Source organism: Euleptes europaea, chromosome 2 (genome assembly GCF_029931775.1).
Source record: "Euleptes europaea isolate rEulEur1 chromosome 2, rEulEur1.hap1, whole genome shotgun sequence".
Lineage (NCBI taxonomy): Eukaryota > Metazoa > Chordata > Lepidosauria > Squamata > Sphaerodactylidae > Euleptes > Euleptes europaea.
The window spans coordinates 77,429,386-77,631,754 of NC_079313.1; the positions used below are offsets into that span (position 1 = coordinate 77,429,386).

General features: G+C 42.2%; 8 protein-coding genes across 9 annotated transcripts; 5 read left to right on the forward strand and 3 right to left on the reverse strand.

Moving 5' to 3' along the window:
- The first annotated feature begins 3,892 nt into the window (after positions 1 to 3,892).
- Positions 3,893 to 68,420, forward strand: TESK2 (testis associated actin remodelling kinase 2). 2 transcript variants are annotated; one of them, XM_056845216.1, is made up of 10 exons: positions 3,893 to 4,189; positions 16,488 to 16,609; positions 25,466 to 25,514; positions 43,795 to 43,941; positions 53,123 to 53,205; positions 55,885 to 55,960; positions 58,159 to 58,242; positions 60,691 to 60,777; positions 63,037 to 63,184; positions 67,120 to 68,420. In XM_056845216.1, exons 1-10 carry the CDS (start codon positions 3,968 to 3,970, stop codon positions 68,121 to 68,123), a joined length of 2,022 nt encoding a protein of 673 aa, XP_056701194.1. In that variant the 5' UTR covers positions 3,893 to 3,967; the 3' UTR covers positions 68,124 to 68,420. The 2 variants fall into 2 exon arrangements, with proteins under 2 accessions (XP_056701194.1, XP_056701195.1); XM_056845217.1 differs by lacking the exon at positions 16,488 to 16,609 and having other exon boundaries at positions 3,996 to 4,189.
- Positions 68,421 to 75,562: 7,142 nt separating this feature from the next.
- TOE1 (target of EGR1, exonuclease) lies at positions 75,563 to 84,402 on the reverse strand. Its single transcript, XM_056844144.1, has 7 exons — positions 84,272 to 84,402; positions 83,735 to 83,775; positions 83,151 to 83,247; positions 82,675 to 82,833; positions 81,298 to 81,557; positions 79,739 to 79,913; positions 75,563 to 76,366 (listed from the first exon to the last, which is right to left on the reverse strand). Exons 1-7 carry the CDS (start codon positions 84,380 to 84,382, stop codon positions 75,611 to 75,613), a joined length of 1,599 nt encoding a protein of 532 aa, XP_056700122.1. The 5' UTR covers positions 84,383 to 84,402; the 3' UTR covers positions 75,563 to 75,610.
- Positions 84,403 to 86,012: 1,610 nt separating this feature from the next.
- On the forward strand, positions 86,013 to 98,823 carry MUTYH (mutY DNA glycosylase). Its single transcript, XM_056844275.1, has 15 exons — positions 86,013 to 86,121; positions 87,882 to 88,003; positions 88,115 to 88,154; positions 88,618 to 88,691; positions 88,805 to 88,846; positions 88,984 to 89,055; positions 89,983 to 90,096; positions 91,066 to 91,163; positions 92,782 to 92,926; positions 93,556 to 93,643; positions 95,586 to 95,777; positions 97,028 to 97,170; positions 97,865 to 98,026; positions 98,378 to 98,425; positions 98,700 to 98,823. Exons 1-15 carry the CDS (start codon positions 86,013 to 86,015, stop codon positions 98,817 to 98,819), a joined length of 1,569 nt encoding a protein of 522 aa, XP_056700253.1. The 3' UTR covers positions 98,820 to 98,823.
- A 2,792-nt stretch (positions 98,824 to 101,615) lies between these two features.
- HPDL (4-hydroxyphenylpyruvate dioxygenase like) lies at positions 101,616 to 102,855 on the reverse strand. The gene has a single exon (XM_056845243.1). The coding sequence runs from the start codon at positions 102,823 to 102,825 to the stop codon at positions 101,629 to 101,631; it is 1,197 nt and encodes a 398-aa protein (XP_056701221.1). The 5' UTR covers positions 102,826 to 102,855; the 3' UTR covers positions 101,616 to 101,628.
- An 11,792-nt stretch (positions 102,856 to 114,647) lies between these two features.
- LOC130473264 (selenoprotein Pb-like) lies at positions 114,648 to 124,778 on the forward strand. The gene is made up of 5 exons (XM_056844787.1): positions 114,648 to 114,868; positions 116,422 to 116,634; positions 117,919 to 118,057; positions 119,381 to 119,634; positions 124,556 to 124,778. Exons 1-5 carry the CDS (start codon positions 114,654 to 114,656, stop codon positions 124,776 to 124,778), a joined length of 1,044 nt encoding a protein of 347 aa, XP_056700765.1. The 5' UTR covers positions 114,648 to 114,653.
- A 5,731-nt stretch (positions 124,779 to 130,509) lies between these two features.
- On the reverse strand, positions 130,510 to 137,809 carry PRDX1 (peroxiredoxin 1). Its single transcript, XM_056844343.1, has 5 exons — positions 137,690 to 137,809; positions 135,259 to 135,412; positions 134,130 to 134,252; positions 133,064 to 133,194; positions 130,510 to 130,620 (listed from the first exon to the last, which is right to left on the reverse strand). The coding sequence occupies exons 1-5, from the start codon at positions 137,793 to 137,795 to the stop codon at positions 130,535 to 130,537; spliced, it is 600 nt and encodes a 199-aa protein (XP_056700321.1). The 5' UTR covers positions 137,796 to 137,809; the 3' UTR covers positions 130,510 to 130,534.
- Positions 137,810 to 156,642: 18,833 nt separating this feature from the next.
- On the forward strand, positions 156,643 to 177,262 carry AKR1A1 (aldo-keto reductase family 1 member A1). The gene is made up of 8 exons (XM_056867709.1): positions 156,643 to 156,733; positions 162,605 to 162,724; positions 163,367 to 163,518; positions 165,332 to 165,527; positions 169,674 to 169,873; positions 171,229 to 171,301; positions 175,733 to 175,819; positions 177,167 to 177,262. The coding sequence occupies exons 1-8, from the start codon at positions 156,644 to 156,646 to the stop codon at positions 177,230 to 177,232; spliced, it is 984 nt and encodes a 327-aa protein (XP_056723687.1). The 5' UTR covers position 156,643; the 3' UTR covers positions 177,233 to 177,262.
- An 8,293-nt stretch (positions 177,263 to 185,555) lies between these two features.
- On the forward strand, positions 185,556 to 200,984 carry NASP (nuclear autoantigenic sperm protein). Its single transcript, XM_056844534.1, has 16 exons — positions 185,556 to 185,673; positions 187,350 to 187,406; positions 188,376 to 188,486; positions 188,932 to 189,012; positions 190,488 to 190,591; positions 191,733 to 192,074; positions 192,207 to 192,908; positions 195,017 to 195,099; positions 196,566 to 196,642; positions 196,723 to 196,796; positions 197,331 to 197,519; positions 197,819 to 197,982; positions 198,622 to 198,685; positions 198,779 to 198,843; positions 199,882 to 200,010; positions 200,832 to 200,984. Exons 1-16 carry the CDS (start codon positions 185,657 to 185,659, stop codon positions 200,874 to 200,876), a joined length of 2,304 nt encoding a protein of 767 aa, XP_056700512.1. The 5' UTR covers positions 185,556 to 185,656; the 3' UTR covers positions 200,877 to 200,984.
- The last annotated feature ends 1,385 nt before the right edge of the window (positions 200,985 to 202,369 follow it).

Consider the following 202,369-nt stretch of genomic DNA (forward strand, 5'->3'; position numbering starts at 1 on the left):
ATCTTACATTGTGCTACAGTTATTAACTCGTGTATTTTAAGGGGGTAAAGGACAGCTAAAACAGTTTTTTTAAACTTTACCTTAAACATTTCATTCTAGAAGAGAAAATATATCATAAGAGACTTACAATTTTCCCCACTGGAAAAACTGGGGAAAATTGCAGAGACAGAAAATAAACCTGTTGGTTCTCCTATTGTTTGTGTTTTAATTCTCTCCCCCACACAAACACAGACTGCGTGTTTGTTTTTTCCACCCTCCTTTCACATTTCTACAGTAGGGAGATGTAGAGCTTGGTTTTCTAGGGGCATCTTGAAAACCCAAGACAAAAGAATTAGAGCTAGGTTAAGGGGACAGGACTGGCAATTGTAACTATGCCCTTTGAACATGGGTATAGTAATTGAAACCTGAGTGTTATTGGCAGGAACACTGAAGGAATGAATCATGTCTTTTTTTTTCTTTTTCTTTTTTGCACACCTAAATAAATTCTAAGTTTAAAAATACCAGTCTGTCTAGTGTGAGGCACAAGTCTGAGACACCCTGGCTCCATGTGGAAAGTTAATGCCTGGTCAGTTTGCTGGGTTTAGACTTTGCTTTGCTAATGCAAGACATTAAATGAGCTGTTTGTTTCAACACAGCCTTTTTATAATATGAATTAATTTCACCAGAATAGTACACAATCTAACCAACTAGCAGGCTCTACTTGAACCAGAATAGCGGGAGGTAAAGCAGATAATCTGCTGGGGATTGTTGGCTATGATTATGGGAAATGCAAAGTATGATAGCTCTACCTAGAACCAGAATTGATTTATTTGAAGTGATCAGTGACAGAGGCTGTATGTTGGAAAAGACCAGAATTCAACATGAGGATAGGTCTGATTATTTATGTTGATGGTGGAAACATTTTGTGAGTAGAAGTTAGCCTTGTTTTACAGATGTAGGTAGAAGAGATCTGTAAATGATTTGTCAAGACAATCCTGCAAGAGAGCTTCAGAACTCTGAATTTATCTTTTGAGTTCATTGGGTAGTGTTCAATGGAAATTGTGAAATGTAATGGTGCTAGGAAAATTCTCACCTATGAATATTTTAATCTACCACGTTATAATTGCATGTGTTTTAAGAACGAGCAGTTTTCTAAGATGTCAGTCTTATGGATTTATTGTATTTGGTGGGTTTTGAAATGTGTATTACATATATTTCTTCATATTGGCGTTCTCCAGTATCCCATAGTTTCGGCAATAAATCTTTTTATTTAATATACATTAAAAAGACACTTTACCATGTGCTTAGGCTGAGTACTGAAAATAACTTGTCAGTTCCGCATGCCTGCCATGTGGTTAGATTGAGCCAGTTTTACTCATTTCTATAGAGCTTGGCTTCAGATTTGAAAAGAACTGAAGCCAGCTTCTAGATGTATGGCCAGCACTGTTCCAATGAATGTGTGGCTTTTGTGTGAATTAATTGAATTGTGCCTTTGACATCACAGGTGAGGACTCGGACATCCACTCTTTGCATGAATGTTTTATGATGGATGCTTGGCAGGTGTCACTGTGAAGGCTTTGGCATCACGTTGGGATTGAAAGTCCTGTAAAGAATATGCATTTACCAGATACTATTTTGAAAGATGTTTACTGAGTACTATGTTTTCAGTACAAAATGATGGCTACAATTGTGTAGTTGAGGGAAATATAAGGAACATTCTCTCCCCCCCCCCCAAAACTCACTCTGCCAGATTACCTTCTATGCACAAACATGTACATGTTCAAACTTGTCTGTGTTACATTGCATTACAAAAACAGCCTTGAGCTAGTTTGGAGCCTTGAGGCTTTAAAACAACCTCATAGTTTGGTCCAAGAGTTGACCTAATTTCATGAGTACTTGAAAAGGTTGCATAAGATTAAGTAGAGAATCCTAGATTGTTGTACAGCAGGAGATGGGTAAAATGCATCTTAATGCTGCTTCTCTATATAGGTTCAAAAGCAAGTGTTTGCTTCTGTAAACCACATTTTAATGAAATGAATGCCAACATATACTAGTTCCCTTAACAGATGTTCTCAGTAAGGAGCAAATCACTAATTAAGGCAGATAATATTTACCTAAGTGATCCAAAGGAGTGCACAGTAGAGCTGTGAATACAAGCATTTTCAAAATAGGTGAAATAACACTGGCTAGGTACTTGGTCCTGGGAATAACTTCCCCTCTGAAATAGCTGATAGGCAGAGTTTTAGTATTTCTGCAAAACATGTGCTTCACACATGCCATTTCAGCTGTTGGATCACAAAGAGCTTCAAATACTGGTCTTGTTTGTGCATGAATTCCCCTTCCAGTTGGAGATAACATATGTGGAAGTCCTCTTCCATGTCAGTAGTGCCCTTAGCTGGATTGTAATGCAGAGCTCTAGCATGCTCTGAAATTAAATTTTTAAAATACATGAGACAACAGAATGAAGTTTTTAATTCAATAAAACACTTTGAAAGGTAGACAGTTGGTAGTAGGAGCCAACTTAGAGAAGGACACACTTAAAAAAATATTGTGTGTGTTCTGAAGCTGGTAACTTGACTAAAGATCAGGGGTGGGGAACCTTTTTCCTGCCAAGGGCTATTTACATATTTATAGCATCATTCGGGGGTCATACCAGGTGTAGATCTCCCAGGGAGGGGAGAGGCTAGGGTTACCAGGTATCCAGCCACCACCTGGAGCTTGGCAACCCTAGGAGAGGCTATGCAAAAAAGGAAGGGAGAGAGGGGGAGGGAGGGAAGGGGAGGGATAGAAAGAAAGCGAGAGAAGCCTTCCCGGCTCTCCCACACACACGCACGCACGCACCCGGCCACACACACGGGCGCAGGCCAGCGAGGCCCTGGCGGCACGAGTCTCGGCTGCCCCCTTAGTGTTAGGCCGTGGCTTAGGGGTGCGGCCGGGGGGGGGTCAAGCAGGGGGAGGGCTGTACAGGGGCCCACTGAGTTGGCGGCTTGGCCAGCATGTAGGCTGGCAAGGCCCTGGTGGCACGAGTCTCGGCTGCCCCAGCAGCGTTAGTCTGCGGCGCGGGGGTGCTCCCAGGGGATCGCCCCGCCACACAGACACAGGCAAACTGGGAGGGGGAGGAAGGTTCAGGGCTGGCATGTGCCATCTCCCCCCCCCCCACAAATACAGTCCAGGTTTCATTATCCATGGCTTCAAACCCCTGTAACATGTAGTTTGTTCTGAACTTTATTCCTACAATTTTTCCTAACCCCTTGCAATCCAGCTGCCTCCCTCTGCACTTTGCTGAAACTGCCCTTGCTAAAATAACTGATAGCCTTCATTGCCAAATATAAAGGTCTGTATTCCACCCCCACCCTCCCAATTTGCTTACACCTGCTGCCTTTGATAGAGTTTGACTATTCTGTACCAGTGTAGGTATGTTTTTTGGAGAGATCAGCTGCAGAGAAGACATACCATTCTTGTAGTGCACCAGAGTTACTGCCCCCCCCCCACAAATGTAGCCCATTTGCCCCAATATGTGAATTATTTGTTTGTGACCCAAAACTAGAAAGATCAAATTTTGTAAAGCATCCCTTACTGGCTCCACTGGCCTGGAGGGACTTGCATGGGGGCTTAGTGGTAAAATATCTGCCTTACATGTTGAAGGTCCCAGGTAGCATTGATTCAGGTGTTATGAAAGGCCTCTACCTGAGACCCTGGAGAGCCATTGCCAGTCTGATTAGACAATTCTGACCTCGATGAACCAAGAATCTGAATCATTGTAAGGCAGCTTCATCTGTACATGTGGGTCATATATTTTCTCTCCATACCCTACAGTTATGCTTTTATATTTACAGTTTGTCATTCTAATGATTTGTGAAAGGGAACTAGTTCAACTATGTATCCTTTGTTCTTTTCCCCCCCAGTATTCAGTCAGAGAGAAGAAAAGCAAGTTGAGCGCCTAAGATGTGAGAGATCCACTCCTTTCTAAAGGACCATTGTTTGCAAGATGGATCGAAGTAAACGAAATTCGATAGCAGGATTCCCTCCACGCTTGGAGCGTGTTGAAGATTTTGATGGGGGTGGTGGAGGTGATGGGACTGTTTCCCAGATGGGCAGAGTTTGGACCTCTTCATACAGGGCCTTGATAAGTGCCTTTTCAAGACTTACTCGACTTGATGACTTTTCCTGTGAGAAAATCGGATCCGGGTTCTTCTCTGAAGTGTTCAAGGTGAGTGAGGAACTTTAACGATTCTCCCTTTTTGCCATTTTTCCTATAGTAATTAGAAGGTATGATGTGTGTTTCTCCTGTTAGCTACACAAAGCTTTTGCCTGTGCTTTGCCTGGGACTGTTGATTGATGGGGGGTTTAAATGCCTTAAACATTCATCCCATTTACTCATAATAGCTACTTAGGAAATTTAAGGCGCAACGGAATGAAACAATTGAGTTTGCATTCAAACTGTTATATTTCATTTTATTTCATATCAGTTAAATAATATGTTTTAATGTGCATGTGTCTGCCAGGGAACTTATGGGTTGGATCCTAGACTCTGGCTCATGGGAGGAATTTTTTCTGCTTTTCCTTTGCACTAAAAATGCAGCTGAGGGTTGGGAGCTGTTTCAGAATATTATATAGCTTTACACAATGGGCTGCATCAAAAAACCACACTTGGCCTCTACTTCACTCTTGGATGAGTGTGGCATACTTCATTCATGGAACAAAAGTTCATGCAAAACCGAGAAGGGGTGACTTTGACTGATTTCATTTTCTTGATGCAACCTCCTGTGCCCTCATGTTACTTGGCATATTGTTCTGAAGAGTCCCTAACTTTTATCACAGGCATTTTGGCAATCATTGGGTGCTTCTGGGGGAAGTGGAAGGTGGTAAATATTCTGTTAACTTATTTTGTTAGCAGATGCTTGGATCCAACACTGTATCCTTAGCAGTCAGGTTTGTGGAATCATGAACATTTACTAAAATGTATTTTGAAATGTTTAGCCTGCCTTTATTAAACTTAAAGCCATGACCTGGATGGCCCAGGCTAGCCAGATCTCGTCAGATCTCAGAAGCTAATCAGGGTCAGCCTCACTTCCATTTTATCCTTACACCAACCCTGTGAGGTAGGTTAAGCTGAGTGTGTGTGATTGGTCCAAGGTCACTCAGCAAGTCTTCACAGCAGGGTAGGGATTTGTGCCTGAGGATCCTGGTGTCAACAAAAACCATGTCTACTGACCCCATGTTATAGACAGAACATAAGCTGGGGGGTCAGAGAAGATGGGACTTCTTAGGGAAATTCGCTATTAGCTCATCTTGCAACCTGCCCATTTAGATGATAGCATTACTTTCTTAGGCACTTTTTAGTATCTGTTTGATCAGGCAGAATTCTTTTGAGGTATGGCTCTTGCAAAGTTTTAAATTTCAGTTGAAATTTCAGGGGGAGAGCAATCCTAATTCAGGGCTTTCTGGGATATCTAAGCAAGAGATCACTCTTATTTAGCTAAATAATTTGAGAAAATAAGCAGCACTTGGATCACAACACTTTTTAGAAATGTGTGCAAAGATAAAAGAAAGGAGAGGAGAACGATGTAAGTAACTCTGGGTCCCCATTGGGGAGAAGAGAGGGGTATAAATGAAGTAAATAAAAATGAAATCTGTCTTTAGCATGAGGTGGCACAAGATATTCAGCCATATCTCTCTGTCTAACTGGCAAACCAGAATATGCCCAGTGGTCTTCTACACCCATCAGATGAGGGGGGAGTACCATGTTCACAAAGCTTACTATTAATGAAGGCTGGGGAGTTTCAGGTTTACTGTAGAACAGTCTCAGAAACTCTGATCATAACTTCCTGCACACATCCCACATTTTAATATGTGAATATACTGCTTTAGCTGCCTTCCTTCGTTCCAGCCCTTGTTTAAACTGCTATGGTGAACTGGCTCCTCTTAAAGTTAGACCTTTGTCTTAAGTTTGTATACTATTTTAAGTGTCAACCATGGATACTTATAATGCTTGGCTTCCTTGTAGTCCAAACGGGAAGGATGTTAGACCTTAAACATATTTTAGCTATGTATAGAATTTGTATTGTCTGAGTGAGATTCTAAATTGTTCTCGTGGTCGTGTCCCTGTCTCCTCCTGTTGACGCTGGTCTGGTCAATCAGATGTATGTCGGAAATTCTGTACTCAAAGCTTAATTTCCAGGTGTACTGGGGCTCAGTTCGGATTTCCATGGACCTGCTCTGCACAGTGGTTTAAGACGGTCGTTGCTTGGAAGATCTTTGGGTTTCCGACGTTGCTTGTTCTGAAAGGGAACACTGCAAGTGGTTCACTTTCAGCAACATCTGTGCCTTTCCTTTTTCCCCTTGGTTCTATGCAAGTGTTTTGATGCTGATGACACTTGTGGCTTTCCCCATCTGTATGAACTATTATTCTTCTGTGGGGGAGGGGAAGATTGAATTAACACAGAAATTAAGACAGCTAAAGGTAAGGATGAAACTGGAATGAATGAAAAGGAGGGATGAAACAGCTGCTGCTTCTCCATTGGGGCATGGCATAAGAAAATAAGACCAAGCCTGTAGCCCATTGAAGGGGTACCCATTTTATGCAGACATGCTTGTATTCCTGTATGAATAAAGTGATGCATTAGGCAAAAATGTTTGTTTTCTATTACTAATGTACATCTAAAATAAAAATCTTTCACCATGATCAGTCTTTCATAGGTGACAAGATTGGATGACCAGAAAGTAAAAAATTAAATGTTAAGGATTTGTGTACTATTTATGTATTGCTATATGTTTTTCAAAGCTTAGAAACCTGGCAGAGGGTTATCTGTATATTCCAGCATTGTCAGTGCTTGTGAAACGTGTTTTCCAATGTTGGCCTTTCTGTTTATCATCTCCACACAACACTGACACTGTGGCATGTTAACATGTTTGTTTTTCTTAACAAAAATCAGCAGCAGAGCAGAAAATATGTAGGAATGTGTAGATGGGCTAGATTTTGCCCATATTGTTAATGTTTAAATGATAAAGTAGTTGTCGTACTTTGATAACCCTGCTATCAACAGTAAAGGTGGGGGGGGAGAATAAAATAATCAGTTTCTGTGTTCTGAAATTGGAAAGTTCAGTACTGATCCTGAGGTTCTCATCATTCGTAAAAGACTAAAGGTGTCAACAAAAATAGTGAATAGCTTTGCTGATCCATTAGGGGGGAAATACAGTAGCATTTAAATTTAAATTGATGTACAAAAAATGTAAAAATACATTGAGTGACAAGGTTTTGCAGACCCAAAAAGGTAATGCAGTTCTCTTACAAAAGGATTTCAAAGGGAGATTAGAAAGAGACTGCTGAATACAACTAATAATGAAGATCAAGACAATGCGTTCTCCTGGCTTTGGTGTCTCATTACCAATGCTAATTTCTCCACACCTATTGCCCCCTGCATATCACACCTAATCCAGTAACACCTGCTAATGTCATTTATCTACAATTGACATTTACATGCTATTGCCATTGATTGTCTGAATTCACTGTTCTCTACTTAAGGATAGATGGACTCACATTCTAGCTGTATCTGAAGAAGTGAGCTGTGACTCATGAAAGTTCATACCCTACCAGAAATGTTGTTAGTCTTTAAGGTGCTACTGGACTCTTGCTCTTTTCTACTTCTATCTGGGTACAGCATCTTCTTGGACAGTCATTTGATTACTCCTAATTTCTACCTAAATAGGATACAGATGCTTAGAACTGCACCATCTTTTAATAATGCTGAATTCACAGTTTTAAAATAAAACATTTTGCTGTAAATTGGAGGTTAAGAGTGGCGGACTGTAATCTGGAGAACTGGGTTCAATTCCCTACTCCACATGAAGCCTGCTTGGTGACCTTGGGCCAGTCACAGTTCTCTCAGAACTCTCTCAGCTCCCGCAGAGGCAGGCAATGGCAAAACCACCTCTGAACATCCCTTGCCTTAAAAACCCTATGGGGTCGTCATAAATCAGCTGTGACTTGATGGCACACACATACACATAAATGAAATACCATTGCAAATACATTACTTAAGGAAACAATGCTAATCTTAATAACAAGAGGAAAATACAAATAGTTTCTTACTCTGAAGTTTTAAGAAAATACCTTAGTGAAAGAATAGAGAAGACAGTGGTAAACTCAGAGTTGAAATTATCCCAGGGTGTGATTGTGGGCTTCATTGAGAATGCATTGATCCTCAACATTCTACTTCTATTCTTGAATGCAGAGTCGGTAGCCCTGTATTCAGGAGTCTTAGTAGTGTTGTGCAAGCTTAGCTGCTGATGGGGGGAGGCAGTTTTTTTTTTACTTATATTGGTAGATGGAATGTGAGGTTTACTGGTGTAAACTTTTTGCAGATGGTTTTGTGCTTATGTGAATTTGTCCATGTGTGCTACAAAGTACCCTCTCCTGTATGATATAGTTTATAGTGGGGTAGGGCATTTCCCCCTGAGCACTACCCACCGTTTTGGCCAATGTGTACGCGGGAAATGGAAGCTTTCTTCTGTTTCCTTTAAGCACTGCGTTTAGATATCTAAATCTATCTGAACAAAGGCTGTTACCACACTAGGTATTCCCAGCGATGTATCAAGAGTTTGGAAATGTTATAAAAAACATCGCTTTAAAAGGGTTTTTGGATGCCACGGTTAAAAAATGGTTGGAAGACGTCTTCACAGCTAAAGGGGCCAAACAAAGTGCGAACAGTATTTTTTATAACTGTATTCCCACCGATGTATTAAGAGTTTGAAACTGTTATAAAAAAATACTGTTCGCACTTTGTTTGGCCCCTTTAGCTGTGAAGACGTCTTCCAACCATTTTTTAACCGTGGCATCCAAAAACCCTCTTAAAGCGATGTTTTTTATAACATTTCCAAACTCTTGATACAGCGCTGGGAATACATAGAAAGTGCAAACAGTATTTTTTATAACATTTCCAAACCCTTAATACATTCGCTGGGAATACCTAGTGCGGTAACAGCCTTAGTTATTTTCCATTTTATGTCTGCTGTATTTGCTTCTGTGTTATGTACAATTTCTGTGCTCATCTCTGTTCACTGATTTTTGTAAGTGTGTGTTTGATAATGTAAAAATTGAGTAAGTACTTAATTGTGGCTTCACACAACAGAGGTAGCTGTGTGGTAACCAGGATAGATTTTTAAAAAAGACAGTGATCTTAGTATTCTCCCCAAGGGACTTGCTCCATAATTACATGTTTGCACTGTGCATTATCAATTACAATTATATGCACTATTCTTCCAGCCCACAAAATCTACTGGAAACCTATGTGCTTGAAAATGAAATGAAGTAAAGTAGTTGGTTCTTGTAGGTTATCCGGGCTGTGTGACCGTGGCCTTGGTATTTTCTTTCCTAACGTTTCGCCAGCAGCTGTGGCAGGCATCTTCAGAGGAGTAACACTGAAGGACACAGTGTTACTCCTCTGAAGATGCCTGCCACAGCTGCTGGCGAAACGTCAGGAAAGAAAATACCAAGGCCACGGTCACACAGCCCGGATAACCTACAAGAACCAATGAACTCAGACCGTGAAAGCCTTCGACAATATTTTGAAGTAAAGTAGGTTTCAAGCAGAAATTTCTTACATAGTGAAAATGCAGACAATATTATTGGCTTTCCTAGTGTGTGATGTATCCATTGGGTCCTTTGCACAAAGTGGGTAGTGACAAAAATATAGCAATTTTTACACCAAATTGTCTTAATTCATTCTCATGTAATTTTGATAAATGTGAATACTTGAGACAAGGAAAATTAGTCTTAAAATGCTTCCCCCCCCCAACATGTTCATTAGTTTATTTAACAGTATATACATAAGTACATGTATCCACTTAGTCTGAACTGCTGGAAAATTTTGCATATTGATGTTCCATCTATGTTTTGAAGATGACTACTCTGGAATTTGTAAAGTGCCTTTAGGCTGGGGGATGAGATCTTCCCAAGCTATTCAAGAAGAGGTGTAGTGTTTGCTCCTGGTTTTAAAAAAATATCCATGCTGTAGTTTTTAATAGGCAGTCAATGAAATTTCATTGAGAACTTCCTTCTGCTGTGACTCCACCTTGTATGGTGGTTTCTCTGGAATTGGTCCTCAGAGTACTAGGCCTACACAATCAAGTAGTTAGCTTTATTTACTTATTGAATTAACATTAACTTAAGGTTGCAAATTAGGTGAACTGTCACTTCCAGATCACCTGTGTACCTTGTATAAGCAAGCACTCCCAAATATCTGGCATCTTGTAAAATAATTCATTTTACAAATATATCTAAGTGTCATGCATGACACTTAGAAATAGGGGTTTGTCAATGAAAGTTGCTTATATGTCAAAATGAAATCTTGCATCGCCTGTATGTTTCCTATGGATTTTGCCAGCAGTGAAACAGTTTCTTCTCTGAAGTATCCACTTGGAGAACCCTGGGAGCTCATAATGTTGCTTATCCTATCCTGCTCAGTCTCTTTTTAATTTTTCCCACTTGAAGTTTCTCAGCTGCATTATTTAGTGTTCTGGTTATTGAAAAAGTCAGTTTTCACAATGGAGGGATGTGAGCAGTGGGGTCCCTCAGGGATTTGTGTTGGGACTGATGCTTTTCAACCTGTTCATCAATGACCTGGAGCTGGGGTTGAACAGCAAGGTGGCCAAGTTTGCAGATGACACCAAATTATTTAGGGTGGTTAAAATGGATTGTGAAGATCTCCAAAAGGATCTCTCCAAACTGGAGGAACGGGCATTAAAATGGCAAATGAGATTCAGTGTGAACAAGAGTAAAGTGATGCATATTGGGTCAAAAAGTCCAAACTTCACATATACACTGGTGGGATCTGTGCTGGCAGGAACAGACCAAGAAACTGATCTTGAGGTGGTAGTGGATAGCTCTATGAAGATGTCAACCCAGTATGCAGCTGCTGTGAAAAAAGGCAAATTCCATGCTGGCAATAATAAGACCAGGAACAGAGAATAAAACTGCTGCTATCAAACTGCCCTTATACAAATCTATGGTATACTTGGAATACTGTGTACAGTTCTGGCCACCACACCTAGAAAAGGATATTGCAGAGCTTGAGAGTGTGCAGAAAAAGCAACTAAAATGATCGGGGTTAGACCAACTGCCCTATGAGGAGCAATTAAAACACTTAGGCTGTTTAGCTTAGAAAAAAGGCAGGTAAGGGGAGACATGATAGAGGTTATAAAAGTATGCATGGTGTGGAGAGAGTGGACAAGGAGAAGCTTTTCTCCCTCTCTGATAGTACTAGAACACAAGGTCATCTGCTGAAACTGAAGGGTGAGAGTTTCAAAACAGACAAAAGGAAGTATTTCTTCACACAACACATAATTAAATTGTGGAACTCCCTGCCCCAGGATGTGGTGATGGCTGCCAACTTGGAAGGCTTTAAGAGGGGAGTGGACATGTTCATGGAAGATAGGGCTGTCCATGTCTGCTAGTCAAAATGAAGACTAGTCATCATGATGCATGCCTATTATATTAGGTGCTATGAAACAGGCAAGATAATGCTGCTGCAGTCGTCTTGTTTGTGGGCTTCCTAGAGGCACCTGGTTGCCCAGGTGTGAACAGAATCTTGATGAGCCTTGGACTGATCCAGCATGGCTGTTCTTATGTTCTCATATTTTTAGGTTCATTCCAAGTGACCAATAGCATGTTCTATTTGAATTTATAGCTAAATGATAAAGTAAACTTAATTTTGACATATAAGCAACTAATATGGAACAGCGTACTACTAATGAGTAGGGAACAGGGAGATGATTGAAGTCATTCTTTGTGATTGAAAGCTGTTATTGGTGCTTCCAGCTTCTATAAGAGAAGATTGTGGTTTTTAAAAGATCTTTATAATCAGGAGAACAGTCAAAGAGGTAGTTTAATGCTAAAGGAACAGTAGAGAGAGATCACTTCACTATATCAAGCTGTTTTGTACATGGTTGTGTCTAAATATAAGCTTTTTAACAGCTTGGTTGTACTGATTTTACGTGCTTTGAGACTTTGGTGAGCAAGTCAACTGAGTATCAGAGGATATGCAAGCAGGTACCATGGACAGGAGTTTCTTTCTGATCTCTTCACTTTTATGTGTGAAATGTTTAGATCAAGATGTGAAGGACTTTCCTTCCAGATTTTTTTAAACCTAAGCAGTCCTGTTATTTCTGTCATATTAATACGACAATTACTTGTACATGCCTGGGAGGAAAATTGGTGGTGGAGGAAAGTGCCATCAAGTAGCAGCTGACTTACTGTGACCCTCTAGGGTTTTCAAGGCAAGAGACTAACAGAGGTGGTTTGCCATTGCCTGCCTCTGTATAGCAATGTTGTACTTCCTTCGTGGTCTTCCATCCAAATACTAACCAGGGCCGTCCTTGTTTAACTTCCAAGATCTGATGAGATCGGTCTAGCCTGGCCATGCAGCTGAGAGCGGGAGGAAAATTGGACACCAACTAAGCTGCAAGTAGTTGGCTTCTAGTTCAAAACACACTTTTGTCCCTCCGCTTAGAAAAATTTACTGTAATACAACTTGAACACCTGACCTGAAGAACAATTCTCTTGTATCACATTTAATTGCTTGCAGTTTCAAAATGGTCTGGATCTTAGAATGTTTTTTGCATGGAAGTATTTCGATGTGACTTTAATTGTGTGGCATGTCATAGTGGATAGAGTTTCAGGTTAGGATCCTGGGGAACCTGAGTTTGAATCACCACTTCTGTCAGGAAAGCTTCCTGGGTGACGGTGGGTCCATCACACATTCGCAGCCTGACCTACCACACAAGGTTGTAGTTGTGAGAATGGAGGAAGGGAGAACAATGTTCTTAACTGCTTTGAGTGCCAACTAGAGAGACAAGAGAGATATAAATAAATGCAAAATGTATACAAATGTATTAGACTGTTACAAACGCATTTTTCTCTGTGCTCCAACACGGCTTTTAGTTTTAGTTTTTTTAAGTACTATTATAGCTGTGCGAGAATGGCAGTTAAAAGATTTTGCTAATTTTTAAGCATACACGTTGACCATAGTCAGTAGATGTCTGCAAGAAACAGAAATAATAAAACCACCATACAGCAGGAAGTGGATGTGTTATTTAATGGATTTTTTAGTTTTTGACAAAACCTTTACCAGATGTATGATCTGGCAGGCTATAGTTTGTTCATCACTATTTCTTGCTTGTATGCACATTTATATTTATCTGACCTAAGCTAGATATTCAACTAGTAAGAGTAAACATAGTAAATCTTGCTTCCACAAAGGTTAGAGATGACCTTTGGATCTCTTCTACCTTTCTATTTCATAACGTATTTTATCATTTCATAATTTAATTACTAACAGCAATAATCATAAATGTGTTATTGTTTATACAGTTAGAAACTCAAAGGTCATAGATAAAATGTAAATGTTTTCTGTTCAAGAGGCCAATATGATCCCCTGGTTCTGATGGTGGTAAGGTGGAAAAGAATTCTAGGCCCATCTTATATACAGCCATTTTATATACAGCTTCAATGGTATCCCTTTGTCTGTTTCCAGTAGATGGCTACGTCTCTATGGGTTGGATCCAGCCAGCTTTTCTACCAATGAGAAAGGACAGAGTCCCATTAGACCAGCAAAAAGACTGTGCTGTGGATCATGGGACCTGCATGAAGAAAAGCCACGTGTGTTGGGGACTGTAATAAAGAGGAAGTGGACAAGATTTAGCAAAAAAGCTGGCTGTATTCCCCCCCCCAAACTAGAACGCTGTTACAAGAATTCTAAAGAGAAAAGTTTATGCGTGAATTCATTTGGCCTCATACAATAGCAAAATAAGTTCCTTTAGTTACCAAAACAAACAAGTACAAAGTTGTCGGCTGGAGAAGTCTTGGTAGAGCACATTCAGTTTTTCCTCCTTCAGATTTTGTTTGGCAGTGTTATGACCTGTTGAAACAATACAGAAACATGAATGGGCTGTTTTTAAAGTGTTTTAAAAATGTGATGTGTTGCGTTTCCGTTCCTGTGCAGATTTTCAAATATGCATTTCATTGGTTTTCACTAGTTTAAAGAAATTATGCATTGCTGGTTATGGAAAAGGTAGGGTAAGGTTGTAGTTATTCTAAACCTTGCAGTCCTCTTTGAGAAGATTTGACAGTGGGGCAAAAGAAACATGTGCATGCAATGGGAAATGATACTTGGGTTTTGCTGCCAAAGTAGGTATTATAGTGCTAACAAAGGAAATTCTAACATAAATAAACTGCATAAGCCTGCTTAAAAACAGATTGTCTGGGGTGTGCTTTCAGGTACTCTGGGAGACCATGGCAAAAATGTAGAGAAAAATACTGAAGGGAAAAAAAAGCATTCCTAGGTATCGGGCAGGTTTTGCTAAATAATACATACTTTGACTGGTACTGGAAATAGTATTTCAGGACTATTGTGTTCTCTATAATGAACCAGTTAGCAGCTCTGTTTTGGACTAACTGAGGTTTCTGGGCAACCTTCATAGACAGCCTCTGTCTGTCTGTCTGTAAAGTGCCGTCAAGTCACAGCCGACTTATGGCGACCCCTTTTGCGGGTTTTCATGGCAAGAGTCTTAACAGAGGTGGTTTGCCAGTGCCTTCCTCTGCACAGCAACCCTGGCCTTCCTTGGTGGTCTCCCATCCAAATACTAACCAGGGCTGGCCCTGCTTAGCTTCTGAGATCTGACGAGATCAGGCTAGCCTGGGCCATCCAGGTCAGGGCTAGACAGCCTCATGTTATAGTAATCTAATCTGCATTGATATCTGGGGCCAAATTTCTCTCTCCAAGGTAGGCCACTAAATTTGGTAAAAGGCCACAGAAAGTATAGTGTCCTTCATCTGCTTCATCAAGCTATGAATCTTTTATTTAAGTGGAAGTGCAGCACATCAAGGAAATACTGGCTCCTTAACCTCTGATTGGCTGTGTCATTAACCAACAGCAGCTCAATCTTGTCTAGACTGAGCTTCAGTTTGTTGGCTCTCATCTAGCCCATTATTGCCTCCATGTACTCCATTCAGGATGTTCACTTGCTTAGGTTTGTTGTTAGGGGGGAAATAGAGCTAGGTGTCATCAGTGTATTGGTGATATTTCACTTCAAATTCCTGAATGATCTTTCCCAATGATACCATGTGGATTGATTGATTGATTTATGTTATTTATAGTCTGCCTTTCTCATGTCAAACAACTTGAACGACGGGACTGAACTCAGCAGAATACCATAGTAAAGATGCTATGGGACTAAGCAACAGCTCTCAGCACCACCTCCTGGAACCAGGTGGTCAAGTAGGAACCGAACATTGGGAGTGTTGTATCCCTGACTACTAACTCCAGAAGGATACCATGGTTGATAACCATAAAAACTGCTAAGAGATACAGGCAAAACAGCGAGTTAACATACCCCTGTTTCTCCCAGTGAAAGTCCTCAGTAAAAGCAATTATAACCATATCAGTCCCTGAACCACATTATATGGAGACCACATGCTCGAGCACCTGTTACAAAAGGAGATTTTTGCTGCTGGACAGTAGTTAGTCATTTGGTTCAGGGACAGCTTCTTTACAAGGGATTTCACAACCACTTCCTTCAAGGTAGACAGCACTACCCCTTCCTTTAGAGGGGACTTAACTAGGTAGTTCTTCCTTACTGGAGGGAACAATACCAGATTTATTTACCTCATTTGTACCCTGTCTTTCTTCCTAATGGGAACCTATAGTGGCTTACATTGTGTTCTCCTCCATTTTATTCATACAACAACCTTGTGAGGTGGGTTAGGTTTAATGAGTGTGACTGACCCAAGGTCACCCAACAACCTTCCATAGTGGATTTGAACCTGGGTCTCCCCGAGCCTCATCCAACACTAACCAGTATATCACACTGGCTCTCAAAGAAGGGCAAATGTTGAGCAAAGATGTGGTAGGCTGCACCCTTCCAAACAGCATCTCTCTATGTAACTATTTCCAGGTCGGCCTCCTATAAAAAGGTATTCCTAGCCGTTGATGTTACCTGGGATTCATGCAAGGTGCATGGCAGTAATCAGTGCAGTGTCTACTGCATGATTCTTCTTGGAAACTCCATAACCTAGAAGACTGTTACAGTGGCTGAGCTATTTGTTGTGGCACTGGTTTGGAACGTGCAGTATGCACAGGCAGTTTCCAGAATTCACTCCTGAAACTAAGTCCTGCAGACCTGCCTTTAGGTATATCAGACCACTTACAAAATTGGTATGAGGAGAGAAGGAAATACATAAAAGGAAACTACTTGGAGTTTAATTAATATAGACTACTTAAGAGATGAGCGCAAAAACTAGGAATTCCTTGTATAAGCAAATACATCACCATGGTGGTTTTTAAATGCAAGAATAGCGATCAGGCACTATGGTGCATAGTTGCATACTACAGAATATGATAAACTCTTCAGTATTTGTTAAGCCCACTACTGTTTTCCTTGTATTCCACTGTACTGGCAGCTCTTAATTTATAGCCTTCACATGCCTTCTTCCTTTTGATTTATTTTTTTAGGTTCGGCACAAAGTGTCTGATCAGGTAATGGCTTTAAAGATGAACACACTAAGCAGCAACAGAGCAAACATGCTGAAAGAAGTCCAGCTCATGAACAGGCTTTCACACCCCAACATATTAAAGTAAGAGAATTGGCTCACGTATGTGCTTGTACTTGTCTGGGGGTCTACAAATAAAACATTTATTTCTGACCTTAATTCTCCCCCCCCCCTTTTCTGGCTGTGGAAAGAGGCTTGAAATCGTATTCAATTAGTATCGAAAGTTCAGAAATCAAAGAGTCTTTGTCCTTTCCCTTTAATTCCTAATCCCCTTCTGTTTACCCATGTTATTCCTTGTTTCTTTCTACCCTCCTGCAAAATGTTTAATCTGCAATTGGTCCAGTATGCAAACTGAACAGTTGTGTGCACATTTATATACTGTAAATGTATAAACCATTTTCACAGAGGAGGATTGGTTTGCATGTATTTATTATCTATGCTACGCTCAAGATCTTTGGTTGGATGAGCTTGAAATAAACGGAAAGGATTATCTATGCTAATAAGAAAAACATTGTTTAAATGTATGCAGAAAGTCTTGCATTGGTATTGCATGCCATGGAAAATCAGGCTGAACGCAATGATTGTTAACCTAAAAATCATAAATAAAAACTGAGCATTAATTTAAACGTTGAGTTCTTAAGAAAAGCTCTGTGGTATCAGACCAGTGATCCATCTGCTTCATATTGTCAACCAGAAATCCCTTGAAGACCTAAAAGCAGATTTTAAAAGTCCAAGTCTCCATTTTTTTGTTTTCAACAACTTGTTTTGAAAGAAACGTTGTTTCTAACATGGAGGTTGCACTTAGCTGCATCAATAACTATTAGGCTATTTGTGTAATCCCCTTTTAGAACCGTCTAAACTAGCTGGCATCCCCAGTCTTGAGAAGTTGAATCCTGTGAGCTAATTATTAATTTTGTGAAGTACTGTTTTTGTCTGTCCTGAATATTGACCATCATCCTCAATGGATACCCCTTAGTTCTAGTATTGTGGTAGAAGACATAGTTCTTTATCAACATTTTCCAACCATGAATCTCTGTGTATGTGTGTTCCCTTCTTAGTCATCTTGTTTCTGATTTGTGCATCAATAACTGTTTCTCATGGAGACTCTTCGATTATTTGATTTGCTTCTTCTGTATCCTTTTCAGCTCTATAATATCCTTTTAGATGGGTGGTCAGCACTGTACATAGTATTCTAAATAGTTCTATACAAGATACTGGCTGTTTTATTTTTTATCTTTCCCGAATGACCCCTGGCATAAAATTTGTCTTTTATCACTGCTGATGCACACTAATTTAACAGTTTCATTGACTTTTGTACCACAACCCCTAGATCTATCTTTCTGATCAGTGAAAGAGTTCACACCCTCTCAGTAGCTCAAGACTGTGAAACCCAGGGACTTAATAGAGATCTGGGATTCCTGTCTCATTACCAATGCTGATTTCTCCAATGCTACTACCACACCAATCACGCCTGCTAATGTAATTTACTTGTTTTACATTGCCATTGTGTGTCTGATTCTCTTAACTCTACTTAAGGATAGATGGAATCACTTTCTAGCTGTATCTGAAGAAGTGAGCTGTGACTCACAAAAGCTCACACCCTGCCAGAAATTTTGTTAATCTTTAAGGTGATACTGGACTCCTACTCCTCTCAGTATATATATATAAAGTTAGGAATTTCTTGCCCTGATGTGCGTCAACTTACTCTAACTTGCACTGAGGCAACAACATAGCAAACGAGGCTGTCTACCTAGTTTAGAGAAAACCTCTTGGAGCTCTTCAACTGCTTTGGTTTTCAGCACCCTGAATAATGTGGTGTCATCTGTAAATTTGGCTGTTTCACCGTTCATCCCTGATTCCAAAGTAAATAGAACTGGTCCTGATACTCGTTCCTGGGGATCCCCAGTATTTGCTTGCTTCTGTAGTGGACAGTGTTCACTTTTCTCCATCCTTTGCTTCTAATCCACAAAAGGATTTTCATCTTTTCCTGTGACTATTGAACTTGCGCAGGAGAGATGTTGACAAAAGACCTTTGTCAAAAGCTTTTTGGAAATTCAGATATATTATATTGATTGGCTCTCCTTTTGTCCACATGCACTTGAAATTCCAAAAGGTGGTAGAGACAGGCTTTTCAGAAGCCATGCAGATTCTTCCTTATTAAGACTTGTTGTTCTATATCCTTAATATTTCTATTTTTAGTAACACTTTTTACCAAGTTACCTAGAACTATTGTTGGTTAGACTGATCTGTAATTTCCTAAAGGTAAAGGTCCCCTGTGCAAGCACTGGGTCATTCCGGATGCATGGGGTGACGTCACATCCCGACGTTTTCTAGGCAGACTTTGTTTGCGGGGTGGTTTGCCAGTGCCTTCCCCAGTCATCTCCCCTTTACCCCCAGCAAGCTGGGTACTCATTTTACCAACTTCAGAAGGATGGAAGGCTGAGTCAACCTTGAGCTGGCTACCTGAAACCAGCTTCCGTTGGGATCGAACTCAGGTCGTGAGCAGAGCTTTTGACTGCAGTACTGTAGCTTACCACTCTGCTCCACGGGGTAGGTAATTTCCTACATTCCTTTTAAAAAATTTAACATCACATTTACTACTTCAATCCTCTGGAAGAAAGACAATATCACATTTGACCTCTTTGAAAACTTTCAAGTATGTCATCTGGACTGAATGACATTAGCTTTTAGTTTGTCAGTTACCCTTGTAATTTCATCTTGCCACCTCTCTGTGACTTAGATGTTCATCTGCCCTCCTGCAAAACAGCAATTACAGCACAGATCAGTTTTAGTATCTTCCATAGTGAAGGCAAGACAAAGAATTAATCCAGCTTTGTTGCATTTGCTCTTTCCTTCTTCAGTCCTTTCACTCCTTTTACCATCAAATAGCCCAACTGCCTCAATGGCTGCTTCTGATGTAGCTAAAGAAATTCTTACTGATTACTTGAATGTTTTTAGCAATATGCTCCTCCAATTCACCTTTTCTGTCTTGCTGATAAAAGAAAGACTTCTTGTATTTAATGGCTTCCTCAGTGCTGCTTACCTTTGAGTCCAATAGCACTTTAGAGACCAAAAAGAGTTCCAGGGTGTAAGCTCTCAAGAGTTAAAGCTCCCTTCATCAGATACAGTAGAGTTGAAGTGTAGATCTGAGTCCTTTTATCCTACTCAGAAGATGGGAGGGGTGTTGTAAAGAATGCTTGTAAAGGATGTAAAGGTACCATGTAATCAGCTTGATTAGAGCAGAGGGATTAGAGCATAGGATTTTTATTTCACTACAGATGCTAATTTCTGCCCCCAAGCATTTCCCCTCTGCTCTAATCAAGCTGATTACAATATACATTGTACCTTTGCATCCTTTACAAGCATTCTTTACAACACCCCTCCTGCCTTCTGATTAGGATAAAAGGACTTAGATCCACACTTCTGTTGTACTGTGCATGAGAGCTACGGGCATGACTTTTCTTGCTAAGTGACCTTAAATGCCAGCGTGGTGAAGTGGCTAGGAGCGGTGGACTCTTATCTGGTGAACCGGGTTGGTTTCTCCACTCCTAGACATGAAGCCAGCTGGGTGAACTTGGGCTAATCACAGCTCTCTCTGAACTCTCTCAGGCCCACCTACCTCACAAGGTGCTGTTGTGGGGAGAGGAAGGGAAGGAAATTTGATTCTCCTTTAAAAAGGTAGAGAAAGTCAGCATATAAAAACCAACTCTTCTTCTTCTTATGTGACATGTGCAGAAAACCAATCCTGGCCTTACTGACTGATTCCTATCAGTGTATTAAAATCAGGCACTTCCACATTACCTTAGAAGTAAAATCTAGCACTAAGTATTCCAGGATAGTTTAGGGATAGACTTGATGTTACAGCAGCCACAAGTCTGACCTATGGCTGCCAATGCCACTTTAGAGAAAAATTTGGCCATATGAAAATACTGTGAAGGCTCAATCCTGATCCCATGGCCATTGCAGCTCTTGAAAAGGTGCTGAAGAGAGGGGCACAAGATCGCCTGGCCCCACCACACTAAGGATCCAGTCCTTGCAGCATTTTAAAATGGCCAGATTTTTCTCTAAAATGGAATTGATGGGTGCATTTGTACATTAACTGTTGCCACACAAGCATAAAATTTACAGGATGTGCTTCAACCACAGCTGTTCCGTTTTTGGACACTGAGGTATACATTGTTAAAAATTCCGAATTGGGGGTACGTCCCTACAAAAAGAACATAGACAGAAATGCATTATTAAATTAAAGTTCATTCCATCCTTCACATTTGAAGAATAGTCTACCATATAGTCAGTTCATCAGACTTAAACGGAATTCTACTGAAGAAAGGGATTTTCAGACAGCTGCAAGAAATTTATCACAGTCATTAGTAGCGAAGGGATATCCACAAAGAATAATAAATAATGCACTTAATAAAGTACAACATACTGAATGTCAGCAGATATTAGCTAATAAAGTCAAAGTAACAGACAAATCACTCACCTTCTCTCTGGAGTACACACATTTGGCACCAGCCATAAAGAAAATCATTTATAACAATTGGCATATTTTAAATACTGTCCCAGGTTGTAGACAAATGCCAAGAATAGGTTTAAGAAAAACGAAAGCCCTTAAGGATCAGTTAATAAGATCAGACTTTAGGATGCCAGTGTACCCACAACCAATAGTTACTGGTCATTATCGCTGTGGACGCTGTGTCAATTGTTCTCTGTCCCTTCCTGTTAAAGAATTTGTTTGTACCCAAACAGGCTTTCAATTTGTTCTCAGATCATTCACCAATTGTGACTCGAAAAGAGTGATTTATATTATGAAATGTTCCTGCAATTTGATTTATGTAGGTAAGACCTCAAAATCACTAAAATATAGAATTGGTGAGCACCGGTCCAGAATTTGAAACCAAGTCCAGGAAGCACCAATGGTCCCACATTTTTTGGAGAAGGGGCATAGGGACATTGATATGCAATTTTTTGCAATTTGGCAACTACATAAAAGTGTAAACACCAATGCAGAAAGAATTCTGTGCCAGCAGGAGGCTAAGTTCATTCACCTATTCAAATCTGTCCATCCATATGGAATGAATTCTGCCTTGGATCTGTCTAGTTACATATAATTATTCAAAAATGTTCTCCATAAAAAATTCTCCAAAAATGAATTTTCTAGCATGTAGGTTTTCTTTAGAATAATAAGTAGGGAGTAGTGAAATATAAATTATTCTAGCATACAGGTTATTTTAAAATAATAGGTAGGGAATAGTGGAATAAAAGTATTGAAGAAAAATCACTATGGATACTTATGGAATGAATTCTGCCTTAGACCTGTTTAGTTACAAACAACAGTCCTCCTTAAAAATGTGTTAAAATCTTTAAAAAGAATGTAAAATGTCCTTTCAAAAAATTCCTCTAGAAATGATTTCTCTAGCTTGTAGGTTTATTTTAGACTAGTAGGTATACAGTAGTGAAACAAAAGTTTTAAAAGTATGTAGGTTCATTTAAGAACAATGATAGCGAGTAGTGTAATATAAGTTTTGAAGAATAAAAGTGGAATACAAGTATTGAAGAAAAATCACTATGGATACTTATAGAATGAATTCTGCCTTAGACCTGTTTAGTTATAAACAACAGTCCTCCTTACAAATGGTTAAAAATCCTTAAAAACATTTTAAAATGTCCTTTCAATTCCTCTGTAAATGATTTCTCTAGCTTGTAGGTTTATTTTAGAGTAGTAGGTATATAGTAGTGAAACAAAAGTTTTTCAAGTATGTAGGTTCATTTAAGAACAATAGATTGGGAGTAGTGTAATATAAGTTTTGAAGAATACCTTCCATGGATACTTTCCACATACTGAAGGGAGATCACATTGACAACACTTGGTAATGAGCAAACTCTTATATCATAGTCATACCTTGGGCTTGTGAATTAATGGACCTAAGAGTCAAATATCATGAACTGCAAGGTTGCGGTTGGGTGAGTAGACAACCTTTCTGTATTAGTTTTATTGTTCTACTATTGTAAATGGGGATGTGTATATTATTCTATATTATTGCCATTATAGATAAAATGGAATATATAGTCTGAAGAAGCCATCGAAACTAGATAGAACTGGAATCTTGCCATAAAGGGGCTTTTGCCCAAGTATTTAGAAATGCATAGCTGGTTCTAGCAGCAATATTTCTAAAAAGGCGTGTGTCTGATTGGCCAGCAACGGTCAGCTGATCACAGAAGCAAGTGCATCTCCTTGACAAGTGCATCTTCTTGGTGTTTTGCGGCACGTAGGATCCACGCAGCTGGAAGAAATCTGTCCTTGGCAAATCACACAATAATACAGTGGATTACAACACTATTGGAAGTTTGGTCCACAGGACTATATGGAACTTTGACAACATAGGATCTCACTAGGAGTAGGGGAATCTTTGTGCGTGTATATGTTGTCCAATAGTCTTGCAAATAGTAAAACAGTCATCTTGCTATTGTTTACATCACCCACTGTTTCATTATTCTGTATGAAGGATTATCTGGTTTCTATTGTATAATTAAGAGTAGTAAAATTGCATATAAATTAATCAATGGTTGCGTACTGATATTCTTACTTTAGTGGGGTTTTTGCACAACCTTCCTTCAGTACGCTCTAGTTTGTTTGAGAATTCCAGTGTAAACAGGCCATACTGCACATAGGACAGACTGTTGGGACGTTGCCTCTTCATATGTGAATTAGGCTCAGATTTGAAAGGAGTAACAGCCAGAAACTTGTATGTATGCTTGTCAAATTCAGGTTGAATTCCTCTGTGTGTGATAAAATATATTTGCCTTTTTTGGTTAGTTTTTAAATCCTGTTTTCTCCAAACACAAGTACAGGAGAAGCAGTTACAATCCAGTATAATCTTTGTAGCCCTCTTACCTGAGGAGTTTTAATACATTCTTGTCAACATCTGCTGCACACATTCTGTCTTCTTGTATTGGATTCCCAACCCCGTGTTTGCCTGAGCCTTAATGTGGGATTGGCATGCATTCATATGAACAGAGGCATGCAACAGCAAACTGTAGTTTAGGGGGTCACTGTCTTGGGAAAACTGTGTATGTACTTGGACTGCACAAAGACTAGTAGAATAATTTGGTGTGCTGGTGTCACATTTGGAGCTGAAGCAGGAATGGGCTTTTTTCAGATCTTATTTGTGTTATTGAATACATAATAAAATAGGTTTAACACATTTACTTTGGAAATGCTTTAAAAATTGTTGTTATATTGTTTCTACATTGTAATGGCTTATGGTCTTATTCTATAGACTTGCTTGCTTACTTTAGAAATGCTGATAAGATGGCCTTAGTCCATAGTTTCTGCTCTCACACAGGAATTACTGCATATGAAGAATAACTCATAGTGGAGAGAAATGTATTGTCAGGTGTAGGATTGGTTCATTTTGCTAATGAGGGTCTTAGCTCTCTGATCTGTTGCATGTAAGATCATTTCCTTTGAAATAATTGGATATGCCTACAAGTCATTATGTAATTGACCAGACATGTAACATAAGCATCATGGTATATAGTTTTTCATGTATGATTGTAAGTGCTGTAACCAATTCACTACCTGGATGCTCTGCAATTTTGTTCTGTTTTATGGTAGAATTTCTTACATTGGATAAGACTATTGCATTTTTCTATTATCAAAAATAGATTTTTCTGAGTTGTAAAAGGCTTAATTCCTTTTAATTCCTTAATTCCTACAATTTTGGCATTAATTGTGGTGATTTTGCTTGCCTCCAAACCATCTGTTAGGTAAGCAAACAGTAAGGATCATTCAGTTTTATTCAAAAACAACTTATTTTAATTGATAGCATGAGTTTCTTGCATCACTAACAGCTTTTTTTAAAACACAGGTTTCCTCAATGTAAATGAGCTCTTTCTCTGAGAGTCTGTTCTATAGAGTTTCACTGGCATATTTCACATGGTCTTGACTTTTGCCATGGTGTACATTTGAATTCTGCATACACCACAAAAGTCCCCGAGTACATCATTGCCCTATAGCAAATGTTAAACATGCCTTCTTCCTCAGTGATCAAACTACAAGGTACAGATCAAATGTATTTTTCTAATTCATATTCTAAGATTTTGCATTTATGAGATAAAATTACAAATAGTCAAATTATTTGCCTTGTATAGTATATAGAAGCCATGGGTTGGATCCAGACTAAATCTGTATTTTCTACTGATTCCCTTTTCTCTCTGCAGACCCCCCTTTTTTATTCCTCAGGGCCCCCATCACAAGCAGCATTTTGTGGAGATCAGTGGAAGAGGGGAGGCAGGAGGGTTCCAATCTGCTGTTAGAAAATTTAATCTAGATCTAGCCCCATGTCTAGAGAGAATTAAATCCTTAAGGGAATAGGTTCTTTATTGGTGTTTGTTAGTGCCTTTGGCTGAAAAATCTGTGTGTGTGTGTGGGAGTTCTCTCTCTCACACATACACATATTCAGGTGTGGTAATTCAGGAGGCCAATGCATTTTTTAAAAACAGATTTTATCTTTATGCCCACACTGGCTGTGACAGCCCTCTGAGTATTAGACCATATTACCCATAGGACTTATTAGCTTCAAAATGATCAAGATAATGACATCTAATAAATGCATTTATCTAATACATGCATTTATGACCATGAAAATGTGAAGGACAGGGCTTGTTAATACCTCAAGAGTTTACATGCTGTTACAAATAGGCAGATACTTTTGCTGTATTGTCAAATACATTTGTCTGTATGAAAGAGCTGGAGGAAAAATCAAGTAGTTTGCTATTTTTGTGGAGAAGCATTATATTTTATGTTTCTGTGGCATCTAAAATATTGGGGGGGTGAAATATCATAGGGTAAGCTCTTCAGATGTCCTAAATACTGGCTTGAAAGTTGATAATGTGTAAGTGTCTCAATTTTAAAAAGTTGTTTTCTCCCTTTTTTAGGTTTATGGGCGTCTGTGTACATCAAGGACAACTGCATGCACTTACTGAGGTAAGTACAAGCTAATTGTGGCATGTCCTCTTTGGACTAAATTACCTGTAATCATACTAAAAAATATTTGTTTCACCCATGCAGACTAGTAGTTTTTGTTTTGATTTCACAACCATCATTACCCTACTAGAATGTATAAAGTAATGTATGTATTAAGAGCATGTAAGTATTCAAGTAATTAATTCCTATAATATAGTAGATGGATGAAATTTCTTGGCACAGTGAATTAATGGGGACATAAGAGATTCTCCTGACAACCTACTCCCTGGCTGAAAACTAAGTTATGTAAACTCTTGTAGTTTAACCTAGGTTAAATTATTTTGCAGCATCCAAAAGGGTGCAGATATGTTCATGTGATCATCATCATTCTTCTTTGTTCTCTAATGGGGATCCAACACACCTTACACAAAATATACTTTTGAACAAATTTAGATAAAATACAGTGTAAAAAAACAGCCACAGGACAAAAAGTAGAGAAGACACAAGACATCTGGGGTTAGTGTCCACCAGGTTAATTTATCTGGCCAAGGCCACAGGCTGTGATCCATGGGCTCAGAGCCAAGGACCACAAGCCCTTAGGCTTGTTCTCAAGGGCTTGTGCTCCCAATCATGCCCAGACTATAAATACCTGCAGCAGGAGAGAGAAAAGCACTCAGCTGGCAGCCATCCTCCCTCCATTCTCGCTCCTGCAGATCACCTAAAACTAGCACATGAATAAGGATTATTGTGTTCATATGTCTTGGACTTCACATCTGTGGCTTTTAGCTTGTTTAGGATAAGGAATCTGTACCTTCTGGCAAAATGGTACATGTGGGTTCCTGTGACATCCTATACACAAAATAATAAAGGAACTGTTACAAAGGTGTTAGAAGAATTTGGAAATTTTTATAATGCATCTTCTGCTTGTGTTCTGTAGCCATGCCAGAAAGCAACACATGGACCATTACAGGCTTCCATTTCCATGCACACTTGGAAGTCCTGTTAAGGAGGAGATGGGTTTTTGTTTGAAGAAAAGTTAAGCACATACGGCCTTTTGTTGGGAAAGGGAAAATTAGAAGCAACCAGCTTCACTTTATGTTGTTGGAAAGTAGTGTTGGAAAATTAACCAGATGTACAGCAATCAGTGAGTGTGTTTAAAAAAAAATCAAAATGAAATTGATAATTGTAGTATAGTTCAGAATTTTCCACATTATAATGTTGAAGATGTCATCGTGAAATTCTGAAGAGTAGCCAAGGTACTCTGTAGCCACACAAGAAAGTGTTAGGAGTAGTATTGTAGGCCACAATGACACATGACAGTCACATATATGTTCTGTTTCCCACCCGTGCCATTTTTTCCAAAACTTCCCTGGGGTCAGAAAGCACTGCTGGAAAGAGGAGAACATGGGAAAGATCTGCCATCCTTTCCTCCAAGGATCCAACCCGCTGCTTTGTGTGGACTTTACCTGTGCACGTGAACATTCTCCTGCAAACTTTTTTTATCCATGGTCCTTTACACAAGTTGCACTTTGAGGTGCCTGGCATGAAGGGAGGAAGGAGTTGGGAGGACATCATGTGAGAACAAGCTGCATTCATGCCTGTCATGGATCAGTAAAAGTTTGTTTTGACATCTGAATACAGGCTATGTTTTGGTCTGTTCTTGTTCCTTTTCTGTGAACACTATGGCCTTTCTGCATAATCTTTTTTTAATACAGAAAATGTAGGTGTATTCATTGTTAGGGTCCATACTGACATTTAGAGATATATTCATGTAGCAGGTATTTCATATTTTGTACTTGTGAGATGAGGCTTCTCTTGGCTAGTGCAGCCACTTTGACTTCCACATAAACTGCCATGCACAAGATGTCAGGTACACCCATTGGTGACATTGTGTGATACGTTTAAGCTTGGCTCCATAAGGTTGTTCCATTTTTGTTAACTATTCACTCCTAAAAATGTATATCTAACGTCTTTACAGTTGCCTGCTGTACAAAGTTAATGAGTTTCTCCTTCCAGTTTCTTCTGCTGGTGAAGGAGACTTTTCCCACACAATTGTGACAGAAATGTCACTTCCACTGGAGGAAGCTTTTGTGTTGGAAAAAGTCTCCTTGTATCCTCAGTGTTGGAATATTTATCCAGGCTGTGTTAGTCTGTCTGTAGCAGTAGAAAAGAGCAAGAGTCCAGTAGCACCTTAAAGACTAACAGAATTTCTGACAGGGTATGAGCTTTTGTGAGCTGTAAGTAGAAGTGAGGTGTAACTCAACGAAAGCTCATAGCCTGCCAGAAATTTTGTTAGGCTTTAAGGTGCTATTGGACTCTTGCTCTTTTCTATTAGTTCTTGAACTCCCATTTCTTTCTCATCAAATAGTCTTGTGGTGGAGTGTTTCTTCTAAGGACCAAGTCATTTCTGATTTCCTTTCTCCATCCTTTCAGAGATCTTTTGAGAGCATCATATTTAAAAAGTGGGGATTTGAATCTTGGGTCTCCTAGATTCTAATCTAACCGCTACACCACAGTGGCTCTTGTGACTTAGGATATGGGATGAAATTGACAAGCAGCTTTCCTACTCAGAAATTCTCGTTTATTTGGGAAAATTAAGTATCAGGTACCCACAAAACTCTGAAAGAGTGGAGAAATCCTGCGATGACTTAGTTCCTTGGCAGGGGGTATCACCAAAAGATAAGGCTGTGATGAATGACTGAGTATAGGGATTTAGCATCCACAAATTCCAAGTTATTTTCTCCCTTTACCTGTACAGATTGTCTGGCCTCTAGGTGATAAAAATGATAAATTATGTCAGTGTCACCACAATTTTGCCTTCATTTCAAGGAGCAGCAGAAACAATGGTGTGGGAGCTTTTATGGTGAAAGTGGGGAGCAGGCAAAGTTTCACCCAGCTGCAGTAAAGAGCAGAGTGGTTTGTTTGTATTTTTCCCCTTCTTTCCTTTAAGTGGAAGCAATGACTGCAGGAGATTCTTTTTACAGAAAAGGGAGGACTGGTTGACCCCCCCTGCACACACACACACACACAAACTCTGAAGTGGTGGCAGGTGTTCATGTTGGGAGGGGTGGTAGGTGAAGTTTCCCCAGCACAGCTATCCCTTCTGAAGGAGAGCCATTGTGTGAAAACTACGTATTGCACTATTCGTACTGAATCCGGCTGCAGCTTGTACAGTGTTAGCAAAAAAGAAATAACTTCTTTGTTGTCGTCTGTAAGCACTGTGATAGAAAAGTTATGTTGCAGTAACTGCATACTGTGAAACTGTTTTTTGGCCTGGAAGTTGATTCAGATATTCATTAGTGAAGCCTCTTGAGACTTTAATGCATATTTCATGCACTTATTTTTAGTAACTGCCAAGGCCTTTTGAGAAACTTGAACTGAGCTTGGCACTTGGTCTGCACAAACAGAGGGTGTATTTCTCTTTCTTTTATATGTGAAGGTTTACCCGGGGTGTGTAACTTTTTTGACAGTGTGTATCTTGAACATGAATTTGTATTTTTAAAACATATTTAAGTTGAAGCCGTGAATTTAAACTTGCTGAATGTTTCTCAACTTCTTACATTGGCTAAATGACATCTTAAAGTGGCTAAATGACATCTTAAAGTGGCAAAACCATCAAAAGCTACATGGTAATGAAACTAAAACGAAGGCTCTGTCTAAATTCAGCAGTGTCACAATCATAACAGTAGGCCAAAGTACCTCTGTTTAAAGAGGACCATCACATCAGATTACAGTTCTGTACTGAAATCACTCCCTTTCTGCTCACACTATGTGAACAAGCAAAGGCCTGATTCATCTGCATGGCTTCTATGCAGGCACACATTGGGGACTGCGCAGGCGCAGGCCAGCCACGGATAAGATTTGTCAGCTTCTAGCAAAATCTAAAAAGAGAGTGCTCCCCCTTCTCTTGGGGCATGAAATCTCCCGCCCACCGGTCACATGACCCAAGGGGGAGGGAGCACTCTTCCCTCCAGTTCTCTTTCTGCTGCCATGGAGAGAGAACGTGTTAGCTTCGTCTCTAGCCATGGAGCCCAAGAAAGCTCCACTTTTCAAAAAATGTACCTCTTGTGGTATCAAGATGTGGAAGACTGATCATCACCTTGAATGTCTCCTTTGTTTGGGAGAAGGCCACATTTCTGCAGCTTGCAAACGTTGCTCCAAACTCACCAACAAGGCCCTGAGGGTTCGGTCGACTTGCCTGCTCTCTCACCTCTACAAAGAGTCTCTGCATCCGCGGGGTCAATCTGCTGAGCCTGGTACTTCGACCGGTAAGCCACAGTCCGAAGCGGGACCCCCAACTAAGAAACCCAAGAAGGGTGGCCCTTCTAAGAAACCCTCATCAGTCATTGTTCGTCCGGCAAAGTTTACTGCTCCGGATTCCCAAGATGGCCGCAGCTCTTCGCGCCATGCTTCCCGCTCCAGATCACCTTGGCGCCGATCGCCTTCGCGTTCACCGAAGTCTCTTTGACGCCGATCACCCTCATCATCTCGACGCTGATCTCAGGCCAAGTCGTCTCATCCCTCGTCGTCGCTCGCTTCCGATGTAGCTGCGCAGCAGCCCATTACTATCAAGGATTTGCCTCCTCATTCCCTGGCTAACCCCTCGGTTCCGTGTCCGAGCAGGGCCCAGGAAGATTTGGCTGAGTTCAAACAGCACCTCCTTCATCTCTACAAAGATGTGCCTCCAGTGCTTACAAAGTCCCCACAGCCTGGCGATAAGGGGCCTCAGCCGGAATCTGCAGAGCTCCAGGAAGGTGCCATTCAGCCACCCCCTCCTGTGAGCCCCCAACGAGACTCTCAACGGTCATTCGAAAAGACCCAAGTAGAGTCGCCGAAAGGTTCATCCCATCTCGAACCTGGTCAACGGCCTCGGCGTTTATCGACTTCTCGATGCCATTCTCGAAGTCCGGCTTCGTCCAGATGCAGTCGGCGTCGGTCTACTTTGCGCCGTCGCCGCCCTTCCCGTCGGAGCTGATCCTCTTCTCGAAGTCATTCTGCCCTTCGAAGTCGATCCGTCTCCCGCAGACGCCGGTCGTCCTCTCGTCGGAGCCGTTCTTCTCGTCGGAGCCGATCCCATCGTCGGAGCCGTTCGTCTTGTCGGAGCCGATCCTATCATCAAAGCTGATCCGTTCATCGTTGGCGCCGATCTACTTCTCACCGCTCCCAATCTCGCCGGTCTTCATCCAAACAGTCAATCTCCGGACATAGCAGTTCACTTTGCTCACATGGTCCAGATGTTCACACTCGTCGTTCATCATCCAAACAGTTAATCACTGAACATAGCCATTCACTTCGTTCACGCAGCCCTGTCATTCAGAGGCACCGTTCCTCCTCTAGGAGCCGGTCTCCCTCCCGTCGGCGCCGGGATGCTTCTCGACGCTGATACCCGACTCCATCAGTTTACTCGGGTTCTTCGGTTCGTCGTCACCGTCGCTCCCATTCACGCTTGCCTTCCGAGGGCTCTTGTCGGCGTCGACACACGCCGTCTCGCCATCCTGATGACAGATCCAAAGATTCCGTCCATGCAAGGCAAGCGCCGCTTCGCAAGCCTCCTTTATCCGGGTCTCCTTCCATGTCAAGGGACACTGATCATTCCGAGTATGACGCCTCCTTCTCTCCTGGTTCAGATGAGGATGAGCAATCCCGCGCTTCAGTTCCCTCTCCCGAGGACATTGTCGGGAACTCTAAACCGGTTTCTCCTAAGGGAGATGTTCGCTTATACGCGGAACAACTAATCCGCATGGCGAAGGCTCTTAAAATTGAGTTTAAACGAGGATTCCGGTCCGATAGATGATATTATGGATATCCTCCATAGCCCTGATGTAGGCCCTTTATCAGCACCCTCCACTTAATTCCGTCATAGTGGAGGCCTTGCCTGGTAAATATAGGTCAGGAGCACATTCCTCTCCGCAGGATAGAGAAGGTCGTAAACTAGCTACCCTTGCTAGAAAAATTTACACTTCTAGTGCGGTAGGCCTCCGCATTTCCAACTTCCTTGCTGTCATGGCCAGATATCAATACTCCCTTTGGGATCGCGTATCCCCTCAAATTTTCGTCCTTCCTGATGACCAGCGTCCTTCGGCGGTAGCCATTCAGTCAGAAGGCATGTCTTTAGCAAGACAGCAGCTCACCGCAGCACGCCACGTGGCGAATTCGTCCAGTAAAGCCATTGCGTCCGCCATAGTTATTCGCAGACACACTTGGCTACGTCAATCTGCGCTCCCCTATGATACTAGATCACGTATCGAGGACCTTCCGTTTGAAGGGACGTCCTTGTTCAGCAACCAAACGAATACCTTCCTGGATCGCTTGAAAAAGAATAAAACAAATGCAAAGTCCCTAGGGATTACCCCTCAGGCGCCCGACTTTAAGCGGCGTTACTTTGGCCAGCAAGCCAACCAGCCTTCCCGCCCATACCGTTTTCAGGGTTCTTTCACACAACCGTCATTTCGCCCATCCTTTCCTCGCCCTCAAAACAAAAGGAAGCTCCAAAACAAACCTAGGGTCCACAAAGGCCCCAGAGGGTCTCCGGCCTGTTTTAATAAGCCAAAACAGGCATGACTAGATGTGTCCATTTGCTTTCTTGATCGCCTGCCTGCTTTTTTCCATGCTTGGTTTTCAATTAGCAACGATGTCTGGGTTCTGAAAATAATAAATGTCGGTTACTTCATAGTTTGATATGTTACCTCCATATAGGCGGTTGGGCCGTGCTCCAACACCGGCCCCTGACCTACTTGTTCAAGAGGTTGACAGTCTCCTCTCCAAGGGGGCTATTGCAGAGGTTACATCTTCTGACCAGAACCGCTGGTTTTACTCCCACTTTTTTCTTGTGGATAAAAAGGGGGGGAAGCGCCCTATCCTGGATCTCCAGGACCTTAATGCCTTTATTAGGACCAGAAAATTCCATATGCTCACGCTACCGGAAGTGCTTCCCCTCCTGGACAGGCATATGTGGTTCGTAGTGCTAGATCTCTGCGATGCTTACTTCCACATCGCAAATCACACAAAGTGTCGCCAATACCTGAGATTTGAATGTAACAGAAAATGTTACCAGTACAATGTGTTACCATTCGGCTTGTCTACGGCCCCCAGGACCTTTACAAAGTGCCTTGCAATTGTGGTGGCTTACGTTGCCCTGAAGGGTTGTGTAATATTTCCCTACCTCGACGATTGGTTAATCGTGGGTCCATCTCAGTCAGAGTTGGCCACTCAAGTCGATTTAGTCCTTTCAGTCCTTAACAACCTGGGTCTTTTAGTTAATTTCTCCAAGTCCAAACTTGTCCCTGCACAAGTGCAGACCTTCATTGGAGCGCGTTTGGATGCTGAGCAAGCCCTGTACAAAGAGGTCGCGCCATTCAAAAACTGGTGGCTAGGTTCACTAGGAAACGTTTTCAAACGTATCATATACAGCAGTTGCCACACTCTCTCTTTTTAGATTTTGCTAGAAGCTGACAAATCTTATCCGTGGCTGGCCTGCGCCTGCGCAGTCCCCAATGTGTGTCTGCATAGAAGATCCACCAGATGAACAACAGTTACAGGTAAGTGAAACTCTGTTTTTATGGGGTATAACGTAGATCCAGCAAGTCTGGTTTCTGTTGAAGTTAACATACCTAATAAGAAAGATATAAACAGTTGTAAATTCTCTTTTGGTTGTGAAACACTTGAGCTTTCCATTTTGCTTTTGTACATTTGTAAGGTACAAAATGAATTAGAACACCTCAAATTAAGTCCTGGTTTGCTTTGTACCTGAATTTTGTTTGTTGTTAAAGGGCTGGAATAATCAGAGCTAGCACAGATGAGCCCCTGGTATTGCTCTATCTTGATAGTATTTTTACTTGAAACAACAGATCCCCATGTTATATTATAAACTTTTTCAAATTCTATGCTGCAGGGGCGTTATTCAAGAAACAAATCCAAACGCTCTTACATATTAATATCTAGCTGGATCTTATTTGGCTTCTGGCACAGGGTTTACAAATATGAAGATCATACTTTTGTACAGTTAAATTTCTACTTGTACCTACAGATAAAAATCTGTTTGTTGGTACTAGCCAACAAAGACGAGGGTTTTGTTATTGCTGTTGTTTTTTTAAAAATAGGATAATGAGAAGAAGATTCTTAATCCACCAAAATGTTTTTACATGTTCGATCCATACTTGATGGATGAATGGGGGAGTGGGCTTTCTGCAGGCAGAAATAGTCATGTTTCTAGTTTTTCCTTTGCCTTCCCTTTTTAAAAGTTTGGACCATGGCACACCATAGTACAAGAGTGAGCTACCTGACCTGCAAAGAGAGGATTTATAGGGGATTTAAATGACTATACTTCAATGCAAGTATGAAGAAGCTTCTGGATTCACTCAGCCAGTTTCCTTAGAAGGCCAGCTGTCAGGGAACAACATCAGAATGAGTCCTTGTCCTTCCTACCCTAATTCTGGGGTGTTTTATTGCCTCTGGATGTGAATATTTCCTTTAATCATCACGAAAAATATCTATTAATGGATCTATCCTCCATGAATTTGTCTAATCCCTTTTTAAAACCATCCATGGTAGTGGCCGTCGCTACATCCACTGACAGTAAATTCCACTGTTCATGTATTTCTTAAATGAAGAAGTACTTCCTTTTGTCTGTACTGTCTATCAGCTTCATTGAGTGGCCCCGAATTCCAGTATTATGCAAGAAGGAGAAAAAGTTCTCTATATCCATTTTCTCCATTACATTCATAATTTTATTAACCTCTGCGTTGTTCCATCCCATAGTGATCTCTACTCTAAACTTCAAAGCCCAACTCTTTAGCTTTTCCTTGTAGGACAGGTGTTCTAGCCCCTTAATCATCTTAGTTGCCATCTTCTATTATATCTTTTTTGAAATATGCCAATCAGACTTGTATGCAGTATTCCAAGTGAGTCTGCATCCTCATAGATCTATACAAGGGCATTACAGTATTGGACATTTTATTTTCAATGTATTTTCATAATGCTCAGCACGGAGCTTGCCCTTTTTGACCACTGCCACAGTCTGAGTCAACATTTTCATCGAAGTATCATTACAACCCCAGAACCCCTTCCCCTTTTAGTCACTGCCATTTCACACTCCATCCTCTTAGATCTCTTCATAGTCCACTTTGGTTTTCACCATCCTGAATAATTTGGTATCATTAGTAAACTCGCTGTTAAACTGTTCACCCTAATTCCAGATCATTTACAAACAAATTAAACAGTGATGGCCCTAATATCAGTTCTTATGGGACTTGACTGCTTGTTTCCCTTTATTGTGAGAACTGCCCATTTATTTTGTATTCCCTACTTCTTGTTCAACCAACTTATAATAGATAAAAGCAGAGCTTTTTATATAAAAAGTGCCAGTACTCATACATAAGGTTGTGCCAATTTCCACCAATTTTCCCCCTCCCTCTGCAAATGCACACTAGGCTAATCCTAAGGGTCCACTCTCTCTTTCTCTGGCTGATTAGGGCAGGCCAGCACACAACAGAGCCCTTTAAAAAAATATCCAGTTCTCAGTACTGGTGAGTGTGTGCGTGTGTGTATTAAGTGCCATCAAGTTTCTTCCAACCTATAGTGAGCTTATGAATTAATGTCCTCCAAACCATCCTATTGTTATCAGCCTTGCTCAGGTCTTGCAAACTGAGGGCCGTGGCTTCCTTTATTGAGTCAATCCATTTTCAAGCCGCCTTGTTGCCACTTTTTGAAGAGAGCCATAACTAACCCTCCCATGACAGAAAAATACCTCAAGATGATAACAAGCTGTGGAAAACGACCTCTCTCTACGGCAGCAAAGAGAGAACTGAGGGTTGTGTTCTCTCCCTGTCTCCATCACATGACCGTTTAGGCGGGAAAAGCCCAGGCTCAGGTGCAAGATGGAGGGGCACTCAACAAACATTTGAAAATCCAAAAATTTAGAATGCTATTCCTATGTATTGCCTCTGCTGGGTGAAGGGGTGTTGTTTGCGGTCCTTGATCTCAAGGATGTGTGCTTCTCGATTCATCAGGCATAAATGTGGTGGCCATCTTTATGAATACACAGTCCTGCCATTCAGTCTGGCCACAGCCATAAGAACATTTATTTAATATGTGTCAGTAGTAGTGGCCTATCTGAGGCTACAAGGCTACTCTATATTTCCATATTTGGATGTCTGGCTTTATGTGGGTCAATTGCTAGAGGCTTTGTCACAGCAACTATCTTTAGCTTTACAGACCTTAGAGGATCTAGGATTCATGATCATTCGTAAGAAGTCACACCTTGTTCCTATGCAAAGGATTGAGTTCATTGGGGTCCAACTAGACTCCATGTCTGACAGGGCATACTTACCTTGACAGAAGGTTTGGGTTATTCAATCCTTAGTTGCCTCTTTTTTCTCAGGTTTCAAAAAGCAGTTTGTATACAGAAATTACTGGCCCTGATGTCCTCAATAACGGCAGCAGTGGAATATACATACATGCAACCAATGAAGAATTGATTTTTATGCAAGTTCAGAATGAACATTGACCCCTAATGGCTCAAACTTTCTGTACCTGGGAACATCATTAGGTCCCTAGAATGGTAGGCTAAGGACAATAATCTACATTAAGGAGTACATTTAAGGAGTCTTACCCATGAGCTAGAGATGTTCACAGATGCCTGTTTAGGAGGATGGGGAATGCATATCAATCATTTGTGTATAAGAGGTCGTTGGTCAGAGATTGAATCTAGATTGCACATTAATGTACTGAAACTTAGAGCTATTAGATATGCTCTTGCCTCTTTTGTAGCCATACTCCAAGGAAAATGACTGCTCTTGGCTGCAGACAACATGACAGCCAAGATTTACATCAACAAGCAGGGCGGCACAGGTTTGCTGTCACTGCAGAGAGGAAGATTGTATTTGGCAATGGGCCATCCATCATCGTGTCATTTTGCACCAAGCACTCCAGTTCCCCCAACTTGGCTCAGAGGCTCCTAGCATTGACAGAGAGACACCTAGACCTTGTTTCCCCTTCCAGGGATCTTTCCTTCATACACCTCTTTGGTTTCCTCACATGGGCATCGTTTACCACCCTACTATTATAAGTTCTAGTTTGCTCCCATGAATATTACCTTGAATATTTACCCCATCCCTTAGGGGTGAATCGTCCTGAACGTAAAGTTCTCCAGCTCCTGTTGGCTGTCCCCAAGGACTTAGTTTAAAAGCTACTCTGCAGCATTTTTTGTATTAAGTGCCAGCGGCCTATAGTTCCCTTTCAGTTCCAAGTGAAACCTACCTCTCTTAAACAGGTTTGGCTCATCCCAGAAAGTTTTTTGATGCTCAACAGATCTAAACGTTTCTTCCTGACACAGTTCATTTATGCATTGATAGCCATAACCTCTGCCTGAATAGCTGGCCCTGCACATGGAACAGGTAGCAATTCTGAGAATGCTATCTTCTGAAGTCTTGGGCTTTAACCTTCTGCCCAGTAACCTAATTGTCTCCTCTAGGAGTACACAACTAAATTTACCGATGTCATTTGTGGCAGCCTGACCAACACTTCTGATTTGTCCCCCGCACCAACTGCCAGCTTATATAGACAATATGTGATGTCCACAACCTTTGCACCAGGCAGGCAAGGTATTATGCTATCAAGACACCTATCACATTTCTAATCGCCCCCCTCCCCCACTCACAAAAAGTTGAGTCTCCGACCCAAGCAGGAAGCAGCTCTCTAATAACCCCGCCACATTTCGCCTATCCGCAAGGGCAGGAATAGCAGACCCGAATTCCCATCACGTTCTCACAAGCCCCCTTCTTAGTAGGGGAAACTTTTTATTTTTTTATTTTGTCTCCTGGGACGCACCCACCCTTTTGGGCTGCCTCATGCTCGAAACTGCAGTTTTCTCTTCGCGGTGGGGGAGCTTTATCATGACCGAATCTTGGGGGAGGGGCCATGGCTCAGTGGTAGAGCCTCTGCTTGGCGTCCCAGGTTCAATCCCCGGCATCTCCAGTTAAAAAGGGACCAGGCGAGTAGGTGATGTGAAAGACCTCAGCCTGAGACCCTGGATAGCCATGGAGAGGGGCCCTGGCTCAGTGGCAGAGCATATGCTTGGCATGCAGACGGTCCCAGGTTCAATCCCCGGCCTCTCCAGTTAAAAAGAGACCAAGCAGGCATCACAAGTAGGTGATGTGAAAGACCTCTGCCTGAGACCCTGGACAGCCACTGCCGGTCTGAGTAAACAATAATGACTTTGATGAACCGAGGGGCTGATTCAGTATAAGGCAGCTTCATGCGTTCGTGTGTTCAGGAGCTCACCTCTCCCCAACCCCAGAGTGGTATGTTCTGCATGAGAGGATTTAAGTTCATAATCTGAGGAAGGGGTTCATACCAAGAGGTCGTCGTCATCCCCCTGCCTGATGAACCACAAGTGGCACTCTTTTCTCCTTATTTGTTTTCATTATCATAGTTTGCCATGATATCCAACTGTGGTAAACTGTGATTAGCTCTTGGCCTCTACAAACTTTTTAAAACCATGGCTTGAAGTAGATCTGGAGGCAACCACTAATCATAGATTGCCAACCTGGATGTCATGGCAAACTGTAATTAATGAAAAGCAGAAAGTGGAGGAAAGAATCTATGGTACAAGAGGGAAGAAACAAATGACCAATGTGCATACCTGCAGGGGCACTCCTAACGGCCAAACTATGATTTGATGTTACATGTGAACTAAGCTGATGAACCTTCTTGACTCAACATAGCTTTATATGTGATCAAGAGAAATTGCTTCCAGAGTAGTTGTAGGCAGCATTAATTTCTTCTGGCTACAGGGCTCACTCTGTTTATTGTCTTGGCATTGAGCATATTCCTTCAACCACAACATCTTGCATGCAAAGAGTGCTAAAAGAATTCTACCTAGGTGTCTAAAACTTGGTTAGGTAAAATCTATGAACATTCAGGCACATGCCTTAACTTTGTGCATGAATTGTTTCCATTTGGGGAAATTTGCCTTTTAGAACTTTAATTTGGGCAGCTGTTGTATCCACCCTGTTTCTGGAAGTTACTGTTACTCCAGAAGCTTGTGAGCGGACCAAAAGACTACTCTGATCTCTTGTGAATCCCAACACACCACTTTTGAATTGCTGCAGTTCTGAAAGCTCACATGGCTGTAATAGCTATGATCTGGATAACATAAAGTGCTTTTGTCTTATTAGCTGCATGCATGTTGCAGTGTGCTTGTCTCCCTTGTCTAGTTCTCATCACAGACATTGGGGCTAATAAAAATAAGTGTTAACACTCTTACTACTTAAAATCTTGCCTTGGTAGTAATCTGACATTTATTCTACCATGCATTGAACAGCTGCTGCATGAGAGGTTGCCACATGATTCCATGTCTCACCGGAATGTTTAAAAATACACACAGATAATGTTTAAATGGTTGTGGACTCTCAGTCCTACAGTTTTTACGTTTGTTGACTCATAGTGTGCTTTTATATTTCACCCAGGGCTAGTTTTTACATTAAAACCAGTGAATGTCTTTTCCCACGTGATCACCTTCTTACAGAGGATAGCATGGAACAATCTCAGTGAGAGGCTATGCAGTATGCAGGTAGTGATTAGCATCCATTTTTGTGGGGGGGGGAGTTTGAGGGAGGTGATTGGTCGTGCCTTTAGTTGGCATCCTGAGCTGCTTGGGGCCTCATGGTCATGGTTGCTGCAATGGGGAGGCACCTTTTTGGCTCAATGGGCACCTATGGGCTGTGCCGCGTGTTTTGTTGGCATGACTTTGCACCTTTGTCAGGGGGTGTTCCCAGGCTAAAAGGGTTTAGGATGCAGACAAACTCCGGCCATGCCCCATGATCTCCTGATGCCAACTCAGAGGCTTGCGCCTGAGTTGCACCAGCATGCAGCCTCAGCGGAGTTGCACCAGCGGCTGAGAGTGGCGCTGGGGTCCTGCACCAGCATAACTGGCCATTATCAGAGATACGCTGGCATAAGGGTCAGTTAGCTTCCTGGGCCTATTTGGGGGGCCCCCTTAGGATTGTGCTGTAGGTAGCAGATATCTAATTACCTTTCATCCAGGATTCTTGATCATAGGCAACTGTGTGCTGGTGAGAGGAAATATAGTTTTTTTTCCGGAAAAGAAGTAAACACACTGTTTCAGTGTTTTGAGGGATGCTTTCTTCTAGATTCATGTAGTGTTCAGTGTGTAAGGAGACTGGACCTTGCTTTTTTCTCATGTGTTAACATCATGAATAGATAAGGTTAAATTGGGGTCGTAATGAACAGAGCACTCTGAAACCACACGAACAATAGGCATGAAATTGGATGCAGTTGCAAAAGGTCTCAATTTTCCATGCATGCTGGGTTTGGTACAGAAGGATGTTACTAGTTTCTGCATAATGCAGTTGAAGCAACTCTGCTCTTAATGTGGCAAATGTGTTTGTTGTATTATACTGTCATTTCCTGTAAAAGTATGGAGGGGAAAGGGGACACTTGAAACTGTGTAAGAGGGAAATGCAATGCACCAGTGTTCATAAAAAATAACTGTATTGATACCAAGAAACGTCTGCTATCCAATTGCCTTTATATGTGCAATCATAGAGTTGATAAAGCTCAACACAAAATTGCAACAGCTGATAATAGCAAGATCAAGGTAATTCTTCCTTTGAAAGTAACTTTTCTGTTTTGAATAGATTCAGTAGCCTGATTCAGACACAACACGATATGAGTGCTCTCTTCCTCACACCTCTTGTTCCTCCTCATGTGTTGCAGCTCCTACCTTTCCTGTTTCAAGGCAACATTGAAGACATGGTTTGCAGTCCTAATTTGTAGCTCACAAGTAAAGGCAGACTGCCTTAAACCAGGAAGGGGGAAGAGTCAATCCAGTATCAATTTGTAAACAAATTGTTATTTTTTTCCCAGTGGGTACCAGTTTTTTTCATGAACTTCCACAGACTAACAAGATGTTGTTTGGTAAAACTCATCAGTAACATTGGAGGCTTCATGTATCAGTCTTTTCATTACTTTCTCAAATGTGCTTCAAGGGTCTAAAATTCTGACTATTTCTTTAAGTTACCTCCTATTTATTTTTACAAATGTGATGAGAGAGAAGTGTGCACTACTTACCAGAGAAAGAATAACAAAATCAGACCTTCATGTAATAGTAAGTGCCATATTGGGAACCATCCCATAATGGAAATCTCACCAGTTCTTAAATTGTAAGGATTTGACCTTATGCTGCACTGCCAAAAATAACTCTTTAAAGCATTTGTCAAAGCTGTTTAAACAATTCCAGCTGTTCATGTACAAGATTTAATTAATTGAGCATAACACAGAAAAAAAAAACTAGTGTATCAACAATAGTTCTTGGAAAAACACATAATTCTTGTGGTTTATTATAATGATAAGGAAAATTCCAGACTCCTGTGAGCGTTTTTAGGGGGTTGAAGGATCTGTCTGAACAAGTTAGATAACTACTTTATATAAAGGACCTTGATTGGGTGATTGATGTAAAAGATGGACTTGATTTGCAAGTGTTTAAGTACTGAGCAAAGAGGGTTTTTTCTTTTTAAACCAAGGATTAGAGTAGGGGTGTTGAACTCATTTGTCATGAGGGCCAGATATGACATAAATGTCACTTGGTCGGGCCATTTGTACAATAAAATTTAATGCCAGTTATCAGAGATATAAACTTTATAGAAGACACAGGCAAAGCCAATTAATTATTGTTTACTTTACAATCATGCTTAAAACAATACTGTTAAATAAAAGAAAATACTGTAAGAATGTTATTGTTTTAAGCATGTTTGTATTTTAAGTAAAAATAATATAATTAATTGGCTTTGCCTGTGTCTTCTATGAAGTTTTTATCTCAGGTCCCTGCATTAAATTTTTTAAAATTTTAAACTGGGATAGGGGTGGTTGCCATGGCTAGCGAGCCCGCAGCAAACTTGCCAGCCCAGATCTGGACTAGGGGAGGGGTGGCTGCTTTTGCTGGTGAGTCCGCAGCCCTTACCCAGTCCAGAAAGACAGGGAGAAAGAGGGGGGGGAGTGGGAGAGAGACAAAAAGAGAGAAAGAGAGAGAAAGCAAGAGGGAGAAAGAAAGAGAAAAAATGGAGAGAGAAAGAGGGAGAGAAACAAAGTGAGAGGAGAAAAAGAGGGGGGGGAGAGAAAGAGGGATGGGAGAGGGTTGCTGGCTGGGCTTGTGGGACTGGTGCAGCCCTGGGAAGCCCAGAAAGGGATGGGGAATGATTGACAGTTAGTATCTGCCCCCCCCCCAGGCTGCTGCAGCCCTGGGAAGCTCAGAAAGGGAGGGAGAGTGGTGGGGGGGCTGGCTGCCTCGGCTTCCGGGCCAGAGAAAAGCTTTCCATGGGTCTCATCTTTTACATCCCTGGATTAGAGAAATTCATGGGCAGGGAAAAGACCCCATTAGAAAACACAGTATAGAATAAATAAGGAATCGGTGGGGGGAGAGATATTTTCCTTCAACTCTGTATTCAGTAGCACCAACCTTTTTGTCCACATTGCCCAATTTGGCTTTCACAATTAGCTTAAATCATTTTGATGTACTGCATTTCTCCCCACACAGTTTCAGGTACCCTGCAATAACCCCTGTGGTCCTGTTTTCCTCCCCTTTTCCATCTATTGTTATCTAACACATTTAAGAACTTGTATCCTGGCTGTATTAGGTTCCCTATTGTGAGTGTGTGTGTCCAAACGCATTGTCCACATTTTACATGTAAGCTATGAGATAGTCTGGTACATACCCATCAAAGCAGTTTGCCATGTAGACTTATTGGTATGTGTCCCAGCATTTGGCGTATGGGTTGTATCCATTATTAACTTGTATTCAGCTTTATAAGTGATTAAGCAACTCAGATGAGAATGTGTGGTAATTTGTCTGGTGAAAATAGCATGAAAATCTGTGTAAGAAAGAGAAAGTAGTATCTCCTAATTCCGTAATGCTATTTAACATCAGTCAAGCAACTATAAACTCTGCTTTGGTAATGAAGGTGATAAGGCTAGATCCAGTGCTTAAGCAGACTGGAACATGTAGAAGTAGCAACTATTTGGAAAGCTTATTCAAACATAGAAATTTCTGGATGCTTTTGAAGCCACAAGGGGGGGACTGTGTTTTCCATGGGGGGGGGGGGCGTTGAAATATACGCTGTCTTAAGATATTTAATACCATTTTTTGTATCACTGTAAGCAGTTTGATTAAATTTATTTCTTTACCAACATAAAATTCATCATTTCCACTGGATAGCTATTTTTCCTTCAACTGTTATGGCACACAGTAAACATATGGACTTGTAATAAATGTGCTGAAAACTTTGTTGATGCATTTCTGCCTTGTGTTTGCAATTCTTCTGGGACAAATAGCCATTGTCCCCAAAGGGCAGATTACACAGTAATACTGTCCTAATGTGTGCAGGAATCATTTGTCCCTATGATAACTTAATATCATAGTGACGAACTACTATACTTCTGTGAAGAGTAGCCTTGAACGTTTGTGGCATAAGATCTATGAGAAACTTGAGCAGGCTCCTGAAACAGGCTAAGTAGCTTGGTATCCAACCAAATAAAATGTTTTGATACTCTTTAGCTCCTTGAGTATACTGGACAATACTAATCAACATATTTGAATTCAGGGGCAGACTGAGAGACCAAACTGGCCCTGGAAAAGGGCCCCGCCCCTGCACCACTGGTGCAGGAGAAGAGCTGGAACAAAGGAGGTGCCATGTAGTTCTCCTTGCTTGCCCAGCCAGCCCCACTCAACCAAAACCTGGCTGGACCAGGTGGCATCTTTCCTGCGCTGTGGATCTTCCTCATCACAGGGCTGGTAACCCCAAAGTGGAAGGGGTAAAGGGAGGTGTCTCCCAGGCCTTTAGCCAACTGGGAAAAGTCTTGGGGGCCATAATGGCCAATCTGCCCCTGTTTGCAGTTCAGTGGATCATATAGTTGTTGGGTCATTGGTTTATGTTAATGCAATAACACTTGGGTATTCAGACATTTGGTCTGAAATGTTTAAAGAGAAGTGCAAATATAGAGAGAATATTGGGTACTTATACTATCTACATGTGAATTTCCTGATTTTTGAAGCTTAGTGGGTGTGACTATCGAGAGCACATTGTCCAGTTCTGACGGCTAGACTGGCAGATGTATTTTGTTACCATGTGTAATGCTGAGCAATCTTTGATGACTTCCAGGCAAGCTAGATGAGGATAGAAAAAAATCATTAACAAATCCATCTCCATTCTAAAATCATCTGCTCAAGAACTGCCTTGATTTGAACTGTGAACCGCCTTAACTGCTTTTTAAAAATTCCCCCCCCCAGTACATCAACTGTGGTAACCTGGAACAGCTGTTAGACGGTAACCAGCACCTGCCGTGGACAGTGAGAATGAAACTGGCTCTGGACATTGCTCTGGGACTGAGTTACCTTCACTATAAAGGCATTTTTCATCGGGATCTGACATCCAAGGTACTGTGTTTCCATGTCAATTGAAATAGTTTCACAATAGGTGTGTTACCGTTTCTGGATAGCAAGTGTTCTCGGGTAGTTTCTCTTTCACCCCTTTCAGTGCCTGAAATGTTAAAACTGTTATGTAAAGTGTCACTTAAGGGATTGTGAGAAAACACTGAAGCATAGTTTAGTGGATTAAGCTTTCCCAGAAAAAATCATGTTGTGCAGTTTATGCAGAAGTCAGAAAAGAAACTAACCTAAAGTAGAGGTCGCTAGTAAATGAGTTAGGGTTATGTTTCTGGGAAGATGTTTGTCCAACTCAGAGTTGTTTAGTTTGTTCACAGCAAATTATCCCAACCCTATTACATCTAATTCTAGAGAACTGAAAGCCAGCAAAACATTTTGAAGTTGCAGGCATTGTCTCTGTGTTTCAGCTGTCTTTCCTAAACATTTTATTTTGTATTTACATGTAACCCCAAACTTGAAATAGATTAACATTGTCCTATGCATCCTGCAGAGGGGCACTGATCTGATGATGGGTTCCCTTAATGGACTGTTCAACTGGTACATAAACCAGTGCTGCAAGCTGCTTCTTAAGATGTAGTGTCATTACTGTTTCATATTGTAGCTAGTCATGAAAATCCATTGCCCTATTAATAAATATTCTAGAAATTCTTGAGCTTTGCACAGTAGCAAAGTGCTGGGGATGGGGTGGGGGAAACATCTCTGTTGCCTGTAGTACTTGGGTGACCTACTGTGGTGCCATTCATTCATAAAAGCTGCCATTAAAATGTCAGAAGTTATTCAAACTTATAGTTGTTATATTTATGTGTCTTATATAAAAATGCGCCCTGACCTGGATGGCCCAGGCTAGCCTGATCTCGTCAGATCTCAGAAGCTAAGCAGGGTCAGCCCTGGTTAGTATTTGGATGGGGGACCACCAAGGAATACCAGGGTTGCTGTGCAGAGGAAGGCACTGGCAAACCACCTCTGTTAGTCCCTTGCCATGAAAACTCCAAAAGGGGTCACCATAAGTCGGCTGCGACTTGAAGGCACTTTACACACACACACACATATAAAAATGCATCAGAGTCACAATACAGGCCAGCCTGCCTAAACTGTAGATTATCAACAAAGATGCACTTGAACAGTCTGTGTGCAGTTCTGTGGATCTGGGAAAGAGATAGTCATTGTCTTTTTGTCTTGGGAGGCGCTTGTAGTTTTTCCAAATTTCATTATACTACTTTTATAGCTGGATTGTGAAACTCATTCAAAACAGAGGCCAAGTGTTATATGTATCCCACTTGTGGGGCAAGCAACAGTATCAGGAGAGTGAGAAATTTAAATCAAGAAAACAGTTGGAGGGGGAGTGAACACCCCCATCCTGCAGTGCCCCAGCCCAATTTTTATTCTCCACTCCCATGGCTGCTTTGACATTTTAAAAATGCAGATCCTGATTGCATTTTTCCTGTGAAGTCTGACTTGGTCCGTCCTGTGAAGTCTGATTTGATTTTAAGCTGTGAATTAGAAGGTCCCCAGTTGCTTTAACACTAACTTACTAAGTGACTGTAAGAAACTTTCATTCACTCTAATACTCTCACACACACTCTCTTCCCACGTCCAATAATATGAGAATAATAATAATGATCTAATTTAGGGAGTGGTTGGTAGAACTTCAAGATAATGTAAACGTTATTTGAACACTGTAAAACTTAGAGATCTATAACTGGTCCAAATTCATCATATGTTTCATGGTGAACACACAGTTAAATGAATGTGTATTTGTTCCAAATGTAGCCTTTGCTGTGCCAAAGTCCCTCCTCCTTTTTTGGCTTATAGTTATTATTCCCACCCCACCTTTGGGAGTATGGCAGGTAATTTCAGGTACAATACAGTTACTGCCCTGTCCCATAGTTACCTTTCAGGTCACAAGCCACAAAATATAGTAATGACCACAAGCTTAGATGGCTTTAAAACGTAACTAAACAAATACTCTCACCCATATTTTAAGTGTGTTTTAATTTTTAATGTCACTGTTTTAAATTGATCTGTTCTACTTAAGATTACTCCTGTGTCTTATTGTAAGCTGCCTTTTGAAAATGGGCAATCCAACTGATATAGTTCCTTCCTGGTACCTAGATGAAGCCCATAGCAAGGATGTGAAAGTCAGGAAGAAGGGAAGGCAGTAGTAATGAACAGCCAAAGTCCAAAACCAGAGCCCCAGCTTATGTCCTGGGGATGGATTAGAGGGAAGAGATGTCCATTCCATTGATCTTACCTAGCGCCTACTCCCCAGAGGAAGAGGGGAGCAATACATTAGACAGCATTGCAGAAGAAGCCCTATGTCTGAGCTGCTTGCAGTAAAGCATATTGTCAAGCTATTCTTCATGCCCCCAGTGTGCCTTGCATAAGAACATAAGAGGGCCCCCGCTATAGCAGCCTAGTGGTCTGTCGTGCTGCCAGGACTTGCAGACGGGTGTATCATCAGAAAGGCCAATTGAGTCACACTTTTACCCCTGAGCAGGATAGGGCCTTATGGTCTTAATAGGCAGTTCTTTTAGAATTAATATCTGTTTGTTAAGAAGTGCGTGAATTTTAAATAATAGTGGATTTGTACATTTTATATGGGGAAAACTGAATGTTGTAGAGTTTTAAAGTTTGTGTTGATCTGGTCTTTTGACCGCAATAAATGCTTTTGATTTGATAGTGGTCTATCTAGTCCAACATCCTGTTTCACACAGTGGCTGTCTACCAAATGCCCTGGAGGCCTAGCAAACACTGGAGATCCTCATCCACCTGCATTACTCATTACTTCCATATCAGACTGGTGATTATAGTACCTATTCTGTCTTGTGAGAAGAGACATAACAATTTTAGCTTTGGTTTTTATTTGATGTGCACATCATACTTTGGTTTTTTAAAATTTGGATTATTATATGTATTTCTGGTTTTATACCCCCATCCTCAGTTTACAAATCAATAAACTGTATGTGTACAAAATATTGTCGAAGGTCAGAGTTCATTGGTTCTTGTAGGTTATCCGGGCTGTGTAACCGTGGTCTTGGTATTTTCTTTCCTGACGTTTCACCTTCAGCTGTGGCAGGCATCTTCAGAGGAGTAACACTGAAGGACAGTGTCTCTCAGTGTCAAGTGTGTAGGAAGAGTAATAAATAGTCAGAAGGGGGTTGGGTTTGAGCTTAGTCATTGTCCTGCAAAGTATTAAGGGTAATGTGCAAATCATTGTCCTGTAAGTATCAAGATAATGTGCTAATGTTCCACATTAACATACCACACCCTCATTAGCACATTATCTTGATACTAGCAGGACAATGATTTGCACATTACCCTTAATACCTTGCAGGACAATGACTCAGCTCAAACCCAACCCCCTTCTGACTATATATTACTCTTCCTACACACTTGACACTGAGAGACAATGTCCTTCAGTGTTACTCCTCTGAAGATGCCTGCCACAGCTGCGGGCAAAACGTCAGGAAAGAAAATACCAAGACGATGGTTACACAGCCCGGATAACCTACAAGAACCAATGTATGTGTACAGTCTCTCAGAATTCCTGGGGATGATCACCTGAAAGCCTTAATTACAATTTTGAAACTGCCAACCTTGCCTAATATTTTATTGGCGATAGCATCCATCCATTGTCAATCAATGAATCTTCAGAAATAAAGAAATCCCACAGAAAAATAAAGCACTGAAAATTTTTCCACCCCACATCTCTTGGTGTTAGGAGATAATTTTTACTTCATAGTATTGCTGCAAAATACTTTTATGGTTTAAATTGTAGGGATTGTGGACTTGCCTTTTCCCATCTCATCCATTACTGCCAATGATTATGACAAAATATGTTGAAATTGATAATTTCCAGGTTGGCTGTTTGGTATTTTAACTGACGTGAATGGAACTTTAGTAACATGTCTGTATATAAGGGAATCCCTCAGAGGAATTTGCCTGCTGATAACATACTGAAAATCAAAGGGGATTGAAAGCCAGAAAAAGCTATAGCTAGTGGATATCTGTTCTTTATGGAAGAGGAGGAAAAGTAAATGCTGCACTTCCTTAGTAGGATTACACAGTGCAAAGCAGATGTTAAGCTCTTCCAACACACACAAGGAAATTTATGTGCTCTCACATCTGTTTATGCATAAACACTTCTTAACCCTTTAGAATCATAGAATTGGAAGGGTCTCCATGGTCATCTAGTCCAGCCCCCTGCACAATGCAGGAAATTCACAACTACCTCCCCGCCCCCAGTGACCCCTACTCCATGCCCAGAAGATTGCAAAAACAAAAACCTCCAGGATGCCTGGCCTGGAGGGAAATTGCTTCCAGACCCCAAAGTGGCAATCGTCATTACCCTGGGCATGTGAGAAAGGGCCATGAGAACCAAGCACTGACACAAACCTTCCTGCCCTCCCTCTCATAATCTGCCTAAGTTCACAGAATCGGCATTGCTGTCAGATGTCCATCTAGTCTCTGCTTTAAAGCCTCCAAAGAAGGAGAGTCACCACCTCCTGAGGAAGCCCGTTCCACTGAGGAACTGATCTAACTGTCAGGAAGTTCTTCCTAATGTTTAGCTGAAAACTCTTTTTAAATTTCAACCCGTTGATTCTGATCCAACCTTCTGTGGCAACAGAAAACAATGGACCATCTTCTGTATGACAGTCCTTCAAGTACTTGAAGATGGTTATCATATCACCTCTCAATCATCTCCTCACCAGGCTAAACATCCTGAGCTCCTTCAACCTTTCCTCATAGGACGGTCTCCAGACCCCTCACCATCTTCGTTGCCGTCCTCTGGACACTTTCCAGCTTGTTTACATCCTCTTTAAATTGTGGCGCCCAAAACTGAACACAATACTCTAGATGTGGTCTAACCAGAGCAGAGTAAAGCATTACTTTGAGTCTCTTTATAGGATTGTTGGCAAAGATAAGCCTATTCAGTTTAAGCCATAGCTTTGTCTGGTAAACCTTCAGATGTAGAAAGGGGGAGGACAAAAAAATTCATGTACTGTTGCATTGCATCTCATGTAAGCAGTGCAGCATTTCAGTCTTCGTAAGGAAGGGCTCAGTTGTAGATTGAATGGTTTGCATGCAGAAGGTCCCATATCTCCTCCTTCCTTTGAAATGTTTTAACTGTTGTTTTTAACTTTTGTATTTATTTTAAGCTTTGGTTTTAAATTGATTTAATGATATTTGTGTGTTGGTTTTAATGGCTTTTAAGATGAGATTTTAATTTGTATGTTTTAATTGGTTAGCTTCCTTGGTGGTCCTATAAGGACAGAAAGGAAGGGTAAAAATTTTGTCGAAGGCTTTCGCTGTTTGAGTTCATTGGTTCTTGTAGGTTATCCGGGCTGTGTGACCGTGGTCTTGGTATTTTCTTTCCTGACGTTTCACCAGCAGCTGTGGCAGGCATCTTCAGAGGAGTAATACTGAAGAGACACTGTCCTTCAGTGTTACTCCTCTGAAGATGCCTGCCACAGCTGCTGGCGAAATGTCAGGAAAAAAAATACCAAGACCACGGTCACGCAGCCCGGATAACCTACAAGAACCGGTAAAAATCTTGTTAAATGAAGTAAATAAAATATCTTTAGCCAGGAAGAACTTTGTGTAAGATCTTGGAGAATCACTGTATATCAGACTAGGGAGTACTACTAGGCTAGATAAACCTGCTAGGTTAGATAAACCAATGGTTGACTTTGGTTCCTATGTTACTTTGGAGTTGGGGCAATGTAGTGGTAGGGTGTTCTGTTTTGATGTAAGAACCTAGATTCAGATTTCCTATTGCTCATGATGCTCCCTGGCCAAGTCGTAGTCCAGTCTACGTCTCAGATTTGTAAAATGAAGTGGTCCATTAGTGCAGCGTTGAGCTCTTTGAAATGTGTTGTCACCTAGGATTAATTCCTATCATGTTAATATTCGTTGGAGGGTGCAAGCAGGCAGGACAAACTCTGTGTCTTCAGATACTTTTCCTTGTCCAGTACTGAATAATTTTTTTTTTATTGGATCCTAAATTTCAAACTAAATGTTGAAATTAAAATTGATTCTAAAGAACTGTGTTCAAGAGACAGCAGATGTCCAGAGCAAATATCACCATTGGTCACCAAGCAGATTGGTTTGTGTTTTGTGCTATCAAAAATTAGAGAGCTTCCTAAGGATCTTCTGTGGAGGCCTGGTCAGTATCATATTAATAACACAAATAAATAATTACTGGTGCTCTGGCAAGACAGTGTTAGTCTTGCCAGAGCACCAGTAACATTTTTGAAAATATTTGAACAGGCTACACTTTAACCACCTGGCGGTACTCAACAGATTATGTGAAAATTATTTCCTACAGTGCATTGCAAGGTAGCCCCAAGGATCTTGAATTTAAGCAAAAAAAAAAAAAAAAAACCTAGCTCATAGCTAATTAACTATAGGTAGTTAACTAATTGTTAACTATAAATTTGCTTACCTTATATAAAAACACTTAGAGATGATGTATGAAGACCAGGAACAGCAAGGTGGAAATCCTAAACACGCTTCCTAGGGAGTCCGTCATAAAAATGAATAGGGCTTACTTCTTAATAATCATATTCAGGGTCTTGCCTGTAGGGATGAGCATCATAGGATTATGCGGGAGCATAGTACTATATTAATACTTGCAGAACCACAGTTATAATTTTGCTTTCAGCTAATTGCAGAAGATTAGTGCTACAAGCAATGCAGAGGGATTGTAGTGCAGATAGGACCATTGTGCTCTCTGGCAGCTGGCACTAGCTTGGCAGTAAATGAAGTGGGGAGGGACTGCTACCAGATAATTCTGCAGGGCAGCTTCGCCCTGGTTCCATTGAAACTAGAACTTGCAGAAGAGTAGCTTTTGTACTTCAAACACCCCCAAGAGTTGTATAGAACACTGAATATATGGAACAAATATTTATGTTGTGACTTAATTGATTGGTCTTTTGTGTTAGGAAGTAGAAGTTGCGGGAGGGAATGATTTTCAGTTCTTAATCTGGATTTGTTTCTGTTGCAGCGTTTGTAAATTAAGCTATGGTCTAAATGTGCTGATACAGGAAAGCAAGCGAAGTAATATGAAGAAATGTATAGTATAAATTATCAGCGAGATGGCTGTTTTTAAATATACTATAAAGAAAGGGTGCTTCTCCAAACTTCAGAGCTTGGAAAAAAATGGCCATTTGACAGTACCAAATATGAGGGAGAAAACCCTTGCCTTATAAAATGTCTGTTGCTCACTTCTGCTCCAAGTGTGCTGACTTTTAGCATTGCAGTATGATTAATGTTATCCCTCTAGGGTTTAGCTGCATTTTGCAGTGAACAAATATTTAACCACAAGCGAGCTGAATGAATGCATTCTTTGACTAGAGATAACAAAGACCATAAATGAGCAGCTTTAGTGTGTATTGGGTTGGCTTGATTCAGTTAACCTTGTGTAAATTTATAAATCCCAGTGTGAACCGTGTATGTTATAGTTGATTCAAGTTAAAACAAATAATACCCAGAACCTAGGAATCTAACAATCATCTGTATGTAGATTAATGAGAAATGTGCATTAAAGCTTTGATAAATATCCTCTCCCCTGCTCCCCTTCCAATATCTAAAGTAGCTGAAGTTCTTCTGATATTGCAGAGTGCCAGAGAGTCACCATTGCCTTTTGCTAACACATGCTTACCATTGTTCTTTGAGCACAAAAAATACACTCATCATTTCATTGTGTTTAATCCTGACTAGTATTTCCATGAGTCCAAGTACTTCCACTTGTGGAGTACAGTTTTCCTGTCTCGCCTTTCCTGTGGCAGCCCAAAATCCTATTTCAGTGGGGCTTTACAGATTTTCTTTATTTCTTCTAAGAACTGTTTGTAAATCATATTGGTTGGGTTGGTAATCTCTACCAGACAAATATCTTGTGACAAAGGCCTTTAGGATTCCTAAGAAAAATGGAGAAGCTGCTTCCCCTGTCTAGATTGCAGCCCAATTGTATGAATTATGATAATGTTCACGATGGGTAGTTGTGTTAGTCTGTCACTAGCAGTAGAAAAGAGCAAGAGGACGTCCAGTAGCACCTTAAAGACTAACAAAATTTCTGGCAGGTTATGAGCTGAAGAAGTGAGCTGCGGCTCACAAAAGCTTATACCCTGCCCAAAATTTTGTTAGTCCTTAAGGTGCTACTGGACTCTTGGTCTTTTCTACTGCTTATGATGATGTTATCAAGGATTATTGTGGTATAGTAGTTAAGAGCGGTGGACTCTAATCTGGAAAACTGGGTTTGATTCCCCACTCCTCCACATGAGCGGCAGATGCTAATCTGGTGACAGGGTTGGTTCCCCACTCCTACACATGAAGCCAGCTGGGTGACCTTGGGCTAGTCATACTCTCTCAGCCCCACCTACCTCACAGGGTGTCTGTTGTGGGGAGGGGAAGGGAAGGTGATTATAAGCCAGTTTGATTCTTCCTTAAGTGATAAAGTTGGCATATAAAAACCAACTCCTACTCCTCCTCCTTCGTTTTTAATATTTTGAGATGTTTCATTTGAAATATATATTTATATATATGTATGTGTGTATGTATGTATTATGGTTTATGTGTTGATTTTAATGTTGTTACCTGCCCTGAGCCTGGCCTTGGCCAAGGAGGGCAGGTTAGAAATCATATAAATAAATAATTTGGAAATAAGTTACTGAATAGGATCTCCCATTATCTGTAATTTTATTTTAAAACAGCCTGGCCTAGCATCACAACTCCGATCCAAATTGTGTGCCTGCTCACTCAAATGCCTGCTGCTTTTAAATAAAATTAAAGATGATAGGAAATCCCGTCACAGATCTCCCACATCTCATCCAGTTGTGCCAGTGCAGTGCCATCCTAAGCAGAGCTGAACGTTTCTACATCCATTAAAGTTGATGGTCCTCAAAGGATGTAACTCTGCTTTAATATTGCATTGTCAGCCTCTTTAGCATTCCAAAACAATCTCTGCTTGTGGGTAATTGTTCAGGTAACTACATTGTAATTAGGATTAGGAAGGAAATTTTCTTGCCCAGTCAGATCTGATGAACTTAACTTAATGACCGACAGCACAGAAAGACTGATGTTATCTTGGATAAGATGCATCACCTATGCAGGTGGAAAGGTGACTTTTTTAAAACATGGGCAACATTAATAATTCTCCTCTTCTTTAATTCAGAATTGTTTAATCAAGCATGATGAGAATGGATATTCTGGTGTAGTTGGTGACTTTGGTTTAGCGGAGAAAATCCCCGACTACAGGTAAGTGATTAAGTGTGATTAGCTCTAGAAATTCTAGTCTCTTTGTTGCAGTCATAAGCCAAATAGTTATGAAGCATGGATAAATGCTTTGAGATGTGGCACTGAACTTGGGAGTGGGGGGAGAGGAATCCTGATTATTTCCACTGAGTTAACAAATATCAAGCCTCAACTCTAATTACACTAAATCTGCAGAGGATTCTCAGAATCTTATTCATGGGGGTTGACCAAAGAACTACTGCATCTGAAATAAGTTTGTTCTTCAATGAAAATATGGGCCAAGACAACATCCTGTGTATAATCTACTCTGATTCTAACCCTTGAACTGTAAAATGTATTTGGATGAATGATGTATGTTAGGATTTTATGTGGGTGGGTCGTAAAACACAGACATAGTGGCATGGCTGGGTTAGCTTCTAAAAAGAAAGGTAGTCTGAACTGGCAGCCATCTGCTGATTCGCAGTGTCTAAAGCAGGGATGGGGAACCTCAGGCCCGGGGGCCGTATGCGGCCCCCGAGGACATTTTTTGTGGCCCTCGGGAGCTCCGGGGCCCCGCTGCGGAGAAGCGGCACAGAGCGGCCCTCCCTGAGGGTGTTCCTGAGGCCACGGCTTGCAGGGGCGCTGCGGCGCCCTTTGGACCTCCTCTCGCCGACTGACGGCTGTTAGTCAGCAAGAGGAGGGGGGGACACTTCCCCCAAGGCTGCCCCCTATAGCCGCAGCATGCAGGAACGCCGGGGCACACTGTAAGCCCCTCTTGCTGCCTGTCGGCTGTTGAGCAGCAAGAGGGAGTGGGGGGAAAGAGGCCTGCGGCTCCCAGTGGCAGAGCATGCACGCAGGAGCCGATCGGGCTTTGGGGGACCTGGGGCCAGACTGCGTGGGCCTGACGGGTATGTGTGAGGGGCTTTTCTCTCTCCCTCTCTTTCTTTGTCTGCCTCCCTCCATCCTTTTCTTTCTCCCCCTCTTTCCATTTCTCCCTCTCTCCCTTTTCCTCTTTCTTTGTTTTCCTTCCTTTCTCCCTTGCCGATTGACTGTGGGCTGCACCCCCCTGGCACCTCGTTTGCTCGGGCCCACCGCTGGCTGCCCTCCCGCCTGGGAGTGGGGAGAAGCAGGGGATCCCCCCAGGCCTTCTCTGGGTGGCCTCCCCTGGGGTTGCCAACCTCCAGGTGGTGGCCGGAGACCTGGCAACCCTAGCCTCCCCCCCCCACCGGGAGATCTACACCTGGTATGGCCCCTGAATGATGTTATAAATGTGCAAATGGCCCTTGCCAGGAAAAAGGTTCCCCACCCCTGGTCTAAAGGAACGTACTCTGTGTGCTCAGGTATATCTTTCTTTAGCTGCAAAGGAATATTGATGGATAACAGTTTCTTGACTGTAGAAGGCTCTCTCTCTAGATATTGCTGTGAATTGCTCCCTGTGCTGAAAATCTTCTCGCTACCATCCAGTTTTCACATTTTAAAAAAAGCTATTTCTAACCTGTTTTACTGTATTACATAAACTACTTTGAGTATGTACTGTTGGGGTGCTGTAAAAATGCAATTACTATTAGAATTACTATTGAAATTTAGATCACGAACATGCCCCAAATTTGTCTGAAAATCAGTATAGTTGTCATTAGCTCTTTTTCCATTATAGTCTCAATCAACCCATAACTGCACTGAAGTAGAACAGCTCGGTTCATAACTGAAGTAGAAATGAACTACAAAATGGGGAGAGACTATGGATAAGTTGTAGTGCATCTGCTTGGCATGTAGAAGGTCCCAGGTTCAATCCCTGACATCCAGTTAAAAGGAGCAGGTAGTAGATGATGTAAAAGTCCTCCACCTGAGACCCTGGAGAACCACTACCAGTCTGAGTAGACAATATTGACCTTGATGGACCAATGGTCTGATTCAGGATAAGATAGTTTCATGTGTATAGACTTGAATCAAGTCAGAGATTTGTCATATGCTAAACGCAACTTGCAAATGGAGAATTTGAAAGATAATTTTTTAATGATTTCCAGAAAGCCTTATGTCATGCTCCCTAGGAAGAATTCTTTTCAGAATTGTCTGTGGAGAAATGTGTAAAACAGTGACAAAGAGAGCCTGTGTGGTGTAATGGCTGATGTGCTGGATGGGGAGACCTGAGTTCACACCTCCATGCTGCCATGAGGCTCAGTAGGATATTGGGCTGCACTCCCTTTTCCTAATCTACCTGAAATTTGTTGTGAGGATAAAATTGGGAGCATAGAAATATGTATTCCACTATGTGCTCCTTGAAGGAAGGATGCGATGAAAGAAGTAATAGATGCTTAGGTAGAAGATTGTCCTGAGAGCGTTGGTTCTAGGTGGGGCTCATCTTTGTGAAATAATTGCACCAGGATCTTTGTGAAGTTTAAATTGTTGTTGTATTTATATTTATGTATGCTGTGATTTTATTGTTATGCCCTGTGCATACTTGTAAATAGCTTTGAGCTGTTTTGTGGAGAAATAAAGACAATTGCAGCAACCTGCCTGCTTTGGATGTCATCCCTATCTTCTCCAGCTCTTTCTGTTCTCTGAAAGAATGGAGTTGATATGAATGGCAGGAGAACAGCTTACACTCTGTCCCATGGTGAAGTTATTTGTAAAATGCTTATTAAATCTTTTCCTTTTATTTTTTATTCGCCTGCATCTAACCACCCACCCCTTAAATGTATGAAGTGAGAAGCTGCCTGTGGTGGGCTCTCCTTACTGGATGGCGCCTGAAGTGCTGAGAGATGAGCCTTACAACGAAAAGGTTGGTATGCTTTAAACAAAAATCAATTATTAAATATGGTCTAACTGTTGCCCTGGGGATTTGTTCATGCAGGGTAGCTTTAAAGCTTCTCTGCTGTTATCGAACACAACCTATTAATAAGTTAATGTATTATGACACCCTATAAGGGGGTGGTATTAGATATACTAATGTTGTATAATATCTATATATTTATTTATCTATATATATTTTTCCCTTTCTTTTTTTATTCCCTTGCCCTTCTTTCCTTCTGTATCCCATTTATTATTAAAAACCAATAAAAATATTTATATATATAAAAAAGCTTCTCTGCTGTTCATCAGAGATTAGCTGAAATTATACTATTTTTTTAAAAAAATGGCGGGATCTTTCTCTTTTCTGAATGTGATTCCAGAATTCTATAGTTTACTAGTGATATCAGTTAAATGACATGGTACCAATGTGATATGCATCCTACAGGAGAGAATTTTTGATGGGGCCGCTGACAAATCCGTTTCCTGTGAACTTGCCTGCTGAACATTAGGAGTTAGCAAGACACAGAGTAGGGCTTTGAAAGTCATAACCAGCCCTTTGAATTGGGACCAGAAACAAATTGGGAGCTAGAAATTTTGAATTAAAACTGGTGCAATATATTAACTAATCCTAGTCAACAAGTGTGCAGCCACATATCTGAAGATTTGGAAAACTTCCCAGATCAAATGGCTCTCCCAGCTATAGCACCTCTGTCTTGTTTAGGTTCAGCTTGAATATGTTCACCTTCATGGAGCCTGTTGCTGATTCCAGGAGCTGGTTAAGCAGGTTCACGACCTCTGTGGGATCGGTTGAAAAAGAGAGAGAATGGATATCACTGTAGTGCTAGTGACTCTGTACCACTAACCACCTAATGACCTCTCCCAGCAGTTTCATGTGCATGATAAATCCATGCACTTGAGCATATGCTGATGCTTTCATCTAAGCAAGAAAAATTAGCATATCTAAAAATCCAATGACCTTCTATTCTTTTAGTAACAAAACCTCTGAATTCCAGTAGAAACAAAAATGTTTTGAAGCCTCTGAAAGTCTTGTAAGGCATTCGTTCTGAATGCATTTGTTTCTTCAAAATTAGTTTTTGTATGCTGCTTCACGTGAAAGCCACTGTGGTTTGTAGTTGGCATCAGGCTGGGGAGAGATACAAGTTTAAATCCCCACTCTACTATGAAGCTCACTGGTAGTCATACTCCTCACCTACCTCACATGGTCAATGTGAGGATAAAATGGGGCGAGGGAATTGAATGTTACTGAACTCCTTTAAGGAAAGCCAGTATCAAAATTCATTCATTCATTCATTTACTAGATTTCTATATCGCCCTTCCAAAACATACTTCATGTCTTGGTCCAGAGGATACTTTGAAGATCTTTTTTTTAAAAAAAACAACTTAATTTTAGCCGCTGAATGTGCAGCTTTTTTCTAAATCCAAAAGTAACACCCAGATTCATATTTGTTTTATTGGAGGTGTGTTTAGTCTAATACCATACTATGACCCATTGAGCTCCATCTTCTCTTTACTAATCTGTACAGTGATTTTATTTCATTTCATTGCACCTAGCAAGATGGTACCTCGATCCCACAGAGGCTGTGAACCTATCTCCTTTTTTTAATGGCAGTTCATATGCTGGTGATAAGTACAATATACTTATAGGTATACAATATACCTATGTAGATAGGTTTGTTGACTTGATTTGAGCAGCTGTATGCTTTGAAACTTGCCCATCCTTTGTGAAGTAGTGTTTTTCTCCAGCCCTAGATAAATCTGATATTTGCCATTTGATGAATTACTCCTTTAGACTCCTTCAGACAAGTGCTTTCCTAATTTGCAATACAATATTTTCCTGAGTTTGAGGGGAATGGAGGGTGAAAGAGGCATAGGACAAATGTACTGCTATGAAACATTACTTAAGATAACCATCCTATGAGTGTGCTGTCATGTGGCTGCTTTGGGAAAAGAGGATGCTGGACAGCTATTTTCCAGGTCTGGGTTTGAATTTGCCTGAGCTCTAGAACACTGGCAGACGGTGGGTGATTAGAACTTTAAATGCCAGAGAGCTATGACAAAAGAGGATTATTTTGTGGAACGAGGAGGAAACAATGGCAGATAAGGCAGCTGAGGAGTTCCTATAATTAAACTGTGGTCATCTTTTCTTTCCTTCTCACCCCTCTTCAGGCGGATGTGTTCTCGTATGGGATCATTCTTTGTGAGATTATAGCCAGGATCCAAGCAGATCCAGACTATCTCCCTCGCACAGAGGTGAGCAGTCGAAAAGGACTGGCAAGGGATGAATGCTCGAGAGTTTCACTGGGTCATTAGTAATTTCCACTTTTGCTGAACACATGATGAATATAAGGCCTCTAATAAAGTGTCCATTCTCTGCTATTGCTACAAGCAAGAAGTAGCAGTTATTTCCCCCTCCTTTTTTAAAGTGCACAGTTACAATTTGCAGGTGAGTGTTACACTAGTCAAGAGCTTGTGGATTGGTATCTGACTGGCACCATATGGAGCAGGTTACTACTGCAACCCTGTTCAGTGAAAGTACAGAGTCTGATAAAGGATTGCTTTTTCCTTCCAAGGCAACTACATTCTGAAACTGATGAGGCAGCTCTTTATCCCAAACCCCAAATGTTCCTTCTCTTGGGTATTCAGGGTACAGCTGTTTTGCATATCTGTGTTGGTCTCCATGTTAGATCAACAACAACCTCTCTATTTAAGATGGAAAATGTAGGCCAAACTTGTTTGATTTTTAACAAATGGCTTGAAGTTAGGTCTCATTTGAGAGATTTCTGCTTTTATATAATCTTCCTAGTACCAATATGAATTTTTTCTCCTGGTGGAAGTGTAAAACATATACTTTTCTGAACTGGGAGGCAGGTATTCTTGGAGACATCTTAAAACTATCTTTAAGGGAACGGATGATTTCATAACTGGTTCAAGGCAAAGTTATTTTAAAATTATGTTCATAGATGGATCATGATGCAAGTCAAGGGTTTCCTGTTTCACCATAAAGTGGCTATGCAGTTTATTTCCACATTTTAAACTGGTTATAGCCAAACACTGCAGTTAAGAGAACTGGTCATGTGAGCAGCATTTCCTGTACATTCATCTCACACCAATTAGGCATAGCTATACACGCCAATATATTGGGACTGTATTAGCAGACTGAAGCCTTGGACCTCTACATACAGTCGCACTGAAACTGTAATCTTTTGGAGGGCATCTCATTTTAACTCTGCATAAGTAAAAAAGAGAACTATTTGAAAACAACTATGGGTTGGCACCGTGCTTCCTAAAACTTGAGTCATCTATATGTATATCCCGGCACAGGCACAAAGGCATGTTCTCTCCATGCTGCTGCACAGCTGAATGCCAGCACAGCAGGAGTATTCTGTATTGCTGCATCACAATTTCTTTCCCTCCCTCCTTCCTACCATGGGTAGCAAAAGGGAAATCGCTTAGGCTGTGTAATGGCAGTATCCCTTTTATATTTTTATGTGATAATTCTATGGACTGTTTTAACCCCTAGGAGCCCTAGAGGCAAATGCAATGTTATGATGATAAATCTAATAGTAGAAGAATATAGAATGTTGCTGAAATGGAGCACATGCTTCATCTAGAGCAGTACTAGAACCATAGGGTTGGGTCATGTGACATGCAAGCATATCTTTCCCTGCATTACCCTTTCCCTTTCAGCCCCCCCCCTTTGCTGAAGCCAGGAGTTTAGGGACCAGTGGAAACAAAAAGCCACATGGGGTGGAGGGACTGCAGTGAGGAGAAGGGGAGCTGGGTGAAATCACCTCTTCTAGCGCTTCTGCCAGCTCTGCTTGCATTGATGCAAGGTGTTTCATTAGGGTAAGAGGAAGTGAAGGGCAGTTTTACCTACTTAGTCCTCCTCAATGAAGCCATGTATGTTGCAGAACATTTTGTTCACACAGATACCCAACTCTGCCATCAGCTTTTCGCGGGTCAAAGGGGCTGCTGGCAGAGGGGAAATGGAGACAATATGTGCATGCACAATTGCCTTCTGTTTGTGCCTTGCAGGATCCATCACATAGTAACGGAAACTAATCCTGAGAATAGGATTAGCTCAGGCAAGCTAAAAAAAATATTTATTAACATATTTATACCCTGACTTGCTTCTTGGTAGCTTGCAAATAATAATTAAAACATTACAAATTAAAACCAAATAAATTCTTAAAACCCCCAAATATTTTCCTCCCCACAAAAAGATGCCTGCTGTTCAAGAGGAAAGGAGCAACATGACCCGAAATGTACCGTACCCACGATGGGGAGGGCATTCAGAGATGTATCAAGTTCCTAAGTAATGGACTGATCTGTTAGTCCCCAGCATCAGGCCTGCTTGGGAACATGTAGCAATGGGGCCCATAGTGCTCTAGCTCATTGTTCAGACAAAAGACAAATAAAAATTGAGCCTAGAGGAACATCTGAACAGAAAAATCAGCAGTCTTCCATATTTACTCACAAACCTTGAGTCATCTTTGAACTATAGTCTTAACCTAATAAGTGAGACTTAGTATTTGCTAGTGTAGAGAATAACCTGCAGGTGTATCTTGCTGGTGTAGAAAATGAGTACTTACATTTAATATTTTGCCTCTTAACTGTGTCTTCATGATTTCCTTCTTTGTCTAGTACACACTCTTTCTACCTGTTATAATTTCACTTTTTTCATCTTCCTGTGTTCAGAATTTTGGCTTGGATTATGATGCCTTCCAGCACATGGTGGGAGACTGTCCTCCAGACTTTCTCCAGTTGGCCTTCGACTGTTGTAATGTGAGTATATTCAAGACCAAAAGAGCAAAATGAGGGCTTTTTGCAAACCCTGGTAATGTTAAGCAAAACATTACCGAGACTTTTACTAGTTTGGAAGAACGGTTCAAGAAGGGTTCTATAATATATCATCAAGTTTCTTGGGCTTCTGAAATCCCCTGTTCGGTCACCAAAATGCGATAGAGTTTTTTACAGGTGAAATTCCTTCCAAAGAGAGTTTGTCTGCTTGTCATCTTGATCTATTTGTGGATATGTATGTTGACTAGCACCAGCCTCTTTATTCTAGTTACCAAAAGCTCTTTCCCAAATGTAATGAATCCTAAGAGTAACAATAAGGAACAAAACTGGAAATGCTCTCTGGCTTATTACTTTAGCCTCTTTGCCATAGACCAGTATAATCAGCAGACATAACTTGGCTAAGATCTTGGGGCATTCAGAAAGTACATCTGTTTCTTCTTGAGTTCTCTCCCATGCTGTCACAAAAGTGGGTACTATGTGGGGGAGAGGGGAGCATAAAATATCAGCGAGGCTACCTCATCCCATGACATACCTGCAAAAGTTGTTTAACCTGAAACAAAATAAATGAATTTTTACACCATGATGAATGATACCGTAGTCCTTTACTACTAGTACTCCTGTCTAAGATGATAAATGCACACAGGCAATTTAAGTGAATTGAACTGTGGATTTGGATGTCTAGGACTAACATTTCCTGCTTGCTTATAAAAGCATTTTCAGTCTAGGAGTAACTGCCCTTAAATTTTTTTGTGAAAAGACGAGGGTTTTCCTGTCATAGCACCTTGTCTTTTCCACTGTGTCCTGCAGTATGTCTGTTTGTCTTTGTTGAATGTATTGCTAACCAGTACCATAGGGTAACTTCGACTTTCAGTATTATGGGAAAGGGAGAAAAGTTTCTCTACAGCCACTAGCTCCACAATATGCATAATTTTGTAGACCTCTATGCTGTTACTTGCCCCTCAGTTGCCTTTTTTTTCTAAATTAGTACCTGGGTATTTTAGCTTGGCTCAACAGGAGGGTGCTCCAACCTTTTGATAAGAATTGGTTGCTCTTTTTAGTGTTTCTTCCAATTCTTCAAGAGCCTTTTGAGATATGGTGACCAGAATTGTAGCAGCATATTGGCACTTTTATTCTCAGTCCATTTCCCGATGATCCCTAGCCTGCTATTTGCCTTTTGTTTTGTAATCACTATTGCATGCTGAGTCAATGTTTACAGTGAGCTGTAAATTACAACTCCAAGGTCTTTTTCATGGCCAATCACCATCAATTGTGCCCCCATCAGTGGATATGTAAAATTGGGGAGGGTGTCCCAGAATTCATCACTGTGTACTTACTTACATTGAATTTCATTGCCCATTAACCCGATTTGGAGCAATCCTTTTAGGAATACCTCACAATTCACTCATGTTTTCACCATCGTGAACAACATCCAGCTTTTCGTTCAATGTCACATATTTTCCCTCTTTACTATAGCCTCCATGGCACATACCTTTCCTTCATGCAGGTCCCATGATTTCCAGCATAGCCTATTTCATGGTTAAAGGGGACCCTCTCATCCCTTTTTCACCAGAAGAAAAGCTGGCTGGATCCACCCAGGTGTCCCCCAGGTCACCCCGTTCTACAGGCTTGTTGATCCTCTAAGAGAATTCTAAGAGGTTGGCAAGGCAAGTCTTTGCAAATATTATGCTGATTTCTTTTCAGCATGGCTCATTCTTCTGTGTGCTTAACTATCTTGTCTTTGATAACATTTTCTACCAATTTACCTGGAATTTTAATCTTATTCTGATGCTTTTTTTAGTTTATACTATTTTTCTTATGTTTTGTTTTTATATTGTAAACCACTTTGAAGATGTTTGTGTGGAGAGGTGGGATACAAATACTTTAAATTAACAGAATAAAAAGTGGCCCGATCTTGGTATTCAAAGGGGGGAAAAGCTGCTTGGTGCACCAGCTGAAGGTGGTTAGAGGTGCCAAGGGCGGTACACGAGCCTCCATCAATGGACATAGATCTATAACACCTCATACTTGTGAATCTAATCTTTTGAGTGCCTGCATCCCAATCTAGAAGCTGCTGATTCCTGACTCTTCCGTTAGCTGAATTAGTGACTATCAGCACTGGATGGGGCTTCACTTTATTGGTTCTTATAAAGCCCATTATGGTTCTTAAACATCTGTACAGAACATTTACCTCATCTGCTTCTGCTGAAAAAGAGAAATGTAATTTGTTTATCCTTTTTTTAATAGATGGACCCAACACTACGGCCTTCATTTGTGGACATTGTAAAAACACTGGAGGATATGCTAAGCCGTTTAAAAAATGAAGAGGCTGAAAGAGAGAAGAAGCTCTTAAATCTTGACAGTACAGAGAGAAAACCCATCTCTGTTTCCAAAGGTAAGAATAACAAAAAGGGGAACACAATGTGATTGTATAAAAAAGGACTGTAAAATCACATTTTTAATGCTTATTAACAATGTATTTAAATTTTATTAGATAATGTGCATTTCAGTAATTTATTATGGCCATGGACCAGCAGAATAAAACATGCATTCACAGAGAGGTTACCAGAATACGTGTACAATCTTCCATTAAGATATATTTTTAAAAAGCGAATACATGTCACTAAATCAGCACTGCACGTCGGTAGACTCTGGCAGCTGCACAGAATCTGTCAATTCTATCTGAGGTTTCAGATTCAAGGACCACAAGAAGAAAGGAAGTATACCTTTCCTCCAATCTTCCCTGGAGTTTTTGGAGGATGGGTTTAATAAATACATATCTAAGGTCATTATAGAAGGTATCTCCCTTCCCATAAAGCGGGTGGAAGAACTTTGAAATGGGCCAAAGCGAAAGCTATCCTGTATTTGAGAATCAATTAGCTAAATAGTTTGACGACACCAATTTCTCATTCCTGAAGTGATATTTTGCAGCAGAACTTAAATGGTGTTGAAGTTCAATGTTTCAAATACTTTGCTTGATTTTTCCCGTATTTCTGATATGCAGTGAAGGACTTCCAGCTTTTCCAATAGCTATTCCATCTACCTTCTCATTTTGCTTAAAAAGTAATTTTAGCTTATTTCCAACCTATATTGAGATAATTGCTTACTAGTTCATTGTTAACACAATCCAGTAAGATACCCAAAGGATGCTGACATAGGGCACATCCAGTAACATTGTAAATTACTTGATTTTTAGAAATCTAAAAGATTTAGTTACGAAGCAGTACCACCACATGTAGATAACAACCCTCCACAACCATGTCAGCATCTGCTATCATTAGTGCTACAATTACCTTTCCAATTTGCATTGTATTGGTAAACAGAGCCTTCCTTTAAAGTAATTTCATTTAACGTATTTTTAAAGCTTCAATTATTTTTCCTAAATTAATTCATCTGGTATCTCCTGACATTTCCTCTTATAAATTTTGGCATTTGACTACTGTCAAATAACAGGCTTCAGAGTGTTATCAGAAAATTATCTTACAGGTTTTCGTGGGAATCATTCCAATTTATGACAGGGGTCCTTGAAGAACAATCTGAATTACACAGGGCCTGTATACAGAGTGCTGCGAGCAGAGCACCAGTTGCAGCACAGAACTTTCGCATCTTCCACTGCGCACCCCTCCCCCACAAAAGCATTGCCTCCATGATTCAGCTGCAACCCCCACCCCCAAGCAGTACAAGGCACTATATAGGGGTCTGCAGTTGGAGGAGGAATGGGAATGAATTGCCCACTCCCCCCTTCACCAACAGAAGTGCCTTTCAGTGGGCAGAAAACAGGAGTTGGATCCAGTGCTTACATCTGTTCTTTGTAAGCACTGGAGGAAAAGGAAGGGTTTTTTTTCTCCTTTTGGATGATATTTGCTTAGCTTCCAGCTTTTCTGTTGGCAGAAGAGGGGGGAAGGGCAGCCTTCTGACCTCTAAAAAGGTTGTTCCAGGGATCAAGGAACCTCTTTGCAAAAAGCCACATGGGAAAGGGCTGCAAAGAAGAAAATAATCCTGTAAGATTGCTCTCACTTCTTGTTGCATTAGTGGAAAAGCTGGTAGGATCCAACCCATTACTCATGTTACAGTATTACACCATTTATTTATAGAAAAAAATGCAAAAACCAGTCAAGCCAACATTAGAAACCTTCCCAACCACACGTTTAATTACACTGAGTTGTAATATCATGCTCAGGGGCTAACTAATGTATTCCACATTTTGAATTGCTTTTAAACTAATTTGAATTGCTTTGGTTTGAGTCATTTTCCTCTGATCTTAACCCAAATGAAATATTTTCAATAGAATTCTGGGAAAACAGATGTAAATCTTTTGTCTCATATGGTTCTATTCTGGGTACATCTGCTTGAAAAAAAGTCCCACTAGGATTGCAGCCTTAATGGCACCTTGACCAGTAGAATTAAATACTACTTTTCTTGGTGTGTTCTAACATGCATTCTAATGCATATTAATCCTAAAAAGGATAAAGGAGGTTACTTTAGAAAAGGCGGTTGGAATGTTAGAAATTAGGTGGCTATTATTGGTGTATCCGAGGCTATTACAGTAGATATAGTAAGGAAAACACTATACCTCACAACAGGTTATTACGTTGCTTGGTATTACTATTCTTTGTTCTTCATATTTCAAAGGGAACTACTTAACATTTGCATAAGTTTTAGATTTATGTTGCCTTACTCGTTTCCCCCTCTCCAAAGTCCAGATGCTTTGATGCCAGAATGCCAATTGTATAGCCCTTGGATGGAAAATGTTATAGAAATATCTACATATGCTTAGTAACCTTTTCTGTAGTTTGCATTACTGGAGTATCTAATGTCTGTCTTAAAAGGGACCAATGTCTGTCTTAAAAGGGATCAAGGATACCTGATGTATCCTTATGAAACAGATACCAAGATGAGGTCGGTCTTAATGTTTTGGGAGGTCTGACCTCAACTGTGCAGTGACTTTGGCAAGATACTCCCTAGGGAGTATTTCAGCTCAGTTTCAATTATTATTTATCACAGCTCAAAAACGACAAATATGATGTGTTGTAATGGATCTGAGCAAAGTTTGTGACAATTGGGAAGGTGGAGCAAGTACAAAGGCTAGATGCAGGCACCTTTTTGGTTATGTCACCACCACCACACACAATATAAAGATTCAGTTCTGTTTTGAAAAGTGCCTTCATTCAGCATGGATGATGGAAGCAGTTGGCTCCATCCCAAACTGCACAGCTGTGCCAGTAAGCATCTGGACTTCCTGGCTTCCCCATTCAATGCAGCAGTGGAAACATCTTCTGCTCAGAATAGATATGGCTTTATTCATGTGGGATATCCTTTTATGCCATGGAGCTCCTGTAAGATGCGTCTAGAGTGGTGCTTGCTAACTGTAGGTTCTTTAAAACTCCCAGAAGTGTGGAGAATAGAGCAAAACTCAGCAAGTGTTTAGACTATATGGTGACTTCTGTGAAGCATCACAATAGCATCTGGTGTGCTTAGGGAGACTGGAATAGAAACTCTAGTTACCTGTATATGTATTATTTCTAAATGTTAAGATAGAAATTTGGCTGGATGCCAGCTTTCCACGAATCCTTAATTATTTGTTTGTATTTACTTTGTTTAGTGATGCCTTATTTAAATGTATTTAACAGATTTTTCCCCAAAGCCCAACTGCTGTGTCTCCTAATTTCTGCACAGGACAATGTGCTATTTCAAGGCTGGTGTGGAATATAACTCCTTCACTTCCACAGGGAAGTATTGCTGCTTTGTCTTCACCTTTCACAACATAGGGGTGTCTTTACTCTAGGGAAACCTCACATGTTGAAAGCATCTGCCTTATAGTACCACAGGTTTGTGCTATAGCCTTATTTAGTTGTAAGTGTCCTCCTAAACATATGCTCTTGGGAATAATCTGCTAATGCACATGGAACCACGGAGGGACTAAAAAGTGGGGAATGGGATAAGAGGCTTGCAAGACAGAATATAATACAATAACAAAGGGCCTATGCATACTGAATCTCAAGATTGGAAAACTTTGCATCTTAGATTAAGATTTCGGATGGGCACAACATCAGTTTGTGGAAGATTTGAAATGTAAATAATATATAGGGACTTCTAGCATACTAGATGCCTCATTTTCTATATATTCTGAGGAAAATTGATTTGGGGACTAAGTGGCACTTCTGATAGTGGATTCCACATGCTAATTTTTGCATATCCCAAGCACATACGTTTGTGGAGGGTTTTAATGAAGAATGTCACATATTCATTGGTGGTTTTATTATTCCAGCCTGGTTACTAACACCATCCTTGGCTTTAAATCTGATTTTTTTTTAATCCTTTCCCATTTAGGATTTTCAGAGAGAGGACAAGGAGTTAAAAGGCTAAGTTCACTGGATGACAAGATTCCTCCCAAGTCACCACGTCCACGGCGTAACATTTGGCTATCACGCAGTCAGTCAGACATCTTCTCCCGTAAGCCTTGTCAAAAGATAAACGTCCAGGATCCCTACTACACGCCAACCAAAGGGGGAAGCCGGAAAGTCAACCCTTTCAATGCTAGGGAAGACCTGAAAGGGGGGAAAGTCAAATTTTTTGACATGCCAAGCAAATCTGTGATATCACTCGTATTTGACTTGCACTCTCAAGAGGAAGGGGGATACCTGAAGATGAGCCAGCCACAGCTCAGGCAAACCTTCAGCGCTGATGGGCAGGAACCCACCTTCCTCCCTTGGAGACGTTGTAGATCACTTCCTGTCTCTCCTGAACTTGTGCACAAAGAATATAGCACATTTGGGGATCTGTCTTCAACAGTTGGCAGGTGTGATCCAAACCAGCTGGGGGCTGAGGTGCGACAAAAGTTACTGAGCAGCAGTAAATATGGAGTGTCTGAGATCCCCCCTTTTCAGGCCAAATATCATAGGCTGGAGTCTCCTCCTTCTGTGCAAGAAGAAGAGATGGACTGTTCTGATGGACTAGAGCCCCAGGATGAAAATGGGTTCTTTCCCATGAAAAATGCAGTTGAGGAGCCAGAATTCAGAAAGACCACAGGGCAAATTCTACAAGACTCCCAGAATGTGGAGGACATCTTGGTACAGAATGTAGCCCATTCAGAAGATAAACCCTCAGAGGCTTTCATGAGCTCTGAAGATATGGAGGTAGAAGATGAAACACAAAGGAACATGCCTTCCACTAGGCTGGAGTCTTCCAAACTGTTCAGTGTTAACCCTTCCTCACAGCTAGGCCGAGAAACATCTCTGTTTGAGGTAGTAGATAGTGACACATCAAATCGAGTTTCTTCGCCATCGTCAAATACACCAGCAGCAGTAAGTGAACAGTCAAAATGTGACATTTAAAAGTCCAACTAGAGTGACACACTCCTCCCAATACCTTAGAAAGCTAAAACCAATGTAAAAACGCTCTAGCAAGTTGTAGCAACTAGTTTGGAGGTTGCAAAAACGTTAGTTGGAGAGAGACTACATGTGTGGAAGTACGTATGACAGAATGATCCCTCAGCTTACCTCAGGAAGCAATTATTGTAGGCAGAAGGGGTGAACCGCATCTCTGGGATGTATAGAGCAATGTGAGGGCAATAATTCCTGGGAAAGATGATGGAATCCTTGATCTGCCCTGGCTTAGAAGCCATTCTTCTGTGTGTGTGTGTGTGTGTGTGTGTGTGTGGATGCCTGTGTGCTTTTTCTTCTGTTGAAGGAATCAGACTTGCCAGAAACTTCTCTTCTTAAATATCTATAACTTTCAGTCTCTCCCTAGCACTTGCTGGGCAGCTATAAATTTCTTCTGATTTGGGGTCTAACAGGCTTGAAGTTAGCAGTACCCTGGCTTAAATGTAGTTTCTTGTTTCTCTGATGTAATGACAAGTTCATAGCATGTAAAATCCTAAATTCCCTTGTATCCATAAAAGAGGCTTAGACTAGGCTGTAACATCTAAGCTTTCTACCTCTTCTCATACAACTTTAAATCCTGGAAGTGAACAGGTCAGACTCTTACTTCAGGCATTCCTTGTCCACTTAGGAAAAGTGGTGCTTGTGCTGCCTGCTCTCAACTGTGGCAGTTCCCTTGCAAAACACAAAACCCCACTACATTTTTCTGGCACCATCAGTCAGCACCTTCTATGATGGAGAAGGAATGAGGCATGTAACCATTCACATTTTGAACAAAGGAAGATCTTAAAGCAAGGCAGGGTTGCTTTCCTAAAATCCCAGCTGAGTGCATCCTCAGTCTCTTTGTGAGTTAGTCACTTTGAGCACACCTGTTTACTTGAGTGTTGAAGATACAGACCCTAGCCCTACTGCAGCTGCGTGTACATATTAGTCTACATTTACATTTTTGTAACTTTTATGAGCACCTGGTATACTGAAGAGATAGGTTTGACTCTGGCTGGCTGCACAAATAATGCAACGTAAACAGTCCATATGAACTCTTATTTTCTGAGCATTTAGTTTAGCATTGGAGTCCAAGTCTTGACTTTCTGCCATAGTTTTAACACAGCAGGCTGGTGAGAACTCCCCTGGGGGGAGGAGATAAAAAGCAGTGCTGCCTCCTGATGTCCACAAAAAGTTAGGATGAAAGCTTTCAAAGTAGCAAGCAATAATTTGGGGACTTTGGCATGTTAAGGAACAGGTAGCAACTTTCTGGCAAAGAGTTTTGTATCATAAACTTCTCAATCTGTGTTTATTTTGATCTGGGTAATTTCGTGCAGCTCCTCCACAATTTGTCTTTGGGATGAAGAATGACTGCTGATTTTCAAAACAGCTCATAAAAGTCTAGTTTTTCAATCTGTTGCCTCTTCAGGGTGGACCAGAGAGAATTCTTACAAGTACTATCCATATGCATCTTTTTGATTTAGAGAATGAAAGTATCAAGTTGGTAAATAACTGAATTGCCAAGTCGATGCTTAATGAACATGATTGAATTTGTATTACCTTGCCCATTAACCAGAAGTTCATTCTGTATTGGCTAATGGTTTGTGGGAAGCCTGAGCATTTAGGTCTGCTTCAAAGGCTATGGAAAAGGGTCCATACTTAAATCGTTTGCCCTGTGGACTCTCTTAGCTCTGTAGCTTTACCTAGGCTCTCACTGTTCTGCCAAGCTTAGAGCAAGTGGCACACCCTTGGTTTGAACAAGTGTTCTAATTATGCTCCTGTAAAGTATGAAGTCTTCCCAGTCCTCCATGTAATAAAAAGTGGTTGGCATTATAGTGCTCAGGTGAAAGCAAATTCCTTGGTCATGGAGTGGTTAGAACTAACTGTATACTGCCCTCTTGGGAAACATGCTAAGTAGTCCATGGTATGTTTCTCTCCAGTATTGCAAAGCAGCTGCTGGCCATTAACTGTACTCCGTGCGGAATGAAGCCACCCCGTCGCATTGCTTTATGCAACACAGTAGTGAGGTTTTTTTGCTTTTATCATGTGTTTGATTTGCTGACAAAGATGCATTTCGCTTTTTATAAGCTACCTGCAAACATTTCTAAGATACCTAGTCTGTTTTAATTCACTCACTCTTTTGATATTAGTTATTAAATGTGTTAGAAGCTATACCTTTGGCTGATCGGTGAAAGAAGGCTGTGTGAATAAATGTATGTCTAAATTGCTGCCCCAGCAAAAGATAGGGGTACGATAGGTTTATTCTTTGTTGCTGTATTTTGTCCACAAACACTGGTAGTTCTTGCCAGTTTAACTACAGACACTTGAATAATTCCTCTTTGCACTTAATGCTGCTGTTTATACTGCATGTCACTACATTTCTATGCAAAAATAATCTTTGGGGCAGCCAAATATTTGATTAAGGTTTAAAGATCTTTGCAAGATCTATTTTCATATTTATGAAGGATTTTTATGTCTTAATATTTGCAGTCTGTAAATAGCTATACTTTGTCATTAAAGCTTAGGAAGAAATTTGTAGCCTGTGCATAATTTAACACTGCCAGAAAAGAATCTTTACAAAACAACTTTTTTCTAATACTGCAGATATTTATGGAAGTGTAAAGAAAGCAAATCTTGGTTTTTATGTTGATTTACCTTGTCTGACTTCCCCCCCTGAACTACAGAAGTGGTATGTTTTACTGGATCTACAATAAGTAACCAAAGATGAACCTGGTTTGAAAATATTTTCATGTTTGTCAGTTTTTGTAAACTGTTTCCCAATTTGCTTTCAAAATAAAAACAAATAAATTTACCTTTGTGGTTGAAAAGACAAGCTGAGGGAAAGGGGGAGAAATTCAAATGCACAGTTCCAAGTAGTTGCATCCGTTGTAAATGGATGTTAAAAGACCAAAGTTTAATTGGGTGGTATCCTTCTCGAGGCTGAAGAAAGTTCCTTCAGCAGAAGAACCCCTTCTTCCAACTTAAGTAGCTCTTGTCTGGGAGGAAGTTTCCTTGGGCTAAACTTTGCTTAGTAGAATGGTAAGATCTAAGCCAGTGTTTGCAGGATCTTCCCCCCCACATGCAGGATCATCTTCTTTACAAGAAATTATAAGATTTTTCTCTTCCCCTGCCTTGGTAAGTGTCTGATTTGATAAAAGATCTCTTATTAACTTCAATTTTTCTTTCAATAAATGCAGTTATTTGTTAGAGAGGATAGTGACCATTTCAAAGAAATGTTTCTACAGACATCACATTTTCCCAGCATCAAAACTGAAATTTTATTGTTAGGCTCTAAACTTTCTCATTGATCTGTATAATATTGAAGATTTTTTTCCCCCAACAGATGCTATAGCTGGCTAATGGCAACAGTGATTTTAGTTCTCTTAGGGCCAAACTGCAGCATAGCTAGAGCCCTAATTGAGCTGAAAAATGCTGCCATGGGTAAAAAGGGGCTTTAACTCTGCCCATGTGGTATTCCCCTGAAGCTGCTTTAAAGCCAGTACCATACCAGTCTTTTTCCTTCCCCATGTTTAAATTAGTTGGAAGGTTTCCAATTAAATGGAGTTAACCTTCCCTCCCTCCTGTTGCTTTTAGCAACTGTTACCCATATGGTCATCTGAACACTGATCCCCAGCACACAGGTGGCTTAATCTTTAAGGTACTACTCCTAAAATATTTGCTTTATCAGTATAAATTCTGACATAGGTGAATAAGAACAAATGATGGGGGAGAGAGAATGGAGCTTCAAATCCTCATTTTTAAAGCTAATTTTTGCTTTGTTTTCCCTATACCACAATTGAAGCTGCTCTCACGGCTGATTATTCAGGCTATAAGGCACTGTGTGGCTTGTTCAAGTGCCAAAACCATTGGCCTCAAGATTAATTATATTTCACGACTATTATGAGTGCTGTTTAGAAAATTACTGATTCTGAGGGCAGTAGGGACTTGGCTTCTGTCAGTCTTGTGCTACTTGCATGCACCAGGAGAACAGTCATGGTAACCTTTGTCATGGCACGAACTGCAAGCACAAAAAGGTACAGTATCATCAAAGTTGGCACTGGCCCTCATGGCACCATTTCAGACAAAAGCAGTAGATTAGGTTGCGGTGTTTGATACTTTCCCCATAACAGTTCTTTACAGCTGAAAACCACCGAACATCAGTTAGGAAAGAGAACATTGTGAACAAGTAGCAATAAGAGGATTGAAAGTATTAGAAGCAGCAAACAAAAGAAAAAGGAAACTAGTAAGATAGAAAGCTGTCGCTTACAAAACGTGTCCTACGTTTCCCTGGGAAAAGCCAAACCATTATCAAGGTTACATTTAAAACTAATCTATAGTTTATTAAAATATTTATGTCCCACCTTTTTCATTAAAATGCACGGCAGCTATAATGATATCTAGAACAAAGTTACAGATGTTTTTTAACTTTTGTCAGGATGCTGTGTAAGAAAGTATGAAGCCTTGAGGAACTCTGCTAGTTAGAAATATTGTCGAAGGCTTTCACTGTCAGAGTTCATTGGTTCTTGTAGGTTATCTGGGCTGTGTGACCGTGGTCTTGGTATTTTCTTTCCTGACGTTTCGCCAGCAGCTGTGGCAGGCATCTTCAGAGGAGTAATACTGAAGAGACACTGTCCTTCAGTGTTATTCCTCTGAAGATGCCTGCCACAGCTGCTGGCGAAACATCAGGAAAGAAAATACCAAGACCACGGTCACACAGCCTGGATAACCTACAAGAACCAATCTGCTAGTTAGGTTTCCAAAGAGGTGAGTTCATATTTGTGTGTGTGTTAAGTGCCGTCAAGTCGCCTCCGACTCATGGCGACCCCATGAATGAAAGTCCTCCAAAATGTCCTATCCTTGACAGCCCCGCTCAGATCCTGCAAATTGAAGGCTGTGGCTTCCTTTATTGAGTCAATCCACCTCTTGTTGGGTCTTCCTCTTTTCCTGCTGCCCTCAACTGTTCCTAGCATGACTGTCTTCCAGTGACTCTTGTCGTCTCATGACATGACCAAAATACGATAGCCTCATTTTAGCTTCTAGGGTCAGTTCAGAGTTGATTTGATCTATAACCCACTGATTTGTTTTTTTGGCAGTCCATGGTATCCATAACACACTCCTCCAACACCACATTTCGAAGGAATCTTATTTTCTTCCTATCAGCTTTCTTCACTGTCCAACTTTCACACCCATACATAGTAATAGGGAATGCAATGGCATGAATTAATCTAGTCTTGGTAGCCAGTGACACATCCTTACACTTCATATTTACAGTTCATATTTAGTCAGACCAAAAAAAGACAAATATTGGCATGTCACCCCCTTAAACTCCCCCTGATTTTCTAAGCACCCCAACAAAATGTAGTGTGAACACAACCAGACTGCTGATAAAACAAGAATTAAAATGGATACATTTTCCTTTTGTTTGTAAATTAAAAGCTTCCACCAAAGAAATAAAGCTATTTTATGGTCCAAAAAAACAGAACCGAAACACATCAAAGGCATCTGCATCAAAGGCAGAAGTATTGCTGTAGTTGACCTCCCATCATCCACAAAAGTCTCTTTACTTTCTAAACCCCATCTGGTTACCTTTCTTCAATAAAAATGCTTGTTTAAAAACTTAGATACTAGATGCAAAAAGTTAGGCCCTGCCAAATAATCTTACCTTTTGCATTGGACCAGGAATAGAATACAAATTCTATTTCTGAATTTCTTTTTGGCAGTACCTCTGGGCCACAGTCAAAAGGCTAAATGGAGAAGTTTAGTACTTGTTTGTTACAAAAGTTTGTTTTTCTAGTTCCTGTAAGAAGATAGTTTCAGCTTTATCGGTACAAAAGGAATGAAATTCAGTTTCAGTATCAAGGGAAAAAACCTGGGCAAGACTCATCCATTATCATTGAGTTCGTTAAACCGCACTGTTATTTCTGCTGCCTCTCACTGAACATTCCTTCATAGAACAGTTTGCTTGTATCTAAAACAAGCTCCTACACCACTAGCCTGTGTTTGCAGGGTCTAGCAAAAAAGATAAACACCTATGCTGCAAAAAGTGGGTAATAAACCAAAGTACAGCACGAGGCTCAAATATATTACAAATAGAAATAATGACAATACTTATTTCAATGTGATAACAATCACTTCAATATATTGTGCATGTAAACTTCATAAATGTATTAAATGTTCTTAGCATGACATTTCCAAGTAACAACAATGCTGGTAATTTGTACTGCCATTAATTATATATAGGAATATTTATTGTATTTATGAAATTCATTGAATTGTTACTTGGAAATGTCATGCTAAGAACATTTAATACATTTATGAAGTTTACATGCACAATATATTGAAGTGATTGTTATCACACTGAAATAAGTATTGTCATTATTTCAATTTCTAATATTTTTTATCCTTGTGCTGTACTTTGTCTTTGCAGGGTGGCTTTCTGAAAGGATGGCAGTTTACAAGAGTACCTCTAGCCAGCAAATAGCGTCTGTGAGCAATAGATCCTTTGTACCAAATCCTTCTACATACCAAAATGGAAGTCTCGAACCCTACCCGTACAGATAGCCTTCCCAGCACTATCCTGTGCTACAAGTGTTACTACTCTTGTAACTCAGCCCTTCAGAAACCCTACTCCCCCACCCACCCCAAAAAATAAACCTACATCGGTTCATTAATGGAGAAGGCTCACAGGCATATATTCCCTGAAATTCTCAGGTCTGAAAACACCAGGAAACCTGGGTTAGAGCTGAAGTTTGATACTAGTCCAAATATTTTTATAGTACAGGCAGATGACTCAGTGGGAGTAGACAGAAGAAGTGATATCCAAGGTAGAGAGCCAGTGTGGTGTAGTGGTTAAGAGCAGTGGACTCTGATCTTGAGAACCAGGTTTGATTCCCCACTCTTTAACATGAGCGGCAGACACTAATCGTGAACCAGGTTGGTTTCCCCACTCCTACACATGAAGCCAGCTGGGTGACCTTGGGCTAGTCACACTCTCTCAGCCCCACCTACCTCACACAATGTCTGTTGTGGGGAGAGGAAGGGAAGGTGATTGTAAGCCGGTTTGATTCTTCCTTAAATGGTAGAGAAAGGCAGCATATAAAAACCAACCCTCCTCCTAGCTTCAGAAATAAGCTGTCATTTTTCACGCTGCTGTTTCAGTGGATAAGGAGACAGTGAAACAGACATAAATTATGAGGTCTACTAGCTGTTATCCAGGTTCTTCCCAAAAATTAACAGTCTGGCCACACAGCTATTAAGGGCTTTAACAAACAAGAAGGGGTACAGAGTAGTTTAATTGTGCAGACATTTAAGAACAGCCACATACAGCCTGTTGCCATGAAGTTACCTATTGAAGCCTACAGAACTGCACTTACTTGAAGACTGATTGTAGCTACAGGTGGAGCATTCCCCCCTCCCCCAACAGTACTAATCTAGAATCCAAGTTGGGAGGGCTTCTAGCTCTAGGTATTGGACCAAGCCAATTTCATCTTTTGGCTATGAGCTTTAGAAGATTTAGAGAACAAACTTTTCACAATATGGAGGGGCACAGACTTCCCACTGAGGTACAGTTTGTTGTGGCAGTCTGGCAACCAAGTGCCTCCACCCGAGTCTTGATGCTCATCATTCTTGAGCATATGGACATATGCCATGATGTAACCAGTCATGAAGGCATCAAAGCCAGCCCGGTGAATTCCCCCTTCGGAACAGTTAGGCAGGTGTGCCACTGGCTTTGCTGTGGTAGGCGAGGTCACTGCAGAAACACTCTGCAGCTGTCCTTTTGGCCCCAGTTCCTCAGTCCCTGCTGCCCTTTCGTCCTGCACTTCTTTGGGTGGTGGTAAAGTGCTGTCCTCGTTGTGTTCCTCATCCATCTTGGCTTCAGCTGCACTGTCAGAGCCTAATTCTCGTTCCACATCCATAGAACTTTCCTCATTACTAGACACAGGCTCTGGATCTGTGAAGTCCACACTGGGAGTAACTGCGTTGCCAGGACAGGACTGTTTGGAAGGGGGCCCATCATTATTCAAAGCCACCTCTCCATCCTTATCAGGGCTATCCAGCTCGGGTTCCTTTGGGAGCGTCTCCAAATGCTTCCGACGTTTCCATTTCTGCTTCCTTTTCTTCCTCCTCTGTTCTTTGACGATCTCGTCTTCAGTAATGATTAGATCAATGTTGTGAGACTGTGAGCACTTCAACCCATCTGGACACCACCCATAGGCCTGGAGGGGAAGTCAGACCCATTAGCACGGATAACAAATTGAGCCTCAGTTTCAGAACTTAGAACAGTTTCTAACACTAGCCTCTAAGCATTTCTTCATGACTGGTGTGAGGAAACACTCTCACAGGCCCCATTTCTGCCCATGTGGGAGCTTGGAAATTCCATGGCCAATCCAGCTCTCTGCCCAGTGACGACTCATTCCTCCTTACTCCCAGTGTAACTGGCTTTCCTCTCTGGGTTACTTCCTCTGCCACCTGTTAGCCTTAAAAAGTATCTCCTACTAAAGGATTTGCGCTCTTTGTTGCACTGTTACTGAAAGGCTCTGTTCCATTCTTACCTCCCACTTCGTTCTCACCAACTCTTGCGTGGATTAGTGCACTCAGGGGATAAAGGGATCAACTGCAGCCCCCTACCCTTACTTCTCGATAACCATGACTGAACAGCTTCATGTGAGTACAAAGATCAGTCTACTAATGTTCAAAATGTTAAGAAATTTAACAAATACCGTGTTTCCCCGAAAATAAGACATACCCATAAAATAAGCCATAGCAGCATTTCAAAGCATTTGCGCAATATAAGCCATACCCCTAAAATAAGACATGGGACAGCGTGAAGACCAGGAGGAGCCCAGCTGAGCAGAGGCGGTCTCCCGCGGCTGCTTCAAAGCCCCGGCAACCAGCGCGCTGGGGCTGGGGTGGGGAGGAGCCCAGCTGAGCAGAGGCGGTCTCCCGCGGCTGCTTCAAAGCCCCGGCAACCAGCGCGCTGGGGCTGGGGAGGAGCCCAGCTCAGTAAAGGCAGTCTCCCGCGGCTGCTTCAAAGCCCCGGCAACCAGCGCTCCTGGGGCTGGGCTGGGGAGGAGCCCAGCTCAGTAAAGGCAGTCTCGGCAACCAGCGCGCCCGGGGCTGGGAAGACCGTGAGGAGCCCAGCTCAGTAGATTCAGTCTCCTGTGGCTGCTTCAAAACCCCATCAACCAGCGCACCCGGGGCTGGGGTGGGGAGGAGCCCAGCTCAGTAAAGGCAGTCTCCCGCGGCTGCTTCAAAGCCCCGGCAACCAGCGCGCCTGGGGCTGGGGTGGGGAGGAGCCCAGCTCAGTAAAGGCAGTCTCGGCAACCAGCGCGCCCAGGGCTGGGAAGACCGGGAGGAGCCCAGCTCAGTAGATTCAGTCTCCTGTGGCTGCTTCAAAACCCCATCAACCAGCGCACCCGGGGCTGGGGTGGGGAGGAGCCCAGCTCAGTAAAGGCAGTCTCCTGCGGCCGCTTCAAAGGCCCGGCAACCAGCGCGCCCGGGGCTGGGGCGGGAAAGACAGGACCCACGTGTCAGGAAGGAGGGGGAGAAGGCTGCTGCAAGCCTTTCCCACCCTTATATGGACTCTGGGGGCGGGACCAGAAGGGGGTGGTAAGGGGAGAACGGGAGCCGAGAGGAAGGACAGTTCCAATTCCCCCTCGGAATAAGACATCCCCTGAAAATAAGCCATAGTGTGTCTTCTTGAGGAAAAATAAATATAAGACAGTGTCTTATTTTCGGGGAAACACGGTAGGCAGACACAGCATTTGAAAACCCATCAGAATGAGCAAAGTCAACAGAAAGTGATTTAAATGCAACCCTTTAACCTTAAAACTATAAATACCTTACAAATGGTTAGAATAAGGATAAGTTATTTTTTTCTTGAAGTTACAAGTTTCAGAAATGAAACTAATTACCTTAGTTTGTTAGGGTGGGGTTTCACCCCTTTGTTCAGAATCACACGGTCAAGGCTGCCATTGTGATGGAGCTGTGGCACGAGAGAGCCATCTTGCCTTCTTATGGGGAATTAAGAGACCTCCTTCCTCATGGTCAAGGGTTTTATCATCCTCGCCACTGCCCACCCTTTGGCGGGGGTCATCTTTCTTTTCCTTTTGGCCTCTCAGGCTCTGAGACTTCAGTGTGACTTTTCTATCCGCTGGTCTTCCCTGGCTAGGCTATCTGCATATCTAAGGAGCTGGCTGGCTTTTGTGCTGGGATATGAGTCATGCCAACACAGCTTTCCCCTTGTGTTCTTGTTAGGCTATAAAGGCACAAAGCACTCTGAGATGTAGACAGAAGACCCAATTATTGCAACTTTGACTTAAATTCAGGGTGTAAGGCATTTCACCAGAATTGACATCTAATCACCCTTACTCCCTGAAAAACAACAGATAAGAATGCGGACCCTTCTAACCTCCCTAGTGGTCTCACAGATGTCCTTGATCAGTAAAGTACTTTTCGAAAGACAGATTTGATCCTTTAAAGATTCTTGATTTCTGAAACCAAGATGTACTATTGCATAAGGACTAAAAATTTCTGTCCACTTTGATCCACACCACTAGTCAGGAGACAGCTCGGGCACAAGATCTGGAAGAAGGGAGTAAGCTAGATCAGGGGTCCTCAATCTTTTTGAGCCGGTGGGTACTTTGGAATTTTGAGGCAGGGTGACAGGTGGCCCAGCAAAGCTGTTGGAGGCAGATCCAAGCACAGTATGTCTACCGCAGGAGGCAGAGTTAAACACACACAAGAAAGTGGGATGGGGACTATAGACACACACAAAGAAGAAAACTAATGGAGAAAAGGGAAGATAAAACACATATGCAAGAAGACCAAAGAGGGAAAGGGGAAGATAAAACACACATACAGAAGACAACGACGACCAGGGAAGAGATAAACACACACAAAAGCAGCCCAAGGGGTGGGGAAGAGTATTAAATCACAGTGTCTTACTGTCCCTGGCATCATTCACTGTATGCCCAAGCAGCTGTCCAGGCACAGCATGAGGAAGTCAAGCTCCTCCTCAAAGGTAGGGTTAAGGAGTAAATCAGAGAAGGGCTTGACTTGCTGCACCAGATGGGCTGCTTTGGGGGAGGGGAGAGAGACTTACACACCAAGGCAGGGAATAAAACATATTTACTCCCTGCCTCTGCCTTGAGGAGTGCTGGTCTTCCTCCTGCTGCACTCGACCACATCAGGGTGCTACTACCCCATGCTCCCCACCCTCTGCTGGATAGCTGATCTGGATGCCACCTCCACTGCTCTGGTAGTCCCTGGCCCCCCCACTGCCTCTCAGCTGATTCATGTTTACATGATCCTAGATCTTTCTCCAGTGAGCAGTGGGGAGGATCCAGGTGGAAAGCCCCTTTATTTGTATGACGGAAGCCAGTCACTGGTACTAACTTCACAATGGCCCTGCTTACTTTCCCAAAGTACATAGTGGGAAAGTGCCTGTGGGCACCATGTGAAGGATCTCATCTTGGGTAACAACCCTTCCCAGAGGACACCCAAAGCCCTGAAACCCTCTTTCCAGCTTCCTTGCTGTGAAACTTAACTGGCTTGGCTGATAGAAAAGAGAAAGAAATGCTACATACAGAAAATGTCTGGCAGAGGGGAACTTTGTTTGCTGCATCAATCCCAAGCTGACTGGCATCAGACAAAGTGCAGAAGCGGTAATCGATGTAGGAAGCTATGTTGGCAGGGTAGTTGCAAAACTCTATGTTGAGGTGCTGTTTTTTGGCGTCCTTCAACCTGCAGTTCTCGCGTTTGCTGGAATGCAAGGGCTGCATTAGAATTTGGGTGGTGGGATGCATTCAGTACAGCAATGAAAACCATAGTCATCATGATTGGCTTTTCTTCTCTATATACTGCTACCTCTTTAAAAATCAATTGGTTGGGACAGGAGAGAAAATCAGAATGTTGAATACTTCAGTTCTGGCATTAGAAAACAGCAGCAAAATGCAAGACAGATACCAGAGTAAATGCATCTCATCTAGCCTGCAGAATTACCTAGCACATATTATTGCCCAAAAGACCAGTTGCAGCTTACAAAAAAATCCTGCTTAGCTACCATTTAAAATTGAGATGGACACATGCCCCACAGCCAGCTTACTGAAGACATTATCAAGGGAGCCCATGTGGTGTAGCATTTCAAGTGTAGGACTAAGCCTGGGAAAACCTGTATTCAAACTCTCGCTCTGCTATGAAGTTCACTGGGCTAGACACTATCTCCTTAATGTAATTTACATCTAGGGTTGCCAGGTTCCCCCTAGCCACCAGTGGGAGCTTTGTGGGGGCGAGGCTGGGGGTGGTGATCTGCATGCGGGGCACAATGTCACTCCCAAGTTTATCCTGAAAGTGCCAGCATTACGCCAGGACGCTCTAGCACTGTCCTCCAAAAAACTCTATGGAAACCATAGAGTTTTGGGGGAGATGGCTAGAGTGTCCCTGTCATGACCTGGAAGTAAACCCGGAAGTGATGTCATTTCGCCATGCACGCAGTTCGCTCCCCCTCTTCAGCTGGCCTACTTCCACCCACCGACTAGATGAGGGTCGGTAGGCAGCCCGGTTAATTGGCAGGCAATTGCCCACCAAAACGAGGCAAATGGGAACCCTATTTACATCATAGGGATGTACATCACCCTGAGCTCCCTGGAGGAAATATAAAAACATAAGATAAAGTATGTTCTTTGCTAGCATAACCAAGGATATATTGAGTCATGCAGATTTGGAAGTGTGCATAGACCCCGTTACTCTTTCTTCCAAATTCCAAGTGAACAGCATGAAGGAATAAATTCACAAAGGAGGATTTTTCTTGGGGGAAAAGCAGGAAGCTGCTTGTTTTTGGAAAGGTCAAGCACACAGAAAAAAGTTTCACCTGTTTCTCCTGATAGCTGAAGGAGCATTAATACTCAGTTTAAGGGCCATACAAAATAACATACTTAATCTATATGGAAACTCACTATCTAGATACCAAGGAGAGAGCGGCATCATGCTTCTTGTACCTACTCCCATCCAATTACATGGAAATTAGATCATATTCCTGAACAAACTGTTCTGACAGCAAGCATCAGCCTTGCACGCTGCAGCTAACCTCTCCCTGCTTCAACCCTTGCCAAGGTGTTTACTCCTAAATCTGAGAAGAGATACATACCACTTTTTGTAGGCATACTCTAGGTAGGAGGCCACAAAGCGAGCCTCAAACTCAGAGGCATACTTAGTATCATAGATACCAGCTGGGAACATTTCAGAAAGATCAGCAGTGAAGGTGCCTAAATTGTCAGGTAGGTGAGCATAGAAGCACTGGTACAAGAAAACCATATCAATTAAGCCATTGTGTAGAATCAGTGGCTTCCTGGCTCGGATGAGTTCCAGGAAGAAAGTACGGACTGTCTGGCTCTGGTTTTCATTTCCCTGTGAAAAGACAGAGAGAAAATGGTAACTAATCTAATTTCAACTCTTGCACTAGCTTTTCTACACTAGAAAAATTTCTCTGGCAGAAAACCCATCCCATATGCTGATGTTAAGAAAGGACACCAGAATGTAAGTGAAGGGCAGTATGCAGCTCTTCCCAACATATCATACAATACAAGTATAATAATTTAAGTTGGAGAATAAAGCCATCTCTGGCCCTCTGACTACCAAGTAAAGCACTGGTTCGACCACTGTAGAGGAATCTTCTCATTTCAACTCAGTCAGTGGAGGTCTCCATCTCTTTGCCCAATCTCTGCTTAAACATCTCCAAGGAGGAATACCCACAACATCCCTGGGCAACCAATTCCACCACTGAACTGCCTTTATTGTAAACAAAAAACCTGTAATATCACGCCAATATCTTCCCACCCATAATTTAAACCCATTATTACAAGTCCGATCCTCCACTACCCACTGAAATAACACCCTACCCTCTAAATGACAACCCTTCAAATACTTTTTTAAAAGAGTAAACATATCCCCCCTCAACCGCCTCTTCTCCAGGCTGAACATTCCCAGTTCATGCAGACTTTCTTTGTAAGGCTTGGTCTCCAAACCTCTAAATAGGATACTCTAGCACAGGGATGGGGAACCTTTTTTTCTGCCAAGGGCCATTTGGATATTTATAACATCATTCACGGGCCACGCATTCTGGCCCTGCCCCCTTTAACCCCTCCATTGTCGCCACTTCCGCCCCAGTCCTCTTGTAGTACAGAGGAAATGCGTTTCTCCACGGCCCAGGTGAGAAAGGGTTAACACAGTTTCTTGGGTGGTCCTAGCAGCTCCATAGCTAACGACTCTTCTGCAAGGGGGGAAAGAAGGTTCCTTTTCTCGGCAAAACAAACTCACATAGCCTTGAATAGAGGCTATTCCTGTCCAGGGAAGTGGACAGATCACCAGTCTTAGATCCTTCTGAGCTAGAGATCTGCCAGGACCCACGAAGGGTCCAAATGATTACGCAGGCCTTATATGGCCCCCGGGCCTGACATCCCCCACCCCTGCTCTAGCATAACACAGATACCTAGCCGTTATACTTTGGATTTCCCATACTCAGTACCTTGTCATTGCCTTTATGGTAGGGAATGCCCTGCGAATACTGCTTGTTGAAGTCAAATCCATGTTGCACAAGAAACTGAACTGATTGTGGTTCAATGATGTATTCCTCCATACACAGCAGAGTCAGGTTGTAGATCTGGGAGAGGTATGTTTTTTCCAACTGTAACATAAGCCAGACCAATTAAATTGAAAACTGCACAATAGGAAGAGTGTGAAAAGTCATAGCTTAGATATCCATGAATTCTGTCCTTATTGTTTTAGATCCAATCACGAAAAACTCTTTGTGACGTTAATGGTTCCCATGAACGCCTCCCCCCCACAAAAAAAACCCTTACAAATGGCTCTCTATCAAGCTTCTAAGAAATAAGACAACAACATCACCAAACAAAGGCAGAACTATTTCCTAGCATGACCTGCTAACGCCCTTACCCACAGACATAAAAACATTATGTGAATGCTACAAGATAAGCAATATACCTTATCAGGGAGCTGTTTGAAACAAGCAATCCCTAGAGATAAGATGGAGCGTGTTCTAGCAGCATTGCATACAGCTTTGTACCGTTCTTCAATGCACCTGTGTGGAAAGACATTCAGTATCTTAACAAGAAGCAAACTCAGCCACAGGGAATTGTTTAACCATGGCTTCCCTAAGGTTCTTATTTGTGAGATGTTTCCCTATCCAATTCAATTAAACAGATTCTTCAGTGTGTAGAAGATAAAGAGCCTCTCCGCATAGGAGATGGATATGGTCAAAGAAATACGGGTAAAAGGGAAGCAAATAATCTAACTTCACAGCCAGCATACTTGCCCTTTGCACAAGACTGATTGCTCAGATTGAACAATCCCACCTTAAGCCACTTTCCCCATGTGGACATTAAACCTAATGAACTGCTCCCAACCAGAAACATGATAGAAGCATCCTTAACCACTTTGGTACTCAGAAAGAGACAAGGACTCCAGACAATGATAGAAAAGAGCCTCTACTTCTGCTTCCAAAAAAGTTATTATGAAAATTGCAAGAATTTCCTTTATGAAGAAAACAGCAATAGGATGTTACTTACTGATTTAACAAACTCTTTCTTGTTCCAAGCCCACTAAGTTCCTATGGACACAAGAAAAGAACAAGATTTCTAAAGTTGGAAATACATTTTTAGCTGAACATTATCACCAACCCACACACAGTTCTTTTTCTGCAACTATAGTATGCTACCTTAAACTTTGTTTCAATTCTGCACTTACTAAAAGCTCTCTGCCAATTCAGAATGGCCTAGAAGAACACTTCAAATGACTCATTTAAGCTTAACCCTTTAGGTTGCATCCAGTTTTTCTGCTGGTGAAAAAGAAAAGTGAGATACTTTCAGACCACCCCAAAAAGACCATGCTGGGGATCACAGGACCTGAATGTACAAAAGCAACATAAAATGGGGGCTATAGTAGGGAGAGAAGTGGATGAAACTCAGTGAAAACGTTGGCTGCATCCAGCCTTTTGTCTCCAAGAACCAGCTGGAGATGACAGCATCTGTTTTCAAAACCAAAGGGAAAACAGCCAGCATCAATAATTTCTCAGTGACAGTCTTATTACACACAGCTTCACCCACCGTATCAAGAGCAATGAAGCTAGAAGTTTTGATCGCCAAGAGCATAGATGGCCACAGCTCCTTGAAGTTATCATTCTGGACATCAATTACTGGCACCTTGAAGGAATTCATTCTTGAACAGCTGTAGGGATCAAGCAGCAAACAGTGCATGATTTAAAAACCAACAGGCTAATATTGCTGTTGAAGAAATCAGCGATCAAAGCCAGCACTCCCAACCCGAGCTAAGAAAGAAAACGGCTATTTCCCTGATCGCAAACCCAAGAGCCTGAAGAACTGCAACTGCCAACAGGGACTTTTTTACTGTCACAGTGCGCAGAGGAACAACAACGGCACGAAGCGACCAGCTCCTTAGAAATCCCAACCCCAGACCAGACAGGACCTCCTAGAAAGTCCGACTGGGCCGCTGAAGACAATTCATACAACCTCGGCACACCACTTCCGGCTAAAGCACTTGTCCGAAGCCGCTGAAATACTTTTACTTGCCTCCAGAGAATGTCCACCGCGACCCATCAAGACACCACCGTCTCCCGTCAATGACTTCCGGCGCATGGCGCTGTCGGAGGGTCCTTCTCTAGAAGCGGCGCGCAGATCGAGCTGCCCGAGTGAGCGCCTGCAAAGAGGGCTGGACAAACGTGCTTCGGAGCCTCGAACGAAGCACGGTTGCACATTTTTCAGAGATGTCCGACTTTTCCCCGACGTGCACAATCAACTGGGATATTCTGACAGCCCTCGCCTGTGTAGCTGGGCTTGCAGCTGTTACACAGCATCATCAGAGACACGTTCACTCGGAATAAAGCCCAGTAAAGCCCACGGGGTTCGCTGCTAAATGCGAGCACGTAGGAAGGGAGTTTAGCCGCGCAATCTTACGTCCGTTTACTCACAACTAAGTTCCCATTGCGCTTAATGAAGTTTTGTAGGATTACAGCAGAAGAGCGCAATCCCGTGTTCGCTACTTCAGTCTACGTCCATTGAAATTCGCGGTCTTAAACTGTCGTACCTTTGCACAATATTGGGTCAGGCGTTTAGTGGGGACGGAGCGACCCAAAATAAATGTTCATTCGCAAGCAGGGAAGTCGAAGGTTTTTCCTCTCTGCTTGCACGTGGCGCTGATTGGCTAGCTTTCTGTAGGTCCCACCCGTTGCCCTTGCCTACATGTAAGGTTGAATCCACCGTTGAGGCTTGATCTGATTGGCTCTGTGCTAAGTGGCGGGCGCGGAAAGAAACGAACAAAAAGTCACGGGGGGGGGTGGTTTTGAGAATGTCGTGAGCGCCTCCATCACGACCGGTAAGCGGGCTCGGAGGGCGCTTGTACCGTTGTGCATGGTGCTAGCTGCGCTTGCAGCAAAATGAAACGGGGAATGGTGTTTTTGAACTCTCCCTTCTGTTTTTTTTTTAAATCTTCTAGCAAGCGGAAAGCTGGATTTGTTGAATTGGAGTAGGATCTTCTTGATGTTTACGTGCTAGAGTTTTCCTCTCCCCAAATAGCATCCCTACCTGCAGGATGCTACTGCCTCGTTTCTGCTGCTTGCGGAGAATAATGAAGGTGGACTGTCCGCTTCTACCTTTGCAATGCACAAAGTCCCCTGTAGACTTGTGTGATTGTCTTAGTGGCAGCCAGTTGTGTCCCCGTGTTGCAATATCTTTTGGAAAAGTTATGTAAGCTGCTGGTTTTGTATTTGGAGAGGAGGGAGGGGTGTGACTATCTCAAAGTAACATGACTTCTGCTTTTCCTAGCCTGGCAATGAGCAAAATTCGGATGGCAAGGAGCAGCAAGCGAGGAATACAGCATGGCACTGGCAAACGACAAAAATCACCAAGGAAACGTGAAGAAAGTGTCATTCTCTACAAAGGTGCTTGGGCTACAAAAGATCTTGCCCAATATCACAGTAACCATGTTGTGTAACAGGCATGAGAGGAGGAATCTTTGGGGCCCTCTTTTCATGATACCAGTTTGGATACCAGTTCCTGAGATCCCTCTAACTTCTAGCTTGCTTACATATTCAAATGGAAAATCAAAGGTTGATGTGAAGTTAATATGTGAAGTTAATATCAATCTGCTTCGCATGCAGAAGGTCCCAGGTTCAATCCCTGGCATCTCCAGTTAAAGGGATTTGGCAAGTAGGTGATGTGAAAGACCTCTGCCTGAGACCCTGGAGAGCTGCTGCCGGTCTGAGTAGACAATACTGACTTTAGTTCTTGTAGGTTATCCGGGCTGTGTAACCGTGGTCTTGGAATTTTCTTTCCTGACGTTTCGCCAGCAACTGTGGCAGGCATCTTCAGAGTAGTAACACTGAAGGACACTGTCCTTCAGTGTTACTACTCTGAAGATGCCTGCCACAGTTGCTGGCGAAACGTCAGGAAAGAAAATTCCAAGACCACGGTTACACAGCCCGGATAACCTACAAGAACCAATTACTCTGACCGTGAAAGCCTTCGACAATATTTTTCATACTGACTTTGATGGACCAAGGGTCTGATTCAGTGTAAGGCAGCTTCATGTGTTCATGTGACAGTATTAGGGGCTCTAAACTGCCTGGTGAGGACTGAATATGCTCCAGGAGGAATGGAATGTTGAAAGTTACAATGGAAGGAGGAGAAATTAGCCTTTTTGTCAATGAGAGCTTAAAGAGAACTGGAGAGGAAGTTTTTTTGGGGGGGGTCTACACTGTTCCTCTTGCTGTTTCTCAAAGGCTCTCAGTGTATCTTTCCTGTTAACTCACTTGATAATGCTAATATATCAAACAACCTTGGTTGGGGGATGCTTTAGATACCAAACAGTTCTGTGATCTGCTATACCCCTTGCCCTTGAGAAAGATGTATCTAGATGTTGAATTTAATGTGCCTTCTTTGGATTTTGCAGTCTAGTTGTACTTTCCCAGATTGCAGAGTCAGCCTGGATGCACTCACTGATTTCAGGAACTGAATTTGTAACGGACAGCAAACAGAGCATTATGGTAACCTGCTGGTTATTTGATGTTCAAGGACATTCAAGTTGTAGAGAGGATGCATTTTCCCCTTCTTAATAAAGTTTATTTGTTATTTGTAGTCCGCCTTTCTCACAGACAAGGCAGACTTACACAGAGTAAATCGGTGCAATCAGTAGGATGATGACACCTCTAATAAGCAATGTAATGGGACAGATTGCAAAAATGTGAAACAAAATATAAGTATTAAACTTGACATGTTAATGCAGAAAATGGTATTACATAAGTAGAAATACAATACAGTGAGAGCAAGCAAAACAATACATATAGCAACAGGTAATACATATTATGCAAAGTAATACAGTCCACCCACTCCCTTTATTAAAGCATCTTCCTGAGCCATTCCATTACAATATAGTCCTTTTACCTTTGTAATAGTTTGTGGAATGATGGGAGAAAGGGAACCTTCCTGACATTCTCAGGCAGCCCATTCCATAAGGTGGGGACCACTGCAGAGAATGCACATCTACGGGCAGTTGTTGATCTTGCCCATTTGCAGGGTGCCATCTGCAGAAGGCCCTGCTCAGATGAAATTGATTCCTTGCAATGTATTTTTTTTTTTACTTTTGTAGTTACTCATAAAAATGCCTCCTAGAAAAACTGTAACTATCCTCTTACTATTGCAGGCCTGCCCAGCCAGCAGTTTTCATTCCATACATTCAGCAGTGAAGTTGAAATTGAAACGTTTCAGAAAAGACTTCTTGCTTGGTACAATAAATGCAAACGAGACCTTCCTTGGAGAAAACTGGTATGCAATATGCAGATTCCAAGCAGCTCAAAAAAGAGCCTTTTTGGGAAGGTATGAGCATCGGATGCATTGTGTCCTTTTTCATGAATTCCCCTCTTCATGCTGTTACAGGCCACAACTGAAGCTGATGCTGACAGACGAGCATATGCTGGTGAGAAGGAACCTGAAAGAGTTTGGCTGGGAGTTCCTGTTACTGATCAGCCTTTGTGCTGCTCTGGAGCTAACTGCACAAGCAATATATTAAAACAGTGTCCTGCTGGCAGCTTCAGGGGATGTGTAGGCAGGGGGTGGGTAATCTGTTTCACTGTGGAGAAAATCACTTTGTGTGTCTTACCCACTCGGCCCAGTTAGAGTTATTTGGGGCCCCAGCAAAATCAAGATGGCAAATCCATCAGGTCATGGCATGTGGTCAGCACCAGTCAAAGGGGCAGGAGAAAACAACAGGCAGAACTAGTTATCCTCAGCTGAATGGCCCCTCTGTGACTGAGGGATACTGAGATAGACCACTGGTTTCCTCTTTGTTGTTAACTGAATAGCATCTCTTGTTTGCTAGGCAAGACTGAGAAGGTTCTGGAGAATCCCTAATGCTTACATTTCTCTATTTGTGTTTGCAGTGTGGGTATCAGAGATCATGCTCCAGCAGACTCAAGTAGCTTCTGTGATCAACTACTACAATCGCTGGATGCTGGTGAGGCTAAACTTCTTGTGGCACATTCGCACTTGATTTTAGTTTCTGGAACAAGTTCTTCCAGTCCGTTTTTCAGATCAGCAAACAAGCTCCCCTTTTTCTTTGTGATGCAGAAATGGCCAACCTTACAGAACCTAGCTGGAGCTTCGCTGGAGGTAAGAAAGAGAATGCGAGATCATAACTGTGTTTCTGTATGAACACACGTAAGTACACTTGCATGTGTTCAAGAAAGATTGATCTTTCCTTCCCAGTGTTCAGGTTTTCCCTAATATTTCCTTCTGTTTGGGAATAGGAAGTGAATGAACTGTGGGCAGGGCTTGGCTACTATTCTCGAGGGAAGCGGCTCCAGGAAGGTGCACGTAAGGTACTCTATGGACATGGATCAGTCATTGTCAGTATTCATGTAGCCAGTGGTGTTTAGCTTTGGCAAGGAGGAACATTCACATCCTGTGACGACTCAAGATAATGGAAGGCTCCTTTGGAAGGAAGCCAGAGCAGATAATTAACTCCTGTAACTCTTGTCATAGTTTGTCTGACTAGCATGTAGGAGAGTGGGAAAATGTTCTTAAATGACAAGATGAGTATCTACAAAGAGCTTACTATTGAAGGCCTATGCTGAACAGCTCCCTGAAGGTAAATGCATAGTTTATAGGTGATATGTGTCCCAAATCTTCAAAACGTGTATTACATTTGTATCCCACCTTCCTCCAAGAATTTCAGAGGAGTATTTAAGCTGCCCCAAACTGTGTGGAGTATGTTAGGCTAGGAGAAAATAATTTGGCCATGCAATGAGCTTTCATAGCCAATTGCTGATTTGGAAAAGGCTTTTCCATATCCAGTACCAATGCATGCGACGCTGCACTGTGCTGATACTTTGTTATGCCTGTGTAGACTCTTCCCCTACCCCTGTTACTCTCAGCAGTGGGGTCACTTCCTTGTTAAAGGGCTGGTGTAATAGCAGTGTATTGAAAACACCTGTAAAAGTGGCCCTTCTCCTTACCTTGCTGCTGTGGACACAGCTGGCCACTGTGGCTTGGTGTGTAGCACAAGGCCCTCCATAGCTAAGCTGGCCTTTGCATAGCTGTCCTTTTCATAGCAGATTTGCTTGTCCCTACCTTGCCTCCTTTTGTTTTGGATTGTCCCTACTTCACTGCACTGATTGTTGGATTGGCAGGTTTGTGTTTCTATATGAATTGGAGATGTACGTAATGAAGTTGCCAGGTGATGTAAGCTCGTTGGGGAGAAACGTGAGTATATAAATGAAGCGAATAAATTCACTGATCTTTTGCAGATTGTATCAGAGATGGCAGGTCATATGCCCAGGACAGCAGAGGAGCTGCAGAAACTGCTGCCAGGAGTAGGGAAATACACTGCAGGAGCTATTGCATCCATAGCATTTGGGCAGGTAAATAAGAGTGCACCCTATTTAGGCAGCTTTGCCTTAGGCTATGCATAAAGCAGATGGCACCCCAGACTGGCTTGCCTTGATTAACCTTAGAACACACAGAGTCATAGCCTGTATGGCCCCTTTCAACTCAAGGATTCTATCTAGTCTAACCCCCTGCTCAATGCAGGATAAACCTAGAGCATCCCTGACAGGTGTTCGTCCAACCACTGCTTGAAGACTGCCAGAGAAGAGGAGCTCACCACCTCCCTAAACAGCTGATTCCACTGCTGAACTAGTCTTACTGTAAAAAAATTCTTCCTAATGTCCAGCTGGTACTTTTCCACCTGTAATTTATACCCATTAGTCTGAGTCCTATCCTCTGCTGCCAACAGGAACATCTCCCTGCCCTCCTTTAAGTGACAGCCTTTTAAATACTTAAAGAGAGCAATTATGTCCCCCCTCAACCTCTCTTCTCCGGACTAAACATTCCCAAATCCCTCAGTCGTTCCTCGTAGGGCTTGGTCTTCAGGCCCCTGATCATCCTCGTTGTTCTCCTCTGCACCCGCTCCATTCTGTCCACATCCTTTTTGAAGTGAGGCCTCCAAAACTGCACACAGTACTCCATCAGCTAAGGGGCATAGACCTCTCATTTCCTGCCCAAATTCTGTTTGCAGCTGATTCCGCATTGACATGTGTTGGGAAAGTTTTTGGAATGCCCTTAAAGATCAAGAATTGAGTTGTAATTTAATTCCCTTGGTAGTCACACTGGAAAATTTCAGAGTGGGAAGATACAATGATTTCCTAAAGGAGTGGGACCCATTGTCCTTTGTATTCCTTTTGCTTGCTTCTGAAAATAACGGTCCTGTAGATTTATGAGCAGAAAGGCTGCTTTGCTCTTACGTAGCCCCTTCCCTTGGCTAAGTGATGCTTGAACAGGTACTCTCACAAGGATGATCATTGACAGTTGTTCTTGCTCAATGCTTCCAGGTGACAGGTGTGGTGGACGGGAATGTGATTCGGGTCTTGTGCCGCATACGAGCTATTGGGGCTGACCCCACCAATTCTGCTGTTACTGACAGATTATGGTAAGAGAAGGGATGTGGCTGTAACGGTGCAGGTGTAGCTTTAGGTTGCAAGGATGAAATCAGGAGACAGATTCTTGCTTCTCATTCTTCATCTGTGCCCTTGTGACTCTGATGTTGAGACAACTACCCATATTTTATTGTACTGTGAATTTTATCAGGATGTCAGAAATAGGCTGATTTTGCCCTTGTTGACCAGAGCTTTTAGACATTCGGATGATTTCATTATTAAATATTTACTTGAGGATAAAGATGTCACCGTTTCCTACACAGTGGCAATGTTTTGTTACATTGCCACTAGAGTGCAGAGAGCTCTGGTTAGTGTATCAAAATTGTAATTCTGGCTCTGTATTGATCAATTTTAACAATGTTTATCTGCTGGTCAAATGATTGCAAATAAATAAGCTTCATCTGAAATCCCAGTTGGAGAATAACAGCAGCTACCTGGCAAGATGCAGTACTTGTTTGGATGGTTCCCAGCCAGTCCCTTACTGGATGCAGAAGTTTTTTAATTGGTCTCACCTGCTAGTAGCTTAGGCAGAGGTTTCTGAGTCTAGACTAGCTACACCCACTGGCAAGGAGCAAGGGGGCTTGAGCCTTAATTTCTGCACTGAAAAACACAGTTCTGTAGGACTAGGAAGTGGGGATGTACAAGGGAAAGGAGAGTTGGGGGAATCCTTCTGCAAGTGCAGGCTGCAGGCATTTTAGGGGGAGCTTATATGGGATTTTATTGTATTTTGTTTTTTAATTTGAATTTGTAATCTGCCTTGAGCCATCAGGAAAGGTGGGGTATAAATGTTTCAATAAATAAATTCCACTCAAAGCTGGTAAGTTTTAGTGATAAGTGTGCTCAGGATTAGGGCGAGATAGCTCCTGGGAAGAGCTAGGGGCTGTAGAAGGGGACACTGCGCAAAGCTTACAAATAACCTTGGGGAGCCCCACCCCAAAAAAAAACCTCTAAAGGTCAGTGAGACTTTAGAAGATGCTGTTCATATGGTTTAGGACAAGAAGTGGTCTCCAAAGGGGAAAAAACACCAAAATAGCTGTCCGGATTCTTCCAGGGTCATCAGATTCTGTGCCAGACAATGTAAGAGAACCAAATCTACCTTTTAAAGCAATACTTTCCTACTGCTACTGCAAAGACAGCTGTCTGGACAGCATGGTGTAGTGGTTAGGAGCAGTGAACTCTAATCTGGAGAACCGGGTTTGATTCCCCACACTTCAACATGAGTGGCGGACGCTAATCTGGAGAACTGGGTTGGTTTCCCCACTCCGTCACATGAAGCCAGCTGGGTGACATTGGACTAGTCACAATTATCTGAACTCAGCCCCACCTACTTCACAAGGTGTCTGTTGCGGGGAGAGGAAGGGAAGGAGATTGTAAGCTGCACTGATTCTCCTTAAAAGGTAGAGAAAGTTGGCATATAAAAACCAACTTCTTTGCAAAACCTGTACTTCATTTACTCAGTCCCTTATTTCTAACAGAGCTTACCTGGATGCACTTCTCTGCATCCTTTCCCCATGGCTGTGGTTGTAGACAGAGAAGGCTCAGGATCTCTTCCAGCTGGCTGCCTTGGGCTTCCCTGTTGTGCTTGCCAATGTAGGTTGCTGTTGGTCTTAGGGCTTTATCACACGCGCTGGTGGATCCAGCCCATCCAGGTGACTTTAACCAAGCTATGATGGAACTGGGGGCAACGGTGTGCACTCCCAGGGCCCCACTGTGCACGGAGTGTCCGGTGAGGCAGCACTGCAGAGCTCACCGCAGGGTAAGTGGACACCTTTCCCTCTAATGTCTGCCAAGTAGGGATTTATTCTATGAGGGATTTGGCCCAGATACCACACGTCTTAGATTGAAAAACTTTCGTTTTCCTTAAAATATGTGTATACACACAAAGTGGTGGTCAAGGAGGACACTTACGGTGCAATCATTTGCACAGTTACTGCAGTCTAAGTCCACTGAAATCAATGCACATAGACTGGAATAACCCCTGCATAGCTTTGCATTGTGAATCTAAGAAAAAATCCTGAAGAATGACTTTTCTTCTCCAGTTTGTCTTTATCAGACTCTAAAGCACAGGTTCCTTCTCTGTTACCATATCAAATCAGATAATTTTTCTTAGCATTAGGCATGTATCATATATTGTTCAGTTCTATTCTAACTTGGGTTGGTTTAGAACTTGGAATTGTGACTAATGTTAACATGGTTTGATGTTGGGGTCATAGAAGCTCTGGAAGAAGCTTGAAGAACCAAGTTAGCATGGCGGTTAGAGTGTCATCTTTAAATGGAGGAAAATAGAACCTGACCTCATTGGAGGAAGGGCAGAGTGAAAATGTACCAGATTAATAGACATGCACCTCCAGGAGTCTCGGATGACTGACACATTCTGTTCCGCAGATGGAGAAGGAGCTGAAAGACTCTACCAAGAGATTGATAGGAAGAAGTGCCTCCAAGTGTTCCCAGGTGCTGGATGTGGAAGAATGTGGTAAGTGCTGAGAAGGTTTGGCACTTTGAAAGAATGCAAGCCTCTACCTCAAAAAGCCATCCTTAAGGCTTGCATTCTTTCAACGTTTTTTCAAGGTGAAAAAAAACACCAACACTGCTCCAAACAGATCTCTTATCTTCTTTCCCCTTCCACCCACTTTCTTTAGTCAGCATACTTGATTTATACGAGGGGGAAGAACCGCACTTGCAGCCAACAAACCCAGATGCTCCTGATAAAGTCACCCTTCTGTTCAGATGATCCCCCTAGATAAAAGCCAGTCTCCTCTTTCTGGTATAGGGGGAAGAACCACACTGTATAGGGGGAAGAACCACACTTGCAGCCAACAAACCCAGATGCTCCTGATAAAGTCATCCTTCTGTTCAGATGATCCCCCTAGATAAAAGCCAGTCTCCTCTTTCTGCTATGAAATGGATTAAGTATGTAATGGCCTCCAAATCCCAGGAATCCTGCATGAGTAAAGCTTCCTTGACTGGACTGAATGTGCATTCCAACTTGGTGTTGGAGCCAAGACATCCTTGATGGTCCTGCTGGACTACCAGCATCTGGAAATGGACAAAAAAAAACCCTCCTTGCTTGTTTTACTAAACCTCTCAGCATCATTCCGTTCTGTGAACTGCTAGATTCTCCTAGCGTGGATTAACAGAGCTGAAGGCCATCAAGGGATGGCTTTGATCTGGCTCTGATTGTTTTTTGCCAGTCAGTCTCAAAAAGTGGCCTCAGAAAAAAGACTGTGCTGTTCATTGGGAGTTCTTCTGTGACATTCCACAGCAGTCGGTATTAGCACTGAACAGTTCTGTGTGAGGTTTGGAGGAGCAAATCTGCAACTGTAAAACCAGGTGCCATTAATATACTGATGATACTGAGCTCTTGGGTCTCTTTAAATAAAGACCCCCAGAAGACACTGAACTGGTGCCTGGAGTCCATGGGAAGGATAAAAGCCCGAGGCTGAGTCCAGGCCTGTTTTTAGAAAAAAGTACACAGCCTTTTTAAAAATCTGACCAGGCATTTTATGATGTCTTACGATATTGGATGATCATGACTTCATCTTGCTTGCTGGAAGTTTCAACATTTTCTGGATTTTTTGGTGAGCTATCAGAAAGGCAGGGCATTTTTTAATGCATGGTTGCACAGCCTCAAGTCGGTCAGGAGCAGCAGCAAAGGAGTGCTGGAGGCAACAGATTTGCCCTCTCCAGTATGTTGGGTCCCGAAGTTATTTGTCCTATAGAGAACTTTCTGTAAGACGTTCACTCTCTGGTTTTGATACACTATTGTATGGCCTGGGCTGTATAGGTTGATTTGTGTGGGCTGGTGGTTGGATGCACTAGCCTTATTGTGGCACATCAAATTAGGTTGTCTTCTGGAGCGGTGGAGTCTGATCTGGAGAACTGGGTTTGATTCCCCACTCCTCCACATGAGCGGCGGAGGCTAATCTGGTGAAACTGGATTTCTTTCCCCACTCCTACACACGAAGCCAGCTGGATGACCTTGGGCTAGTCACAGCTCTGTTAGAGTTCTCTCAGCCCCACCTACCTCATAGGGTGTCTGTTGTGGAGAGGGGAAGGCGGTTGTAAGCCGGTTTGATTCTGCCCTAAGTGGGAGAGAAAGTTGGCATATAAATACCAACTCTTTTCTTCTCCTGTCTCTGAACAACAACTTAAAGGAACGGTTCAGGTGTTCTGCAGTTCAAGCCCCTAAACTTAAATTGCAGGAAATCTTTTCTTTAGAGTCACATTCTCATGGAGGATTTGGCCCATGTGAACTTTGCCATCATGGGGTAGGCAACATCAGATGAATTCTGGCTTGCACTGCCAAACCTCCCTTACTTAAACCCCTGATACAATAGAGCAGGTCTGAAATCATTGGGTTTTTGCCAGCACTTCAGAACCAAGCATCTTACCTTCTCTGTTCTTCTGATCTGTAGCCAGCCCTGCAGGATGTTGCTCCCTTTGCCTGCCTCCTTCAGAGCTGTGGGATCCTAGTCTTGGTGTGACTAACTTCCCCAGGAAAACTGCCAAGAAGCAGCCCAGGATAGAGAACACGGCTACATGCGTGCTGCAGAGAAGATGCCATGAGGACAAGCCAGAGTACCTTATTGTACAGAGGCCCTGCACAGGTAACTGGCTCATGAGTGGACAGGGGATAAGTCTGAAGTTACTTTTGCAGTCATAGTTCCCCACACTCTTGGGCAAATTTGGATGTTATCTCTTTAACCAAACTACAGTGTATCGGGTCAGAAACCAGATTGCAAGGGGTTTTTTTATGGGGGCAATTGACTCTGCGCCATTTGATTTGGATGAGGCAGCCACTTTTACATTGAAGCACAGTGGTGATTTTGAGCGAGAGCTTGAAGAACTTAGATGTCTGCACGTCAGAGATGGCTCCTGTTTATCTACCGGTCCATCCCAAGTTAATACCCTGTGGGATAGGCAACTTGATCTTTCTGGGACAGCAACTGCAAAGCTCATGTTTCAGCTACAATTAAAGGAAGCAAACTGAATTATTTAAGGCATGGTCTGTTTCTCCTGCACGAGCCAGCAGAGAGCACTCAGCCCTGATGTAGATGCCTGCATTGGGAGCAGTGCTGTTGCTTCTTTTCTTTTTTTTGCCATCATCCCTGTAGGGTTTTTAAGGCAAGAGACCTTCATAGGTGATTTGCCATTGCCTGCTTCCACATCACGACCTGGGTATTCCTTGGAGGGCTCCCACCCAAATACTAGCCAGGATCAGGGCTGAGAGTGTGTGACTGGCCCAAGGTCACCCAGCAAGCTTCCATGGCATGAGTGCGGATTTGAACATGGGTTCCCAGGTACTAGTACGATGCCTTAACCACTAATGTTATTCTGGAAACATTATTTCCTGAATATATGTCTTGCCTGCCTGACTTTAAACAGTGAAGTATTTTATTTAAAGCCAGGCAGGCAAGACATTGTTTTCCTTAAGTGCTGAGCGTTATTCTTACATACCTTACCACAAGAACTGTCCTATTTTTAGCTAAGGTTAAGAGCATTTCTGACGGCACTGCATTCATTACCTAGGCTGAGATTTGAACCAGGGATTTCCAGACCAAGCCTTTAACCGCTAAGTTGTATCAGTTTGTTTGAGAGCCAGCATGGTGTAGTGGTTAATAGCGCTGGACTCTAATCTGGAGAACCGGGTTCAATTCCCCATTCCTCCACATGAAGCCTGCTGGGTGACCTTGGGCTAGTCACAGTTCTCTCAGCCCCACCTATTTCACAAGGTGTCTGTTGTGGGGAGGGGGAGGTGATTGTAAGCTGCTTTGAGACCCCTTAAAGGTAGGGGAAAGTGGAATATAAAAGCCAACTCTTCTTTGCGCTGATGATGCTGCTGTGCCTTTTCTCACAGGTCTGCTGGCAGGGCTCTGGGAGTTTCCTAGCATTTTGCTTTGCCCAGGGCAGGAGAAGCAGCATAAAGCAACAATGGCCAAACACCTTCAAGCATGGGTGGGCAGTGACGTGGCTGTGGGACGCTTGCAGCACGTTGGAGAGGTAAATGAGACTCTACACAAGCCTTATGTTGTGTTCAAATGTTTTGTGCATTGTGAAGAGTGTTGACTGGCCAGTTTACCCACCTGTCCCAACTAACACTCCCCTCCCCACCCCTGTATACATGGGGTTGACAACCGACTGGTGGGGGGTGGGATAGCAGCAGAAGTCCTGTTGCCATTTAGCATCATAGCAAGGCATCTGATTGTGTGCCTTGTATATGGGTGTTTTGATAATATCTGTGGAAAGAACCATTGCTTTATAACTGACAGGTGGAATGTTGCAGGTGGCTTTATTCATTAATGAAATTTGTTCCCTAAAGACTTTATGAATCAGTACCTATAAGGAACAGATTAAAAAATCCTGTCATAATACATAGGGGTCGGGTAAGATTAATCTTGATTTTCCAGCCATTCACCTCTGAGATTATCCTTAGCTTGCTATAGGCCTTGGGACCATGGGATCACACAGTACCATCTCCTTCTTACTTCCTTATCCGAAAGCAGCAGTGGCTGAGAGTTAAGAAGGGGAAGCCCAGAGGTTCCTTTCTATTCAAACCCTGGGTGTTTAGCCTGTGAAGGTCTGTTTACTTCTGGCCAAAGGACTGTGCCTGCCTGCTAGGAGATGAAGAAGGTGCTGTCAAACCACAGGATCTTTTTTCCTTCCCTGCCTACACTTGCAAATCTGTCTTCTCTAGGTTCTTCATATCTTCTCCCATATTCGCCAAACATATACAATCTACTTTTTGAACCTGGACAAGCATGAGGGGAATTGCAAAATGGAATCTGCACTGCCACTGTGCAGATGGGTGACCAAATCCGAATTCCAGAATTCTGCTGTTTCCACTGCCATGAAGAAGGTATGGAGAATCTTAAGCATGAACTACTTCAAATTTCCCACTAGTGTGACAACAACATGAAATGTTAGCCACAGAAACCTAAAAAATGACAAATGTTTACTGCTACCAGGAGTGTGGTAGTACATGACTAAATGACAAAGGATAACCTGGCCCTCTTCCAGGCACTGTTTTTATGGGAGTTTACTCCGTCCCACTGTCTCTGTAGTTCAAGCAAGTTGTTCCAGGGCATTTGACACAGTTAAGTTTCTATGAAGGCTTCCCCTAGGATGGAGGAACTGGTGTCAAACTGTTTACTTACTATGGTGCTAGAAGTGTTTCGAACATCATGTGCAGTTTCCTGCTTTTTTTCAGGTCTTGAAAGCCTATGAAAAATGGAGGTCTACAATCAGTGTTTCCAAGGTGGGTTGGTTCTTTTCTCTCACCTGCAGATGCATGAATATTCCTAGCATCTTGTCCCCCTCCTACTGAACTTCAACACTGGACCCGCACTCAGAAGCAGTCAGCTTGTGGCTTGCCCAATTAATTTCCCAGCCAAACCAGATTAGTTCCAGTTGTTTGACTTTGCTTTAAAAAGGTTGCCTAGAAATGCCAGGCCAGTAAGCGGGGGTGGGGGGCATGGCATGTAGAGAGCTGCAGGCTCTGCCCCTGTGTTTAAATTTGCGCACATTAACAGGTCACCAAGAGGAAACGGGACTCTCTGTGTGCCAGCGAGCCAGCACTTGAAGCAGACAGAAGCTCTTCCAAGAGGCAACTTTCTCTGGATTCTTTTCTTGCACCTCAACCCAAGAACTGACAATAATAAACGGTACTTAAGGGCACCACTGGTGGCGCCCTCAGATGCCTGTAACCAGAATCTCAAGTTCTAGAACACTCCTGGCAATGCAGTGAGGTATGCCTGCAGTGTGGGAAAGTGTCAAGCAGTATGATCTTCTACCAGAGGTTAATGGTGTGGAGGTCTCCTCTCCACCCATCTCTTGAGGGTCTTATCCTATAGCTTGGATGATGAGAGGATTTTCAGCAATCTTGTAGATGTCTGGGAAGGAAATGGCTGTGACCAGAGCAAGCATTTTGTGGGAGAACGCTGATGATCTAATTGTCTGCTCTGTTTACATACACAGTGCAAGCAACCATGGATACTCATAAGAGGAGGGTAGGGATTTCTTGGCTTCACTCTGGTATGCCACATAGTAACAAAATTGAAGTGCATGGGGGTAGACTGACCATGATGGGGTGAAGCAACTCCCCTTCTCAAGTGTCTGCTGAGCAAATCAGTTCAAGAGATATCTTATAAATCCAATATTGTTTTCTTAGAGCCAGTTGTTTCCTGTAGGTGAATAACTGTATATAATTATGAAAATCAGTCACGCACCACCATGTCTTACTGTGATATTAAATGCCAATATTTGTGTAGTTCCACAAGTCCACGGTTTTTACAGCTTGCAACGTCCTGCTTTACTTCCAGTTTTGCTAATAAACTTTTAATGATTTTCTACAGAGATTGTACTGGTGCCAGTTATTCAGTTGTATCTGCCTCCCTCCCTAAAAGTGATTTGATTTATCAGATTTAAAAAAGTGAATTCTATCTCCCTTGAACTTTAAACCAAGGCCCACCATGTTGGTACCTCCTGCCATTCCATTGATTAGGAACCAGAAAAGCCTAATTCTTCAATAGAATCTGTGCCAAAGATGTGATACAACAGATACATATCTGGAAATGGAGGCTGTTGTTCACAGAAATGTGGAATTATGCTGTGATGGACTAAGGGTTCATTTCTGTCAGTAGCTGTAGGTGGGGCAGAGCTTAAGGGAAGAGACTCTGAGCTGCTGGAAGGGGCTTTTACTCTGGGTGCCAGTGTGATAGGTTGTGCCTAGTGTGACTGGGGCAAATCCTGAAGGGTGACGAAAGAGAGAGTTTGGGGAGAAAGGTCCCTACTCTAGTCACTGAGGAAAGGGATGGTCTCTGGGGAAGGAGGTATTCCTGGCCCACTTAAATGACTTTAAGTGCTGTGAAGTAATTCCACAAAGAGATAAAGGAAGGGAGAATCTCCACATTTCCTAGTTTTAGGCACCAGAGTATACACATGAACCTCTGTGTGCAGGTTATGGGACTAAGCTACCTTAAAGTGTTGGAAACCTAAATTAGATAAAATACCATCTGTGCTGTATGTGTTGAGCAACTCATTATATGTATTTCTTAACAAAGAAATTAGTTGTTTCTCAGTTGACCAGGCCAAGGAGATAGCACAGTCTTAGGTGAGATTCACCCTCTGTAGTCTGCTTCAGTCCAAGGTCCTTTGGGCAGAGAATAACAGGATGTTTAAAATATCCCCTAATAATGACCCAATTTTGTAGTAGGTTTACCACTAACATGTGGTAACTGAAAAGTCGTTACTTTTAGGTTTTTTAAATTAAATTTTTTTACTTTGCTTTGGAATAAGGTTTTAAAGAGACAATGCATGGGATAAAATTCTGAAAGGAAGAGGTTATAACCTTTTGTAATCTCTACCCATCTCTAGCATATCCTCAGTTTCATACAAGATTTCATGCTGGAGTCACCTCTGACCCATTTAACCTAACTAAAACATCAAAGCATAAGAGTTGTATTGGGAAAGCAGCTTGAAGATAGCTGTACCCAGCACTAAAAGAGCACACCGCACAGTCAGTATGAGTTATAACTGAAACTGTTTTAGTACTACTGTTTTGCTGCTCTTCCGTCTCTAAACAGTTGGGATGCACAAGAGGTATTATTTTTACGCTGAAGAAAATTTAATGAACTACTAATAGTTCAAGTAGCAGTTTAAAAATTCTTAAGCAGATAGCCATGTCTAGATTTGAGGTACTTTCTATTGCATTTGTGCTCACAGAGTGTTTTGTGTCATTAAATGCTGCTCCTTCAGAGTTCCAAAACAACCGGGTGAGCATCCGGTAGTTATTTTCCTTTTTGTGTCTGAGATTTCTGAAGTACCCCTATGAAGTGCCTATGAGTCTAGAGAGAAATATGGTTTTGTTTATCTCACTTGTTCCATCATGGGCTTGCTGACAAAGGAACACTTGCTTGTGTTTCTAGAAATGTTAACTGAGATTGTTAGAGAGGAAATTGCGGTCTTCTGCCTGCCTGCCTAGCAAAACCACGTTTGCTATTCTTAGCAGGCTGAATCTTTAAAGAGGGAAGTACGAATACAGAAAAATCAGCAACATTAGTTACAATCATGTTAACTGTAGCAGTCTGTAAACAGTAGATCTGTTTGCAAATCATGACATCTTTTCCCAGTATGATCTAGGTCCAAGGAACCTCATCTTTTTAAAAATGGAGTAAGTACCATGCTCTCTAGGCAATGATGTAAACTTTGAACTAAATTTACAAGCTTCCATTAGTAATCTGCACTCAGACTACTGAGCTTGGAAGCTAAGCAGGATTGATCATGGTTGGTACTTGGATGGGAGACAGAAAGGGTTGCTATGCAGAGGAAGGCAATGGTAAATCACCTCTGCTCATCTCTTGCTTTAAAAACCACATGAAGGGGTTGCCATAAGTTGGTTACGACTTGACAATACTCTATTATGATTAAAGTTCATTCTTAAGAAGAAACTGAAGTCAGTCGCTACTGCTTGTCCATGTAGTTCTGCACTGCTTGCCAAAGAGCACGGATGTTTCTCTCACCAAAACCTACAGCCCCACATCGTTCTATGAGCTCTAGGAAGAAGGTGTCCTCTGCAAAGAGAGGTTTAGTGAATATCTGCATCAGGAATTGTTTACCACGAGGGTTTGGACTGATGTTGCCGCCTTCCCCAGCTACCTCAGAATCCAGGAGGATGCCATAGTGTTCCAGAAGATCAGGATCCTGCCCAACAAGCTGTATCTCTCTCGCTCTGCCATTCTCATTGTAGTAGGTTAAGGGTGGTTCTACAAAGTTTGCACCAGACTTTGCCATGGCTGCAGCAGTTCTTATGATATCTGCTGTGTAGAGTGCCACATGCTGGATGCCGGCCCCTCCATGCTGCTCTAAGAAAGTATCTACCTGGTTCTTCCTTTGCTGTGGCAATGACTCAGCCAGAACAAGCTTACAGTCATGATCTAGCTGAGTCAAGCCACTCCCATTGCAATGCATGGCAGTAAGACGGAGGCCCATGCCAGCTCCCTGGATACTGTAACCTTCAGCAGCATCTTGTTGGTGGACAAAGAAACGCTGGAAACCAAAACATTTCTTGTACCAATCCAGTACTTCTTGAGAACTACCTGGGGGACAAGCATAGGTGATGTGGTCAAAATGTGTGACCTCCCCAGCTCCTTTCAAGTCTTTAGAGGAACCCTCTACACCATGAAAGCCAGGCAGGAAAGGTCCACAATACTGCGATCGGTCAAGCAGAGTATGGTTGATATTGCCCAAAATGGATCTCACCACTGCATAAGTGACACAACCACCCTCATCTGCTACATTAGTAGGAGGGATAAGCATTTGGCAACCTTGTTCCTGAAGGCTCTGGGAGATGCCAGGTATGTTCTCCATCTCAAAACAAATGTTGGAAGCTGTGCTGACTGCATACTCCAGATCCGCATCATACAAAATTATTTGATCCTTGTAGGGACTAGAAGAGAACATAAGTGGAATTTCTCTTGCTGCCTTTAGCCTCTCATTGACAACAAAGACAGCAGCTCCTCTTCTCAAGGCCAGCTGCTTGCTCCATGCTGTCACCCGTGCAGCAAACAGTTCAAAGCCAAACTTTTGTACTAGGTTCTTGGCCAGCTGCTGCTTCTCAGGAACATGGAAACCAATGTAGCACAACTGCTTCACAGACATAATGCAGCTGGAAAGGACTGTGGGCTGCAACACGCAGCTTTTCTGTGAGATCTACAGAAAAATAAAAGAAAGCAAACTTGGTGGTTAGATGACAGGGTCAGATAGATGTGCTGACATTCCAGGAGAAGTGTCCCAGCTTTCATAGGACAGAACGAGAAAGGAAAAGCTCTGTGGGATTTCCCCTTCTGATTCCATGTTTCCAAAAAGTCAAAGGAATCTACAGCTGGTCAGTGAAATTGGAACAATTGGCCAATTAAAACATTCACCTACATAAAATAGCAGCCCGTTCCCTGGGCAGTATGGCACAGGATGTAGCAAACTTTTTTTTAAATTTAGACATATATTGGCAGCCGTCAATAAAAAGAAATGTAGGTCTACATTTCCTTAGCTAAGAGACACTTTCTAGTCTTTGTTTCTCCATTCCTTTCACTCATCCTATACATACCTCAGAAACTGCAAAGCCAGCAAAAGATTCAGCTAGTCCTAACACCTATCACTTAATCAACCAAAATGCAAAAAATGACCATTCTTGACCATCTAATACAAGTAATGGAATATGGCATGGTTCACTGTGTCAAAGGCAGTAGATAAATCCAGGAGGAGCAACAAGGAGGCTCCTACAATTAGATGGAGGTTGTAAACTAAAGCCAGCAGAGCCATCTCCATCCCATAGCCTGGTCTGAAACCAGATTGAAAAGGATCTACAGCTGATGAGTTATCCCAGAAGACCTGGAGTTAGTCTGCTACTGCTCTCTCAAACTGTGCCTAGGAAGAGCAGATTAGAGACAGGATGATAACTGGCTACATCATTTTTCTGTATTCAATTACATTCTGAAACTGTATAGACCAGATACATCCCAATCAACAAAATTCACACATTGTATAAGTCTAAATGAGAATAATGCAGTGATCTACACAACCTAGTGTTGTATGAATTAGGCTGTTTTTCCAAACCTACTTATACCAGAACAGACACTGGAAAGTAGGTTCTTTGGAAGTTTCATGGCTGATTGCATCATTCCTACCGAGTATTTAATAGATGGAGTCATATGCCTTAGAATCAAGCTTTCCGGGCAGGGTATTCGCTTGCAATGAGACTGTCATTCTGTGCTTTAAATTAATTCCTCTTTCCAATTCTCTATGGAAGTAGGAAAAAAACTTGTAATGTTGCTTTTTAAAGAAACAATTTTCAAGGGCTTTCCTGTCAAGCAGGTCACCTATTAGGTTCTCTGGGAATTAATATCGGGGAGGTAGGAAAAGCAAGCAGTTTTTAAATTTAAGCCATTTTACCTATTCCTTCATTTTGATTTCCTTCTACGATTCCTCCTCACATGTGAACAAAGAAACCTAGTTTCTTTTAACGTCACCTTTCCTTTCTCCAGGTCTACTACAGCATTCCTCAGAGACCCCCCATTTCCATCCCTACATCACAACAGAACTAATTTTTCTTAAATTCCTCCTGTTTCCTGCCTCATGAAATTCCCATTTCTCCTCCACACCTTGCACCTAGTTTGCATTTTTTTAAATAACACAACCATAATTTGGGAGGGAGCTTGTTGAACCTGTGCTGGAGGCAAGCGCTGAAGGCCTTCTGGCATTATTTTATTTATTCTGGTAGGTTCCAGCAATCGCATTACATTCTGCAAACCATATATCTAGGTAGATGCCCAACCCACGTGGTCACCAGAAGAGATGCATGGCTTCCATACGCTCTTAGGCTCAATACAAAGCAAAGCAAGCCTGTTCCTTCCCACTTCTTGTTTAAACGCTCTAGCTTCTACCAGTCACTTCAACCATTTATTCATGGAAGGTTTTTTTTTTTTTTAAATAAGATTTTTATTTATATAGTTGGAGGGGTACAGGAAAAAAAAGGAAGGGGTAAAGCGTTGTATTTATAAAAACAATTCAACATTATAAAATATCTTCACAAAACAAGACACTTTTAAGGTCAAACTATTCGAAAGTCTGGGGAGAAATAGAAAAAGACCTGAGTTTATGGTCTAAAATGAATATTTCTTGGTTGGGAAGGATATCGGCAATTAAGATGAACGTACTTCCTAGACTGAATTTTTTATTTCAATTTTTGCCAATTGACATCCTTGACAGAACAATAGAAAGTTGGCAAAAACAAATCAACCGATTCGTCTGGAATGGAAAAAAAACCGAGAATTAGATTTAAAGTGCTACAAGACGAAAAGAAAAGAGGAGGATTGGCATTACCCAATCTCAAATTATACTACCATGCAGCCTGTCTAACTTGGATTACAGAATGGATAAAATATCCTAAATCTAGACATGTTATTCTAGAACGAGTGGATCTCGGACAAGGTTTTCATAAAGCGCTGTGGGATTCTACAACAAAAATTCAAAAAGACAAAGCACCAGAAGACTGCGATGTAAAAATAGCGTTGTTGAAAGTGTGGAAAAAATACAAAAAGAGAATAAGTCCTTCTCCACCATCTATAATGTCGCCAATCGAAGCTTATCATGATAACGTCACACTGAAACCGGGTGTTCACTTTACCTACAATCAAATGATAGAGCCCACAGGAGAAATTAAGAGCCTGATTAAACTTCAAGAAAAATTTCAAAAATTGAATTGGCTGTCCTATCTACAACTGAGGTCTAACTTACAAAAAGACTATTTATACCCCCGGCCATTCCGTGAATTAACAGAATTCGAGCAAACAATATCCAAAAATGACTCTCATTTATTAGGAAAAATTTATAAGCTTCTTTTGAAATATGATACAGAAGAAGAACAAGTGAAGATCAATATGATAAAATGGATGCAAAACTTTGGAGAAATGATCAATATGGATTTATGGGAAAAACTCTGCACTTCTGAAATGAAATATACCGTGTGCCAAGAAGTGAAAAAAAATTGGTGTAAGACATTTTATAGATGGTATTTGACTCCCAATATGCTTTCCCAGATGACCACTTCCGGAAAAAGAGGTGCCTGCTGGACATGTCAAGACACGGATGGCTCCTACTTCCATGTTTGGTGGACATGTCCAAAATTACAAATATATTGGGGAAAAATTCATCGTGAACTCCAGCCGATGTTAGATACCAAGATAACATTTGATTCTAAATTTTACTTACTCAGTATAGTGCCACCAAACCTGCCTTTAAAATTCCAGGACGTTTTCAAATATGCTACAACTGCAGCCAGAATAGTTCTGGCAAGAACCTGGAAACAAACTCATATACCCGAAACAGAAGACTGGAAAGAAAAACTGTTGGAATATGCCAGTATGGCTAAGATGACTTTCGAGTTAAATTTAAAGTTTAGTGAATCTACAGAGCAGTTTGATGATAAGTGGGCGTCATTCTATACTTATATGAATTGCAACTAATTGAATGAAGTACGCTGGCTTAACCTTTAATAAGAGGCTAAGTTTTATCTTCTATGTTTTAACTAACTGTTAAGTAAATTCCAGATTTTTACCTAATAGAACATTAATATGACACAAGTAGAACAACTGAACGATATTTTGCAATTATTTTTAACGCAGAAAATGTTTTATAATATATCATAAACGACCAATAATTTCTTGTTGTTTACAACTGAGTTTATTTTATAATTCATGGAAGGTTTTGCATTGGATTTGCCACTTTAGATGCACTTTTCCCCCACCCAGATCCTCAAAACTCAACAATAAGCCGCCATGCAGAGTGTTGAGAATTCAGATGGGGAAAATGTGCATCTATAGAGTGGCAAATCCAATGCAAAACCTTCCATGAAGAGGGCTAAAGATGCCGGGTTAATAATGACCGGTGTTTAAATGGGACGGAAGCAAATAGCTTGCCGTCCCCAAGGCTGCTTTAACCAGACGCTGCAGCAACAGATTTCAAGCCACGTTCAGCCATGTAGCAAACGCCTTTGTTGCAGGATTTTCCTTATACAGTTGGAAAATTTCAAATAAAAAAAGCATTACCACCACCAGCTTGCACTAGAAATGAAGTTTGACGCATTTCTAGTGCAAGCTGGCGGTGGTAAAGCTTTTTTCCGAACGTTCCCAGTCGCTCTTTCCCGTCCTCCTTTTCCCTCTTCCGTCCTCATTTCCTGCCACTAAACAAACGCAACGGTTTTTTGAAGGTCACGGTCAAGCAGCAGGGGCTGATGGGAAATGTAGTCCGTGGACTCAGCAGGGCCACCGCACGCTTTTTCTCTCTTAATTGTGGGCCTGCTCGTTAGTCGCTGCCTGACAATTCCCCCCCCCCCGCCGCCGCCCGTCCTTTCCCCCTTCATAACTCGCCTCTGTCCGTTTCTCTTGGACTCCCGATGCCGGTGGTGGTTTGTAATCATCGGCTGCAGCAGGCAGGCCGCAGAAATCCTCCTCCTGCCGCCTCTGACTTGAATCTCAAGGAGGAGCTTCAAGGCATCCAGTCAGATATGCGGGCGGGGGGGGGGGAGACATTTATCTGATCGTTCCTGAGGAACACACGTGCCAGGCATTCAGGAGCTGTCGTTCGCAGTGGGTCGCCGTGTTAGTCTGTCTGCAGTAGTAGAAAAGGGCAAGGGTCCAGTAGCACCTGAAAGACTCAAGAATATTTTCTGGCAGGGTAGGAGCTTTCGTGAGCCACAGCTCACTTCTTCAGATACAGCTAGAATGTGAACCCATCTGTCTTTAAGTAGAGGAGAGTGAATTCAGACAAGTATTAGTATGTAAATGTTAACAGTATGTCAATGTGAATAGCAGGAGGGATTAGGTGTGGTCTGCAGAAGAGTCTGATGTCCAGGGGAGAGATGGGTGTGGAGAAATCAGCACTGGTAATGAGCCATGAAGCAAGGTCTTTATTCAGCCCAGGTAAATGCATTGACTTTAGTTTGAATATCAACTGTAATTTGGCAGTTTCTCTTTCCAATCTCCCTTTGAAATTCCTTTGTAAGAGAACTGCTATTACATGCCAGAGCCATACTCCTCGCGCTTCAGAGGAGAAAGACTGTCCGTAAAATGCGTGCGCTGGTGAAAGCAGGCTCTGTCTTGGGAAAGCTATGCTTTTATTCGTTAGTCTTATAAGGTGCCGCAAGACGGTTCATTATGTTGGTTGCAGAAGACTAGGGTGCCTGCTCCTCTAGAGGAATCACGATGGGTTAGTGTTAGTCTGTCGCTAGCAGTAGAAAAGAGCAGGAGTCCAGTAGCACCTTAATGACTAGCAAAATTTCTGGCAGGGTATGAGCTTTCGTGAGTCACAGCACACTTCTAGCAGAATTTGAAGAAGTGAGCTGTGGCTCACAAAAGCTCATACCCTGCCAGAAATGTTGTTAGTCTTTAAGGTGCTACTGGACTCTTGGTCTTTTCTGCTGCTCCTCTAGAATGTGTTTGAGTGTTAATTTCACTGCAGTTATACTTGACGTGGAAGCAGGCGGATTAGCAGTTATCCAGGACACACCACCAGAACTCCTTGCTTTATAGAAAACAGTGTTGTTTAATTTACAGGGCACAGATACAAAAGACAAACCGTCACGTACACTTCTCTCCACCAAACTTCCCAACACAGAGTTACAGTTACATAGGCTTATATACAAAACTCCACCTGAAGGCATACCCTCCCTACACATGTAGACTCTGTGGTCACAAGACACTGATCGCACATAGGAGGGGGTAGACGGGTAATGTGTACAGAGAGAGGGCCAGGATGAATCTTAAAAACCAAGGGTAACTGCATGGCATTTTTTCTGATTTTATCTACTATCCTCTCAAAACTCAATATTTTCCAGCTCTCCTACTACAGCAATACACTTTATTAATTAATTGACCTGAATCCACATCTATGTTTGTTAACCATTTGCTCCCTTTGACTGTTGGGTTAATTGGCTTCAGTTGTGTTAATTGACTTTGTAGCTTTTTGTAGCTGTTTGGCTGATGAATATCCTATTGAATGGCTGTTAGTTTCTACTGAATGCTTGTTATTCTGTGACAAGGTTCTATCCTGTGACAGAAAGGTTATTGTCCTTTAGAAGATTACAGAAGCATCTCATACAATGGCTAGTTTCAAGGCCATGTACAGCCAGTGCCTTAGATAGTGTTGACATAAAAAGTAACCACAATTGGTAGGAAGTCACATGCAAGTACAGTACAGAATTCCTTTCCTTTTTAAATAGGAATTGTGGCCTGATGAAGATTTGCTGCTCTGTACTCTGGGGTTGCTTCCGCACTAGCCATTTAGTCTGCAATTGCCATAGTTCGTTCAATGAGTTTTAACAGAGAATTCAGACAACACAATTAATAGGTCTGGAAAACTAAACAACAAGAGGGAAATTTCTTTTAAAAGCAGAACTATTTCCTCTGATATTTAGGAGAAGAAGAGTAGGTTTTTATACTCCGTATCCTCAGCCCTGGCTGAGGATAGCTGGATATTTCTTGGGCCAGGGACCACCAGGAGGTTCTTCCCAGATGGGTACAGTGCTGTTTGGGGGGGGGGGTATGATGGGAGAGATGGTTCCGCAGGTACTACGGTCCCAAACCGTTTAGGGCTTTGAAGGTCAATACCAACACCATGAATCTGATCCAGTACTCGATCTGCAACCAGTGTAGTGTTAAGGGAATTAGATGGGTTCTCCTGGTTTTAGTGGGGAATTTAGCTACGGAGACACTTAGAGCACTACCAGAGGATTTCACAGCTGAATCTTAGCCCAATGTATAGGAGGAATGAGTAAATCAGTGGACAAAGCTTTCAGTGAAGGAATGTTTGTATCCAAAGAAAGTGTTTTTATAAAGGGATTTAAAGGGGTACAAGCGCACACAAAAACACTATGTAAAGGCGCACACACAAGGTCTATAGGTAAAAGGGATAGAGGGGATTTATAGCTACCTGTCCGATGAGGAGGATGTCCGGGGGAACTGCTACTTGGAGCAATCAATGACCAGCATTTGTCACCAGGAAGAGCCACATAGCAAAGCATGGAACACAATGTTTGGATCCAAAAATGAAGTGCAAGGAACCATACCAAATGGTGGCTATATTTATACCCAATTTCTGGCCTGGAGCAGGGTGACTACGTCAGCAATGGTGGTCACTAAGAGTGGACAAAGGCTGATTGCTTCTTGATTAAATTAATCTTTTAGGTGTGGAAAGACAGAAGGGGAGGGAAGGTGTGAGACAACCTAGTGGTTATGATTGTAGCTTCAAGTATTTGCCATAGATTTTGAGATGGAAAAAGATATTCTGAGACCTGTTCCCAGGAAAGACAGAGGGTGAGTCATGGGTGTGTTGACTTCCAATTTTTGTACCTGTAGGAAAACAAGCAGCAAGACAACAAATTGAAGAAATGCAGGTTGAATGCAAGAACTTGGTATACCCTCTGGAACTTGCTTCTCAAGGTACTTGCTTCCTGTTGCTTCATGATAGGTCTTGCTCAGTGTTGTGCCAAGAATGTATTCTTGGATGTAACTGGAAACTGTTGGGCAGCTTGCTAGGGCTCTAGAAGGGAATAATCCAGTGTTGATTGTCTAGCTCTGAAAGATATCTCTTCACTACTACACTTGATCTCCCTGAGTAAACAAGTAATGCTGGGTGATTGGCAGTAGTAAGCACCATGCATTCTGCTTTGTGATTCTTTAGGGACATCTGGGAGGGTAACTGTCAGCTCAACACACACACACTGTCCCATCCCCTTTTGGGTGGAGAGAACTAGAATGGGAGATAAAGCATGCTGGGGCCAGCCTAGGGATGGAAGGTCATAGAAATCAGAGTTCCCTCAAAGGACGATATAGAACAACAGCTGGAGTCACCAGGGAAAAGGCACAGTATCACTTTATTAGGAATTCTATGGGTGAATTAATTGGGGAGGGTGTCATCTGAGTCAGATTCTGTAGGTAGTCAAGTTATCTAGCTGTGAGATTTGTCACAAGGGAGTAAGAGACAAAAGGGAAGGGGGGAGGGATGTGGGTAATCATTATTGCTCCCTAGGGTAAAGTCCTGCTGGTTTCTCGAGGCATAAGACCGGTAAGGTTTGATTGGGCTGGCCTTAGGTTTGCCAGCTGCCTGGAGGGGAAAAAATGCCTTGTCCCTTTAACAGAGACCAAATGAGATGTTATTCACCAGGTGATGTTACTTACTTCCATGGTATGAAAAGCTTCAGCTGTCCATTTCCACACATTAAGCCTCTATGAAATGCACAGGACATTTTTCACCAGACTTGTTGGCAACCCTAACTGGTTTACATGGATGAGAATGCATACAGTTTTGATACAGAGAAGAACCTCTTGTATTCTCTTTAATCAGAACCTCAAAGCTGACCCCCACCCCAGGACTCAGGGTTTTAGGAATCTGGGAAGGTGAGGTGTTTGTGTGAAGGAGATGCTGAGCTAGAGGTAGAAACTGCAAACAACCTGTGCAGTAGGGTTGCCAGGACCCCTGGGGGCATAGGGTTCCCAGATCCAGGTTGGGAAACTCCTGGAAATTTGGGCATGGAGCTTGGAAAGGACAGGAACCTCAGTAGGGTACAATACCATAGAGTCCACCCTTCAAAGCATCCATTTTCTCTAGGGGATCTGATATGAATAGTCTGGAGATGAGCTGTAATTTCGGGGGAACCCCAGGTCCCACCTGGAGGCTGGCATCCCTGCTGTGCAGTGGCAAGTAGGGAAAGAGAGAGACACTGATGCCCCGCAGTAGCTTTTGGTGATATGTTCAGCTAGGCGTTCTTCTGGAGCTACTGCCATTGTCCCCTTTCTCCAGTGGAACAAAGAGGACAGCCTGGCAAGATCTAGTTCAACAAAATACATTTCTTTCCCTGCTTTTGTGGCTCCTCTTTTCCAACATCAAGAAATTCAAGGCAGATATTCCAAATAAAGATATGACCAGGATAATAAGCTGGAAGTCCTGACTCACCTCTAATTTTTTATTATTAGTGTAAGAAGGATTGGTGTTTTGTTTTGTTTTAACTAAGGGGGTGAAAATTCTTGTTGAGGTTTCATCTGCTTGCTCTTCACAGATGCAGTGCTGGGCAGCTAGAATCTTTACAAAATCAATCTTCTTGTGATAATTTCTGCTTTAGTTTGAGGGTGCTATATTTCAAATTAAAGCTAAATAATGGTGTAGAATTTTCAAAATGTGCAAGAGGCTGATAACATCAAAGATAGAAGGGAGGAAAATGGACAGTGCTTTATGCAAAAGGGCAATTTTCAGGCAGAGAAAGGGAAATATAAGGGCTGTCATAATGGAGGAAAGACACTGACAATTCCTTACTAGGATTATGTTAGGGAATGAAGAGAGCAGTATTGTGTGCTTCTTTATTGGGTTTCTGTAGGATTTTTCACTTAACATGTATACATTATGAGTCATATTTGTTCACAGACTCTCCTAACTTGCTAAGGAGTTGCTTTTATTTTGCTAGGGCTCTGACTAATTCTAGGCTTTTGGAAACTGCACGTTCAGGTGGCCACACCCACCAATTTTTCTTAAAGTTTCACTTGCAGATGAGCCTGGCGGATACAATGTAGGAAGTTTTGCTTCTATGGTGATTATTTGGTATTGAATTTACTTCCCATTAGAGTTGCCAGGTCCCTCTTCGCCACCAGCAGGAGGTTTTTGGGGTGGAGCCTGTGGAGGGCATGGTTTGGGGAGGGGAGGGACTTTAATGCCATAGAGTCCAATTGCCAAAGCAGCCATTTTCTCCAGGTGAACTGGTCTCTATCAGCTGGAGATCAGTTGTAATAGCAGGAGATCTCCAGCTAGTACCTGGAGGTTGGCAACCGTACTTCCCATTCTTAAATTTGATTTCTTTGATCCTCTTCTGAAGTCTACAGTTCCTACACTTACTGCTGACAGTATTAATTTTATCATGTGAAAATTGTCTGTGTGTCTATTTTGGCAAAATGTACCATTTTGGCACAATTAGCCTCTGTGTACTACAGGTGCAAAACTGTGCCGAAATAGGTTTTCCCCACATACTATGGCATTAACTTTTTGCATATGGATTTCCTACCCTGTCAGGTATGAAGCAAGCCTATGAAAAAATTAATCCATAATAATTTTAAATATGATAATCGGAATCAGCCTTTTGATGTGTGGCAGCATTTATGCAGGAGCACATGGTGGCTCAAAATCTGGGCATATTTTTCCACTCAAATATTCCTCACACTGGCATATATTGTAACACCTCTGCAGTAACAATAAGCTTGAATCCAGACTAATTTAAATCCTTTTCCAGAGTGTAAGTACATGAGAAGTCCTGCCAGGATCATTTTCTTTCTCAAGGTAATGTGTACATGAACCTGTATGTTTTGTGTTAGTCAGCAAATTCCAGAAGGGGCACTTTTTACTCTCTTCAGCTTCAATTTCTGCATTTTAAAAAAATTGTTCATGTGAGAATGAGTTTTCATATAAGGTATGACAATGTCCATGGCTGCAGTCCTTAGCGATCAATGACCAGCATTTGAGACTTTGAGACTAAGCCCAGTTGCATAAAATTGAATCTACATCTAAGTAAACCTACTTAGGATGCCCCCCCCCCCCGGCCAAGACTGGTATGGCCAGGGCTATTCAGTAACAGCAAAAGACTCTCTTTCATTTTCCACAACTTTATACAGACCTGAGGAAGGGGCTTTCCATATATACCTATTAACATGATTTGAGGCTTAGGGAGGTGTTATGCAATATGTTCCTATGTGCTGCTTCTGAGATATAATGGTTTTAGACTGGGCTGAGTCAGATGTGACACGTGGAACATACATGATCAGATCTCCCGACACTTTTTTACATTTTAAGGCTGTTAAGATGGGTTCAACTTTTGATCAGAGCTGGGCAAGCAAGAGAATGGGGGATTTAATTCTTTCAATAGGGGGGATTTTTGGTGAACAGAACTAAGCAGGCCAAGAGACTGGAATTTAGAGCACTACAAATATGCGGCTGCAGTCTCTCAATTTTTGTCATTTTTTAAAAACGATAATTTTCTAGTCTAAAAACAAGCTTTAATTCTGTAAACTGTAAAAGTATTTTCTGGGTTGTGATACTGGGTTGTATGTAAGGCATAGCATGTAGAAGTGGCTAACTTGAACTGAAGGAAGAAAAAAGTTATTATTTTCTTTAAAAAATCTTAGATGGGCTGAAAAGCTCATCAAACCCACTGCTCCTACCCTACCTATGACCCAGATTAAATGGTCACTCCTACAAAGCTGAATTAAATTGAATTTAATTAAATTAAAGTCCAGAGAAACCCAATTAAAACCAGTGCCTTCTCCCCCTGCAGGTAATTTAAAACAAAATGTCAGGAGAACTGATCCCATTGCATACTTGTTTCTGCCATGAAAGATGCTGAAAAACAATTTGATTGCAAGGTCTCAGAAGTTGTGCATGGTGAGGATACTGAATTTGCTGAACTGGAAGAATAGGTTAGTTATGCTGCTAAAAGAAAATAGCCCAGGGGAATGTTGACTCAGGATCTATTTACACATGGTTCAGGAGATCCTTGAGGGGGCAATCTGGAACAGGACTGCTATGAAGGAAGGGAATTAATTCCCTTGCACCATCTTTCTGATGCAAATACTGTCTTCCAGGAACTCATATTTGGGGGAAGACAAAGGTACTTATATGGCATATCAATCTCCATTGTAACCGAAACCTGAATATGAAGCAAGGGATCTCAAGCCTGGGTAGCTACCATGTGAATGTACATTCAGCATCCATTGTTCACTGACCACTTTCAGAAACTAGATACCAGAAAATATGGATCTTTACAGAGTAAATCAACTGAGTGTACTTAAAAGTAAATCTGTGGAGGATTGCAGTCTGAGTCTGATCTGCAATGGGAGTTCTTGTATTCTTAATCCTACTGTATTGTATTTATTTATCCTAGGCTGGAGGTGGAAAAGATGGGCTGTTCCACCTTAGCCACAACAACCTTGCTGGTAGGACTGGTGATTACTGCCACACTGGCAGAAGTGGCTGAGAACAGGAGCCAAATATGCAAGCCTGCACCGCTCTGGAAGATCAATGGGACAGTCCCAATGGAAGGGATGGAGGGCCAGGTGACAGTAGTGGCACTGTTAAAAGCCAGCTGACAGTTCTGTCTCAAACAAGCTGCCAGGTGAGTTCACTACATGACAGAAGACTGCCTGTCTCTGGGGCTGTAAGGGGGCGCAAGATGCAGTATCACATACATGATAGAATTTACTAACATCATGTTGAACCTAGAATCATACAACTGTAGGGTTACCAGCTCCAGGTTGGGAAATACTTGGAGATTTTTTGAGCAGAGCCTGAGGAGGCAGGTAAGGTTGCCAGGTCCCTCTTCACCACCTGCAGGAAGTTTTTGGGGCAAAGCCTGAGGAGGGCAGGGTTTGGGGAGGGGAGGAACTTCAATGCCATAGAGTCCAATTGCCAAAATAGTCATTTTCTCCAGGTGAACTGATCTCTATCAGCTGGAGATCAGTTCTAATAGCAGGAGATCTCTAGCCACCACCTGGAGGTTGGCAACTCTGTGCATTTGGATTAGGAAGGACTAGACTGTGTGCCATAAAATATTGAATTTAATATGTCCTCCATAGCCCTTTTGAAACATTCTAAGTCAATAGTACACACTCCATGGCTTGTGGAGAGCCATAGTCACGACTGCCATTAAGCAAAAGAGCAACGTTTACTTCTGTCTCTGGCATGAAGCCTACACCTCAGGGAGGCATGCAGTTTACTTATTCCTCTGATGGTGGCTGTTGCAAGATGGGAATCACCTGCTAACAACAAGCCCACTGGACAAGGGCCTTACCCACTTTCCTGAAACATGGCGTAGGTACCACACTGAGGAACTGTGCCCAGAAGAGCCGCAAGTGGCTCCCAAGGCACTGAATGAGTATCGCTGTTCTAAGGGGAAATATTGGAGAATATTGGAAGGGTAGGATAATGGCAGCAAGCATCCCCATACACGGCCAGTGGATCTCCTAGGTGGCCCTAAGCAATCACCTAGGGTGCCAGAAGTTACCTGGAAGTTACATCAGTGCACCAGGGAAAGGTTGCCAGCCTCCAGTTGGGGCCTGGAGATTCCCAGAATTACAGCTGTTCATCACCCTACAGAAATCAGTTCCTCTGGAGAAAGTGGCTGCTTTGGAGAGTGAACTCTATGGAGAGTGGACTCCAAACCCCACTCTCCCGAGACTCCATCCCCAAATCTCCAGGAATTTCCAAAACCAGAGTTGGCAACACTACACCAGGGCCAACTCTGAAGCAGTTGGAATGTGTGCATGAAGTTTATGTGTGTATCAGTGAATATACATATAGTTCTCTTAATGTGCTTGGGAATCCTGAGAAAAGCAGGATTTGCTGTTAGAACATCTGAAAAGCCTCGTGAACTCCAGGTCTGCTGCTGGAAACCAACATTGGCTACAGTACTCTGGCTACAATACACATACACAAGATGGATGCAATTTTCCTTCTGAATTAGATTTTACACATAATCTACAATATTTCATATGATTACAGCTATGCAGAGCTGGACTCTATAACTGCCAACTCGGTGGGTTTAAAATGAAGGTAAGACCTCTGGCTTTTCCCAGATAGCTGAGCTAGTGAGCTAGCCTGTGCAGACTCCTATCCTGGGTGTGTTTTCCTCCCTTATTTCCTAATTTTCTTGCTGTTTCCTACTACCAGTCTTGGCAGCTTGCAGAAGAAGCTGTCCCATGAAGGGATGGTCAATGTAAGCTTCATGATTGTGAATGAAAAGACTCCTTTCTCCCGAGCAATGTATTGGGAGCTCAAGCGGCATGCTCCAGAGGGAATGCCTGTTTACCAGCAGGAGATCTTGGAACCTGATGTCTGGCAAATTCTAGATGGGAACAAGGATGACTTCCTGATCTATGACAGGTCAGTTCTTGAACTCATTTCCCCCACTGTCTTTATAGCAAGGGCATGGAGAAGAGACTCTTTTTATGTATCTCTTGTTAGAGCCCAAGCTCTGGCTATCTTAAAGGATCTTGAACTATCAGGCCAATTTACAAGGTAATTTGCAGGGTTACAAATGCTTATCGCTCTTCAGGTCAAGATGGATCTCCAAGAAATTGCCTAAATTGCTTCAAGATAGTCTATGTGAAAAGCAACTAACACGGTATACAGACAGAGATGAGAGTGAGCTATGAGGATTATAGTACATGGTGGGGATTGGAATCCCAAATTCTTCAATATAGATCTAAACTTAGAGGCCGTTTATGCTTGGTAATTAGCAGTTCGTTCCAGGCTGAAGTACCCCACATTTTTTTTTTTAGTTTTTCACATTGAAAAGCTTTTCTCCCTCTCTGATAATACTAGAACACAGGTCATCTGCTGAAGCTGAAGGGTAAGAGATTCAAAACAGACAAAAGGAAGTATTTCTTCAAATAACACATGGTTAAATTGTGGAACTCCCTGCCCTAGGATGTGGTGATGACTGACAACTTGGAAGGCTTTAAGAGGGGACAGGACATGTTCATGGAGGATAGGGCTATCCATGGTTACTAGTCAAAATGGATACTAGTCATTATGCATACCTATTCTCTCCAGGATCAGAGGAGCATGCCTATTATATTAGGTGCTTTGGAACACAGGCAGGATAATACTGCTGCAGTCATCTTGTTTGTGGGCTTCCTAGAGGCATCTGATGGGCCACTATGTGAACAGACTGCTGTACTTGATGGGCCTTGGTCTGATCCAGCACGGCTTTTCTTATGTTCTTATATTCATCCTGCCTATATTGCGCCAAGGAATTGAAGACTGTGTAAAGCTGCTTGTTGTTGCTTTCTTTTCTAAATATCATTTGCACCAGAGGGCCTTGAACTCTGACTGTTTGAGGAAACATCTAGGAAAAAATGTGGAGACACTGTTTGCATTATATTATGCAACACACACTGGGGCAGCTTGAAAACTGAGAACCAGAGCAGCATAACATTTGAACTGAGTTGAGGGGCCAAAAGGTGAACGTGCTCCTATGGCACTTTGAATCTCTCCAACAAACTCACTGCCCTTACTAGGTGATTCCTCCCTCCCCTTATTCTTTTCTGACTTCATGGGAAACAGAAGGCCAGTTCGGATCAGGCCAGATTCATTCCAAGTATAAATGGATTTTGACACCAATCCTGTAACTTTTTTGTCTTCCATGACTCTTGGACTTTATAGGTGCAGCAAGCTGACTTTCCATATCCAGTTGCCCTACAGTTTCCTGCACTTCCCTTATGTTGAAGCCGCTGTACACTACACGTACCACAAGGACTACTGTGGCAATTGTTCCTGGTACCATTCTAATAGCATCCAAGAGGTAGGAATTTGAACTCTTGCTCCCCCTTCAAGACAGACATTTTGCTCACTTGGTGAAGCTTCTTCATTCTCTGGACCCTGGTCCAGCCTGCTCCTCTGACAGGAAATTCTGAAAGATTCCTTCATACATTCTGCTAACAGCGAGGTGCAGAGGTTAGAAGGTGGAGGATTGCATAGCTTTGTTCACTGGGTCTGTGTGCTGGTCTAGCGTGGAGAAAATGGAGACGCCATGATGCCTCTTTCCCAACCTCTGTTCTAACAAGCTAGAAAGGATGCTGGGATACTGCAAGCCATAAGCAATAAAATGGATTTCAGTAGGGAGAAGTGTAAAGTACTTCACCTAGGCAGAAACAACATAAGGCACAGGTACAGGATGGGAGATAGTTGGCTTGACAACAGTACATGTGAAAGAGATCTGGGAGTCTTAGTGGACCACAAACTGAACATGAGTCAACAGTGTGATATGGCGGCTAAGAAGGCCAATGCAATTCTGGGCTGCATCAATAGGAGTATTGTGTCTAGATCAAGGGAAGTAATACTACCACTGTATTCTGCATTGGTCAGACCTCACTTGGAATACTGTCCAGTTTTGGGCTCCACAATTTAAGAAGGATGTTGACAAGTTGGAGTGTGACCAGAATGGTCAAAGGTCTGGAATCCATGCCCTATGACGAGAGACTTAGGAAGTTAGGTTTGTTTAGTTTGGAGAAGAGAAGGTTGAGGGGAGACATGATAGCCATGTTTAAATATTTGAAGGGATGTCATGTTGATGAGGGAACTAGCTTGTTCTCTGTTGCTCTAGAGACTAGGACATGGAGTAATGGATTTAAACTAATAGAAAAGCGATTCCACCTAAACATTAGGAAGAACTTTCTGACGGTGAGGGCTGTTCGACGGTGGAATGTGCTGCCTCGGAGAGTGGTGGAGTCCACATATTTGGAGTTCTTTAAGCAGAGGCTAGATGGCCATCTGTCGGGAGTGCTTTGATTGTGGGATCCTGCATGGCAGGGGGAGGGTTGGAGTCACTGGGGATGTGAGGGGAGGTAGTTATTAATTTCCTGCATTGTGCAGGGGGTTGGACTAGATGACCCTGGTGGTCCCTTCCAATTCTATGATTCTATGATCTGAGCCATATGAAATTACCATCTTAGACTCATGTTACACAGGCAGATTCGACATTTTAAATGAACATGCATTTTCTGTCCTAAATACAAAGGATGCAGAGAATGCCTATTCAAACTCCTTGCACCAAATTTAAAATAATATCTGTTTTCACCCTGAGTCCATTGGTATAAAAAACCAGAACTTGATGTTATTTTCACAGATAAGTAGCACAGCAGAGACTAGTGTGATGACGACCGAGGCTTCCAGACACAATGAAAAGAGCCCGGAAGTTTCCAGCCACAAGCATGAAGGGAAGAAGAGCAAAGAGGCACCCAGCACTGTGGAGCACATGGCCCATCACATTTCACATCATACAATGAGCAGAAGCCACAGGGCCTTGGGTTTGGCCAGCACATACCAGCCTGTGCCCCATAATCAGAGCCGACTGCAGAAGCAGCAGGAAGCAGAATCTAAGTAAACAAAAATTGCTTTTGTGTAGGCAAGAAGCACCTGTTTAAACTAAAGCTGTTTTTTTTTTAAGCCATGGGTCTAACCTACCGTGTTTAGAGCAACAAAGATACTGAATTTTTCATTCCCTTCCTAAATCAACACAGGCTTTTAAGACTCCTCTCTTAAGATGGCTTTTTGTTATGAGGTCTACACCACTGGGAGTCCTGCTTGATGCAATCTGGCTTCTCATTTTGAATCAGTCTCTGAATACACTTGGACTGCAGCCACATATTGGATATTATGCTATTGCTGTGATACAGCAAGAATTCATAACTGGATTTTCCTGTGTGGACAAGCCAGTCCAGTTGCAAATAATTGTGATAGTGCAATCAACATACAATATCCAGTGATGTATAGGGTGTAGCTCTACATCCCAAAACTGTTTTACAAAGCCAACAATGTCAGTGTTCTGGAGCTCAGACGTCAAGCATTTTTTATTCTCTGTTTTGCCTGTGGTGACAGTGTCCACCTTGCCTTCCTCAGGTCACAAAAGAGTCAGATTTGCCTGCTGGGAAGCCAGGTTTGATCCCCTTTCACATGTCCTGCTTTTCTGCACTCAATGAAGCATGCAGTGTAAACTAGAATACTCCGGTCACTGCAGGCTGACACTGTACAGAAAAGTATGTCAAAGGAACTGGAGAGACAGGATCAGAAACCATCATTGGCAGGTAGGTGACTGAAAGCATACAAAGGAATGAGATCAGAGCAAAGCTGGCTTTGTGCCAGGAACTCAAGGTTTTATACACTGAGATCCACATGTACATTGGTGACATGGAACTTGCCAAGTCTAGGCAGCATGGGGGATAAAGCACTTGTTTCTACAGACAATTGACACAGCCAAGCAGAAAGATTTGAGGTCAGGTTTGGGTAACTGTTGTCTTACTGAGTGTTGAAATGGAAAAGAAAATCCACCCAAACTCTATCTGCCAAAAGTGGTAAAAATGTATCCTGGCAGCAATAAATCCTCTGAAATTATATGCTTGGAGTCTTTGCTCATCTTTACAAATGGGAATGCTATATTTTGTTTCAAACACATTTCACCACTGAAGTATAGCTTCAGGTTGCCGAGCATGTCCCTTAGGATAACTGCATAAGGAATACTAGATAAGCCTTATTCGGAATACTCTGGCTTTCTAAGAACTGTTTTGCTCAGGACTCTTTCCAAACAGTGCCAGGAGGTAACATCACGGGAGGGCCTCAGCCTCTATGCCCTGTTGTTGGACCTCCAGAGGAACTGGTTGGTCGCTGTGTGAGACAGGATGCTGGACTGGATGGACCACTGGCTCTTCTTGTGTTCTTATCAGTATTTTTCTGCCTTTTCTTGTTTGCCACATAATACATTGGCACAATTGGTTGGATACTATCATTTTGTTCAGTCAGTACCTGCATGTTTCCACCAGCTCAAGGTGCCTTCTGCTGATGCAAGATACTCTTGCAACAGAGGAACACACAAGTCATTTATGCATGGGAGTTTTACCTGGGGTTCGATTCTCACTCAACCCACTTTCTGTTGTGAATCCAAAAATTGCTATGCACCAGAAAAGTCACCAAGCTCAAACCTGGAAGATGGCAAGTTTCCCCACTTTTCCCCTCTCCCAGTCCCTGCCTCAGCCATTTCCTCCCCACAGGCACCACTGGTAGGCTTTTCAAGATTTTTCTCCCCAGTAATTGACATAGTGATATACCAATACAGCTATATAGAACTGGCGGGAAGTGCGTGTGTGGGGGGGGGGGGGTCTGCCCTGGGAAAATATTAAAGTGACCACCCTAAGACAAAGCTTAGTTTTGGATGTTCTGCCAATAATACTGATATTAAAAAGAATGGTTGAACAAGACCCAAATCTTCCACATCACAGACTACATAGCTACAGGAGAAAGATAGGGGTGGCCTTTGTAATCTCCTGGGGGCCCAGACCATTAACTCCGATCCTTTGTGAGCCCTCTGCAGTGGAGTCCACCAGTTCACAGAAGAACTGGAACAAGACCTTTCTTTCTTAATCGTGTTTAGTTCTGATCCCTGTTAACATGCTGGTCAAATATTTGCTATAGTCTCCTAAGTGGCCTCTCCCTTTTGCAACAGCCAGCAAAGAGTCTAAATCTCTTTTTGATGGAACTGGGAACTTCACAGATGGCTCCCATTACCGCATGATGGCATGAATTCATCAGTTCAAATGGGCCTGATCTTAATGTTAGTTGTCAAAGGCTTTCATGGTCAGAATTAATCGGTTCTTGTAGGTTATCCGGGCTGTGTGATCGTGGTCTTGGTATTTTCTTTCCTGGCGAAACGTCCAAGACCCCAATCACACAGCCCGGATAACCTACAAGAACCGATTAATGTTAGTTTTTTGGAAGATTGCAGTTATAATAAACAAACTTCTGTGGACCCTAGCTCCAAAATAAATAAGAGGCCCTCATTAATAGGCAGTGTGGAACAGTAGTTAGAGTGCAGCATTTAGACATGGATATTCAGGTTCAACTCCAAGGGGGATATCTTTATTTTAATAACTACCCTGATGGATAGACTTGGTGAGTCCAAATCCAGTTGCAAACATCATAAGTGAAATGTGACAAAATAAAGTAGTAATGGTCCACCAGTAGCAGCTCAAATATTATATGACTGGGTTAGTTGTGTGGCACCACTGTCTTTATGAAATATCACCCCAACTCTGTGATCATGTGTGTAGGGTTGACTATCATTAATTATCCAGCTTTTTTGGGGTTGGCCTGGGCAGCTGTTTTCTTTCTCCCAGCCCCTTCTGGATGGAGAGACAAGGATGAAGAAATAAAACTGGACATAAGCCACCCTGATGGCAAAGTAATCCGAGAGTAATCCTAGATTTCAGGATTTCACTAGAAAAACATCAGAACAGCAGCTGGACTCTCCTGGAAAAGGGCGGATTATCGTGTTGCTTGGAATGCTGAATGAAATGGGTTGGGGGGTTTGTAAGAACTTTTAATACTTATGCTCTGAAGGTGGTCAAGGTATGTTGGATACACTTCACACCTAGAGCGGTTTAGACGTACCTCCCGCTCCTCAGTGAACCTTGACATCCATTCTGTGAGTTTCTGGTAATAACCAGAGATAAAATTTTCAATAGAAAGCGAGGGATAGTAAGAGTCTAAAGAAGGAAAGCAAAATCTAAGAAGCTGGAATGCCTTTGAAGGTGAGAAGATAAGGTGTGTGTGTGCAGGAGATGTTGAACCACCTATGGAGATGCATAGTGCCTGGAATGAGAAAAGAAGGGGCACCAAGAATCATCTTATTAATGGGAACGGTGATCAGAAATATTGTTCCTCTTCCTGAGCCACTGAAAAGAACAATTGTCCTGTGTGAACTATGTAGACAAAGAGGACAGTCTGACAAGTTCTGGTTCAACCAAAGACATTTCCTCCTTTGGGATCAACACATTGAAAGCATTTTTTAAAAGATGCTTCTCAGGTGGTTAAATTGGAAGGGTTGAAGCAGTGGTTATTTTCCCCCTACTGGTGTGAGATTATGAAGCTTTGGTGTGTTTAACAGCAATGAAAATGAAAACTGGAAAACAGTAAACTTTTAAAATGGAGATTTCATCTAGGTCATGTTCCGAGAAATGTCCCGCAGGGCACCCAGTGCTGTTTGACTTACCCTGTACAGGGTTAACTTTGCTGTGCAGCTGCAGGATCATGAGCTAGCAAACCATGAAGTAAATCTGCTTCAGTTGCAAATTCCAGATGCTATTTTCCTGCTTCCATGCACCAATTATGTATCTTGTTAAAACAGAATATGTTCCATAAGAATCCAAATGGTGCCTGATATCTTCTAGAGTTTTTAGAGACATGTGGAAAGCTTACCACACAGCCATAGGCGAAAGGTTTGGGAAATAGGCTAGTTTTCAATATTTTGGTGCTATATCACTGTCTTTGAAATATGCTTGACTTGGATTGGATTGAGAGGGTGATGGAAGGGTGATGAAGATGATTCTGAGTATGGACTGGCAGGTTTTGTATAGAGAGTCCTTTCTCTTATGGATCAAGTGTGGTACAATATGTGTGAGGGAGGACTGCTGAAGTAAACGCCTCTAGAATAACATATAGACAATAACAGTGCAATCCTAAACAGAGTTACTCCTAATTCTTTTGAAGTCAATAGAAAAGTGTAATTTTGCTTAGGATGGCCCTGTAAGAGGTAGGCAGAAATGTTTGGGGGCTCTTTGTCTTGAAATTGTTGCTGCTCCACAGGCTGCAATATACACCAAGGACAGTACATGTGACTAAAGAATTTATTTATGACTGACAGAGGCTATGGGAGTCATGCTGGCAAGCAGTTATGGCAGCGATTGATTAATTTGTTTAAAATAGGAAGAGTAGAGTTTAAACATCCCTGGAAGTCTCTTTCTCAGTTCCAAATCTTGTTCTACACCCTGATCCAAGATTATGGGACTGTACTGGGCATTGAATAGGGGCAGACCCTCTGCACATGGTTAGAAGCATTATAATTGTTAAGAAATTAGCAAAATCTTCAAGTTCATCAAAACACTTCATCAGGCTGGATGTGAAGGAAAGGAAAAAAGGAATGATGGCTATTGTTAGGCTGGCAAGATAAACAAGGTGAAAGAATCCCCTTTACAGTTCATAAGACTGCAGTCTTAGAGATAGCCAGGATATTGCAGGGAGCACATTCTTCCTACAGAATCATACATCACTGACAAGAGACAGTAGCCAAATTAGAGGTTGAGAAGAAGGAACTTCCTGAAGAAAAACCTACATGCATTCCTACTTGTAGTAGTGAAATAGCCTCAAGAGTCAATCTGTAAACTCTCAGATTCCTGATGGTATAAAGACAGGAGTTAAAAATTACATAATATTCTTTTGTATTTCCCCCTAACTGTTCTTTTTCTTCTAACAGCTTTATCAACTTGCAAAAGAAGCTGTCCATAAAAGGTGTGGCCAATGTCACATTTATTATTGTGAATGAGAAGCATATAAAGTCTGAGAACAACTTTCAGGAATTTAAGCAGTATGTCCCGGAGGGAATTCCCATTTACCAACAAGATATCCTTCGGCCTGATGTCTGGAGTGTTCTAGATGGATTCAATTCTGATTTCCTTTTCTGTCACAGGTCAAGATAAGAAATCATCTTTCCTCAAGGCTCTGGGGAACAGCCCAGCTGCATGGTTCTCATACTGAGAGACAGGTGGTCTGTTTCGAACACCCTGCTTTGTAGGTTTGCCTCTGAATCTTAGGCACATGGACTGATTAGTTGATTTGCTAATGCAATACATGACTAATTCATAAAAGCTAGCCTGGGATCCCCTGAGGAATGAACTGAAACCCACCTTTCTTCAAAACTGCCTGTGTGGACTTTCACTTCATTCACATTAATGGAATGAGGGGGGAAACACAATAGTGAGGAAAGAGGAAACATTGCCTCAGGGGGGCAGTTGCATATTGACAATAGATAATTTTCTCAGGGCGAAACTAGACTTGAGAGCAGTGGGGACCTGCTTGATAAACCTGTCTGCTCCAAACGTATAAACCTGGGGTAAATTACTTCCAGTCTCTGGCTCACCCACCCACCCCCCGCCTACTTTCTCAAACACATTTCTCTGAGCAACTTTGGGACACAAAGTTCCCCTTGAAATTCTAAAAACCAGACTCACAACGTACTCTCACTTTAAATGTGACTGGGGCAGACTGAGGTTTTAAAAAATATGTCTGTTGCTGTCACTGCTAATGTAGTCCATGAAGAGTGAATAGCTTAGCACAGAGACAAAAAAAAACGAGGCCAGGGTCAACATCAACGTACCCTGAGGTGGGGCAGCTGCCAGGCCCCATGGTGTCTCATGGGACTCACTACTGATGACTCTCTACCATCCGGGAAAGAGCAGACAGGCAGTGTGAGCACAGCAGTGACCGCAGGTGATGGGAAAGGTTGCAAGTGGGCAAAGGAAGGATTCACAGGCAGGTGAGGGCACTTGGGCGGATGAGCATGGGGAGGGCTGGACACTCTCTGCCCAGAGCCCCCCAAAACCTGGAACCAGCCCTGCATGAGGCACATAGAATTATAGCATCTAGGACCTAAGAACCCCCCAAATAAGCATGCCAGTCTACATTCTCTTGAAAATCAAAAATATTCCTTTCCCTTCTTTGTGTTAACCTTATCATATTTTCCTGTTTTTGCATGCGCGGTGTGCCTCTTCCCTGACTAGCACTAAGGATCATAGGGGTTGTGTAAACTTGCACGTTACTGCTTTATCTTCTACATGCCACCACCTTTTGGCCCAAAGGTTCTTGAACTTTTGGCCATTTGAGAGGGCAGCCAGCCAGGAAATTTTTGAGAAAGTGCTGTATGTTTCCATTCTGCAGTGCCACAAATACTGGGCCTTGCCTTGACAGAAGGCAGAACTTCTGCTTTCATGGAGGCTGAAAAATGGGACAAGATTAGACTGTAAATTGTCAAAACGAGTTCATCAGTGTTCTAATATCCATTAGGCGTTTCTTTTCCTACCCACTATCCAAACTATTTTCCTCTTATTTTATCTGTGTCTTGGTGTGACTCTTAGATCTTGTATCTCATGACAAACCTCTCCAAAGTCCACAAGGTACTCTAGAACATACCACTTAAAAATGGATGAATCCTGGCTTTCTGTGGCATCAACCCTTATCATAATTGCTTTGCAGGTGTGCAAGGCTTGTCTTCCACATTACCTGCCACATTACAGTGATGTTGAAAAAACTGTACACTTGGCAAACCACAAAGACAGGTGTAGCAATTGCCCTTGGTACAATTCCGATCACAACCAGGAGTTGAGATTCCTCCACATCTAATTCAGACATCTGTGAACAGATTAACAATTCTTGATGGGGGCACTAGCCCAATCTCTGACTGGATTCTGGAATGATCCCTAACTCCTCCTCCCTCATACAACAAGAGGAAGCCACACATGGGAAGGGAGCACTGCAAATCCCTACTCACAGGGCTATTTTGCTGTCCCACGAGGCAAAAGCAAAAAGATAAAATGCCTGTTCCATCATTTGCTCTAGTGTTTTGTAGATTCTACTAGATTTTAAAGGGATGAGGGGATAATGCAAAGCATTACAGAGTCAAGGCAATCTGAAATCATCCCATTTAATTACAGGCAGGGACTGCCCTCAGTTTAAGGTCATGCAACCAGAGATATCCTTCAGCTGTATTGTTTCCTGCTCTGTATGCATGAATTTTGTTCCTTGGGAAGGGGAAAAAAGCAGATGCTGTCCAATCTCGGTTTCCTTCTCACTGTTTTGCTTAGTAGCTTGATCTACTCCAGAGTACGTGTCCATATATGTAAATACATCAGTAACCGATGTTACCTTCACAAGTGAAAAACACAGCTGAAGCATGTGTAACTGACGATATCAAGCACAGAGAAGCTCCAGAAAGCACCCAACCTCAAGTATGAAGAGAAGAGCCTACCAACACTCAACCCCAGGCACAAAGTTGACCTCATGTATCCTACATGAAGTATACAACATCCACAGTATCTTGAGTGGCCAGTTCACACCAGTCAATCCTCTACTCAGAGCTACCCACCAAAATAAATAAATAAATAAACCAGAACAAGGTGGATATAGACAAAATAAAGAGGGTAGCATCACTGCAGAACCCCACCCCACTGACCATAAATGGCCTCCATTAATGAGGTGGCACAAACGGAAAGAGTATTCCAGTGCCCTCTCCTCACTCACATTCGCAGTCACACATACACATGTGCACCTAGTCCCCCAATCCTGGTTGATTGTGTGGACCACCTAAGAAGACTGGAAGCAGCATGGGACACCTTAACTACTGATAATTTCCCCCGGCATCCTAGCAAAGTAAAAATGGCCCTGTAAGAGAGGGCCCTATCAAAACAGATCTCTTCTAATGGAGTGAATACTGGGAAGATGTATTCTCACTTCTGGAAAAATCTGAAACAACACTTTCCAAAACAGTGGTGAATTCCTTACTAACAACTGGGAACATAAGGATATTGGTGGGCATTTGAGGTGTGTCACGCCATGAAAAGCCCATCTCACAGTAAGCAAAGGTGGCAGTTTAGGGGAAAGTATGTTAATTTACATATGCTTCCAGTCACAGTCCAGATCCACACATGATCACAAGATATAGCAGAGCCATCTAGTGGAAACAGTACTGTACCACATTGTCCTGGGCATGTGTTGGATAAAGATGCTTCCTCATTTTGCTTTGCAGAGGCATCGTTTGTCTGTCTCATGTGGCTTTTTACAGATATAATTTTTTCCTGTGTAGCATTTAATATCCTGCTTTGACTCACCTGCCTCCTACATTTTACGAGCTACTGGGTAAAAAGTAGCCTCTTTATTAGAGGCACTTCACAAATCTCAAAGCATCTATTCAATTTCATTAAAGGAGTTAACTAATACTCTCATTGCTAGAAAATGCATTTTTTTGCAGATTAGTTGTAAAATTGTTAGCATAACATATCCCTCATCAAATATTTTTTCTCTTGATAAGTTGTTCAGCTGTGTAAAAATTTTGGTCACAAAAAGCCATCTGAATCATTCAGAGCAGATTGTGGTAGATAGCTTTCATCAGAAGTCAACCTTTCCACAGCGTCCTACAGATTCCACAGTAATCTGAAAATGACTTGCAATAATTACTCTGGTAGCTGTAGCTACCAGCTGTAGCATCTGACTGCCTTCAGAAGTTATACTTTGATACTACTGCAGGGGCAGTTTTAGACAAAATGGAATAAACCCAGTCTTCAGCAGGATATCATCAGCTCTTATTTAAATGTACGTTGACTCTTGTGTGTGTATTAAGTGCCGTCAAGTCGCTTCCGACTCATGGCGACCCTATGAATGAAAGCCCTCCAAAATGTCCTATCTTTGACAGCCTTGCTCAGATCTTGCAAATTGAGGGCTCTGGCTTCCTTTATTGAGTCAGTCCATCTCTTGTTGGGTCTTCTTTTTCTGCTGCCCTCAACTTTTCCTAGCATGACTGTCTTTTCCAGTGACTTTTGTTGTCTCATGACGTGACCAAAATACAATAGCCTCAGTTTAGTCATTTTAGCTTCTAGGGTCAGTTCAGGCTTGATTTGATCTATAACCCACTGATTTTTTTTGGCAGTCCACAGTATCCATAACACACTCCTCCAACGCTTTCTTCACTGTCCAGCTTTCACACCTATACATAGTAATAGCAAATACGATGGCATGTATTAATCTTACACTTTTGGGCCTGCCAACTAATGACTTATTGCTTAGGAGGAAAAAAGGAGCCTTTTCATTCCAGAATGAAGCATGTGATAAAGAATATTTTACAGCAAGGTAAAACAGGCCAGTCTTAGAAAGCAACAACAGATTGGAAAGCCAAGAGAAATGAGGTAACCAGATACCCAAGTCTTGGGGCGGGGGGGAGCAGGCACAAAAAGGTAAGTACCTTTGAGGGAAAACTTGGATAGAAAATTTGGCCAATGAAAAGCTAAAGATGATTAAATCAATTTTGGTGGCCAATGTTTGATAAATTTTGCTGCGCAGTTTGGTCTTACGGTTATTAACAGGAGCCAAAATTTTGATAGCAAAGGAGATTTCACTTATATTTCAGATAGAGGTTGCAGTATTGATTACATTTTAGTATCCTGTACTATCAAAGACCTGATTTCTTCATTTTCTCTTAGTTACCTTTACGATAGCAATCATGCTCCCTTGCTTTTAGAATTAAGACTAGGGAATATCAATTCCGTATTTGTGGATAAATCTATGAGAAATGCTAATCTGAGCTCTAACACCACCTCCCACAGAGCCAGGAAATGGTCCTTAGTTATGGCACAGAAGATTGACTCTGCCTTGAATTTCCCAATTCTTGGAGACCTGAAAGAAATTATCATAAAGGGTCCTTCTGAAAACGTGATTCAGTCATACGAACAACTTTTTTGGTTCTTTAAATCCACTGGTAAGAAGGGGCTTGAGGGAATGCGAACAGCAATCCATCCAAGGCCCTTGGAACATCTGCTTTTGGCCAAAGTCACTAGTATGCCTGACTGGCTACTCATAACAGAAAGGGAAAGGACCAAGAAACCAAAAAGGGGGAATTAATGCTATCTAACTTGAAGCACGCCCTGACCTGGATGGCCCAGGCTAGCCTGATCTCGTCAGATCTCAGAAGATAAGCAGGGTCAGCCCTGGTTAGTACTTGGATGGGAGACCACCAAGGAATACCAGGGTTGCTGTGCAGAGGAAGGCACTGGCAAACCACCTCTGTTAGTCTCTTGCCATGAAAACCCCAAAAGGGGTCGCCATAAGTCAGCTGTGACTTGATGGCACTTTACACACACACAACTTGAAGCACAAATGGAACCACAAATAGCGGGCTGAGCTTTGCTAGTACATTGCATGCTAGTTGAGGCCCTCTTTCCCACAACATACGCTGCTATTGGCAAGTAGATCAACACCCTCTCCTGGTACAGAGGGGTTCTGCTGCTTTAAGTGCCATTTCAGAAAAGCTACTGCCTTTCCATGCCATTTTGAGAAAAATTCACAAATTTGACAGCATTCCATTTTCCCCACGTTTAATGACAATACAAAATACTAGAAAAACCATTGGGTCTTTAATTATCCATGTGAGCACAATAAATGAAAAACATTTTCTATTCTAGTACGGACAAATAAGGAAATATAATTTCCTCAATACTTACAGCTGCTGTCAATTAATTTCACTTCATAATTTACTCCAGAGTCATTGTACTTGACAAACTGATTTGAAATAAACAGATTAAATGTAGCTGTAAATCTCTTAGCTCACACAATAGGGTTACTCTTTAAATAAGAAAGGCAAGGTTACACTTTTGCTTTTATACAAATTACAAAACACAGAAATGACGCACATTTATTTGTGCTTGGAGAAGTACTCTTTACTCTTCTGAACATCAGGCTTGATTGTGTCACTCCCAGGTTGCCAGCCAGCTGGACACACTAAAAAGACAATAAAGAACATTACTTAGGAGCACAGGTGGAAAGCAGATCAGAGTCAAAGCCATAGGTTGAAAGCACATCAAAGTTTAAAATCCAGCTATGGACCTACAAGGTGACCTGTGTGTGTTAAGTGCCGTGAAGTCGCTTCCGACTCATGGAGACCCTATGAATCAATGTCCTCCAAAATGTCCTAATCTTTGACAGCCTTGCTCAGGTCTTGCAAATTGAGGGCTGTGGCTTCCTTTAGAGAGTCAACCCATCTCTAAGGTGACCTGGACCAGTGAAAAACTACTAATTGCGGCTTCATCTATTTCACCACAGCAAACTGATGTTTCATGGCTACTCGCTAGCATTGGAACAGTGTTGCCCAGAATGAGATCTATGACAATATGCTGGTCTACCCCCTTTAGATTACTTACAGAGGAAAAAAGCAAAGGCAGACCTTGTGAAAAAAGAAGCTAATGGAAGGAGAAAGTGGATGCCGAGAGAAGAAAGCAAATGCAAGAAATACTGGGAAGAGGGAAACAGACAGGGATTTTTGTTTGTTTGGGTTTTTTGCCATCAACTTATGGTGATCCTGTAGGGTTTTCAAGGCAAGAGATGTTCGGAGGTGGTTTGCCATTGCCTGCCTCCGTATCACCCTGGTATTCCTTGGAGATCTCCCAGCCAAACACTAGGGTCAGGGCTGAGAGTGTGTGACTGGCCCAAGGTAAACCAGCAAGCTTCCATGGCACAAGTGGGGTTTCAAACCTGGGTTTCCCAGCTCCTAGCCTGACTCCTTAACCACTACACTGGCTCTCCAGGAATATTAATAAGTACAAGTAATGGAGACAAAGAATGAAGAATCGATACTGAGGTTGCAGGACAAAAGAACAGCATGAGCTTCTTGATTTTTGTGCAAGTATGAGTGGAGAACTGTGGCTTCATAAGTGGTTATAGCCATCCAGGGGCAGGAGAGTGCTTCCCTTCACTGTACAACTTTGCCTGTTGTGGAGGAGGCATATTGTAGCAAATGAAGCTAGGACTACTACACATCAGCCTGGCCATGCTGTGGAAAGAATACCACCATGGCATGAGCAAGGAGAAAAAAAGCCTTCCAGCCCCATTGCCAATACACTGGAAGATAGCTTTGTTCTAACACTACTGTGGTCATTTGTTCTAACACTACTGTGTTAGAGGCCCTTTGCCCCCTCCTTTCCAAAATGGTGGTGATGGCAGCAAAGTTACCATTCAATGCTGCAACATTGGCTATTTTCCCCCACAGGAGTGGATAGGAGCCAGGTATGTTTATCCAGGTACCAGTCCCTGATTTGTGAAGTGAATGCACATTGACTCCTTCTTACAAACATCCTGTATGCCTGTACATGCAGGATGTCTGTGCGTTCAGTGTAACACATGAACAGGATTAAAAGTTGGTTGAAAGCAAAAGCCTCTGGGAGACTACCTGAGCAACCCAAGACCTCTATCTGTCCTTTCCTTCTTTTATTTATACCCCCTGTTCCCTTCCTATTCTTTTCCTGTAGTTTCTCTGTGAAAGAATTGATATCTGCTGTCTCTTGGCAACTTTAATCTATATCCCCTTAGATATTCAAGCAAGCAGACTATTTTCTACCTAATATTTCAGCTGGAACCAGGGAATCTGTTTCACCTTCATCACAAGGGCAACCCTGATAGGGAAACTGGGAATCCCCAGAACTGTAATCAAGCAATTCATGGCATGTGTTCTAGACTTCTATAAACCTAAGACATCTGAGTCCCCCATCACTCAATGTATATATTTCCCTGAATACGCTCCAAAATGAAGGCATCTGTGAATAACAGTATGGAAAAAACCAAATCTTGGAAGTCTTAGCAGATATCTTTACAAAACTGCACAGAAACTGAATATTCCCATATGCTTTTTGTGTTTGAAGTAGCCATGTATGCCATTGTTTCTTTCACTTAAAAAATATAAATGTTTAATGTATGCATTTTAATCATTCTGAAATAGTGTACACTTCCTGTTTATTAAGACAAATATTCATGACTTAAGAGTTGTTATGGTAATTAAAGGGTTCCTTTTGAAAGAGTTCCTTTAGCATCCTGCTTCAGGGGGCCCTAACATCTGAGGCAACATTAGAAGCTACCTGAGAATGGGCCTTCTTGGTCATGGCTCCAAAACCATGGAATACCTTCCCCAAGGGGAGTCATCTGTCTCCACCCCCATCACTGTCTTCTACTGGCAGGTGAAAACTTCTGTTTTCCCTTAGTGATTCTCCTTCCTGTTCATGTGTTTATGCTTTAATTGTTGCTTTTGTTTTGTACATACGTGTTTTTAAAGCTGATTTTAATGCTTTTGATTGTTCACTGCCTTCAGGGCCCCAAGCTCCATGGAAAGGAAGCATAAAAATGTTTTATTTATCTAAAACATCAGCTAGGCCAGTATGATCCATGATAATCTTACCTTCTCCATGTTTGTCTGTAAACTGAAAAGCCTGAACTAGCCGGAGTGTTTCATCAACTGAACGGCCAACTGGGAGATCATTAATTGTGATCTGGCGTAAAGTTCCCTTATCATCAATGATAAAGAGACCCCTTAAGGAGAGATGAGCACAAATCAGAAAATTTAAGCACATACACTTCCAACACTACAACCCAGAATATAGTATTAAGTTTTGTGCCCCAACAGCATTTTCTATTCTCATCACTCAAGTTCTAGCATATATTTTTTGTTCTAAAAACAATACAGAAATATGCAAAATTTGATTTGCAATTCTTGCCATTAAACATATAGAACATATCATAAAGAGTAATGGTAAAAAACAACTCAAAGTTACGGAGGGATCACAGCCAAATTGACAGTGTCCTATGCAGCAGACTTCGTTATAATAGATTACATCATAAACTTTGCCCCTCAAGATAAGGTTAAAGTTATAATCGGTGCAGCGTAAGGTTTTATAATATTAAGCTCACAATCTAGACCAAAGAAAATTACTAATAGTAATGTCATAACATCTTACTCTTGTAGCTTTACAGGAAACGTTTCCTATCAATATCAGATCTATGTATGTCTGCTGAATATTTGTACATAAAGTGACGTCATTTCACTTCAATAGTGCACAGTAATTAAAATTGCCAAGGCTTTCCTTGACTTCACAAAAGAATAATATCTAAACAGAGCTTCTGGACTGTGCATGCCCTAACCCTTCAACATATATGATATAGTACAAATATGTTCATTTTAGACTTGCTTGCCTGGGATCTTCCTGAACCTTTCTTTTTCCCCTCTTTCAACCCAGATACAAATACCAGATACGTGGTATTGTGCACATTCTTGCACCACTTTTTTACTAGGATGAAGGGAAACATGTACAGGACTTCAAGACTCTTCTCCCCAACATACCACAGGAAAACATTTAACAAGGACATCAAGAATAACATATTGAGGATCACAACAGCATTGGAGTGGTGCTTGTCATCATACCATGCTCTCTAAGCAAGTCACTTAGAGGCTGTAGTTACAGATTTACCTGTAAGAAATGCCTTCATCTTCTTTTAGTATTCCGTACGCTTTAGCAATATCGCACTTTTTGTCAGATAACAAAGGAATGCGCATGTTACCCAGACCACCTTGCTTCTTAGGAGTGTTGATCCTGTAAAGATAGCTGAAAGGGATTTTAGAAAGCCACATCATATTTCAGGAATTCAAGAAGGCTACAGGAATATCATTAGTTTCAAATACTTAAGTATATATTCTTAAGTATGTATGTGGCATTAACCTAAAGGAAAAAATCACTCAGTTTCAAGAATGACATGGAAATACCTTTAATAATACAAGTTATGTTTCATAAACTGCTGGAGTAACACAAGAGCTACCAACCAGTGGTCCAGTCCTACAGCGCTCTTGTGTCTTATGACACAATTATGAACTTGGTGCCAGACTGAAGATCATTAACTCTACAAAATGGGGGCCATGTACAAATAGGGGAGATTTTCCTATAAACCTGGGTCATCCCTCAGGTCTGTAGAAAAATATTTTTTTAATAGAAGGGCTAATTCTAAGATTTTACAAGGTTTCCTCACAAGATATTGACTGACATTTTGGAGTGCCTAGGAAACCACTGTCTGTGGTTGCCTAGAAAAATTTGAAATAGCTGCCAACTTCTTTTTAAATTCAAGGCAACTTGGGGGGGAAAGGAAGGACAGACAAGAGGGATAGAGGCAGAGGGGAACAGAGAATGGAGGAAAGAGGGAAAGGAGAGAGTGTGGCGAGCAAAACCAGCAAGGGGCGCCCTCGCTTGTTATCTCTAAGGATGAACCATGGGAGCCCACAGGCATTAACAACAATGAAAGACTGAGGAAATAGATCCCATACTGCCATATTAGTACTAGCCTTCAGAGAATTGCTGATCTAGTCATGTCACAAGATTGTGAAGGACGGATCTCTTATGGATTACTTGACTATTAACAATGAGAACCAAGTATTGGTGAGCCATAAAGTATTTTGTCACTTGCAAAAACTATTCTTATTCCTAAACTGTTTTGCCCAAGGCAAGAACTTCTGATTAAAATATTTCCTGGCAGCAGCTACTTCTGCTTATACAAGGTTTGGGAGGACTTGCAGAGAAGAAACAAAGCTTGTAACCCAAGAACTCTTACCAGGCAAGGTGGCAGAAGTGGGAGTCAACAGAAGCTCCAATTACTTCACAGTTGATCTTCCGAAACTCCTCAGATCTGTCACTGAATGCAATAATCTCAGTTGGGCAAACAAAGGTGAAGTCAAGTGGATAGAAGAACAGCACAACATATTTGCCTAAGGAAAAAAAAGTAACCAAGTTAGCATTTTTGCATCAAGTAAAGCAACAACAGTGAAACTCACTGTGAATTAAAGCAACAACAGTTTCAGAGGTTACAAGTTAAAAAACTATAAAACCCAACATTAGCAGTATCTTCTTTGGGACATTCTGCTGTGCTCAATTCACCTGAAGCCCCAAATGCTAAAAAGATGTTACAAACAAAAGCTACCTATCACTAAACTGGCAGAAGTGGAACATGGTTTAGCTAAACACTCAGCATGTGCTAGGTTTCCCCAAGTGCTTCATAAGCACTTAGAAAGCCTCTAGAACAGGCTTGCCCAACCCACAGCCCAGGACAGCTATGAATGAAGCCCAACACAAAATCATGAACTTACTTAAAACATTATGTTAGTGGTATGTTAGTGTTAAGTGTATTTTATGTGTGGCCCAAGATAATTCTTCTTCTTTCAATGTGGCCCAGGGAAGTCAAAAGGTTGGACACCCCTGTTCTAGCACAAGTATGTCAAAGATAAAGCCCATGGGCCAGATCCAGCCCTTTGAGAGCTGTTATCCGGCCCGTGGGCCGAGGCAGCCATCCCCCTCCCCCCGCTCTCAATTCTGGGGCCTTGCGATCCATGCAGCTTGCCAGCTGAGACCTCCACATGGAGGTCCAAGCTACACAAGCAGTGGGGATCAGAAGGGGGGGGCTCCAGCCCAGCATGTAGATTGCCCTTTCCTGCTGCCCGCAAAATCAGGGGCAGCTGGGGAGGGTGATGTACCCACTGGGCATGCCAGCCGAGGAAGCCACCTTCCAGTCCCGATCTGGGCTGGCAAGCCCGCTGCGAGTTGGCCAACCAAAGAAACCACCCCCCCGCTTCCGATCTGGGCTGGCAAGCCCACTGCAGGCTGGTACACATGGCCTGGCCCAACCAAATTACCCTTGTAACAAATGAGTCCGACACCCCTGCTCTAGAGGATGGTGAGCACCTGCCCTTGCTGGGCCTAAGCACCAGGGAAGCTAGTTCTGTACTGGATTCTTTGTCTGTTCCACTGATAACTTGAAGGATGAATCTGGCCCAGCCGATCTGTATTCGAAGCTAATGTCTTGGGAGCATTCCCCGCTTCCACTTTGCCTTTGAGAATGAGAGCATTGGGTGAAATGGGTGAAAGCTTGGCTCATTTGCTGCATCTCACAGTACAGCCCACATACTGCGGTTCTGATCGCTTGCTGTCTTCAGTAGGCTAAACATGGGGGAAGCAAAGCCCTTTGTTACTTAGCTTTTGGATTACAGTCTTCCTTATTCAGCCCATCAAGCACAGTTAATCAGAGATGGGGCACAAAGATCAGTAAGGGAGGAGGAGAAACTCTGCTTTCAGAAATCTAAGATGTCAGAGGTTCTAGCCTGCAAAGAAGCCAGTGCCAAGTTGGTTCTGGTTATTTGGAAGCAGTGGTTCCCAACCTTTTTTTGACCAGGGACCACTAGGACTTTTTTGTTCGGTGCAGGGACCCCAAGGTTCAAAATTAAAATTCTGAGAATTTGAAAATAAACTTTAATCATAACTGTTAGTTAAACATTAAACTTAGAATAATATTTGAATATATTTTATAATAGAGAACTTTTAATTGAAAATATTAATTTATTATGGGTTTATAACTTTGTTTCGCGGACCTTAATTTAGTTCTCGTGGACCCCTGGGGGTCCATGGACCCCTGGTTGGGAACCAGTGTTTGGAAGGAACTGAAGTGAAACCATAGGCAAGCCCCTGATGATTCAGGAGCTCGTTAGTAAGAAGACAAGGAAGTTGGCCCACAGATGACTAATACATGTTTCTATGGGCAGAGTAGAAACTTTTGGGAACAGATTTGTTGGTATGCCCCCATTTCAGTCTGCCAGCCTTCTATGAGTAACAAACTCACTTATTCAGGTCTGTGATCCTTGATCTTGAAACGAAACTGTTCTGGATAAGAAAACTAACAGTGTCATAAAGCAATCTTTTGCCATCTAGCTTAATTAGCTTGCTGTATTTCATAATCTTTATTACAACTTGCTTATTGCAAATGATCTGAATCCCAAGGTTACTGTCCAATCACAATAGAAATTTTGCAATATACCTAACATGGTATGCTGGAGGTTGCTTTTGCAACACTGTTAAATTTTCTTATTCTGTATCCAGCAAAGCTGTTACATGTCAGCATCATGCTTTCAGTTCAAGTGACATTAGGATTTTACATGTAGAACATGCTGCTTTTGCAACCCCCTACATAAAAATCTATCAGCTTTTAATACACTTACCTTTGTAGTCTGAGAGCTTGATGTCTTTGAATTCCCCATCAGGCATCACGGCTGTGGCCTGAAAGCCAGGGGCTGGTTTACCAATATGAGCATTTCCCGATGACATTCTGGCAGGATCTGAAGAAATTTGAAATTTGTTAGGTCTTGTAGCTTTTTAAACCCTTCTCCAGAGACAAACAAACTAGCATTATTTCAGACTGCATTTATAATTTTTGGATTGACTAGAGCAACTGCTGGTTTGCAAAAACACTATAGATGTATAGATTTCAGTATTTAGGCACAATAAACAAGGAAGTGTCACTGATTGAACGTTAGTGATTTGAAGAACACTGAAATACTGCGAGTAATAGAAAGTACACAGAAATTCTGATTTAATAGAAAACTTAGCATTATTTGCAGAACTGTAGCCTCTGACCTGACTGTTGTAAGGCAACAGTGTACAGGTTTAGCAGTGCACGGGAAAGGAGTGTTAGCTGCTATATATTACAAGCATTTAATACAATCATTACCTCTAAGTGGAGCGGGGAGGGGGGGGGAGTCTGACTTCTGCACTACAGTGAAATTTCTTTAGAGAATAGTAGTGAATGTATTTGTTATTTCCGAAACTCTCCTCGCAAAAGGACTGCTGAGATACTTTAAAGCAAAAGCAAGTACTACATTGACATGGAGCATGAACTTCAACCAAGGCTGCAAGATTTTTAGATAGCTGAGCCTCATCAGATGCAAATTAATTTGCAAAGTGTGATTGTGGCCACTTGAAAGAATCACAGAAACTCCAGCACTGGCAAAGTCTAGGTAAAATTTTTTTAAAGGTTTTTCCAGTTGGATAGTATTGCCACATTAATTTCTGTCAACACTTCATATATGCACCTAGCAATTAAAACTTATTCAATCAGAGAGGCCTTGCCAGCCCTGTTCTCCCATGTCAGTTTAAGGACAAGCTCAGCCAACTAAGCATATGCTTACACACACTTCAGTAAACTATGTTAAGAGCTCAACTAAAATGAAGTGCTTGAATTATTTCTTGTGACAGACTACCAAGGAGAAGAAGTTGTGCTGGCAACAGGAAGAACCCTGAAGACAACCACCATCACATAGAACACTTGAGTGCTCTTATGCAGTTTAATACAGCAATATTAGTCATAACCATTTCAGAGGGTTTCTTAGACTGCACCTGAAGAAGTGAGCTCTGGCTCACAAAAGCACATGCTGGAATAAACGTCAGCCTTTAAGCCACTAGACCGGTTTTGTTACAATACACCAGGGGTCCCCAACCTTTTTGAGCCCCTGGACACATTTGGAATTCTGACATGGCCTGGTGGGCATAACAACAGAATGGCTGCTGCAGGAGGCGGAGCCGGCCACAAAATGATTGCCACAGCTTAATTTTAGTAACACGGGGTTACCACACTTTGTATTCCCAGCAACGTATTTGAAAATGTTGTAAAAAACATCGCTTTAAAAGGGTTTTGGATACCACGGCTTATAAATGGTCGGAAGACGTCTTCACAGCTAAAGGGCCCAAACAAAGTGCGAACAGTTTTTCTTATAACGTTTTCAAACTCTTAATACATCGCTGGGAATACAAGTGCGGTAACAGCCACAGTGTAGATACTAGTGCTGTGGTGGCAGCTGCTGCCAAAGCAGCATTTTTAAAAAACCTGCATAGCCAATCAAATATGCAATAGTCAATCAGAAGTCTTGCTGGGTAAAAGCCCTACTTGGCCCCACCCACTTCCGAAAAACATTTCTGAACGCCAGAAAAGGCGTGGGCAAGCACCATGGCACCACATTGGGGACCCCCTCCCTTCACGCTTATACAACTGAAGCCGCTTCCCAGAACCCCAAACACTTGCTCAAGTCCTACTCCAACCTTTGAAAAGTCCTTTCTAAGCAGGACAATTGAAACGGCTAGTGAAGCAACCACCTTCATCTTCCGTCAGGCAAACCTGAAACCTCCCAAGAGGGAAAACCTGTTTACGAACCGCCCAGATCGAAGCTCGCCATCCACGTTCCCAAGCGGTGCTCAGGGCGACCGAAAGCGTTTTGATTCAGACGACCCGCGGGGCTCCCTGGAACAAAGGCCATTTCTGCCCGGGAGGTCTGGCCTTGGGCTTGCCGCTCTCGGGATGCACGTTGCCCCCATCCGAACCCTCCAGACTCTGCACGGGGGCTTATTGTCGAGTTTGGATGGGGGCAACGTGCATCCTGAGAGCGGCAAGCCCAAGGCCAAACCTCCCGGGCAGAAATGGCCTTACTCCAGCGAGCGAGCCTCTTGCCTCGCGGCATCCCTCACAGAGGCCAGTGACGCATGGGAGGTTTTTCCTTGGGACTCGCCGCTCTCTCGATTAACACTCCCCCCATCTGAATCCTCAGATTTCTGCAGGTTGAGTTTTGAGGATCCGGAGAGGGGGGAATGTGCACCTACAGAGTGGGAACCCCAAGGCCAAACCTCCCGTGCACAGCCAACTGAAAGACCGTGTCTCCGGGCGGTAAAACACCCCACCGCCTGAAGCTGGAAAGCAGCGGCCCGCTCCTTCGCCTTGCCAGTCTCTGAACGCCATCGGCGGCTTAGAGGCCATTGAAGTCTGCAGCTGAGGCCGCAGCTCTCCGATCTGGCCGTAGCTGCTAGCCCTTGTCGCTGGGGGGGGGGGCGAGAACCCAGAGCGTATGAACTGCAATTTAGCTTGACAACTCAACCTTGATTGCAGTCAATTATCTCTACCCTTCAGGCTGTTGGAAGCGGAATTTTACTTCCTCCTCTTCCATCCAAGAGAAGAGGCAACACCCGAAACATCTAAAACGAAAAACGAGGGTCATTTATGCATGGGAGTTTCCGCCTTGGATGTACCGCTCTCCAGATGCACATTTTCCCCATCCGAATTCTCAAAACTCTGCATTGGGGGCTGATTATTGAGAATTGGGCTGGGGGAAACGCGCATCTGGAGACCGGCAAATCCAAGGCAAAACCTCCCGTGCATAAATAGCCTCGGAAACCGTACGCCGCTCAGTCGTTCCGCCACAAGGCAAAGAATCATCGGCAAGGAACCGAAAACTAATACAATGCACTCAGCATCCTGCACTTCTTTCATTTTTTTAAAAAAAGCCGCTCATTTGTAAGCATGCAAACAAATCCCACCAACCTACAAAAGGCATAAAGCGCTATACGCTACTGTCCCTTAAAAGGCTTTGCAATAGCGATCCAACGGAAACATCCCCGTTGGTAAAACGCGCCCCACGCAATCCCTTGCACAGGCTTAGTAGCTACGAGCATTACCTAACAAGACACTGCAGACGCCCCAGGAGCGAACAAACCAATCCAACCCTCCAGGGCTGCCCCTGCCGGGTTTTATACCTTCCCCAATCTCGCGAGGAAACTGATCTGAAGGCGGCCAGGCCGCCTCTTGGCTCCTCCTCCTCCTCGCCTCTCTCCTCCCAGCTTGTCTAGTTGCAGCGACAGCATGACTTTGCAGTTTGGTCTCTTTCCGCCTGTTAGTTGCTTAGCAGTGAGAAAGGCGATGGGAGAGGAGTTCACGTTGTGAGTGTAGCTGGGCGATCTCTCGGCCGCCCCGGCGTTACGTGCCTCCTGTTTCGTTTTATTGCGAAAGAGAATAGTATTACCTTTTAAAGGCAGTGGTGGATGGCAGTACAGTTCAAAGTTATAAGCCGTTATGAATTTGCTGAAGGGTGGGAAAGATCATGACAAGCCTTTCACTGGCGCTCGTTGTGCAACTGAGGAGTATTTCACAATTGAAAACGCAGAGTCATGAGGCTGGGGCACTTTGGGATGAGGAAGCGCCATCATTTTGGCAAGTCCAGCGTTGACCAGTGAGCACAGTAATCCTCACCAGCAAGATAGCATCTTGAGTGACTTCCCCTTATATCTTTAGTTCCTAATACACACTCATGCCAAATTGCTTCACACGTAAGTGAAGCTTCCACATACAGTGTACGTGCTAATTTAGAAGTGGAAATGTTTTCTGTATTTGGGGTTGCCAACCTCCAGGTGGGGGCTGGAGATCTGGCGTTACAACGAATATCCAGATTACATCAATCATTTATTTATTACTTATTCAAAACATTTATTCCACTTCCCCTGGAGACAATGGCCGCTTTGGAAGGTAGACTGCATGGCCTTATACCCTACCAAGGCCCTCTCCTCCCCAAACCCCACTCTCTCAGGCTGCACCCTTTAATCTCCGGGTATTTCTGAACCCAGAGTTGCTAACCCAATATAGGCTGTATTGCAACTCTGGAATACTGCCTCAGACCCTACAAAACTGCTGCTAAATTAACTGTTTTATTTATCTGGCTCTGAGGAGGATGAACCCTCTACAATTGGCAAAACTTGAACGAAGGTGCCTTCTTAGTGCTGGTAATCCATTCTCAGTATACATTATTACTTTCATTGTATGCAAAATTGCAACAGGCCTGAGGAAAATATCCAGTCCCTTTGATGTAGGCTTAATGCAAGGAAATGGGAAGCTGAAGCTTTTCATGGCAGTGAAATACATAATATCACCTGGTAATAATCCCAAAGTGGGTGGTAGATCCATGGTTGCCAAGAGCAGTAGAGCTGTGTCACCTCCTCAGAGGCTTGCCAGCCACTGCAGAGACAAAAAAAAAAACTTTAAAAAATTAAAATAAAGAAAAACAGAGAAAATGCCCCCTAGGGAACAGCGAGGTTGCACCACCAAAATAGGTGGTGCAGCCCCACCACTGCTTAAGGGGGCATTCCTGGGGAGAAAAGGGCTGTGGAAGCTGCCTAAAGGCAGCTCCACCCCTGAGAAGGCCTTCATGCCAGTGCAGGCTTTCCGGGAAAGCCCTGCGGGCTTGGCTGCACCAGGTTCCTGGACACCGGCGTGTTTGCCCCCACACCAGCGTAGGTGCCACCTTATTCCATGATAAGGTGGCATCTATGCCGGCACGGGGTCACACATGGCTCCAAAGGAGCTTTCCTCCCCCCCTTCAGGAACGGGCTGCCCTACTCTGTTAAAAAGGCCCACCCTACATGGTACGGGATTTTGTGAACTTAAAGAGCCATTAAATTACATTGTTACAGTGGAAATTATTATCATTTTCACAGCATTCATATGATGAATCTTGCATTTTTACAGCCCTTCATTAGCTAGGATGCTATTATTTCCCTCATTTTATGTAGACTAACAGCAGCACCCCCAAAATAGATTTAATTGGTGCTTCAGGTTATACCTGTTCCTGAGCACGAAGCAGCTATTGGAGCCGTAAAATAGGTACGCAGGTGTTGCACAGCCATACCACTAGAGATCCATGGTCCTATCCTGTATTCTAGTCATAAGCCTTTACACTGGAACAAGCTACAAAAGTGGCAGAAAGAAGGCAAAGATCCAGTACGGTTAGTGGCAGGAAACTGGAGAAGGACATGGCAGGGGCCTCCCACAGTACGCTAGAGAAAAGGCCTGCTTCCCTTCTACAGCCTTCTTCACAAGCACATACACACACAGGGGCAGAGAAATAGCTGGAAGAACTTCCCTCCCCTTCCCTAGAGGCTCTGTTCCTGCCAGCATCATCACGGGAACATCCATTAAAGTCAAATGTGACATTTTGTATGAAAAACCGGACTGCAAACTCTACTGCCCCTGTTTTTGGATCTTTATTAGCAGCCTAGTGCAGATGTTGTGTTTTCCATCTGTTGGGGGGGGGGATTCCTCTGTTTTACAGGTTATGTCAGGTTCCTGTTAAAAACACAGGAACAATCCCACGTAGGATTGGGAAATTCTGCAGGAGTACCTGAGAAAGGACTTCAGCTCTCCTAAGTGCTTGGTCAAGACACTGTCAAGTATATTAACAGGTCAGCCAACAGCCTGAAGAAAAAACTGTGTTGTCCTTTTAACAGAGGCTGAATGGGGTTTTATTTCCCAGGTGGATGTTATTTACCTCCATGCCATGAAAAGCATCAGCTGCCAATTTCCCCACATTGTGGTGGTGGAAAGTGCCATCCAGTCACAGCTGACTTACAGTGACCCTGTAGGGTTTTCAAGGCAAGAGAACATTCAGAGGTAGTTTGCCATTGCCTGTCTCCATTTCGGCTGAGAGAGTTCTAAGAGAACTGTGACTGCCCTTCCTATATTAAGCCCAAATTAAAAGGACAAGGCATGTTTTTTCCAGGTTTGTTGTCTTTAAATATATAGGATTCCTGTCTAATATAAAAAACTTGCCATTACAATGGGTGTTTAACAGCAACATTTTTTTGTATTCACCTGAACTAAAGATGACCCTTTAGTTCAGGTAAATACAAAACTTTTTTGTATTTCTGTACATACTTATATGCAAATATAAGACAACCTCCTCTTTTTGCATAGCACACACAGAAAAAATAATAATCTTCCTTTTGCGTAAATAAAGTATTTCCCTGGGGTTGCACCTCAGTTACTAACAGCAACTGCATTTTTAAGCAGCTTAGAATCCAAGGAAGTTGTTTTAAAACAGGTGTTACAAGAAGAGCTGTCAGGTGGAATCAGAGAACTGTTCAAGCAAAATACATACTTTAATTCAAACAAAGTCTTTATTTATAAAATGGGAGTAGCCAGGATATAAGCTTGCTTGCAAAAACTCTGTGACCCCAGGTGAACTGAGGCTGTATTACTCAAAGGTGAGGGGAAAGTATTATAAGTACTTATCTTATGAGATATTAATTGCACATCTGTCATAAAAGATTCCTGGCTCTGAACAAAACTTCTAGGATTTGGGGGGCAGGGTCTGCAACAGGATTTGAATGAACTAGCTTTAACCAGCATGCTATATATTTCCAACACATTTCCATTTTCTTTATTATCCACTATGCCTCATCATTTATTTATTTATTTAAAACATTTATTAGTTGCCTTTTCCCCTTGCGGAACTCAAGGCATCTTACAACATAAATAACACGATTATAAAAACAATATACATAAAAAGTCACAATTTAAAACACTTCAATTAGGCCTGCTAATAAACAAAAACAATCAGATGCAGTCTACTGTTGCCAACCTTCAGGTACTATCTGGAGATCTACTGCTATTACAACTGATCTCCAACCGATAGAGATATGTTTACCTGGAGAAAATGGCCGCTGTGGCAATTGGACTCTATGGCATTGAAGTCCCTCCCTTCCCCAAAACCCCACCCTCCTCAGGCTCCTCCTCAAAAACCTCCCACCGATGGTGAAGAGGGACCTGGCAAGCCTAATGCAGTCCTAAGTAAAACTGTCAACTCCCTCCTAAACCTCAACAGTGAAGAGGTCAGATCTTGAATGCAAGCTTTGTATCATTCTGTCTTGTTACTCATGGTGTCTGACACCCAGGTTGCAACTCCTTGTACAATTGATCTATGACATTTTCACCACACTTTCCCACCAAGGAGCTTGGGGGCAGCATACAACATCCCTTTCTGTCCATTTTATCCCCACTACAATACTGCAAGGTGGAATTAAAACAAGATCCATCTTGAACAGCACAAGGACAACGTTATTGAATGTGGGGTGGCAACTGCCAGGTAGAGAACAAAAACAAAAAATATAAGGAACTGGAAAACATCTTTCCCATTTCCTTCCACACACTCTCAAAAACATGAAGAAGGAGAAGCTTATCTGCATATTTTATAATATATATAATGGAAATATCACAATTAGTGAAGAAATGGGCCTAGGGTTGCCAGCAGAAAAAAACCATGTCTTATTCTTTTAAAATAGCTTACTGTGTGCAGATGAGCAGCTGATGCTTTTCCATGGCATGGAAATAAATAAAATTACTCGCTAAATTACACCCCATTGAGCCTCTGTTAGGCAGGACATTTTCCTTCAGACTATTGGTGACTCTAAATGGATCTGATTTAAGAAGTCCATTACTATCTGTACTAAATGCAACAGGAATTGCACATTTAATCCTGAAAAGCCTATTATTTTATACACAGTTTGTATTAAATTATGATGTGCCCTGGCCTGGATGGCCCAGGCTAGCCCAATCTCATCAGATCTCAGAAGCTAAGCAGAGTCAGCTGCTGGTCAGTATTTGGATGGGAGACCACCAAGGAAGTCCAGGGGTGCTATGCAGAGGCAGGCAGGCAAAGGTAAACCACCTCTGTTAGTCTCTTGCCTTGAAAACTCTATGGGGTCAACATAAGTCGGCTACAATTTGTCAGCGCTTTACACACACACACATGACATGCACAAATAATGTATGAAAACTACTGCAGGGCAGCAACTAAAATAACTAGCTGCAAATGTATGAAAACTACTGCAGGGCAGCAACTAAAATAACTAGCTGCAAATGGGAAGTAATCTATTCAGGTTTAATCTTTGTCCCAAACTCACTATGTGGTCTTAGACAAGCTTTTATCTTGGCCTCCCCACCTACAATTCAGGAGAAATTATACTGACCTGCCTTGCAAGATTAGCAAGAGAATATATCCAAAGTATTGTGAGCACTGGAAAAAAGTGTTTAATATCATTGTTACATTTTGGAACATGCTAACAAAAGTATAAGTTTTTCACCAAGGTATACAGCAACCTCTAGAGAAGCTAGGACTACTCTTTAAGTGTACAAAGAAACAAAATGCAGAAGTAACAACAACACAGAACTTTCCAAAACATTAACAACACTGTCTGATTATGCTTTATTAATAAACTTGGTTCTCAATCCTAAAGAGGTGTAGTTGGAAGTAAGTCCCATTTTAATTAAGTGGGGCTTATTACAAGGGAAGTGTTTTTAGGATTGCAGCCTAGATTGCACTGTTATTGTTCCATGGTCTAGAGCAGTGGTTCTCAACCTTTTTCCGACCGTGGCCCCCTTCCGACCTTGTTTCCTTCCTGTGGCTCCCCTGTCCTACAGCAGCTATTTAAATGTTTTGTTTGTAAATAGCCAAGGAACAAAGAAGCATAAACAGCCACACAAAATGCACACATGCAGTTCTTATTGGGAAACTGAAATTTACAAAAACAAAATATCCCACAAAAAGGGAATACAACACTCTAATAAACAACAATGTTCACATACAAGGGAGAACAAAGCCTCTACCACCGTTGCACAAGATTGCAGCGATACAAAAATCCACAGTTGCAAATGATGCATAGAAGTGCAATGAAGAACGCCATATGTTAGGTTTTCATGTGTTTCTGTTTTATTCACTTCTCACTTCCCTCTGTGGCCCCCTAGTCTCGTGCCGTGGCCCCCCATTTACGCAATTTTCACCTAAGCCCCCCTTGGAATATCCGGGGGGGGGGTCAGGGGGCCATATGGCCCCAGGTTGAGAACCACTGGTCTAGAGATAGGGTTGCCAGGTCCCTCTTCGCCACAGGTGGGAGGTTTTTGGGGTGGAGCCTGAGGAAGATGGGTTTGGGGAGGGACTTCAATGCCATAGGGTCCAATTGCCAAAGCAGCCATTTTCTCCAGGTGAACTGATCTCTATCGACTGGAGATCAGTTGTGATAGCAGGAGATCTCCAGCTAATACCTGGAGGTTATGGCAAATAAGTAACCAGCCTGCTGTAATGTTAGTTACAAACTTATAAACACAGCAGCATAAGACAACAAAACACATAAATCATACTATGCAAAGAGTGCTATATTCTATGTGCAGTAGTCAAATACAGTGAATAAATATATACAATGATGTTAGCTAAACAAATAGAACTATATACAAAAATTAAACGTTCTTTTTTAGAACCAGTGTCTTTGGAGTCATTATCCATCAGTAATCCTTTCAAGGTTGCCACATTTGGGTGCCTTGTTGTTGAAGCGCATCACGGAGTTGAATCCTGTTGATTGCACTGACAATATGAAGTTGGGGTCATACAAATTTCACTGTCCAAGGTGTATAACAGGGGTCCGGATTAATGCCCAGTTTCAACCCAAGGTCTTCATCAGAAAATATGTTTAAGGCAGTTAATATGTCTGCTCTTATAATGGAGGGAACTCAAACCTCTCCTGGAGGTTGGCAACCCTCTCCAGAGACCACAGGCAAAAGGTGGGATTTGAATGATCAGTGTAGTAGTCTTTCTGAAGTCCATGATGGCCCCTTTCCCCTTACACAAACACACAGAAAAATACAGTTTATTTTATTTTAAAAGTTTGCAGAAAATCACCCTTACATTCCAAAGGAGCCAGTGCAGTCAATTTGTTAGAGTGTTATCTGCAGTGTTCACAATCCTTTCATGGTTAGTACCTTATTGGATGGTCTGGGTAAAGCTCTAAGTACCCTATAATAAAAAATCAGAGAGAGAAATTAATTTCCTTACAGAATTATTATGAGGACAAGTGCAGTAAGCACCAAAGACCATTGCTCAGTGTGGCTTGGATTTAGATTTTTTTAAAAATGCTATTTAATTTATACCCTACTTTTCCCCAATGGGGACCTAAAGCAGTGTACATCATTCTCCTTCATTTTATCTTCACAACAACCCTGTGAGGTAGGTCAGGCTGAGAGTGTGTAACTGGTTCAAGATCACCAAGCAAGCTTCCCTGGCAGAGTCGGGATCTGAACCTGGGTCACCCAGATCCTAATCTGGTAATGTAACCGCAAATGAATTGTGAGTAACTTAACTCTCACTGATGAAGATGAAATACAGCTAACTTTTGCTGGATGGGAGCCAATAAGGCTGCAACCCTATCCAGATGTTCTTGAGACCTAGCCCCAATTAACATAGTGGACTTATGAAGGAATTGTACAATTTTAATTTGTTTGATTTAATCCTAGCATGTTAGTCATTCACAAGTTTATAAGATAATATCATTTACTAAAATATATGGGAGCAATTAATACTTGTATCTATATAAGCCAGTTATCTATATAAGCCAGTAGGGAGCAGTATATCCTAACAAAAGTTTACTTCTGCTAAAATTTCTGCTAAAACCTCTGAACAGGTGTCTACTCTTGAGAATTACGTCAGTGACTGGTACAAGGAGATACTGATAAGCAAAGCTGGTGAGCTAATTGGTAAATTTAGCTGATGGGGTAGGCACATCACGGGACTATACAGACTGCATCATGAAATTTGATCAGACAAAGACTTTGAAATTGTATAAAAACTGAGATGAGAGGCGTGACATTTTGGAAGAGTCTTAATTTTGGTCACGAGGCTGACTTTTCCCTGCTAGCAAAAATAAATTCACCTCTTGCTTCTGAACCTGAGTTGTCTCTGTTCTTGGTTGAATCTGGCCAAAGAGCGGAGTGGCTTTTTTGCATCCATCACTTACTTCTGAGTAAGCATGCATGGGGTTGAACAGCACAGCTGAATAAAGAATCAAGAGTTCCAGCCTAATAAATCACTTTGTTTACTTTGTTGTGCATTTATGTATATTCTTCCTTCACCATGCAATCCTGAAAGGGGGGAGCCAAGTGCCATGGCTTAAACCCGTGCTGGTGCCCATGCCATTTTGAGCCATGATAAAGTAGCACCAACACCAGCATGGGGGCACTTATGCCTGTGCCGTAGAGTGAAGCAGCAGCACAGGCCTCGGCTGCTTGTGCTGCTGCGCGGGGCAGCAAAAACCCAAAAGTGGGTGCCCGTGCTTGCATCAGGGGGCATTCCCATGTTGACATGTAAGACTGCACATTGGCAAGCAGATAGAAAAGATCTAAGTGACAGCCAGGTGATTGGTGATGTCACATGACAGCTCAATGACTGAGCAGAAAAACTGGCTTGCACTGGACTGAGCTAGATGGTCCTGGAGACAAGTTGATTGGAGACAACAGTTGATTGGCTGGGAGACTATGCCAGTTATGTATATAAGTGTAACATATATGTATTTGGTTGTGGGTTGTGAGAAGTGGATGCTTTGCGAAGCGCTTTGACACTGTGAAATAAAATAGCACTTTTGTATACGTGCTGACTCTGCAGTATTCACTCGCCTCTGGGGTATCTGATACTTCTTCCAAACACCAACATCCCAGGGCATTTGCAGGGGCAGAGCTTCCAAACCCCTTTCAGCCTGAGAATGCCCCTCTATGCTGCAGCGTTCTTATGTCAGCAAAATAGCTACCATAGCCCTGTGTAACTCCATGGAGGAGTTTCACTGGTTTTTTAAATAAATGCATTTTTTAACCTTTATTTTTCAGCTGGGAAACCTCTGTGGAGGCGGCGTGGCTGTGCCGCTCCCAGCTGCTGCCTATCTACCCCCTCTTCAGGAATGGGCTGTTATTCTTCACTGGCTCAAATGCCCGTGTTAAAAGATCACAGAAAATGCTACTGTTTACTCATCCAGATACCACTGCATTCTTCACCCATCACAGAAACCGGCAGTTTCTGTTCAGTAAATGGTTATAAGTGAGAAGATGTAGACATATTTGAACCATGGTTGTAAAAAATGACAGACATTAATACTTTAGAAAAAAACACAAGTTTTTTTTTGGGGGGGGGGTTGTTTGTTTGTTTCTGAAGAAAATACAATGTCATCCATAAATGCAGTTTTTCAACAGGCCCCAGCTAGTATTTTTGTCAGCCAACAAAATAATAATATATATTTTTTACAAGTAATGATAACACTGGAGGGAAGGCAGCATGGTCTAGCCTGATCTTGTCAGATCTGGGAAGCTAAGCAGGGTCAGCCCTGGTTAGTAGTTGGATGGGAGACCACCAAGGAATACCAGAGGAAGGCACTGGCAAACCACCTCTCATGTGGAGGAGTGGGAAATCAAACCCAGTTCTCCAGATCAGACTCCACTGCTCCAAACCACTGCTCTTAACCACTACACCACGCTGGCTCTAATTCATCTCATCTCCAAGAGGAGAGGAGAAATAATACAGGATTGATATGAAGATAATAGCGGTCTATGTATGTTTGCTTGTAAGTAAGTCTCACTAAACTGGGTGGGCTCCTATGAATAAGAAACAAGCGCACTAAACTGAGTGAGGTGTACTTCTGAGTAAGCATGCATAGGATGGGAGGGGGAGATAATGGAAGAGTTGCATTCATTGTCTAATCCAGTTGGGCTTCTATTACAAATTATACTATAAGAACCACTCCCGAAAAGTTTGCACTTAATCCTTGAAAAAGCAATCACACATGGTGTATTACTTTGTTATTTGTACAAGTTTATGTTTAACTATTTTTAGATGGATTTAGAAAGCACAGTTGAAACTCAGCATTGTAAAATGCTGCTCTGAGAAAAAAGCAGAGAAGAGATTAATCAATAATGAACAGCAGAATTAATTTCAAAGTCCACTCCAGTGAAATGTTCAGATATATGAATTGTGTAGGAGGGGGACATGCTACACTTCTTATGAAATTCCTACACATTGTAACATAGTAATATGTAACCTATGAATATTTATTTATTATTTAGGAGATTTATATCCTGTGTGTAAATCTATCACCTATGGAAGCACAGAAACAATCCAGAATGGCCTCCGTGTGTTGCTTTGCAGAGCAATGTACATTTAACGAAATGTACCTTAGAGCCTGAGCAGCTAAGCCCCTGTAAATATTTATTATTTTATTTAATTGTACTTTTATCTTGCCCTTTGATGAAAGAACTTAGGGTGGCACACATATTTTCCCCATTTTATCCTCTCAAGAACACTGTGAGTAGGGATGCAAACAACCTGGAGAAAAAAACAAATGACCAGTCCCTTTAATAGGAGGCTTAATGTGGGGAAATGGGCAGATGAAGCTTTCCATAGCATGAAAGTAAATAATATTCCATTAAACCACTGTTAAAGGGACAGAGCATCTTTCCTCCAAGATCAACCCTACATGTGAGATAGGTTAAAGTGAGAGTTTAATCCATCTGAAGATCACACCCAGTGATCTTCACAGCTAGGGTTGCCAACCTCCAGGTACTAGCAGGAGATCTCCTGCTATTACAACTGGTCTCCAGCCGATAGAGATCAGTTCACCTGGAGAAAATGGCCACCTTGACAATTGAACTCTATGGCATTTAAGTCCCTCCCCAAACCCCACCCTCCTCAGGCTCTGCTCCAAACCCACCCCCCACCCCCGTGGAGAAGAGGGACCTAGCAACCCTATTCACAGCTTAGTAGGGAGTCTAGACCTGGGCCTCCCCATTTCTAGTCTGATCGCCTAATTCATCTCATCTCCATTGGTTCAAAATGTGTGGTTTATTAACTACTCACACCAATGATTTATTTTTGTGGAGAGTGTAATGTTTTCAGACAGGATGATCTAAAAATCCAAATCAATACAATACTGCTGTTGAATTGCCCCTCTCCTTTTTTGGAGTGCCCATCAGCTTGTCCATTGGTCTGTTGATGAGCAGTCTGATGAATTTTGTATTTTAGGCTTGACACACTCACCAGAAATGTTCTTAGAGAAGTAACCCCAAGTGCCCAGATAATCTATCATAACGTAGAGGCACATTCTTCTGGAGCTGTCTGATAGAAGCTCCAGGAACTAAGGGAGCAATCCTAAACAGGTCTACTCAGAATCTAACTCAGACAAATTCAGTGAAGCTTACTCCCAGGAAAGTGTTTTTAGGATTGCGCTGCAAGACATCCTTTCCTAAGTACCTGTGCCTCTGGGTAGCTGGATTGCACAGAAGTGTGCTCTTCAATGTGCCTTGGCAGTCATCACAGGGCTCCCACATGAAATGGGCACTTAAGAGAAAGATCGACAAGGGCTTTTACTCTGAGAGTCAAAATACTGGGGAAGCCTTAAAGAGCGTTTTAAAAAACACCTTTTTTTTTTAGACACACACACCTTTCGCATTTATTCTTTTGGTTCAGAACAAGCGTTGGCTGTCGTAAATAAATAAAACCTAGCGAGATAAAAGCGAATCGTGTTCAATAAAAATGTCATGTTCAGACCTGTGGGCAAACGTTTTCATGCATGCCTTACTCCGATCGAAAGCTTTGCAAAACGGGAGAAGTAAGGCAATTATTACTAACTTCTCCCATGCCCACGTGAGCTGGGAAAACCCGAAGAACGGTCTACGGTTAAATATCAAACCCGGAAACGGAAATGTTAAAGTCCGAGGCGAGGGTCTTGTGGCTGCAGTTTGAGCTCGGCTAAGAGAAGGGAGCGTCCGAGCAAGTGGTGAGTGATCTGGTGCGGAATGCCCAAGGCTAGGTCATCGCCTGCTTGCCAAACTTGATTTGCGTCAGTCAGGGGTTTTTTGCATCTAGTCATGGGTGGAGTAGAAAGAAAAGCAGAAGTGTGTCTGATTTGGGGGACACGCCGTACTCTTTCTCGTCCACTTGATTTCGCTGTTGAAACTAGTTGGTCCGGGGATCTTTAAACAAGGGGGGGGGGGGGACGGACACGATTAAATTTAATGCGTGTGGCTACGCTTTGTGCAAACGTTAGTTTGTAAATGCAAAGTGGCTTCAAACTTGCTTCCTGAGCCTAAGGCTAGGAAATAAGCATCTCTGACTCTGTGGGGATTAGTTCCTGGGCATGCTTCCTTGGATGCAAACCCCCATAGAAATAACCGGGGTTTACTTCTGTGTAGGATCGGGCTTTATCAATAACTCTGGCAAACAATGGATTCGTTCAGTATAGCCAATGATAGTTTTTTTTGGCTGTGTATAAAAATTAGACACACACTTATTTCCAGATACTTGGATATATTTTACAGAATAAGTGTAATTACCACTTTTGCAGGAGATGCTTATTACCCATAATCCCTTGCTACTGATTAATATGTTAAAATCATAGAGTTGGAAGGGACCACCAGGGTCATCTAGTCCATCTAGTGTTGACAGTGACACTTGAGAAATGCTTGATCAGCATCTCTGAATTGTATGAATAGGCAACCCATTATCTTTAATGAAAAGGTAAATGGATGCTTATGTTCTTCAGTTTGGGACTGGTGTACAATTCCTGCTTTACATTGAACTGAAGGTATTGCAGTGAAGTTCTCTACAATATGGACTGCAAGGAATGTATATTTACTCCTCACTTCTAATGGTAAAGCTAGGTTGCTTGCACACAAACATTGTGGTAAAAACATCCTCTAATTAGGCGTGTGGAGTAACAATTTGCATTTTGAAGTGTTCAGATTCCCTGAAGATTTGCATAAGCAAACCACATTTCTGTTCATATTTACCATGGCTTTCCCTTTGGAATTTAGTTAGCTCTAGCAAAAACAAAAGTCTTGTGACATTAAAGACCCGTTTATGGTGGCATAAACTTTCATGAGACATGACTTATTTTGTCAGACACTCATGAAGGTTTATATCATGATAAATGTCTTTAATGTATCATAAGACCGATGCTTTTTACTAGAAATTAGTTCTTTTAATAGCATTGAAATTAAAGAAGGAGCTGTGAAAGAAGCTAAACTGATCCAAGTTATACATACTTGAAATGTAAACAGATCTGCATCTAATTCATGGCGTTTAATTTCATGTAAACTGGGTTAGTTTCATTAAACACTTATAAATGGCAGGGCATCTAACTCGATTCTGTACATGTTGATTCAAAAGTAAGTGCCCGTATTGTTTTATGAAGAAACACCAACGTTCACATTTCATAGATGGGTAACTTAAGCTGAGAGGTAGTGATCTTCCCCAGTCAGTTCAAGTCTGTTATGCAGCAGGGATTTGATCTCAGGTTTTCCTGACTCCAAAACAAATATGGTTTGAGATTCAGGCCTAGACCAAATGGAAACAGTCCTAACTGACCACATAGTGTTGGTATAAAATGTACTATGATAAAAATATATAATATGATAAAAATATGTAAACCATGTAGCATAAAATAAAATTTTAGGGGCATTGCCTAGCATGCACAAATATAGAATATAGCCTGTGGTCTTCAGGCCATAATGTTATTTTGATCAGGAATCCAGGATTACTCTCAGAGCAATAATGCATAGATAATACACTGCAAGAATATAAATGAAAGCAAAATAGTCTGTGTTTTGAAGCATGCAGGCTATATTCTGTTTTTATTCCATTTGTATTCTTGCAGTGCATTATCTATGCATTATTGCTGTGGGAGTGATCCTGATTAATTATAAATAATGGGTACTGAACTTGCACCTTTGTCAGGTGAAGCAGGGTGAAACTGTTATTATCAAGTTACTTATTATGTATGCTAACTTGCCCATGGATTAAAGTTTTGCATTCAGCATTAATGTGTCTCATCTACATTGCGGAGCTAGATTTAATACTTGGCTGGGTCATACCATTTAAAATTTATGGTTGGCTAAGTATAAGTTAACAGGTGAGACTGTGTTGTATCTTTGATGTACACTGACATTTACACGGGCTCTTTTCTTTTTCCTGCTAATTTCTCCTCTGAAGAGTTTCATTCTGTACCTTTCCCAGAGTTAATGTTTATACACAATACGACAATAGATCTCAATGGAAAAGGTGATGGTATTGGATCTCTGTGCACTGACTCAATCAAGCAAGTCACTATCTCTCTACTTGAGCTCCAGAAAACTATCTTGCAACAATAATGGGACTAAAGTTGCAATCCTAGGAAGTCCCATTATTGTAGGTTATCCGGGCTGTGTGACCGACACTGGGAGAGACACTGTCCTTCAGTGTTACTCCTCTGAAGATGCCTGCTACAGCTGCTGGCGAAATATCAGGAAAGAAAATACCAAGACCACGGTCACACAGCCCGGATAACCTACAAGAACCAATGTAGTATGACGCTTTGAAATGTACGTACTGAAGCCTGATCTATGGGTGTGATTTGACCAATGACCCAATCATAGAAGTGAGCCCACTAACTTCATCTCTGCAAACTTTTACAACTCCTATATTCTAAAATGTTTTGGTTCTGTGGCCTACAGATGAAGTCTTTATTGCAGTCAATGATCTGGAGAAGATTTTTCCCTCTTAGGACATGCAACACCCAGTAAAGAGGAAACACCATCTTATTTCTACTCATCAATCTTATGTCATAACGGATTTTCCCTGTTAACAGAATCAAATCAGTAACATGAGTTTAGCATTAGAAGAGGAAAGTAAATCCTGATTGTCTTGGGGGGGGGGGTTGGAGGGGTTTTGCTCTTTTTTTGTCTGTCAAGTCACAACTTACTTATGGCAACCATGTTGGGTTTCAAATGCAAAAGCCAATCAGAGGTGGTTTGTCATTGCCTCTCTCGATATATTGATCCTGGTATTCCTTGGTGGTCTCCCATCCAAATACTAACTAGGACCAACCCTGCTTAACTTCCAAAATATGACAAGATCGGGCTAGCCTGGGATTTCCGAGTCAGAACACTTGTTTGGCATAGGTTGCATTTAATTCAGGAAGCTGTTCTATGGGAAGCAGCTAAATAGCTGATCCAGCAGAAGCTGAGGAAGTGGACAGATAGTGGAATTTATGCAAGTATAATTTTCTTTCACAATGCAGCTTCCATAGCAACATAGCAAGACACTCATCTGATTCTTCTGCTGTAATCAAAATAATAATCTAAAACAAATATAGTAAGCAAATAGAGAGCCAAGGGTATCATCTTTATAATGCTGCTGCAGACAACGCACTCACCTTCTACGGAGTTGGCTGCAGTGGACACCGGGAGTCACTCCAAGCTGTGGCGGACGCTGGGAGCCACTCTGGGGCCAGCCATGGTGGACGCTGGCCCTTGAACAGCTCCCAGACACCACTGTGGCCATACCTAGAGGCCTGCGGCCCTGCCTGGCTCAGTTACAGGGGAGCCACTCCAGGCCCGAAGCAGCTGCTGCAGCCAGTAAAAGGGGGAGAAAGAGAGATGATGGGGAATATTGACAAGACAGGCGGGGGGGGGGGGAGAAGAAAGAAGCAGGATTGTTAGAGGGGGGAGAAATAGAGAGGGGGTAGGTTGACAGAAGGGGACGGGAAGAAGGAAAAGATTGTTAGAGAACGGGGAGAAAGAAGGGAAGCAAAGGGGGGTAAGGATGCACCCTCCCCACAGATTTCTTGTGGATCCCCACTTGTACTAATATAAATAACAAATACAAGCAGGTATACTGTGATATATCTGTTCTATGATATATGGTAGCATCCTAGTTAATGTTTTATCATATTTCCATTAGGTAAATATGTCTTCTGAATCCAGCTATGTTTCGCTTCACACTGGGCAAAAGATGCCACTTGTAGGATTGGGTACTTGGAAGAGTGAAGCTGGACAGGTAAGCTGTGAGCTCAGTATTGGATGGAGGAGGGAATGCAGAATTCTGCTCTAAACCATTCAAATTCTGTAACTAGAAATACATACATTTTGTGGTTGGGCAAAAAGCAGATATCAGATGGCTAAGAACTGTAGGCCCTTGTAAAGATTTTATGTTTCTTAGTTAAAAGATTACAATTGTCCTCCTGTAGGCTCATGTCCTCCTCTCTTCCACACTATCTTCCTCCATCATGGTGTGGCAATGTATCTGCATCTGTAGATGGCCCAGGGCATGTTTTTCCTGAATTTAAAAAAAACGGCACATACACACACAGCCCAAGTGATGTCCTTCCCCCATGGTGGTAAAAATTCTATGATTAGTTAGCTGATAATGTTCTACTCTTTAAATGGTTCTCCAGATATGACGTTTGAGGTATGATACCTAATCCTGTTTAATGGTAGGCTGGGAATGTGCTTATCGTAATTATCTCTAAGTATGGTTGGAAATCCAGCTTTAAAACCTGTAGGTAAAATTATGCAACTGTTCTTAGAAAAAGCTCCAAGTGTCTTCTGCAATGTTCATCTTTTTTCACTAATTGGCTTAGGTTGCACACTTAGGAATAAGCCCCATTTAACACTTTGTTGCTGACTTCTGAATAAGAATGGTAGGATTGGGATCTTCTATTCTCGCTCTGAGAGAGAAGGGCATCTACGATTGGGTATTTCAGCTTCGCATGCTTCGGGAGGCAGGACTTAAAGAACTTTCACTCCCACTCCTGTCTCCTGGGAAACGCCCCCTTTCTTCCCCAGTTCTTGCCCGCCTCGCTATCGGGAGAGTGTATTTTTGCAGCTCTCTGTGCAGCTATAGGAAAGGTTTCTTCTTGTTATTCGTTATTCTTTACCTAATCCATTCCCTCTTTACCTATTTTCTAACCTTGTGTATTATCCCTTCCTCTGTGTTTGTCCACCCTTCTGAGGGACCTTTGGAGGGTGAGGGGATAATAATTAGCTTCCCGCCAAAGCAAAATGGTCCTCCTCCCAACCAGACCCTTGGGTCATGAGGATAGTGTAATTGGCTACCAGATAGAATTTTTCAAGACTCCTCCAAGTCGGGCGATCCCTTCACCACGTCCTACGAACAAGGAAAAGCAACTGAGAACGTTGCAAGCAATACAACACCTAGTAGACATTCATGTCATAGAGGAAGTACCTCCCCTGGAGAGAAGATCGGGTATATATTCCGTCTTCTTCACAGTTCCGAAAAGAGACGGCAATTGGCGAGCCATTCTCAACTTAAAATTTTTAAACAAGTTCATCCATCGAAAAAGATTCCACATGGAGATGCTAAAATCAATCTCAGAGGCCCTCAGACCGGGGGACTTCCTCACTTCGATAGACCTCAGGGAAGCGTACCTCCATGTCCCCATCCATCCTGCACACCGCAGGTTCCTGTGCTTTCAATACCGTCAACAGCACTACCAATTCAGAGCCCTCCCATTCGGCTTAACCTCTGCCCCGAGGGTATTTTCAAAGGTCATGATTACACTGGTAGTAATCGCTCGCCAGAGGGGAATAAGAATTCACCCATATCTAGAAGATCTTTTTATATGTGCATCGTCGAGACAGCAGAGCCAGGAACACATGGACTGAAAATGCTGAAAGACCATGGGTTCCTGACAAATTTCGACAAGAGTCAGCTGACACCATCCCAGCACATTCGACATCTGGGCGTCTACATCGACACGTCAAGCAACCTGCTCAAACTAACGGAGGACAAAATCACCAAGGTTTGCGCCATTGCCAAACGCACAATCATCACCAAGTCATCTCGCCTCATGTTTTTGGCCAAATTTCAAGGACTGATGATATCCTGCATCCCTTGTGTCCAGTGGGCGAGGTTGCATGCAACACCCCTGCAAGGTCTACTTTACATTTACCAGAAGGACATCGCACGAAAACGCGACAGAAAACTACTTCTCCGGAACAGGTGAAGTCCAGCATCATCTGGTGGGCGGAGCCTACGAACCTCTCCAAAGGTCTGTGTTCATCAAACCCCCACCAGTGGAGATCTTCACCGACGTTTGCCTATCGGGATGGGGAGCCACGCTTCTGGGCCAACCAGCACAAGGAGCATGGACTGCTCGGGAAAGAAGACTTCATATCAACACTCTAGAGACCAGAGCAGTCCTAAAGGCCTTAAAAAATTTTCAACCACAGCTCCAGGGAGCAAATCTCCTGGTCAGAACAGACAATGTGGCCACGAAGGCTCACATCAACAAACGGGGGTGGGGGGGTCTCATTCAGCGACACTCAGCAGAGAGGCCAGATTGTTGATGCTCTGGGCCGAAGCCAACCTGTCTTCGAAGCCAACCTGTCTTCGATCTATGCGGAACACATTCAGGGAACCCTGAATGTACAGGTGGACTGGCTCAGCAGAGAAACCCTGAACGAGGCCGAGTGGTCTCTCCACAACAAAGTATTCCACCAGATCTCCCAACAATTTGGTCGTGCAACAGTGGACCTCTTCTCCGCAAGAGGAAATCAAAAGCTACTGAGGTTCTTCACACGGTACAAGCAGTACAGGGCGGAATAGACCGACGCGCTGGTGGCAACATGGCCCAGCGAACACCTGTATGCGTTTCCTCGGTTCCCTCTAATACCAAGAGTGCTATGTCGCATTAGGGAACTACAGGCAGCGGTGACACTAGTGGCTCCTTACTGGCCGCGACGACCATGGTTTCCGGTCCTGATGGAACTGTCCACACAGAAACCCTGGAGACTACCGGTCAGGGAAGACCTTCTACATCAAGGTCCAATTCTTCACCCCAACCCAGGATGGTACAAGCTGACCTCCTGGGCATTGAAAGGGACCAGTTTCTAGATTTAGGTTATCCCCCCAGAGATCACCGAAACCATCTCTGCGTCTCGCAGACCTTCTACGATCAGGATATATAACACATCTTGGAAAGCTTTTGCAAGGTGGTGCCGACGTAAAAAAGTCAACTCCCTAAAACCTCGCGTGGCTAATATCCTTCACTTCTTACAGGACGGGCGCAAGCAGGGACTGAAAGCTTCCACACTACGAAGACAATTAGCGGCCATCGCCACTATAGTCCCTAAGGTATCGGGATTTCCAGTTACAAGACACCCTCATGTCCAGGCCTTCTTGAAGGGAGTCACGCTGATATCCCCCCCCCCGATTGTTCATAGGTTCCCGACATGGAGTTTGCATACGGTCCTAACGGCCTTGACTAGGCCGCCATTCGAGCCCCTTTGCCAAGTGGACCTCAGTTGGCTGCGCATGAAAACTCTATTCCTTACAGCGGTGACCTCAGCACGCAGGGTGTCGGAGCTCAGTGCACTGTCTATTAGGCCGGGGCTCTGCACCTTCCATGCAGATAAGGTGGTCCTCAGACCAGACCTGTCCCTCTGTCCAAAAGTTAGTTCTAAGTTTCATAGGGAACAGGAGTTAGTTCTACCCTCCTTTTGTCCTCATCCAGAGTCACAGAAAGAGAAAGAATGGCATTCCCTAGATTTAAGACGAGCCTTTCATATCTATATCAGACGGACAGGTCCTCTTAGAACCTCTGACTCACTGTTTATCAATCTCACCTCGCCCAACAGGGGCAAGCCCATGTCTAGGACGGCAGTTAGTAGAACCATTACAAAATGTATATCTCATGCTTACACACATAGTAATCTACCTGTGCCTCCCAGGATTACTGCCCATTCAGTTAGGAGTGCAGCTACTTCTACCGCATTTGACCGTAGAGCCTCGCTAGATGAAATATGTAAGGCCGCTACGTGGTCGTCCATTTCCATGTTCGTTAGGCACTAAGTTAAACCTCTATGCTTCGTCGGACGCCGCCTTTGATAGACGGTCCTTCAAAGTGTGTTACAGGACATCTAATCCCTCCCAAGGCGGGCCAGCTCTGGTATGTCCCAATCGTAGATGCCCTTCTCTCTGAGTGAGAATGAGCCTTGGATACTCACCGTGAAGGCTCCTTCTGCTCTGAGATACGAAGGGCATCTCCCCGCCCAGACGTCATAGGTTGTATGGAGGGAGAAGCTCATGGGTTTAATTCTCAGCACTGTGATTCCATAATTACCAGTAAGGTGACGTTACACTTACCCTATAGACTACCTGTCTGGATTAAGCCAACTAGTTTTTATCATACGTATACTTCTGCTGTTACTTACCCTTTAGCACTGTCGTTTTGTACTGATGTGCTTACCTGTTACACTGTTTTTTACCTGTTAATTCTATTACATTCTTGAGTTTACTTCCTTCCTGTTGGGATGATGTTTGAGCCCTTTGATTCTCGGAAAGTATTGAACTGGAGAAGAAAGGGGGTGTTTCCTAGGAGACAGGAGTGGGAGTGAAAGTTCTTTAAGTCCTGCCTCCCGAAGCATGCGAAGCCGAAACACCCAATCGTAGATGCCCTTCGTATCTCAGAGCAGAAGGAGCCTTCACGGTGAGTATCCAAGGCTCATTCTGGACCCACATGCTCTATTCTGGACCCACTGGTTCTCCATTGATGGTCTTTGTGATTTGCAATGTTAGAGAAGCAAGATACTGAAGAAGGAGCACACACCATTTCTTGCGTAAGATTTATAGGCCCTGTTAAATAGCCGGTCCCAGCTTCTCTGAAACACAATTTTCCGTCTCTGCTTATTTTGTGTCCTTTGTGGACTGATACGAAGGTGACATTTTTGCATATTTTTTCAGTTGCTAGGATTCTTGCTTCTTTTGAAGTCACTGACACCCCCACATCCAACTTACTTGCTCTTCATCCTAACAGAAATTTGTATCCCTAGTGAGACAAGGGATCATTTCTGTACATTACCTTTAAGGCTTTAAAGGCAACTGTAGGGTTTTTTCTCTCTTCTTCAGTGGAATTCTGTGACTGGGTAGTGACACTTTTCATAGTGACAAGGGTATGTACAACCTGTAGTTTATGGCAGGAAGAGTTTCACATGCTGTTTATAGTAACTACCCCACTGGTATTTTCAGAATAATAATGTTGACTATAAACCATTCCTGGGACAAAGTAAAGAAAATCTTTCAGTTGGCCTTATGATGAGGGAGGGGGCAGGGATTGCTTTGTCATTTTGAGTAAAGGAGACTGATCTCTCATTCAGATGATCTATTAGAACATCAGAGAGCTTATGAGACTCTTTATCTACTGCCTAGGCTCCCAGTATCAAAAGGAAATTAAATTTGATAGTTAATAGAGCCTCTGATCTTCTTCTTTTTTTGGAGTGGGTATCTGGAAACCAAAGGATTTTATCTCCCTTTGAGGTAATTGGTTCATGCCTTCTCAAACATGAAATGCAAGAGCTTTATGAGATGAAGGATCATCTAAATATACTTTGATTGTGCCTGTAGCCTTTGTAAAATGTTGTTTTCTCTACATATAATTTTCTTTTAAATTAAAAAGAATAGGTTATAGAATTCTTAGCTTAATTGAGAGGAATACAAAGTGTCCCTAAAAAGCTTGCATTTTTTTAATGGTTGTGTAGATCCATGAGTTGGTTTATATTCCTTAAACGTTGTTATAATGTGGTCCATGTGGTGGTTACCTATGGTGAGCGCTTATTGTGCATTATCTGCATTGTAAAAGCACACATCCAAGGAATGCATTTTGACTAATTATTTCTGGAATGGGCTGGCATTACATTCAAAGTGTGCATATTATTATCCCCCCAAAAACACAGTCAACCCTGTGTTTGTTGACGTAAGGGCTTGTTTTTAATATATGCATCAGCACTTTGTAATAAATGTACGTCATTATATGTTGTTGTCATTAGTTGTAGATTCAGAACATCCTTTTCAGCTAAAATAAAGTAGACCACAGATTCTGATACACTGATCCTCTGTTTATGCTTTCAGGTAAAGGAGGCAGTAAAGTATGCCCTCAGTGTAGGCTACAGACACATTGATTGTGCTACAGCTTATAGCAATGAGGCAGAGATTGGTGAAGCTTTCCTGGAGACTGTTGGGGATGACAAGGTAAAGAAAAGAGAATGCATATAGAATGCAACTGAAATATGATTAGGCATAGGCCGTGTCTTATTTCATCTTGCCTCTGATTACAAAGAAACTATTGTAATTACCTCTCTTTATAAACCCATCTGCATCACAAACAAAAGCTGAGCCTGTTCTATGCTGCAGACTTTCATTAGCTTGGAATTCTATCCTTGCTGTTATTGACCTTTTGTTGCTGCAAAATATTTCCATGGGTCACAGTTTTAAGAAGATGCAGTTGCTCTGCTGCCCCTGGGAAATCACGCTTAACTAGCACATTCTTACTGATCTTTAGAGCAGAAATGAAACCTAACTTTATATGCCTGCGATAGAGATGGCACATAAAGATCTAATCCATGAATGAGCAACACCCGCAATTTCCTTGTAATTCACATAATCTGCATAATATTTCGATTTACTTGGTAGATCTCAAACTGCATACTGTGTGGTTTTATGAAATATTTAACCTAAAAATGTGGAAAATACTTTTGAATATTGACTCAGAAAAACTTAGTATTGAGTTAGAGGGGTTTTTTGCCTTCAGACTTACCCATGCAACCTTCATTGTGTCCAGTAATATTTGAAAACAGACTTATGATTTCTCTACCCTACACTTATTTCTAAAAGACTGTTAAGAGGGAAGAACTGTTTGTGACATCAAAGTTGTGGAATACCAAGCATCACCCGGAAGATGTGGAGCCAGCCTTGAAGAAGTCCCTGGACGATCTGAAGTTGGACTTCTTGGACCTTTACCTCATGCATTGGCCACATGCCTTTGAGTGAGTGTCAGTGGGGAGCATGAAACCACAATGGCAAGGTGGAGGCCATGGGCAGGTCAGCCATCACACCTGCAGAGATTAGGATTCTTTGCCACAGATCCTTCAAATGTTTCAGTGAATCTACAAATCCTGTTGTATTTAGTTAGTGGTAGGATTGTATGGAGTGTGCCCTTCTGCCCTACTTCCAGGTATGGAAATGAAACTATGTAAGAAGAAATTGAAACACTTGAAATTTCTTTTGGGGGACAGGACTGATCATTTATTTATTCTATGTACTTCATTGTCGCCCCGCTTTTCTCCCCAATAGGGTACCAAAGTGGCTTACATCTCTCTCCTGTTTTCTATCTCACCAACCCTGTGAGAGAGGTTAGGCTAGAGCTGTGAGGACTTGGGAGAATTTTTTTTCTTTTCCCCCAAGGTTCTCCCCCCCCCCCCGGTTTTCTGATGGAAAAATGGGGACATTTAGGGATACACAGAAAATAAACTCCTGTGAAATATTTCTCTTTTAGCATTTTATTAAATTGTTAACAAAATTACAATTAACAAAATAAACAAAAAAAGGCTTCTTAAGATAAGTGTGGTAATGCTTAAAATGTATAACATGAAAAAGTCTGAGGACCTCTTTCAATTTTTCCATTGGGAAATGTTGGGGAACACAGAAAAAACTGCCTGTGAATTATTTTTGAGTGAGAAAAACCTTGTCCTACAAAGCATTTCACTCATTCCAAATGTACAGCATGAAAAGGTCCGAGTATCTTCTCCTTTTTCTTCTAATGGAAAAAGAGAGCTTTTTGGAGAGCACTGGAAAAAACCTCTTATATAGTAGATATATACAATATTTTCAAGATTTTTTTTGTTTAAATGTAAATCGTTTTGGTGACAATTAACGAGCTATAATGTGTTTAATGATTATACATTAATAAAGAGTTCAGTGATTCTTGTAGGTTATCCGGGCTGTGTGACCGTGGTCTTGGTATTTTCTTTCCTGACGTTTCGCCAGCAGCTATGGCAGGCATCTTCAGAGGAATAACACTGAAGGACAGTGTCTTTCTTCAGTGTTACTCCTCTGAAGATGCCTGCCACAGCTGCGGGCGAAACGTCAGGAAAGAAAATACCAAGACCACAGTCACACAGCCCGGATAACCTACAAGAACCAATTAACTCTGACCGTGAAAGCCTTCGACAATATAAAGAGTTCAGTGTTTTCATGTTATAAAGTTTAGCTTAACATCCAAACATGCTATCGTGACCCTGAGAGTTTCTGTCCAAATAATACTTTGTTTACTAGAGAACTTGTTTTTAACCTTCAAATGTTATGTTTTCCTGTGACTCAGATGGCAAAAACTAAAGGTATGTGTGTTATGGTACCATAGAGTGCAGCAGTTTGCAGCTATTTCTTAAGTATTGGGTATACTTTCACATAGCATATTTCAATTCCCCCCCCCCAAAAAAAATTTCTGTTTTTCCCTGAAAATTTTTATTGGCTTCAAAACTTCTGGAAATTTTATATAGGTAAGGCTGAGAGTGTATGACTGGCCCAAGGACACCCAGCCAGCTTCCATGGTAGAGTGGGGATTCAAACTTGGGTCTGCTGGATCCTAGCCCAGCATTTTAACCACAACACTATGCTATCTTGTCCAAGCAACCCATGCCCTCAGAACATTATTAAAACCAGCTATAAACCAGTTGCTCAAACAATAAGTGGGAAAAGTAAAATGTGAAGAAAGGAATGCCATTTCTTTGTGGAATCTCATGAAATGTGCATTTACTTGTTTCCAGTAGGCTTAATATTATTTACTCTGTTGTCTAATAGACAGGGAGACAACCTGTTCCCCAAGAATCCTGATGGCACGATGCGTTATGATTACATTGACTACAAAGAAACCTGGAAAGCCATGGAGAAGTTGGTTGCAAAAGGCCTTGTGAAGGCCATTGGATTATCCAATTTCAATAGCCGCCAGATTAATGATGTCCTTAGTGTAGCTTCTGTCAAGCCAGCTGTGCTACAGGTAAGGTAGAAGCAGGAGAGGAGGAAAGATCACTTCCTGAGATGAAAATTTTCTAGGTATATGAGAAATGAGCCATAAGGATTGGTATTGGGACTGAAGAGAGGGAGGGATAGGGGAGGGAACTGTCGCAAAAGTTGAGAATGAAAAGACCTAGACAAATAAGACATCAGGTCATTCGAGGAGAGAACTTGCAAGTTGTCCTTTGAAAATAGGTTTAAGCAGCTTGAATGTTTATTGGAAAGAGTGCTTCCCCCCCTTTTTAAAGCATGTACAAAATACCACAACTCTCCCTCCACTAAGTCTCCATGCTCTCTATCCTCCCATTATACACGCTTTCAGGATCACAGATTTTAACTAAAGCATTTAGTGAAATTTGATAAGTATAGGATGTGCATGTTTCCCTACTCCCAATACAGGGTAAAAAGTAGGGGATATAATGCATGGGGGATAAGCTACCTTCACAGACCTCCAGGTGCCCTCCAATTTTATTAAAAGTTTGTGGAGAACAGCTTCCGCAGAGCATAATAATCTCTGTCAGTGCCAGGTCAACCCTATCCTTCTGCCAGTGATCTGTTGCTGGGAGAATTCTCCTTTCAAGGCTCCTATGCATTTAGACATTAACTTCTACTGTAAAGGTAAAGGTCCCCTGTGCAAGCACCGGGTCATTCCTGACCCATGGGGTGACATCACATCCCAACGTTTTCTAGGCAGACTCTTGTTTACGAGGTGGTTTGCCAGTGCCTTCCCTAGTCATCTTCCCTTTACCCCCAGCAATCTGGGTACTCATTTTACCGACCTCGGAAGGATGGAAGGCTGAGTCAACCTTGAGCCGGCCATCTGAAACCAATTTCTGTAGGGATCAAACTCCGGTCATGAGGAGAGCTTGATCTGCAGTACTACAGCTTACCACTCTGCGCCACGGGGCTCCTAACTTCTACTGTAGGAGTTACTTTTTGTGACTTGTGACAGGATTACTGTGGTGTTCTGGTGTGCAAGTTCCATAGCTAATTCTCTGGCAAGTGTCTCGCCAAATTGATTGACCACTGGGCAGCTCCATCCCGTGGGTTGTCTGCCTTGTGTGTTAGAATGGGAACAAAGAGAGTATAAGCTCCAGCTTAGTAGCTTTTGGAGAGTGTGGTAGATTCTAAATAGTAAGCCCAGCAATTCTGAGGAAATAGCACTGCAGAATTTTATTGACTGGGAAGAATAGTGGATCTAGGGTCCTTGTTCCTGTTGGCTTGTAATCAGGGACTGATTCTTCTTTTCTACCAGCCTCTGATCTTTAACCCGTTATTTCTGACTTAGTTTGAGTTTCCATTTCTTCATTTCCCATATGGGTAGTCTTCTGTTCCTAACCATGTGTACTTTCTGGCATGGCATAGTATTTGGACTTTTTGTGTGGGCTAGATTGCTTGACTTCTGATCACCTGTGCTCAGTTGTGTGGCTTCTGCTTCTTGCTTTTTCTTTTTGTGCCTACTCTTTATACTGTTCTGATTCACATTTTTTACCCTGATCCTTGGAGGAATATAATATTTTCCTTTTTCTGAGTTCAGAATGTATTCACTTCAAATTGCCACTGAATGGTAAAAGTGTTGCTGTGTTCATCAATGGATGTGAAAGCTAACATATTTCAGTTTTTTAGAAAAGGAATTTTGTGGACATCTGTAGGGTAGTAGATTTTATTTTGCTTTTTTGCCGCTTTCTTGTTTTTCCAGCTTTGATAACCATAGCACACTTCATTTGAATGTAGACATATTTCAGTCTTGCATGAATAAGGCTTATATTCTCAAAGGTTTACTGTGTAAGCATTATGAATGACCTACTGTTAAAGGAGCTCCCTGCGTATATTTCTGAATGAATCACTGTTCTCGGGTGTATTTCCTTGTTGGAAGGGAGCAAGCCTACAACTAGAAACTGACTCACAGGGCAACCTTCCCTAAGGCTTGGTGATTTTGCTCCATGTCTTTTTGGGGGAATGATTAAGCTTACAACCTTAAACACAGTTACACCCTTCTAAGTCCATGGATTTCAGTGGGTTTAGAAGAATGTAACTCTGCTGAGTGCTGACGGTGCAATTCTCAGATCTCTTTAATGAGACAGGGCAGAATTTACCTATTTCCAGCAGTGGAATAGGCCCACGTCAGAACAGTTAACAAAAATGTGGTAGGTACTTGGGAATCACAAGACCTTATTTAGTTCCTTACTGTGTAGCAATCTAGTGTGTCTTGCTACACAGCTCAAATTACTGAGTCAGGCTTTCCCTTCCTATTCCTTGGGAGGTGTTCAGATTCCTAGGGAGGTGCTCAGGTACCAGATGTGTAGTCCAGTAGCCAGGGACATAGCCCTTAGGGAGAAGAATGATGGAGTACTCTAGACATGTTACAGATTTGAAGTGTCCCATCGGATCCTCTGTAATAAAACCCCTTGTAAAAACAAAATAATCTCTTTACAACATTGATTTAGCCTGGGTTAACCTGTCTCTCAGCATTCCTTAGAGTATTTGTAAATGAGAATCTGATAAGTGCCTAATATAAATTCTTAAAATCAGATGTTTGCAGGACCAGTGAATAATCTGAGAATATCTGAGGCTGCAGAATTGCTGAAACTAAGCAAATGACGACCGGATCCATTCACAGGGTTAAAGAGTTATGGAATAGTGTAATATATTAAATGTTAAGGGGGAAAATCAGGTATCTGAGAGGTAAGGAGATAAGGAAGTCAAATAATTCCAGAAGCCCACCATTGTATCTTTTCCGGGTTCCATGGTTTGGTTTTACAAAACTGCACTCTGTAGGTAATTTACACTAGATAAGTTCTATTAAAGTCACCAGATTTCAGAACCCTTAAACAGTAGATTGCAACTAGACTTGGGTTGCCAACCTTCAGGTGGGACCTGGAGTTTCTTACAGAGATCAGTTCCCCTGGAGGAAATGACAGGTTCAGAGGGTGGACTCACACTCCTGCTAAGTTCCCTCCCCGGACTACACCCTCCCTAGACATTGCCTCCAAATCTCCAGCATCCCACATTGGCAACCCTAGGTAAAGCGTGCATAGTACAAGAAATTCTGTCAGTTCACACCAGTATGAGATAAAGAACTGAAAGTGTCTGAGAGTATTCTGCTCCTAGTTGTTCGAGCCACAGTTTGTTAGCTCTGCGTATTCAGATTGATAGAGCTATTTAGTGTGAAATCTCTTCAGCTTTTTAGCATGATAAATAGTTTATTTATGGCCCTTAGCCAGATAAAACCAGAAACATGGACTAAAATATTCTTACAAACAAAGAATTACAGTCCGAGTCTTATAACACTTAAAAAAAGAAATAACAACCGAGACACTTCTGCCAATTGGGACTTTTTAGCATGAAAAGTGTGAGGTCTTTCCATTTGGGAATCATGTGGCTTGCAAATGCCAAAACTGACATTTCTTTTGTTCTGCCCCATTGTGACTTGTGTTGGTCTCCCTCCTATCTGCCATGCAGGTTGGTGGGGGCCAGTGCAGGCTGTGAGGATGCACAGTGTGGCTAGCAGATGTACATCTTATCACTGAGAAATGGCTTGTGCAGCAATATCTTGGCCACCCAGCAGTGGCGGACTGGTCTAAAAATATTGGCTGCCAGGAGACAAAGGGGGCCCACCCACAATTATAAGGCTATCATTTAAACTTTATAAGAAACAAATAAAATGGTCAAAAATACCCAAGTGGAAAAAAGGTACAGTTAATTTTTTTCTAAATAAATGTATATTTTAGCAATTACAGTGTACCTATATTGTACATATTACTGGCAGTATACAGTAGATACTAAATGTTAAATACATTGTTATAATTGAATTTTTAATTTTTTTTAAATTTTAAATAAATGGTGGATAGTTGTCTACAGTAATAATAATATTGGAACTTCTTGAACTTATATTTTCAAGCTACTAAAAGGTCATTAAAATTTTTAACATATTGTTTAGGGCCCCCCACTTCATCAGAGGCCCACAGGGCCCACTTGCCATCGGGCAAGCTGACACCCTGGCCAGTCTGCCACTGCCACTCAGTTTCCTAGTTGTCAGTGGTTGAAATTTCCCCCCTTAAATCTGCTGTCTGATGTTGCGATTTTTTTTTTGTAGCGGACTGCTCACTACTATATGTTGTTTTGATAGGTAGAATGTCACCCTTACCTAGCCCAGAATGAGCTGATTGCTCATTGCCACCACCGAGGCCTGGTGGTAACTGCTTACAGCCCTCTTGGTTCACCTGACCGTATGTGGAAGCACCCAGATGAGCCAGTACTGCTGGAGGAACCAAGCATCAAAAAGCTGGCTGAAAAATATAGTAAATCTCCTGCTCAAATCCTTCTCAGGTAATAATTGTTCGGCACTTGGCTGAGATAACAATTTTTAGAGCAACTCATTAAAATGTATACTTGAGAGCTCAATTCTCTGTTACTTGATTTTGTTTCTTAATTGCAAGGAAACATTTAGAACTTCTTTTCCATTTCTTATGCAGTAGGATTTTGACTCCTTACTGATTAAAAGGTTTTTGTGAGCTCTCTTAATTATGAGAAGTATTTGTATTTTACCCTTCCACTATAGTTCAAAGTGGTTCACAACAGTAATGAAAGCAGATGAGGAAAAGCCAATAAAAACAAAAAAATCTCTATTATAAACAGCCAGGGGAAAAGGCCATTTCCACACTGGCTGTCTGCTCTGGGTTCAATGCTATTGGGAGTGGGTTTTTTTCCTGCTTCCCCACAGCATTGTGGTACATCCGTACACCTCCCAGGATTTCCTTGGCTTTTCTTCAGTCTTTCTCAAACTTGCTCTGCTCTGACTCTTTGGGTAAGATCACTAAAAAGGCTGCTATGCATACTGCCACAACAATATAACAATATTCTAGTGCCTATTTTAAAAAAGAAATTACAAAGTGAGGTGGCTGCTGCGGGGGGACTAGGACAGGGAAACTGCAGGGAATCCTACCATGTGGAAGCCTCTCCATTACCATTATATTTTATCAGCAGCTACACCAGCAACAGGGGAACCACACAAGCCCATCTACTAAAGCCAACTGATCCCATAACAGGAAGCAAAAGCAGAACTGGAGAATAGCATCAGGATAAATTAAGATTAGAGGCAGTAACCAGCTAAAATTAGTTTCCGTTTAAGTGCCAACAAGGATGGTGCCAGACTAATATTTTAAGGAAGGCTGTTCCACAGACATGATACTACCACATCACATTTGCCACTTACCTCAACTTTGTTTGCGGGGGCACACAGAGCAGGGCATCTGAAAATTATCTTAGTTGTGGGGGGTAAGAGAATTGGGTGCCTGGCAAAACAGGCTCAACTCCTTGCAAACCCAGTTATCACGAAGAACAGAGATCCTGGAGGTAGCAAGAAGCTTGCAAATAAGAAAGAACATGGTATCAAGATTCTCGATTTTAGCTTTAATGCAAAGGTTCAAGTAAGTGTGTCTTCTTAAAAGGGGTCACTGATCTTGAGAATCTGCTTTGTGGTTACTTCAAACAAACTAGTCTGGAGCTCCAAATTTTAAAATGACACTGTATATAGGTCTTAGCCCTGAATGTGCCTTAGAAGGACTGAAGTGTCATTGAGGAAAGGAGCAATTGCAGTTTCATATTTCCCTGTTGGGCTAAACCATTGGATGTTGCTTAGGCTGTGTAGGAGGAATAACAGCCTCTCTTTATCCCTGTTGCAGATGGCAAGTGCAGCGCAAGGTGGCCGTCATCCCCAAGAGTGTGACTCCTGCACGCATATTGCAGAATCTCCAGGTTAGTGAGGCTCTCTGCTTGGACCTTCAGAAGCAGATAGCATTGACTAGCAATGGAAAGCCCTCCTGGCTGGTGAACATCTTATCTATTTGTGGCTTCACTAGAGCTAATGCACCTCCACCTTTTCAGTTCTAGGTAGCATCTGTTGTAGATTCAGAGATAGGATGCTTCAGAGAGCATCAAAAGAATCCCTGAGACCATGGTAACCATTTATTTGCACATGAAGGAGGGCAATAAAATAACACCTGAGACTCGAAGCAAGAGAGAGGTTTCTATTCTGGGATAGCCCATTTGCCTTAATTTACAAGGGGGACGGATTGATGAGGGTTGTAAAATTGGGTGGGGGGAGGTATATGCCAGGGAACCTGATTGGGGAAGAGTTTGGGGTATCTCCCATGAGGACAGGAGCCCTGATTCTGGATTGGGGGAGGTTACCATCAAAGCAGACAGAAAGGTTTTAAAAGGTGGAATCTCCCTTTTTTCTTTGTTCAGATACCTTGCCCAGATGCTGGGACCTTTGGCTGGGACCCAAGCTCCTCTGCAAAGGGGGCAGTAGGGAGTTTGGGGATGTGTTTACTAGCTAGACCTATGCTTTATATTTCTTTTCCTTAGCTCTATCTCACTAGGCATGACAGCTATTTTCTATGTATTTGCTGTAGCTTAATCTGTAGTAATAAAGGTTATTTCCTGTTTTAAGGAAGCTGATTGTGATTCACATCCTACCCACATGCCTAGACTAGTCCTAGACGCTGAGAACGAGCATGCGTGGGGGGGAGGGGGCTAAGTAAATGGATGTTCTGCCCTTTTTAGTTGCTCAGAGGCAGCCTTACCAGGGTTACCTAAGGCACTGGTTATGTGATAGGTTGGGTTTTATTATTTGGGGTGGTGGCACGAAGATAAACATGCTTTTGTGTGTGTTATACGCCATCAAGTTACTTCTGACTTGTGGCGGCCCTATGAATGAATGTCCTCCAAAATGTCCTATTGTTAACAGCCTTGCTCAGGTCTTGCAGACATGCTTTGTTACATGCAAGCAATAATACAACATGCATGTAAGAACACACAGGTCCAGGGCGGGTTTGTGACAATAACAACACACTGTAGTGAGTAGATCAGCTGGCTTTCAGGCCCTGGCCTTGTTTGGTGGTTTTGATGTTAGATAACGAACTACTGGTTCAGAATATCCAGGCCTTGTGGTCTAAACATTCATTTGCTTAGCTTGTGATGGTTCTCCTGTGCTTTAAAGAGTCTTTCCTTTCCTGCTTTGTTCTTGTGTACTTCTGACAGGACCTAAATTCACTATCTGCTCTTATGTTAATAAAGACTTTTAAAATTTAATTTCAAACATTTTTCTTATGTTTAATTTTTCTTCTGGATTTGAATGGGATGATCATAATATCTTTGATGTTTCTCCTAAGGCTTTTCTTTAATGTTTAGACAAAAATAAATCTCTTTAAACATTATTTTGGTATATTGTGCTGGCAAGCAGGTGTGTACCTCTTGCAAATGCAATTACATGTCTAATCTGTACACACTGGCATCCTGTTGGCAATATTACAGATTGCTCGAGCAGATCGATGCAAATAGCTACTGATTTTGATCTGCTTGTGTGACTTGCAAGTTTTCGTTAGGAACATGACAACCGCCTGGCTTATTTGGAAGTTGCTCCCTCCAGGCTGACAGAGGCAGGATTAAGATGATTTACTGCAAGGCTAGTGTGTTCTCCTAAAGCCTTGAGCAGGCAGCTTCTGTGTCTAAGCCAAATTTTTCTAAAGATACAAGAGAACACAGAACAGCAATTCCATCTTTGATCCTACCCAGTCCTATCCTTAGTGAAATTTCTGTTGAACAGTAGAAAAACATTATCCCCTCTGTAGTCTTTCCCCAAGGTGGCACAGAACTAATGAAATCTGAGGGGGGAAGAAAGGAGAGCATGTGAATCCTGGAAAATTTAAAAACTTAAGAGAACTGTAGAAAGAAGATGTGAGAACAGAAAATGATTGACAGGAGAAGAGCAGGGCAACAGAACCATACAATCTTTGGGGTTTCAAAAATATCTATCATGGAAGCCAGTGTGGGTGTAGTTGTTAGAATGTTGGATTATACCTGAGAAGGCCCAGGTTCAAATCCCTACTTGCCATGTAAGTCACTGGGTGACATTAGGCCAGTCATTCTTTCTCAGGCTAACCAACTTCACAGGATTTTTATTTAAAACATTTTTATGCTACCTTTCTACCCAACTCAGGTCAATTATGCCTGGGAGGTTTTGGCTTGGATTTGTGCATCTAGAGAGCAACGTTTTCCCCATCCAAATTCAACAGTAAGCCCCCATGCAGAGTTTTCAGAATTGAGATGGGGAAAATGTGCATCTAGAGAGCAGCAAATCCAAGGCAAAACCTCTCTTGCATAAATGGCCTCAGGGTTCCCAAGGTGGCAAAGATTAAAAGGTCCTGTACATTTTATTTATATATAGATAAAGGATGCGGGCAGCTGGGAGGGTGTGCCTGGTCCCCACAAGGGCCTGGCTGCGTCCTGCAAAGGACGGGGGGTGGGGGGCAGGGGCCTTGGCTTGCGGGCCAGATAACAGCCCTCCGGGGGCCGTATCCGGCCTGCAGGCCGCCTGTTTGACACCCCTGCCGTAGGGTTTTCCAGACGAGATGTTCAGAGGTGGTTTGCCATTGCCTGCCTCCATGTCACGACCCTGGTGTTCACTGGAGATTGCCCATCCAAATATTAACCAGGGCCGACCCTGCTTAGCTTCTGAGATCTGACGAGATCAGGCTAGCCTGGGGCTACCAGGTCAGGGCAAGAGTTAGTGAGGGAACGCCAAACAAAACAAAAGTCTTCATCCACTAGCACAGAGGTTGGAAACCTTTTTTCCACCAAGGGCCATTTGGATATTTATAACATCATTCGCAGGCCATACAAAATTATCAACTTAAAAATTAGCTGACCAAGCCCCAAGCAGGCAGCTGCCCCAGATGACCCCCCCACCCCGTGCGGGCAAGCAGGCAGACATCCAACCAGTGGCACACTCGCCCACCTGGTGGCACAGGATGGTCTGTTGCACCAGCTGGGAGTAGCTGTCCAGCCACACACCGGAGTTGCTCCTGCTCCATATGGTTGGGGCTGGATTCTACAGCCGGCTCCTGCTACCTCCGCCTGCAGGGATGAAATGAGGACACGCTGGCTAAGAACTCTCCCTGCCTCCTTTAATTACTCCATGGTCACCACTTCTGCCCCCAGCCCTCTTGTAGTACAGAGGAAATTTGTTTCTCCATGGCCCGGGTGGGAAAGGGTTAACACAGTTTCTTGGGCGGTCCTAGCAGCTCCATAGCTAATGACTCTTCTGCAAGGGGGAAAAAGGTTCCTTTTCTCAGCAAAACAAACTCACATCTGCCTTGAATAGAGGCTATTCCTGTCCATGGGAGGGGGCGGATCACCAGTCTTAGATCCTTCTGAGATAGAGATCTGCTAGGACCCATGAAGGGCCAGACCAAATGCTTCTGCGGGTCTTAAACAGCCCTCGGGCCTGACGTCCCCCACCCCTGCACTAGCAGAAGACGACGATAGAGGGAGACAGATTAATCTCCCTGGGGAGGAAGGTCCAAATTTTCAGCACCATGACTGAGAAGGATTTTTTCTCAGGTTGCCACCCATCTAGCCTCCAATGGCAGGACACCCAAAGCAGGGCCTCTGAAGGTGACAGTAGTGGCAGGGCAGGATGGTATAGGAGTAGGCAGCCCTTAGGATTGTTGTAAGGGAAGAGGGAAGAACTATACATACTGCCCTGAGCTCTGTGGAGGAAGGGTGGGATGAAAATATACTGATTGAATGAATAAACAACCATATCTGAGAGATCTGCAGGAATTTGATGTGTTGTACAATCCATGGCACAAGATGAATCGGTACAGTAATTCTAAGCTAAACTAAAAGATACTTATCTTAGTAGTTGCAACTGAACCGAAAATTCCATGTTTCCCATATCAACAACAACCATTTCCAGGCTTCCAGACCTCCTTATTTAGGGCCCAGTCACTCACCCCAGCCAGTGGTTTCTTTAGCTAGCTGCAGGGAAGCTGAGTGGTAGAAACCTTGTTTGTTGAATTTTTCAGATAGAAGCAGGGTAAACATCTTGCTGGAAATCCTTGTTGAGACTCAAAGAAACCGGAAATGAACTGTATTCTATATATACTGTCCATTTGATATATTAACTAAGTGGCAGTTGCTTAAATTGCAGGAGGAGGCTGTTAACAATTTTCTATACATAAAAATAACTAAAGCAAAAATGCTTACACCACTGATTTCTTGAACTGGGTTTATACCAATGTGCCCCATGTAAGAGAAATATAGCTTAACAGTTGCTAGAAAGGCAGGATAACATGCAGTTTATTAAGACTAAATAACAAAAGCATTTATTTTTTGTTTTAGGTGTTTGACTTCAGCCTGACCGAAGAAGAAGTGAGCTATATTGGAAACCTGAATAAGAACTGGCGATACATTGTGCCAATGGTCACGGTAATGTTTCTATATTGCGCTGTTTAAAGCATTTTCACTATATTTTAAAGCCTACCTACTCCTTCAAGTCAGGCCCAGATTTTTTTATGAGTTCCTCTCTTGGTAACTGGTATTCCATCAACCCTCTGAATAACAACCGCCCAAGCAGAACTCAAAACAACCCATTATGAGATAATCTTTTGAGAGGGGTATCGGATATCAGCAATATACCCTTTGCTTTAATTTCAAAATAGGTACCCTAAACACTGGGCCAAAATCCCTGTGGTAGCTTTTAAAAGAACCCACAAGAGCTGCTTCAGATCTGATGTAGATAGTATAGCTCCATCTAAAAGTACTTCTGCATGATACTGGCCTGGACTACAACCTCTTTGGCAGCTTAGCGAACAAATAGGCCTGATAATCTAGAAAACCTTTTGTACCAGTAGCACAGAGGGGAAATCTTTCCATGCAGTCAGATTGATCGATGTAGTCAATAGCTTTGAAAATTTTGTGGCCTCTGTATATTGGTCCAAAAGTGATTTTTAGCTGCAGCCATAAAATTTGCATCACTTATGAAGTAGGCCTAAGAAAACAAGGGGCTTAGGAAGCTGTCTTGTAGGTGAGGTTTGTATTGCTATTTTTATCTGTGTTCAGGTTTCTTTTTAAAATCTTAATAATTATACAGGTTGAGTATCCCTTATCTGAAATGCTTGGGACCAGAAGTGTTTCGGATTTTAGATTTTACGGATTTTGGAATATTTGCATATACATAATGAGATATCTTGGGGATGGGACCCAAGTCTAAACACGAAATTCATTTTTGTTTTATATTCACCTTATGCACATAGCCTGAAGGCAGTTTTATGCAATATTTTAAATAATTTTTGAATGAAACAAAATCTGTGTACGTTGAACCACATGAGGTCAGGTGTGGAATTTTCCACTTGTGGTGTCATGTCAGTGCTCAAAACGTTTTGGATTTTGGAGAATTTCGTATTTTTGGATCAGGGATGCTCAACCTGTACATAGTATCGTTTGTGTTACATGTCCTCTAGTTGCTCTCAGGATATGAGACAGGTATTTTAAATCCTGGAAACCCAAAAGGATGATAGATGCTTTTCTTAAATATCGTGTCATTAGAGGATTATAGCATCAAGCTTGCGCCCTTCTCTACTGAAAGATCTTCTTAATCTTTGGCTGATTCTTTATTGTTTCCCATTATTTCTTTCAAAACTTAAAAAAACCTGCGCCTCTTCCCCGCCGTTCCCCTACGCCGTTGTTTCAGGAATGGGCTGTGAAAAATGTAGTTGCCTTTGAAACCTCAGCCATGATGGCACTTCCTTTTGACTGTCTTCTTCTGTTTCACAGGTGGATGGCAAACTGGTAGCAAGGGATGCTGGACACCCTCTCTATCCTTTCAATGAGCCCTATTAACTCCTGCAGTCTTTAAGACAAAAGATGAAACTCCACTCAAGGTTTTTTTGTCACAATTTTTGCTATATTAAAAAAAATTCCTAATCAAATGTTTTTCCCCCCGTGGTGTTCTTTTTGACTTTTATTAAATGGCACAGATTTGTTAAAGATGTAGGAAGACAGTATATACTTACTTAAAAGTCTATAACATTAAACATTCTATTAGATATTAAATAACTGTGTTCCTTTGTTTTAAAACCTGTGCCAAGATTGCCATGGAAATGAAAATACCTGTGGAAGGAGTAGAAAGAAAATGTCATGAAGTGAAGGGTCTAAAAAGTAAAATAGATGTTTGAATCTCCTCTCTTGATCCAAAATTAGCAAAATGATGCTTAGGGTGTGACAACAATGTTAATTGACTTGACCCTGAATATGTTGTAATGGGTGAAGCCAATTTGCAACAAATATAGCTTGAAGCAGAAGAATATGCTTGGTATTATTTCTGCTTTTGATGCCAGATGCTAATACTATATCAGTAATCATTCCGCTTCCTGACCGTATGTTTTTACCAAACCAACTCCATCAGCAATATATGGACTTTTAAGATAAACTAACCCAAGAAAGAAGATATTTTAGATCACCTATCACAACAAGCTTCCCTATAACATCCTTCGTTCCATACCTCTAGACTTTGTTGTCTCATTGGTCTGAAGCTGAAGGGGTATTGTTGTTCCTAAAAACATAACAGTCTCATTTTTGCAAACACTATGCCAGGACAGTATTGTCATGTTACCTAAACACCCACAAATACACCCTACAAACCATTTGGATGAAAGTAGGCATCTCCTGGCATTCTGAATTACTCTTAACTTGTAAAGTACAAATGTATATTTTAACATGTAATCTTAGCAAAAATTGCAGTTGTCTAGACTGTCTGTCATGTTTCTATAAGAGGATACTTCTGCTTCACTGTCAAAAACCACTTTATTTTGGATACAGTCAGGAAAAAAAACACCCTATAAATACCAGAGCATTTATAGCTGGGTTTCAGCAGATTATGTAATATGCTACCACTTGCGCCTTATCTGGTGAATGGGATGGAGAAAGAATCAAGAGCTATGTTTTGGTTGGCAGGAAGCACTTAATATTAACTTGGCTAGTCATCATGCAACTATATAATACCTTTTTCTTTTAACCTAATTTACTAGCTGCAATGAAAACTTGACTGCAACAGGCATACAGATTCATAAGCTCCATAAAAGTATCACGTTAACTGCTTCCATCTGGATGCATGGCTTACAGTTAGGTTGTATGAAATCTTGGTTAATCTGCTGTTCATTTAATACCTTTGTAGTTCCAGCTGCTTTTATAGAGCATATATATCTAGTAAAAGCCATCTTTATGAGAACAGGTCGACAAGCATGCCCTGAAAACTTATCAATATGAAAGAAAAATCAGAATGAAACAGCCAGGCAAAGACTACAGTTGGTAGAAATAAGGGTTGGGGAAAGAAGCAGGGTTATCCTGATTTATCCTCACAACCACTCACTGGCCATTTATGCATGGGAGGTTTCGCCTTGGACTTGCCACTCTCCAGATGCACATTTTCCCCATCCAGATAGTCAAAACTCTGCATGGGGGCTTATTTTTGAGTTCTGGGAATTCAGATGGGAAAAATGTGCATCTAGAGTGGCAAAACTTCCCTCAGGCCACTGAGTGCATTAAGCAGAGGCAGTGCCTTCCAAGAGGTCGTACTTAAAAGCATTGAGGCTGAGTGGGGGATTTGTTTATCTTGGCCTTCCTCAAAGGAGCACAAAGTGGCATATGTGGTTCTCCATTCTGTGGTATCCTCATGACAGCCCTGTGGGGTATGCTAAGTTTATTAATTATTAATTATTTCATTTAAAATATTAGCTGACTTTCTTCCTTATGGCGCTCATGGCAGCTTACAGTATTAATAAAATTATGTTAAAAACAAAAACAAACTCAACAAATCAGTTTAATCAAATGCAGTCCTAGATAAAACTGTCTTCAGCTGCCTTCTAAAGATGGAAAGGGAGGAGGCCAGGCGCACCTCCCTGGGGATGTTGCTCCATGATCATAGGGCTGCCACTGAAAAGGCCCTCTCTTGTGTAATTGCCACATGAGCTTCTTTGACTGATGGCATTGATAAGACAAAGAGTCTCTTTCCTGGAAAGAGTTTTATTTGAAGTATTACCTCAATGCAAGGCAGACTCAGTGCAAGAGTCAGATGTTTTATTGCTGAATAAAATTCCTGAACATTTCTGAGACTTCTTTATAGCTGCTTTCTCCTGGGGAAGGCTTTTTAGACAGATGCCCTCTTACTCCATCGTGGGGAACTTCAAGTTGCTAAGGTGGTTGCCAAACTGGATGATGGCTGTCACTTCCTCATCCAAATACTCAGACTCCAAGAAGTTATTCAGCTACAGGAAAAGTACTTGAGCTTACTGGCACTTCAATGAAATGTTAACTCCATACTATAACTAAATAGGAATGGAAATAGTTTCCTCTGACAAGGCACCGTTAAGATCATGTACCCAATCATTTATCTCTGATGGTAAGGGAATACAGTTTTAGGGTGCTGTGTAATTACTAAATGCAGTAAGGTCTGGCTAGGGTGGGGCAAAGGCATGTGTGGAAATTGCAGTACATCTGCAAACTGTTCTTATTTCACTACATTCCAGGGAAAGTTTACTATCATGTGGTGACCTCTCCATGCCCTCATTATGTACGTTTTTCCAGATGAAATATACTGCAGTCACTAAAAGAGGATTGCACTGTACAGAATTCCCCCAGTTCAAATGCACTGAAATCAATGTGCTTAAACTAGAATAATCCTGCATAGGATTGCATTAGGCGAGGCTGCCACCACGTGGAGGTATACTGACATGTCACCATAGCAAGATGATCAGAATTACACTTCCTACCGTCCTCCATATGAAGATCCTTCCTTCCTCAGTGGATCCTATAAACCCACCCAGCTTTTATTACTGTGCCAGATGTTTTTCTTTTCAATCATTTTGGTTTTTTGTGTCAAGATGTTCCTGAAACATTCTTTCCAAACTTAAAATCTTTAGCCTTTTTATGACCTTTTTCCAGAGCAATGCTAAAGCCTAATTATAAAGTGTCAGATAAATCATAAATTGTTTCTTTAGTCTGTGTCTCTTTCCTCCGTGCTTCACATGGGGGAACCTAGCTCTTACTCTAAGAGTGTTTCTTAGACTGGATGTTCAACTGTATACCCTTCCTTTCCAATATCAGTCTAGATCACAGGGGGATGTGAATTGTGGCCTATTGGGTAAGGGCCTGTGTTTCTACTGGTCACAGTAATCCAGCAAGATAGAAATTAGAATGGAAAAAATAATTTAGGAATATAGAAAGTTGTGAACTGCTGGGAGTTTAATTGCTAACTTTAAAAACTCTTGAGACACAAGACCAAATGCACTGTCACTGCTGTTATACACACATGAGAGTCTTCTTTCTCTGTTGCTAGAGGGTCACCAAAGCTTGGTTCATACTCTTTTACAGCTGTAGAGCACTCTAGAAGGCCTCCAAACTGATTCCACATTCATCTTGTTCTGACTTCTGCATAGCAATCAAAACATAAACATTAAAATTGTCTTTCTAAACTTACAGCCACTTAGCTAAGAGCCAACCCCACCCCCCAGACAAACGGAGGGTGTACCAGTCTCTAGAGTGCTTTCCCCAGCTGAAGGTAAACCAATCTAGAAATTAGAGCAGTGACGTTTTGGCACCTGCTGTTTGGGCAGAACTATGTCTCCACACAAAGTCTTTCATTTTCAACACATTTCAAACTTCTGTTAAGTCTCCCCTTCTTACTTCATGGTAATTGAGCAAATGACAGATTAGCCTCTGCTGTATACTGCCCTGTTGATGGGTGTGTGTGAGTCTTAGGTGGAGAAAAGGGTGCTTCTTATCTACCTCTTCTATTTTCTTAAGTTTAGTGTGTTAAAGTGTTGTATACACATGGGTACAAAGCTAGTCTATACCTATCAACTCAGTAGACCATATTGCTGTGACTTTATGCCCCAATAAGTTTATAATTTATCATATTCTCCTTTCAAGGCCTGAAAGCCCCAAAGTTCCCCATTAACATAAGTTCTACCAATCATATTTTTATCACACCCTTCTTCCAAGGAAGGGCAGGATGTATAGTTTATCCTTCATCTCATTCTAAGAACTGTGAGGTAGGTTAGGCTGAACAAGAATGACTGGCTTGAGGTCACTCAGTCAACTTCATGAATAATTGGGACTTGGGTTGACAACAGCCTGGAAGAAAAAGAAGTGTCTTGTCCCCTTAATAAAGGCTTAATATGTGGAAATGGGCAGCTGAACCTTTTCAAGGCATGGAAGTAAATAACCACCTGGTAAATAATATCCCAGTAAGCTGCTATTAAAGTGACTCTGAATTTTTCATCTAGACTGTTGGCTGCACAACCCCAAATGCTTGTTCTGCTGTTTTAGAAGATTCTCAGTAGGCTCCTTTTACTCATATTACTGGTCCTGTGTACTCAGGGCCATGTTATTGTGATCAGAGTAGAAGGACTTGAATATAGAAAACACAGATAGTATAGTGGTATGCATTTCCATTGTTCTTGCTTCTCTACAACCATTGTTAATCTTAGTTACAAGGCTGTTCATCTGAATTGTAACTTAACCATTTGCCTTACAGGGAGAAGTATTCAAGGAGCTTGACAGTGCATTCCTAAGGAGAGTTATTCCAGTCTAAGCCCATTCATTTCAATGGGCTTAGACTGGAGTAACTCTCCTTAGGAATGCACTGTGAGTCTTTAAAAACATGACTACCAACACCAGCTGCTAACTCTACAATGTGTCATCCCCACAGTTTTCATAAATCAACCTGGCTTATGATACCGGTGGCATAGGAGCCATCTGTCACTCATAAGCAGTTCAAAAGAGACATTTCCTCATTCCTTCCCACTTCTGTATGCTGGAACCAAAGATTTCAAAGGGTGAACAGTTAGGCTTAGGGAGCATGGCCTGTGGCAGATGGTGCCAGTAGGCGAGAGAGCTTGAGCCAGAACACAAGGAAATGTTGGGGAGGGAGAAATAATAGTAACTTTCCTTTCCTTTTATCCCTTAGAAGCTCCTTGATCAATTGATCTTGAGCAGCATATATCTAGTGTTGGAGGGATATAAGGATTGAAACAAATCTTGCCACTGACAATGTAGCCTTGGGGTCCCTATCGCTTAGTAAAAAAGGCATTATGTCAGTCACAGAGGCATTGGATTTGTATATTTAAAGGGGGGGATATAGTGCGATCGAAGTTCCTCGTAAAAGCGGCATTCCAAAAGGGCATGAGCTAATGAGTCAATAGAGCCAGAAGAGCAAGGGCAGATCCTGTCTATGGTATATTCAGAATTCTGCCCTGCATAATAATAGTAACTAAGGTTCTGTACCACATGGGGAAATCTAATGTAACACAAAAGTAGATAGAAGGGGCAGATGGTACAGAGCAGACTGTAGTTGGCGGAAATGCAGAAGTAAGGAAAAGCACTTGCGGAATATGTGTATTATACACACAACCCCATCTATCAACCTCTCAGCCTTAGAACTTTTAGCAATCTTTTCTATGTAACACATTTTTAGATCTATTGGCAGGTTAATAATTGTTTCTCTAGAAGGTAATAATTCGCATTCATTATATAGTACAAGTTTGTAGGGTAGCCATATTGATCCATAGAAAAATGCCAAACACAAATGCCATGTAATATATTTTAGTAGGATCACATCACACAAGATGTGCAGTACAATTAAACAAGGGGGAAGGGGGAAAGACGATAAGTTTTTAAGGCAAAGTGAAAAAGCCTCAGGGCTATAGTTCGTTGGCTTAAAAAGAAATATTCGTTATGTTAGAGACTTGATTGTCTTAAAATGTTGGTAGGGTAAAAGAAGTTCCCAACTTGCACCAAAGGTTGTTGGGAAAAAGAAGAAAAACACGGCAGTCTTCTTTTATGAATATAAAACCAGATGGGTTTCCAGTACCAAAGCTCCTTTGTAAGGCACATTTTCTGTAGTAACTTTGTTGAGATTAAATGCGAAAAGATCGTGATCTTGTGGATTATGGACCACAAACACACACAAAAACTCTAAACACGTTGCTTTATTTAATAAAACAAATGTTTACTATACTAAAGGGAGGGTAAACTTTGGATATAAAATAATGTCTAGCTACAATTCATTTATCTTTAACTCTTGCTGTCACATGGCTCATAACTTGAGGATAAAGTGTTTAGTCATAGCAAGTCTCTCTTAATAAAACAACAGTAACTCCTGCTTCTTGGAATGCGACTGAACATCACATGACCAATACCAGCTTAGCTGACCAATTAAAAAGCAGTTCAGGAGGGTGTAAATTGTTCTTTCTTCATGGACAGTCTTATGTTCACTCCCACAAGGCTACAGTCCTATGTGTATTTATGACTTGATTTCATGCATAGTTAACTGTTCCTAAACTCTTTTATACATTGGGTTTAGGTGTCTCTGACCTTGCATAGGGTCAGGCTACATCTGTCAAAAACCATTAAACACAGTTGGATTTTCTTACAAAGATCAGGCTGCTCCAGACAAAATGATGCTGCCCCTGCTGTTTCAATCTCCCTTCTTGTTGGTTTATCTCAGTGGTTACTTTCTGAAATGAGAAGTGTTTCATGCTCAGACCTGTCTGGAAGACACACCCAGAAACCAGAATTCTACACTCAGAAATATAGAGGCTGCTGTGCAGTCCTTATAAACAGAGGTTCTTGTACTGCTGGGAAGCCACATTCTGTGGTATAAGTACCTGATGTATAGGGAGGCCGTGGTTGCTAAGCAAGAAGGCACTGTGTACAAGCTCATAAGCACACTTATTCAGACTTCTGAAGGTCTGAATTTGGTCAGTGAATATGGGCTTGGTGTTACGTTTCCATGAGGTTTAGTTTAGGCCTTGGGGATGCAGATCTTTATTGCTGACAGAAATGCAATTTGTACATGCTCAGAGATAATCTATATGAAGAACAAAGTGGCTGTGATTATAACTAGCAGAATGAATGTGAACAGTTGCTTGTATGTTACTGCCAGGATGCTCTTGTGTTATCACACACACTACATCCCAGGCCTCTGTCGTGAATCTGACCAACTTGTTGGAAAATACCCGCTATTTACATAGCCTTGTTCTATGGACTGTTTTTGTGTAATGCTTGAGTGTGGTGGAACCCTGGATAGATATTAACAAATCTATTTATTTTTGGCATTTGAGCCCCACATTTATTATTATTTATTGACGTTATTTATAGCCTGCCTTTCTCACAGAGTCTCAAGGCAGATTACACACAGTAAGTCTGTACAATCAATATTCAATAACCACTGCATTAGGATTTTAGAAGTCTGGACCCACCAAAAGGAACTGAAGGACGGCATAAGTATTAACGTGACATATTAAGTAGTACAGAAATTACTTACACTTGTGTATGTTAAGTGCCGTCAAGTCGCTTCTTACTCTTAACCCAATTTTATTCACAAGGCAACTTGCAATAAATTAATGTACGTTTAATCAGCAACTGAAATACAGATTTCATAGTGAAAATACAGTGATGCAAGTCAAAGCAGTAGGAACTCATGGTGGGGGTGACAGATCGGGAAATCCCTGAGGTAATGAGGTTGGTAAGGAATATACAGCTCGCGCCAAGTTCTGTATCTTTTGTACAGCCCAACACAGAACTACAGAGCCTTGCGCGCGTTCCTACGGTCAGTGGATGGATGCTGCTTGTTTTGCAGTATTTCAGATTACACCCGTGTTTTGCAGTATTTCAGATTACACTCTCCGTTCTTCATGCTGTGTGTGTGTAAAGTGGCGTCAAGTCGCAGCCGACTTATGGCGACCCCTTTATGGGGTTTTCAAGGCACGAGACTAACAGCTACATGCCATAAAAAATAGTGTAACTTCAACGCGCTTCAGCTCCTTGGACTACGTCCCCCTACACGCCAATCGCGCTGCAGAGAATCACTCTTCCAGTCGCGTTGTGGCCTGTGATCAAAGGTTTCTATGGCATTCCTTGGGAGACTACAGTCCCCGTCATGCTTTGAAACAGTTTTGAGTCATAAAGGTTTGATTCGCCAAGGTTGGCTTGGCGATCGCAAGGCATGTTGGGAGTTGTAGTTTCTTTGACAGAAGAACGTGCCTCGCGCCGCTGGGGCGTGTCCTAAGGGGGGGCTATATAAGCATCTGGAGGGGCGGTGGGCTGCGTTTGTCTGCTGTTATACCTCTTCTGGGGTCTTGCGGAGAATCTTCAGTTACCGGCTCAAGCCAAAGGTACGAGAGAGATTGGGTAGAAAGGTTGTGTCTTTGGGACCTGGGTAGGAAAGAGGTGGATGCTTGTTTGCAGCATTACTTGTTCACAGCGATGCAGGGGCGGCGCAGGTATGCCTTCGCGATGCAGCCGACAGACTTTTTTTCAGTTGGCCTGCTCTGTTCTTGTAGCTCCCCGCCCGTTTTCCTCCCAGCGGCCGGCCTGCCCGCCCTAGCAGCCCCCCTCTCTTCAGTTTAGTACGTGCCTTCTTCTCACGGTGTGTGGGGGAGGGGCGCTTCTTCTCAAAACCGAGACGCCACGTGACCTGACTTGAGTTTGTGGGCCGCCATTTTTAGTGCCCGACCGACGCGCGCTGGAAGGGAAAAGGGGGAGGGGCGCCGAGAGAGAGAAGGGCCGGGCGCGTCACGTGACGGTCTGCCGCAGCCTGTCAAAAGCGGCCGTTGAGATTTGGCGCCAAAAGATCGAAGGGGGGAGGGAGGGAGCGGGACCAGGAGGCGGGAAGAGGAATCTATTGTCTCCTCAGGTAAGCGGCTCCCTCAGTTGGCGCCGCCCTCTTGCCGTTCTCGGTACTGCCGTTGGGCAGCGGCTAGAGAGCGCCTTGCCTGTCTTTAAGCCTGTTCGCCATTCAACAAGTCCTGGTACTCGGTGTGACTTATTGAAACAAGGTTCAGTACTCTGAAGTAGCTCTGTTTTGTACGTTGGGAGCTTCCTACCTCGTTGCCCGTTTGTGATGAATTGGCTGCTCAGACTTCCCGTAAGGTCTGATCTACTAGGGGATAGGAACCAGCAGATCAAGAAATTAAAGTTTGAAGTGCTTTGCTTTGAACTTGTCCTCAGGCTAACTTCCATCCGTTCTTTTCCTTACCCTGCTTCCCCCCCCCCCCGAAAAGCGGTTACTCCTAAATCTCGGGGTCCTTCAATCTGGTGATAAAGCTGCAGCGCCTGGCATCCAGAACCCTTCAGGCATCGTTAGCTAATAAACCTGTTACAGCTGTTGCACTTCTTAAAGTAAAACTTTAAAATGTTTGGTTTACAGATTATGAAACAAATACAGAGTTGCTTATTCTGATTATCTTTGGAATTTTTGCCTTCAAGTAAAAAGTTCCTAATCAAGGAGGCTTGATCTCTGCAGCCTAAAATAGTTGTGTGTTGTTATGCACACATACAGGTCTGTGAAAGTGCTGAGTTGGAATAGACCTGAAAGGCTGCTCTTTCGACAGTAGGGCAAATGAGATTGACTGCTGGAAGCAGCTGAGTGGGTGCGTAACTGAGCAGGTCTTTTAACCAGTGTAAGACCAGTATGTCTTTTTCAGACTAAAGTATTTAGCAGAATGGGGTTCTCTTCATGGAAACAGTAGTAGAGCTTGGAGGACTGGTGTTCAGAAGTATGGTCAGTAATGTATATCATGGCTGAAAGGTTTGCAACTGACTTGAAACTATGCTACATTGATAGATGTGGCATATGCTAAGCCACAGCACTGAGCTTTGTGCTGTCTGGCACACTGTATACTTTAAATGATTCTGTTTGGGAGGTACTGAACACCAATTTTAAATTCTTTTTTACATCCAAAGATCTTATTCGGTTGCTATACTACTGGCTATTGCATTGATTGCTGAGTTGGCAGCTCTGTGTTTCTATATGAACTGGAGCTGCACATAACGAAGTTGCCAAATGTGTTTTTGCACAAGCAGGCCTCTAGGAAAGGTACTGGTGGTAGCCTGTACTTCTAGAAATGCTATTTGATAGAATGAGCAACACCGTAGTAATTTTTTGTGAAACTTTCAGTTTCAGAATGGCAGAAGAATCTGCTGCTCCTTCTACTTCTGTGGACAAAACTGAGAGGTAAGATACCAGTTAGTGAGAACATACAAATAGAGTATATGTTTATGTGAAACAACATACTGTAACTCTTTGGCCGATTATGCATGCTCACTTTACCCTTCTTTATTCCCCGTTTCAGCCAGGATCAAAGCAACCTGGGTTTCGGAAAATTGTATGCATTGGCTTGAATGATCAAGGAATAAGCTGTGTGCAAATCGGAGGCATGAATACAGAAATGCAGCAGTCTCCCAAGTTCAAATTAAGTCCCACCCCTTTAATTGCTGGTCTGTGATTGGCTCACCTCGTGAGAGAACATTTCCTTTCCCCCCCCCAGACCCAACTGCCGCATAAAAAAGCATTTTAAGAACAAAAAAAGGAGTCATTTGAAAGGGGGGGCAAAATCCAAGCCTTGTTTTTAAAAAGCCTTTCTTTCTCCCAGAAAGAGCTCACAGGAAGCAACTGAATCCCTGCCTCTTTACACACTTCTTGATTGGCTGTGAGAGAAGTCAATCTTTGCTGCTTCCCCTGTATGGCTATCAGCAAACAGAACAGAAGAGGGTTTTGGAAAAGGGGGGAAGGAAGCTCAATGCGAGGAAAGTATGCTCGCTCTCTGAATCTGGTATGAGCTAGGAAAGACCGTTTGACTCAGGCAAGAAGAGGAATGGGAAAAGCCAAGTTCGTTTAAGGTTGAAACGGGGTTGAGCCAAAAAGGAATGAGGTAACGTGTATTTTCAAAAACTTGATCCTGGCTGAAACGGAATGAAGGAGGCTAAACTGACCATGCATAACCGACCTTTGAGTTCTTAAAACAATTGACAGCAGGCCATTTAAGTTGCTGTAGCCAGAAGTAATAGAGTAGAATAAATCCTAAACGCTTTTGTTGCCAATGATGGGTTACTAACAGCCAGGTTAGTAGGAGCAATCTCCCCTCAGGTTAGAGGCAAAACAGCTCCACTATTGTGACTAATCAATCTGTTTTCATGTGTCTAGTATGGATGTGGATGGAGAAGCTAAGAAGCTGTTGGGCTTGGGCCAGAAAAACCTGGTAATGGGGGATATTCCAGCTGCTGTTAATGCATTCCAAGAAGCAGCCAGCATGTTGTAAGTATACGATATTTTATGTTGAATCTGCAGCTAGGTGGGAATGACATGTTAAGACTTAATTTTTCCACCAAGCAATTTTGGTTAGTACTTATGTGGGCTTTTTTCACAGAAGTTTACTTGATCGATCACAACTATGTTATCGTTTAATTATATTTGTCACATTCTACTACCATGGCGTGTTTCTTATTTATTAATGCAGACGTTTGGCCTTGCTTTGTGTTGCAGCCTAATTGTAATCGTTTTTGGAGAAGTAATATCAGTAAAGGGAGACTTTTCAGTATGTCTGTGGGAGGATTTGTTAATCTGCACTGTGTTAAAATTCAGGTTAAAGAGATCCCCAAAAAGGTAATTTCTTGGAAATAGTCCATGAATGTTGTCATTAAGACAGCTGTATTTTTCCTAGAAATAGGCATGGTGCTAATTTGTGATGGCTTCTCTTTAGGGGTAAGAAGTATGGTGAAACAGCAAACGAGTGTGCAGAAGCTTTCTTTTTCTATGGGAAATCTCTTCTGGAGTTGGCAAGGTAGGCTTATAGGTTGTGCTGCAAAATCCTTGTCTTTTCTTCTGTATCATAAATAGCTCTGAGTAAGAGGTGAAATTTCTCTGAGTAGGGAATAGCTAACTGCCACAGACTCTGACCTGGATAGCCCATGCTAGCCCAATGTTGTCAGATCTTAGAAGCTAAGCAGGGTTGGCCCTGGTTAGTATTTGAAAGGGAGACCTTCAGGGAATACCAAGGTAGTGACATGGAGGCAGGTAATGGCAAGCCATCTATGAATGTCTTTTGCCTTGACATGGAGGCAGGCAATGGCAAGCCACCTATGAATGTCTTTTGCCTTGAAAACCCCACAGGGTTGCCGTAAGTCAGCTTAGATGTGATGGTCAAAAACAAAACAAAAAACTGCAACAGTAATAGTGTGGAGGAAAGCAGGCCTGGAAGTAGTATGGTTATGGTAAGCCTAGTAGCATGAGTACATTGCCAAATCATGAGTGGGAAGAACCTCAGACTTTGGATAGGCTCTAGAAGTCAAAGCAGAACTGGGTCAGAACTGTTTAGTTAGCGTTCTGTTTGGTTGTTTGGCTGGCTAGCTCAAAATCAAAACAGCCAAGACAGTAACAGCCTTATCTTTCCATCACTTGGTACTTGATAACAACTTAGTCATATAGCCTTTTCCAGCTGATTTTGTGAAGAGGCAACTAGAATTGTATACTGTTCCAAATGCAGTTGTACTACATTTTCAATACTCTTCTGAGTAATAGCCAATGTAGGTCCTATTAGTGTCATATCCTAAGGTGCATCACTTAGATGTTCTTACTCACTTGATTCAGAGTGATTTTGGAGCTCTTCAGTCTTAGACTTCACTACCTAATCATATGTCACCTATATTGATCTAGTCCAAACCCCAGTAAAGAATTTGGCTGTTGAGTAGTAATTAGTTGAAAATTCAAGTATATTCCAACAACATTTGGGTTAATTTGGTTTAATTGTTTTGCTGTAGCATGCTGCATTATGGCAGTTGAATTAGAACAGTTTAGAGTATGTAATGGACCTAGTGCTCAAGCATTAAATAATTAGAATATATATCCAGGGCCCAACAAATTCCAGGTCGCCATAGCACCTAGCAATTTCATTGTGGCACTTAGTATTTTTAGCAGTGGTCTTATATTAGAGTATCTCAGCAAATCTCAGTGCCAGTACTAAGAGTTGGATCCAGCCAGCTTTTCCACTGGTGAAGAAGGAAATATTCCCCTTTGATCACCATAAAGGCTGTGGTTAAAATCATGAGAGCTGGATAGACAAAAGCCATGTGGAACAGGAATGTAATGTGGGGAATTGACTGAGATTGAGTGAAAAAGCTGGCAGCTACTTTATCTTTTTGCTTTGTTGTGTTGTAGCAAAATCTGAAAACTTGACAAATTAGTTGGACGCCTGCAGCAAAACAAAATTTATTATGGTCCGAACATCAGTATAATGAATATTGGTTGTATCACTTCTAGAATGGAAAATGGTGTGCTAGGAAATGCCTTGGAAGGAGTGCAAGTGGAAGAGGAGGAAGAAAAAGCGGAAGACTCAATGGTAGAAAATGCTGATAATATAGATGGTATGTGGAGCTCTGTTAACACAGAATCTAGATGCCAAGCTGTGTATTCTTAGAGTGAATACTGGAATGTTATTGCCCAAGATGACTTGCAAGGGGGGCAATGGCATGACATCACTTCTGGGGGAAACCTGGAAATGATGCCACATCTCTCTAGGAATTGCTGGAAATTCTAGTTAAACCATAGAGTTCCTGGCAATTCATAGATAGGACTGACTGATGTCAGGCAGATGGCCATATTTTATTTTTCCCCTGCTGCTGCTCAGTGGTGGCAGAAAACAGGAGCTGGGGGGGGGTGCTACTTGCCTCCACTGGGTACTCAGGCTCCAAAAATCTTAAATCATAAAAATGAATCAAGCCCTACCTTGTAAATAACTTAGGCCAGCATTCAACTGACAAATTCCATGCTTTTGTTAAACTGCTTTAATGCAGACATAGTCAGCTAATCTTTACCATGTGGCCTTAAGCTTAGTTTCTGGATAATGGCATTGATTTGGGTGTCAGTTTTGAAAACAATTGACTGGCTATCCTTTTTCTTAAAACCTTGAGCTAATAGGACCTGGTCTATGAAAAGTGTTATTCTTAAACTGTGGAAATTTGCAACACAAACGTGTTCTGCAGTTTAATTTATTTAATGCATTTAATTTATTTAATGCATAATGACACTGTTCCATCAAAATACTCAAATCACTTGTTTGGCCTAGCTGTGGCTTACATTTCATGGTGCAGCAGCATCTGATTTAGCTATCTAAACTGATGCTGTGCTTGATTTCATTGTGAACATATGCAAAATTCCCTTAAAGAAGGGGCTTGCATATTCTCATTATCTTCATACTGCTCTTCCTCCCACCCCCAAATTGCAGTAGTTTCTTCTGCAATGTGTCTCATCTGGACAGAGCTTGGCATCTCTTGCTTGGCTGTGGCTGTTGCTGGCATACATCTCATTGCTTATTCACACCCCCTTAAAAGCTTTAAGTGTTAAGGAGATGCATATGTTTCCCGACTAGATATTCAAAAGGATTTAATTTGAGTGCTCTAATTTGGTGCAGAGACTTCTGTGGGATTAACGTGGGATGTTAAGATCGTGAATGCTTATCACTAAATTCGAAGGTTTGTTTCTGCTTCATCTTCTTTAATCATGTAGAAGAAGCAAGGGAGGAATTAAGAGAGCAGGTATATAATGCCATGGGGGAAAAGGATGAATCCAGACAAACTGCTGAAGAGCCTCTGGTATTGACTGAAGCTGAGATGCAACTGAAAAGCAAGGATGCAGAAATGGAAGAAGTTAAGGAAGAAAAAGTAAATGAAGCTATGGATGTAGAACAGAAAATTTTTAAAGAGAGAGAGGAGGAGCAGGTTAATCCAGAAAATCAGATGGAGGCAGCTGAGAGAGAAAAGCAAGGGGCCAATGAAATAGTTACTGAGGTAGCCAAAGACAAAAGTAGTGCTGTGAAAGATATGTTAGTGACTGCAGAAGAACAGGTGGGTGTAGCTGAGGAAGAGAAGCCAGTGGCAGCAGAAGAAGCTGAGGAAGAGAAGCCAGTGGCAGCAGAAGAAGCTGAGGAAGAGAAGCCAGTGGCAGCAGAAGAAGCTGAGGAAGAGAAGCCAGTGGCAGCAGAAGAAGCTGAGGAAGAGAAGCCAGTGGCAGCAGAAGAAGCTGAGGAAGAGAAGCCAGTGGCAGCAGAAGAAGCTGAGGAAGAGAAGCCAGTGGCAGCAGAAGAAGCTGAGGAAGACACTACTATAGACAAACCCCTGACTACAGAAGAGGCAGCTGGGGCACAGCAACCAGTACTACCAGGAGAGGCTGTGGAAGATGCTTCTGTAGAAGAGAAGCCAGTGGCTGCAGAAGAGGCTGTTGGAGAAGAAAAGCCCGCTGAAGCAGCCTCTCAGGAGAAAAAGGTTGAAGAGGAAGCAGCACAGCTTGTAGACCAGGCTGCTGAAAAACAGACAGAGAGTGTAGTAGAAAAGAAGACAGTAGTGGAGGAAGTGGTAAAACCTTCAAGAGTGACAGCAGAAGAATTGGCGACAGCTGGTGAGAAAGAAAAAAGCCTGGTAGAGGCAGCAGTAGAAAAAAAGCAGCCTGCCAAAGCTGTTGATGAGAAGGCTGGAGAAGTGGAAACTACGACAGAGCAAGTACTGATGGACTTGAAAGAGAAGGAAGAGCCCTTGGCTTCAGAAAAAGCATTGCCTTCAGCTGCAAGTGCAATTACTCCTGCAGGGGGCACAGAGCCATCACAGGAAGTAGAAATGGAAGAAAAAGCTGAAGCTGCTAAGGTAGAAAAAGAGGAAGAAAAGGATGACGAGATGGGAGAGGGCGAAGGTAACAGGGATAATAGATAATTGTGGGAGGGTTACTTTAGAGAGCTAACCTTTAGTGAAAACTAATCCATTCAGAATTTTCTTGCTGCCATAAAACTGAAGGAAGTGCCTAGCTGGGAGGATACAGAAGCTTTAAGAAAGAGCAGACATTTCATTAGTTCAAACTAATGTTAAATTAACAAGCTGAGCAGAACTGTTGACTATTGTGGGGCAGTAGGTAGCTTGAGCAGTAAATCTAAAGTGATGGCTGGTAGAGAATACTGAATGGATGTTCACTGCATGCTTGTGTAAGTTTAAATCTTGTAACTATTTAAAGCATAGTTTATGTGATCTGACGGCAGCAGAAGCCACAGAACTAAAATTGTGCTCAGCTGTATAAGTTCTTATGGCTAATGCTGTGGGTCTAAATGTACACAGCTAGAAATAAGTGCAAGTAGCCCAAGCTTCATAACTTTTTGTCATGCTTTTCCTGCTTCAGCATTGCTGTCAACTCCCTTATAACCCTGTACGCTTGTATCCACAACTGAGATTCTAGAACTGTAAAATTTTATAAGCATAATGAGCTATTGGTATGAAGTCAGGTATCTGACCAATTTTAGTGGTTACTAATATCTCTAGGCAAAATTCAGTGGCAAGTTTGCTTTAGTCCCATTTATTTCAGCTTCTGAACAAACATTCTCTTGATAGAGCCCCTTGTGATCTTGGTTGTAGAACTTGTAAATGGAGAGTCGGTTTAGCCAAGTGGGAAGTACTACTTGTTTAAAAATCAAGAATCGCTGCAGTTCAACACTTAGAGAAATACCCACCGATCACCAAATTTGGCTGCTTGTATAGCTATCATTCAGCAAGCAACAGCAATCTCAGATTACTTCTTATTGCCTGTTTGGATAACTAAAATATTGCTGCTTAAGTATCTATACACTATGTAGCTTTCTGTGCAAAGATTTTGTTTCTGTAAGTTGCACAGAGTTCCACAGAAGGGCAGGGTATACATTTCTTAATATTAAATTGAATAGGTGACAGTTCTTTCAAATCTGTTCCATAAAATGTCAGTTTCTAGCAGACTGTAGTATAACAGTCAAGAGATATCCATCATTAAATTTTATGGGGCTAGTGTTCAATGATATTGGTTAGCTTCTCCAGAAAGCTGCACTGACATTTGGTTAAATACATAAATGTTGACATGTTAAGCTAGGATTCTTGAACAGCAAATAATTTCTAAGAAACACACTTTTTGTATTTTAATTTCAGAAAAATGTACCCTTTTCTCCCTATCCTTGTCATACATAAATAACTTTTTAGCAGCATATGTATAAAAAAAATTCAACTTCCTGATGTGAGGATGAGCCCCATGCAAATAGGGGTTTAACATTACAAGGTAGAAGAACCCTAGAAAGGCATTGCTATCCAAGGTGGCTCTGGAGAGGGCACCATATATTGACGGATGTGTGAAATTCTCCATAGGACAGAATTTTGTAATGGCACTTTCCTTCAGTGTGACAGAATGGCCACCTCCTTCTCTTAAAGAGAAAACAAAGGATTAGTATCATAGCACAATACTTCTAGTGGCTGACACTGGGAATTCAAGGACATAATACATGAAAGCTTGTAGCCATGCCTGGTCTTTTTCCTCCTTCTCTGGCTAGCTTGGGAGTCTTAAAATGACCTATTCTAGTCATCTTCTAATGCTATTGTTGGATTAGTGCCCCAGTTTATAAATCCTCATGTATACAGCACAGCAGGGTGACAGCTTGTAGCAGTGTGTGAAGACTCTGTGTGTTGACTTGCCAAAGAGATGCAGGGGAGAGGGTGTTGAAGTATAGAAGGGGGCAGAGTTTAGGGTCATACTGCTCAACTGGAAAGCCTTTAGTGTTTGGTCAATGCAGTTTTTGTAATAGCTTGTGCCAGAATAATCTACACATGAAGCTGAAGTCTCTTTATGTCTGAGTACTTGAGACTTTGTTCTTGCAGGTCACATAACTACCAAATCAAAGAAAGTAGATTGAAATGGTAACTGGATGGGAGAAGAATAACTAAATTAGAGCGAAGTAAATGGATTAATACAAAGCAGTGTATTTGGTGTGCATTAATGAGAAATCATTCTTGTAGAAACAGAAGGGTCAGAAGAAGAGGACAAAGAGAATGACAAAGCAGAAGAAGATAAAGAAAATGACTCTGCAGTCGAAGAGAAGGTGATGTATGTGTGAATGCTTTTTGTGGCAACTGATCAAATCTTTCCATGTATTAAGGCATATTGGATTGTATCCAATAATCTGATTGTGGTATGGAACTTTCCTGTTGCACCCCGCTGTGCTCCCCAAATGCTGCTCCTGAGGTTCAGGGAACCCCAGGGACAGTGGGTGCAATACAGGGGCCTGCAGTGAGAGAACTGGCAAAAATAACACACATGCACATATCCTGGAGACAGAATGCCCTTTTATTAGTAGAAACAGACTATAGGTTTGAGTCAATTGTCTCAGTTGTCTCATTGAAAAATAACTAATTATAGATGCTTTGTGAAACACAGAAGCTAGAACTTAGGAGAAACAAGACTATAACATGTATTCAACTTGCCTCTCTGTCCAGGGTTATTTAATATGAAACTAAAGGTTGTGCCAAATAGCCCTTAGGAATGTACACATTATGAATAAATTCTAGTCAGGCCCTTCTTAAATAGCTTATTTAGCATTTGGCTTGATTGAACATATGAAGTCAGCTTAACTGAGCCTGCAACGGTAGTCTTCCTATTTCTTGCTCTTAAAGTAGTTGGAAATGGTCTCATCACAGCTGTTGTGATCCCAGTTGATCTTAAGAAATGTCTTGTGTCCTTTTCCAAGTAGTGCCAACTGGTTAAGAAAGAGAGCATGGGGAAGTGTTGGGGACTTACCTGAGCAAGGACAGTTTGAGGGAATGGGCTCTTTTGTAAAGAGTCAAAGGTATAACTTATTGAGAATCAAAGTGATTTTTTCTATATTCAGTCAGTTCCATTATGGAAATTGAATTCAGGAACAACAATAATTACTCATCGCCATTTGTTGTTTAATGCTACTTCCTTTGACATTGTATTCACAAACATGCTAAATTGAATTATTTGAATGGGTGTTGTAGTTAGCAGCTGTTCCTTGTTGGAGTTAAGATACTAGGTAAAACGAGGCAAGCAGGATGTATAGCTCCTTTATTTGTGTGACATAGCCTAGGTAGTCTCCAGGCAGTCCTGGTTCATTGGAGGTCTGCAGCTCTGGTCTTGGCTTGGTTGCCATGTTTTATGCTGGTCACCAGATCTGACCGTCAGAATTCTGCACAGGGTAGGTGGAGGAGTTGCATTGTGCTGATCTTTGGCACAAGAACAGTATGAGAATTGCACTGCTTCAGGGGCTCATTTGGGTCATACTCACAGTATGGGCACCGCCTTCTCTTAAAGAGAAAACAATTTTTCACAAGCTTTGGAGCAAGTAGAACATTGCATAAGACTGACTTCTCAATTTGAGAAGAATTTAAAAGACAATCTGTGTAATGCTGGCCCTCCTGCCTTACCTGAGGCTAACTTGGCTTTTGTAAAGTTAATCTGTTTGCTTCCTACCAAGAGTGGCAGTTTTGCAGCTAGGAAGCAGCTTGGTCGCTTGCCCCTTACTTGACTTTGATGCAATCTTTGCTTCAGGAGAGTGAAGAAGATGAAGTTGGAAACCTAGAGCTGGCCTGGGATATGTTGGAGCTGGCAAAAGTAATATATAAAAGGTATGTCTTGGATCTGAATGGATGTTAATAGTTTTATTAGGGTGTTACAGTTAACTTAAAATTGCTTGTCTCTGATCTAGACAGGACACAAAAGAAGCTCAGCTCCACGCTGCCCAGGCTCACCTAAAACTAGGAGAAGTTAGCATTGAATCTGGTAACTGCCTTAAATTTATTAATGCATACAGAGAGTTAAGTTAAATGTCCTGCATATTGTTATTGTGCATAATGTATGTTGCAGCATGGCTATCTTGTATTGTATAAAATGCTTGCTGGACAGCGTTTTAGTTTACATTCACTGCATATTTTATCTTAAGTTTTGGCAGTTTGAGACGTGCATTAAATATGTCTTTGATCTGCCTTGTCTTAATGTTCAGTATGTGGTATCTGCTTTGGAGGATAGGGTAGACAGCTTTGACTTCTTGATATGTTTCACTGTGTCCAGGCAGTATTGGGTACACTAGTCAGGACAATGGAAACTAGAGGATATCTTAGACTGCCTTTCAGCTTGGTAGTACAATCGTGAACACATTATAAAAGTATAATGTTTAAACTTGGATTAGTACATGGACCATAATTCAATAGAAGTCTTTTCCAGAGTATGTGTACAGCCAAGCAATGAACTAAAGGGGTAGCTTGAAGGTGGTGTATAAGAGGATAAAACTATTGATTTTTCTGGCATCTTGTGCAGAAAACTACATTCAAGCCATAGAGGAGTTTCACTCCTGCCTGACCCTTCAGCAGAAATATTTAGAGGCCCATGACCGGCTGCTTGCAGAGACTCACTACCATCTTGGATTGGCCTACCACTACAACAATCAGTATGATGAAGCAGTTCTGCAGTTCAGTAAATCAATGGAAGTCATAGATAAAAGAATGGGTAAGTGAAAACACTAGATCACACATGCACTCTCACACAGTTTTAGTAAATAACTGAACTATTGTATGTTTGCTTCAACACTGGTCATTTTGCAACTTCAGTATTCAGGATACTACTTTCATGACGGAGTACTTAGTAAGCCAGGTAGCAAAAAATGTTTGCTATAAGCAATTGAACATTTGCTGAACCTAAAAAACCTGCCTAATCTAATGACTATTACCATATGAACTTTGTGCAAGGACCAGAGATGACAGTACTGTTCAAATGCTATTAGTGGCTTCTGATGCTTCCTCCTTTAGTGATGCTGACTGATCGGTTAAGAGCAAAAGAAGGATTAGCTGAGGATGAGAAGGAAATTGAAGAACTAAAAGGACTGCTTCCTGAAATTAAAGAAAAAATAGAGGATTCCAAGGAGTCTCAGAAGAGTGCAAGAGTGGCTGAGCTGGCTCTGAAAGCAACCCTGGTATGTTACAGCCCTGGTTTTTTAGTGAGAGGATTATGCCACAAACTGAATGCTTAAAAGCCAGTTTACATGTTCCTTTATAAACTGGGTACATTGCTGAATGGCAAACCCATCTTGAGAGGTACCATGGCTGAAAGGTGTTGTACAAATATGGCAAAGGCAGAGCAAAAAGACTTGCCTCTGGGAAAAGAGCAGGTGCCATTGATCCTTGTTTTACATTTTTAATCGGAAATAAATGAGGCATTTCTCATTCCTGATTCCAGACTTCTGAGGCGCTTTGCATTCCTGTAGCGTTAAACCAATATTGTAATCACAGGCTTTAGTGCAAAATTACAGGTGCTAATTGCCAAATGGAACTTGGAGATCCAATGGATGGCTTCTAGTGAGACAGAAATACAGCTGTCACTGAAGATTAGCTTCCTAGTTATTTAAAGTTCATTAAGCCTTAATCTTTACAAATATGGCTTCAAAACTTGAAAGAATGTGTACAGAATAAAATTAATGGGGTGCCTGTTACAAACTTCAGGCAAGTACCTTTGTCTAAGGCTTGTGGGTTTGGGGCATGTTCCCCCCCCTGCCACATTTAGTAGATTACTTAATAGACTACTAGTGCAGACTAATAGGTTTGTTTGCTTCCAGGTTGGTGGATCTTCTTCTAGCTTTCCCCAGGGAACTGAAAGCAGTTTGACTTCTTCAACTGTAAGTGGTAATAGCCCATGATCAAACAAGCTTAATGGAAATGTGCTGAAGTACTTGATAGGAACTTTCTGACTTCTGTTTTTGTAATAGATCGCAGTTGGACAAACAGCTGATGGAGCATCGCAGTGTATTACAGACATCTCCCATCTTGTTAGAAAAAAGGTGTGTGTCAGTGGGAACTAACAGACAGTACACTGGCTGGAAGTAGTTATGTCTCTCTGTTAAAGACTGCACTAGTCCTACATAAGATCCTTTCCACTGGGAGCCAATCAGTCTGGGAACCATCCAGTTTCCTTGATAGATTTTGATGGTTTTTGTGCTGTGCAGCACCCACCTGACTCAGCCTGGTTTAATTTCAAAGCTTAATTGTGTGGGTCCTGCAGGCACTCAAAACTTGGCTGTTTTAGGGAACAGAAAGGAGGTGCTTTTAAAAATTCACCCCAAGCAAAAGATAGCTTGGAGTTTATACAAACTGAACTTAACAGCCAACAACCAGGCTGAACTGGGTTCCCGTAATTCAAGTGGAAATGGAGAATTGGTTAAAATAGCAAAGCCAGTTTGAGAAGCTATGTGTACACACTTGCACAGCTGTCAGTACATAGTAAATCCACTAGTATCTCTGGTTACTACAGTTTGGCATGCAGTTTCATCTGCGCGCACTGACTTTGCCCAGCATTTGACTGCATCCTCACAGTCAGCTAAACCTGTAATTTCAAAGCTTGATAACTTAGAAGGTAGAAGTTTTTATTTAGTACATAAGTGGAACATCTATCAAGAAGCAATATGCATCTTGTGAACTCCACTCTTGTCTGAAACGTGACTTGTAGATGTTCCCCTTCTGACACCTGGCAAGGTTTATTACTGGGGTCAAGGGACCTGCATAGAATAATAGCCACCTGGGTCAGGAGGCTGCGGTGGAAAGAGGATGGAATTGCTTTCTGCTTCTTCAGTCAGCAGTGCTGCACTGACAGGAGGAGGAGGAGAGGGTGGTTTTGCCTGGTTTCCACTGCAGCCAGGGTAGCTATTAGTGTACAAGGGCCCTGTGGCCTGGGAATAAACTTTCCCAGGGTCAGAAAGGACCACTGGATTCAACCCATTGTCCCACAGGCCAGAAGAAAGTGGTCCACGCAAGACACTTTTTAGATTAAGACTTTCTAATTGAAGTTATACTTTGTGAAGACTAAACAATTTTGTCTTCAGAGGAAACCAGAGGAAGAGGCTCAACAGGGAGACAATGAAGCTAAGAAATCTAAACCAGAACCGGCTGTCAATGGTGGTGGTGATGCTGCCCCCAGTGGAAATGAGGTTGCAGAGAAAATGGAAGAGGAGGTGGGCAGTTGAGTTCAGGAGTTGATATATATATATATATAAATTTTTCTCTTACTGGCATGCTTTACTTGCCTATTTTTAATTGCCTGCTGGTATTCCCCCCCCCCCTTTCTCTAGACTGGGAATCACTCATGTTAAGATGCATGCTGGAGTCTGTCTGAATTTAGTTTGGCGGTTGGCTGCTAGACTAGTTCTGTACATTTGCAGGTAGCAAAGGACGTTGTTTAATGCAACTTAAAATTGATAATGCAAGCAGGGGACCCAAGGATTTCTGGGGTGCATCTCATTTTCTCTCCCCACTGTTTCCCCTTTCATTTCTTTGAAAGCCCCAATATCCTTTCCTTGCTTTTTTCTGCTTCTCACCCATCAAGCAACTTAACTTTTATTTGCCCTCCATCTTCAGCTGTATTTGTTTGGTAGGCTAGGTTGAGTGTGACTGACCCAAGGTCACCTAATGAGCTTCCATGGCAAGTAAGATTCAAACCTGGGTATCCCAGATCTTAGTCTGAAACTCTAACCCACTATACTATATTGGCTCTCATGCGGTGGTTGCTGTGGAACAGTAGAGATAGCTGGGCTTGGGTGAGTCATGGAAGCTGTGTTGTAGCAAGTCACCTGTGACTGCTGCCAGGTCTGTCCCTGTGCGTCCTCCTTTAGAGGACGAAGGAGCCCTGCCCCCTCCCCCCAGCCTTTTCTGACAGAAACTAAGGCTTGAAGGCTGGCCCTACTTTAAGAGTTCTGAATCCATTAGAGCTGTTGCATGAATCAACTATTCTGATAAAAAGAAATACATATGCTAACCTACACTTTTCTTTTTACAGACAGAAGAGAGGCCGCACGTTGATACAGTTCAAAGTGCTGTATGATAGATCTTTAATATTGAACACTCCCTCCCAAGGACAATGGGTTTTGTATATAATGTATTTTTTCACTTTGGCAACTTTTTTATTCAATAAAGATTGTATGCAAACATTAATTTTGCCTTAATTGATGCATATTTCAGCAAATAATGCCAAGGCCATGTAGTAGCCCAGCCTAAAGTGGATGTTGGGCTTGCCCTATAGCCAGTATCAGATCCATTATTTCTTGATGCGGGCAGGTAATTAAAAAACATGCTGTGTCGCCGCCGCCCCCCAACCAACAAAGTGCTTTCAACATGGGGTTGATAGAAGTTTAGGCAGTGAAATACCTTGTGTGATTATTTCTATGGCTTGGCAGCTTTGATGGAGCAACTGGTGGTAGAAAATACTTTCTAGTTGCAGTCAGTTTATGGCAACCCCTCATGGGGCTTTCAAGGCAAGATACAAACAAAGGTGGTTTGCCAGTGTCTGCCTCTATGTATCAACCCTGGACTTCCGTGTGGTCTCTCTTCCAAGTACTAACCAGGGCTAACGACTTAGCTTTTGAGATCTTCAAAATAAGCCCAAGCTATCATTTGACAGGTCACACTGAATATGTTTTATGGCAAAAACTGAAGATTTGGGACGGAGTAGTTTGGAAGCCCGGAACCACATAGCTTTTGCTTAGGAAGCTTGTACAGATGAACACATGTAGCTATGATGGCTACATTCCTGTGGATGCAGGTAAAGTGGCTGCAAGATGCATATTGCAGTAATAGGTTTTTTGGAAAAGCAGGAATAAAAAAAAATGCAATGCCCTCTATAAGGCATGATCTGATTTAGCATGTCTGTTTTGAGTTTGATCTAGTAAATAACATGTTTTATGTCCCAATAGCAACAACTGGTTGAATGGAAATTAAGATAGTCGAACATGTACTTCCCTTGCATTCTTTAAGGTGGGGGGGAAGCGCTGCAAACTAAATATGACTTTCAGCATATCCAGAGAATTGTGCATGGCATGCTGTGAATATTGTACACTCATCTGTTTATACAGAATGGGTCAGTGGAGCACCTCAGTTTCACAGTCACTTTCCATGGCATTACAATTAATTACAGTATCACTACCACTGTGTGACAAGTGACATTAAGAATTTTTGCTTTGATAATATTTGGTTAAGGCAGGTGATTTCATAACTTTGTTACTTGGATTATTACATGTATTTGGGTAATAAAAGATACACTTGTACAATTCTTGCCTGAAAAACATTAATTTAAAATGTTGAAACCACTAGGCTTGCCTAATGTTTGCTGGCAATGAAATAAGGCATCTTTAGAAACAAATGTTCTGCCCCATGTCGGATAATATTCATTCCACAGCATTCTAAAACATTCTGTTGCAGTAATTGCCAATGCATCTCTTCATGTTTAATGGAAGTGTCTTACAACATCTTTTTACTGTGCTAGATTTGTTCCAGTGCGAGCTGTCCTGCCTGAAATGAAGTAGAACAGATATTTATACC

Bases quoted from the DNA above. Each gene is read 5' to 3' on its own strand.
- TOE1 (XM_056844144.1), bottom strand. From the start codon at position 84,382: ATGAATTCCTTCAAGGTGCCAGTAATTGATGTCCAGAATGATAACTTC. The intron at 83,248-83,734 runs GTAAGTAACATC...CTTTCCACACAG, and splicing joins AGAAAGAGTTTGTTAAATCA to GTGCATTGAAGAACGGTACA. The intron at 81,558-82,674 runs GTACTGAGTATG...GTCTTTTCACAG, and splicing joins ACCATAAAGGCAATGACAAG to GGAAATGAAAACCAGAGCCA.
- PRDX1 (XM_056844343.1), bottom strand. From the start codon at position 137,795: ATGTCATCGGGAAATGCTCATATTGGTAAACCAGCCCCTGGCTTTCAG. The intron at 134,253-135,258 runs GTAAGAGTTCTT...CTATCTTTACAG, and splicing joins CACTTCTGCCACCTTGCCTG to GATCAACACTCCTAAGAAGC. The intron at 130,621-133,063 runs GTAAGATTATCA...TTGTCTTTTTAG, and splicing joins TACAGACAAACATGGAGAAG to TGTGTCCAGCTGGCTGGCAA.
- HPDL (XM_056845243.1), bottom strand. From the start codon at position 102,825: ATGTCTGTGAAGCAGTTGTGCTACATTGGTTTCCATGTTCCTGAGAAG.
- AKR1A1 (XM_056867709.1), top strand. From the start codon at position 156,644: ATGTCTTCTGAATCCAGCTATGTTTCGCTTCACACTGGGCAAAAGATG. The intron at 162,725-163,366 runs GTAAAGAAAAGA...TATTTCTAAAAG, and splicing joins AGACTGTTGGGGATGACAAG to ACTGTTAAGAGGGAAGAACT. The intron at 175,820-177,166 runs GTAATGTTTCTA...TCTGTTTCACAG, and splicing joins ACATTGTGCCAATGGTCACG to GTGGATGGCAAACTGGTAGC.
- MUTYH (XM_056844275.1), top strand. From the start codon at position 86,013: ATGAGCAAAATTCGGATGGCAAGGAGCAGCAAGCGAGGAATACAGCAT. The intron at 88,155-88,617 runs GTGAGAAGGAAC...TTGTGTTTGCAG, and splicing joins TGACAGACGAGCATATGCTG to TGTGGGTATCAGAGATCATG. The intron at 95,778-97,027 runs GTAACTGGCTCA...CTTTTCTCACAG, and splicing joins TGTACAGAGGCCCTGCACAG to GTCTGCTGGCAGGGCTCTGG.
- NASP (XM_056844534.1), top strand. The intron at 189,013-190,487 runs GTAGGCTTATAG...TATCACTTCTAG, and splicing joins TCTCTTCTGGAGTTGGCAAG to AATGGAAAATGGTGTGCTAG. The intron at 192,909-195,016 runs GTAACAGGGATA...TCATTCTTGTAG, and splicing joins CGAGATGGGAGAGGGCGAAG to AAACAGAAGGGTCAGAAGAA.
- TESK2 (XM_056845216.1), top strand. From the start codon at position 3,968: ATGGATCGAAGTAAACGAAATTCGATAGCAGGATTCCCTCCACGCTTG. The intron at 16,610-25,465 runs GTAAGAGAATTG...TCCCTTTTTTAG, and splicing joins TCACACCCCAACATATTAAA to GTTTATGGGCGTCTGTGTAC. The intron at 53,206-55,884 runs GTAAGTGATTAA...AAATGTATGAAG, and splicing joins GAGAAAATCCCCGACTACAG to TGAGAAGCTGCCTGTGGTGG.